We start from the raw sequence: 274,358 nt of genomic DNA, 5'->3' as shown, positions 1-274,358 counted from the left end.
GCCACGAGCGATGTCGCCTCCTGATGTTGCCCCCAATAGTCGATGGCATTCGGAACGTACTGATCTTAGCCCAATATGCACGGAACCTTGTGGCGCTACTTGCACGACGCTCTGTCGTTCCGTTGCCAAAAGCCATCAGCCGCCACGAGCGATGTCACCTCCCGATGTTGCCCCCAACAACCAATAAAAATCGGCACGTACTGAGCTTAGCCCCATGCGTACGGCATCTTGCCACGCTACTTGCACGAGGCATCTCCGTTCCATTGCCAAAAGCCATCAGCCGCCACGAGCGATGTCGCCTCCCGATGTTGCCCCCAACAGCCGATGGCATTCGGATTGTACTAAGCTTAGCCCCATGCGCACGACACATTGCGGCGCTACTTGCACGACGCTCCGCCGTTCCGTTACCAAACGCCATCAGCCGCCACGAGCGATGCCTACCACCAGATGTACTACGAGCACACACGAGTACTTGCCGACACGTTTTGCTAACATTGGGGACGTAGCACGGACAAGCCGTGCATGCCCCCAATGCCCATGCCGCATGCCAGCGTCCCCCATGCATGCCCGCCTCAGCCTGGCAGCAAGCACCTTGAGGTGCCTTTCAACACCTCAACCCTCCCCCCACCCCACATATATGTCTTAAAAAAAACCAAGTGACAGGAGTAGACATGTTTTGGCAAGAGAATCATAATAAACATGTACAACACCAAAATGCACAAACCAAAGTACAACTTAGCTAATACATTCACAAATGACTTTTAAACATTGTAAATGATATTTTTTACAAAAAATAATATTTTTTTTAAATAAATATTTATTATAAAACGAAAACTTATATAATAAAATACAAAAAAATAAGAAAATTATTATAAATATAGAAAAAACAATGAAATTTTTTTTCAATACATCTAGTAATAATATAACACATAAAATAATAAATATTTTATAAAAACAGTACCATAAAAACTATTTAAAATTACAAAAAATGCATAAGATTTAATAAAAAATATGTAAAAAATAGGCAAAATACATAATATTATTATAAAAACATATAGATGACCAACCACCAATAACCATGACGCACCTCCATTGTGATAACCACCATAAGTGATTTCGATATCAAACCGCCGCCGCCAACCACCAAGTGTCGCACCAACCATCGCCGGTCACTACCGCTCGAACCACCGCAATTTTCCACCACCGCCACCTGCGACCACCAACCACCAACATCATTGCGCTTGACATGTTGTTAAACATTGGCTAGTACTGGACCTGGTGCAACGTGGTGCGACGTCGGGTCATGGCCACGCCCTTCCATATCCTGCCATGTCCTACCATGTCCTGTCACGTCCGACGTCGGGCGATGGCCACGTCCGACCACGCCCTGCCATGTCCTGATATGTCTTGGTCCTGCCACGGTCATGTCCTGCCACGTCCGACGCCGGCCCATGGCCACGCCCTGCCATGTCCTGCGTCTTGCCATGTCCTGTCATGTCCTACGTCCTGCCATGTCCTGCATCCTGCCAAGTCCTGTCATGTCCTGCGTCCTGCCATGTCCTGCCACATCCGATGTCGGGCCATGGCTATGTACGACCACGCCCATCCATGTCCCGTCATGTCCTACATCGTGCCATGGCCATATCCTGCCACGTCTGACGCCGTGCCATGGCCACACCCTGCCATGTCTTGCGTCCTGCCATGTTCTGCCATTTCATACGTCTTGCCACGTCCATATCCTGCCATGTCCGAAATCGGGCCATGGCTACCTACGACCATGCCCTGCCATGTCCTGTCATGTCCTGCGTCGTGCCATGGCCATGTCCTGCCATGTCAAACGTCGTGCCATGGCCACGCCATGCCATGTTCTGCCATGTCCTGACATGTCCGACGCCGTGCCATGGCCACGCCCTGCTATGTCAGGACATAGTGCCATTTCCTGCGTCCTGCCATGGCCATGTCCTGCCACGTCCGACGTCGGGCCATGGCCACGTACGACCACACCCTGCCATGTCCCATCATGTCCTGCGTCGTGCCATGGCCATGTCCTGGCATGTCCGATGTCGTGCCATGGCCACGTCCTGCCATGTCCTACGTCTTGCCATGGCCATGTTCTGCCACGTCCGACGTCGGGCCACGGCCACGTACGACCACGCCCTGCCATGTCCTGTCATGTCCTGCGTCGTGCCATGGCCATGTCCTGCCACGTCCGATGTCATTCCATGGCCACGCCCTGCCATGTCCTACGTTCTGCCATGTCCTGCCATGTCCCGCGTCCTGCCATGGCCATGTCCTGCTATGTCCTGCGTTATGCCATGGCCATGTCCTGCCACGTCCGACGTCGGGCCATGGCCACGTACAACCACGCCCTTCCATGTCTCGTCATGTCCGATATCGTGCCATGGCCACGCCCTGCCATGTCCTGCATCCTGTCATGTCCTGCGTCCTGCCATGGCCATGTCCTGCCACATCCGACGTCGGGCCATGGTTACGTACGACCATGCCCTGCCATGTCCTGTCATGTCTTGCGTCGTGCCATGGCCATGTCCTGCCACGTCCGATGCCGTACCATAGCCACACCCTGCCATGTCCTGCGTCATGCCATGTCCTGCATCCTGCCATGGCCATGTCCTGCCACGTCCGACGCCGTGCCATGGCCACGCCCTGCCATGTCCGACGTCGGGCCATGGCCACGTACGACCATGCCCTGCCATATCCCGTCATGTCCTGCGTCGTGCGATGGCCATGTCCTACCACGTTCGATGTCATGCCATGGCCACGTCGTGCCATGTCCTGCGTCGTGCCATGGCCATGTCTTTCCACATATGACGTCATGCAATGGGCACGCCCTGCCACGTCCGATGCCGTGCCATGTCCTGCAGCGTCGTGCCATGGCCACGTCCGATCACTCCCTTCCATGTCCTATAGTATTTTAATATAATATTATAGGATTTCGGTCCTATTATTTGTGTGTGTGTGTGTGTGTGTATTGTTAAATATATGTAGATATTGTAAATAACAAATAATCTAATAATAATACCGACCGAAATCGATCGCTAAATTATATATATATATACATATATATATATATATATATAAAAAAATTTTGTTATATTAAAAAATCAATTGACCCTAGGTGGGAAAAAATAAATTCTAATTTTCGACCGATTTCGGTAGGTATACTTGAAAGTTTTTAATTAAAACTTATTTTGGTAGATAATATGCAAGTATGGCCAGGTCTTGGTCAAAGATTGATCAATTTTCGACCGACATCGGTCGAAACTTTTATATGTTCAGACGTAGCAGTGTTTCTTTGTTGTGGGACCACTATTTCCGACCGATGGTGGTCGGTATCTTTATGAGCAATATTTTTTTTGACTTTTGCGACCAATTTACCTATTTTTCGACCGATTTCAATCGGTATTCTGTGGACGGTTTTTGACAGTTTTCTAGTAGTGTTTATGTCTTTGATTTAGGACACATACTTTTAAGTATGTGCAATTAAGTACACTAGATATTTATATATTATAAAATCAAAGACTAGATTTGGGCTCGGGCACAGGGCCGGGACGGATCCTAAGGTTAAATAATTTACTTTTAATTTTATTTTTGGTGACAGAAAATTAGTTTATTTGAATTTTAAATTTAAAAATTAGAATAAACAGATATGTCTGTTTATGAAATGGTCTGTCTAGATATGTCTGTTTGTAAAACAAGACATCTTTTGTATGGGGTCGTTTGGTACATGGGATGAGGATAATAATCTCGAGATAGAATTTGGGATTAACTTTATCTCATGTTTGATTTGGAGTATTTTCTAATCCCATGATAACTTTTATGCTAAAATAGTGGGATTAGTTATCCCATATATATGGTGGGATAACTAATCCCATGGAATATTCCACCCAATGAGATATCCTTGGATATCCCACCATTGTACCAAACTGCACCCCTAAAAGAGTCTGTTGGTTACCTATAAATATATAAGAATTCCCAACGAAGTGTTATAGAAAAATCACAAGTATTATACGGGCTTTGTTGTATCCTGAGGATAATCATTTTGTATTTAATTTCTCCAAATCAGTATACAAGCAATAACTCTTTAAGGACAGTCGATTGTTTATTATTTTCGTATTATTTTCTAACATATCAAACATTCTATTTTCATCTGAAAAAAGATTTCTGTCACTACAATTTCGTCCTTGCCATAGAGATATCTTATACTTTACATTGAAAGGAAACTAGATTATTGTTAGTGTTGGCTTCTCTTTGTCCAGTCGAAGCTTGAATTTGGTTCAGTTCGCTCACATATGTGAAATTCCATTAAGTGTTAGATTAGATGCATTTTTCATATTCTGGTCCTCGCCTGTTCTCCCATATATTTTCAGTTTCTGCTGTTGCAAGAAATTCCTGTTAATGGTCCTAAAGAAGAGTGAATAATAATACGAGAGTTAACTAAAGAAAAGCGTAGATATTACATACATTTTCGAGAGAAATATTAAACTATGCTTAGGTATCTATTCATTACTCTCTAAATGACATGACACCTTAGGCATTTAGTGCATTCAAATTAAAGCAAACGCAAATATAGTTGTGAAATTACCCTTGCTAACAACTAACATGCACCAAAAAAAAAGGCCAAATGGCTCGTGACGACTTAAACTTGTATCGGTTTGTAAAATCGATGCATGAACTTACACTTTTTCCATTTTAACATTCCAACTTGATAAAATGGGTACTAATAAATACTGTTGACCGTTGACCATGCCTATATGGAAGGGGTACAGCTGATATGGCTAAATTGTGTGCAAATCAAGATGCCAAGTCGCGTGGATAATATTTTTTATTGGGTGAACGGAGAAGAAGGGGGATTGTTGGGTACCGTGTTACTGGGGTAAGTCATAAGTGTGAGGTGTTTTTTCTTTTCTTCTTTTTTGCATTTGTAGCTTTTTTTTTTGCTGATATAGTATTTAAATGGGACCACAAATAACACATGTCAATTAATAAATAGTCTTGCATATGACGTGTTGTATATGTCAGCGCATTGATATACATGCTCTGTTGATTGTATTTATTAGTACCCATTTCGTTAAGTTGGAATGTTCAAATGAGAAAAGTGTAAATTCATGTATCAGGTTTGCAAACTGATACAAGTTTAAGTGGCCACGAGGCCATTTGTGCAACAAAAAAAAAAGGCAATGGAAACAATAAAACCATACAACATTTTTTTGGACGAATAAAAGTAATTACTACGATTATTGACATTCTTGAAAATTTAAATATTTTTCTCTAGCCGATGGTGGAGCCATGACATTACCAAGAGAATTTAGAAAATAAAAAAAATAAACACGAAAAATAAGGTAATTCAACACTTAATATGGATACCAAAAAAATAATAATCGTACTGATTTCTCATGTGAAACCATAGAAGGAATTCAATCACTATTAATTGGTATTTTTATTAATGCATCAATGACGATAGATGCATTCGCCATAGTTTTAAGCCTCAAAAAATCCAAATAAGCTATCTAATTCGACGCTCTCCAAATTGCCCCGCCAAATCTATCTGACCTTCAATCCAGCCAGCTCATAACAAAATGATAGACCAATCTCAGGGCTGACATAACCGAATTGGTTGAGGAAAAGGAAACCCCAGCGACCAAGCACTCCCGCCCCCAAAACCGCAGGGTTTAAGCCTTAGCAATCTCAATTTGCTGCTGCCAATCCTTAGCAAACTTGTAAGCGGGGGGCTCCTCCCGTGTAGCCAGCCACAACCGTGTGGGGAGCCAAAGGTTGCTGGCCTATCGCTAACTCGAATAGACAGATGCAGAGCTTTTTTGTAATTTAAACTTATCTATACAATGTAATGTTTTGGAAGAAGGTTCGGATGAACCCCCCAATGTGGCTCCACCCATATCTCTAAGGGATCGTTTTGTTAATTAACAAGATTATAACGCATGAATTATTTATATCAATATTAATAATGAATAAATTATCATACAGTAATTAATAATAAAAAAATATTATAAATAAATTATTTACTTTAAACCTCACTTTTCTCTTCCCTTTTTCCCATTGCAATCAAAAATCTATTTTTTTAAAAAGAAAAAGATTGACACCAAAAATTAAATAAAGAAAAATAACCTTTTATTTTGTTCCCTTCTGCTCCCTATTAATATTTCTTTTGATTATATTCTTTGACAGCAGTCCAAAGGAAAAGTATGTAAACCAGTTTTCAGACAGCAAGATCCACCAGTTTTCAGACAGCAAGATCTCTCTCTCTCTCTCTCTCTCTCTCTCTCTCTCTCTCTCTCTCTCTCTCTCTAAGACTCGCCAAGATCTCTCTCTCTCTCTCTCTCACTCTCTCTCTCTAACTTTCAGCTGCTGATTAACTATACAGAAGCTTAATTTTCTGGTTTTAAAAAAAATGGCGAGTGGATATGGGGATGCGAGCCAGAAGATAGACTATGTATTCAAGGTAGTGTTAATCGGTGACTCAGCAGTGGGAAAGTCACAGATACTGGCTCGATTTGCTCGTAACGAATTTAGCCTGGATTCTAAGGCTACTATTGGGGTTGAGTTCCAGACTCGAACCCTTGTCATTCAACACAAGTCTGTTAAAGCTCAGATCTGGGATACTGCTGGTCAAGAACGGTATCAATATTTTTGACTCTTCAATTCTTCTTGTGAATAGCAAACTCCATTTCTCCTTTTTTTTTTTTTTTTTGTATATGAGTTTAAGTTTCATGGACTGATGGTGTAATATTTAGACGATCAGGTCACCGGTTCAAGCCGTGAAGAAATGCAGGGTAACACTTCGCGCAATAGACCCTTGTGGTCCGCCCCAGTAGTTTAGTGCACCGGGTTGCCCTTCTTTTTTTCCAGGTCTAATTACAAGTAAATTTGTTAATAAGGTTGATTGATAACCAGGAATAAATGATAAGTAACCTGCTGTAATTGGTTACATACACTGTTGTTGTAAAAAATTTATTACACTGTCATCAATGTATATAACTTAAATCTTATTAGTAATTCCTCAATCCAAAAGGAGTGAAGGGGTTGAGAATAGAAGGTCACACTTTTCGTGCTAAATTTGGGGATGATTCAATATAGGAGTGCCATAAAAGTACTACAATACTGTATATACATATTTTTAATAATGGTAGTGCCAGAGGGAGCTTGCGGCGACTATTCTCCTGTTATCTCTTAAAAGTGCACTGGATACCTGCTACATCATAACACATTTACTGATAGCTTATCCCACTAAGGCTTAGGTAGATGGGAAAAAATCACCTAGTGTCTTTTTCTATCTCGCTTTGTCTTCAAGGTCTATACTCACTTCATTGACCACTGAGCCATACTCTTGGCTCATTAAAATACTCTCATTTCGCCTTTAAGTATAATAAAAAATATATAAATATTTAAAATTAAAAGTCATAGGAGAAAAACTGTCTGAATCTTGAAATAATACGCGTGTAGTGAAAATGGCACATGGAGTAATATTATTATTGGTTTACTCCAAGATTTCTTCTGTGTTTGGTTACCAATGGTTGTGGGGTGCTGCTTGCTCTGCATTTTCACTGTTTTGATACTTTTCAGTAAGCCGAGTTCGGCAAATGGTGGTGATAATCTTTGGATCATTCTGTAGTTTGTTAGCTCCTTTTCTTTTACCCTCTATGTCATGGTTTGTTGCGAGTTTATGAAGCAACTTGAATTTTTAAAGGGGAATAAACGATCCTTTCTTTTTATGAAGGGAATATACAACATCTATTTGAATATACAATGCAGAAGTTTGCATTTGCTATTTGGATGGGATATTCTTGAAATTTGGAGCTTGAATTGTTTCCCTTAATATAGATCTCTCCGTTATTTTTGTATACCGACTAATAAAACTTTGTATACTTGTTTATTCATTAAGTTTATGCCCTTTCATGCAGCTGTCTTAGGCATGCTCAATGTAGTAGGAGATTTGGGATATAGTACTTAATTAGTGAAAAGGTTGTAATAATTCTGTGTCTTAAATAATCCCGAAAAGCTTCTTTCAATGATTTAGCATGTTTGGTTGTTGGAGAGTGATTATCAATTAAGAATTAGATGGGATGTTTGGAAGTTTTGGATAAAGTAGGAAGTTTTGTTTCAACTTCAAACTCGCACTCAAATTGATAATAGAAGGCTATCTAAGGCAAAGACTAAGTTGACACAAAAATTTACGAACTAAAACAAAGACTTAGTCATGTATTATAGTAGATACGTATTAATCATCACTGCTCTTTTTACAACCATATGTTATACATGACTAATTTTATTCTTCCATTTCATTTTATGTGACTTAGTTTGATTGAACACGAAGCTTAAAAATGTAAAGTAGACTTTTGAATCTTGTGGTCTTAAACTAATGGTGTGTATGGCATACCAAAAATTCCCTTTAAATCTTGTGGTAAACATGTCATGTCATTCATAAGGGAGTGTCATTAAGGGTAAAATGGGAATGTTGGAATTATAACTTACTAAATATAGAAGGGTGACATACATTATAAAAAATAAATAGAAGGGTTACATTCTTTTGACTTAGACTAACAAAGAAAGGAAGACATATTAATTGAAATGGGGTGAGGGGTGGGGTGGGGGTATGAGTATTACATTTGGTTGTCAATTGCCATTACATACTTGTTTTTTACAGAGATATAATTGCAGTGAAGTTTTACTCTTTTCAAATTGATTAAAAATAGTTACTCAAACAGAAAACAGTCATGTGCTTGAGTAGAATCACATGGTGACATATCATTTTAACTTGACAAATCAATTGAGTTGACCGTGTTGAGTAGACTCCGGCCTAAGTCTTTGACAACTCAGTCGAACTGACTGAGTCGGATAGACTTTGTCATGGTTTGCTTATTTTGCTTTTCTAATTGATAAGTGCAGTGCGCTCAGTCCTAGTTTCCCTGTTGAATCATGTTTTTGGCATTGACCGGAAAAGACTCTACCAAGTAGCAGAAAAAATTCATCTTCAAGCTTATGCACCATAAACAGAATTTAGTATAGGCCCAAGTCTCAAATATCTTGGTATTGATAGTTGAATTTCAAAACTTAAAGAGCCAAGTAATTTTTTAATTGGTTCCTCTAGCAACACAGAGATTGCTGTGCATGTCAATCTCATGTTTTCTTGTTGAAATTTTTCCTTATGCGGCTGGGGTCCTGCTTTCTATTGCTCTTTGTTTATCAATTGTATTCTCTTGTCTAGCAATAGTTTGATAAAGTATTTAATATGAAAGGTATCTGTCCTGAATGTTGTAGATTAGGTTGATAGATTGTCTTTCTTGTTTTTGGTTTTCACTAGTTTGGTGGGTAACCAGAGAGCTCTTTCTCCACTAATATTCCTTGAACCATTAAGTCGTTTTTCTGTTCACTATGATGTGAAAATTTACAGTCTTTTTGTCATTCAACCTTTCTAAGATTACCTATTGAAAGGTGTATATTGATGAATCTGTAGATGATTCTGAAATATAATTTTCCAAGTATCATATCATTGGACAAAAAGGCTATAGGTTCATCTGCTCTATTTGGTCCTAAGTTGGATAGGTGATAAAAGTTTAGTCTGTTTCAAGTTGTTGCACTATAGATTTTAAATGTTTGTAGTATCCTGAAGGAATCCTATCACACAAATCCCCCCTCCCCCCACCCCCCAAATAGCTAATTTCCTTGTCCGGGGTTCCCCCCAAATCCCCCACCCCCTTAGCTGAAAAGGAATGCATCAACTGCCCTCCTTATATATATAATTTACATCATCATGAGTCTTGATGGAACTGCTAAGTCATTTGCATCTAAGCTAGGACCAAGGATGAAACTAGGACAAGATTGGTAGAGTATGTCTGGGTTTATAAGGTAACAACTCGTATTGGACAACTACTTAACTGGTGCAACATAAATGGGATATTATCCATAAATTAGGCCCCATTTAAGGTGATTGTATCCCATAGTCAACTGGAGTGGAAGTCATTATAAATTAAACAGGGATATAGATGCGCAAGGTTGAGACTTTGCTCTGATGCAATTGTGCGCACTCTCAAAATTTTGGTTCTCTCTCAATTACCAAAAAGAAGTTCTTTTATTTGGTTCTCTGTAACTTATTCTTCATATAGTATCATGACCGTTGCAATCCTAGAGTCTTTTGGCTCACTGACAAACTGCTTAAAGATGTTCGCTGGCCACCCAGTTTCGAAAAGAAATAAAGTATTACCAATTTTTTGTTGTCACCAGCAGGGGCGTATCTAAGTCTTAGGGTATGGGTTCACGTGAACCCATACTCCTCTCCCTAAACCATGTATAATAATGTTATATTTCTTGAAAATTACTTAATTATATGTGCGTGAACCCATACTCAAAGACTCCTATGGTGCAATAATCATTGGGTGCACCTCTACGAGTGAAATTGGTGGTTCAAATCCCACTCCGAACGGTCTTGTTTTCGGCATGGAGTATAGATATATACGTGAAAATCACTAAAATTTTAAAAAGAATAGAATTTTGAACCTATAATTTCAAAAGTGTAGATACTAAAGTTAAACTCGTCAAATATAAATTCTAAATGCGCATCTTCACAATAGTGCACTCATCCTCTTGAAATCCTAGATCCACCACTGGACTCACCAGAATCTCCGTTGTTGATCTTTAATTTCTTCGGTAGTATTTCATCCTCGTCTCTCTCAGGTTAAGAATGATAGGCCTACGTGCTCATCTTTGATCTTCTCCTTCTTTCAACTCAGTTCTACAACACTCTCGTGCACTTCACCAAAAGATCTTAGTGTTAATTCATTATTTTTGCTGAACAGGTTGTTGCCATTCAAGTTATTGCATGCTTGTCTGTCCTAATTAGTCAATTGACCACAGCAACAACTTCATTTCATGTCTTATAAAAACAGCTTCATTTCATAAGATGAACACAGAGATGAAAGCCTCACTTCATGAGTTCTCAGTATGCGCTCACTGACGCGGCTTGAATTCTTGGCTTTGGTGGTGCATCTGTCCCTTGCACCAAGTTATATCTAGGTTGGGCATCAGTATTCACAATATGAGTTAACATCAGCCGGCCACATTGTCTAGTCTAGCGTTGGAGGAGATATCCAGTTTTCTTTGCCAGCTTTCCTCTGCTTCTTGTTTTTGTTCAACTTCTTAAAATTCTCCTACATTACACGGGTTCCTCTATTGTATTTAAGATCCCAAGTTTTGGGGCGAAAATGCCTCATTGAGATGCTTCATTAAAATGGAGTTGGTTAATATTTTAGGGAATGGATAGTAACATTCTAAAACATCATACCGCTTGAGGTTTGGATAAAACATGGCGTCTTTTATTGCTAGTTGGTTCCTGCTTACTAATATGCAAAGTATGCCTGCTATGGATCAGACATCGTAGTTATTCGGACGAAACATCTACGCTACTATCAAATTGCTATTGTGTGCAAGTGCACTGCCAAATGATCGTTAGAGTTAGTATTTAGTGTATACCCTTCTAGATTCTCACAAGCTCTTATACATGCTTGTTACCAAATGTTGATGTCCCCATCAGAGTGATATCACATTAGGGATCTGAATAGCTTGATTTCCACATGTAAAGCTTTTCCTTGTATAAGACTGTTTCTTAATAAGTGCAATAGAAACTTAACAATTTTGTAACTGATTAGTCATTTCCTTGTCATTATCAGATATAGAGCTGTCACAAGTGCATATTACAGGGGCGCTGTTGGAGCTATGTTGGTTTATGACATAACGAAACGCCAAACCTTTGATCACATACCCCGCTGGCTGGAAGAGTTGCGTGCACATGCCGATAGGAATATCGTGATCATGCTGATCGGAAACAAAACGGATCTTGAAGACCAACGAGCTGTCCCTACCGAAGATGCTAAAGAATTTGCCCAGAAGGAAGGATTGTTCTTCTTGGAGACTTCTGCGATGGAAGCGACAAACGTGGAGGACGCATTCTTGACTGTTTTGACAGAGATCTTCAACATTGTGAACAAGAAGAATCTTGCTGCAGATGAGAATCAATCCAATGGCAATCCTGCATCTTTAACTGGAAAGAAGATTCTTGTACCTGGTCCTGGACAAGTTATCCCAGGAAAGAAAGCATGTTGTAGTTCTTGAGATATCAGGATTCGACGTTTCTTTCACTTTTTAGGCGACAATTATCCATCGTATTAAAGTTTCAAAGTTTTACTGATAGTCATTCTTGAAAATCTCATGTATTCGGTTGTAAATTTTATTATTTTGTGATGGTTTTTGTGAAGGGAAATGATTATATGGTTGTCTGTGAGGAGTGAGGGCAACAGCAGCAGACTACATGTGCTTTTACTTACTAGTTAATAGTATGTTTGTTGTTTAACTTCAAAATACATTTCTCTTTCAATTGGAAGGCAAGCTATTCAGAAAAAAAACTTAAGCTTTCAAAATAGTTTGTTGTGGATGATTCGTCATACTAAATTTCAGTTCAACTATTTTTTCTTTCTTAGTTTTTTTAATAGGCTAGTGGTCGAATGTGTTTCATTTTTATCAAGTCTTGCAAGTTCAATTTTTCTTGGATTGCGTTTGATGTTTAGTGTGTTGTTTGGATTCTCGAGTCCAAAAAGTATGACGAGGAGCACAATGAGTCAGCGTTTGTAAAGTCATTAAAAAATAGTCACTATTTTGCTAAAACATGGAAAGTTTCAGCATAATATGTGGGATTATGGAGACCCCACGTATAAACTTTTAGCACATTATGTTGTAACTCCAGCACATCGGAAAGTTCCAGCATAATATGTTGTATTATGAATCTCCTGCATATAAACTTCCCGCATATTATGTTGGAACACCAGTACATTATGCTGGAAGCTCATATATAAAAAATTCTAACTCCAGCATATTATGCTGGTATATTCCTAGATTTTTAAGGGTGCTTTTGTTCAGATTTTATCTTTACATGAAAAAGTAGCTAAATTTCGATTCCTTTTGAATTGTGACTATTTTTCAACTACCAGTTGTAAATCTGGCTATATTTTGTTTTTCCCGATTTTGCCGACTAGGTCTAGTGTATGGTGAAAGAACAGATCACTAAAGCTAGATCAAATGCAAATGCTTATGCTAAATTATCTATTCATTTACTTTATTTGACACTTTTATTAATTGTCTAAAATAGAATGTTATATTTTTATATTTTTTTAATAAGAAGATTTTATATATACATAAATATTACGATATATACATAAATATTACGATATATGTGAATCAAAGTGGAACGAGGAGAGATGCAAATAAATGTTAGGTACTCGTATATACCATTTTCTTTTCCGAAAAATAATAGGTGGTGTTTGTTTTGAATTTTTCAAAACTGCAATTGCAAGGTCGATTCATAAGTTTCTGAAGAAAAAAAAATGTTAGTTTGAGCTGTTTTATAAAAAAGAAAAAAAAAAGATCTCATTTTGAGGATTTCTGAACTCAATTAAAAAAACTCCAAAAACTAGATCAAATAACCAATGACGTGCAAGTCTTTACATAATCTCTTGTGCCATTTGCTCTTTTTTCAAAGGACAAGATCAATGACCAATGGCGTGCATACATATCTCCAAATTATTGAAAATTTTAAAATTTTGTATTAATTTTACATAAAAATAATGATTGTTTTTTTCTTCAAAATTAATAAAAAATACAATCAACTTCCATTAGTTATTCATTAGTCCACATCGTGTGAGGTGGTAAAGGTCAACAAACAATCATAATTCATTAATTTCCTTTATCTTCTCCAATTTGATTTGTTTTTCTATTGCCTTGAATAATCAGTCTATATAGATCCTTATCAAATGGTGTAAACAATAATTATAACAGGAGTTGTTAACGTTTTGCAACATCAAATAATTTATAATTAATATAGTGGCCATGAATTATTGAGGCCCCAACAGGCAACAAAAGGCTTCTCTAAGGTTAGTACGCAGAGTGACTCTCATACCATATGTAACAATCCAATTCACTAGTTATATTGCCGCTTTGGGCCTAGATCCGCACGGTTTTACAACGTACCATTAGGATTAATGCTTGTTTACTTATCTCTTCCGTATTTTTCTCGATGTGAGATTATTATATTTTTACATATTATTTTTAAATAAAATATTACTACATATATATTCGGTGAATTTTTTCGGCGGAGCGGTATCGGAATGGTTTCACTCCTCTTTTTCGCTTCTGTCAGTTCCTTGTCAGTCAGTCGACTCCCCTCCCTCAAAAGATTGTCGAACTTCACGGTTATTCATCCATATATGGGTAATCTACGACAGTCAGAGAAGAAAGGATCTCCATGAAAGCCGGAGGTCTTAAACATTAATCTGTCTTCAAATGCGGGAAGGGTAGACATTCAGTTTGATGAGGACAAGTTCCTATACATTAATTTTAATTGATTGATTGGGAACTGTATCTCTACCACGGGCAATAACAGTATTCTTGCGCAACTTCACATCCACAACTTTTTCACCAAAATTAGAGCTAAAATGTAAATGATACTTAATACTGTTATTATCCTAAATTACAAGACACTAACAGGAAATAGCAAAAAGTCCATGTCTCACCAGCTTTCAAATCCTTCCACTGGCAAATGATGGTGACTTCTACTAATTAATTAAGATCAAGGTTAATAAATCTCAATCAAAATCATATGTCAATAACCAATGGTTTTGCAATTAAACTACTTCTTTATGTTCCTTGTACTAATCAACATCCAATGCTAGGACTTCTTTATAGATTAGTTAATATAAGCATTAGTAATATCATCAACTTGACAAAGATCTTATATTTAATTACATACAAAGTAGTTGCACAACTTATTTACAATTGCAAACAAAACTATGTGGTATCCTTGGTGTCATACATGATGGTTTTTTGAATATAATATCTTAAAAAGACCTTCAACTTCCTATCAAAATGAAGATTTATGAAACTAAACATGGATTTAAAAAACATTAAGTACAAATCAGAAAATTAAACCACTCTACTATAGAATGGCCCCAAGGGCCAAGTAGGACTAAGTAAATTATTTTCATCTCCATGGCCAAGAAAAGATGCCTTATCTCAAATTCATATTTCAGCAATATTGGCTTCCATGCCAAAAGTAGCACTCAGTAATAAAAAAAAGACAGTTCAGTGTACAAAGCATCTCGCACGCACACACAGTCGGAGAAAGGGCCGCATCGGCGCACGCCAATGGTGTTGCACTTACAATGCACATACAAAATCCCCACTTGTATCTATTTCATCATCTAAATCAGCATCAGTATCAAAATCATCAAGTTCCATGCTAATACTGCTATTAACAAAAGGATCATCACTTTTAGACCCCTCTGCTGGTGTTCTTGCTTCTTGAATTATAGCCAATGCTTCTTCAATACTTTGCAATGGTTTGTCTCCACCATTCATTTGTACTAAACTAGCTTCCTCTCCTTCCATAAATTCTTTAGGCAAGTTCTTTAAAAACCAAGGATGCTTCTTTATTTCTTCGATCGTTATTCTCTACACGTATAATATTCGACGATTAACCGGTATTTTACAAGATAAAGAAAGGATAAAGGACAGCCCGGTGCACTAAGTTCTCGCTATGCGCGGGGACCAAAGAAGGGCCGGACCACAAGGGTCTATTGTAGGCAGTCTTACCCTGCATTTCTGCAAGAGGAACCTCTTGATCACATGGCAGCAACTTTACCAGTTACGCCAAGGCTCCCTTTCAAGATAAAGAAAGGATCAATGAGCAAAATCGAAATGATTAAGAACTAGAACTCCAACCTTCTCCGGATCAGCTACGAATATTCGAGATAAAAGATGATTACACTCCTTTGAAACTCGAACATAATAAGGGATTGAATACTGCACACTTAATATCCTCTGTCACAAAATGCAAATCTTTGAGACAAAGAAAGCAAAACAAGAAGTCAATTATGATTTAAAAATGAATCAGAAGTTTACAGTTAATGTTTTCTTGAAGTTTCTTGGATCATCAGGATCTTCAAAGGGATAAGCACCAACCAACATCACATATAATGTGACCCCACAAGACCAAACATCTGCTATCTTCACATCAAAATACATATAAATCTTGAAGATTAGGTCAACAGATTAATACATTATTTGAAGCTGTATTTTAAAGGTCATAATATCATACCTTTCCATCATATTCTTTTCTTGATAAGACTTCTGGTGCGATATAGGCCGGAGTTCCTACTGTAGATTTTGGTTGTGAATGCAATGCTGCTGACTAAACAATGAAATAACAACACTGAGAAACTGAATTAAGAAAGAATATTAATCAAAAGATAGCATATAGTTCTGTTTTCATTGCCTTAGAATAGCCAAAATCGCATATTTTCAGACGTTGTGTAGAGCTCCCATCTAACAATGTATTTTCAAGCTTAAGATCTCTGTGGCAAATTTGCTGCAGTTCAAGAAAATAATCATATCACACGTTCGTAATCCATGAGTAAATTAATGTTCTAGTAATAAACTGATTCGAAATGAAAAGATAGGCCTTTGCATACCATTGAGTGACAGTAACTGACTCCTGATATAAGTTGTTGAAAGAAAAACCTTCCCTGAAACAAAATAAGCATAATTCGGACAAGATTACAAATCACATCAGTTAACAATAATTTCAAGATTTATCTTATAAAATTTCTAACTGGCAATCTTTGCAGCATTGGCAATTACAAAAATAGAAAGAGATCTCCAAAATCTTGTGTTACCTCATCTTCACTGAATCTTCCAGCATTGCATATTCGTTCGAAAAGCTCCCCTCCAGAAGCATATTCCATAACTATGGCTAGATGAGCTGGAGTTAGCAATACCTGCACAATACTGATAACTTTTTTTAGCGTTCTAATAAATGCAGCTCGATCGAATTAGCCAGAAGTCTCGGCCCTCTTAGTAGCAGAAAATTAGAAAAGGAAATCATGTACAAAATCAAGAATCAGGATTTTAACCAATCGACAGGTAACATCAACTAACTCGCGTATTATAACAGTATCTGATAAAGCATCTCAGGCTTCTAAAGTTTACTAAGGAGACTGTAATATCAATGTTAAAAGAAGTAGAGTACAACTTTTTATTAGTTATCAAATACTAGTATTAAGGATGCAACACAAAAGTTAAGGCAATTTGGTTAGAAATGTCTATTCATTATATGATTCCAAATTCCCACTTAGTTTAGTGGAAGATAAAAAGAATGAAAATATTCAATTCCAACTTTCACTTTGTGAGGAAGAAACAAATTCAATACATATGGAATCTGATTCAAAGAGGCCATCTTGAGAAAACTTCAACTTTAACTGGACCAAAAAAGGAAACTTCACTTTCAAATAAGCAGAAATTAGCATCCTGCTTCACCTCCTAGCAGATCACCATGTCTAAGGACAGCCCGATGTAGTGGGGGGTCCGTTGAAGGGTCGGACCACAAGGGTCTATCGTACACAACCTTACCCTGCATTTCTGCAAGTGGTTGTTTACACGGCTCGAACCCGTGACTTCCTGGTCACATGACATCAACTTTACCAGTTACGCCAAGACTTTCCTTCCCAAATCACCATGTCTAAGATTTCATAAGATTTATTTATTTGTAGTAAGATACAAATAAATAAAGCACAAAATCATTGAATACTGAACAGATTACCTCCTTAAATCTAATGATATTTGGATGCCTCAAAGACCTATGATTCATGATTTCCCTTTGAACATGCTCATCAATCTGCACAAAATAATCCAAAGGAATGAAAAAGAATTAACAGAGTAACAAAAAGGAATATTTTAAATAAACAAGACGAAAGACTCTGTAACAGCCTAGCAATATGCCAACAAGAAAAATAGTAGTTAGATGCACGAAGCATCCGCGTTTACGCATGGTCCGGGAAAAGGCCGCACCGAAGGGGCTGTGATGTAGGTAACCTACCTGATTCAAGCATCCGTGGCTGTATCCACGGCTTGAACCCGTGAACTACATATCACAAGGATACAACTTTACCGTTATTCCAAGGCTCCCTTCCAATATGCCAAGAAGGATTTGATCAAAAGAAACTTGATCATAAAAAAATGTATCAGAGAAAGAGAGAGATAAAAAAAACAGACCTTTTTGCCTCTTTCAATATACTTAACAGCAAAGAGCTCACCACTCCATTTATCTTTCACAAGCTTCGCCACACCAAAATTGCCAGAACCAATGTCTTTAAGAATTTCATACCTTTCCATTTTATATTTCAGATTCAATACATCAAATAACCATGCATGAGAAGGAAGAAAAAAACAAAAGGGTATTTACTTAAAGTTGAATATATAGAGAGGTTAAAGATGTAAAGACAAGAGCTATGTCAAAGGAAAGGAAGAGCTGTAATTGAAGAAGCTGTCTAAATCTTGCTAACCGGAAAGAATGAAACTCTCTTTGTTATTTTGGTATTTCAAAAGACATTCTCTGTATTTGAAAGGTGCGTAAAATGGTGGAACCCAGAGGCTGAACTAATATTTCATTCGAAACTCTAAAAGTTACTAAATTCTAAATTATTAAATTATAAATAATCAATGAATTATTTGAACAAAAGCTATTAGGTTCGCTGAACTCATAACCAGAACGCGCTTCGCCCCTGATGAGACCAGTAGCTGAGTCAAAAATTTAACAAGAAAAAAAACATACAAGGATGACACAATTGGAATTCAAACAATGATTTAAAGAAAATGTTGAACTATTTGCCAATAAACTAGAAGTTTTTCAACTATTTATTTATAGATATGTACAAACAAACTAATTTTTATCTTAATTATACAATATAATTTTTCAGAGGTTGAATCTCTTTCTGAAACATGTAGTAGGTTTGTCCCTAAGTGGGACACCACTAATCTAATGGTTTGAAATTTGAGCATGGTTAAAACAAGTTGCACAACTCAACGTGGTATGTATAATTTAGGTGTCCAAAACGAGAAAGAAAAAGAAAAAATAAAGACTACAACTTGGTACCTCGGTAGGCTCTACATGCATTATTTTGGTTACGTTTGTTAGTGTGATCAACTCGTTTATTTGTCCTAGCTGAAAGCTACTGGACAGATAGAGATATTTAAAAATTTATAATTTAAGAGATTTTTGTGGAATGTTGAGTGATGTAAAATCTTCAAATTTAGACTTTCGAGAATTAATGTTCAGTGCCTAAAGATGGCTAAGCAGACCCATCAGTGGAAATAACAAAAGGCAATTAAGTTTTATTGTCTGAGAAAAATCACCCAAGCTTATTTAAATGGCAGAAAAAATAAATTGTTTTTAGGAAGCTGCATTAATTATATATATAAAAAAAAACTGAGGACCATTGACTTCTTCATAATATATCCTTGTTATTATTGGAGGTGAAGGTGACTTAGCATTGAACAAATCTAGTAGGAGCATGGATTGTATTGGACTAACCAACTCAATGACACTCTTAACGTTTGTTCGCTTTGGGTAAAATTCGTGATTTTTCTAAAAAGTCACGTTCCATTAATAGTATACTTATACCTTATGTGTAGCTTTTTCTTTCAACTATTAACGTAATACGTTTATTCGTACGTCTAATAATTTCTCTTTCAAACTAAGTTTCATGTGACCCATCACCAAATTCTCGAATTAAGTCTAAATCTCTAGGATTAAGTTTGAAAAAATGACACCGTATAATTACTCTCAAAATAATAATCGAAAAATATATATAAAAATATACAAATTTTATATACTTTTGTGATTATCAGATATAAATAGTTTCGGCCACACTAAAATGTTCGTCTATGAAGTTTCACAAAGTCCATTACCAAGATTCCTAGGCTACTCTAGGTATTTACTTTGTGCCACGTACATTGTGCAAAATTGGTTAAGTACTATGCTTGTTTACCAAAAGGGACAAGATGGATGACCGATTAATATTAGGGGTGTAAATGAATAGTTAAAAATTGACCGAATCGTACCGTACCGAATCAATTTTCAGGTTTTTTTAAAATAAAATTGTAGATTTTTATATAAATCTATAACTGTACCAATAACTAGGGTAGGTTTTTTATTTTATGAAAATAAACCGAGAAATACCGAACCGTGCCGAATAAATTTACATGTGAAAAATATATTTATATATTACGTTTAAAAATAATAAAACATTAAATTTTTTCTTGGGGCCTTGGAATTATGAAAATAGTTACAAGCCAACAAGTAATTAAACTCAAAATCCTAATTCTCAAACCTATTATGTTACTCCTATTGAAACTAAATTATTTTCAGCATATTCACTAGCAAGACACAAGCTATTCTAGCGATTATGAGTAGCAAACTACAATGTATTGAATATGTTTCCTTTCATGTGATTTAGATTTATCTTTTTGAATATTTAATCTTCTAATGACTTTATTCTTGAGTTTCAACTTGGTTAATATCTTTCCACTTATGTGATTTATATTTTCTTTGTATTTAGTTAGATTCTTTTACACCGTTATAGAATAGTTGATGGATCTATACTCTCTCCATTTTTCATGCTTTCTTAATCCATCACCCTTTAAATAGTAAAATTATTTAAAGAATTTTGCGAAGTCCTATAAAAGTACATATGTTATTGCATTTTACTTCTACTAGTGACTTTTACGTGACAAAAAAATACCGAAAATTAACTGAACCGTACCGATACCGAAGAGAAACCGACATGATTGAGATGGGTTCGTAAAGTCTACTTTTGGTTATACATAATAAAAATAACCGAAAAATTGATATGGTATAAATTTTATAAAATAACCGCCCGAACCGAACCATTGACACCCCTAATTAATATAGTACCCCATCCGTTTCAATTTATGTAAACCTATTTAAATGGATATATAGTTTAAGGAAAAAAAGACTTTTGAACTTGTGGTGTAAAATGATGCACATATATTTTGTGTTGCTATAAATCATTGCATAAAAATAAATTATTTTCAAATATAAAATGAGTCATTCTTTTTAACACAGACTAAAAAGAAAATATATTTGGGAAGGGAGTACTATTTTCTACTTCCGATCATTGATTTACGTGACAGGAGATAAAGAGATTGGAGGTAGTATTATCTTATCCATACTCATTCAAAATTTTCTACTTTGAATTGTCAAGAAATAGCTTACCTTCTAGAGTACATTTTCCAAACTTTACTACTTTCCTTCCTCATGTTTTACTTTTTCTTCACTCTAATAAATTACAATATATGGTCCCCCACCACCACCACCGCCACCACAAACCCCCAAGACTACCTTCCCAGGGTAGTCACCTTAAACACCCAAAACAAATAATAAAATGAAAGAGTAGGTTTCTCACAATATTACTAATTTAAATGAAAGAATCGGAGCTTTTTATCATTTAATATCAATTCTTCACTTAAATTTCATATTGTTTTTTATTTGGACACCTTAAATTCTGAGTCGTAGAATCAGCCGTTGATGCTTGCATCAGAGTTGACTACCTATATCACACCCCCTTGGGATGCGACCCTTTCTCGGATCGTGCCTAAACGTAAGATACTTTGTGCACCAAGCTGCAAGAAATTTTGAAGAGTAGTATATTGAACACTTTACATCGTTAAAAATTGTTCTTATTAATAGTTTATTTGGTCAAGTTTCTCCAAGTTCAAAAGCATTTTTTTTTTTCAAAAAAAGTGCTTTTCTTTTCTTTTTTTTTTAAAAATGCTTTTTTTTTTCCTTCAAATTTGAAGTGTTTTGCCAAGCTTTTAGGAGAAAAAAAGTGCTTCTGCGTTAAGGCTGTCCAGCCCGTCCCATCTCGTTTATCCCATATTAAACAGTACATGGGATGGGACGGGCGGCCCATTTCGTCTTGTTTATCTCGTCCGTCCTATCCTGTCTGTCCCGCGTGTTATTTAATTTTTTTTTTTGAAATAGAGTCGTTGGGCAACGACCTTATTTGCAAATTCAGCCGTTCCCAACGGCTATAAACGACCATATTTGTCTCCCCCCCCCCCCCCTCCCCCAAACTTTTAATTTAATCCCTAAGTTTATTAAATTATATTTTGATCCTATTTTAAACTTTAAATACCCCATCCTTCTTCATTTTTTCCCACAAAAATCAATTATTCTCTCTCAAATCTCTTATATTCTATCTATCTATATTATTATCTCAATTTTCTCACAATCAACTAAGTTTCAAGTATTTGGGCAAAGATTTGGAGCAACTTTCAAACTTCAAATTAATTCGTCAAGTATTTGGAGTAATTTTTTCAAGTTTTAATATTTAATCATGGTGCACTCGTTGCATCTCCTAATTTTAATATATAATTTTTCAAGTTTCAACTAAGTTAGAAATGGTGTTTTTACATTTCAAACCGAATATCTCCGGTATATTCGTTGTGTATTTTTTCACTTAGATTGTAAAGTGTCTATCATATATGATATAGGTTGTAGTCCTAATGGTAGTTATTATTTAACTGTTACATGTCATTGGGTTGATCATCACTGGAACATGCAAAAACGTATTATTAGTTATAAATTTGTTGATTCAAAACTAAAGGTGTTTAACGAATGGGTCGGGCCGGTCTGGGTTGAGAAAAAAGGTGACCGGCCGGTTTCCAATCCTGGCCGGTTACCGATTTTTTCCTACCGGGCTTAACGGGTCCAGGTCCATCTAGGTAAAAAATGAACCGGAACGGTTACGGGTCCAAGGGTTCGGGCCGAGCCGGGCCGGGTTAATATTATTATTTTATTTTATATTTTGTATAACTATCGTAATTTATATTAATATAAAGTAAAAATGTAAAAAAAAAAAAATAATCTTATAAAAAGAGTTCTTGAATAAAAGGATGCAAAGGCTTTAAAATTTTTATATTTAAATTTTTGAATATTTCATTAAGAATTTAAGATAATGGAATGCAATGAAGATGGAAAAAGAAATTGCACTTATAATTTGCAAGTATTTTTTTATTTCAAACTTACAAATTGAAGTTTACATTTAACAAGTAAATTAACGAAAAAAGAATAAATTCAAAGATTTTGCATTGCCTTAGTAAGTTCTTCATAATCAATATGAACTTCTTGGCCATCTTCTGGAGTGTTAAATTCAGATGGGTTACCATGTGTTAATATATCTCCAAGTTCCTCGTCTTCTAGTCTATCAACATCTTCACGTCCCTGATTTCTTCGTTTCGATCTAATCCAATCTCTGAAACATACTAAAACTTCCAAAGCATTGCTTCCCAATGAGTGGCAGGTGTCTCCAAGTTGTTGTCTTGCTTGACTAAATGCACTCTCTGATGCAACAGTTAAAATTGACACATTTAGCACGTCCCGAGCCATAGCGGAAAGAACAAGAAATTGCTTTTCATTCTCGTGCCACCATCCCAACGGTGAAAATTCCTTTGTGCGAGGCTCTTTTTGCTTTTGCAAGTAGAATTAAAGTTCAACAATGTTCCTGTTACTGGTTTGAGCGGTAGGAAATGTAGACCAAATATTAAAACCATCAAGGTCGTCATCATCATTCATAGTAGTAGAAGTGGTACAATGCATAGTGGGATTAACATTGCCTACATTAAGAGCATCATCATCAACTATATTTGCATAATAATTATATAATTATTGTAAGTAATCATTTAGCTTGTTCATACAACAATATATATCTGGGTTTCAGTTGGTCCAATCTCCATATAAGTATATAACGCATTGATTAATTTGTGACAATTAGACATCTTAATAGAAGAATTTAAAACAGCACCAACAGTCATATCACTTTAAAAAATCAGATTTATAGTCGTTGAATCGGTCCGGGTCGGGCCAGTTAACCGGTTCAACAATATTTTTTGTTGACCGGGTATGACCGGTCCGGTTAATCCGATTATTTTTTTAAATGGACCAAACCCCTAACCCCCCTAACCCAGCCCACCCGCCCCCCTAATTACCGGTTCGAGCCGGTCCGGGTTATAACCGGTCTGGGACGGTCCGAAAATGGGTCAACCCGGCCCGTTCAACAGGTATATTCAAAACACACTGGAGCATATATTGAAACTGTTGTTCTACAAATAGTTGATTTTATATGAGCTCATTGATAAAGATTTAACTATCATATTAGATAATACTTCTGCTAACACAACCGCAACAACTAGCTTAAGAATTAGACTTTGTCCAATTAATCCACCAAATTTTCATGTTAGATGTGCATGCCATATTTTTAACTTGGTTGTAAAAGATAATATTAATTTATTTTCTGATACTTGTAGTAAAGTACAACATGCTTGCGGCTATATTTTTCGTGTTAATAAAGTGAGTAAACTTTATGAATTTTTTCAACAATGTGCTAGTGCTAACCTTCCATATAGAAAAATTTTAAAAGATGTTTGTAATAGGTGGAATTCTACCTAAGAAATGCTTAAAGTTGCTTATGATTATCGAGTGCCTATACAAAAAATATTTAATATGCATAATGGTATCCCCGCTTATCAAATTGTTGATTCGGATTGGGATGAGATCAAAGAGATTACTAAATTTTTAGAAATTTTTTATTATGCTACAAAATAATTTTATGGTATATATTATCCTATTGTTACAAATATTATGGTATATTTGTGGAATTTATGTTATATTTGGTAAGTATAAAACAAATCCAACTTATGCACTGGCCATTAATGAAATAATTGCAAAATTTAAAAAGTATTTTTTTCCTATTCCCTAAGTTTATTTAATTTCTACTCTACTTAACCCATCTTTAAAATTAAGACTAAAGTTTGAAGTGAGTTCGCACAAGACCTAACTTCAAATGAGCAAAACTCTCATGATACGAAGTATTATATGGTGTATTACCTATTAAAAGAAAGGTCTATGTGTCTAGTTTCCAACGCTTCAAACCGTTCATCATTTGGACATTCCTACAAGAAGTTATGACCAAATTACCAAAGTCTGGAAAAATACGATTCTACGACCAATTCTGCGATCGCAGAAGTAGTTATGCGACCACAAAATGGTCGCAAACCTGTCTAGTGAAGTCCATTTCTGGGCATCGATTTTGCGGCGTATTTTGTGACCCGCATACCCATTCTGCGATCCATTATGCGACCGCAGACTTGCTTTCGGAGGGTTAATTTTTTATTTTTATAACCCGAACCCATTTTGATAAATAGGCTTTGGGACTCATTTTGGAGCAAAAATCTGATATTTTTTAGAGAGAAGGGAGAGTGTTTTAGATAGAGGAAGAAGCTCAAGTGCTTTTTTCATCAAGAACTTTCCACAATCTTTTGAAATCCAACAAGGAAATATCACAAGATCTTCACCCAAGAGGTAAGGTTCTAACCCCTAGTCTTCAATTTCGAGTTTGGGTAAAGATGAGTGATTAAGAGTATGATTTTTGGGGTGTAATAGTATCATTTATACATATCAATAAGGTTTATGGAAAGATTGTGGAGTTCAAATGGGTATAGATTGGGTTGAAAATGGTAGAAATCTTCAAGACTTTAATTGAAGATTTGAGGGTCGAGTTGATGTCAGAATTTGATGAATTTTATATGGTTAGACTCGGGAGAGGACGAGGATTATTATTTTTCCATTTTTGACTGGTTTCGAGATGTGGGCCCGGGGGTCAGGTTTTGACCGATTTCGGATTTTTGGCCTATTTATGTAGTTTTCCGTTGGAATTCGATTCTGTAGCCTATGTTGATAGTATTATTCTAATTATGGATAGATTCAGAGCTTTTGGAGACCGAGTCCAGAGACGAGGGCATTCCAGAGTAGAATTTTTACGATGTTAAGGTAAATAACAATTTTAACTCTGGCTTTGAGGGTATAAACCCGGAGATTTGATATCACGTGATTATTTAGAAGTGATACTCACGCAAGGTGATGAGCGTGTGGGTGTGCACCGCGAAGGATTGAGACTTGGTCCGTCCCGTGAGGATGTGAGGCCTAATGGCTATTATCTGTGGTTATGTGTATATTTGTTGTTGGACTTGTTTGCCTTCATGTTAGAGATCATGCTTAGGCTTTATTCATACTCACATTATTTGTATTCATGCATAGAAATTATTGTACATGTTTAGCCGAGTCTCTATTATTTGCTAATATGCGGTGATACTTGATGTGGGTCGTGTTCCCTTATTTGTTGGTGATGATGAGGCTAGTGAGGTACATGATTGAGTGAGGCTGAGGGCCTGGTTGTGAGGATATTAATACTATAGCGCGTGAGTTATCCGTGTAGCACGTGAGTTGACCGTGCGGGTCCAGGTATTGATACCATAGCGCGTGCGTTATCCGCGTAGCACGTGAGTTGACCGTGCGGATTCAGGTATTGATATGATATCACGTGAGTTGTTCGTGCTTAGCGCTTGGGCTTTGGGAGCCCCTCCGGAGTGTTGAGTGTTTTGAGTATTGAGTGTTGAGTGCGAGTGATGAGTGATGGAGTGACACTGCTGTGAGGTTGTATTTATTTGTGTTGCTGCATTTATCTGTTAAACTTCTTTGTGGTATTTACTGAGTTATGAAATTTACCTATTTATTTCTGTTTATTTTTAAATTGTGAAACATAAATAATTGGACTGTTTTACTTAGCTCGTCACTATTGCTCAGTTCCTTAGTTATTTCTGTTACTTGCTGAGGTGGCTGTACTCATGCTACACCCTGCACTTTATGTGCAGATTCAGGTGAGTTAGAGTGCGGTGATCGTTGAGTTCAGGCCGGCTATCTGTGGAGATTGCAAGGTAGCTGCTAACGTCCGCATGACCTTGTTACTCCTTTTATCATTTCTTCTTTTGGATTGTATTGACAGTTAGACAGTTTCATTTCTTAGTTCATAGATTTAGACGCTCATGACTTAGTGACACCCCTATGTTTGGGGCTCGTTTCCGTATTTTTAAAATTATATTTAGAGTTGATTTAGTTTATGAGAAATTTAAATGTTAAAATATTTTATTAAATTCTTATAATCGGTTTAGTAGAAATATTTTGGGAAGTAGGCTTGCCTTGTAACACGATAGGCGTCATCACGACCATGGTTAGATTTTGGGCCGTGACAACTTTAAATAATGGCCCGAGATATCCTGGCTATTCAAGCATCATCAGTAGTATCGGAGAGTACTTTTAGAGGGGCAAGATTTCAAATCGGAGATCATAGACATTCATTAGCGGAGGACAGCCTAGAGATTTTCGTATTATTCAGAAATTGGATTAATTCATAAAGAAGAAATCTTGATTTTGAAAAATTAATCACTAGGTAAGAAAAAGAATACAACGAGATACTTAGCACTGAGAGCGATGACGGCATGGAACAAATGAAACATCAATCAACATTGCCGATTCTAGAACAATGTCTGAGAAAATTATAGATAAGTTATAACGAAGCTATATAGGAGCTTACAAATATTAGTATGATGATTTGTAATTGGCTACTAAGAGGCCTAGTTCAAACAGAACCCTTCCTAGAAGGTGGCTGCGTAGATTAGGTGCTCTTCAAAAGAATTATATTTGTATGTGAAATTTGAAAGTTCTATTAATAAAATAAAAGGCTCTAAGCCTTGAATTTTTTTTATGAATTGTCTTACACTCTTACTTAGTTACCTAATGGCTTGAAATTATATTAAATAAATTACAATTCTATTATAATTACTAAAATATTTCATTACAAGTCTTCTGTTTTAATATTTTATAATTCTTTACTTAGTTTCTTTATAATTTATTAAGTTTTAAGTTTATTACATAAGTCAAAAAAACTAGTCGTTGCAAACTTTAAAAACTTAGTCATTGTCAAAAAATTAGCCGTTGCCAAACTTAATGCTTAAATAATTAATTTGTTTTTTTTATAAAGGCCCACTTAAGGCTCACGAACCGTCCTGTCCCGTCCCATCCCGTTTGTTAGCGGGATGGGATGGGCCTACCGTTTTATCCCGTTTAGGCCCGTCCCGCTACCATCCTGGCTAAACGTCGTCCCGACCCGTTTATTTGGTCCCGTCCCGTTGGACAACCATATTCTGAGGAGAAGCAGAAGCAGTTTTGGAGAAACAAAAAAAAAGTAGCGTCTTACTAGAAGCACTTTTGAGAAAAATATACTTTGAATAACTTTTTAAAAGTTTAGTCAAAAATCAATTGCTGTTTAGAAGTACTTTTTAAATTAATTAGCCAAATACATACTGTTTTTCACCAAAAATACTTTTAAAAAAAATAAATTTTCAAAATAAGCCGATTTTTCCGAACAAACGGGCTATAAATCATTCATTGTCAGACAATCAAAGAAATCAATGCGTAAAATTTACATGCGTGTGACGTGTCCAAGCAATGAATAAAAAAGGACACATCAAATTCGGTTTCATATGAATAATTTTGATCACTGTTCTTTGAATCAGCACACCTTTCTCGTATTCCTGAAGGAAATTCACAAACTATTGGACCAACACATGCCCCCTACAACCTCTGCGACAAATACATCAAAGTTCTCCTTTTTCTCGTCCAATGTGAAGTGAACGATGTGAGAGGCAACAAACCAACAGGAGGTTAAAGAAATTTATAGGAAACTGCTAGTTTTGTCCCTTTACTTCTCTCGAAAAGTTTGGACAAATCATTGACCAACTTTTATTTTTATTTCCCACGCAATGTACTCGTATAGTCTTTTTTTTAATTATTTTTTTTTATTTTTTTTTTAGCCGAGGGTTTTTCGAAAATAATTTTTCTACTCCTCGGGTAGGAGTAAGGTCTACGTACATACTACCCTCTCCAAACCCCACTAGTGAGATTTTACTGGATTGTTATTGTTGTAATGTACTCGTATTGCAGTCACATAAATTCAAATTCTTGTGTAAGATTTATTAAAAGGGAACATTATTTACAAGCTCGAACCTGAAACCTGTAATTAAGGTTTGGTGGATCCTATCATGAGTTTTCTCCTCTCACTACATCACTCATAGGGGCGGATTTAGAGTTGTCTCTACGGATTCTCGTGAGTTCAGTAACTTTTGCCCAAGCATGCACATCTATTTATAAATCCACTAAATATCTATAAATATTTGCTTGTGAATCTAGTTTTTATAATTGTATATTAATTTCCAAAACATTTATAAATAGTGTCGATATATTATAATTTGGTTTGTACGTAGACATGTCATGAATAGTTCTAACTTTTTACTTCCTGTACCAAAAGTAAGTGTATGTATGTTAGCAATTGCAAGCTAGAAGCATTATATCCCAAGAATTTTTGTGTTGAGGAAAACTGACCTTTGTTTCCGTCCTCTGTTGTCACTACCTATTTTGGATTGACCCCCTTTTAACATTTTCTAAATATTTTAGAAATTAAGATAAAAATATATTGACACGTGTTAAACACTTAAGTAACGTCTGGTTGGTACCATTGGGAGAAATGATGGATCAAACTTAAAATTGTTAATCCAATATTGTTTAGTTCCTATATTTCTTTTTCGCATAATCCTATATTATTTTGTGTGGAATAGAAAACTACTGTAATATATGAATAAATCAAGTAAAATGACAAAATTAAGACTCATATGGCAACACAATCTTCCATTTTGAGTAAAAAAGAAAACACCTATTTAAAATTTTCTATTATATTCTAATTTTAATACGACAAACCAAACTTTGAATAAGAAATAAATCGCACATTACAGCTCATGCATCTCCCTTGCATTTCACCCCTTAGTTATATTCGCCCAGTTTCGAAAAATAATAGCATTTCAATAAAGAATAAAACCCCACAAAAATTATCCACAAAAGAGCAGAGGCAGAGCTAGCTCATTAGGTACGGATTCAGTCGAACCTTTTGTTTAAACATTATATTTGTATAAAAAATTCATTAAATATATATAAATATTTAATTATGAACTCAGTAACTAAGACGAACTATAGTTCCGTAATAATTTCAGAATACGTAAACTTAAAATCTTGGCTCCGCTTCTGCAAAAGAGGCGTTGGCAGCGACTCATGCCGCCACGGAGGACCTTGCTATATGATCACCACAAAAAGTGGTCACACTGCCCAAATTTAATTTGCAAGCGCAAAAAATGCTCATCTATATTAAGTTCACTGATAAATTTAGAGCACAACATGTTAATTAGGAGTTCGAACTATATTTCGAAACTGATATGCAGTACTTATTATCTAACCTCTCGAACTTGTAATCGAAAAAAAAATCTAATCTCTTAAACTTAACTATGATTTTTAGTTTAAGAATCAACAAAGGAAATAATTGCATTGTTGTTGCTGGTTCAGAAAGGAAAATATCACAATATCAATCATCAATCAAACAAATAGTTATAAGCAAGAGAAACCTGTCTTACCTATGCATGATTGCTTATGTGTGTTGGCATGCAGTTCCAGCTCAAAATGAAGAAGAAACAACTTAAATTAGTAGATGCTAAGTTTGGTTCATTTGTCTTCACTATTGTCCATCTGTCGATTAATCAACTTTGAGCCCTTGAACTTCATTCATTGTGAATAAAAAAGGAGAGTCTGGCGTACTAACCTCCCGCTATATACGGGGTCCGGGGAAGGGTCGGACCACAAGGGTCTATTGTACGCAGCCTTACCCTACATTTCTGCAAGAAGCTGTTTTCACGGCTCGAACCTGTAACTTTTTGGTCACATGACAATAACGTTACCGGTTACGTCAAGACTCTCCTCCACGTTGTGGATGGATGACTCAATAATATTCTTGTAGTTGGAGCCGTAACTAGACATAGACATTGTCACTGTCCTTATTATATTCATCAATTATTTATCATTGTCTAATTAATGTCTTCCAAAGACATAGATCTTATTTGAAACTTTTGAGAATGGTGAACACATGGCACCATTCCAATACTTTGCATTTTGGGCATAGCTAAAACAAGTTGCACCTACCAACGTAGTATGATTTAAGTGCATGTCCAAAATGGAAATAGAAACAAAAGGAAAAAATGAAGACTACAACTTGGTACTTCGTATGGCTCTATATGCATTTACTTTGTTATGTTTGTTATGGTGTCGCTGTTTGATTATTATATGGCGGAAGTTATCTTAATATCGTAATCACGTATATTCTATATAACTAGAATATATACGAGATTGTACGGGTTATTTCTTGAAGCATAAATAAAACTCGCCAATCATGTGACCCTCCAGTTTCACAACAACTTAACGGGATCACCACCACCAAGCGATTACGATCTCCAAATATTTTACGATCTTCTACTGTGTTGCCCGAATAATAATCGAAATTGCGAATTTCGTATGACAAATTTTCCTCCAAAATCAGAGAGAAAAACATCTACCACCGATGGAAAAAGCTTTCCTCTATGTAGGCCATGTTTTAAAGGTTAAAATCTTTTCTCAAAACTTGTTGGGTTTTCTTTTCCACCAAAAAAAAGGTTTTCCTTTTAGTTTCAAATTATTCAAATACAATAAGGACCACATAATTTATTTAAAATGGCTTTATAATGGAATTAATCCAAAAATTCAAAATTAATATCAATCATAATAAATTACGAATTATTTCATTAAAAATTCACAATTGTATTCTTAGTTCAATTTCGAAATTCTTCCATTAAATCTTATTTAATTTTCTATGTTAAATTCAGATATTAATCAATTAAATTAAGTTATTGACAATTTAACTTATTGATCATTTCGTTTAGATTTTCGCTTTAACTCATTGCACGTGTCCGATACAAAATTAACTTTTTAGGAAGAATCCCACTTTAGTGGGAATAATGGGATAGTAAAGAGATTAGGCTTGCAGTATAAAAATTTGGCCGAATAGTATGTAAAGTTTTCCAGGTGCACAAGATAGACGCGAAGACACAAACAAAGTCACAGTGGGAAAAATTTAAGGAAAATGACATTGTATATAGCCGTTCTTTAAATAATAGTTTGAAAAAAATATATTTTTATATATATATATATATACATATGTATGTTATATATAAAAATTATTCAAATTTTATACACTTTACGGCTACCGAATTTAAATAATTTCCGACGCGACTAAAAGTGATATAATACCACAAAAAATTACGTATTGGAAGCTTGCATTAACGAAAGAAACTAAGGACCACTGATTTTTGACAATATTTCCTCGGTTTAATTAGTGTGGAATAATGCATGGAGTGGTTCCGATTTTAAAGTCCCAAAAACATGAGTATTAACTAATTGAGTTTAGGTAAAAGCAAAAGAGATAAAAGAAAGTATATAAAAAAAAAGCTGAACTACCTTTGGGGTTTCACAGTTGGTTTGGAAGGGGTTTATCCATACGGATGACCTGTGATCGATTTCTCTCTCAATGCCTTCTGTTTGAGTCTGTCGCACAGGGCTTGCCTACTGCGGTTTACATCTCATGTGTGCAGGTTATTACACATGAGAGATTTATCCAGTGCACACAAAGTGCTCACCTGAAGGGCAAAGAATGTGCAAAAGTTATAGCTGCTGCGGATTCCACTCTTAAAAAAAAGAGGAGCAGAACTTTGATATGGCAATATGCTCGATTGTTTGCGATTGTTTGTTCATCAAAAGGAAGAAGAAGGGGACCAGTAAATATAGTACTGTGTAATTTGGTTGCATGACAGCAACACAACAATAATTAATTCTCAATTCCATGTTAGTTCAAGACTTGCAGACAAGTGTATGAATCCTCTTCGCACATTTCACTTCACTTGGACATGTTCTATTCGAGTGCTATAGATTAACATTTTCTAACTTAAAAAAAAGATAGTCTAATGTTCAAAGCATTTCGTGTTATGCAGTATTTGGGGAAGGCCCGCATCTTAGGAAGTGTGACGTAGGCAGTCTATCCTAATACAAGCGTTAGTGGCTGATTTCACTGCTGAAACATGTGACCTATAGGTCAACTTGCATTCAAATTTCTATTTAAATTATAGAAGACTTCTCATGAACCCTAGACTTAATAAAGTGTACCAACACAAACTATACCATAGCCTCATCAATTAGACGGTTGTATACGCTTAAAACCGAACTTGCCCTTCGTATGACTAATCGAGACTGGAATATGATAGAGCAAGGTTCAACCTCATGTGATACCGAACATGATACGAAATTAGGTTGCCGGGCTCGTGACCCAGAGACCGATCAAGATCGAGATCGGTCAAGATCGAGATCGAGTAAAATAAAGACCGGTCAAGATCGAGATCGAACAAAATAGAGACCGGTCAAGATCGAGATCGGCCAAGATCGAGAAAAGTTTATCGATCCAAAAAATAGAAAGCCGGAATATCCGCAATTGGGCGAGAATCTCAGCGGAAATCCCGGTGCATATCAAGGATGGGCCAATTAATTAATCTATCATGGGATTCCTTAATGTATTTAGAATTATATTAAGAGTAGGACTTCCTACTATAAAAATGGGGTATGATCATTTGTAGATGGGAGATTCATTCATGCAATACAAAGCAATACATTGCCTTCTTTCAGCCTCATTATTTTGTTGCTCTGTTCATATACTAGCGGAATCTTCATTTGGTTCGAGGGTGATCGAACTTGAGGGCCAAGACTAATTGATTTATTTGTTTTGCATTTATTTCTTTTACAGTTAATTTCAACATCAATATACATATTTTCTCAATTTGTACCAAGTGATATCACGTATCCTTAGAGCCGCGCATAAATCAATTATTATCCATTTTGCGGGCAAACAGTTTGGCGCCCACCGTGGGATCTAGGATAATAGTGGTTATTTGGTACAAATCTTTATAAAACATATAATTTTACACTTGTTTTTTGAAGTGTCTTTGATTTCAGGCTAAAGATGACGAACTCTCAATTACTCCCAGTGCATACCGACAACGGATCTGGCCATCAAGGTGAGAATAACAACATGACTCCCGGTGATGCAAGGTCACTTGCTGACCCCGTTGGGACTCGGGCCGTAGTTTCGATTGACGTTAATTCACATGTGGTCATCGACGCGAACCAGCATACTAGTCCCGAAAACAACGTCCATGGTAGAACCCGATCTGCAGCTCGAAATACCCAAAATATCGGAAAAGACGGGATTAGCCTACGAATGATCTTCGAAATGCTGCAAGCTCAACATGTGGCAATAGCTCAGTTGCAGAGCCAAACCCAGGCACCAAGAAGGGCTGAGTCCGGTCCACCTCAAGAAGTCACCCACAGAACGGGGCCAGCCGTGGTAAGGTCAAATGAACATGAATCGGGGACTAACCCCGAAATCATAAAAATACTCGAGGAATTGACAAAACGGATAGAGTCACGGAAAAAAAAGATCGAAGCAAACGATAAAAAGGCCGAAACCTATAATTTCAGGGTAGACCAAATATCCGGGGCGCCCCTGATACTGAAGGGACTGGATTCAAAGAAGTTCTTGCAAAAGCTTTTTCCTCATAGCGCGGCCCCAAAATCGATCCCTAAAAAATTTCGTATGCCCGAAATACCAAAGTACAATGGAATGACCGATCTAAACGAGCATGTAACCTCTTATATGTGTGCTATCAAAGGGAACGACTTGGAAGATGACGAGATCGAGTCTGTTTTGCTGAAAACATTTTTGGAGACCCTGTCAAAAGGAGCGATGATATGGTACCATAATTTAACACCTAACTCTATCGGTTATTTTGCCATGCTTGCAAATTCTTTTGTAAAAGCACACGCCGAAGCCATAAAGGTCGAGACTAGGAAGCCGAATCTTTTCAAGTTAAAGCAGAAAGATAACGAGATGCTCAGAGAGTTTGTGTCTCGTTTTCAAATGGAACGAATGGATCTATCACCGGTCACAGATAATTGGGCCGTTCAAACTTTCACTCAAGGACTAAATGAACGAAGTTCAGTGGCTTCACAGCAGTTGAAACTGAACTTGATTGAGTACCCGGCTGTTACCTGGGCCGATGTACATAATCGATATCAATCAAAGATTAGAGTCGAAGACGACCTGCTGGGGGCTCCATCCGGGTCCGTTTATCCTATCAGGCATGTTGACAGAACCAAATGGGACATTGATCGAGAACCAAGGTTGAACAGGGATCGATACCAGCCGTATAATAAAGATCGTAGGGACAACAGACCAGGGCACAAACCTGTACGAGGTGAAAGGAGAAATGATTGAGGCTAGAGCTCTCGAAGGCTCATGAGAAAGAATAGTTTCGGCCGGCATACCGGGCCTAAAGAAGCACCACGATTGTCGGAATATAACTTCAATGTTGATGCATTCGCCATCGTATCGGCTATCGGACGCATCAAAGATACTAAATGGCCTCGACCTTTTCAGACCGATCCGGTCCAGAGAAATCCTAACCTAATGTGCAAGTGTCATGGTACCCATGCCATAGAATGGAAGATTGCAGATAGTTAAGAGAGGAAGTAGCCCGATTATTCAATGAATGGCACCTTTGGGAGTTTTTAAGTGATTGGGGTAAGAGGATGTGAGGACCCGTAAAACTTTTAACCAAAAACTCGGAGTTTCGGAATTCTTAAACTAAACAGTACCCTACGGACTTAGAGGAAAATATTTCGCAGAAGAAAGCATTTCTGCGGTCCATTATGCGGCCCCATAATCACTCTGCGGATCGCATAATGGCCGCAGAGTGAAGCAGTAAGTTTGGCTAATTTGAGGTAAGTTTTGCGGTCGATTATGCGACCGCATATCGGTCGCATATTTTCTTCTTGAGTTTATGCGGAGGGAGTTCTTCGGTGCATTATGCGACTGCAGAACAAGTATGCGGTCCGCATATTGGTCGCATACCTGAGTCGAAAGTTTAGGCCCCTGAGGGCCATTTCTGTGGTCACTTTGCGGACTGCATAACCATTATGCGGTCGCATATGCGACTGCAGACCTGTGTTGGGGCACCATTTTTCTAAATTTAAAACTCGACCCCCATTCCGTTAAAATACCTCTTAGGTCTATTTTGAGCTCATTTTCTGATGTTTCTAGAGTGAGTGAGAGAGAGAGGGTTCAAGAGGGAGGGCCTAAGTTTTCATCAAATTGATCTTCAATCATCACTTGAAGCTTTGGAAATATTCAAGTAGAGTACCAATTCTTCATCCAAAAGGGTAAGACTTCATCACCCCTGCTCTTAATTTCAAACATAGCTATAATGGGATACTAGTGTGATACTTCATGGGTATAAGGGTGGTTTATCTTGGATGCATGTATGATAAAGAGTGGGGGGAAATGTGAGCTAGAACCATGAACGTTTTCCTAATTTTGGGTTCAATTTGTATATTGCTAAAAGAGATTATGGTTGCTAAGGGTTCCGGAAGATTGTAGAGTCTAAAGAAGCGCAATTGAGGTATGTATGGCTAACTCTCTACTTCCTAGAATCGAACTCCTTGTGTCCGAATAATGGGTGTAAGTTCTAACTAGATCATACTAGAATTGTTTGACTTAGTGTATTGGATTGAAAGATTTATATTCCCTAATTGTTTTAGATGGTTACCATGTCATCATGCTATTTGAGAACGTAATTATGTTGTTTCCAAGCTCCTTCCCTTATGTGTGCAATGCCTTATATGATGGTACTTATCGACATGAATGATGATGTTATTTGAACGGATAAAAAGGGACAAAGACTTGAATTGTAAAATGTTCCCAAGTGCCAAGAACTACTTAATAAATGAGGTTGTTTGTACCATATAATGAAAGATGGGAAAGAAATATGAATTGAGTGAACAATTGAAAGATGTTATGTCTCAGGTGAGATGGTTTAGCCGATCGGGCCGAGATCGGACGCCATGCTATACACATTGTAGTGTTTATGTTGGAATTATTGATTTACATTGTGGATATGGATATGTCTCACTTGAGATGGCTTAGCCGGTCGAGTCGAGATCGGACTCCGTGTAAAAATACGGTGGCATTGTGATTTGTGGCCTTGGCACTAAAGATTATAATCTAAAAAGATGGAAAGATTGAATTGGAAACTATGTGACCCTTACTTGGTGTTTTCTTTGTATTTCTATGAAATTCTTATTGATTATTATGACTGTCTTCTCTTGGTTTCACTGTTCATTCTACTAAGATTGGTGTTTGCCTTACATACTAGTACTATTCGACAATACTAACGTCCTTTTTGCCGGGGGCGCTACATCTTTGAATGGATGTAGGTGGTTCCATTGCAGACAGTGCCGATCACAGATAGATGGTGCTCTCTTTCTCTCCCCACAGCAGTCTTGGTGAGCCCCATTTCTCCCAGGGGTCATGTAGTCCTTCTTTTGTATAAGTTTTTATATATTGAGGTATAGCCGGGGCCTTATTTCCGGCATTGTCATGTCGCTCTTTTGTACTCTTAGAGGCTCCGTAGACGTTTATGTGGGTCATGTATGTATGTTGGGGTGGTCGTTGGATCGAGTTGTATTTTGAAAACTCGACTATGGTATAATGTATATAATGATAAATGGACTAGCAACGTTTATATATTTATATAACTGACCTCTCCCCTGTTTTACAAATGGTGATATGATCCTTTTTTTGGATTATGAATGAGTCGGGTAGGAAAGGTTTAATAGGCTTGCTCGACCGGGTCCACTCGGTTGAGCGCCGGTCGCGCTCCCCGAGATTGGGGCGTGACAAACTTGGTATCAAAGCCTAAGGTTTTAAAGTGTCCTAGGATGTCTCGGAGCCGTGTCTAGTAGAGCCCTTCTTATCGGTGTGTTGTTTGGACAAATCATTGACCAACTTTTATTTTTATTTCCCACGCAATGTACTCGTATTGTCTTTTTTCTCTCTTTTTTCTTTTCTTTTCTTTTCCTTGAGCCGAGGGTCTTTCGGAAACCTCTTTTCTACTCCTCGGGTAGGAGTAAGGTCTACGTACATACTACCCTCTCCAAACCCCACTAGTGAGATTTTACTGGATTGTTATTGTTGTAATGTACTCGTATTGCAGTCACATAAATTCAAATTCTTGTGTAAGATTTATTAAAAGGGAATATTATTTACAAGCTCGAACCTGAAACCTGTAATTAAGGTTTGATGGATCCTATCATGAGTTTTCTCCTCTCACTACATCACTCATAGGGGCGGATTTAGAGTTGTCTCTACGGATTCTCGTGAGTTCAGTAACTTTTGCCCAAGCATGCACATCTATTTATAAATCCACTAAATATCTATAAATATTTGCTTCTGAATCTAGTTTTTATAATTGTATATTAATTTCCAAAACATTTATAAATAGTGTCGATATATTATAATTTGGTTTGTACGTAGACATGTCATGAATAGTTCTAACTTTTTACTTCCTGTACCAAAAGTAAGTGTATGTATGTTAGCAATTGCAAGCTAGAAGCATTATATCCCAAGAATTTTTGTGTTGAGGAAAACTGACCTTTGTTTCCGTCCTCTGTTGTCACTACCTATTTTGGATTGACCCCCTTTTAACATTTTCTAAATATTTTAGAAATTAAGATAAAAATATATTGACACGTGTTAAACACTTAAGTAACGTCTGGTTGGTACCATTGGGAGAAATGATGGATCAAACTTAAAATTGTTAATCCAATATTGTTTAGTTCCTATATTTCTTTTTCGCATAATCCTATATTATTTTGTGTGGAATAGAAAACTACTGTAATATATGAATAAATCAAGTAAAATGACAAAATTAAGACTCATATGGCAACACAATCTTCCATTTTGAGTAAAAAAGCAAACACCTATTTAAAATTTTACACTATATTCTAATTTTAATACGACAAACCAAACTTCGAATAAGAAACAGCACATTACAGCTCATGCATCTCCCTTGCATTTCACCCCTTAGTTATATTCGCCCAGTTCCGAAAAATAATAGCATTTCAATAAAGAATAAAACCCCACAAAAATTATCCACAAAAGAGCAGAGGCAGAGCTAGCTCATTAGGTACGGATTCAGTCGAACCTTTTGTTTAAACATTATATTTGTATAAAAAATTCATTAAATATATATAAATATTTAATTATGAACTCAGTAACTAAGACGAACTATAGTTCCGTAATAATTTCAGAACACGTAAACTTAAAATCTTGGCTCCGCTTCTGCAAAAGAGGCGTTGGCAGCGACTCATGCCGCCACGGAGGACCTTGCTATATGATCACCACAAAAAGTGGTCACACTGCCCAAATTTAATTTGCAAGCGCAAAAAATGCTCATCTATATTAAGTTCACTGATAAATTTAGAGCACAACATGTTAATTAGGAGTTCGAACTATATTTCGAAACTGATATGCAGTACTTATTATCTAACCTCTCGAACTTGTAATCGAAAAAAAAATCTAATCTCTTAAACTTAACTATGATTTTTAGTTTAAGAATCAACAAAGGAAATAATTGCATTGTTGTTGCTGGTTCAGAAAGGAAAATATCACAATATCAATCATCAATCAAACAAATAGTTATAAGCAAGAGAAACCTGTCTTACCTATGCATGATTGCTTATGTGTGTTGGCATGCAGTTCCAGCTCAAAATGAAGAAGAAACAACTTAAATTAGTAGATGCTAAGTTTGGTTCATTTGTCTTCACTATTGTCCATCTGTCGATTAATCAACTTTGAGCCCTTGAACTTCATTCATTGTGAATAAAAAAGGAGAGTCTGGCGTACTAACCTCCCGCTATATACGGGGTCCGGGGAAGGGTCGGACCACAAGGGTCTATTGTACGCAGCCTTACCCTACATTTCTGCAAGAAGCTGTTTTCACGGCTCGAACCTGTAACTTTTTGGTCACATGACAATAACGTTACCGGTTACGTCAAGACTCTCCTCCACGTTGTGGATGGATGACTCAATAATATTCTTGTAGTTGGAGCCGTAACTAGACATAGACATTGTCACTGTCCTTATTATATTCATCAATTATTTATCATTGTCTAATTAATGTCTTCCAAAGACATAGATCTTATTTGAAACTTTTGAGAACGGTGAACACATGGCACCATTCCAATACTTTGCATTTTGGGCATAGCTAAAACAAGTTGCACCTACCAACGTAGTATGATTTAAGTGCATGTCCAAAACGGAAATAGAAACAAAAGGAAAAAATGAAGACTACAACTTGGTACTTCGTATGGCTCTATATGCATTTACTTTGTTATGTTTGTTATGGTGTCGCTGTTTGATTATTATATGGCGGAAGTTATCTTAATATCGTAATCACGTATATTCTATATAACTAGAATATATACGAGATTGTACGGGTTATTTCTTGAAGCATAAATAAAACTCGCCAATCATGTGACCCTCCAGTTTCACAACAACTTAACGGGATCACCACCACCAAGCGATTACGATCTCCAAATATTTTACGATCTTCTACTGTGTTGCCCGAATAATAATCGAAATTGCGAATTTCGTATGACAAATTTTCCTCCAAAATCAGAGAGAAAAACATCTACCACCGATGGAAAAAGCTTTCCTCTATGTAGGCCATGTTTTAAAGGTTAAAATCTTTTCTCAAAACTTGTTGGGTTTTCTTTTCCACCAAAAAAAAGGTTTTCCTTTTAGTTTCAAATTATTCAAATACAATAAGGACCACATAATTTATTTAAAATGGCTTTATAATGGAATTAATCCAAAAATTCAAAATTAATATCAATCATAATAAATTACGAATTATTTCATTAAAAATTCACAATTGTATTCTTAGTTCAATTTCGAAATTCTTCCATTAAACCTTATTTAATTTTCTATGTTAAATTCAGATATTAATCAATTAAATTAAGTTATTGACAATTTAACTTATTGATCATTTCGTTTAGATTTTCGCTTTAACTCATTGCACGTGTCCGATACAAAATTAACTTTTTAGGAAGAATCCCACTTTAGTGGGAATAATGGGATAGTAAAGAGATTAGGCTTGCAGTATAAAAATTTGGCCGAATAGTATGTAAAGTTTTCCAGGTGCACAAGATAGACGCGAAGACACAAACAAAGTCACAGTGAGAAAAATTTAAGGAAAATGACATTGTATATAGCCGCTCTTTAAATAATAGTTTAAAAAAATATATTTTATATATATATATATATATATATATATATATATATATATATATATGTATGTTATATATAAAAATTATTCAAATTTTATACCACTTTTCGGCTACCGAATTTAAATAATTTCCGACGCGACTAAAAGTGATGTAATACCACAAAAAATTACGTATTGGAAGCTTGCATTAACCAAAGAAACTAAGGACCACTGATTTTTGACAATATTTCCTCGGTTTAATTAGTGTGGAATAATGCATGGAGTGGTTCCGATTTTAAAGTCCCAAAAACATGAGTATTAACTAATTGAGTTTAGGTAAAAGCAAAAGAGACAAAAGAAAGTATATAAAAAAAAAAGCTGAACTACCCTTTGGGGTTGCACAATTGGTTTGGAAGGAGGTTATCCATACGAATGATCTGTGATCGATTCCTCCCTCAATGCCTTCTGGTTTGAGTCTGTCGCACAGGGCTTGCCTACTGCGATTTACATCTCATGTGTGCAAGTTATTACATATGAGAGATTTACCCAGTGCACACAAAGTGTTCATCCGTAGGGCAAAGGATGTGCAAAAGTTATAACGGCTGCGGATTCCCTTCTTAAAAAAAAAAAAAAAAAAAAAGAGGAGCAGAACTTTGATATGGCAATATGCTCGATTGTTTGCGATTGTTTGTTCATCAAAAGGAAGAAGGGGACCAGTAAATATAGTACTGTGTAATTTGGTTGCATGACAGCAACACAACAATAATTAATTCTCAATTCCATGTTAGTTCAAGACTTGCAGACAAGTGTATGAATCTCTTCGCACATTTCACTTCATTTGGACATGTTCTATTCGAGTGCTATAGATTAACATTTTCTAACTTAAAAAAAAAGGTAGTCTCATATTCAAAGCATTTCGCGTTACGCAGTATTTGGGAAAGGTCCGCATCTTAGGAAGTGTGACGTAGGCAGTCTATCCTAATACAAGCGTTAGTGGCTGATTTCACTGCTGAAACATGTGACCTATAGGTCAACTTGCATTCAAATTTCTATTTAAATTATAGAAGACTTCTCATGAACCCTAGACTTAATAAAGTGTACCAACACAAACTATACCATAGCCTCATCAATTAGACGGTTGTATACGCTTAAAACCGAGCTTGCCCTTCGTATGACTAATCGAGACTGGAATATGATAGACCAAGGTTCAACCTCATGTGATACCGAGCATGATACGAAATTAGGTTGCCCGGCTCGTGACCCAGAGACCGATCAAGATCGAGATCGGTCAAGATCGAGATCGAGTAAAATAAAGACCGGTCAAGATCGAGATCGAACAAAATAGAGACCGGTCAAGATCGAGGAAAGTTTATCGAGCCAAAAAACAGAAAGCCGGAATATCCGCAATTGGGCGAGAATCTCAGCGGAAATCCCGTTTGCATATCAAGGATGGGCCAATTAATTAATCTATCATGGGATTCCTTAATGTATTTAGAATTATATTAAGAGTAGCACTTCCTATTATAATAAGGGAGTATGATCATTCGTAGATGGGAGATTCATTCATGCAATACAAAGCAATACATTGCCTTCTTTCAGCCTCAATATTTTGTTGCTCTGTTCATATACTAGCGGAATCTTCATTTGGTTCGAGGGTGATCGAACTTGAGGGCCAAGACTAATTGATTCATTTGTTTTGCATTTATTTCAACATCAATATACATATTTTCTCAATTTGTACCAAGTGATATTATGTATCCTTAGAGCCGCGCATAAATCAATTGTTATCCATTTTCGGGCAAACAGTTTGGCGCCCACCGTGGGGCCTAGGATAATAGTGATTATTTGGTACAAATCTCTATAAAACATATAATTTTACACTTGTTTTTTGAAGTGTCTTTGATTTCAGGCTAATGATGACGAACTCTCAATTACTCCCAGTGCATACCGACAACGGATCTGGCCATCAAGTTGAGAATAACAATATGACGCCCGGTGATGCAAGGTCACTTGCTGACCCCGTTGGGACTCGGGTCGTAGTTCCGATTGACGTTAATTCTCATGTGGTCATCGACGCAAACCAGCATACTAGTCCCGCAAACAGCGTCCATGGTAGAACCCGATCTGCAGCTCGAAATACCCAAAATATCAGAGAAGACGGGATTAGCCTACGAATGATCTTCGAAATGCTGTAAGCTTAACATGTGGCAATAGCTCAGTTGCAGAGCCAAACCCAGGCACCAAGAAGGGCTGAGCCCGGTCCACCTCAAGAAGTCACCCACAGAACGGGGCCAGCCGTGGTAAGGTCAAATGAACAGAATCAGGGACTAACCCCGAAATCATAAAAATACTCGAGGAATTGACAAAACGGATAGAGTCACGGAAAAAAAAGATCGAAGCAAACGATAAAAAGGCCGAAACCTATAATTCTAGGGTAGACCAAATTCCCGGGGCGCCCCCGATACTGAAGGGACTGGATTCAAAGAAGTTCTTGCAAAAGCTTTTTCCTCAGAGCGCGGCCCCAAAATCAATCCCTAAAAGATTTCGTATGCCCGAAATACCAAAGTACAACGGAATAACCGATCTAAACGAGCATGTAACCTCTTATATGTGTGCTATCAAAGGGAATGACTTAGAAGATGATGAGATCGAGTCTGTTTTGCTGAAAACATTTGGGGAGACCCTGTCAAAGGGAGCGATGATATGGTACCATAATTTACCACCTAACTCTATCGATTATTTTGCCATGCTTGCAAATTCTTTTGTAAAAGCACACGCCGAAGCCATAAAGGTCGAGACTAGGAAGCCGGATCTTTTCAAGTTAAAACAGAAAGATAACAAGATGCTCAGAGAGTTTGTGTCTCATTTTCAAATGGAACGAATGGATCTACCACCGGTCACAGATGATTGGGCCGTTCAGGCTTTCGCTCAAGGACTAAATGAACGAAGTTCAGTGGCTTCACAGCAGTTGAAACTAAACTTGATTGAGTACCCGACTGTTACCTGGGCCGATGTACATAATCGATATCAATCAAAGATTAAAGTCGAAAATGACCTGCTAGGGGCTCCATCCGGGTCCGTTTATCCTATCAGGCATGTTGACAGAACCAAACGGGACATTGATCGAGAACCAAGGTTGAACAGGGATCGATACCAGCTGTATAATGAAGATCGTAGGGGCAATAGACCAGGGCACAAACCTGTACGAGGTGAAAGGAGAAATGATCGAGGCTAGAGCTCTCGAAGGCTCATGAGAAAGAATAGTTTCGACCGGCATACCGGGCCTAAAGAAGCACCACGATTGTCGGAATATAACTTCAATGTTGATGCATTCGCCATCGTATCGGCTATCGGATGCATCAAAGATACTAAATGGCCTTGACCTTTTCAGACCGATCCGGCTCAGAGAAATCCCAACCAAATGTGCAAGTGTCATGGTACCCATGCCATAGAATGGAAGATTGCAGATAGTTAAGAGAGGAAGTAGCCCGGTTATTCAATGAAGGGCACCTTTGGGAGTTTTTAAGTGATTGGGGTAAGAGGATGTGAGGACCCGTAAAACTATTAACCAAAAACTCAGAGTTTCGGACTTTTTAGACTAAACACTACCCTTCGGACTTAGAGGAAAATATTTCGCAGAAGAAAGCATTTCTGCGGTCCATTATGCGGCCGCATAATCACTCTGCGGACCGCATAATGTCCTCAGAGTGAAGCAGTAAGTTTGGCTAATTTGAGGTAAGTTTTGCGGTCGATTATGCGACTGCATAATCGATATGTGGACCGCATAATCGATATGCGGACCGCATATCGGTCGCATATTTTCCTCCTGGGTTTTTGCGGAGGGAGTTCTGTGGTGCATTATGCGACTGCAGAACAAGTATGCGGACCGCATACTGGTCGCATACCTGAGTTGAAAGTTTAGGCCCCTGAGGGCCATTTCTGTAGTTACTTTGCGGACTGCATAACCATTATGCGGTCGCATATGCGACTGCAGACCTGTGTTGGGGCACCATTTTTCCTTAATTTAAAACCCGACCCCCATTCCGTTAAAATACCCCTTAGGTCTATTTTGAGCTCATTTTCTAATATTTCTAGAGTGAGTGAGAGAGAGGGTTCAAGAGGGAGGGCCTAAGTTTTCATCAAATTGATCTTCAATCATCACTTGAACCTTTGAAAATATTCAAGTAGAGTACCAATTCTTCATCCAAAGGGGTAAGACTTCATCACCCCAGCTCTTAATTTCAAACATAGCTATAATGGGATACTAGTGTGATACTTCATGGGTATAAGGGTGGTTTATCTTGCATGCATGTATGATAAAGAGTGGGGGGAAAAGTGAGCTAGAACCATGAACGTTTTCCTAATTTTGGGTTCAATTTGTATATTGCTAAAATAGATTATGGTTGCTAAGGGTTCCGTAAAATTGTAGAGTCTAAAGAGGCGCAATTGAGGTATGTATGGCTAACTCTCTTCTTCCTAGAATCGAACTCCTGGTGTCCGAATAATGGGTGTAAGTTCTAACTTGATCATACTAGAATTGTTTGCCTTAGTGTGTTGGATTGAAAGATTTATGTTCCCTAATTATTTTAGATGGTTACCATGTCATCATGCTATTTGAGAACGTAATTATGTTGTTTCCAAGCTCCTTCCCTTATGTGTGCAATGCCTTATGTGATGGTACTTATCGACATGAATGATGATGTTATTTGAACGGATAAAAAGGGAAAAATACTTGAATTGTAAAATGTTCCCAAGTGCCAAGAACTACTTAATAAATAAGGTTGTTTGTGCCATATAATGAAAGATGGGAAAGAAATGTGAATTGAGTGAACAATTGAAAGATGTTATGTCTCAAGTGAGATGGTTTAGCCGATCGGGCCGAGATCGGATGCCATGTTGTACACATGGTAGTGTTTATGTTAGAATTATTGATTTACATTGTGGATATGGATATGGATATTTACATTGTGATTTACATTGTGGATCGGGCCGAGATCGGACTCCGTGTAAAAACACGGTGGCATTGTGATTTTTGGCCTTGACACTAAAGATTATTAATCTAAAAAGATGGAAAGATTGAATTGGAAACTATGTGATCCTTACTTGGTGTTTTCTTTGTATTTCTATGAAATTCTTATTGATTATTATGACTGTCTTCTCTTGGTTTCACTGTTCATTCTACTAAGATTGGTGTTTGCCTTACATACTAGTACTATTCGACAGTACTAACGGCCCTTTTGCCGGGGGCGCTACATCTTTGAATGGATGTAGGTGGTTCCATTGCAGACAGTGCCGATCGTAGATAGATGGTGCTCTCTTTCTCTCCCCACATCAGTCTTGGTGAGCCCCATTTCTCCTAGGGGTCATGTAGTCCTTCTTTTGTATAAGTTTTCATATTTTGAGATATAGCCGGGGCGTTGTTTCCGGCATTGTCATGTTACTCTTTTGTACTCTTAGAGGCTCCGTAGACGTTTATATATGTCATGTATGTATGTATGTATGTTGGGGTGGTCGTTGGATCGAGTTGTATTTTGGAAACTCAACTATGGTATAATGTATATAATGATAAATGGACTAGCAACGTTTATATATTTATATAACTGACCGCTCCCCTGTTTTACAAATGGTGATGTGATCCTTTTTTGGATTATGAATGAGTCGGGTAGGAAAAGTTTAATAGGCTTGCTCGACCGGGTCCACTCGGTTGAGCGCCGGTTGCGCTCCCCGAGGTTGGGGCATGACAAACTTGGTATCATAGCCTAAGGTTTTAAAGTGTCCTAGGATGTCTCGGAGCCGTGTCTAGTAGAGCCCTTCTTATCGGTGTGTTGTCGACCACATCTATAATTAGCGGGCTACTTGGACATTTAAGAATGATACCCTTCATTGTTGTTCTATATCGTGCGATAGAGCAGAACGTGAGGTTATTTTCCCCTAACTCGTGCATTGTTCTAACTTTCAGTAAATGGCACCTAAGAAGAGAGCGAGAATTGGCCAAGAAGCCAATGCCACACTAGGAGTGGCTGTTGATCCCTTACTTGATAATGCGGGTGAGGATAATCCCCCTACTATCACACTGCCTGATTCGTCTACTCCAGAACAGACTACCACAGTTCCTACACCTGTGGAGGATGCCACAATCCCTCTCGCCGATATACCTATTCCACCTCCAGCCCCAGCTCCAGGTCCCGGTATTTCTGATGGGGATCTTAGGGGAGCTATTAAGATGCCGGCTCAATTAGTAGCTTCTCAGGACCAGAGGTCAAATGTTGCACCCACCTTATTTAGCTCGCAAGAGGATTCTTCTGGTTCCAGGGTAAACAGGTTCCTTCAGTTAGACCCTCCAGTGTTCACAGGTACTGATCCCGGGGCAGACCCTCAGGATTTCATTGATGAGATGCATAAGACTCTCCGAGTTATGCGTGCTACTGAAGTAGAGGGAGTAGAGTTGGCCTCTTATCGTCTGAACGAGGTGGCATATTCCTGGTTTGAGATATGGGAAGATTCCCGTGAGGAAGGGAGCCCTCCGGCGAGATGGAATGAGTTCTTGGATGCCTTTATAGACCATTTCTTGCCTTCCGAGACTAAGGCAGACCGTGCTGTGGAGTTTGAGACCCTTAAACAGGGTGGTAGGAATGTGTGGGAGTATCACGTGGAATTCGTGCGCCTGTCAAAGTTTGCTATTCATATGATGCCGACTATGGAGGCAAGAGTGCGTCAATTTGTGCAGGGTCTTAGCACTTTGGTTATTAATGAGGCTGCCACAGCTGCTGTAAATTCTGACATAAACTATGGAAGGATAGTGGCATTTGCCCAAGTTATGGAGGCTCGAACGTTAAAGCTCAGGATGGAATGGAAAAGTAGTAGTAGGGCCCGATCAATGGGCAACCTTGGGGATTCGTTCAAAGGTGGGAGATCAGCTTTTCGGGGAGGATCATCAGGGCCGTCCCAGTCTTATAATCAGTCTTCAGCTAGTGCCCTGCCATCAGGGCACAGTCAGCAGCAAGAGAGTCACTTTAGGCCCGGTCAGGGCAGCAGGGGGTCCCACCATCAGGGCCGACTAGGAGAGAGATTCCAGAAGCAGCAGAGGGCCCGATGCCCTAAGTGTGGGAGGATACATTCGGGAGTCTGCTACCTGGACATGTCAGTATGTTACGGATGCGGAATGAGAGGTCATATTCAGAGGGAGTGTCATGCATCCCGTCAAGGTGCAGGCAGGAGCACAGCTCAGTCATCCAGTCCTACAGCTGCTACATCTTCAGCACCCCCTCCAGCTCGAGGCTCTCCAGCACCCACAGGGCGTGGTGCAGCTAGGAGTGGTGCACAGAGTTTGGGAGGACCCAGCCGATTCCATGCTATGAGTGGTCGATAGAGTGCCGAGGCTTCCCCAGATGTCGTCACAGGTATATTGACTATTCAATCTTATGATGTGTATGCCCTTATTGATCCCGGATCTTCTTTGTCCTATGTTACTCCTTATGTTGCTACGAGTTTCGGGATAGAACCGGAACAACTTCATGAGCCGTTCTCTGTATCTACTCCGGTCGGCGAGTCTATTATGGCCGCACGGGTTTATAGGGATTGTGTTGTCACGGTGCGTGGTTGGGATACCATGGTCGATCTTATTGAACTAGGGATGATTGATTTTGATGTAATAATGGGAATTGATTGGCTTTATTCATGTTTTGCCAAACTTGATTGCCGAGCCAGAATTATGAGGCTCGAGTTTCCTAACGAGCCAGTTGTTGAGTGGGAGGGGAATAATGTTATGCCAAAAGGTAGGTTTATTTCTTACCTTAAGGCCACAAAGATGATCAGGAAGGGGTATATTTACCATTTGGTCAGAGTTACGGACACCACTGCTGAGGTGCCTACCCTTGAATCTGTACCAATTGTGAATGAATTCCCCGATGTATTTCCGGATGAGCTCCCTGGAATTCCTCCAGACAGGGAGATTGATTTTGGGATTGATGTGATACCAGGCACGCAGCTTGTATCCATTCCACCTTATAGAATGGCGCCAGCAGAATTTAAAGAGCTAAAGGAACAACTAAGGGATTTGCTAGAGAAAGGTTTCATCCGACCGAGTGTGTCGCCTTGGGGCACACCGGTTCTCTTTGTCAGGAAGAAATATGGATCACTGTGGATGTGTATTGATTACCGGTAACTCAACAAAGTCACAATCAAAAATAAATACCCATTGCCTAGAAAAGATGATTTGTTTGATCAATTACAAGGTGCTAAGTTCTTCTCTAAAATTGATTTGCGGTCCGGGTACCATCAATTGAAGGTAAGGGAGCAGGATATTCCAAAAATAGCTTTCAGAACCCGGTATGGGCACTTTGAATTTTTGGTAATGTCTTTCGGGCTAATAAATGCCCCGACAGCTTTCATGGATCTTATGAATCGAGTCTTCAGGCCGTTTCTTGACTCTTTTGTGATAGTATTCATTGACGACATCTTTGTATATTCACAAAGTCGAGAGAATCACGCCGACCACCTCAGTGCAATTCTATAGACTCTTCATCACCACCACTTGTATGCAAAGTTCTCGAAATGTGAATTTTGGCTTGAATCTGTTACATTCCTGAGTCATGTCGTCTCCGGAGAAGGAATTAAGGTTGATCCTCAAAAGATTGCAACGGTGAAGGATTGGCCTAGACCTACTACTCCAATAGAGATTCGCAGTTTCTTGGGTTTGGCCAGGTATTATAGGAGGTTTGTGGAGGGGTTCTACACTCTTGCCTCTCCATTGACTAAATTGACGCAGAAGGCGGTTAAGTTCCAGTGGTCCGATGCTTGTGAAAGGAGTTTCCAGGAATTGAAATCAAGATTGACTTCGGCGTCGGTATTGACCCTGCCAGAGGGTATCGAGGGGTTTGTGGTCTATTGCGATGCTTCAAGGATCAGTCTTGGGTGTGTATTAATGCAACATGGTAAGGTTATAGCATATGCTTCAAGGCAACTTAAGAATCATGAAAAGAACTATCCAACTCACGACTTAGAGCTTGCGGCGGTGGTTTTTGCATTAAAAATTTGGCGTCATTATTTGTATGGAGTCCATATAGATGTATTCACGGACCACAAGTGTCTTCAATACATTTTCAAACAGAAGGAATTGAACTTAAGGCAGAGAAGGTGGCTTGAGTTGCTCAAAGATTATGACATCGACATTTTGTATTATCCGGGGAAAGCTAATGTGGTGGCGGATGCTCTTAGTCAGAAATCTATGGGTAGTTTGGCTCACTTGGAGGCATGTCAAAGGCCCTTGGTCCGGGAGGTTCACCATTTGGCCAGTTTGGGAGTTTGTCTTGCGGACTCTAATGAAGGAGGAGTGATTGTGCAGAATAGGGCGGAATCACCGCTTGTGACGGAGGTCAAGGAGAAGCAATACAGTGATCCAGTGTTGGTGCAACTGAAGGAAGAGATTCATAAACATAAGAGTACAGCTTTTTCTCTTGGCATGGATGACGGTACATTACGGTACCAAGGACGACTATGTCTTCCCCACGTAGATGGTCTTCGGGAAAGAATCATGACAGAAGCTCATACTTCTAGATATTCCGTGTACCCGGATTCTACAAACATGTATCATGACCTCAAGGAAGTTTACTAGTGAAATAACATGAAGAGGGGTGTGGCGGACTTTGTGGCAAACTGTTCAAACTGTCAACAAGTGAAGGCCGAGAATCAAAGGCCCGGTGGGTTAGCTCAGAGTATGGAAATTCCAATGTGGAAATGGGAAATGATCAACATAGATTTTGTGGTAGGGTTACCGCGCACTCCGCGTAAGTTTGACTCAATTTGGGTGATCGTGGACCGACTCACGAAATCAGCATACTTCTTACTAGTTAAATCCACCGACACTACGGAAAAATATGCTCAATTGTATATCAAGGAAATAGTCAGGCTTCATGGCACTCCAGTTTCCATCATTTCCGATCGAGGGGCCCAATTCACAGCTAATTTCTGGAAGAAATTTTAGCAAGGTTTGGGTACGCAGGTAAATCTTAGCACGGCTTTCCATCCACAGACTGACGGGAAAGCAGAGCGGACTATTTAGACGCTTGAGGACATGTTGCGTGCGTGTGTACTTGACTTCACGGGTAGCTGGGATGATCATTTGCACCTCATAGAATTTGCTTATAACAACAGCTTCCATGCCAGTATTCAGATGGCACCGTTTGAGGCCTTGTATGGTAGAAGATGTAGGTCGCCGATTGGGTGGTTCGATGTTGGAGAAGCTGAACTAATAGGACCAGACCTTGTGCATCAGGCTACGGAAAAGGTTAAGATCATAAAAGAGCGGTTGAAAACTACTCAGATCGTCAAAAATCCTACTCGGATGTTCATCGCAGAGACTTAGAGTTCAAAGAAGATGATTGGGTGTTCTTGAAGGTATCTCCCATGAAAGGGATCATGCGGTTTGGAAAGAAAGGGAAATTAATTCCAAGGTATGTCGGGCCGTATGGAATCATTCAAAGGATAGGTCAGGTGGCGTACAAGCTTGAACTACCACCTGAGATGTCATTAGTACACCCGGTATTCCATGTGTCCATGTTGAAGAAGGTAGTTGGAGATTCGTACGCTATTGTGCCGATTCAGACCATCGAGGTTAGTGAAGAATTGTCATACGAAGAAATTCCGGTTGCTATTCTTAATAGGCAGGTCCGAAAGTTGAGAAAAAAAGAAATTGCATCCGTGAAGGTGTTATGGCGAAACCAACAAGTCGAAGAAGCTACTTGGGAAGCCGAGAATGAAATGAAAGAAAAGTACCCTCATTTGTTTGAATAGCCATGTAATAGTTCTATGAAGTTGTTTCCCCTAAAGTTTGTATCATTTGTTCGACTAATATAAAGACACTCTTTTTTAGTTATATGTCCCCCATGAGGCTTCGGTTGGTGTTATTTTGCATTTTGTTATGTCATTTAATTCTATATATGTTGCTAAGGTGTGTTTCGGGGGCTCTTTAATAGGTGGATAGACCTAAATACAAAGGAAACTCTGCCGAAATTTTCAGGAAGTTACGCAAATTTGGGGCTGATGGTATGTGGCATAACTGAAACTGTGTTAAGTGAACCTTGATCCTCATTCGAGGACGAATGATCTTAAGTGGGCGAGGATGTGAGGACCCGTAAAAATTTAAACCAAAAACTCAGAGTTTCGGACTGTTTGGACTAAACAGTACCCTATGGACTTAGAGGAAAATGTTTCGTAGAAGAAAGCGTTTCTGCGGTCCATTATGCGGCCGCATAATTACTCTGCGGACCACAGAATGGCCGCAGAGTGAAGCAGTAAGTTTGGCCAATTTGAGGTCAGTTTTGCGTTCGATTATGCGACCGCATAATCGATATGCGGACCGCATATAGGTCGCATATTTTCCTCTTGAGTTTCTGTGGAGGGAGTTCTGCGGTACATTATGCGACCGCAGAACAAGTATGCGGACCGCATACTGGTCGCATACCTGAGCCGAAAGTTTAGGCAGTTTAGGCCCCTGAGGGCCATTTCTGTGGTCACTTTGCGGACCGCAACCCCCATTCCATTAAAATATCCCTTAGGTCTATTTTGAGCTCATTTTCTAATGTTTCTAGAGTGAGAGAGAGAGAGGGTTCAAGAGGGAGGGCCTAAGTTTTCATCAAATTGATCTTCAATCATCACCTGAAGCTTTGGAAATATTCAAGTAGAGCACCAATTCTTCATCCAAAAGGGTAAGACTTCATCACCCCAGCTCTTAATTTCAAACATAGCTATAATGGGGTACTAGTGTGATACTTCATGGGTATAAGGGTGGTTTATCTTGCATGTATGTATGTTAAAGAGTGGGGGGAAAGTGAGCTAGAACCATGAACGTTTTCCTAATTTTGGGTTCAATTTGTATATTGCTAAAATAGATTGTGGTTGCTTAGGGTTCCGGAAAATTGTAGAGTCTAAAGAAGCGCAATTGAGGTATGTATGGCTAACTCTCTTCTTCCTAGAATCAAACTCCTGGTTCCTGAATAATGGGTGTAAGTTCTAACATGATCATACTAGAATTGTTTGCCTTAGTGTGTTGGATTGAAAGATTCATGTTCCCTAATTGTTTTAGATGGTTACCATGTCATCATGCTATTTGAGAACGTAATTATGTTGTTTCCAAGCTCATTCCCTTATGTGTGCAATGCCTTATGTGATGGTACTTATCAACATGAATGATGATGTTATTTGAACGGATAAAAAGAGAAAAAGACTTGAATTGTAAAATGTTCCCAAGTGCCAAGAACTATTTAATAAATGAGGCTGTTTATGCCATATAACGAAAGATGGGAAAGAAATGTGAATCGAGTGAACAATTGAAAGAGGTTATGTCTTAAGTGAGATGGCTTAGCCGATCGGGCCGAGATCGGACGCCATGTTGTACACATGGTGGCATTTGTGTTGGAATTATATATTAACATTGTGGATATGGATATGTCTCACTTGAGATGGCTTAGTCGGTCGGGCCGAGACTGGACTCCGTGTAAAAATACGGTGGCATTGTGATTTGTGGCCTTGGCACTAAAGATTATTAATCTAAAAAGATGGAAAGATTGAATTGGAAACTATGCGACCCTTACTTGGTGTTTTCTTTGTATTTCTATGAAATTCTTATTGATTATTATGACTGTCTTCTCTTGGTTTCACTGTTCATTCTACTAAGATTGGTGTTTGCCTTACATACTAGTACTATTCGACAGTACCAACGTCCCTTTTGCCGGGGGAGCTACATCTTTTAATGGATGTAGGTGGTTCCATTGCAGACAGTGTCGATCGCAGATAGATGACGCTCTCTTTCTCTCCCCACAACAGTCTTGGTGAGCCCCATTTCTCCTAGGGGTCATGTAGTCCTTCTTTTGTATAAGTTTTCATATTTTGAGGTATAGCCGGGGCCTTGTTTCCGGCATTGTCATGTTACTCTTTTGTACTCTTAGAGGCTCCGTAGACGTTTATGTGGGTCATGTATGTATGTTGAGGTGGTCGTTGGATCGAGTTGTATTTTGGAAACTCAACTATGGTATAATGTATATAAAGATAAATGGACTAGCAAACGTTTATATATTTATATAACTGACCTCTCCCATGTTTTACAAATGGTGATGTGATCCTTTTTTGTATTATGAATGAGTCGGGTAGGAAAGGTTTAATAGGCTTGCTCGACCGGGTCTACTCGGTTGAGAACCGGTCGCGCTCCCCGAGGTTGGGGCATGACAGAATCATTTCAAAAATAGAGAGTTCAATAGACAAAACGAGCAAGAAGAACTGTAACACGTTATTCACATGATTGTTGGAGGGATCGATGTTCCCCAAATGCCAATTTTAAAACGCACTAAGGTGTCAATCATAAGGGAGAAGGGATCTTGGGCTCAAGATTACAAACTGAAAGGAACCTTGTCCTTCAACGATGAAGATGCAGAAGGGATCATGCAGCCCCATAACGATGCGCTGGTAATATATGTACTCATGAATAAGACTCAAGTTAAACGTGTGTTAATTGATCCAGGTAGTTCAGCTAATATCATTTGATTGAGGGTCGTAGAACAACTCGGCCTACAGGACCGGGTTGTGCCCGCGACCCTAGTGCTAAATAGATTTAACATGGCATGTGAAGCTACTAAGGGCGAAATAATTTTCATGTTATCGAGGGCGACATGAGTTATAAAGCCCTGTTCGGGAGACCATGGATCCACAACATGAGAACAGGGCCCTCGATACTTCACTAAGTTCTAAAATTTCCAACACCAGAGGGAATCAAAATAATCTACAGGGAGCAACCTGCCGCAAAAGAAATGTTTGTCGTTGAAAAAGTGATTCCGATATCGTCACTCTTATCGACGAAGGGTTAAATTCAGAGGGAAAATAGGAGGCAAAATAACAATCATAAATGTCGGCCTCGACCCAACTAGAGAAGCAGGGGACTAATGAAGATGATGATTATGGGGTCCCCCGATCCTTCATAGTCCCCGATCACTCCGACGCTACCAAGTCAACGATCGAAGAGCTAGAGCAAATCATACTAATCGAACATCTCCCCGAACGAAAGGTATACCTGGGCACGGGACTAAATCCCGAGCTCGGGAAAAAGCTTATTCAATTTGTTATAGCAAACATGTATTGTTTCGCTTGGTCTCATCTCGACATAACAGGGATCCCATCGGAAATCACCACTCATAAACTAAGCTTGGACCCGAAGTTCCATCTGGTGAAACAAATAAAAAGACCCAGGTCTGAGGTCAAACATGCTTTCGTCAAAGACGAGGTAACCAAGCTTCTTAAAATAGGGTCTATCTGTGAGGTAAAATGCCCCGAATGGTTAGAAAACATAGTAGAATGTGTGTAGATTACAAAGATCTAAATAAAGCATGCCCCAAGGATTCTTTTCCTTTGCCTAATATCGATCGCATGATCGATGCCACACCCGGCCACGAGATCCTCAGTTTTCTCGATGCCTATTCCGGATACAACCAAATACAGATGAACCCAGGTGATCAGGAAAAGGCCTCGTTCATCACTAAATATGGTACCTACTGCTATAATGTAATGCCATTTGGATTAAAAAAATGCAGGTTCCACTTATCAACGCTTAGTAAACCGGATGTTCGAAGAACAAATAGGAAATCTGTGGAAGTTTACATTGATGACATGCTAGTTAAGTCCATGCGATCAGAGGACCATTTAAAGCAATTGCATGAAACTCTCAGTATATTGAAGAGATACAAAATGAAGTTGAACCCAAAAAATTTTCATTCGGGGTCGGGTCAGGCAAATTTCTCGGATTCATGGTATCCAATCGAGGAATCGAGATTAATCCCGACAAAATCAAAGTTATCGATGTCATCACTATAGTAGACAACGTAAAGGCCATGCAGAGGTTAACCGGGTGCATGGCCGACTTGGGGTGATTCATCTCGAGGTCCTTCGATAAGGGTCACCGAATTTTCTCGTTGCTGAAGAAGAAAAATAACTTCACATGGACCCCAGAATGCCAACAGGCCTTGGAAGGGCTTAAACGATACTTATCGAGCCTGCCACTACTTCATACGCCGAGGGCATACGAACAACTTTACTTGTATTTCGTAGTATCGAAGGTAGCGGTAAGTGGAGTCCTAGTCCGAGAAGAACAAGGTACGCAATTTCCTATTTATTATGTCAACCGGACCATAGGTGAGGCCGAAACTAGATATCCCCACCTAGAAAAATTAGCGCTTGCTTTGATAAGCGCCTCTAGGAAACTAAAACCATACTTTTAAATCCACCCCATATGTGTTGTAACAACTTATCCACTTCGAAATATTTTGCATAAACCCGAGCTTTCGGGATGGTTGGCCAAATGGGCCATAGAAATCAGCGGGTATGATATTGAATATCGACCCCGAACAACAATTAAGTCTCAAATTTTGGCAGACTTCGTAGGTGACTTCACGACGGCCCTATTACCCGAGGTCAAAATAGAGCTATTGATAAACTCGGGTATGTCCTCAGGAATCTGGACCCTCTTCATAGACGGTGCTTCGAACGTAAAAGGGTCCGGATTCGGCATCGTACTAAAACCACCCACAGGCAACGTGGTTAGACAATCTATTAGAACTGTGAAATTGACTAACAATGGGGCTGAATATGAGGCCATGATTACATGTCTCGAACTAGCAAAAGGCTTGGGAGCGTAGATGATCGAAGCCAAATGCGACTCCCTCCTCGTGGTGAATCAGGTTAGAGGAACCTTCAAGGTTAGGGAAGAACGAATGCAAAAATACCTAGATAAGTTACAAGTAACTTTGCATCGGTTTAAAGAATGTACTTTTCTACATGTGCCTCGAGATCCGAATAGTGTAGGCTGATGCCCTCGCAAATGTAGGGTCATCGGTTGAGGACAACGAGCTCAATTCGGGGGCCGTCGTGCAACTCATAAGGCCAGTAGTCGAAGAAGGCCACGCCGAGATAAATTCCACAAGCTTGACCTGGATTGGAGAAATAAGTACATAGAGTATTTGAAAACCGGAAATCTTCCCTCAGATCCGAAAGAATCGAGGGTCCTACGCACGAAGGCAGCACAATTCACTTTGTCCGAAGATAGAACCTTGTTCAGAAGAATGTTCGATGGTCCATTAGCTATATGTCTTGGACCGGGAGACACCGAGTATGATTTAAGTGAAGTTCACGAGGGCACTTGCGGAAATCACTCCAGTGCTGAATCATTGGTTCAAAAGGTAATCAGAGCCGACTATTATTGGATCGACATGGAAGAAGATGCAAAAGAGTTTGTTCAAAAATGTGACAAATGCCAAAAGCATGCACCAATGATTCACCAACCCGGGGAACTTCTCCATTCGGTCTTGTCACTATGACCATTCATGAAGTGGGGAATGCACATCGTTGGCCCCCTTCCATTGGCACCAGGAAAAACTCTATTTATTTTTTTATGACTGGCTATTTTTCTAAGTGGGTTGAAGTGCAGGCTTTCAAGAAAGTTAGGGATAAGGAAGTCATCGACTTCATTTGGGATCACATCATATGTCGATTCGGGATGCCATCCAAAATTGTGTGTGATAACGGAAAATAATTCATTGGCAGCAAAGTGACCAAATTCCTCGAAGATCATAAGATCAAAAGAATCCTATCAACACCTTATCATCCTAGCGGGAACAGACAACCTGAATCAACCAACAAAACCATCATCAAAAATCTTAAGAAGAGGCTAACCGACGCCAAAGGAAAGTGGAAGAAAATTCTACCCGAAGTTCTTTGGGCATACCGCACAACCTCAAAGTCCAGCACCGGGGCTACCACATTATTATTAATTTATGGCGCCGAAGATCTAATACCGGTCGAAGTCGGAGAGCCGAGTATCCACTTCCTATATGCAACAATTGAATCAAATGGCGAGGCCATGAATACTAGCCTAGAACTATTGGATGAAAGGCGTGAAACCGCCCTCATTCGATTAGCCTCCCAAAAGCAATGGATCGAGAGATACTACAATCGAAGAACCAATCTTCGATATTTTAATATCGGGGACTTAGTGCAAAGAAAAGTTACACCCAACACCAAAAATCCTAATGAAGGGAAATTAGGTTCGAATTGGGAAGGACCGTACCAAATTCTCGAGGTCACCGAAAAAGGGTCCTACAAGCTCGGAACGATAAATGGAGAAAAACTACGAAGCAATTGGAACATATCTCATCTAAAATGATACTACTGCTAAGGTACGACCCTTTTCCATTCCTTTTCAGATTAACACTTGCAGGTGGCCGACAAGGAACAATGATGGATTTTTCAGCAAACGACACGAAGACTTTAGGTCTAAAAGCACGTGTTGTACTCTTTTTCCCTCAAACCGATTTATGTCCCAAATGCATTTTTTCGGAAAGGTTTTTGATGAGGCAACGATGAATCGTGCTAACTTAGAATCAAGCCCGATTACGAATCGGCATCGAAGATCAATTCAACAATATCCGAGGTTCCTTTGCAATCAACCTCGAATACTGAGGGGCTACCCTCGGATAGGTATTTATCTTCGAATATAAAATCTAGCAAGGAAACTACTTCATAAATGAAGGGTCTCGATAGGTAGGATTTATTGTAAGGGCCAAACGGTCAAAACAAACTGTGCCCACGTAGATTGCTCGAGCCCTGTTTTGATCGAGAATAAAGAGAAGTACCTTCCTTACAAACATCTTATGCTTTAAAATTCTTTTTAAAAGGCTTCGTACTTCAAAAAATAACGATCCCAAGGGCAATACTTATCCGGAATACGAACGATCGCTCCCTCACTCGGGGACTGCCATTCGACTCAAACAGCCCAAGTCATCGGGCCTCGGGAGCAAAAGACCTAATAGGCAACGCCCCGATTTCTGAAGGTCACAGCTACCCCACACATGGACTATTATCTCGGGCAAGCCCTTGATAAAATGGAAAAACAAGCCAAATGGATAGCTCCTGAACTAAAAGGCTACGACCGACTTAACACGGTTCAGAGAAGTCCGAAACCTGTAACAAAAATAGGCCTTCGAAAAAGAGAATTCTTTCACAACCGATTCTAAAGTCTACCCTCGGAAAAAATTTCAAAACTTAAGATGTTTTCAGGGAAAAACTTTGGTAACATCGTCCATTAACGCCTTAACCTAGAAAGGGAGTAAAGGCAAGGTTTGTTCGAACCCGTGAACACAACCTTATTTCATGCTAAGGCATTTTTAACCTTTGTAAATACAAATGACAAAACAAAAGAAAAATATGAGAGCTAAAAGGGAAAGAAAAGCCTTATATTTATTTACAATAGTTTTTTACAAAGGCCAAATCGTCCTAATACCAAACTTTACTACGGCAAAAAACGGCCTCAGAAAAAATGCAAAGATAAACAAAAAATCCTAAGTGGCTTGGTCTTCATTGGAGGTTGCATCTCCATCCTCGGGATTTTCTCCATCTTCGGATTCACTTGAGCTCTCGGAGTCTTCCTCAGGAAAGGCTAGCCTCCGGGCCCTGGCTTCCTCTGATTTGGCATTTACGATCTCAGCCGCAATATCGAAACCCTGGGCATGAACTCCCTCGAGGGCTTCCCTTTGAGCTTGCCATTTTGCATGATCTACCATGCCCTTAGCCTTGGCCTGGATGGCCTCGACGTCGACCTTAAACTGGGCCACTTTGGCATCAACTTTTGTGTTGGCCACGGTCACCTTAGATCTGTCCACGGACACCTCAGACCTGGCCACCTCGAGTTCGTTGGCCAAACTTGCCTTATCAGAAATGGCCAAATCCAACCGAGACTGAAGCTTCATGATCTTCTCGACCTGTATCGAGGCCTTCTATTTTGCAGCTCGAAGCTGGGTCTCGTCCAACTCCAATTGCACTTGGACGGTCTCCTTTTTCGAGGCTAGGATGTCCATGTTCTTTTTGAATTCTTCAGCCGCGGTGTCACGACCCAAATTCTAACCTGTCGTAATGGCACCTATCTCGAAACTAGGCAAGCCAAAAATCTCAGTAAACCACGATTTCTTTTAAGTTTGAAAATATAATATTTAAATAAAATCCACAAATCCTACAAATACCGTTAATATCACTCCCAAAACCTGGAGTTACTGAGTACATGAGCATCTAATATGATTACAAATCTGGAAAATACGGTCCATAATAGTCTAAGACCAAATACAGTAAACATGGAGATAGGGAAGCAGAGGCAAGGTCAGCGAAACACGGCAGCTACCTCAGAATCTCCGTAAAATCAGCTGTGTGAACGAATCAACACCCGCTATATCCGAGAACACCTGGATCTGCACACGAAGTGCAGGGTATAGTATGAGTACAACCAACTCAGCAAGTAACAATATTAAATAAAGAACTAAAGATAGTGACGAGCTACACAATTATAGTTCACTTTCAGTAATTCCAACAAACAATAGACATGCTTTCAAATCCGGCAGTTTAAGTCAAATCAATTTTATACAGTTCAAATTCATGTAATCCGAATATAAATCCTTCAGAGATTTCACAACAATGACAGATAGCAACCAAGTGCAACAACAAATACAATCCAAGTACAACCTCTCAGGTAACAGTCAGTTAACTCATCACAACATCTCAACCACTCGGCTCTCGGCCCTTAGCACTCACACTCAATGGGTACCCCCGCTTACTGGGGGTGTACAGACTCCGGAGGGGCTCCTACATCCCAAGCGTTATAATCTGCACGGACAACTCACGTGCTACACGGATAACTCACGTGCCATAATATAAATATCTGGATCCGCACAGACAACTCACGTGTTGCACGGACAACTCACGTATTATAGTATAATATAAGAATCCGCACGTACAACTCACGTGCAGTACGTACAACTCACGTGCTATAATATCCCGCACGGACAACACACGTGCAGCACAGACAACTCACGTGCTATAATATCCCGCACGGACAACTCACGTGCTATAATATAATATCTCACAAGCAGGACCTCGGCCTCACTCAATCACAAATCTCTCCAGTCTCTCGGACTCTCAATAATCAAGAAATTAGCCCAAACAACAATGATATGATTCATTAATAATGAACAATAGAGACTGAGATAAAATAAACAAGTAAACTGTGACTAAGTACAAAACAACAATTATGCAGGTAGTTTAGTATGTACACGACCTCTGTGGGTCCCAACAGTACCAATATATAGCCTAAACATGGTTTATAACATAATTTGCAGTCAAATCTCTATAACACAGAGAAAGCATATAGCTAGCAAAAAGTTATACAACTTTACAGTTTCACGGAATGGATCAAGTCTCAATTCCTACGGTGCACGCCCGCACGCCCATCACCTAACATGTGCGTCACCTCCAGAATACTCACAAAATCCAATAATCCGGGATTTCATACCCTCAAGACCAGATTTAAAACTGTTACTTACCTCAAACCGTGAAATTCTTTATTCTGCAATGACTTTTCCTTGTGAATTGGCCTCCAAACACCTCGAATCTAGCCACAAATAATTCAATTCAGTAAATAAAATTTATTGGAATTAGTTCCATAAGAAAATGCTAATTTTTCATAAAAGATTCAAAATTTTGCTCAAAAATTGACTATGGGGCCCACGTCTCAGAACCCGACAAAAGTTACAAAATATGAACGCCCATTCAACCACGAGTCTAACCATACCAAAATTACTAAATTCCGATAATAATTCGTCCCTCAAATTTATCCAAGAGGGTTTTCAAACTTTTCCAACTTAATTCACCAATTAAATGATAAAAAGAATTATGGATTCGGGTAATTTAACCAATATTGAGTTAAGAACACTTACCACGTTGTTTCCTCTGAATATTTCCCAAATATCACCTCAATTCGAGCTCTAAATCGTTAAAAATGAAAAATGGGACGAAGTCCTATTTTCTGAACTTAAACTTTCTGTCCATACCTCTCTTCTTCGCGAACACGATAGGTCCCTTGCGTTCGCGAAGCACAACTCGAATGCCCAGAATTTAACCCTTCACGAATGCGAGCATGGCTTCCCGAACGTGAAGCTTTACCAGCTCAGACCTTCGCGAACATGACCACAACCTCGCGAACGCGTTGAACAAGGACATGGGGTCTCCAATTGCCTCCCTCCTCTTCGCGAACGCGACACTACTCCCGCATTCGCGATGCACACACATACCATACCTTCACGTTCGTGTTCGTGTCCTCCCCTTCGCGAATGCAAAGAACAAAATCTCACCACTCCGAAAACACACTTCTTGAACGCGAGGGCCCACTCGCAAACGCGAAAGAGGAAATCAGAAAAATACAGCAGCAGATATCAGCAATCTCACCAAGGCCAAAATGATCTGTTAACCCCCCTGAACTCACCCGAGCCCCCCAGGGCCCCAACCAAACACACCATCAAGTCCTAAAACATCATACGAACTTAGTCAAACCCTCAAATCACCTCATACAATGCTAAAACCATGAATCATACCCCAATTCAAGCCTAATGAACTTTGAAATTTCAAGTTTCCACAAACGACGTCGGAACCTATCAAATTAAATCTGATTGACCTCAAATTTTACACACAAGTCATAAATGATATAACAGAGGTATTTCAAATTTCAGAATCGGATTCCGACTCCGATATCAAAAAGTCAACCCCCTGTCAAACTTCCCAAAAATTCAACTTTCGCCATTTGAAGCCTAATTCCACTACGAGCCTTTAAATAATTTTTCGAATACGCTCCTAAGTCCAAAATCACCATACGGAGCTATTGGAATAATCAAAATTCAAATCTGAGGTCGTATATAGGTCCACATCCGGTCAGTTTTCTAACTTAAAATTTTTAATTATGAGGCTAAGTGTCTCATTTCACTCCGAATTCTTTTCGGACTCGAACCAACTAACCCGGTAAGTCATAAAACAACTGTAACATATAAATTGAGTAGTAAATGGGGGAACGAAGTTAAAATATTCAAAACAACTGGTCGAGTCGTTACACTCAGTCTGTATCGCATCTACTTGCATCTGGAGTCGTCCGATTTGTTCTAGCCTCTGCCGAACCTGCAGAATCGAATCGTTAGTAGTTATCTCCAATTCATCTTCACTATCGTGAAGAACTCGAAATACCTGCTCGACCATCTCGGCATGTTCATCCCGAGCTGTCACTAAATCGTCCTGAAGCTTCTCGCTAAGAAGCTTATAAGTATCATTTTTCTGAGTGAGATCCTGAACCTCAGCCTTGTGCTCCTCCCGGATTCGAAGGAAAGCCTCATGATGCAACACTGAAGCCTGCAAATAAGGAAGAAGATATTAGAATTATCTACAACTCCGAGTTTAAAAGAAACAATGGAGAGACCCTCGAATTTACCCGATTCAGAGCATGTTGGGCCTCATTAAAAAGGCAAGCGGCCCCCACCGTATTCATCATGGGTTGGTCTTCCTCGGTCACCAAGGATCTAAGGTAGCTAGCAATCCCCATGGGGGGAGAGAAAATCTGGGCATTCTCCGAGATTGAAAGCACTATACTACTCCTGCGATCGGGGTTAACACTCGGGGCCGGGAATCAGTCCACCAGTTTTAGGATCAATGAAGAACCAGTAGCGCCCGATGGCGATACCTTTTTCGGTACCGATAAACCACCAAACCCGGTGGAATCCTCCGAGGCAGCAGACTCAAACCCATCCAAGAAGCCATGGATATCAGCCGCCCCATGAATAACTTCGTAAGAGCGACCTTCCAACGTATTGGCCTCGCGGATCATAGCATCAGAAATCTGAGGGGATCCAAAAATATCGATCAGTCCGAGCTCGTCCCTCGGGATATCTTCCGCTACCTGGGAAACCTCGAGCCCGGTCTCTCTCTTTTCGACCATCTCAGCTTGGGACGGAGTGGCCTCAACTCTTTCTGGTTCAGGAACTATGGCCAAAACTCCTTTATCAACCTCCGCCGATTCGGAAGACTTTTGTATCGAAACACCTGCCCGCACACGAGCCACTAGTTTCGAGTTATCTTCCTCTTCAGACTCATCCTTTAATCGATAGATTAAGTCCAAAGGCATAGAACCAATGTCCCCCTTGGGCTTGCGAGACTTCCTCGTCGGTTTTTTCATTTTTGAGCTTGAGGAACTCGGAGCCCCTTTTCTCTTCTTTTCTTTGGCATGCGTAGGAGCGGATGGAAGGACTTCTTCGTCACCAGATGGGGGCCTCATCGCAACATCCTTCCCGAGGCCTACAAAGGTGAAAAAAAGAAAGTAAGCAAGAGAAGAAGTTCGAACGATAATCGTTCCAAGAGAGAAACTCACCATGATTGTGGGCCTCCCATCGACCCTTTGATAACTCCACCCAAGCACGCTCGGAGTATGTTTTTTGTGACACGAGGCCCTCGACCCATTTCTTGAGTTCCGGAATCGGTTCCGGCATCTGGGCCATAACTACAACCCCAAAAACATAGATGAGGAAAGAGGATAAGAAGTAAAACGACAAAATTGGACGTTCGAAGGGAAATATTACTCACGATTCATGTTCCATTTCTCAGGAAACGACATGTCTTCAGCAGGGATCAAGTCCGAGGTCCTTATTCGGATAAATCGACCGATCCAACTTCGGTCACGAGTTTCGTCTATGCTCGAGAACAGGACTTTGTTGGCTCGGCGAGCAAGCTTGATCAGCCCTCCTCGAAATAGTTGGGGACTGTAAAGGCGCATAAGGTGATCGAGGGTGAAAAGACACCCCTCGATTTTGCTTGAGAAGAATCGGAGGAGAATCACTATTCTCTAAAAAGAAGGATGGATCTGGCCGAGAGTCACGTCGTATCTCTTGCAGAAGGCAATGATGACAGGATCTAAGGGACCCAACGTGAAATGGTAAGTGTAAACACTTAGGAACCCACCCCTCTATGTGGGTAGTAATTGATTCCTCAGGCGATAGGACTACCACATGCTTTTTGTCCCAGTTGCATTCTTTTTTAACTTTGTCGAGGATTGTCTCGGTGATTGAGCACATGTACCTCGAGACCGGCTCACATAGGCCTAGTATCGAGGAGGCTTTTTCAACCTTAAAGTCGATGACGGTTGGGAACCCTACCAGAACGAATTCCTCAAGGCGGGGCTCCGTCGCATCCTCACCACTGGCGGGTCGTGATGAAGAAGCAGCCTTTTTTTGCGGCACGATTTTGAAGGTTTTCGCTATTGATGAACAAGGGAAAAGAGATTTAGGATGACAAGTGGTTTGATTAACGTTCTAGAAATTAGGTCATGAAAATTATGAAACAAAGGGATTTTTCTGAAGAAGAAGCAAGAGTGGAAAGAGTTGTGAGTGTAAAGTTTGAATGAAGAAATTTAGGGTTCTTATAGGTTGTTAGTGACAGTTCGGAATCAGTAATGGCCGACCAGCAACTGACAGGCATTTAATGCCTTGGTAACTGGACCGACGGGATGTTTCGTCGCATATGTCATAATCGGTCTCATCGCTGATGTCATTCCCCATCGAGTCGGGGTTCAGAAATTCATATCGTTTCTCGCCATTTTCTTTCCGAGAAACGAGTGGACTATCTGTATACGGTCGAAACCGAGCTTGCCCTTCGTATGAGTAATCGAGACTGAAACATGATAGACCAAGGTTCAACCTCGTGTGATACCGAGCCATGATGCAAAGTTAGGTTGCTGGGCTCGTGACCTAGAGACCGATCAAGCTCGAGATTGCCAAGATCGAGATCGAGTAAAATAGAGACCGATCAAGATCGAGATCGAACAAAATAGATACCGATCAAGATCGAGATCGGCCAAGATCGAGGAAAGCTTATCGACCCAAAAAAACAGAAAGTCGGAATATCCGGAATTGTGCAAGAATCTCGGCGAAAATCCCGACGCATATCAAGGAGAGGCTAATTAATTAATCTATCATGGGATTCCTTACTGTATTTAGAATTATATTAAGAGTAGGACTTCCCTACTATATAAAGGGAGTCATATCATTTGTAGAGGGGAGATTCATTCATGCAATACAAAGCAATACATTGCCTTCTTTCAGCCTCATTATTTTGTTGCTCTGTTCATATACTAGCAGAATCTTCATTTAGTTTGAGAGTGATCGAACTTGAAGGCCAAGACTAATTGATTCATTTGGTTTGCATTCATGTCTTTTACAGTTAATTTCAACATCAATATACATATTTTCTCAATTTGTACCAAGTGATATCATGTATCCTTAGAGTCGCGCATAAATTCAATTGTTATCCATTTTGTGGATAAACAATGGTATGGATTACGGGAGATCGTAAGTTTTTGTTAAGGCAATTTTTCTTCATCTGATATTAGGTCTATGTCACCTTTTGTCATCATATATTAGACCTGTGTATTTTGAAAGTTTACGTAACACATAAACAACATATCTTGCATGGCAATATTTCACACAAACGGAGATACAGATTGGTCTTTTCTTCTTTATTGTGACTGCTTCAACTATACAAAGGTAATATATTTGAATCGAACAGGGGCAGAGTATTAATTTACAGGATCACACGAATTCAGCGACTTTTCCTTATATCTTATATTTAATTGCGAACTCGATAATTAAAATGAGCTATGAATTGGATGTCAAATTCCTAATTTATAAACTTTAATTTCTGACGCCGTTTCTAATATTGAAAATCATAGGGGTGGAGAATATTTAATTATCAAATAAATTTTTTTTTCTTTTGTTATGGTCATATATAATATATCAAATTAAAAAAAAAAATTTAAAGATATTTTAGCAACATTACTCATGAATCAAATTGGGCTAAAAATTAGCCCAACTTTAGATGAGTTGAAATGGGATGAGTCAAGATGGGCTGAGTTCAATAAATAGCGGGTCAATAACAACACAAATTTGGACGAATTGGACGGATCAAATGGATTTGGGCTCAAATTGCCACCCGTAAGTGTAATTTACGAGTAGAGGCATATGTAAACCTGTGTTCTGACCGTGAAAGTGAGTAATAACAGGAATTGAGATGCAAAAAGGGAACTTACAACTGAATTTCACCGGAGTCGGCCGAAGAAGTTAGGCCTGGTTTATAGTGGGCCTAAAATTTGGTCCTAGTATTAGGCAAAGTGCACAAATAGTCACTTTTAGGACCGTTAATTAAAACATACTCTAGTCAAAATTTACAAAGTATTTAAAGTTTAATTGTCTTAGAATCAAAATTCAGACCTCGGATTTGAAGTTTAAAAGTTCATATCCATGATTTGAAATTCGAATTATCCTTAGTTTTTTCACAAATATCTTAGTTAATTTCTTTGTTCTTTTATAAGTATTTCACTCTTAACCATCAAGCTTCTGACTCAAAATAAGTGCCTACACTATCGAACAGAACATAATTTGGAACTGAGAAACGTTTTGCTAAACAAAGCACCTCCATCTTTGAATGATGTAAGCATTTGATAAACAATGGCCTACCAATTAGAACTCACCAAGTATCTCTAATTGCAAATTTGATGAATTTTAAATACTATGAAAATTTTGGATACGTTCTAAATAGGGGTGCTAAAAAGGGCTATCAGTTCAATTTTTTCGGGAAAAAAAAAATCAGAAATAGCCTGCTTTGCAATTGATATTTGAAAAATAACCACAATTTTAAAAGTAATTCAAATTTAGACGCTTTTTCATGTAAAGAAATTTGAACAAAAAAACCCTTAAAAATCCGAAAATTTTCAGCATAATATGCTGGAGTTCGAATTTTTTACATATGAGATTCCAGCATAATGTATTGGAATTTCATAATGTGCTGGAGTTCCAACATAATATGCTGGAAGTTTATACGCATGAGCTCCATAATCCAGCATATTATGCTGGAACTTTTCGTGTTGCAGCTAAAACAGTGACTATTTTTCAATGACTTTACAACTGCTGGCTAGTTTTCGATTACGAGTAAGAAAATTGGCTAGCCCATGTATTTTCACAATTGTTTCCTAGTATTGGGAGTATCTGCAACTAAACTGCCAGAAAGGCTTTGGGCTCATAATTTATCTTGGGGTATTATCACTTTTAGCCAGCGTCAGAAACTATTTACATCTGATAGCCAAAAAAATGTATAAAATTTGTATAATTTTTATATATAAATACAGAATGTATATATATACAAAAAATATACAAATTTTATATATTTTTTTGGCTATTATTTTTATTTACATAAATAACCAGTCATATTAATTGCTTACTTTTTCTAGCCATATACATACTTTATACATTAATTATACACAATTATACATATATAATACATAAATTATACATATATAATACCTCCATCGGCTATATTTAGTTTAGGTGGCTGGATAAGCGGCTATTTGGGTTAATTCTTCTTATTTTTACGGTGGCTATAAAGTATCATTTTTCCTTTATCTTTCGGTCCTGTTAGGAGGCCCAAATGACGCATTCCGAACCGGCAACCCGGCCCACGAAGCCAAAATCTCCCCATTTACAGATGAATAAAACCAAAATGGGAAGGAGGAGAACCCCAAAAACTGCTCTCTTTCCACATTCTCTCAACTTTCTCTTTCTAAAACTCTTCCTCTTTTTCTAGCACACAGACCTCCAATGGCATCGCCGCGCGAGGAGAACGTGTACCTGGCGAAGCTTGCTGAGCAAGCCGAACGCTACGAGGAGATGGTAGAGTTCATGGAGAAAGTCGTCGGCGCCGGCGACGACGAACTCACCGTCGAGGAACGCAACCTCCTCTCCGTCGCGTACAAAAACGTGATCGGAGCGAGGCGAGCGTCGTGGCGCATAATCTCATCGATCGAGCAGAAAGAAGAGAGTCGCGGTAACGAAGATCACGTGGCCTCCATTAAAACCTACAGATCTAAGATCGAATCTGAATTGACTTCGATCTGCAATGGTATCCTTAAGTTGCTCGATTCAAAACTCATTGGCACCGCTGCTACCGGTGACTCTAAGGTTTTCTATTTGAAAATGAAGGGAGATTATTACAGGTACTTGGCTGAGTTCAAAACCGGAGCTGAGAGAAAAGAAGCCGCCGAGAATACTCTTTCGGCTTACAAGTCGGCTCAGGTTAGGGTTTCATTCTTTATCATTTCGCTAATTTTGGAGAAAAATCTGATATGATTTCAGCTCTGCAAATGAATGGCGATGTTGTCTGTGTTGCAAAATTAAAAATTGCATAAAGATCACAATTTTTATACTCCATAATTGAAATGTCAATGGGAAAGATTTCCTATGCTAAACAATATACTCAGTTCCATTCTATGGGATGTTGTTTGACTAGGCATGTAGTTTAAGAATGAAAGACTTTAGAACTTGTGGTCGAAAACATGCCATAGCTATTTGTATAGCTATAAATCATCTCGTTACTGGAAAATGAGAAGTTAAATTATTTTTAAATATAGAAAGGTGCAATTTTTTGGGACAAACTAAAAAGGAAGGAGAGTGAGGTAAATTATGACATGAAGTAAAATATTTTGAAAGTTGTCATCAAAGGAGAAAAATTTATTGTGCTAAACAATGTAGTATTATATGGAGGAAGCATGAAGTTGATATCTTTCCATCCTTTTCAGGATATTGCTAATGTTGAATTAGCCCCTACACATCCAATCCGATTGGGGCTAGCTCTCAATTTCTCAGTGTTTTACTATGAGATATTGAACTCTCCTGACCGTGCTTGTAATCTCGCCAAACAGGTAATAAATTTATTGTATTTATTGTTTTAGAACATTCAAAGGACTTCTCTAAAAGAAAAAAAGATGTTTGGATCTATTTACTGATGTTTATGGTTTGTATGTCTGTTTAAAAGGCATTTGATGAGGCTATTGCGGAGCTTGACACCCTGGGAGAGGAGTCCTACAAGGATAGCACTTTGATTATGCAACTTCTTCGTGATAACCTCACTTTGTGGACCTCGGATATGCAGGTAAGTTCTTGTGTTCTCTTCTTTATTGGATTGGTTTATTTGTTCTTCTTTGATAGTTCGGCTAATCCATATCTTGTTGGCTTCTCTTCTTCAGGATGATGGAACTGATGAGATCAAAGAACCATCAAAAGCGGAGGAGCAGCAGTAATGTGAGTGAAGCCTCTTTGCTTAGGATTGAATCCTATGGCATAACTTTGCTCATTGATCGAAATTTGCTGTTTGTGTAGTTCTGAATTCCCTGAATTGTAATACCTAAAAGCACTGTTTCTTGCCATTTGTTGTTTTCAGCAAAGATTACTTTTTCTCTCGGTATTTCCCTTGTATTTGGATGCTCCAGTGAAACTCTCTTATTTCGTGGAAATGAATTCTTGTTTTTACAGAGCAAATTATCATTTTGTATTTCCCTTTTCTTTAAGAAATGGGGCGTTGCTGATTTGATCTCCCTTTTGATCCAGCATTTTGATTGCCTACTCCATCTTGTATTCACATGGATATGTGCTTAGTGACTTTGTATCAAGTCAAGATTGAATTTTCTTGAGACACATCCTTTATGTTGCATTAACATACTCTCCTCAGATAGTACTACCAAATAACATCCCATCTGTCCAAATAGTACTTTTTCTTTTGTTATTTGGTAGTATTCACAGTTAGTGTAGGATAGATCTATGTAACAATCCTTGGGAAGAACTTTTTGCTCTGTTTCTTGGTTGGCAAATCTCTGGCTGTTGACTTCTGGTTTCTATCTGCCCCACTTTAATGTTTCCATGCATAATGTGCACAATTATATTGTTATTTTACCTAATAAAAGGAGTCCCATCATGGCCCTTGCCTTGTTCATTGAATACAGTTTTCAGTTGGAGCAGCAACATCTCATTGGCTAGCTGTCTGGTTTAGTCAAGATTCTCTGATGAATTTTGGGTTTGAAATTTGAAACTTCAAATGCTACAACGTTGGTAATAATATTAGAGATTTTTTAGTACCAAACTCTGATAGACTGCTCTTTACCCTTTAGTAAATATATGAAAGTGTTTCCAGCATCAGCACTCAGAAACTTTGTCTTGCCAAAGGCAAAATAACGCCTGATACTAGCCATTACTTTAATTGAATGTTAAAGCATTCTCCTTGATGACTAAAGCTGGGCATTGGACACTTTTTGTTCCGCTTTTCCAAACTTTATAGCTTGATTCACGTGACTTGCAATACTTTTGTCCTTGGTGTAAACTGTTTTATTGGAACTATTAGGGTTTATCTCACGCTTTGATTGAGATAAAATCATTGTATAACTAATTCCGTGATTGTAGTGTTTTTTTATCGGAATAATTAATCATGAGATAGCTTGTTTCCCAACCAAATGACCTCTTATTGCTTATAGCAATGAAATCCATTTGGAGTGGGAGTAAAAATTGCGGTTTCAAAAAAACACTGATAATGCAAACCTACCGTTAGTGTTAGTTTTTCAAGTTGCACTCACACTCTCTTCCCCTTTTTCAGTTTTCTTTAATTTTGACTTCAGAGGAGTTGGATTAATATTGGCAGCATTGTATATTGGATACATAAATTAGTTATTTTAATTGCACTTCTTGCTTTTCACTTCAAGGCTTGTGAAACTTGTTGCTTCTTTTTGTGCTTTTTGCTCTTAGAACCCTTGACCCAGTGAGTGTCACTGGTTTTAATATACTCAATGAACACTTTTTTCTTATCTAGTGTGAAAAACAGTTGGTTTTCACTCTAAATTGGAATTTATGTTTGTAATACACAAAGCAAACCTAGTGTTTAGGATTCTTAACTGAACAGTTTGATCCGCAAGTCACTTGTGAACTCCTGCATTCCATGTAGTTGCAATATACAGTCAAATTTCTTAGTAATAATTTCGTCCATTCCGATATTTTTTGATTGTCATAGTAAAGTGTTGTTATATAGAACATATATTATAACATAATATGAAAAATGAAAAATTGGTTTCAAAGAAAACTTGGCTGTTTTAGTGAAGTATTGTTATAAAGGATGGATGTTATAGAGAGGTCCGACTGTGCCATTAACCTTAGGCTGCTTCATTGGCTACCAATTTTGTTGCGTGTGGCGTGGATATCTCCTCCAATATGCTGACATGTGGGAATACAGAATTTTGGAGCGCCTTTGAATATGGATATCTGAAGCTGCTAAAATGTCCTTTGACCCTTACAAAAGGGCATTGAATGGGGTTGACACAATGTAAAAAGAGAAAAAATATGAGTTGGGACTGATTAATTCTTTGAAGTTGTAAATGTCAAGTGGGTCTAGGTTTTCATCCATACTTTGCAGCAGGTTGATTCCTTCTCAAATATCGACCACATATATGAAGGTGGGCAACTTGAAAGAATGAAAACATCAAGTTAAGTTTATGCATTGATGGTGTAAAAGATTTACACAACCAAGTCTAACGACAATAACAAACAATTCTCTCTATATAATTTCTGATGGCAATAAGGGAATATAAATAAACTATTACGACTTTTGTTACACTTAAAATGACAGCCCGGTACACGAAGTATTTCGCGTTCACGGCTTAACATTGGCTGATTTCACGGTTTGAACCTGTTACCTATAGGTCCCATAAAGATAAATTTACCGTTGCTTCAAGACTCCACTTTATTTAGTTACGCTTATAGTGTAAAAATTCTTATCGAGTATAATAATCAACGGGATGCATGTTTAGCTACAGTATTTCAAGTGTCCTTGAACCTCTCCAGTTTTGGTTTAGATCGATCTCTTAGAATAGATATTTAGGTGATGTTGGTGTTCTTAGATGTTTTCAATAATTATCCAGTTACTACTGAAAAAAAAAAATCTTGGATCCTTCCAATTATTTGTACTTTGTTTGCAGCTCAATCCAGCTCAGCTTTGTGCTGGAGAGCATTTTAATAGCCCATGTGAACAGCAAGACACAAGTACATTCAAACAATTTTGTTGCAAAGAAACTTGCTATTGACGTGGAAATTTGGACCTATCATTTTAATTTTAGGCTTCTGTTAAACAGTAAGTGTATTTAAAATTATACATTTTAGCTTCAACAACTAAAGAAAATCAACATTTTATTACCTACTAATATGGTTATTTATAATATTCTAATTAGCACCTACATCAATATTTGAGTTTAAAACCCCAAGTATGCAAAGACGGAGTCAGGATTTCAACATATGTGTTCTGCATTTAAGAACAATGACTTCAAGTGCTAATGACTGAGTTTTAAATTTAATATTTATACATATTTAATGAATTTCTTAACAGAAATGCACTATTTGAGCAAAATCTATTGGGTTCGGTTGAACCTGTATCTCGACTTCTGCCTCCGCCCCTGCAAGTATGGATGTATGGCCAATGCAGGTGCAGGTAAAAGTAAATTTATCTATCAATATTTAGGTAGAAGAAAAGAAATCACTTAGTTTTTTTTCCTTTATTAGGATCCGGACCATGATCTTCCACGATCTTGATTCGAGCTTTATTGACTATTAAGCCACACTCTTGAGTCCCCAAGAACGAACCTTATTCTCATGATCTCAATAATACACTGGAGTCTGGACTACTCTGCTATGTTCAGGCAATCAATTTCATGTCAAAATTTAAAGCCAATACTGATAATAGCGACACAAATATTACAGGGAATGAAGGGGGCAGACACTTTCTTTCAGCTACTACGACAATAACAAGAAATACTTGAAATCTTAATATTTAATAAAATTAATATCATATGTGTAGTGTTAAAACACTTAACAAACGATCAACAAGAGTTGTGATGGAGTGGTAAGTACTCCTTCATCCTTAACTAGAGGTCTCAGGTTCGAGCCCTGGATATAGAGTCACCTTTGTTAGGGAGCGTTTTACCCCCAATGTAAAACTTCTCAGAGCGAATCTGGATTTAATCGGGCGCCAATATGAGTATCGAACACCGGGTGAAAACCAAAAAAAATAAACTGAACAAACGTTTACACTTAGATCTCATGGATTTCAAATACAAGAAGAACCTATTAAGATGTTTATTAATTTTGTTTTCAGGAAACAAAAAGGAGCTAATACTGAAGAGTAAAGAAAAAGATAATGCAATAAGCACAACTGTGAAGTTGCAATCGTTATTACTTGCTTATAGACAAAGAGTTTACAACAAGATTTATAGAACAAGCTTCCAACCTCATCTCTCTTTGTAGAGGAGATTTGTCAAAAATTATTACTATACTTTCATTTGTTATGCTGACCTATTTCTTATCTATTGTTTGGTTTGATGTATTAAAGCATTGAACAATTTCTAAAAGAATTATTTGTTTACAAAACTACCCTTATAATAAGTCAATCACTTTACAACAACAACAACCCACTAGAATCCCATTAGTGGGGTAGTGGAAGGATAGAGTGTACGCAGACCTTACCCCTACCCCGGAGGGATAGAGATGTTATTTCCGGGAGACCTTCGGCTCAGAGACAATAGATATGTAACAACAACAGAAATCAGAAAAATAGTATCATCATAGTAAAATACATCAAATAAATGGAAAGGCCAAAATATGAAAGACACCAAAAATGTGCAACACAACAAAAATCGCCAGCAGTCCTAGACAAAATACTATCAGACTAACCGGCACAGCGAGGAGAAACACTCGATTACCCCCTAACCTACAACCCTAATGCTCGACTTCCACACCTTTATCTTTTTAAAAAGAAACATATGTTGAGGAGTGTTTTTATATGAAAAAAAGTTTTAAAAAATTATTTGATTTTTCTACTTATATTATACTCCCTCCGTTTCAATTTATGTGAATCCATTTGACTGGGCACGGAATTTAAGAAAAGAGAGAAGACTTTTGAACTTGTGGTGTAAAATGAAGCACATATATTTTGTGTGGCTATAAATCATTACATAAAGGTAAATTGTTTCCAAATAGGGAAAGGGGTCATTCTTTTTGGCACGGACTAAAAAGGAAATAGGTTCACATAAATTGAAACGAAGGGAATAATATATAACTGAATATTTATTTATAAAAAAAAAATATGCTAAATATTTATTTATCTACTAAAGATATAATTTTATTTCTCACATTCTTAAATTATTATTAAATTATTATGCAAAGAAAGTTTGAATTAAGAAAATAAAAAGAATTAGAGCATGTGTATAAGATTTGCCCAACAGATTGGATACCATAAAAGCAAAGTCTTTTATACTGAGAAACGAGACATTGATCTCGCTGGATGCAAATGCACACAACATGAAAAATGAGCAATCTTACAAGGATATAAATAGCAAAAAGAATAGAGTTTTTGTGGTTTCTGTATTTCTTACTCTCAAAATTGGATAATAATTAAATTTGTAAGTGATTTTAAAAATACACGAATTAATTTGATACAAAGCGATAGATTAAATCAAATTGAACAAACAAAGATAAAATAGATTCAAACCACACGAGGAGGATAGTTCCAGCCTTATTGAAATATTGAAATATTTACCCTTGATCTGGGCTTGCTATGGCCAACACTAATGAACAAGAAAAAGAGCTAATAACAAAAAAATAATAATAATATATTACTTTGGAATCCATGTTACAATGTGTTTAATGAATTATTAGACCCCCTTTATATAGCAGGGGAATTCTACTCTAGGTACAACTCTATAAAAGGTAAAACAAATCCTCTGATTAACTGATTGCCGGTTCTTCATCGATACGTGCTGAGATCCCCGCCATGATATCCGTCCGATCGCAGATATTACGGCCTTCCGTTGGCCGTGCTTGGTTGCCCGACAATGTTCTTCGAAGTCGATCAAGGCTAAGACCGATTCTGAACCATGACCCCGATATTCTCGAGGGCGAGCGTCATGCCCCCGGATTCTGACTTAATGAGACTTTTGCTTCGATTTCGGTCCCCTGTCATCATGTCTCGAGCTTGACTTATTTTATCGGAGACCAGGGTGTACCATGAGCCCGGTTTTACCCGTATACAGATAGTCCCCTCGTTTCTCGGAGAGTAAATGACGAGAAACGACATGAGCTCCCGATTCTTACTTCAACACATCGCGGAAGAAACAAAAAAATACTCAAAACGTCTCGTCAGTCATGTCATAATGGCATTAAATGCATGTCAGCCGCCGGTCGGCCGTCTCTGGATGCGAAACGTCGCTTGACTCCTATAAATACCTCCTCTTCTGTCCATTTTTCACTTTACACCAAATCTTCTACCTTCGTACCTTCAGGATTTCAATACCCTCTAGCGTTTTTACCTCCGTTACTCAAGGTTCTTCAGTACTTTTCAAAAACTTTTACTCATCTCCTACTCAAGCCAACGAGTCTGATCTTTTAACTTTGACTCTTTCTCCATCTTTTCTAATCTTTTTCTTCCATAACAATGGCAAAAACTTCAAAATATTTTACTCAGAAGGAATGCTCCTTCTTCCTCGCGACCGACCACTGAGGTCGAGCAGACTGTCCCCGATACGATTGTTGATGAACTGGCAGAAGATCCCCCCTTGAAGATGTTCATTCCCCGTGGTTGTTCGGTCACCGGCGACTATAAGGTTGAGAAGCCTTCTTCTGTTCTAGGATGGCCGTAGCCTTTTAAGGTTTAGGATGGCCGTAGCCTTTTAAGTTCATGTATTGCCCAATGGGCTCGTTACTCTAAGTTATCCGGGCTTGCCTTTAAAGTTCGGGCACTGCCTAGTAAACTTTGTGCCTCCGGGTTTCGATACCCCGGGTTGCCCGAGCCTTCCTTAGACGATAGTCTCCGAGTGAGGGTGACCTTTAAAATCCGGACAGAGGTGGCCCTTGGGCTCGATATTTATCCGCCCAAGGGACAAAATATTTATCCGCAATGAGAAACTTTCTTTCATTTCTGAGTGTAATTTATAAGGTTACAAATGTGTACATGCTTCGTGACAGAGCTTGGGTGGTCTATTTGGGCACGGTTCATTTTACCGTTTGGCCCTTATAATAAATCATATCCACCGAGCCTAAGTAGTTCGAGCATAAAATTTCTCTCCTTGCCAAAATTATTATCCGAGGGTGATGGCCCCCAGTATCGGAGGCCGATCATAGAGAAGCCTCGGATACTGCTGACGTGGTCCTTGACTCCAGTCTTTAATTCTAAGTTAGCACTATCCACTGTTGCCTCCTTAAAAACCTTGCCGGAAAACCCATCTGGGACAAAACCGGTCAAAGAAAAAAAGAGTGCAATGCATGCTTTTAGGCCTAATACTCGTATCATCCCTTGATCGTTACCTTCAAGTGTTAGTCTAATATGTAAAAAAAACAAATGAATGACTTCGTACCTCAACAATAGTATCGTTTTAAGTGGGCCACGTTCCAGTTGTTCGGTAGTCGCTCACCGTTCATTGCTTCGAGTTTGTATGATCTTTTGCCGGTGAGCTCGATAATTTGATATGGACCTTCCCAATTTGGCCCCAATTTCCCCTTATTTGGGTTCCGGGTACTCAATGTCACCTTCCTTAATACCAAGTCCCCGATACCGAAGTGTCGAAGGTTGGCTCTTCGATTGTAATACCTTTCAATTTGTTACTTTTGGGCGGCCATCCGGATGAGGGCGGCCTCGTGCCTTTCATCTAGCAGTTCCAGGCTCTATTCATGGCCTCATCGTTTGACTCTTCGATTGCATATCGGAACCTAAGACTCGATTCCCCTACTTCGACCGGTATTATATCTTCAGCATCATAAGCCAACGAGAACGGGGTGGCCCCGGTACTAGACTTCGAGGTTGTACGGTATGCCCATAGGATTTCGGGCAAAATTTCTTTCCATTTTCCTTTGGCGTCATTCAATCTCTTTTTGAGGTTTTGGAGTATGGTTTTGTTGGTGGACTCTGTTTTCCCATTCCCACTAGGGTGGTAGAGTGTTGATATGATCCTTTTCATCTTATAGTCTTCGAGAAACTTGCTTACTTTGCTGTCGATGAACTGTTTCCCATAGTCGCACACGATCTCGGCCGGCATTCCGAACCTACATATTATGTGGTCCCAAATAAAATCGATGACTTCTTTCTCCCTGACTTTCTCATATGCTTGGGCTTCCACCCACTTAGAAAAACAATCAGTCATAAATAATATGAATTAAGCCTTACCGGGTGCCCATGGAAGGGGGCCGACGATGTCCATCCCCCATTTCATGAACGGCCAGGGTGACAAGACCGAATGCAGTAGATCCCCGAGCTGATGAATCATCGGAGCATGCCTTTGACATTAGTCGCATTTTTGTATGAATTCCTTCGCGTCCTTTTCTATGTCGATCCAGTAGTAGCCAGATCTGATTATTTTCGGAACTAATGATTCGGCGCCCGAATGATTTCTGCAAGTGCCTTCGTGGACCTCCCTCAGAACATACTCGATATCTTCCGGACCTAGACATATTGCGAGTGGGACATCGAATGTTCTTTTGAACAGGGTATCGAATTAGGACAAGCTAAACCAGGCTGCCTTCGTACGCAGAGCCCTCGATTCTTTAGGATCTGAGGGCAGTTTTCCGGTCTTTAGATACTCTATATATTTGTTTCTCCAGTCCCAAGTTAGGCTTGTTGAATTTATCTTGGCGTGACCTTCTTCCACTACCGATCTCATGAGTTGCATGACCGCCCCCGAGTTAAACTCATCGTCATCAACCGACGATCCCAAATTAGTAAGGACATCGACCTCACTATTTTGGTCCCGAGGTGTATGTTGTAGAGTCCAATCCTTGAACCGATGTAACGTTACCTGCAACTTATCCAAGTATCTTTGCATTCGTTCCTCTCTGACCTCGAACGTCCCATTAACTTGGTTCACCACAATGAGGGAGTCGCATTTATCTTTGATCACCTCTACCCCCAAGCTTTTGGCCAGTTCGAGACCTGCAATAATGGCCTCATATTTGTCCTCGTTGTTAGTCAATTTTATAGTCCTAATAGATTGTCTAACTACATTGCCTGATGGTGGCTTCAATACGATGCCAAGTCCAGACCCTTTTGCATTCGAGGCACCGTCAGTAAAGAGGGTCCAGATTCCCGAAGAAGTCCCCAAGTTTAACAACTCTCTTTCCACCTTGGGTATTAGGGCCGGCGTAAAGTCGGCCACAAAGTCTGCCAAAATTTCAGATTTAATGGCGGTCCGGGGCTGATATTCGATATCGTACCCGCTGATCTCTACGGCCCATTTGGCTAATCATACTGAGAGATCGGGCTTATGCATTACATTCCTCAATGGGTAAATAGTTACAACACATATGGGATGACATCGAAAGTACAGTTTCAGCTTCCTAGAAGTGCTTAGCAAAGTGAGCGCCGGTTTTTCTAGATGATAATATCTAGTTTCGGCCTCGCCTAGAGTCCTGCTAACATAATAGATTGGAAATTACGTGCCTTCCTCTTCCCGGACCAGGACTCCACTTACCGCTATCTCGGATACTGCTAAGTACAAGTATAAATGTTTGTCTATCTTCAGAGTATGAAGCAGAGGCGGGCTCGGGAGATCCCGCTTGAGTTCCTCCAAGGCTCGTTGGCACTCCAAGGTCCATGAGAAGTTATTCTTTTTCTTCAACAGTGATAAGAACTGGTGGCTTTTGTCGGAGGACCTCGTGATGAATCTCCTCAGGGCGGCTATGCCTCCGATTAACCTTTGAACGGTCTTGACGTTGTCCACAATAGTGATATCTTCTATGGCCTTAATCTTATCGGGATTAATCTCGATTTCTCGGTTGGATACTATGAACCCGAGGAATTTCCCGGACCCGACTCCGAATACACATTTCTCCGGGTTCAGCTTCATATTATACTTCTTCAATATGCTGAAGGTTTCTTACAAATGTTTCAAATGGTCCTCTGCTCGCAGGGACTTGACCAACATATCATCAATGTAAACCTCCATTAATTTTGCTATTTGTTCTTCGAACATCCGATTTACTAGGTGTTGGTAAGTGGCACGGGCATTTTTTAGACCGAATGGCATCACGTTATAGCAGTAGGTACCATACATAGTGATGAAGGAAGTTTTTTCCTGATTGCCCGGGTCCATCCAAATTTAGTTGTACCCGGAATAAGCATCGAGAAAACTGAGGATCTCGTGGCCGACCATTGCATCGATTATGCGATCGATGTTAGGCAAAGGGAAAGAGTCCTTGGCACACGCCTTATTCAAGTCTTTATAGTATACACACATTATTAATTTGTTTCCCTTTTTAGGGGCTACTACTACGTTTGCTAACCAGTCCGGGTACTTAACCTCTCGAATGGACCCTATTTTAAGGAGTTTAGATACCTCGTCCTTGATGAACACATGCTTGACTTCGGACTGGGGTCTCCTCTTCTGCTTGACCGGGTGAAACTTCGGGTCCAGGCTTAGCTTGTGAGTGATTATTTCCGACGGGATCCCTATCATATCAAGGTGGGACCAAGAAAAACAATCTATGTTAGCTATAAGGAATTGAATGAGTTTTTTCTTGAGCTTCGGACTCAATCCCGTACCCAGGTATACCTTTCGATCGGGCAAGTGTTCGATCAGTATGACTTGCTCCAGTTCCTTGAGTATCAATTTGGTAGTGTCGAAATCGTTGGGGGCTATGAAAGACCTGGGAACCCCGTAGTCGTCGTCCTAACCCGTCTCCTGCTTCTCCGGTTAAGACAAGGTCGGTGTCAGTAGTTGCTATTTGGTTTCTCCCTTGGTGACCGAACCCAGATCCTTTGGTATAGAAAGTGTAGATATCGGGATCATCGACCGCAAACATCTCTTTTGCGACTGGTTGTTCTTCGTAATTTTTTTTTATTCTTACCGGTGTCGGGAACTTCAACACCTGGTGCAGCGTCAAGGGCACTGCCCTCATGTTGTGAATCCACGGTCTCCTGAACAAAGCATTGTACCTCATGCCCCCTTCGATCATGCAAAACTTCGTTTCCTGAATGGTCCTGACGGTGTTTACCGGTAATGTTATCTCCCCTTTAGTGGTCTCACATGCCATGTTGAATTCGTTTAGAACTCGGATTGCATGCACTATTTGATCTTGTAGACCGAGTTGTTCAACGACCCTCGATCTGATGATGTTGGCCGAGCTATCTGGATCAATTAACACATGCTTGACTCGAGATTTATTTATTAGTACAGATATTACCAGTGCATCATTGTGGGGCTACACGATCCCTTCAGCGTCCTCATCGTTGAAAGACAAGGTTCTTTCTGACACGTAATCCCAAGTCCATTTTTCCCTTGTGATGGATACTTTGGTACATTTCAGCATCGGCCCTGGGAAATGTCGACCCCACCGATGATCATGTTAATGACGTGCTGAGGTTCTTCCTGCTCAATCTATTTATTAGAATCTCTATTCCTGAAATGATTCTTGGCTCGATCGCTCAGGAATTCTCATTGATATCTGTTGTTGAATAGCCGGGCTACTTCCTCTCTTAGTTGTCGGTAATCTTCTGTTCTGTGGCCGTCAGTGCCATGATATTTGCACATTAGGTTAGGATCCCTTTGGGCTGGATCAGACTGTAGAGGTCAAGGCCATTTGGTGTCTTTGATGTGTTCGATGGCGGATACAATGGCGGCGGCGGCGATGTTAAAGTTGTACTCCGATAACCTTGGCGCTTCCTTAGGCCCGATGGGCCTGTCGAAACTGTTTTTGCTCATGGGTCCGCGGTTATTTTGACCTCGATCACTCCTCCTTTCACTTCTCATAGGGTTTCGCCCAAACCCACTACTTCTCCAAGCTCCATTATACGACTGACATCAATCCCTATTTGATTTTGGTTCACGATCAACGTCTCTCTTGACTCCGTCGACAACTATGATAGGATAAACGGACCCAGAAGGGGCCCCTGTAAAGTAGGGTGTGTTATGGAAATTTGTATCAAATTGCCCCTATTATCCTTAGCCCCACAGTGGGCGTCAAACTGTTTACCCTCAAAATCAGATAAAAATTAAATTTGTAAGTGATTTTAAGGATACGTGGATTAGTTTGATACAAAGCGATAGACTAAGTTAAATTGAACAAACAAAGATAAAATATATTCAACCACACGAGGAGGATAGCTCCAGCTTTATTGAAATATTAAAATATTTACCCTCGATCTGGGCTCGCTATGGCCAGCGGTGATGAACAAGAGAAAGAGCTAATAACAGATAAAATAATAATATATTACTTTGGAATGCGTGTTACAATATGTTTAATGAATTATCAGACCACCTTTATATAGTAGGGGAATTCTACTCTAGGTACAACTCTATAAAAGGTAAAAAATCCTCTGATTAACTGATTGCAGGTTCTTTATCGATACGTGCCGAGATCTCCGCCGTGATATCCGGTCGGTCGCGGATATTACGGCCTTCCATTGGTCGTGCTTGATTGCCCGACAATATTCTTCGAAATCGATCAAGGCTAAGACCGATTTCGAACCATGACCCAGATATTCTCGAGGGCGGGCATCATGCCCCCGGATTCTGACTCGATGAGAATTTTGCCTCGATTTCGGTCCTCTGTCATCATATCTTGAGCTTGGCTTATATTGTCGGAGACCAGGTATTGCGACCAAACACACTCACGCAAGTATACGCGGTTGTCAAGTAATAAAGTGACTAAAAGTGGGATGTCGAACCCACGAGGACTTTGATTAACTATTAACTAAATTAGACTATCCTAATTATCTAAACAAGAATTAAACCTAAAAATATTTGATTCTAAATTAATTAAATAAAAAAATATAAATAATGAACTTTGAACAGAGAAAGATCTGATTTTTATGATATCAATATAATGAAAATGATCTAGGGTTATGGGCTATCTAACAATCCTATTGTATTCTTCAATTGAATTGACCGACTAATTTATCTAGCTTATTGCTTGATAGGGTTAATATTGCTCATAAGAATCTGTCGAGTTCTTACTCGCCTATTCAAGCTAACCTAACGCCTATATGTCTATGGAGTTAGAATCAACAAGAACGCATTTATAATTCCTATAAATCAACCAAGCAATGCAATTAGGTATATGTCTATCCTAACCACGAATCCGTTCCCCGATGTCCGAGTTCAAGAACTTGCCCTACTCAATCCTATATGCAATATAGAATTCCCACTTTCGAGTTCAATTCTAGATTCGTAGATAATATTCAATTAGTGATCAAGCAATCAAATAATTAAGCGCAAGATTGAATAAATAAACTAATATGATAAATCAAAAAGTCAAAATCAATATCCAAATAACAATAGTCATGAAAGAACCACAACCCTAGAATGTGAAGTTTAGCTCCATATAGACATGGTAGCCAAACAACAAATCATACAAAGAAACATAAAGATTACTAAGTTTGGTGGGAGAAAGATGAAACTTGATGAATTTCGGCCTCCACAGCTTTTTCGTGGCTTTTTTCCCTCTTCCCAATATGTTAGATGACCTAAAAGAGGCGTTTTTGGCTTATATATTGTGTACAAAAGTCGTGGGCCAAAGTTCTCCTATTTCTAATCTAAATCAGCTTCAGGGATTGATGCTAGGGTGGATGCGTCGCATCCACCTCGTCCTCCACTTCTCAGCTTCGCATGCTAGGGTGAATGCTTCGCATCCACCCTTTGTTCCTCCATCTCAGCTTTGCCCATGTGCGGATGCTAAGGCGGATGCTATGGGCCGACTTCACTGCTAAGGGTGCACGAAATCTGATTTTTTTCTAGATTGGATGCGACGCATCCAACCCCTCTTCCTCTAGCTAGAGCACCTTTTCTTCATATTTTTGCAACACCCTAAATCATCACACACAACTCAATTAGTCATAAAACTAATAATTAAACCATGTTGGGTATTTTAAAGATCAAATAGCATCAAAATACGGTTAAAACATGGGTAAAGTAACATCAACACATATCGAAATATGCCCAATATCACCACCCCACACTTAAACCTTTGTTCGTCCTCGAACAAACCATCAATATTGTAGACGAAACAAAATTAAGCTCTTATCATTCAAAGCACACTACACATATGACCATGGTTATTTGCTACAATTAGGCTCTAGAATATGCATCACATACACTTCCCTTTACTTATGTCATTCTTTAAATATATTCAAACAAAGACAACATGCTCACAACAACCCTAACCTCAAAAACCGACTCAATGTCACAATGCACTCATGGCTTGAACACCCAACATCATAGAAAATTCTAATAACGTTACCTATCCCTCGTGAAACTATGTGCCCTCACAACAAGAACAAGAGAGCGAGTTCAATCCACACATTCGAATCTCATGATCAAATATATTTTAATGACTCACATATATCAAAGAAAATCGCTCACTCTCACAAAGAAGTCACATGCATGCAATTGGTACCATAGACTTGCCCTTAATGTAAATCTCTACTAATGTAAGCTCGCTCGATCTAAAATCAATTATGACTTTTTCATGGTTGTAATGTGGGCTAAGGGACGGGTAGGATATATTTAAGGAATAGTGACTCACCCTCCTAAGCACTTTAATACATCACAAAATAAATTAAGCGCAAATTCTTCAATACCACTTCAATTTCACAAATAATATCACCCCCAACAATATTTTCTCTTTCTTTAAGCACTAGTTTAATTCATTCCCGCTAGCAAGAACAAGACAACAATTTATTCATCTATATTTTTCTTTCTTTTTTTCCAGATTTTTCTCTTCTTTTTTTTTTCTTTCAATTTTCGCTAGTGGTGTATTATTTTATAAAATAAGTGCATCCTTCTTTCTTTCATTGGTTCCACTCAAAAGTCACCCCACACTTAGTCCCTTCTTACTTCTTTTAGCGCTCATCTAACAATTAAAGTGCTTTAAGAGGTAAAAGGATTAAAACAATGTCAATTAAGAATAAAAAGGATATATGCTTGTAATGTGGGTACCAAATAACAGGTGTACAGGCTCAAAAGGGTTAACTAGGTTTAGATTTTATTTGTGATAAGCAATAAGCTCAAAAAGATCAAAGAAAGCCTAAAATCATTTTCAAACCGAGCATCACCTAAAATTTCGCTTCAACTCACATACCGGGCAAGTTCTAGACACAAGTACAATACATGGACAACACAAAAACCTCACCACACATGGCACATGACTCACTAAGGACGATCATATTCCGACTCTCAAGCAATGCAAGTATTCACGGAGCCACGAGATATTAAGTATTAAACACAAGGTGAACATAAGTCATGTAAACGAGACATAGGCACCACAAAACATGCTATCCAATTTAACAAGGCATCATCAATAAATTCAAATCATACAGAAGATACTACACATGCCAAAGCATAAATATATTACTATCAAACAAGTCAAGGGCGCCTAGGTTCATCATTCTTGCTCCTTTTATTTCCTAAATTTCTAATCTACTCGGAAAGAAAAAAGCTACCCGGTTCAAACTACATCCCATGAAAAAGAACCGAGGCACAAAGAAAAATCACAGGGAATTATTACTACCTAAAGAAAGCTAAAAGACATATTTTGGATTTTTGTTTAGACTTTAATCCCTCAAGAAAACTGTCTAGGAGATCAATCGTCGGGAAAAGTCCAATTTTTCTACTTTTTTCGTTTTTTTTTTCACAAAAACTACTACACTTAAGAATGAGTACTACAACTAAGCTAAAATAGCATAGAAACTCATCCAAACGATCTCCTCAACCCACACTTAAAATTTTGCAATGTCCTCAATGCACACTATAAATAAAAAGAGGGAAAACGAGACTCCCTGGTAGGCCAAAGGCCGAAGCAATAGCAGCTCACGAGGTACTCAGACTTCCCCCAGGCATCGTCCTTTGTGTGGGTACCCCACACTTAGTCCTCACCATCTAGCTCGCTTATGCACTCTTCTAATGGCTTTGCTTCCTATGCTCATAATCTTACAAAATAAAAATAAATACTATAAAATAATAAAAATAAAATAAAATAGAAAGTAAACAAAAATAAAAGAAAGCAGTAAAGCTGGGTTGCCTCCCAACAAGCGCCTGATTTAACGTAGCGGCACGACGTGAACCACTTTTTGCCTCCACCTCGAACTTATGAATTGAGCCCCTAACATGGCATCCAGTCTGCGGCTATGCTCCAGTGGTGGGGCTATAACGATAACCAGACCAAGTAATAAATTTTTCACTCTACACTTCTCGGCCTTTAGATGAGGAATGTATTTTTTGCTTTTTGGCATGACAAATTCAAGAATACAAGCACTCTCATCCTCACTCTTTGACTCCCCCATAGGCTCAGATGGCTTGATTACTATCTTACTATCTAAACACAATGTGGAAAAATGATTGGAATGAGGACCAATATGCCCTAACTCTAGAATTGTATTACTCTTTACATCCTCATATTTATATACACAAGAATTTTCAAATATAACAGTATTTACTTCCTCACATGGCTCTAGTGTACTTTTCTCAACATGGGCATCATCAACAAAAATATGCTCGAGTGATTGACTCTCCACTTTTAGCTCCTCAATTTGGCGTATAAGCTCATTTTCAGCTTTACACAACTCATTATTGTTTTGTTGGGCGTTAGACGCATCAACCTTTGTATTCAATTGGGTCTCTAAGTCGTGAATAGTAGTGCCAAATTTATCGATCTCTTGTCCCAATTCGGCTCTTCCTTCTATAAAGTATCTCATCTCATTTGTAATTTCCTCACGTTGAGCCTCATATATTTCTAATCTTTCGGATTGTTCCACCAGCGACATATGGCTCAAAATCTCCACTTTTTCAAAATTATCTTTTTGCTGGTACTCGCTCTCTTCATTCAATTCTTCCATATTGGCCTTCATTCTTGTGATTGCCGCCCTCATTCTTTTCATATCTTTTTTGAGTTCATCATGTTGCTCTGCTACTTGCCTCAGAATATCCCTAATATATGCATCAGGTTCCATATCCTGCACTTCATTGCCCCTATCAAACTCAGAAATATCATTAGAAAGATCATAATAAGGGCTCAGAGAAGGATGAACAGGATTAGGACAACTATCCCAATGGCCATCTTGACCACCACACATATTATAAATATTCCACTCAAAGGCTTGAGATTGTAGGCACAAATCGGTCCCGGGAATATTCTGACAATTTTTTCACCAGTGGGGTCCTCCACAATATGGACAAGGATCATCAAAATAAGAATAACCATCATTCGAATAATTTTTATTCCAAGATGCCATGTTAAAATAAATAGCAAATACTAACTAAACTAAAAAAAAATGAATAGATAAAAAAAAATGTCTAATCTAGAAAAATAGCTAATTTCTAAGTCCCCGGCAACGGCGCCAAAAACTTGTTGCGACCAAACACACTCACGCAAGTATACGCGGTCGTCAAGTAATAAAGTGACTAAAAGTCGGATGTCGAACCCACGAGGACTTATGATTAACTATTAACTAAATTAGACTATCCTAATTATCTAAACAAGAATTAAACCTAAAAATATTTGATTCTAAACTAATTAAATAAAAAATATAAATAATGAACTTTGAACAGAGAAAGATCGGATTTTTATGATATCAATGTAATGAAAACGATCTAGGGTTATGGGCTATCTAATAATCCTATTGTATTCTTCAATTGAATTGATCGACTAATTTATCTAGCTTATTGGTTGACAGGGTTAATATTGCTCATAAGAATCTGTCGAGTTCTTACTCACCTATTCAAGCTAACCTAACGCCTTTATGTCTATGGAGTTAGAATCAACAAGAGCGCATTTATAATTCCTGTAAATCAATCAAGCAATGCAATTAGGTATATGTCTATCCTAACCACGAATCCGTTCCCTGATGCCCGAGTTCAAGAACTTGCCCTACTCAATCCTATATGCAATATAGAATTCCCACTTTCGAGTTCAATTCTAGATTCGTAGATAATATTCAATTGGTGATCAAGCAATCAAATAATTAAGCGCAAGATTGAATAAATAAACTAATATAATAAATCAAGAAGTTAAAATCAATATCCGAATAACAATAGTCATGAAAGAACCACAACCCTAGAATGTGAAGTTTAGCTCCATATAGACATGGTAGCCAAACAACAAATCATACAAAGAAACATAAAGATTACTAAGTTTGGTGGGAGAAAGATGAAACTTGATGAATTCCGGCCTCCACAGCTTTTTCGTGGCTTTTTTTCCTCTTCACAATATGTTAGATGACCTAAAAGAGGCATTTTTGGCTTATATATTGCGTACAAAAGTCGTGGGCCAAAGTTCTCCTATTTCTAATCCAAATCAGCTGCAGGGTTTGATGCAAGGGTGGATGCGTCGCATCCACCTCGTCCTCCACTTCTCAGCTTCACATGCTAGGGTGGATGCTTCGGATCCACCCTTTGTTCCTCCATCTCAGCTTTGCCCATGTGCGGATGCTAAGGCGGATGCTATGGGCCGACTTCACTGCTAAGGGTGCACGAAATCTGATTTTTTTCTAGATTGGATGCGACGCATCCAACCCTTCTTCCTCTAGCTAGAGCACCTTTTCTTCATATTTTTGCACTCCAAACACCCTAAATCATCACACACAACTCAATTAATCATAAAACCAATAATTAAATCATGTTGGGCATTTTAAAGATCAAATAGCATCAAAAAACGGTTAAAACATGGGTAAAGTAACATCAACACATATCGAAATATGCCCAACATCACCAGGGTGTACCATGAGCCCGTTTTTACCCCTATACATGTATCCATATTGATACTAATATCTCTTGCTTTATCTCAGCACGTCTAAGAAGCTTATTGGTTAAATTTCATAGTACGATGCAAATTTGTTTCCTCGGGAAACTAAAAGAAACATTCAAAACAACAGCTAGAACTACGGGTACTTGATATGACTTATTTGCATAAATATCTAGTTGTTTTATGTTAAATGTCTGAATGTGGAAGTGTTATATATTCCAGGTGTTAAAAGTCTAAATGTTATCCTAATTCATTCATATTCTAAAAATGAGAAAATTCTATATTTTATGATTTTAACCAATATAAAATTAACTATTTGACTTTGTTATTGCATAAATACAAAGTAGAGATCTATATCAAAATTCTGATGGAATGTGTCACTACTATTCCTAATTATAAATAAACGAATAAAACTCTACTTTCATTTTAAAAAATCAATTTGTTCAAAGACAATTTCGGATATGTTTGTGATTTGCATTGATTTAAATCACATTGTCAAACAATTGCAAAAGTTGAACTCTATTTGACAATGTCGATAGTAAAATTGATCATGACAAAGTAGTCAAGCAACAAAAGGGAATGTACACCGGGAACTTAGCGACAGAAGGAAACATACGCCAAGAACATCGTTGATAAAGAAATGTTAGATAAGATACATCTTAACATACTTGTATCTTTTACAATAAAATATTTATTTACAAATACTATATAACTAACAAATTTGATGTGGTATACACGTGCAACGTACGTACACAAAAACTAGTGAATAAAAGAATACGAAGGAGAGAATAAAAGAGGTGGAAGAGATAAGCTTGCAAACAGAAAACAAAATAGTGCAACTATACACATTCATATTATTAGGTTCCAAACCATTCAGATATGAAATTACAACATGAAGGAATATAACAGTCTCAAGTATACACAGTAAGTACTGGATAAGTAGTAGGGACAACTTCATTAAGAAACTAGGTTTAAAAAAAGTAACATATTAACTTGCAGCTCTGCTTGGAAGAGGAGCTTTAGCGTAACTCGTAAAGTTTTTGCCATGTGTAACCAGGAGGAAAACGCTTTCGAAGATCATGATTCTTTTTCCAACGAAAACGAAGAAGACGAGGATGGCCTATGGTGCATCTTATCTGAAGGGAACTCGCTTTTTTGACCGCCATGGTATGACTGCCGAGTCATCTCCTCGTTCCGCCCTTCCTATTGGGATAGCTACCTTCGGGCTTTGCCTGCTCTTTATAATAAAAAATTCCGGCTCGACCCGGGAAAGCGCTGGCAACAACAGAAAGGAAGAGGTCCATGTAGCTGTTGTGTCCGGTTGTCCGCCCCCTTCTTAATCAATGGGGCACAACAGGTTCGGCATCTACTACAAAAGAGAGAATCCACTTCAGATAACCACGTCTTGCTAGGCAGCATGTGGAATGGCCGAGAGCTCACGGGTTCAAGTCGTAAAAACAACATCTTGCAGAAATGCAGAGTAAGACTGCGTACAATAGATCATTGTGGTCCGGTCCTTCCCCGTACCCCGCGCATAGCGGGAGCTTAGTGTACCGGGCTGCCCTTTATTAACTTGCAGCTCTGAAAGAGCACCAGTTTAAGAGATACTAACTTCTATGTTTTCGAAAATGTGTGTTTGATTTTGTTAAGCCTTATATCTGAATAGTCATAATACTTATAATACGGAGAATAGTAGATTTATGTGATTGTTGTTTCTCCATTAGCTATTTGAGGCTTTGTCGTTCTCACGATCCTCAAATCCAAGTTTGAGTTCTACATCTTTCAGATCTTTTGGAAGCTTTAACTCACTAAAGTAAAGCTTTAACTCACTAAAGTAAAGTTCCTTTTGGGGGGCTTTTGTGATCACTATTGTTTCTTTTTTCTAAATTTCGGGTAGCGTGACTCAATCTTATATGTTTTCCAATGCAACATCTTCATATTCTTGGGACAGTACGTAACTCCTTGTTCTCAAGTCCTGAAGGGGTTTCTTGATTACTTGGATGTGAGAATTTAAATATTCCCTACCCACAAAATAAGCACAAATATTATTTTTTCCGCTAACACATTTGAGTTAAAAAAAAGTTTGTTAAATTATTGAATGAAAAGGAATAAACTAATAAAATTCTAATATATAGAAGAGCCTTTTTTTGCCATTTCATATTTAGTTTTTATAATTTGTAGATCATTTAAAGTGACTCTAAATTTTGATTGGTTCAAATAAGTTGATTACCGTGCTAACTTTATTAATTTTTGTTGTACAGACCTTTTAGCCCTTTAAAGGAATCGTGTATACTTTGGAGTGGGTCCATCTGCCTGACAACTTTTTATATTTAAACTTGCTCATTTCTATTTATGCTTGTGAGGAGACAAATGTTTGGTTTTTAACTTATTCAACCCATTATTTATTAGAGGAAAATTTAAAATGTTTGAAGTCATTATTAGCCTTCATTGGTATTCCGCTTATATTTCTCTGTATAAAATGGTGCATCAGACAAATAAACCGTACATTTTTAAACTGTATATATTCATGACTACTTCTAAACTCTAAAGCTCATAGCTGCCACTATCAAATTGTTTAAAAATTCTCAAGAACTAATTTTGTATATCATAAGCTAATAATAGATATTATGGTAATTTAGTTTTATAAATTTTCTCCAAATTAATTTGGTAGATCACATACTAAAATTATTTTATGTGGTGATTGATTTTTTTACTTAAAATTGTAATGCACAAAAAGTTATACTAGATGTTAATTTATTTCAACGGAGACTTTCTTTTTACAATAAATTAAATTATTTTACAGGAAAAGATTTATCGAATCATCTTGTAATACCTTTTACTACGGTTAACTTTGGTAATTTTAGTTTTAAAAGCTCTTTTTTTTTTTTTTACAATAAATCAAATTATTTTACAGGAAAAGATTTATCGAATCATCTTGTAATACCTTTTACTACGGTTAACTTTGGTAATTTTAGTTTTAAAAGCTCTTGATATGGAGACTGTATTCAAATAATATTTGGTTAGTACAATACGTGCACAATGTTTTATGAAATAGTTTGGTAAATTCAAGTTGAAGAGAAATATTTTGCAAAAGATATATTTTATTTTTGGATCATATTTTAGTTTAATTGTCTACTATAAAGTTAAATTTCATTTGAAGGTTTTTTTATCTATTCAAAATTTTCTCAAAAGGTTTCCAAATAAATCTGTAAGTGAGCTCTGAGGAATACATAAAGTTCTTAAAGTTTTGTTTACTTCGTAATTAATAACCTGTATTAACTAAGAGTGTACTTCCTAAACAATCCAAATGAAAATGAGATGAATGGAGCACCCAAAAAGGTATTAAAGGTTCATAGTTTGTAACTTTGCTCAAGTGAGCAAGATAAAGCTAACTGGAAAAAATAACTTTTTAAAATACATAGAAATGAGAGTGAATCTTCCAAATATCTAAGGTTGAAACTTTTATAACATCTATGAAGCAACAAACTGAAATAACAAAATTTATTAAAACATCATAATTAAATTAGGTATCTAAAAGAAAGAGAGTTAGAACCAAGAATGAGTACACAAAATTCACATTATTAATTCAAGCATTTTACTTCTTTTGAGAATTTTAAAAAAAAAATTAGAATTGGTTGCCATTGATAGACATGTTTATTTCCTCCCTTTCATGTATCTTATCTTTCTTTATCTTATCTTAATGTTCTAAAAAGTTGACAATAGAAATACATATATGTTCCTATGATTATTTTTATTCCTCTGGGAGTAAAAAGCTAAAACAATTAGTTAGGTTAATTGAATTTAAAATACAACAGTAAATTATAACAAAGAACAAATTAACAAGTGGAAAACAAACTTAGTCAAAGTTTGGATTGTTGGGCCCGTGCTTAGTAATCTATTAAGTATTAGAGGCGATAAGAGGTGGAAAAGATATTTCCAAGCTTGCAAACAGAAAGCCAAACAGTGCAGCTAAACACATTCATAATATTTCTTGATTTAATTCAGGTTCAAGCATTCAAACCATAATTACTATAAAAAGGCAAAAATAGGTTCAAAACCACTCAAATATGAAATTTACAACATGAGGGAATTCAACACTCAAAAGTACAAACAGTACATGACACCAAGTAGTACGGACGACTATATTAAAAAAATAAACAACAACAACAACAACAACAACAAACACAGTATATTCACACAAGTGGGATCTCGAGAGGGTAGTGTAACCTTACCTAGTAAATATAGAGAAGATGTTTCCAATAGACCCTCTACTCAGAAATATTAAAGAAATCAGGTAAACAAAAAGCAACATATTAACTTGCAGCTCAGAAAGCACACCACCTTAAGAGATGCTAACTTCTATGTTGCCAAAAATGTGTTCTTGATTTTGTGAAGCCTCTTGACTACATCTTTCATGGATATCCTTGATTCTGGCCTTTCGTTTGTGCAGTCCAAAGCCAATTGTATAATGGATGCTATGCAAATTTCACTTTTAGAATTGACCTGTTCTTCCTCAAGAAAAAGATTGGCATCCACAACTTCCATCATTGTCCCTGAAAATGCTTGTTTTATCCACTCCCTTAAGCCAAGATTTTCATTGAATATCTCTTCATCTGTTGGCCTTCTTTTTGCCAGAACCTCCATCAACATGATGCCATAGCTGTAAACATCACCACTAGTAGACACTATTCCCTCCGAGCCATATTCTTAAAAGAATGAAAATAAATAAAATAAATCATTACAATTATAACAATAATTCTGCACTAACAAAAACTTGCTGTTTATTTAGTTCTAGAATTCGAAGGGCTTAATTTTAATAAGAGAAAATCAAAGAACGAAACTAGTATACCTGGTGCAATATAACCAAGAGTGCCTAATGTCTCGGTATGAGCCATGGACTTGCTTACAGCCAAAATTTTGGAGATGCCAAAATCACTAACATATGCCACCATTTCTTCATCCAAAAGAACGTTGTTGGCTGGCTTTAGGTCACAATGTACTATGGGGGTGTGATGACCGTGATGTAGGTATTCAACTGCCAAAGCCACATCATGCATTATGGTGACTCTTTGAAGAAGGTTCAAGTGGCGATCTTCTTTGTAAAACCAACTATCAAGACTTCCATTGGACATATATTGCAGAACAAAGGCTCTTATGTATTCACTAGAACAAGTAGTAATCACCGGGACAAGATTTTTGTACCGAACATTTCTCATCACTTCACATTCAGTATCAAACCTTTTGCATACTTCCTCGTTTTGCAAATCAAGAACCTTTATTGCCACCACAGTTCCACTAGACAATGTCCCTTTGTATACAGATCCAGAACCTCCCACGCCAATTATATTTGATCCATCAAAATTATTTGTTGCTCGTTGAATCTCGAGATAAGAAACCAATTGATAAGTCCTGATCTCTGGTACCTTTTCCACATCTTTAGCCAATTTGTCTTCTGTCGTTTCATTATCCAAATTGAAGCCAACAAGAATATTATAAAAGTATAGCACAAGCTTCTTAAACCTTGATTGTTGTCCAGAATTAGCGATTGTGCAAGCAGAAACCCCCAGTACTTGCATTCCACATAGACCTCTGTTCCCTAGGAAAGATTGTGAAGTGGAATTTGCAAACACACCACCACTGGGTATTTCACCTTCTAAATCATTAAATGAAACATTGAAACTTGCAAGGTGTGATAGGTTTTCCAATGACTTAGGAATACTACCAGACAAGGCATTTAAAGACAATTCCAGGAATACCAAGCTTATCAAGCTCGAAAAGGATAATAGAATTAAGCCCAAAAAGGAGTTGTTTAATAGGGAAAGATACTGCATGTTCTCGAGATCCCCTATTCTACTTGGTATCATGCCTGAAAAGTGGTTGCCAGAAATATCTATTGCTACAATGGCCTTCAGTTCTCCAATATCTGGTGGAACTTCTCCTTGTATGGAAGTTCGTGACATGTTTAGTGTGAGAAGACTACTCATTTTCCAAAAGGCTCAAAGGAAGCTTTGATAAAAAATTGTTAGACGCCAAATCAAGCTGTTGTAGCATGCTAAGATTTCCTATGCATTCTGGAATCACCCCAGATAGCTCATTTTCATGCAAATATAATACAACCAAATTAGATAAATCACATACTACATCTAGAATATGCTCTTGTAATTTATTGTTACTTAAATATAGCCCTTGGAGTTTTTTAAGCCTACCAACCTCATAAGGAATACTTCCAATCAAGTTGTTATCTTGAAAGTTTAATTTCGTTAGTCCGCGCATGTTGTCTATACCTTTGGGGATTAGACCATTGATGTGTGCATCTGCTATATGAAATATTTCAATAGTAGATGAAAGATTCCCAATAGTACTGGGCAGAATGCCATTCAACAGATTGGAACCCACTGCTAGATATCGCAACATCCTACAGTCCACCAGTGAATTTAAGAATTGTACCTCATATTCACTTGGTCCATTGTTAAGTTGATTACCAAATAGGAATAATCCTCGCAGCTCACGAAGATTCCCCAAATTTGTAGGAATAGTGCCAGTGAGAAGGTTCATTTCTAGCGCCAGTGTGTTAAGCTTGGAAGCATTTGTGATATACGGAGGAATCTCCCCTTCAAGCTGATTGTATGACAAGTAAATTCCTCTAAGGTTTGGAAGACGACGACCTGTAGTGTCTGGAATTCTTCCCGAGAGGTTGCTGAAACTGAAACCAATGAGTTCCAAAGAAGCAACAACAACAACAACAACCCAGTAAAATCCCACTAATGGAGTCTGGGGAGGGTAGTGTGTACGCAGACCTTACCCCTACCCCGAAGGAGTAGAGAGGTTGTTTCCGAAAGACAATAAGATTATGATTTAGATCAAAGCCTAATTGCCTCAAATTGGATAGCTTCCCTAATTCTGGAGGAATTGGCCCCTGTAGGCTATTGTTTGCAGCATTAAGATTTTGCAGAGTGGAAATATTGCCCAATGATGCAGGAATAGTCCCACTTGTTGGATTATTACCAATATAGAACTCCTCGAGATTGGCTAAACAACCAATATTTCTGGGTATTTCTCCATTTATGTTGTTGAAAGATATGGACAAAATTTTCAGTTGTGCGAGTTGGCAAATGTTGGAAGGAATGCGACCAGAAATTTGGTTGTAAGATACACCTAAAAACTCTAGATTTGACAAATCTTCCCTTCATCAGGCAAGAGAGGACTGGAAAGGCTATTTCTTGCTAGAGATATGATAAGTAACGAGGAGATATTAAACAGTGCTGCAGGAATGGAACCTGCTAATTGATTATCATTTAAGGACAACACTGCAAGTTGGCTCAGATTACCAATCTCCTTTGGAATGTTGCCGTTGATTCCATTCCCAGACAAACTTAAGTTCATCAATTTTGTAGAATTTCCAATAGAAGGAGGAACTATACCTGTGAAGCTATTGTTCAAGAGATTTAAGACTCTGAATTAGGTACATACCATGGCCCCTTCCACATTTCACCACTAAGTTTATTTAACGCCAATGATATTGTTTGAACTTTTTGGTGTTGAAATAGACTTGTTGGAATACTTCCTTGGAATTGATTGTCTTGAATATCAATCACTCGCAAGCGAGGTAAGTGGCCAATGTCATAAGGTATGCAGCCATAGAAGAAGTTGTTCCTAAGATTGAGCTCTCCGGGAAACGACAAATTGGCCAAAGATGGGGAAATTGTGCCTTGAAGTTGCAAATTAGGAAGAGTGAAGGCCACAACTCTTTGCCTTTTTGAACTGCAAGTGACACCAAACCAAGAGCAAAAAGAAGTATTCTTCGTCCAGTTCTTGGCCAAAAACGAACTGGGACTTGTAACAAGTTTCTGGAAAGCTAGTAGAGCTTGTTGGTCTGTTTCATTTGAGGAAGCAGCCGATATAAAAACGGAGTAATATTGAAATAGAAAGAGAAGAATCAATAAGAAAATGTGCTTCTCCACGCAGTTACTATGCACTTGTAAACAGACTGCTTTAAAGGGATTTGGAAAATTGATTTGCGTAGTTGCCCAAGTTACTCCATTTATATATGCTCTTTCATATGGTTTAAGACTTCAGAACTAAGTGAATAGGAGCCTATTGTTTTCTAGTGAAGCTTAGATATCACAAATCTTTTCCTGACCACAACCTAAATAATAGACATGCATTATCTATTGCAGAATCTTAATAAACCAGCAGATAAAAAGAAAAATCAAATTTCATTTTTGAAACAATAAAGAGAAATACTATGCTAGACTTGACAGATTCCACAAGTACCTTGGCATTAACTTCACAGAGCAATTGGCATTGCCCAAATCTTCACGGCAAATGCAAGAATTCAAACATATGTGTGGCTATAAAAGCTTTTTATTAGGCTAAAATGTGATGTTTAAAGTTCAATTCTTCCATGTTACGTTGTTTTTTGGACGAACTAATAAAGAAATAATGTCATACAAATTGGAATTGAGAGAATATCTAATATATCGAGAAAACTTAATTACTTTCTTCTAAATAATTTTGTAAACTTATCCAAATTCCCCCACTTTTATGTGGTGTATTATTACACATTATTGCAATGTAATCTCAATGAGGAATACATTGGCAAACTTTAAAAAGACAAGAACAAAAGAAGACAAGTGAATTGCGGAAGCTCAAGGGCAATAAAGATGAGGAAATTGATTGACATACAAATCAAATTAAAGCACGAGGATTATGGTCCACTTGCCTTGATAGTTTGACACAACTTGCAATTTGTTTTTTTATATATAACAGAAGAAAAGTCAGCAGAGGATCCGAACTCTCTCCTTCTGCGCCACTCTTCGAGCTACGAACAATGCCGATGCTATTCCGCTCATCACTCTGCTTTTCACTCTCTGAATCTCTCTCTCTCTTTAGCCTCTCTCGCTTCAATCTCTGAGCTGAGTTCTCCATTTTCTGTTCTCAGTTGCTAATCCCTTACGATTTGTAAAATGTATACACTTCCTTCATATAAGTCGCATTAGCAATTGCGACTTATAATTTTCTTTTAGAAATTGCGGTTTAGTTCGTACGGCACAAGTCGCATTTAGTTATTACAATTTATAAGTCTCGTTATCAATTTATAAGTCGTATTCCAAATAACGATTTATGAGCCATATTACTCAAAAGTGATATATTACTATATTAGTCACATTCGTCAAAAATAACAACCACCACCTAGTGAGTTCCCACAAGTGGGATCTGAGAGGTTATAGGGTACGCAGATCTTACCTCTACCCCGGAGAGTAGGGAGATGTTTACCCGTAAAATAGTACAGTTAAAATTTATACGTGATTTCCAGATAAGTGAATTAATTTGATCCTGAAATAAATAAATAATCGAAGAATTATGCAATACTTAGCCTTAGGATATAGACGAAACAACAGAAGCAACAATTCCGGGAACATGGTTTCCGGGTACAACAACAAAGAAATCAAAAAGTAAGAAAATAAGATTGTATTAAGTTTTGTATAGAATGTAGCGTAAGTTTGCCAGAAAATTCGCGTCATTTACAATGACAACTAAGCTCAGTATTTATAGCTATGAAGAAGGTCAACTATGAAAGGCATTGATGAAGATATAATGGTGAACATAAATGCCAAATTTCTTATAACGGGTAATTGCTCTTAATGCCATGGAATATTCTCTATTAAATGCTACCAGGCGAAGAGCATTTATCACATCTTTATAAGCGTTATTCTTTCCGGTAATAAACGAAACAGTTGCATTCGGTCTTTGGCCATCCCCCTGTCTTGGGTTCCACGTGTCTCTTTTTCGGACGGCCACGTGTCATACCCTATACATATAGCCCCCTGCTTTCCGGTGACATAATTTTGTGTTACCGGAAAGTTGGTAGAAACACTCTTTTTGCGGGAATTATTATAATTCCCTTTGAAGGCTTCTGACGGTTGATTGGACGCACGTCTCTCAGCATTTAATGCCCCGAACACGCGTCATCCCATGATTCAGCATAACTTTTGCCGATTATCGAGGTAATCATGGCCAATTTAGCCGCCAAAACTTTTACTTATGCGTATAACTTTCTCCCTTATACTTCATAATTTTTCAAGCTTCCTTTATCTAACATGCATCTTGCATATTTTCTCTAATTATCTGCAAACGAAAGACCTTCTCCTTCTTCCATACAATGGCTTCTTCCTCAAAGCGTACCGGTTTTTCAAAAAGTAAGAACAAGGCCAAGGACTCTGCTCTTCCAACAGTGGGCCCCATCGTCCCTAGAAATCTTATTACCATAAAAGACTTTGAAGAGAAATCTCATACTGCTAACTCTCGTACATAGGCCGTCAGCAAGTATCCTTCTTCCATATGTCATTCGAGCATTCCTACTATAAAGGAAGACTATCGCTGCCATGACTTGAAAATTATTGCTCCTGATCTATCGGAGCGAGTCACCCTACCCGATGAGGATTTTACATATGTTTACACGTATCCATTTACTTTGGGTGCGTTCTCTTTTAGCAGAGAGCTTGACTCCGTGATTGCAGAGTTTTGCCTCCGCTGCCAAGTGTGTTTGGCACAAGTAAGTCCTTCTGTGTGGATGATGGTTGCTTGCCTTTGGCGTTTGTGCCAGGAAACTGGAGAGGAGCTAACCTTAGCTCATATGATGATGACAACGTCCGTGGGTGGATGGAACGGTTCGTTGCAGTTGCCACCAACGACATCATTCTGACAATGGCTCCATCCTTTTCGGCTACTTGGAACCGCACTCGTAAGCTCTTTGTTTAGTATTTTCTTTTACTAAATATTTTTCTATAGCCGTATTGATCCTCCATCCTTCGTTTGTTTCAGCAACTCGATGGCTCCCACTGGTGATTGAAGGTTTGGACCGGTGGGTATAAAAGATTTTGGACGTTACGACGCCCGAGACTCGCATGTGGAAATAATTGGCCCCTAAATACAGATGGAAGGCCAAGAATCATAGTAACTCAAACTCACCTTGTTTCTATTTTTCATGTGAAGAACTTGATTGATCCTTTCTAACCTGTCTATGAAATTAGGTCTACCAGTAGGCTCTGTTGCTGTTCCCGAGGAGGATGTCTTGGCTGATCCTGCTGATGCAGCGAGGCTGCTTCAGAAGGCGCTTACTCGAATAGGTGTCTTCGGGCCTGCTTAGAGAGCAAATATTTCTTTACGGAGTCCCCGGCTGGAAGACAAACAACCAAAGAGAAGACGTTACTCTACAGCCGGGGAAAAGAATAAGAGGGCGAGGACAGATGCCCGAGTTATCTCCGGTAGCGATGGTGACTGGCCTTCCTTTTGGGCCGATCATAGACACTGTGACGATCAACGATGATGAAGAAGCTAGTGATGAGGGAGATTCTCTACATTAAAGACGACGATCCTCATCATCTCAACAAGATGCTCGACATGTTGAGAGAGTTACACCAACCGAGGACGATGCCTCGACACTTTGGGGAGAGTTTGATTTGGTAGATAATGTCAACTCCCGCTTTCGGGACCCAATTGATGTGTCCGGTACTGCGGGGTTGAGTACCGGGTCCCTGCCGTCTTTGGTTGGAGATCATCCAACAACCAGCACTGCATTTGATGCAACTGCTTCTCACTCTTCAACTCCACCAGCTTCATCTCCATCTTCGCCAATACCAGCAACTGCTACATCACTTCCATCTCCATCCATTCTACCACCGCCAATTGCTACATCATCTCCATTGGTCGCGCCTGACCATGAAGAATGTGTTCCTCTTCCACAATCCCCGGTTCATGGGAATTTGGGGCAAAATTATGCTGCCCTTCTGAAGATACATAAAGGAGGAATGTTACTCTTTCGGTCTCTACCAGATGCAACTTGATATCCCGGCTGGTGGATCTTGCTAATTATCTGAAGTCTTTGGCTTCAGAGAAAGACTGGAAAAATATTCAGGCACTCTCGTGAGAGTGTTTGTTGAACAATGCCATGCATAACGCCGCAACGGTACGTTCTTTTCTTCCTTTACTACTTCTTCTATTTTTGGGTGTGAACATATCCTGAATTTTACCCTTTTTACTTTGTAGGCCAGCTTTCTTGCTTTCAAGGGCCTTCAGAGGTTGATTCGTGAAAAGGAAGAGATTACCTCTACAGGAAATCAACTTTTGGCAGAGCAGGAGCAACATGTCGCTCGCTTTTCGGAACTGGAAGCCAAAGTTGCTGAGGTTGTTGTATTGGAAGCTCGTTTGCGGCAAAGTGAGCAAGAAGTGGTAAACCTTAACTAAGAAATTGGCCCGGTGAGGGTTAGATTTGACGAGGCCAGGGCCAAATGGGTTGAATTCCATAACGCCATTCTTGCTGCACCCGAACGCGAGGCTGCCTCTGCTGAAAGAGCGATCAACTTACAGGTAGCCTTGAACTACAAAATTGAAGAGCTTGCTACTACGGGGGCGAAACACGCCCAACTGGAAGAAAATTACAAGAAAACTATAGAGCATAATAGGCTTTTTAGTTCAACTGTCCCCGACCTTGATGTTAGCCTCAAATCTGCTAGGTCCGCCCGGGGAAAACCTTTCTGCCGAGGTAATTGATAGTAGGCTATAATTGTGTGTTTTAGTTGCTTGTCGCACTCTAATTTACTGTACTTTAATTGAGTTTGAGCCGTAATCACTAGCATTTTGCACTAATTATATATTTTATGCATTGTATGAGTGATTCCGAGCTATGTAGATGTTATGGGATGAACTCACACTATTTTGGAGCTTTGAAGTCTGAGTAAAAGCCCAAGGATTAAGTTGGGATCGAGTTCGGGGACCAAAGGACACTAGTGCATTCAAAGAGCGAAACGAAGAATCGAGCCGGACGTCACTCAGGTGCGTGAGCGCGCACTGGGCACGCATGTGAGGTAAAAGACCATCCAAAGTGCGCGTCCATATGCGTGAGCATATCTCCAGGAGTGCGGCCGCGCACGTTCTATTCCGGAAAGAGTCATATTTCTTGTAGGAGAAGGTGTGTTCGTTTGGGCCCGACCCTACTTGGTATATATACATGGAAAATGGTACTTTTGAGACTTTTGACATACTTTAGACCTAAAGAGGCTAAGGAGAAGGGAGAGAAGCAAGAGCACAAGGATTTCATCATCCAATCCTCACTCAAGACAAGAGTTTGGATCGTTTTATGTTTTCCTTTAACTTAACTTTATTTGTGATGAATTACTCCACATCTATGGAGTAGTTCTCTTTAGGGATTGATAGATTCGGTGTATTGATATTTGTTTGTGGATATTAACTCTAGTTTTTATGTGTTAAATCGTTTTTGGATGTTTTAATTGTTGCATCTCTATTTACTAGTTCATGTAATCGAGAGAGGCATAACTTGTGATGTTTTTGCATTATCTTGTTGGTTGAATTCATTGATTCTTCTTAGTAATCGAAAAAGGCGAATTGAATTATTGTTTAGACCTAGTTAGGAAGATAATCGAAAGAGGTTCTCCTAAAGACCAATCTACTACGAATTCCTGCATATCTTCACCGAGCTTAACTTAGTTCATCTTGTGAGGTTGAGACTTAATCGAGAGAGGAGTTTCCACTGAACGTTTGAACTAACAATTGAGTGAATTCGAGAGACTCACTTGAACCTTATAAGTGAATTGACTAGAGTTACATCCCAGACAAGTATCTTGCACCTATCCAATCAACCCCTATTTTCTCCCATTGATATCGTCTTTGCTTAATCATGTTGCGATTGTCACTAGCCAATAGTTTAGACTTTTAGTTAATTTTAGTTGTTGTGTCCGGATGTCCGCCCCCTTCTTAATCAATGGGGCACAACAGGTTCGGCATCTACTACAAAAGAGATAATCCACTTCAGATAACCACGTCTCTGCTAGGCAGCGTGTGGAATGGCCGAGAGCTCACGTGTTCAAGCAGTGGAAACAACCTCTTGCAGAAATGCAGGGTAAGGTTGCGTACAATAGATTCTTGTTGTCCGGCTCTTCTCCGGACCCCGCGCATAGCGGAAGCTTAGTGTACCGGGCTGCCCTTTATTAACTTGCAGCTCTAAAAGAGCACCAGTTTAAGAGATACTAACTTCTATGTTTCCGAAAATGTGTATTTGATTTTGTTAAGCCTCTTGACTATATCTGTCATAGCTATCCTTGATTCTAGTTTCTCTAATATGCAATCCAAAACCAATTCTATCATAGAGGTCATGCAGATCTCACTTTTGAAATTGGCATGTTCTTCCTCTTGAAAAAGATCGATAACCACAACTTCCATCATTGTCCAGGGAAATGCTCGTCTTATCCAAATCTTTGTATATCTGAATTGTCATAATATTTATAATACGGAGAATAGAAGATTGTTGAGATTTTTGTCCTGAACTTAGGAATGTAGCAACATCCTCACACCTATCCCTCCTCCTACCTTTCTAAAAGGAAAATTGATAAAATACTAAAGAACAGGACGATCAAATTAAAAATTTGAGCTTAAGTTCTATGCAGTCTTGAATAAAATATCGAATCACTGGGTCTAACTGATGTTCCTCTATATGACCCGTTTGGCCATAGATTTTGCCAAAATAAATTTGAATTTTATTTGGCAAACACATGTTTGGCCATAAATTTTGTCTACATTTTGGCAAAATCCCAAAACCAGCTCAATAGCTGGTTTTGGCCAAAATATCACTATTGCATTTTTAAAAATTGCCCCAAACTTTTGTATTTTATAAAAGAGCCCACAATATATTATTTTGTAACAATGTTGCTTCATCTTTTCGGTTACCTAATAGTGTATCGTGTAGTTTATTATAAAAATAATAATTTTATATCAAATTTATTTATGTTCAGGACTATGGTTGAGATAATATAATGAATGTTATTGATAATGATATTGTTGGTATTTGTGATAGTTTTTAAAACTTGTGGGTATAAGTCATGTTTCATATTTTTTCAAAATAAATTTGGGAAAATATATTTTGAAAACTGATGTTCAAACACATTTTCATTTTCAAACCAAACTTCATCCAAATCAGATTTTTCAAGAGAAATTTGAGAATCTATGGTCAAACACTAGCGTGCTTTCTAAGTGCATTTCCACTTCTGCAGCTAAAGTGACTATGCCTAAAGAATCGAGCACTATTGTTTCTTTTTTCTAAATTCGAGTATCGGGTAGCCTGACTCATCTTATATGTTTTCCAATGCAACATCTGCATATTGTTTGGGACAGTAACTCCTTCTCAAGTGATGAAGAGGTTTCTTGATTACTTGGATGTGAGAATTTAAATATTTTCTCCCAAAAAATAATGCACAAATATTATTTTTTCCGCTAACACATTGAGTTAAAAAAAAGTTTATTAAATTATTGAATGAAAAGGAATAAACTAATGAATCAAAAATAAGTATTAGAGGTGATAAGAGGTGGAAAAGATATTTCCAAGCTTGCAAACAGAAAGCCAAACAGTGCAGCTAAACACATTCATAATATTTCTTGATTTAATTCTGGTTCAAGCATTCAAACCATAATTACTATAAAAAGGTAATATAGGTTCAAAACCACTCAAATATGAAATTTACTGTTAGGATCGGAACCCGGGTAGTGCGGAATATAACCAAACAACGGTATAATAGCAATAACAAAGATAATGGAAGTTGATAACAACGACAATTAAATTAGATAAAGAAGACACAAATTTAACATGGTTCGGTCAAAGCGACCTACGTCCATAAGCGGAGAGGAGCAATTTACTATAACAATAAGAGTACAAAATTAGAGTAAACACTCTAATTAATCCCAAATACCCTAAGAGAATAACCTCACAAGATCCGTCCAAAGAAAGGGTTCACACAAGTGCTTCCCAACACTAACTCTCATACAAAACACTCTTAATAAAGGAAGAAAGGAAGAAACAAGAATTGAAGACAAGTCTTGTTGGTATGTCTAAAATGAACTAATTGCCTTCCCTTTTATAGGCAAAAAAGTCTTGGCCTCTTAGGTGTAAAAGAAGAGATACAACTTGTGCAAATGATGTCCACCACATAATGCAATATTTTTGGGTCCCAAAGAATATTTCCAACAAAGTCTACACTTTGCAAAGATACTTATACATATGTGAGATGGACTCCATTAGCCAAAATATTAGCCATAATTACAAATCTCCACCTTGGCCTAATTTTAACTGATATAGTAAATTTTCTCCACTTTTTCCGCAAAAGCCCCAATGGGCATATGTCAAAATTTAATGCCATCAAAATCAGATAAGTTGTCTGATACCGAAACTGTAGTAGGGCCTATAATAGTGGTGCCCAATAAAGTATACAACGAACCAGATCTGTGTGCTTTCATGATCGCAAGAGCATCTTGAAAAAATTTTAAAACTCCACCTTCACTAGTGAATTTGCACCCAAGGGATTCTAAAGTGCCCAAAGATATGAGATTTTTCTTCAACTCAGGAACATATCTAACATCGGTGAGAGTTCTCACCACAATCATCGTGCATTCTAACCCGAATTGTACCTTTGCCGATAACGTTACAAGTAACATTGTTACCCAGTTGGACAACTCCACCTGCAACTGAATCATATGTAGAAAACAAGTCCATTCTAGGACACATATGATATGAACAACCGGAATCTAAAATCCACTCATTGTCTAATTTGAAACTAGTTTCAGTTGCTAAAAATATAGTTCCCTCAATCTCATCAGTTGCTACACTAGCTTCGGCGGTGTCAGTTTTTTGTGCTCATTTTTTCTTTCTTTATGCTTTTCTTTATTTTTCAATTTATAGCATTCAGAGATATTGTGACCTTTCTTATAACAATAACGACACTCTAAATTATTGTATCTGGAATTGGAGTCAGATTTGCCCCTAACAAACAAGCCAACTCCCGCTTGAGTTCCATTAGCTTCCCCAGTAATATCACTATTTATCTGTTCTTTTGATTTTAAGATAGATTTAATATCCTTATAAGAGATATTATCCTTTGTATAAAACATAATATCTCTTATATGCTTAAAAGATGGAGTAGAGAACAAAGCAGTAACACAGCTTGATCCTCATCTTTAATTTCAGCATCTATATTACTCAAATCCATAAGAATGGAATCAAAGATGTCAAGATGAGAGAGAATAGAGGTACCTTCACCGATACGAATTGTATAAAGTTTCTGCTTTAGGTAAAGTCTATTTTCCACTGTCCTCTTCATATATAAGATTTTCAATTTTTTCCACATGCCTTTGGCTGTGGTTTCTACAGAAACTTCACGTAAAACCTCATTTGAGAGATTTAAAATGATACCTGCTTTTGCTCTTTTGTCTATGACGGCAAACTCCTCATCTATTATTTTATCCGGCTTCTTCCCCTTTCCTTGCAACGCCAAGTCTAAGCCATCCTGAATTAGGATAGCTTCTATCTTTAATTGCCACATTCTGAAGTTTGTACTTCGGTCAAATTTCTCAACATAGGTCTTTGTTAGAGTCATTTTGGCTATTGAAACTAACCCGGTTAGATCCGCCTATGATACCAATTTGTTAGGATTGGGAACCCGAGTAGTGCGGAATATAGCCAAACAACGGTATAATGGCAATAACAAAGACAATGGAAGTTGATAACAACGACAATTAAAGTAGATAAAGAAGACACAAATTTAACGTGGTTCGGTCAAAGTAACCTACGTCCACAAGCGGAGAGGAGCAATTTACTATAACAATAATAGTACAAAAGAGAGCACAAAATTAGAGTAAACACTCTAATTAATCCCAAATACCCTAAGAGAATAACCTCACAAGATCAATCCAAAGAAAGGGTTCACACAAGTGCTTCCCAACACTAACTCTCATACAAAACACTCTTAATAAAAGAAGAAAGGAAGAAACAAGAATTGAAGACAAGTCTTGTTGGTGTGTCTAAAATGAACTAATTGTCTTCCTTTTTATAGGCAAAAAAGTCTTATCCTCTTAGGTGTAAAAGAAGAGATACAACTTGTCCAAATGATGTCCACCACATAATGCAATATTTTTGGGTCCCAAAGAATATTGCCAACAAAGTCTACACTTTGCAAAGATGCTTATTCTTATGTGAGATGGACTCCATTAGCCAAAATATTGGCCATAATTACATTTACAACATGAGGGAATTCAACACTCAAAAGTACAAACAGTACATGACACCAAGTAGTACGGACGACTATATTAAAGAAATCAACAACAATAACAACAAACACAATATATTCCTACAAGTGGGGTCTCGGGAGGGTAGTGTACCCCTACCTAGTGAAGATAGTGAGGTTGTTTCTAATAGACCCTTTGCTCAGAAATATTAAATATATCAGGTAAACAAAAAGCAACATATTAACTTGCAACTCAGAAAGCACACCACCTTAAGAGATGCTAACTTCTATGTTGCCGAAAATGTGTTCTTGATTTTGTGAAGCCTCTTGACTACATCTTTCATGGATATCCTTGATTCTGGCCTTTCGTTTGTGCAGTCCAAAGCCAATTGTATAATGGATGCTATGCAAATTTCACTTTTAGAATTGACCTGTTCTTCCTCAAGAAAAAGATTGGCATCCACAACTTCCATCATTGTCCCTGAAAATGCTCGTTTTATCCACTCCCTTAAGCCAAGATTTTCATTGAATATCTCTTCATCTGTTGGCCTTCTTTTTGCCAGAACCTCCATCAACATGATGCCATAGCTGTAAACATCACCACTAGTAGACACTATTCCCTCCGAGCCATATTCTTAAAAGAATGAAAATAAATAGAATAAATCATTCCAATTATAACAATAATTCTGTACTAACAGAAACTTGTTGTTTATTTAGTTCTAGAATTCAAAGGGCTTCATTTTAATAAGAGAAAATCAAAGAACGAGACTAGTATACCTGGTGCAATATAACCAAGAGTGCCTAATGTCTCGGTATGAGCCATGGACTTGCTTACAGCCAACATTTTGGAGATGCCAAAATCACTAACATATGCCACCATTTCTTCATCCAAAAGAACGTTGGCTGGCTTTAGGTCACAATGTACTATGGGGGTGTGATGACCGTGATGTAGGTATTCAACTGCCAAAGCCACATCATGCATTATGGTGACTCTTTGAAGAAGGTTCAAGTGGCGATCTTCTTTGTAAAACCAATTATCAAGACTTCCATTGGACATATATTGCAGAACAAAGGCTCTTATGTATTCACTAGAACAAGTAGTAATCACCGGGACAAGATTTTTGTGCCGAACATTTCTCATCACTTCACATTCAGTATCAAACCTTTTGCATACTTCCCCGTTTTGCAAATCAAGAACCTTTATTGCCACCACAGTTCCACTAGACAATGTGCCTTTGTATACAGATCCAGAACCTCCCACACCAATTATATTTGATCCATCAAAATTATTTGTTGCTCGTTGAATCTCGAGATAAGAAACCAATTGATAAGTCCTGATCTCCGGTACCTTTTCCACATCTTTAGACTTCACTTTCTTCTGTCGTTTCATTATCCAAATTGAAGCCAACAAGAATATTATAAAAGATGAAATAACCACTGGAGTGACGACTTTTAGCACAAGCTTCTTAAACCTTGATTGTTGTCCAGAATTAGCGATTGTGCAAGCAGAAACCCCCAGTACTTGCATTCCACATAGACCTCTGTTCCCTAGGAAAGATTGTGAAGTGGAATTTGCAAACACACCACCACTGGGTATTTCACCTTCTAAATCATTAAATGAAACATTGATACTTGCAAGGTGTGATAGGTTTTCCAATGACTTAGGAATACTACCAGACAAGGCATTTAAAGACAAATCCAGGAATACCAAGCTTATCAAGCTGGAAAAGGATAATGGAATTAAGCCCAAAAAGGAGTTGTTTGATAGGGAAAGATACTGCATGTTCTCGAGGTCCCCTATTCTACTTGGTATCATGCCTGAAAAGTTGTTGCCAGAAATATCTATTGCTACAATGGCCTTCAGTTCTCCAATATCTGGTGGAACTTCTCCTTGTATGGAAGTTCGCGACATGTTTAGTGTGAGAAGACTACTCATTTTCCAAAGGCTCAAAGGAAGCTTTGATACAAAATTGTTAGACGCCAAATCAAGCTGTTGTAGCATGCTAAGATTTCCTATGCATTCTGGAATCACCCCAGATAGCTCATTATCACGCAAATATAATACAACCAAATTAGATAAATCACACACTACATCTAGAATATGCCCTTGTAATTTATTGTTACTTAAATATAGCCCTTGGAGTTTTTTAAGCCTACTAACCTCATAAGGAATACTCCCAATCAAGTTGTTATCTTGAAAGTTTAGTTTCGTTAGTTCGCTCATGTTGCCTATACCTTTGGGGATGAGACCATTGATGTGTGCATCTGCTATATGAAATATTTCAATAGTAGATGAAAGATTCCCAATAGTACTGGGCAGAATGCCATTCAACAGATTGGAACCCACTGCTAGATATCGCAACATCCTACAGTCCACCAATGAATTTAAGAATTGTAGCTCATATTCACTTGGTTCATTGTTAAGTTGATTACCAAATAGGAATAATCCTCGCAGCTCACGAAGATTCCCCAAATTTGTAGGAATAGTGCCAGTGAGAAGGTTCATTTCTAGCGCCAGTGTGTTAAGTTTGGAAGCATTTGTGATATACGGAGGAATTTCCCCTTCAAGCTGATTGTATGACAAGTAAATTCCTCTGAGGTTTGGAAGACGACGACCTGTAGTGTCTGGAATTCTTCCCGAGAGGTTGCTGAAACTGAAACCAATGAGTTCCAAAGAAGATATATTGAAAATAGCATCTGGAATTTGACCAATAAGATTATGATTTAGATCAAAGCCTAATTGCCTCAAATTGGATAGCTTCCCTAATTCTGGAGGAATTGGCCCCTGTAGGCTATTGTTTGCAGCATTAAGATTTTGCAGAGTGGAAATATTGCCCAATGATGCAGGAATAGTCCCACTTGTTGGATTATTACCAATATAGAACTCCTCGAGATTGGCTAAACAACCAATATTTCTGGGTATTTCTCCATTTATGTTGTTGAAAGATATGGACAAAATTTTCAGCTCGGCAAGTTGGCAAATGTTGGAAGGAATGCGACCAGAAATTTGATTGTAAGATACACCTAAAAACTCTAAATTTGACAAAATCTTCCCTTCATCAGGCAAGAGAGGACCCGAAAGGCTATTTCTTGCTAGAGATATGATAAGTAACGAGGAGATATTAAACAGTGCTGCAGGAATGGAACCTGTTAATTGATTATCATTCAAGGACAACACTGCAAGTTGGCTCAGATTACCAATCTCCTTTGGAATGTTGCCGTTAATTCCATTCCCAGACAAACTTAAGTTCATCAATTTTGTAGAATTTCCAATAGAAGGAGGAATTATACCTGTGAAGCTATTGTTAAAGAGATTTAAGACTCTGAGTTCTGGTACATACCATGGCCCCTTCCACATTTCACCACTGAGTTTATTTAAAGCCAATGATACTGTTTGAACTTTTTGGTGTTGAAATAGACTTGTTGGAATACTTCCTTGGAGTTGATTGTCTTGAATATCAATCACTCGCAAGCGAGGTAAGTGGCCAATGTCATCGGGTATGCGTCCATAGAAGAAGTTGTTCCTAAGATTGAGCTCTCCGAGAAACGACAAATTGGCCAATGATGGGGAAATTGTGCCTTGAAGTTGCAAATTAGGAAGAGTCAAGGCCACAACTCTTTGCCTTTTTGAACTGCAAGTGACACCAAACCAAGAGCAAAAAGAAGTATTCTTCGTCCAGTTCTTGGCCAAAAAAGAACTGGGACTTGTAACAAGTTTCTGGAAAGCTAGTAGAGCTTGTTGGTCTGTTTCATTTGAGGAAGCAGCCGATATAAAAACGGAGTAATATTGAAATAGAAAGAGAAGAATCAATAAGAAAATATGCTTCTCCATGCAGTTACTATGCACTTGTAAACAGACTGCTTTAAAGGGATTTGGAAACTTGATTTGTGTAGTTGCTCAAGTTACTCCATTTATATATGCTCTTTCATATGGTTTAAGACTTCAGAACTAAGTGAATAGGAGTTTATTGTTTTCTAGTGAAGCTTAGATATCACCAATTTTTTCCTGACCACAACCTAAACAATAGCATGCATTATCTATTGCAGAATCATAATAAACCAGCAGATAAAAAGAAAAATCAAATTTCATTTTTGAAACAACAACAAACCCGGTGCAATCCCACAAGTAGGGTCTGGAGAGGGTAGTGTGTACGCAGACCTTTGGCTCACGGAAAAAGAAAACCATAGCACCAAGAGGTAACAACAACAAGATAGTAAAAAATCGAAACGAAAAGAACAACAGGTAAAAAAACGACTAACACTAATACTCTCGACTACCTACTAGCAATTTTTAAAACAATAAAAATAAATACTATACTAGGTTTCTCTCTCACTTCTTCTTGGTGGATTTTCGCCCTCTCCTCAATTAAATGTATTCTGATTAGATAAGTGGATGTAAAAATAATACTCCTACTAATTTCAAACCATATTGCTTTTAACTGAAATTAATTTGAAAATTTCTTTAAGAAGCTTTTCTGAATCAAATTCAATTCCATGGCATAGTAATCACGCTGAGGGTGTGGAGGTCGAGTATTAGGGTATAAGGTTAGTACGTAGTTGAGAGTTTCCCCCTTAATTAATTTGAGGTTAGTACATAGTAATCCTCCTCCTCCTCCTCCTCCTCCTCCTTCTTCTTCTTCTTCTTCTTCTTCTTCTTCTTCTTCTTCTTCTTCTTCCTGCTTCCTTCTTCTTCATCTCCTCCTCCTCCTCCTCCTCCTCCTCCTCCTCCTCCTTCTTCTTCTTCTTCTTCATCTCCTCCTCCTCTTCCTCCTCTTCCTCCTCCTCCTCATCCTCCTCCTTCTTCCTTCTTCTTCATCTCCTCCTCCTCCTCCTCCTCATTCTTCTTCTTCTTCCTTCTTCTTCTTCATCTCCTCCTCCTCCTCCTCCTCCTCCTCCTCCTCCTCCTTCTTCTTCTTCTTCTTCTTCTTCCTTCTTCATCTCCTTCTCCTCCTCCTCCTCCTCCTCCTCCTCCTCAATCGAAACTAAAAGAACAACAGGTAAAAAAACGACTAACACTATTACTCTCGACTACCTACTAGCAATTTTTGAAAAAATAAAAAGAAATACTATACTAGGTTTCTCTCTCACTTCTTCTTGGTGGATTTTCGCCCTCTCCTCAATTAAATGTATACTGATTAGATAAGTGGATGTAAAAATAATACTCCTACTAATTTCAAACCATATTGCTTTTAACTGAAATTAATTTGAAAATTTCTTTAAGAAGCTTTTCTGAATCAAATTCAATTCCATGACATAGTAATCACGTTGAGGGTGTGGAGGTCGAGTATTAGGGTAGAAGGTTAGTACGTAATTGAGAGTTTCCCCCTTTCTTACCACTAGTACTAGTAGCACACACGTACTTTCCTATCTCCTCCTCCTCCTCCTCCTCCTCTGACTCCTCTGAGCCGAGGGTCTATTGGAAACAAACTCCCTAACTTTACTAGATTACTCTCCCCAAACCCCACATGTGGGAATATACTGGGTTTGTTGTTGTTATTACCATAGCAATCACGGAAAATTCTCAACTTCTAGACTTGACAGATTCCACAAGTATCTTGGCATTAACTTCACAGAACAATCTTCACAGCAAATGCAAGAATTCAAACATATGTGTGGCTATATAAAAGCTTCTTTTTTCAACAGATAATGTCACAGAAATTGGAATGAGAGAATGTTTAATATATCGAGAAAACATAATTACTTTCTTCTAAATAATTTTGTTCTCTTCTGTTTTAAATTAGCTTTCGTGAAATATTCAGGAAATACTTATCCAAATCCCCTAATTCCCCCACTTTTATGTGGTGTATTATTACACATTATTGCAATGTAATCTCATTGAGGAATACACAGGCCAACTTTAAAAAGACAAGAACAAAAGAAGACAAGTGAATTGCGGAAGCTCAAGGGCAATAAAGATGATTGGCATACAAATCAAATTAAAGCACGAGGATTACGGTCCACTTGCCTTGATAGTTTGACACAACTTGCAATTTTTTCCATAAATTAAAGAAGAAAAGTCAATAGAGGATCCGAACTCTATCCTTCTGCGCCACTCTTCGAGCTACAAACAACGCCGATGCTTTTCCGCCCATCGCTCTCTCTCTCTCTCTCTCTCTCTCTCTCTCTCTCTCTCAATCTCTGAGCTGAGTTCTCCATTCTCTGTTCTCAGCTGCTCATCCCTTGCGATTTGTAAAATTTATATGCTTAGTACACATATAAGTAGCATTTATCAATTGCGACTTATAACTTGTATTTCAATTGCGATTTAACGTTCGCCTTTGCCAATTACGTTATAGGTCGCATTTAATTATTACAATTTATAAGTCTCATTTAAGTCGCATTATCAATTTATAAGTCGTATATCCAATAATGATTTATGAGCCATATTTACTCAAAAGTGATATATTAGTCACATTCCTCAAATGTGTTTTAGAAATCGCATTCCACAAACGATTATAAGTTGACATTTTTTATTAGTAATGCATTTTATAACTTGCATTTATAAATTGCGCTTAAGCCAACATCATCTTCCAAACCGTCCATTATCTCAGTTAACTAGAGCGCACGTATATCTCAAAAACATTACATACTAGTGGAATTTTTTTAGAGGAAAAAACTCCAAAAAATGTACATGATTTTGACTTTTGAGTTTCAATAGTTAACCTAAATAATATAGAGAATATATTGTCAAAGCATGGAATGCTAATATGGAGTTCACCAGGAAAGAGATGCAAACAATTCTTATATGGGCCAAGTTGCCGAGACTTGATTTTAAATATTGAATCCCCAAGGGGCTTAGTAAAATTGGGAGCTTGATTGGAAAACCATTGATGGTGGACAAACAAACGGAGAAGAAGTTGCGATTGAACTTTGCTTGCTTATTAGTTGAAGTGAATATTGATACACCACTTCCAGAGAAAATTGTATTTCGTAATGAAAGGGGATGTTTGGTGAAACAACGGGTACACTATGACTGACAACCTATACTTTATAAATGCTGCAAAAAAATATGGGCACAAGGAGGAGGAATGCATGAAGAAGGAACCACAACCTGGGAATGCAGCAGGAGGAAACAATGACAGAAGGAAAGGGTAAAGAAAAGGTGAAGGAAAAAGGTATCAAAGAAGCTCATATAACCAAAAAGGTCCAACCATACAAAGAAAACACCAAGCCAAATGAGGTGCAAGCAACCAAAACCAAAATACTTGGGCAGGGGCAGAAGACATCACAACAACTAGGTTGGGTAACTCCTTTGGACAATCAAAAACAAAGTTCTAGGCAAGTGCAACAAGTGCAAATGAGGACTCCATTTCAAGTACTTACTAAAGATGGAGAAGATGGACATCATCAGGATAAGCATGCTAGGAATGAAGGGGAGACTCAAATACCCCTTTCAGGGAATGGATAAGATGTTAAGCTGGAACATTTAGGGGCCTTAATGGCCCTAATAAGCAAAAGGATGTAAATATCCTTTGCAATACAAAGAAAATAGGCTTACTTGGTCTACTTGAAATCAAGGTTAAAGTAAATAAAGTTGAAGCAATAGTTAATAAAAAATTTCCTGGATGGCAGAATTTTGGTGGTATGGAGACCTGACTATTTCAAGGTGGATCGGGTGATTAGTAATGCTCAAGCCATAACATACAGAGTACGGTAGGACACATTAAAGCTATGTTATATGGTAATAATAGTGTATGCTTATAACACTAAAGAGGAAAGGAGAGGGTTATAGAACTACTTTGAAGCTGCCAAGCAAGGAATTAATGAACCATGGATAATAATGGGAGATTTCAACTCAATTCTAAATATGAATGATAGGGTTGGGGGGAATCAAGTGTCAGTATATGAAGTGGTGGAGATCCAACAATGTGTGGATGCTTGCGGGGTAGTAGAGCTACCACCAAAAGGGAGTAAATATACATGGAGTGATAGTCATGGTAATAGCAGGGTATATTCTGAGATTGATTGGATGTTTGTGAATGATAGGTGGTTGCATCAAATGCCTGACTTTGTAGTTGTTCATCTCCTATAGGGGATCAGCGATCACTGCCCAGTGAAGATTGAGCAAATCAGAAATGAGAGACATGCTAGTAGACCTTTCAAGTATTGTAATGCATGGGCAAACCATCCTGATTTCATACCAAGAGTAGAAGCAATCTGGCAAGAACATTTTGAAGGATGTATCATATTACATGTGGTGAAGAAATTGAAGCTACTCAAGCAAAGTTTGAAGGAGTTGAATAGACAACATTTCATAAACATTTTAACTGAAGTTGCAGAGGACAAAGAGGCCTTAGTTTCAGCACAACTAGCATTGCAGAACAATCCAATTGATCAAGAACTGCAAGAGCATAAGAGAAGCATGTTTCAAAGATATAAGAAATCATCATATCTAGTTGAGATATTTCTACAGCAAATAAGCAAAGTCAACTGGATCAAACTGGGAGATGACAACACAAAGTATTTCTAGCTTGTCATTAAGCATAGGAAACTTCAGCAGACAATTGTTCAGTTGACAGATTAGGTGAATAGAATGCAAACAGAACCTGAACTATTGCCAACATCTTTGTGAGATTCTACAAAAAGCTATTAGGGAAGAAGGAGAAGAATAAAACTAGGGCTTTCACGAGCTTTCTGAGAAATGGGTATACCTTATCAGTGGATCACCAACTAGAACTGATAAAATAGTATACAAGGAAGGAAGTTAAGCAGGCTATGTTCAGTATAAACATAAACAAAAGCCCAGGTCCAGATGGCTATGGTATTGACTTCTTCAAGAAAGTACGGAATATAATAGGGGAGGGTGTGACCAATGCAATACTACAAGTTTTTAGAATAGGGAAATTGCTGAAACAGATAAACTCTATTATGATAACTTTGATACCCAAGGTAGCAGAACCACAATTGGCAAGCCAGTCCAGGCCCATCTCTTGTTATAATGTTCTGTATAAATGCATCTCTAAGATGATATGCCAGAGATTGAGAAAAGCTCTAACTCACGTAATCTCTAACAACCATGCTGCTTTTGTAGAAGGAAGATCATTGGTCCACAATATTCTGATATGTTATGATCTCATGAGGCAGTATAATAGGCAAACTTCACCAAGGTGCCTAATGAAGATAAATTTAAAGAAAGCATATGATATGATCAGTTTGGATTTCATACATGAAGCGCTGAAGGGATATGGTTTTCCTGAATCCTTTACTAACTTGATTATGGAATGCATCACCTCAACAAAGTTCACTCTGAAAGTAAATGGAGAGGGATATGAGTATTTTGAGGGGAGGTGAGGATTAAGACAAGGAGATCCCATATCTCCATTATTATTTGTTCTTGTAATGGAGTATCTATCAAGAATATTGAAGAAGATGAGTACAATGCATGATTTTAAGTACCACCCTATGTGCAAAACACTAAAACTCACACACCTAATCTTTGCAGATTATCTTATAATTTTTTGTAAAGGAGACAAAAGATCAATACAAAGAGTAATGGAAGCATTAGAACATTTTAGTAGTGTGACAGGGCTGGAAGCTAACACTGAGAAATCAAATATTTTTTTGGTCGGGGTGACTGATGAGGTGAATGAGGAAATATTGATCCTGGCATGATTCACCATGGGGACTCTGCCTATGAGATACCTTGGATTGCCTCTAACATAAAAAAACGTGGAGTAAAATAGATTGTTACCAGTTGGTGGACGGGATCACAAACAGAATCACAAAAGCATACTCTAGGCAGATATCTTATGCTGGGAGATTGCAGGTTATCAATGCAGCGTTATTCTCTATTTACAACTTTTGGGGAGCTATTTTTATACTACCCCAAAGTATCCTTAAGGAGGTAGACAAGAGGTGAAGAGATTACCTGTGGGGCAATTCAAATGAGAAGAGGAAAATAACATTGGTAGCATGGGAGAAGGTGTGCAAGCCAAGGAAGTTTGGTGGTCTCAACATCAAAGGCTACAGAAAGTGGAATGAAGCTTCAGTAGGTAAGCTACTGTGGCAATTGAATGACAAAAAAGATATGTTATGGGTAAAATGGGTACATGGAATTTATATAAAACAAGATGGTACCATATGGGAGTATACTCCACCACAAGACAACAATTGGTACTAGAGGAAGATAAATGCACTAAAGGAAAATATGGCAGAGTGGTATCAGAATGGAAGGTATACACTAACTACCAATGGAGAATATTCTGTGACAAGGTGCTATAATGCAATGTTAACAGACTTAACCGAATTAAAAGAAGCTGACTTAATATGGACCAAGGCAATGATGATAAAGCATAGATTTATAGTATGGCTGGAACACTAAGACAGACTTCTTACGAAGGAAAGATTACAAAGGCTGCATATTCCGGTTGATGATGGCATTTGTCAACTCTGTGATAGTGCAACATCAAAAACGCAAAAACACTTGTTCATGGAGTGTTCTTGAGTTAAAGCAGTGAGAGATCAAATTAGCATATGGTCAGGTATACAATTAGTAAGCAGATGGGTGATCCAAACATTGCAATGGTTGGAAAATAGGAAATGGAAGCATATGAAGAAGGAAGTGACCTCAGCTAGGGAGCACTGATATACCATACATGGAAAGCAAGGAATTGGAAGATTTTTAGAGGCACATATGTAAATACAAATCTCATGGTAGCACAGATACAAAGGGAGATCATAGCAAGGTTGTAAGACTTACAAACAAAAAAGAAGGCGCGGAAATGTATTTCTTTGTTTCAACATATTTGTAGATAGCACAGGGGACAATACAGTGTGATTTTTTTCTGTTAGTATTCTCTGTTGAAATGTATTAGAAGAAGGATAAAGATGATAAGGGAGGTCCTTTGGCTATATTAGTGTAACCTAGGATGCTTGTAGGTTGTATTAAATTGTTGGTTTGCTATGGTAACATATTCACACTTATTACCAAAAACAATATAGAGTATAATCTATTACAACTAGTTAAATTATTCGATTTTCATATTTTCTTTACACAATCTATATTTCTTCTGATCTTTTTTAATTTATTATTCCGTTCATCCATGCTTTCACCTTATATTGCAATAAAAGTGTCACGACTCGAAATTTCCACCTTCAGGGTCGTGATGACACCTAACATTTTACTTTCTAGGCAAGCAAACGTTAGAATAATTTCCACCATTTTTAAATAAATTAAATTAAAATGAAGTTCATTATTGAAATAAAGTGCGGAAGACCATAACAAACGGATCATCCAAATACATCCTCGAATCTGGTGTCACAAGTGCACGAGCTACTACAATAATGCAAATAAAGATCTTAATAAAATTCAAGTTGTTTGAAAGATAATACGTATCTAAGATAAAATAGAATGGGACTTTAGAACTGTGGACGTTGTGCAGTTCTACCGCAAGTCTCCTCTGGGTAGCTGAATCCGAGCAAGTCTATGGTATGCCGCTGGGACCAACTCCAAAATCTGCACAAAAAGTGCAGAGTATAGTATGAGTACAACCGACCCTATGTACTCTGTAAGTGTCGAGCCTAACCTCGACGAAGTAGTGACGAGGTTATTACAAGATATGTACGTAAACAACTTGTACAAGTATATACAAATACGAAGCAACAATAACACAATAAATAATAATTTATAAATTTGGGAGGGAACATGAGAAGGGGAATGATATAAAAATTTTAGCAGGAGAAGTGTCACGTATCAGCCAATTAATTCATCAACAATAAATGAATAACTGATAATACGAAAATGGCATGGCACCACCCTTCGTGCTTTTACTCTCATTCTTCCCATGAATTTATAAATAAATCGTAAGATTGGCACGGGATCACCTTTCGTGCTTTTACAATCTTTTGGCACAACATCATCCTTCGTGCTTTAGCTCTCTTCTGGCACAACAACACCCTTTGTGCTTTTACACTCTGATAACATGGTACGACATTACCCTTTTTGCATTAACTCTCTTCCTCACTTCATAATTTAATAAATAATAATGTGAAATTGGCACGACATCACCCTTCGTGCTTTTACACTCTTCCTTACCATGAAAATAATAATATAAATTTGGAAGAGTATTAAAATACGGGGATATATACTTATCAATCAATTCAATATCAGAATAACGATCTCACCTTCCAAAATATTCAACAATAATTAAACTGGCAATAATCTCATGAAAAATGATAAAATAAACAATAATGACTTAAGCAGGAATATCTTAATTAAATAGGTAATTATTCACAATAAACAAATCCTACCTGCATGCTTTGACTCAACCACAACGCATAAGTACTCATCACCTCACATATACGTTGTACCCCGCACATTAAATCATGTAACAAATAAACAAATAAGTCCTGCTCCCTCAAGTCAAGGTTAACCACGACACTTACCTCGTTTTGCAACCAACTCAAGATTCCAATAAACTTTTGCCTCACGAATTCGTGTCCTAAATCCTCAAATTAGTCATAAACAATTCAATATACTCAATAAAAATCGTAGGAATTGATTCCATATGAATTTACTAATTTTCCGGATTAAAATCCGAAATTTATTTTAAAATGTGACAGTGGGACCCACGCATTGAATCCCGTAAAAACTCATGAAAACCGAACACCCGTTCCAATATGAGTTCAACCATATAAAAATTATCAAATTCCGACATCGAATTGGCTTTCAAATCTTCATTTTATATTTTTGGAAGATTTTATAAAAATCCCAATTTCTTCCATCTAAATCTGAAATAAATGATGAATATTGACATGTATTTATGAAATATAATCACGTTCGGATATAGAATACTTACCCAAGTAGAAATCGTGAAAAATCCCTTTGGAATCGCCTAAATCCGAAACTCAAAACTCAAAATTGAGTAAAAATGGCTAACTTCTGATTATATGGGTTTTGTTCAGTTTTTTCGCACCTGCGAACTATAATTTAGCACTTGTGGACTCACATTTGCGAGACAGAGCTCTCATTTGCGGAATAGGGCTGCCTAGCAGAGGAACGCATATGCAGACCTTCACGTCGCAGAAGCGCGAAGGAAGCCGCAGAAGTGAGACCTCCGCATTTGCGGTCTCTCTGCCACAGAAACGGCATTGTTCGTGCACGAAATGCACCACAGAAGCGGTCAGGAGGTGACCAGTGCCAACGTTGCAGAAGCGACCAAAATTTAGCATCGAAATTATAATTCACACCTCGATTCGAACTTTTGATTTTTTAAACTTTTCACTTTGCAAAACTCGTGCCAAAACATATTAAACGCATCCGTAATGACTTCAAATTTGGCACACAAGTCATAAATGACATAACAGAGCTATTTTAATTTTCTGAATCTCAATCAGACTCCGATATCAATAAAGTCAAATCCATGGTCAAACTTGGGAATCTTTAAGCTTTTAGATTTCTAGCTTTCGATAAATGGCAATACTTTGAGCTAGGGACCTCTGAATTCAATTCTGGGCATACACCCAAGTCTTAAATCATGATATGGACCTACCAGAGCTGTCAAAATACTGATCCGAGTCTGTTTGCTCAAAATGTTGACCAAAGTCAACTCAGTTGAGTTTTAAGGCTCTATTTCACATTTTAATCTATTTTTTACATAAAAACTTTCCGGAAAAATTATACGGACTGTTCACGCAAGTCGAAGAGTGATGAATAGTACTTTTCGAGGTCTTATAACACATAAATGAATGTTTAAATTAAAGATGACATTTTGGGTCATCACATTCTCCACCTCTAAAACAAACGTTCGTCCTCGAACGGAATTAGAAAAAGTACCTGGGCTGGTAAAAAGATGGATATCTACTCCGCATGTCCGACTCGGACTCCCAGGTAGATGTTTCTACCAGATGACCTCTCCATTGCATTCGAACTGATGGATAACTCTTAGACCTCAATTGTCGGACCTGCCGGGCTAGAATAGCTATCGGCTCCTCCTCATAAGTCAAATTCTTGTCAAATTGGACTGAGCTGAAATCTAACACATGGGATGGATCACCATGATATTTTCGGAACCAGGTGAACTTCTAATAAACTAGGTGGTAGTGCAAGATTGTAGGCTACTTCAGCCACCCTTTCAAGAATTTCAAAGGGTCCAATATACCTAGGGCTTAACTTGCCCTTCTTTCCGAATCTCATCACACCTTTCATAGGTGAAACCCGGAGCAATACTCTTTCTCCAACCATAAATGCAACATCACAAACTTTATGGTCGGCATAACTCTTTTGCCTTGGCTGAGCTGTGTGAAGTCGATCCTGAATAATCTTGACCTTATCCAATGCATCCTATACCAAATCGGTATCCAACAACCGAGCCTCTCCGGGTTCAAACCAGCTAACTAGCGAACGACACCGTCTCCCGTATAATGTTTCATATGGAGCCATCCGAATGCTTGACTGGTAGTTGTAATTATAGGCAAACTCCGCAATTGGCAATAACTGATCCCAAGAACCTCCAAAGTCTATAACACAAGCGCGAAGCATATCTTCTAATATCTGAATAGTACGCTCTGACTGTCCGTTTATCTGTGGATGAAATGTTGTACTCAACTCAACCCACATTCGTAACTCACGTTGTACAACCCTACAGAAGTGTGAGGTAAAATTCGTACCTCGATCTGAAATAATAGACATGGGCACACAGTGAAGGCGGACAATCTCACGAATGTAAATTTCAGCTAACCACTTTGAAGAATAGGTAACTGCCACTGGAATGAAATATGTTGACTTGGTTAACCTGTCCACAATGACCCATACTGTGTTGAACTTCCTCTGAGTTCGTGGAAGCCTAACAACAAGATCCATAGTGATACGCTCCCACTTCCACTCAGGTTTTTCTAACTTCTGAAGCAAATCACCAGGTCTTTCATGCTCGTACTTGACTTGGTGACAATTTAGACACCGAGCTACATATGCAAAAATATCCTTCTTCATTCTCCTCCACCAATAATGTTGCCGCAAATCTTGATACATTTTGGCGGCACCGAGATGAATAGAATACCGGGAACTGTGGGCCCCTTCAAGAATTAATTCATGAATCCCACCCACATTAGGCATACAAATATGACCCTGCATATGCAGAACTCCATATTCCCCCACAGCAACCTGCTTTGCACCACTGTGCCGCACCGTATCCATAAGGACAAGCAAATGAGGATCATCATATTGTCGGAATCTGATACACTCATATAAAGAAGACCGAGTGATTGTACAAGGTAGAACCCAACTGGGTTCTGAACATCTAACCTCACGAACTGATTAGACAAAGTCTGAACATCTGCAGCTAACGGCCTCTCACCAATAGGAACATATGTAAGGTTGCCCATACTCATAGCCTTTCTATTCAAAGCATCGGCCACCACATTGACCTTTCCAAGGTGATACAGAATGGTGATATCATAGTCTTTCAACAACTCCAACCATCTTCTTTGCCTCATATTGAGATATTTTTGTTTAAATAGATATTGTAGACTGTGATGATCTGTGAATACCTCACATGACACGCCATAAAGGTAGTGTCTCCAAATCTTCAGCGCATGAACAATGGTTGCCAATTCTAAGTCATGAACAGGATAATGTTTCTTGTGAACTTTCAACTGCCGCGATGCATATGCAATAACTGTGCCATCTTGCATTAATACGGCACCATGTCTAATACAAAATGCATCACAATACTTCGTGTACGATCCTGAACCTATGGGTAATGCCAACACTGATGTCGTAGTTAAAGCAGTCTTGAGCTTCTAAAAGCTCAACTCACACTCGTCTGACCATCTTAATGGGGCACCCTTCTGGGTCAATTTGGTCAATGGAGATGTTATAGATGAAAACCCCTCCACAAACCAACGATAATAACCTGCCAACCCCAGGAAACTCCAGATCTCTGTAGCCAAAGTAGGTCTAGGCCAATTTTGAACTGCCTCAATATTCTTAGGATCCACTTTTATGCCTTCATTTGATACTACATGCCCCAAAAAGGCAACTAAATCTAACCAAAATTCACATTTTTGAAAATTTGGCATATAACTTATTATTCTTCAAAGTCTGAAGCACAATTGGAAGATGTTGCTCATGCTTCTCTCGAATGCCGGAGTAAATCAAGATATCATCAATGAATACAACCACAAAAGAATCCAAATAGGGTTTGAATACCCGGTTCATCAAATCCATAAATGATGTTGGGGCATTTGTCAGCCCAAATGACATCAGTAGGAATTCGTAATGTCCATACCGAGTCCGAAAAGCTATCTTAGGAACATCAGATGCCCTAATCTTCAACTAATAGTAACTAGACCTCAAATCGATCTTCGAAAATACCTTGGCACCCTGAAGATGATCGAATAAGTCATCAATTCTTGGCAATAGATATTTGTTTTTGATAGTGTCCTTATTCAACTGCCGATAATCTATACACATCCGCATAGAACCATATTTCTTCTTTAAAAATAATATCGGTGCACCCTAGAGCGAGACACTAGGTCTAATGAATCCCTGGTCAAGCAAGTCTTGTAACTGATCTTTCATTTCTTTCAACTCCGGTGGGGCCATATGGTATGGTGGAATAGAAATGGGTTGAGTGCCCGGAGCCAAATCAATACAGAAGGAAATATCCTTGTCGGGTGGCATCCCCGACAAATCTGCAGGAAATACTTCTAGAAATTCATGAACAACTGATACTGAGTCCATATAAGGAACATCCACACTGGGATTGCGAATATAAGCCAAATAGGCTAGACACCCCTTCTCGACCATACGCCGAGCCTTCATATAAGAAATAACCCTGCTGGTAGAATGGCGAGGAGTTCCTTTCTACTCTAATCGAAGTAACCCTGGCATGGCTAATGTCACCATCTTGGCATGACAATTCAATATATCATGATAAGGTTACAACCAATCCATTCCCAAGATAACATCAATATCTACCATATCAAGAAGTAGAAGATCCACGCTAGTCTCAAGACTCTCAATAGTAATAACACACAAATGATAGACATGATCTACAGCGATAGAATCTCCCACCTGTGTGGACACACATATAAAAGCACTCAGGAAATCATGAGGCACAACCATATAAGAAGCAAAGTAGGAGGACACATAGGAGTAAGTAGATCCTGGATCAAATAAAACTGAAGCATCGCTATGGAAAGCTGGAACAATACCTGTTATCATGACATCAGATGACTCGGCCTCAGGCCTAGCTGGAAAAGCATAAAATCGGGGTTGGGCCCCACCACTCTGAACTACGTCCATGGGATGACCTCTAACTGGCTAGTCTCCACTTCTAACGGGCTGACCTCCACCTCTAATGGCCTAATCTCCACCTCTAGTTGGCTGAGCAATCGGTGAAGCAACCGGTGCTAGAATCATAGCATGAGAACCCTCATACTGCGAACTGCCCGAGGGAAAAATCTAGCAATGTGCCTCGGATCACCACAAGTATAACAGGTCCTCGACTGTTGTGATTGCTGACCCTGGAACTGGCCATGTCGACATGGATAACCACTTTGATGACTCTAGATCAGAGGTGCATTAATAGAAGTTGGTGGTGCACTGTAAGCTAGCTGGTCGGAATGAGACACGTGAGGGTTGTGACCACCTAAAGCATTGTGGGATTCTTGGAGCGCTGAATGAAATGGCCTGGGAGGATGGCCTCTACCAAAATTACCTATGCCTCCAGACAAAGCACCACCGAACCCACCGAACTGGCGAGGCCTCTTATCAGACCCCTGCCTTCTCTCCTGTGAAAGAACCATCTCGATCCTCCTTGCATCATTAGCAGATGCCTGAAAGAAAATCTCACTTACGGTCTCCTTGGCCATCTGAAGCCTGATAGGTTGAGTGAGTCCCTTAATAAACCTCCTCTCTCTCTCTCTCTCCCTCAGTAGGTAGTAAAAGGAGAGCATGATAGGAAAAATCTACAAAACGGGTCTCGTACTGAGTAACAATCATACTGCCCTGCTGTAGATGCTCAAATTGCATACGATAATCATCTATCAATGTGATAGGGAGGAACTTCTTTTGAAATATCCGTGAGAACTGCTCCCAAGTCAATACAGGCGATCCAACTAGTCTGGTCAACGTATAATCTATCCACCACCTCTTGGCGGAACCCGTCATTTGAAATACAGCAAAATCGACCTCATTGGTCTCAACTATACCCATGTTCCGCAACACCTCATGAAAATGATCAAGATAATCATGTGGGTCCTCAGAAGGTGTACCACTAAAGTGAACTGGAAAGAGCTTAGTAAACTTGTCCAACCTCAATAAGGCCTCAGAAGACATGGCAAGCCTATCACAGGCATGTGCCGCAATAACTGGCTAAACTACCCCAACTGGGAGGGCTACTGGAGCTTGATACTGGGGAGCCATCTGCTCCGGAGTGGGAGTAGTTTGAGTTTGTGCTCCTCCCCCAGCCCGTGAGATGGCTGGTGCTACTGGAAATGTATCATTTTAGGCCACACCTTCCATAAGGCTCACCAAATGGACTAGAGCGTCCTCAAGTACTGGAGTAGCTATGAATTATTCCGGGACCTTGATAAGTGGGAATTTTGACTACTTATTAGCGCCTTTTAGCTTTCATTTTAGTCCAAAAGTGTTTAATTGTATTCCTGAAAACTGATGAAATGTGTTTAATTGTAGGAGTATTGGAAAATGAGCCACTAAGATGAAATCCAACTCAAAAAGGAGTGATCTGAACTCAAGGACAAAAATCAGGCACAGAAGCTCAAGTGCGGACCGCAGATTTCATCTGCGGCCATAAATTGTGAAGGAAAGTTAACAGAGTCCAAGTGCAAAGTGCGGACCGCACAATTATTGTGTGACCGCAGAAGCTATACAAGAGATAAAGTTCAGAGAGTCTCATTTCAAGCTCAAAAAGAAATATGAACCGCACAATTATTGTGCGGTCACAGAAATCAGCTACGCATCCGCACTCAGAAATGTGCGGTCCGCAGAAGAGCCATGTGTGGCCGCACCAAGAATTGTGCGAATCGCAGAATATGAGAGATGCGGCCGTAATCCAGAATTGTGCGGCCGCAGAGTCAACTCCTGTCAAGACTGAAGAGAAGTGCGGACCGCACATGGAATTGTACAGTCGCAGAACCTGAGAAAGGGCATTTTTGTCCGAAAAATTCAGCTTTGTATAAATAGACTAGTTTCACAAAATTAGAAGAGTTTTGAATATTGAAAGTCTTGTAGCCATTTTTCCTTGCCTCTTTAGGCAATTTTAGCTTACTTTGGTGATTTAACATTAGATTTTTATCTTTTAGTCTTGCAATATGAGTTTTATCATCTTTTCTTCTTTATTTTCTTTTATACCCATTATGAGTAGCTAGATTTTTAACTAGGGTTGTGACCCAACCCTAGTGTATAACCCTAATGGGTGTTTGATTTATGACTTGTTTATGGTAGGGAGTTTATTATTTAGCCTTGTTCTTTCTTTTACTTGTAGAATTAATAGTTGCAAATATTAGTTCATGCCTATTTGACTTGGTCTCTTCTTGAGAAAGAGAGACGTAGTCTAGGAAAACTCGGCTAAAAGAAATTTGGGATAAAATCAAGAGATTGATAGTCCCAATTAAAGGGTTGAACCTAGAGATAGTAAAACTCGACTTGAGCATTTTATCAACTGTTTTGTTCAATACCCATTTGGACGTGAGAAAGCCAAATTGGGCAAAATCACTCTCTTACCGAGAGGTATTGAGTGGGTACTTGAGTGTTGATAGCTATAATACACCCCGACCAATGAAACAAGCTTTAAAGTTTACAACACATTAGGCAAAACACATAGGTGAAGGCCATAGCTCTAGGCCTTTTACATTATTTGAAAACAACAACAAAAATAATTTCTTAGTTTTAATTATTTATCTTGTAATCTTAGTTTAAACTAGATCTAGAATCAACCAAATCTTGTGAAAGTGCAATTTAAGATAGTTCAAGCTCATTCACCGCAATATATACTTGTAAATCCCATTCATATAGCTCCCTGTGGAATTCGACCCCGACTCTCGGTTAGGTATTACTATTGCATCGACCGTTTCATATCCTCAAATATAGGTGTGACTTGGACGAGATCAATTTTTGGCGCCGTTGCTGGGGAGATAAAAATGGATTTAGCTATATATTTGATTTTGTGTGTGAATTGTCTAATTTTCCTTCCATATTACTAATCTTTTTGGTGAAATAATTGTAGGTGAAATAATGGCTCTAAACAATAATGATCCTCTTGGAAACATGACTATGGGGGATATGGACGTGGAAGATGACTAAGTTAAAGAGGTTCCTCTGGAACCTCAAGCAAATAGACGAGGCCGACCGCCTCAAGACAACGTTCCCATTCCACCCTCACCACCAAGAGCGGCTCCACACCGGGTGTTGCCGAATGAAGGAGATGCAAGTGCCATAGTCGCGCCCCACATTAGGGCGGGCAACTTTCAAATCACAAATATTATGCTCACATTGCTAGAGCAATGAGGATTCTTCACCGGGGCTCCGAATCAAAACGCGTACAAACACTTGAAGGGGTTTGTAGACACTTGTCGGGGGATTAAACAAATAAGCGTATCCAAAGATGCTTTAAGGTTAAGGCTATTTCCTTTCTCTCAATGGGGGAAAGCCTTGGATTGGTTAGAAAGGTTGCCAAACCATTCCATCCATACATGGGATGAATTGGCGGAGAAATTTATTTCCAAGTTCTTTTATCCCATGCATATGGCTACTCTTAGAGACAAGATTCTAGCATTCAAACAAGAACCTAATGAGCCTTTGTATGAGATATGGGAGAGGCACCGAACTATGGTGAAAGAGTGCCCAAACAATGACATGACGGAGGCTATAATTCAACAAACTTTCTATAGGGGGATCAATACTACCAATCAATGCGTGATCAACCAACTTGTCAAGGAAAATTTCATGATAACGCCATATGCGGAAGCTTGTGAGATCTTAGATGAAATGGCAGATACTTCATCGGCATGGCAAAGTAGAGAAAATTTTCCTCAAGGTTATCCAAACGTGATTCACTTACATAAAGAATTGTATGATCATGGGCAAGTAATTGGCAAGTTGACCACCATAATGAATCAATTAGCCAAGGCTCAACTTCAACAAGTGAAAGGTCCTACGCAAGCCAATGCAATGGATGGAGTTAATATGATGGTAAACAAGAGAAGGCAAAATGGTCCTCAAGTGCAAAATCGTGCGAAATATTATATGTAAGAAGATAGTGGGTTTGATCAAGATGAATCTTACAATGAACAAGAAGAGGAAGTACAATATGTGAACAACTTCCAACGGCAAAAAAACAACTCTCAAGGCCCGAATCAACAACAATGGCGACTTTATGGTAATCAAGGGAATTGAAATTCTAGCAACCAAGGTAACTGATATGGTGGTAACAACCAAGGGAATTGGAATAATCAAAGCAATCAAGGAAATTGGAATGGTCAAAATAACCAAGTCAATTGGAGTGGCAATAGTCAAGGATATTGGGGAGGTAACAACCAAGGAGGATGGAATAATAACCAAGGAAATAGGGGGTCGGGCTTTCAAAGGCCCCCGATGTATCAACAACCGAGAAATCGCCCCTTTATCCTTCCCATGGTCCAAGCTCTTCCAATAATGAGATGGGACGAATTGAGAACATGTTAAAACAAATGATGGAGAAGAATGCCGACTCTGATGCCCAACTAGCCTCTCACAACACTTCAATTCGCAATTTGGAAGTTTAATTGGGGCAAATCTCGCAAGCTTTAAACACTCATCCTAAGGGGGCACTACCAAGTGACACGGTGGTGAACCCAAAGGGTGGGAATAACACGGGATATGCTATGGCCATTACTACAAGAAGTAGAAAAGGTGGGGATGCACCCACCTCAAGTTAAGGAAAAATTGTGGATGATGAGCAAGTGGTACAAGAAGATGAGATCCCGAACAATGTGGTGCAAGAAAATGATGAAGTAAGAATTGATATTGATGACAAAGTGGAGTAGACTCAAGAGGAAGTGAGCCCGTCTAGGGAGCACATTGTTAACATACTGGAACCGGTAGTGCCAAAGGCTAAGGTACCAATGCCAAGGCCTCCTCCTCCATATCCTCAAAGGCTTGCCAAGCAAAATGGCGAGAATCAATTCAAAAAGTTCATTGACATGATGAAGAGTCTATATATTAATATGCCATTGGTTGAGGCTTTGGAGAAAATGCCAGGTTATGCAAAGTTCATGAAGGACTTGGTGATAAAGAAGCGGTCGATGAATTACGAAACTATAAAGATTACTCATCAAGTGAGTGTAATTGTGCATTCAATTGCTCCTAAATTGAAAAATCCTGACGCTTTCACAATCCCTTGTACCATTGGAAGTGCCGACTTTGCTAAATCTCTTTGTGATCTTGGGGCAAGTATCAATTTGATGCCATTTTCGGTTTTTAACACTTTGGGAATTGGGCAACCAAGACCCACATCTATGAGATTACAAATGGCGGATCGTACCATGAAGAGACCGTTGGGTATAATTGATTATGTGTTGGTACGTGTTGATAAATTCATTCTCCCAGCAGATTTTATGATTTTTGATTATGAAGTGGACTATGAGGTGCCGATTACTCTGGGTAGACCTTTCCTTGCTACAGAAAAGGCTCTTGTTGATGTGAAAGTCGATGAACTCACTTTCCGGGTGGGTGATGAAAAGGTGGGTTTTCATGTGTGCAAATCTATGAGGCAACCGAATAGCAATGAAGTTGTCACGACCCAAAAACCTAACATGTCATGATGGCGCCTATTGATGGTAGTAGGCAAGCCGACTTTCCCAAAATACTCCAGTAGTTCAATAAAAGGTAGTTTAAAACTTTTTCATATCAAAATTTTTCATAAAAACCAAAGTTGAACGCAATATAGAATCAAAATGCGGAAACCAGCCCCAAATATCGGGGTGTCACTAAGTTATGAGCATCTAGATAACCAAACTAATACAACCAGTGTCTAAGTATCAATACAAGATAGAAAAAAATATAGAATGAGAGACGAGGTCCTGCAGACGCCGACAACTACCTCGTAGTCTCCGATACTCGGTCGCGCCCGAACTTAGCGACCTCCGTGATCAAACACGCCTAGATCTGCACATAAGTGTAGGGTGTAGCATGAGTACAACCAACTCAGGAAGTAACAGAAATAAATAAGAAATTGAGAAGTAGTGACGAGCTATACAATACAGTTCATTTTCAGTAATTCCAGCAAAGAGTAGACATGCTTTCAAATCCATCAATTTAAGTCAAATCAGTTGTTCAAGTTCATGTATTCCAGATATAAAATCTTCCAGAAATTTCACAACAACAACAGATAGCAATTAAGTGTAATAATAAATAAAATCAAGTACAACCTCTCAAGGGAGCAGTCACTTCAACCCATCTCAACAACTCACACTCTAGGCTCTCAGCCCTCAATACACACTCTCAATAGGTGCCTGCGCTCACTGGGGGTGTTCAGACTCATGAGGGGCTCTTACAGCCAAGCACTATAAGCACGGACAACTCGCGTGCTATAATATCATATTTGTATCCGCACGGACAACTCACGTGCCATAGTATAAACATAAGGATCCGCATAGACAACTCATGTGATGCACGGACAACTCACGTGCCATAGAACAATACCTCACAACCAGGCCTTCGGCCTTACTCAGTCATGAACCTCTCTAGTTTCATAGCTCTCAATAAAGAAAGGGAAAGCAGCCCAAATCAAAGTGTTACAGTATATCATCAGGGAAAAATAACAGAGACTGAGGTAAACACGTACAAGAATCACTATGACTGAATATAACTACCATGAGCAGGAATATAGCCTAAGCATGGTTTCTAACATGAAAGGCAATCATGTTCTAGTAAACAGGAATGCATATAAACACAAATAAATTCTATTTGACTTCAAAGTCTCCTGGGATGGACCAAGTCTCAATCCCTCACGGCGTACATCCGCCCGCTCATCACCTAGCATGGGTGCCACCTCTAAACAGTCACATTATACCAAACTCCGGGTTTCATACCTTCAAGACCAGATTTAAAGTTGTTGCATACCTCAAACCGATCAAATCCCTACTGTGCGATGCTCTTGCCCCTCGATTCGGCCTCCAAATGCTCTGAATCTATTCACAATCAGTACAATACCATCAATTTATGCTAAAAGAATGAATTCTACAAGAAAACTATCAAATTAGCCCAAAATCTCGAAATCGACTCAAACCTGGCCCCCAGGCCCATGTCTCAAAATCTGACAAAATTTACAAAACTAGAAAGCCCATTCACTCACGAGTCCATACATATGAAATTTATCAAAATCCGACATCGTTTACACATAGGTCAACATCTAGTTGACTTTTCCTACTTAAGCTTCTACTTTAGAGACTAAGTGTCTCAATCCACTCTGAAACCACTACGGACCCGAACCAACTAACCCGGTATATCATAAAATAGTTGAAAAGCACAAAAGGAAGTAGAAATGGGGGAAACGGGGCCATAACTCTCAAAACGACCGACCGGGTCGTTACATCCCCCCTCCTAAACAACCGTTTGTCCTCGAACGGATCTAGAAACATACCTGGACTCTCTAATAGGCATGGATATCTGCTCTACATCTCCCGCTCGATCTCCCAGGTGGCCTCCTCCACAGGCTGACCTCTCCACTGCACCTTTACCGAAGCTATGTCCTTTGACCTCAACTTCCGAATCTGCCGATCCAAAATGGCCACCGGCTCCACATCATAAGTCATATCACCCTCCAATTGAACCGTGATGAAGTCCAAAACATGAGACGGATCACCAACATACTTCCGGAGCATGGAAACATGAAACAATGGATGCACACTCGACAATCTAGGTGGCAAGGCAAGTTTATAAGCCACATCCCATATCCTCTAAAGCACCTCAAAAGGCCTAATGAACCGGGGACTCAACTTGCCCCTCTTCACAAACCTCATAACACCCTTTATGGGTGATACCTTCAGCAAAACCTTCTCCCTAACCATGAAAGATACATCACGGACCTTTCTGTCCGCATAGCTCTTCTGCCTAGACTGCGTCGTGTGAAGCCGCTCCTGAATCAATTTCACCTTATCTAATGCATCCTGGACCAAGTTTGTACCCAAGAGCCTAGCCTCACCCGGCTCAAACCATACAACTATATATCTATACCTCTTCTCATATAAAGCCTCGTACGGAGCCATCTGAATACTCGACTGGTAATTGTTGTTATATGCAAACTCTGCGAGCAGCAAGAACTGGTCCTATGAACCCCCAAAGTTAATGACACAAGCGCGCAACATGTCCTCCAATATCTGAATCGTGCGCTCGGACTGAGCGTTCGTCTGAGGGTGAAAAGGTGTGCTCAACTCAATCTGAGTACCCAACTCTCGCTGCACGGCCCTCTAAAACTGCGATGTAAACTGAGTACCTCTATCCAAACTGATGGAAACTGGAACACCATGCAAGCAAATAATCTCGCGAATATAAATCTCATACAACCGCTCTAAAGTGTAAGTAGTACCAATAGGAATGAAGTGCGTGGACTTGGTCAGCCGATCCTTAATAACCCAAACAACATCGAACTTCATCGGAGTCCGCGGGAGCCCAACTACGAAGTCCATGGTGATCCTCTCCCACTTCCACTCCGGGATCTCTAATCTCTGAAGCAAGCCACCCGGTCTCTGATGCTCGTACTTAACCTACTGACAGTTGAGACACCGAGCTACAAACCCAACTATATCCTTCTTCATCCGCCTCCACCAATAGTATTGTCTTAAATCCTGGTACATCTTCACGGTACTCGGATGGATGGAATACCGCAAGTTGTGGGCCTCCTCAAGAATCAACTTCTGAAGCCCATCTACATTAGGCACACATATTCGGCCCTACATCCTCAACACGTCGTCATCACCAATAGTCACATCCCTAGCATCACCTCTCTGAACCTTGTCTTGAAGAATGAGTAAGTGAGAGTCATCATACTGACGCTCCCTGATACGGTCATAAAGAGGAGACCTAGAGACGACACAAGCCAATACCTGACTTGACTTCGAAATATCCAATCTCATAAGCTGGCCCGCTAAGGCCTGAACATCCAATGCCAAAGGTCTCTCTGTTGCTGGAAGATATACTAAACTCCCCAAACTTTTCGCCCGGCGACTCAAGGCATCGGCCACTATATTGGCCTTCCCCGGATGGTACAAAATAGTGATATCATAGTCCTTAAGAAGCTTCAACCATCTCCGCTGATGCAAATTAAGATCCTTATGCTTAAACAGATGTTGCAGACTCCGGTGATCAGTATAAATCTCACAATGAACCCTATACAAATAATGACGCCATATCTTCAAGGCGTGAACAATGGCTGCTAACTCAAGAAAATGGACAAGATAGTTCTTCTCATGGGTCTTCAACTGGCACAAGGTGTAAGTAATCACCCTACCCTCCTGCATCAAAACATAACCAATGTCTATCCTCGAGGCATCATAATAAACGGTGTAAGAACTTGAAGTTGATGGCAGAACTAACACTAGAGCTATGGTCAAAGCAGTCTTGAGCTTCGGAAAGCTGTCATCACATTCATCCAACCACCTGAATGGAGAACCCTTTTGGGTCAACTTGGTCAAGGGCGATGCAATAGATGAAAATCCCTCCAAAAAGCGACGGTAGTAACCCGCCAAACCAAGAAAGCTTCTTATCTCCGTGGCTGAGGACGGTCTAGGCCAACTCTGCACCACCTCTATCTTCTTCGAATCCACCTGAATGCCCTCACTGGACACCACGTGCCCCAAGAATGCTACTGAACCGAGACAAAACTCACACTTGGAGAACTTTGCATAAAGCTTTTCCTCCCTCAATCTCTGCAACACAACCCTAAAATGCTGAGCATGCTCCTCCTGGCTACGAGAGTACACCAGGATGTCATCAATGAATACAATAACGAATGAGTCCAAATAGGGTTGGAATACATTGTTCATAAAATGTATAAACGCTGCTGGGGCATTGGTCAGCCCAAAAGACATCACTAAGAACTCATAATGGCCATATCGGGTCCTGAAAGTTATCTTAAGAATATCTGAATCCCGAATATGATAACCGGACCTCAAATCAATCTTGGAGAACACCCTCGCTCCCTGAAGCTAGTCAAATAAATCATCAATACGAGGCAAAGGATACTTGTTCTTGACTGTGACCTTGTTCAACTGCCTGTAATCAATACACATTCTCATGGAACCATCCTTCTTCTTCACAAATAGAATCGGTGCACCCCAATATGACACACTAAGCCGAATAAACCCCTTATTAAGGAGTTCCTGAAGTTGTTCCTTCTACTTCTTCAACTCCGCCGGTTCCATATGATACGGTGGAATAGAAATGGGTTGAGTGCTCGGCACCAAATCAATACCGAAGTCAATATCCCTGTTTGGCGGCATGCCTAGCAGGTGTGCAGGAAACACATCCGGAAAATCACGTACCACCGGAACAGAATCAATGGCAGGAGTCTCTGCACTAACATCCCTCACAAACGCCAAATAAGATAGGCAACCCTTCTCAACCATACGCTGAGCCTTCAAATATGAAATCACCCGACTAGGTACATAATATATAGAACCGCTCCACTCAACCCTCGGAAATCCCTGCATCGCCAACGTCACAGTCTTAGCATGACAATCTAGAACAGCATGACATGGAAATAACCAATCCATACCCAATATCACATCAAAGTCAACCATACTGAGCAGCAAAAGGTCCACTCGGGTCTCCAGACCCCCAATAGTCACCACACATAACTGATATACGTGGTCCATAACAATAGTATTGCCCACAGGAGTAGATAAATGAACAGATGAAACTAAAGACTCATGGGGCATATCCAGAAAATGGGCGAAATACGAGGAAATATATGAATACATGGAACCAGGGTCAAATAATACAAAGGTATCTCTATGACAAACTGAGACAATACCTGTAATCACAGCATCTGAAGCAATAGCATCTGGTCTGGCAGGGAGGGCATAAAAACGTGCTTAGCCACCCCCTTATCTGCCTCCCCCTCTCGGGCGACCCCTAGCTGACTGGGCTCCGCCTTTAGCTGGCTGAGCTCCACCCCTAGCTAGTTGGGCGGGTGGTGGAGGAACTGGTATTGGTGCCATCGGTCGAGTACTCCATTGTGGAGTCCTACCTAATAGCCTAGGGTAATCTCTCATAATGTGACCAAAATCGCTGCACTCGAAACAACCCCTCCTCTAACGAAATGTCTGGCCATGCTGATGACTGTGAGAACTATGGCCAAATGATGCACCACGGTGAAATGACCAAGATGACTGAGCATGTCTGAAATGATGACCTCTACCGTGCTGGAACTGACCCCAAAAGGAGCACCACTGAATCCACCCTGACCACGAGGCCTCTTGGCCTCCCTCTCAGTCATTTCTTGACCGTGAACCATCTCAATATACCGAGCAATGTCGACAACCTCATCAAAGGTAGCACCAAACACCCTCTCTCTGGTTATAAGCAATCGCAGCTACAAAGTGAGACCATCTATAAGCCTCATGATCCTCTCCCTGTCTGTGGGAACCAACCAGATAGCATGATAGGCCAACTCTGAGAATCGCATCTCATACTGCATCACATACATATCACCCTGGCAAAGCTACTCAAACTGTCTGTGCAGCTACTCTCTGTGGGATTGAGGCACGAACTTCTCCAAAAAGACCACAGAGAACTGCTGCCAAGTAAGGGGTGTTGCGCCAATAGGCTTATGCCTCTCGTAAGTCTCCTACCATCTGAGTGCAGCCCTAGAAAATTGAAAGGTAGTGAATGAGACCCCACAAGTCTCTAGAATACCAGTTGTACGGAGTATCCTCTGACACCTTTCCAAGAAGTCCTGAGCATCTTCTCTCTCTGAGCCACTGAAAGATGGCGGCTGGAGTCTCCCAAACCTCTCCAACCTACGCGGATCATCCTCAGGTATAACAAGAACCACATAATCCTATGCAGCTGCAATCGGATGGGCTGGTGGTGCTCCCGGTGTCTGGAGTCCCTGAACAACCTGCTCGGATGTGCGAGCGATGGGAGTCTGAGTGCCTGTGCCTCCCCCTGCTTGAGAAGTGGCTGCAGCTATCGAGATAGAGACCACCTAAGCAAGGCTGGTACACGCAGTCAAAATCTGAGCTAGGACCTCCTGGAGGCCTGGAATCATAATAGGCACAGGTGGTGCATGAGCGGGTGCATCAACAACTGGAATCTGGTCCTGATTTAGGACAACTGGTGGATCTGCAGGTACTGCCCCAGCTGTTGTGTGGGCTGCACCTCTGCCCCTACCGCGACCTCAGCCTCTCGCGGCCCTTGCTGGTAGTACTAGTGGTTGTCCATCTGGCCCAGTAGTTCGAGTCCTCACCATCTGTGAAAGAATGAAACAACAGATGTTTAGTTACCAGAATCAACAAATTCGCACGATAAGAATTCAAGAATGTGGAATTTTCCTAAAGGTTATGTAGCCCCTCGAAGATAAGTACAGACGTCTCCGTACCGATCCGCAAGACTCTACTAAACCTGCTCATGACTCGTGAGTCCTATGTAACCTAGGGTTCTGATACCAATCTGTCACAACCCAAAAACCTAACCTGTCATTATGGCGCCTATCGATGGTACTAGGCAAGCCGACTTTCCCAAAATACTCTAGTAGTTTAATTAAAGGTAATTTAAAACTTTTTCATATCAAAAGTTTTCATAAAAACCAAAGTTGAACGCAATATAGAATCAAAATGCGGAAACCAGCCCCAAACATTGGGGTGTCACTAAGTCATGAGCATCTAGATAACCAAACTAATACAACCAGTGTCTAAGTATCAATACAAGACAGAAAGAAATATAGAATGAGAGACAAGGTCATGCGGACGCCGACAACTATCTCGTAGTCTCTGATACTTGGTCGCGCCCGAACTCAGCGACCTCCGTGATTAAACACGCCTAGATCTGCACATGAAGTGTAGGGTGTAGCATGAGTACAACCAACTCAGCAAGTAACAGAAATAAATAAGGAATTGAAAAGTAGTGACGAGCTATACAATACAGTTCATTTTCAGTAATTCCAGCAAAGAGTAGACATGCTTTCAAATCCATCAATTTAAGTCAAATCAGTTCTATACAGTTCAAGTTCATGTATTCCAGATATAAAATCTTCCATAAATTTCACAACAACAACAGATAGCAATTAAGTGCAATAATAAATAAAAGCAAGTACAACCTCTCAAGGGAGCAGTCACTCAACCCATCTCAACAGCTCACACTCTCGGCTCTTAGCCATCAATACACACTCTCAATAGGTACATGCGCTCACTAGGGGTGTTCAGACTCATGAGGGGCTCCTACAGCCCAAGCGCTATAAGCACGGACAACGCATGTGTTGCACGGACAACTCACGTGCTATAATATCATATCTGGATCCGCACGGATAACTCACGTGTTGCACGGACAACTCACGTGCCACAGTATAAGTATAAGCATTCGCACAGACAACTCACATGTTGCACGGACTAACTCACGTGCCATAGAACAATACATCATAACCAGGACTTCGGCCTTACTCAGTTATGAACCTCTCTAGTCTCATATCTCTCAATAAATAAAGGGAAAGCAGCCCAATTCAAAGTGTTACAGTATATCATCAGGGAAAAATAACAGAGACTAAGTTAAACACGCACAATAATCACTATGACTAAATAGAACTACCATGGCAGGAATATAGCCTAAGCATGATTTGTAACATGAAAGACAATCAAGTTCTATTAGACTTCACAGTCTCCCAGGACTGACCAAGTCTCAATCCCTCACGGCGTACATCCACCCGCCCATCACCTAGCATGGGTGCCACCTCCAAACAGTCACATTATACCAAACTCTGGGTTTCATTCCCTCAAGACCAGATTTAAAGTTGTTACTTACCTCAAACCGATAAAATCCCTACTACGCGATGCTCTTACCCCTCGATTCGGCTTCCAAATGCTTCGAATCTATTCACAATCAGTACAATACCATTAATTTATGCTAAAGGAATGAATTCCACAAGAAAAACTATAAAATTAGCCCAAAATCCCGAAATTATCTCAAACCCGGCCTCAAGGCCCACGTCTCAAAATCCGACAAAATTTACAAAACTAGAAAGCCCATTCACTCACGAGTCCATACATACAAAATTTATCAAAGTCCGACATCGTTTACACATAGGTCAACATCTAGTTAACTTTTCCAACTTAAGCTTTTACTTTAGAGATTAAGTGTCTCAATCCACTCTGAATCCACTCCGGACCTGAACCAACTATCCCAGTATATCATAACATAGTTAAAAATCACAAAATGAAGCAAAAATGGGGAAAACAAGGCTATAACTCTCGAAACGACTGGTCGGGTCATTACAGAAGTGTGTTCGTTTGTGGACTTGGTGACCGATGTGCTTATTGATGATACTAGTGCCACGATGAATGTTGATGATACATTGGAGGCCGTTTTGCTTAACCTTGAAGATGACGAGATGGATGGCTTTGTGGAATACGTGAACTCATTGCAAGGAATGGGGTCGTACACTTATAAACCGCGCAAATTGTCCTTGGATCTTGAATATCGGAACACTCCTCCAACAAAGCCCTCAATCGTGGAGCCTCCCATTTTGGAGTTAAAGCCATTGACTCCGGATCTCAGGTATGAATTCCTTGGCCCTTGTTCTACTTTACCGGTTATTCTTTTCTCTTGTTTGACTAACGTGCAGGTAGACTCTATATTGGCGGTGCTACAAAAGAGGAAGAAAGCTATTGGATGGATATTGGCGGACATTCAGGGAATAAGCACCGCATTTTGCATGCACAAGATTAATTTGGAGGAGGATGCCAAACCCTCCATTGAATATCAAAGGAGGCTAAATGAAGCAATGCAAGAGGTGGTCAAAAAGGAGATCATAAAGTGGTTGGATGTCGGGGTTGTCTACCCCATTTCTAAAAGTTCATAGACTTCGCCGGTGTAATGTGTTCCGAATAAGGGGGCATAACTGTGGTCACCAATGATAAAAATGAGTTGATTCCAATAAGAACGGTGACCGGGTGGAGAATGTGCATGGACTATCGAAAGCTAAATAAAGTCACAAGGAAAGACCATTTTCCACTTCCCTTTCTTGACCAAATGCTTGATCAATTGGCCGGCCAAGCGTTCTATTGCTTTCTAGATGGGTATTCAGGCTACAATCAAATCCTTATTGCTTCGGAAGATCAAGAGAAAACAACTTTCACTTGTCTCTATGGCACTTTCCCTTTCAAGTGGATGTCATTCGGCTTATGCAATGCACCGACAACTTTCCAACGGTGTATGATGGCGATCTTTACATATATGGTAGAGGATTACCTTGAAGTCTTCATGGATGACTTTTCAGTAGTTGCATATTCCTTTGATGATTGCTTGGCAAATTTGGATAAGGTTTTGGAAATATGTGAAGAGACGAACTTGGTGTTGAATTGGGAGAAATGCCATTTCATGGTCGGGGAGGGTATTTTCCTTAACCACAAGATTTCAAAGAAGGGGATTGAGGTCGATGATAAGTAGGGATTTTAGCCTATTAATTGCTCGCTTTTACATGTGTATTGGGCCAAAAATGCGTGAAGGTATTGCCGAAAACTAACTTAATATGCTTGCTTGCAGGGATTGTTCAAAATGAGCCATAATCAACTCATAAAGAAGTCAAAACTTGAACAAAAACTAAAACTGGGCCAAGAGGTATGGAACGCGGACCGCGACAAAAAAGTGCGGCCGCAAAAGTATCAACGTGGACGCGGCCATTATTTCGAGGTCCGCGATATGAAGAATCAGAGAGACGGTTTTTTGGGCACAAACATGAACGCAGACCGCGACAAGAAGATGCGGCCATGAAAGTACCAGCACAGCCATGATGGGAATTCCACGGACCGCGGTTGCAAAGGTTCAGAGAGTGCATAATTCAAGCAAAAATGAGAATAGCGGTCTGCGTCAAAATTATGCGGCCACGAAAGTCTCTCACGCGGACACGGTGGAAATTATACGGTCCGTAAAACAAGGTTCAACCCAGGTCCAGATGTGAAAAAATGCGGACCGCGATCAGAATTACGCGGCCGCGAAAGCAAGTGTGCGGCCACAGTCAGAATTACGCGGCCGCGAAACTTCCACATAGGTATTTTTGTCTGAAAATTTTAGCTTAATATAAATAGATCTTTTTGTTAATTTTAGAAGAGGTTATGTTTTTGCTGAGTACGTGAGACGACTAGGTTTTCCTTTTTGGGCAATTTTGTACAAGATTTACCTTATAACATTAGATTTTCATCTTTTAATTTAGTATTATGGATTATATCTTCTCTTTATCTTTGAATTCTATTATTATTATGAGTAGCTAGACCTATAGCGAGGGTTGTGACTCAACCCTAGTGTGGGTATTTAATGGGTCTTGAACTTTAGGGCTTGAATGTTTATGGGTTCGTGATATTTAGCGTAGTTCTTTCTAAAATTATAGAATTACTGGTTGCAAACACTGATTCATGCCTTTATGATTTGGTCCCTTCTTGAGAAAGAGGGATTAAGTCTGGAAAAACTAGGCTAACAAGGAATTGGGGTGAACTCAAGAAGTTGATAGCCCCAATTAAAGGGTTAAACCTAGATATAGTAATACCTGACTTGAGCTAATATCACATGACTTTCATGTATACCCAGTTAGACTTGAGAAAGCCAAATTGGGCAAAATCACTCAAACTATCGAGAGATATAGAGTGAGTACTTGGGTGTGATAGCTATATTACGATCCCAAATTAATCAAGCTTTCCCTAGATTCTTAATACCCGTTAGATATCCACGTAGGCAGAAGTCGCTACCCTAGTCCTTTTAAACACTTGAAAACCAACATAAAAAATATTATACTTAGATTTAATCTTAGCATACAATATAAATAGAAATAGAAGTAGAATCAACACCTTCATGCTTGGAAGTGCAAATAGGAACAAAACACGCATCTAGACTTAGATATAAACCTAATTCCAAATCAATTAACTCCCTGTGGATTCGATCCCGACCTTGTTGGGTAAAACTGCATCAACCATCCTCGCTACTCAATAGTAGTGCAGGCTTGGACCCGATCAGTTGACAAGGCAAAATTAGAGGTGATTTCTAAACTTTACCTCCAACATCCGTGAAGGGAGTGAGGAGTTCCTTGGGTCATGTGGGGTTCTACCGGCGTTTCATCGAGGATTTTTCCAAAAGTGGTTAAACCTATGTGTAAGCTTTTGGAGAAAGATGCCAAATTCCACATCAATGAGGATTGCATGAAAGCATTTGAATTGCTCAAGTTCAAGTTTACAACTACTCCTATTTTCACCACCCCGAATTGGAGCTTACCTTTTGAGCTCATGTGTGACGCTAGTGATGTGGCGGTTAGAGCAATTTTGGGGCAACGTATCAACAAGATCTTTCATCAGGTCTATTATGCTAGTAAAAACATGAATAATGCCCAGGTTAATTATACTGTGACAGAAAAAGAGCTCCTTGCTATTATTTTTGCTATGGATAAGTTTCGCACGTACTTGATGGGTACAAAACCAAGTGGCGGACCACTTGTATCGCTTGGAGGAGGAGAGGAGGCCACATGGCGGCCTTGAAATCAATGACTCCTTCCCCGATGAGCAACTTCTATCCATTTCAATGACCGAGATGCCATGGTTCGCTGATTTAGCAGATTATCTTGTGAGTGGTATTATTCCGGATGAGTTCTCTTCAAATAAAAGGAAGAAGCTCAAACATGATTGCCAAGACTATTATTGGGATGAACCATACATCTTTCGGATTTGTACCGATGGTGTGATTAGAAGATGTGTGCTGGAGGAGGAACAAGTTGAAATTCTTAGGGCTTGTAATTCTTCACCATATGGTGGTCACCATGGTGGAGCAAGAACGGCGGCCAAAGTGTTGAGTTGTGGATTCTATTGGCCTACTTTCTACAAGGACGCAAGTGATCTAGTCAAGCGTTGTGATGAATGTCAAAGGGCCAGTGGGATTTCAAAGAAAAATGAAATGCCCCTCACCACCATCTTGGAAATTGATATTTTTGATGTGTGGGGTATTGACTTCGTGGGACCACTTCTAAGCTTTTGTGGGAACAACTACATTTTGGTAGCGGTGGATTATGTGTCAAAATGGGTTGAGGCCGTTGCTCTACCCAACAACGAAGCAAGAAGTGTGGTGGCATTTTTGAAAAAAAACATATTCACAAGGTTTGGTACTCCGCGGGCCATCATAAGCGATTGGGGGTTGCATTTTTGCAACAGAGCTTTTGACACCTTGCTTAGAAAGTATGGTCTCACTCACAAAGTCATGACTCCCTATCACCCTCAAGCAAGCGGACAAGTAGAAATCTCCAACCGGGAGATCAAGAGTATATTGTCTAAGTCAGTGAATGCTAACCGGACAGATTGGTCAAAAAAGCTGGTTGATGCACTATAGGCTTATTGGTTTCAAAACTCCTATCGGGATGTCTCCATACCGGTTGGTGTTTGGAAAAGTTTGTCACCTTCCGGTGGAACTTGAGCAAAAGGCCATGTGGGCTTTGAAGAAGCTAAATCTTGATTAGGATGCAACTTCCACATTGCGGGTTGCACATTTGAATGAGCTAGATGAATTCTGGTACCATGCATTTACAAGTCCTTCCTTATACAAGGAGGAGATTAAGTACCTCCATCACAAGTACATTCGGAACAAGGAGTTTAAAGAAGGTGATCTTGTATTTTTGTTCAATTCTCGGTTACGGATGTTTTCGGGAAAGTCTAAATGGAGTGGCCCATTTGAGATTGTGAGTGTGACACCCTTTGGTTCAATGGACTTGAAGAATAAAAATGACGAGGTGTTTAGAGTCAATGGTCACCGGGTGAAGCACTATCTGGGAAAAGTTGGTGATGGCCACATCGTGACAGTGATTCATTTCAAGTGATGATGGTAATTTGCGTCGTACCGTGACGTTAAATCAGGCGCTTCTTGGGAGGCAACCCATGTTTCTTTTTCTTCTTTCTTAGATAGGTCTTGTTTTGTGCTAACTGGTTTTGAAGTGTGTTGCAGGAATGAGTGTGCTTTGCAGGAACTGTGCTTAGAAAAAAATGGCTAAGTGTGAAAAAAGTGCGGACCGCACACTTTTGAATGCCATAGCAGAAAGGGATCTGCGGCCGTACAATTCTTATGCGGACCGCACAACTGGAGATCAAAAATTTCAAACTCTCTGAAGTTTGCCTATCAGAGAAATGGCCAAAGTGCAGCCGCACAAGGAAATGTGCGGTCCGCACCAAAATCTGCGGCCGCACTCAAATATGTACGGATCGCAGATCAACAAAGGGTAAATGTGTAACATGTAAAGGAGTGCGGACCGCACATGAAATTGTGCGGCCGCACTCATCTCCTGAACTCTTGCCCTAACCGGTCAACTATAAATAGTAGACTTCTCAATATTGTTGAGACTTTACGAACTCTGAACAATTAACACAAAGGAAAACACAGTGCACTCAACTGATTCACGCAACTAACACTCATTTCATCATCTTTGATTCTTCCTTAGCATCATTACATTACTAGTATGTTCAATTCATCTTTAAATTTTTCAATTTTCTTAATTTTGTTCATAATTAGTTTAGTTATTTTTTGGCCTAATGTCAAATTCATCATCATGTGAGCTTAAATTTGTGTGAGTAATTTCCTATTTGTTATTTGGGGGATGGGTAAACTGTGTATCATGTCAAAATTTCGACTACCATGTCTAAATTGTACGTAAATTAGAAACCCTAAGTTTACTGCCGATTGTTTTTGAATTGTGTGGCCGCAGAAGGAATTGTGAGGTCTACAGATCAGTAGGCCGGGGCATATGGTGTGAAATGATTGTGCGGACCGCACTTGAAATTGTGCAGTCCGCAGAAATTGAACCATGACCGCAGAAAAGTATGTGCGGCCGCAGATCGAGCAATTCTCTGTCTTCAGAGAGTTGTGATTTTTGAGCTTTCATTGTGCGGTCGTACTCAAAATTTTACGAATCGCATTTCAATTGTGTGGTCCGCATAATCAGCACTGCGGCCTCACTTCCAAATTATGCGGTCCGCACAAGCCCATCTGCGGCCGCACTTCCCCAACCTGCAACATGTTTTGTTCTGCAAATTTTCTGCTTACCTGCACTTAACTAGAACTGACTCTTACTGCTATTTTGTGCAGAATATGATTAGATCATATGGTCGTGGTTATACATCAAAGGGTAGGGGTGAACCTTCAAGAGGCAGAGGCAAAAACACATTACCCCTACCCTCCAAAAAGTGATCAGTAAGAAGGCAACAACATGTCGGGGTAGACAGCCGGAGCCCTCCGAATCAAGTTCATATGCCACGTCTAGGGAAGCATCGGAGGGTGACTCAGTGCAAAGGCAGCCTACTGTGCAATCATAGCCACATCAGCCTCATGACATAAACCAACTAAGAAATTAGCCTACCTCTTCTGAAAGTACTTCTAAGGGATTGTAAGGGAACAATCAGGCTTCCGAGCCTTCATCTACACATGCCCCTGACGCTCCAGCTACTACAATGTATATGTATGATATCCAGGATGATGGCCGAGGGAGCGATACTAGAGTTTCCGGCCTTGACAGGTCAAAGAAGAAAAAAATCTGGGAAGATAGGTTCGTCAGTCTAACTGCATTCAATATGTTTCGAGAGTGGTGGCCGCAGAGATCGCTCACTCTTGAGCGGCAGTTTGTGTTGTAAGATCTGGATAGATACAACCCAAATGTGTTAAGACAATTTTGGGAGAGAAAATAGTGGAGATGTTTCACTCAAAGTGTAGTGGATGCCAAAGAGCACTTGGTCCGGGAATTTTATGCCAATGTGGCACACATCAAGAAGGGGGCCAAAGTGACGAAAGTGAGGAACTTGAAAGTGAGGTTTGACCAAACCACCCTGAACACATACCTAAGGTTGGAGGATGTGGAGCCAGTGCAATACTTGGAAAAGTTGGCTATGGGCGATGCAGCTCGCCTATGGCTAGCTGAGCTTCTAGCAGCTTCGGGACCACCACCACCATGGCTCACAGCAGGGATTCCAATTCAGCGGAACACCCTGAATTTTGAGGCAAAGGGATGGCAGATGTTTGTGTGTAGCAGAATAGACCCATGCAGGAATGAAACAAATCTACCAAACCCGCGAGCAGTTCTTGTCACCTCGATCATGGTCGGGTACCCAATAAATGTGGGTGTCGTGATGTCGGCCAACATGTCCTTGGTTCCCAGACAAGGTGACACCTCCTACCCATATCCCAACACTATGACTGAGTACCTTACAGATTCGGGGGTGGAACCAAGGGATATTGACACCAAGGTGAGGGCGAAAAATCCTTTCTCATGGTATTCTTTGATAGATGGTGGAAACCCAAAGAAGAAGGGTCAGCCCTCTACTACTGCAGGCCAGTCTGATGAGCCTGCCAGGGTAGATGCTAGGACAGTTGACATGCTATCTACTTCAGCAGATCCTTCTGATATTGCAGTAGGTATGCCTCCACCTCTTTCTTCAGGTCCTTCAGCTTATGTGCCTTCCACATCGGTTTTGAAGTCGGTGCTCGTGCCCACTCATCCACTATCTACGCTGCGGGTCTCCCAAACACTGGCGAGCCTCAACAACTGGATGCAGACAACTACAACAAATCTGACCGACATATCCAGTGTTGTTGCAGCACAGTCATCCATCCCGACACCCTACATTCCTTCGACATTGGAGGACACATTGAAGAAGATATTAGTGAACCAAACCACCATCATGATCACCTTGGTAGCACATGGATCAGTGATTGAGGAGTTGGGGAAGAAGGTAAAGAAAATGAGTAAATCCCAGGCGTCCAAGAAATCAGTTGACAGGTTGAGGATAGAGGTAACCAAGATAGCAGTAGCTGGGGAGCTTCCAATCGATTTGCTCATAGGGTCAGACCCACCACCTGTTCCAGTGGCACCAGCTGGCCAGTCTAAGGAGCCAGATAGGGCTGTTGACATTGCTGAGGTGGTGTGCCAGATGTTCACCAACCCAGTTACTCCTAGAGTCTGGGATGATGAAATCCAGTTAGAGGAGACTGAGGGCGGTGACACTGCTATGGACACAGAGATGTCCAAGGCCGCATAGGGAGTCCTCTTTACTCTTACCCTTACTTATTCTTATTTTGTTAAGCATTGAGGACAATGCTTATTTTTATTCGGGGGTGGAGTTTATTTGATATTTGGCTATTTGACATTTGGTTCGTACTAACAAATAACATTTTCCTCTTTCCTTTTATTTATGTATATATTCTTCCCTCTTTCTCTATTGATGTAGATATTCTATCTTTTCCCCTCTCATTATGTACATTCATTTATGTCTTTAGTAACTTTTTTTGTAGCTTCTTTATTTTGTTTTCTTATTAGCCTACGTTCAATTGTGTAGCTTCTTTTTATGTTTTTAGTAGTCAATAAACCTTTGATTTTCTTAATGCCACGGTTCTTTCCAAATGTAGTTTTTGTGTGAACCGGGTGATTCTTCCCAACGATGGATGGCGTGACAATCTTCTTAAGGGATTGAGTCCGTTTTTAATGTTTAGGTAAGAATAGTAGTAGTAATGAATAAAAGAGACAAACATGCTTGACTTGGTACCATCACACTTAACTACGTGCTTATGGTTAAAAACAAGTTTCTCGGGAAAGAAGTAGTTCTAATTAGCGACCCTATGACTCTTGCGTTGACTTAGGCAATCATCGAATGGTTTAGTCGAGCCATAGTGATTTTCAATCCTAAATATGGTCGTTGTGGGCCCTCGACTCTATCCTTTTTAACATTCCAGCTACGTGAGAGGTGAGATGATTTTTGTTGCAAGTTCAAGTACCCGTGCAAATGGTCTAAAACTTGCCCCGAATGTGTTTCTAGGCGAAATTTTAAGTATTGCTTGGCTTGAGAAGTGATTGTAGGCTCTCTTTGACCCGCTTGAAATTTTCCATGACCCACCAAAGTTTTTATCCCTAGTCAACCCATTTGAGCCTAAAACCTTTCTCATTTGATAACCATGTTACAAACCTTGACCCGTTTTGTAGTGACCCTCTCTTGGCACCCGAGCTTTCCTTAACACTCTTGAGAAATAATTGGTAAAACATAAGTTTGGAGGAGAGACGAGGAGTTTGAAAAAGGTATCAAGGCACAAAAAGATAAAAGAAATGAAGAATGGGGAAGGCAAGAAAAAGAAAGAAGAATAAAAAAAAAAAAAGCAAAAAAAAAGTGAATAAGTTGAAAAATTGAAGGGATTTCAAAGAATGGTAATGATGCAAAGCATGGAAAAAATAAAGAAGGATGAAATGAATATCATGACCAAGAAAGAGTGATGCTAAGTCTCTCTAACCCCCCTATAGGAAAGAAAATGCCTCCAAAAAGTGGTATATGATGAGCCTATAAGAGAAAATAGAGTGCTTAAGAAAAGATGAACCCCTTCTATCCTAGTATATCCAACCTTAGTCCAAAATCCTTCATTACATTCCCAAAATGCCCTATGTGATTTCAAGTCGAGTGAGCTTACATTAGTGGTAATTTACACGAGGGGCAAGCCTATGGTACTTAAAGTCGTATTTGCAACATTCTTTTGAGAGAGATGAGCGAACCTTTCACAAAACTTTGAATTAAGTGATACATTCTTAAGTGAGGTGTAAACGGAGAGTAGAAGGGGAGGAGTTTGGGATCCACAATGACCTACATGAAAGAGCGAGCTTCCTTAATGAAAAAAGTCAACTCTTGATGCTCAAGTGTCACATTAGAACTATTTGTGCTTAAAACATCAAATCATTGCCTTGTTGATAATTCATAAGTGTTGTGGGTAATTGTTGGTCCCAATTGATGTGTGTTTGATACATCTTAGATTAGATGGAATAGCTCTTATCTTGTGGAGGTGGGAATTACCTTATTAGCTTGAGGACAAGCAAAAGCTAAAGTTTGGGGGAGTTGATTAGTGGGGATTTTGACTACTTATTAGCGCCTTTTAGCTTTTATTTTACTCCAAAAGTGTTTAATTGTATTCCCAAAAACTGATAAAATATGCTTAATTACAGGAGTATTAGAAAATGTGCCATTAAGATAAAATCCAACTCAAGAAAGAGTGATCTGAACTCAAGGACAAAAATCAGGCACATAATCTAAAATGCGGACCGCAGATTTTCATCTGCGACCGCAGAATGTGAAGGAAATTTAACAGAGTCCAAGTGCAAAGTGCGGACCGCACAATTATTATGCGGCCGCAGAAGCTATGCAAGAGCTAAAGTTCAGAGAGTCTAATTTCAAGCTCAAAAAGAAATGCGGACAGCACAATAATTGTGCGGCCGTAGAAATCAGTTACACGGCCGCACTCAGAAATATGTGGTCCGCAGAAGAGCCTTGTGCGGACGCACCAAGAATTGTACGGACCGCAGAATATGAGAGATGCATTCGCAGTCCAGAATTGTGCGGCCGCAGAGTCAACTCCTGTCAACACTGAAGAGAAGTGCGGACCGCACATGGAATTGTGCGGTCGTAGAACCTCCAAAAGGGCATTTTTGTCCTAAAATTGCGGCTTTGTATAAATAGACTAGTTTCACCAAATTAGAAAAGTTTTGAATATTGAAAGTCCTGTAGTCATTTTTCCTAGCCTCTTTAGGCAACTTTAGCTTACTTTGGTGATTTAACATTGAATTTTTATCTTTTAGTTTTGCAATATGAATTTTATCATCTTTTCTTCTTCATTTTGTTCTATACCCATTATGAGTACCTAGATTTTTAACTAGGATTATGACCCAACCCTAGTGTGTAAACCTAATGGGTGTTTGATTTATGGCTTGTTTATGGTAGGGAGTTTATTATTTAGCCTTATTCTTGCTTTTAATTGTAGAATTAATGGTTACAAATATTAGTTCATGCCTATTTGACTTGACCTTTTCTTGAGAAAGAGAGACTTAGTCTAGAAAACTTGGCTAACAAGAATTTGGGATAAAATCAAGAGATTGATTTGAGCACCTAATTTTGACCATGCTTGAATTTTCGCCCACTCATCTCACCAATACCACACTTTGTCCCCACTCCACTTTCCCTTGTCCCTCATGCTTGTCCCCCACTCACAAACCCCATACCCCATTTTCAGCCATTAAAACACACGCATAACACACAAAAGGAGCGGGACAGACCTGGAAAAAAAAAATAACATAGGGAGGAATGGGCAAAAAATTAGACCAAAAGAGACAACAAGCTTTCTTCTTCTTCCGGATTTTTCACAAAACTTCAACACCCTCACTTGGCTTCACGACAGAACCATTTTACTACCCGAAAACCAGTTGTGTTCCACCATGAAAACTCCATGAAAACATGTCACTAAAGCTTCAAACACTTCACTAAAACTCAGTTGAAAAACACACCCAACAGCCGCTAGCCGGGGATCTCTCTCAAGTCCTCCCCTCTCTCTCTCTCATGGTTGTCACAGTCAACTCAGGAAAGTTATAATTTAAAAAGAAGGTTTGAAGAGAACTAATTTCAAAGCTCAACTTTTTCTCTTCCTGGGTTTTATAAGTTGTAGAAGCTCGATCTTGTGGTTGTCGTTGCTTGCTCTTGTTGAATCTATTGTGATGAGTTTCATCTTTAAAGATTCAAGCCTTTTAGGTTCGTTCTATTATCTTGTTTCGTGTTTAATGCTTGTACTTTGATGTTTCACCTGTTTGAATAAAAGGATGCTTTTCATGTTGATGCATTCTCGTATGTTTCCTTCACTGTTTGTCTTATCTTAACATTTGTTTTTAGAAACCATCATGGTTTGATCTAGCCTTAATTCACTAGTTTGGTCTATTTTCTTTTTAATGTTATGAACGTGATGTTAATTGAGCATATTGGTTCCAAAAGGTGTTAAGTTTTGAAGTTGAAAAATGAGACTTTCAGAGTTTAAGTTCAATAGAACCAATAATCCACTTGAAATTGGACCATGATTTTTGTGGTGAGAATTGATTTCTTATAGGCCCGTACAGTAATTATTCAGAAAGGAAAGAAATAAATTTGGGCCATTATGTGATTGCATGATATGTGCCATTGTATTTTTGTAGTAATTAAAAGAGATATCGTATCTTGGGCTCATGGGAATTCGGTTTGATCAAGACCAACGAAGGAATTGGGTTTGAGTTTAATTACTATTGAACTGTTTTATCTAAATGGGCAAAGAAACTTTCCTGTTAGGCCAGACTAAATAGCCCATTCTTTACAAATTAATAAACGCTAAATGATTCACAATGTATTAGAATACTTTAGCACACTCTTAATTAATTAAATCATCGTGATTATGTATATGTTCGCGTAACATAATTACGGTTCCCAAAATAAATCAAAGTACGTGTTCACACGACTTTGGCCAAAACAATCATAATTAATAAAGCACGATTAATTGTGTACACGTACGCGTGACATGATTTTAGCGCCCCAATAAAACGGTTTCACGCACATGTAATCCGTTTCAAAGATAAATTCATATTTTAATAATTAAAAGCGGATAGATAAAATATGAAAACCAATAAATCACAGTTTATCCCAAATTAATTCAAGCCAAGTTATAGTCAATGAAGCAACCGTGCTAGAATCACGAGACTCGGGGAATGCCTTACACCTTCTCCTCAGTCAACAGAATTCCTTACCCGGACTTTATTTTCGCAGACCAATAATAATAGAGTCAAACCTTCCTTTGACTAGGGATTCAAATAAAAGGTGGCTTTGAACACCCAAAACTCAATTCCAAGTGACAACTTTGTAAATAAAATAATCCCTACTCAAGTTTGTCACTTTAATTGGAAAGACTTTTTAACCCACAACAATAAAACACATATATCGTTTTGGGGGTAGAAAAGGGGTGTGACAGCTTTGGCGACTTTGCTGGGGACTTTCAAGAATTCGAGCTTATACATTGACTTTATGTGGCTTTATTAATTTTTGTATGTATTGTGATTTATTTGGGTTTAATGTGCTGCTTGTCCACTTTTTACCGCTTTGATATTGTTGAACTATACATATAAATTATCTTCTCACGCACCCCATCTGAGTCTTCTGAAATTAAATTGGGCATTTGCTTGACATAGCCCGCTTTCTTTGAGATAGTTGAGGTGCTTGCTACCCGGTGAAGGATTTTAGTCACACATGTTTTAGGCGGGGATCACCACCAGTTAAGCCGGAAAGCAATGCTACCGGTACGCTGACCCTCCTCGGCTCGAGTTGTCCGCTCGAGAAAGCCAGTCTAGATACCTACTCCATCATGATTTAAACCTAGAAGAACAAACCTCATGCTGGATATCCCTAGTAGGTTCACTTTATTTGCATCACGTGCATTTGACTTAGCATGGCTCAACACAAGGGTCGGGTGCTATTTAGGATAAGTACTTTGTTGTGACCATTATGTTCATGTTATGTGCTACGTGTTTGCATTATTTGGGAGGCTTGCATGTTGACCGACTTTAGGATAGATTAGTTGAATGAACAGGAAAAACATAATGTGGTCTGGTACGTATGATTTTTAAAGATTAATTTTCATAAAAAAGAAGAGAAAAATAGTCGGTTTTACTGAACTACGCGGGTCTGATTCTGACCGGATGTGAGATACATAGGTAAATCTCATCGGTTCCTGCCCCCTATTTTCAAAAATCCAAAAATATTTACTTTCTTTTTTTTAAAAAAAAGTCTTTCTCCCAAAATTCAAAAAAAAAAACAAAATCAAAATCAAAATCCAAAAATATGTTTTTTCCTTCTTTAGAATTCTTTCTCCCAAAAAATTCAAAAGAAAATCAATCAAAATCCAAAAAATATTTTCTTTCTCCTTTAAGAAGTCTTCTTTTCAAACATTCCCAAAGAAAAATGAAAGAGCTAGCTTATGCACTTTGTTCCCTGTATTCCTGAACTACGCAAGATCTGATTCATGCGGTGTCATGATACGTAGGCAATCCCCATCGGATTCGATCATTGCCATCAAATAAACTGAGTGGGAAAAAAAGAGAAGAAAGAAAAGAGTGACAAAAATAACAAAGAAAAATAAATAAAAATAAAGCAATAGTGAAAAATCCAAAAAGAGAACTCTGTGTCCAGTTTGACAAAGAAAATGGCGGACAGTTTCTGTGAATACTGTCAAACGGTGCGAACAAGCCGCCATGGTAAAGTCTCAAATGGACGAAGCAGAAATGGTTATTGTCTTCCAACAGGCCCAAGAGGCGGACTACTTCCAGAACATGATGTCCGTTCGCCGAGACTATCAAAATTGGGGAGTTGATCGAAAATGGTTTAAAAACCGGGTCGAATCTTGAGTTATACTACCTTTAAGGCCACATCACAGGTCGTTGCACTGCCTCCCTATACGGTGATGAACGCACAACCTTACACACAACCACTGCATTATACACAACATCAAGATCCACTTCCCAGAAATACATGTTCTTACCAAGCTCCATATAATCCCCAACCAAATGATCCCCAATACAATCCTTGCCCAAGAGAGCCTTTCAGAAAGAATCAGTTCACCCCTATTGGTGAATCATACTCGAGTTTGTTCCAAAAGCTAGTCAGGCTAGGTCTGCTACAATCATTGGCCCCGAACTGGCCAAACCCTGAGCCCCCATCGCACTAGGCTAATGCTAGATGTGAATACCACTTTGGAGTAGTGGGACATGATACAAAAGATTGTTAGACTCTTAAGGGAGTAGTGGAAGACCTCATCGAGATCAAGACAATAGTGCTTAGGGATGAAGAGGCCCCTAATATGATGAACAATGCTCTGCCTACTCACACCAATAGGCAAATAGTCGGAATGATCTCTGAAGATGAGGAATTTGATCTGGCACTAAAGGTCATTGCATCCATTGTCGAGACATAAGAAAATCCAAAATGGTCGCCAAGCTTGAAAGTCCCCCATCAGACGGGAGTCTCGGTAGCCAGTCTTGCTATCCTTTCTGCGTCCGGATTATTTCAGGACGTAATCCGGATGTTTTACTTTATTGTCTTACTTTCCGATGTAAACCTTTCTATATTTAAAAATAAAAAAATCAAATTAAAAAAAAAAGATTAAATTTTAAAAAAATCAATTAAATGAAATTAATAATTCATTATCAAGGAATGTCTATGTTCTTAATCTTGTCACCTTTCTTATTCTTTTTTCAGCTCTGTTAATGCAGATTATAATAACATAACATGCTTGCGGACTTCATGCCCAGATCCTAAGACATTGTCAGGCCTCTAAATAATGAATTAAGAAGCATAATATTTTGAAGACAAGGCTTGTAAGAGAATAAATAGAAAATTGGAACGAAGTTGAGATTCCCTCTCTTCGGATCATTGTTGAAGCCGAGATCGAGGATAATGAATCGGTCAAGACCCGGTTGGAACAATTGACTATGATTAATGAAAAACGGATGGCCGCAATTTGCCAGAGGTAGTTGTACCAACAAAGAATGGCTTGTGTCTACAACAAGAAAGTGCGATCCAGGAAATTTGGAATAGGACAACTCATTTTGAGACGTATCCCCCCACCTCATGAAGAAGCTAAAGGAAAATTAACTCCAAATTGGAAAGGTCCATACATTATAACGAGAGTACTGCCAAAAGAGAGTGTTCTACCTGGGAAACATCGAAGGAAATATCCCTGAAATAATTGTCAACACAGATGCAGTCAAAAAGTATTATGTTTGACCCTCTATGTAGCATTAGTGTTCTCTGATTGGCATGGCGAAGGCTTTCATTCTCGCTACCCAAACATCATTAATCCTTTTGTCAACTCTTTGAGCTGGTTACCTTTCTTTGATTACCCTCTTTGGAACCTGACGGAGTTATTAAAAAATAAATTAAAAAAAAGAGAAAGGAAAAGAAAAAAGAAGAAGAAAAAAAAAAGAAAAAAGAAGAAGAGAGAAACAAAAACAAAACAGAAGAAAAACAAAACAAAAAAATCGAACAAGTTCATATTGCTTGAACTACGTTCGACTTGATTCCGAAAGGATACGTATGTAGCCTCTCTCTGGGGGGTTCAGTCACACCAAAATAAAAATTCACATTCCAAAAAATAATTAAAAAAATTAAAACCGGGGGCAGATGTTAAAATTGGTTCGGCGATGGTTTTGCCTGAAAGGTTCCAAAGTTGTAATTCAATCCAAATCCTTCTCAAGTCCTTCCGATCAATCAACGAGAATGTTCAAAATGGGAGGATACAGTTACTTGGATCTGATGCTATCAAATGAGAGAAATAAAATGAGAGAGTCTTATTGGTGAAAATCCTCACGGGCTAAGCAGAGAAATTTAAATGAGAGAGTCTTGTTAGTGAAAACTCGCAAAGAGCACTGTAAGGCGATGGTGAGAAAAGAAATGAGAGAGGTCAGTTGGTAAAAATTTGTGAAGGGCGCCACTAATCAAAAAAGAGGATTCCTACAGTTACTGGCATCGACACAGTCCTGGAAAGATTTTTCGGTTTCGAGAAAAAGGTTTGATGATTTTCCAAGAGTCAGACGGTTTACACATATCAGGCATCCAGTCCAAAAGGCATGTCATGTTCATTGAAGTTCGCATGTACTCCAGATAAGTCCTTCTTTCATTTTTTCGAAAGGAATACCTCTTGTCTAAATTCATTTGTTCATTCCATTGTTTATTTTTCTTTGAATCCCTTTCGGTCTAACTCTGTTCCGAAACTAAGACAAATAAGGGATGGTAAGACTGATTTACAAGGCTCTTGTTTGATAAAAGCTAAAATGCAAAAAAGCACCCAGACTCGGCAGGGGATCAAGTCGACCTTGACTGGCCATGGCGGCCAATGATTCGAAATAAAAAACTCTTGTAAGGAGAAAATCAAATTGAAAGTGCCTACAAGGGCAAAATAAAGTTGAAAAAGTTAAGTTCCAAGTGGCTAACTGTTTTGGCAAAGTTTGAAAAGCCAAAGGTTCCCCAATGCTCTGAAATTGAAAGTGTTGAGTAAAGAAGTTGAAAGTGAAATACCACAAAGGAAAAATAAAGTTGAAAGTTAAGTCCCACGCGACCAACCGTCATGTAAAAGTTTGAGAAGTCAAAGGCTCTCCGGGGCCAGAAATGCAAGTGGTTTTCAGGAAACATCTAGTAGGTTGAAATCATCATCAAAAGAAGATGGTCACAAAGCCAAGCTGCCAAAGACATCAAGGCCACAAACCGATCACCACTTTTAAAACTCACAATTTTTCTTTGTTTGTAGCAGGAACAAAGCAGTGCAAAATGATGATTCCTAAAGAGCGAATGTGACCAAAGGTGAGTTTCACAAAATCTCTATTTTCTTTTATTGTCAGCATGCATCACTATTACAGATTATTTTCGTAGCTTAACTCAGGTAGAACCTTTTTGCCTAGGGGGATTCGGCTCATAGTTTCGGGTAGAAGTACTCTTCGGCCAGGGTGTTTTTCATAGCTTAACCTAGGTAGAACCTATTCGCCTAGGGGGATTCAGCTCATAGTTCCGGGTAGAAGTACTCTTCGCTCAGGCTGTTTTTTGTAGCTTAACCTAGGTAGAACCTTTTCGCCTAGGAGGATCCAGCTCATAGTTCCGGGTAGAAGAACTCTTCGCCCAGGATGTTTTTCGTAGCTTAACCCAGGTAGAACTTTTTCGCCTAGGGGGATCCAGCTCATAGTTTCGGGTAGAAGTACTTTTCGCCCGGGTTATTTTTCGTACCTTAACTCACGTAGAACCTTTCCGCGTAGGGGCATCCAGCTAATAGTTTCCGGGTAGAAGTATTTTTTGCCTATGCTATTTTTCGTAGCTTAACCCAGGTAGAACTTTTTTGCCTAGGGGGATCCAGCTCATAGTTCCGGGTAGAAGTACTCTTCGCCCAAGTTGTTTTTCGTACCTTAACCCAGGTAGAACCTTTCCGAGTAGGGGGATCCAGCTAATAGTTCCGGGTAGAAGTACTCTTCACTCAGGCTATTTTTCGTAGCTTAACCCATGTAGAACCTTTTTGCCTAGGGGGTCCAGCTCATAGTTCTGGGTAGAAGTACTCTTCGCTCAGGCTGTTTTTCGTAACTTAACCCATGTAGAACCTTTTCGCCTAGGGGGTCCAGCTCATAGTTTTCGGGTAGAAGTACACTTCGCTTAGGCTATTTTTCGTAGCTTAACCCAGGTAGAACCTTTTCGCCTAGGGGATCCAGCTCATAGTTCCGGGTAGAAGTACTCTTCGCTTAGGCTGTTTTTCGTAGCTTAACCCATGTAGAACCTTTTCGCCTAGGGGGTCCAGCTCATAGTTTCCTGGTAGAAGTACTATTTGCCCAGGTTGTTTTTTGTAGCTTAACCCAGATAGAACCTTTTCTCCTAGGGGGATCCAGCTCATAGTTTCGGGTAAAAGTATTCTTCGCTTAGGCTGTTTTTCGTAGCTTAACCCAGGTAGAACCTTTTCGCCTAGGGGATCCAGCTCATAGTTTTCGGGTAGAAGTACTATTCACCCATGATTTATTTTTGTAGCTTAACCCAGTAGAACTTTTTCACCTAGGGGGATCCAGCTCATAGTTCCGGGTAGAAGTACTCTTCACTTAGGCTATTTTACATAGCTTAACTCAGGTAGAACTATTTCGCCTAGGGGGATCCAGCTCATAGTTCCGGGTAGAAGTACTCTTTGCTCAGGAATGTTTTACGTCGCTTAACCCAGGTAGAACTTTTTCACCTTAGGGGATCCAGCTCATAGTTCCGGGTAGAAGTACTCTTCGCTCAGGATGTTTATACATAGCTTAACTCAGGTAGAACCATTTCGCATAGGGGTATCCAGCTCATATTTCCAGGTAGAAGTACTATTTGCTCAGGTTTTGATACATAGCTTAACTCAGGTAGAACTATTTTGCCTAGGGGGAACCAGCTCATATTTCCGGGTAGAAGTACTTTTCGCTCAGCTTTTTATACATAGCTTAACTCAGGTAGAACCATTTCGCCTAGGGGGATCCAACTCATATATCTGGGTAGATGTACTTTTCGCCCAGGCTTGCTTTTTGTAGCTTAACCCAGGTAGAACCTTTTCACCTAGGGGGATCCAACTCATATTTCTAGGTAGAAGTACTTTTCGCCCGTGCTTGCTTTTCGTAGCTTAACCTAGGTAGAATATTTTAACCAAGGTGGATCTAGCTCATATTTCCGGGTATAAGTACTCTTCGCCCACGTTTGCTTTTTGTAGCTTAATCCGGGTAGAATTACTCTTTGTCTAGGCTTGCTTTTCATAGTTTAACCCAGATAGAACCTTTTCGCCAAGGGGATTCAGCATTTATTTTCAGTAATATAGGGTGTCAACCCCTGGTTACATTTCCTTTCCAGTAATACAGGGCGCCAATCCTTGGTTATATTTCCTTTTAAGTAATACATGGCGCCAACCCCTGGTTATATTTCCTTTCCAGTAATACAGGACGCCAACCACTGGTTACATTTCCTTTCCAGTAATACAGGGTATCAACCCCTGGTTATATTTCTTTTTCAGTAATACAGGGCGCCAACCCCTGGTTATATTTCTTTTTTAGTAATACAGGGCGCCAACCCCTGGTTACATTCCTTTTTCAGTAATACAGGACGCCAACCCCTGGTTACATTTCCTTTTTAGTAATATAGGGCGCCAACCCCTGGTTATATTTTCCTTTTCAGTAATACAGGGCGCCAATCTCTGGTTACATTTCTTTTTCAGTAATACATGGCGTCAACCCCTGGTTATATTTCTTTTTCAGTAATATAGGGCGCCAACCCCTGGTTACATTTCTTTTTCAGTAATACAGGGGGCCATCCCCTGATTACATTTCCTTACCAGTATAGGGTACACCAATCCCTGATCTCCTTACCAGTATAGGGTACACCAATACCTAGTTGTGTTCTCCAACATAGGATGCACCACTCCCTAGTTGATTTGATTTTAAATGCAGGATACACTACTCTCTGATATCATTTCCAGTATAGGGTGTCCCAATTTTCATGGCCACATTTTCCCAACATAAGGTACACCAATCCTTAGTTGAGATATTCTTTTGGGATAATAAAAAAAATCATCATGACCTTTTCAGGGTACACCATTCCAATTTTTTTTATTGCTTTCAATAAAGAAGTAGTTTAGAATTTTGTTACAATAACTCACAAAATTTTCCTAGTAAAAACTGGGGCAGAAACATTTCATTCGTTTGTTTGTTATGATGGCTGAGCAGGTTTACCTCGAGGCACATGGTTCGAAATGAACAAAATAAGAAGTCTCAATCCAGAATAAAGAAAAGAAAAGGAAAAGAAGTGAATCCAAATGTAGAAGAAGATGGAAATGATATGGATTGCTCAAGACATGACTGAGGTTACGAGCTTCACATTTTCCGTTTGGCTCAGAAGAAGTCGTAGAAGAATGAACTAGCACCTACAGCTAGCAAGCATCAAGGTTCAGATCAGTGCATGCATGAACAACCAGTCAAGACTCATGATCAAGCTTCAAAAGCTTATAGATAGGAATCTTGTAACTCAAAGTTGATAGGCTTGTTTAGTTTCTTTCGATTTTGATGTAATAGCAGGACCACAGACCGGAGCCTCGACGGAACCTCGCTCGACTCTTCAACTCATCATTCTATCACTTTTCTTGAAGTACACGCGACCTGATTCCCCTATAACCCGGGATATGTAGGATGTCTAAACTAGGACTCGATTGCACCCTATCTTTTATTTTCTTCCCTTTTGAATAATGGTATGGCCAAAAATTAGTCATATCGCTCATATTTTCTTTGCATGAAAACTCTTCATGTTTCCAAGCAAAGAGGGACATGCTGTGAGCACCTAATTTTTGACTGTGCTTGAATTTTCGCCCACTCATCTCACTAATATCACACTTTGTCCCCACTCCACTTTCCCTTGTCCCCCATGCTTGTCCCCCACTCACAAACCCCATACCCCATACCCCATTTTCAGCCATTAAAACACATGCATAACACACAAAATGAGAGGGACAGATCTGGAAAAAAAAAAAAAAAAAAGAAAGAGGGAGGGGCGGGCAAATAATTAGACTAAAAAATACAGCAAGCTTTTTTCTTCTTCCGAATTTTTCACAAAACTTCAACTCCCTCACTTGGCTTCATGACAGAACCATTTTACTACCTGAAAACCAGTTGTGTTCCACCATGAAAACTCCATGAAAACCTGTCACTAAAGCTTCAAACACTACACCAAAACTCAGTTGAAAAACACACCCAACAGCCGCTAGCCGGGGATCTCTCTCAAGTCCTCGCCTCTCTCTCTCTCTCTCATGGCTAACACAGTAAACTTAGGAAAGTTAGAATTCAAAAAGAAGGTTTGAAGAGAACTGATTTCAAAGCTCAACTTTTTCTCTTCCTAGGTTTTATAAATTGTAGAAGCTCGATCTTGTGGTTGTCGTTGCTTGCTCTTGTTGAATCTATTGTGCTGAGTTTCATCTTTAAAGATTCAAGCCTTTTAGGTCCGTTCTATTATCTTGTTTCATGTTTAATTCTTGTACTTTGATGCTTCACCTGTTTGAATAAAAGGATGTTTTTCATGTTGATGCGTTCTCGTATGTTTCCTTCACTGTTTATCTTATGTTAACATTTTTTTTTAATATCATCATGGTTTGATCTAGCCTTAATTCACTAGTTTGGTCTATCTTCTTTTTAATGTTATGAACGTGATGTTAATTGAGCATATTGGCTCCAAAAGGTGTTAAGTTTTGAAGTTGAAAAACGAGACTTTTAGAGTTTAAGTTCAATAGAACCAATAATCCACTTGAAATTGGACCATGATTGTTTTGGTGAGAATTGATTTCTTATAGGCCCGTACAGTAATTATTCAGAATGGAAAGAAATAAATTTGGGCTATTATGTGATTTCATGATATGTGCCATTGTATTTTCGTAGTAATTAAAAGAGCTATCGTATCTTGGGCTCATGGGAATTAAGTTTGATCAAGACCAACGAAGGAATTGGGTTTGAGTTTAATTACTATTGAACTATTTTAATCTAAATGGGCAAAGACACTTTCCTATTAGGTCGGACTAAATAGCCCATTCTTTACAAATTAATAGACGCCAAATGATTCACAATGTGTTAGAATGCTTTAGGCACACTCTTAATTAATTAAATCGTCGTGATTATGTATATGTTCACGTAACATAATTACGGTTCCCAAAATAAATCAAAGTACGCGTTCACCAGACTTTGGCCAAAACAATCATAATTAATAAAGCACGATTAATTGTGTACACGTACGCGTGACATGATTTTAACGCCCCAATAAAACAGTTTCACGCACATGTGATGAGTTTCAAAGATAAATTTATATTTTAATAATTAAAAGCGGATAGATAAAACATAGAAACCAATAAATCACAATTTATCCCAAATTAATTCAAGCCAAGTTGTAGTCAATGAAGCGACCGTGCTAGAACCACGGGACTCAGGGAATGCCTTACACCTTCTCCCCGGTCAACAGAATTTCTTACCCGAAAATTATTTTCGCAGATCAATAATAATAGAGTCAACCCTTTCTTTGACTAGAGATTCAAATAAAATGTGACTTGGAATACCCAAAACTCAATTCCAAGTGGCGATTCTGTAAATAAAATAATCCCTACTCAAGTTTGTCACTTTAATTGGAAATACTCTTTAACCCACAACAATAAAACACATATATCATTTTAGGGGTAGAAAGGGGGTGTGACAATTGATAGTCCCAATTAAAGGGTTGAACCTAGATATAGTAAAATCAGACTTGAGCATTTTATCAATTGTTTTATTCAATATCCATTTTTACTTGAGAAAGCCAAATTGGGCAAAGTCACTCTCTTACCGAGAGGTATTGAGTGGGTACTTGGGTGTTGATAGCTATAATACCCACCGACCAACGAAACAAGCTTTAAAGTTTACAACCTGTTAGGCAAACACCTAGGTAAAGGTCATAGCCTAAGGCTTTTACATTATTTGAAAACAACAACAAAAACAATTTCTTAGTTTTAATTATTTGTCTTGCAATCTTAGTTTAAACTAGATCTAGAATCAACCAAATATTGTTGAAGTGCAATTTAAGATAGCTCAAGCTCATTCACCACAATATATACTTCTAAATCCTATTCATATAGCTCTTTGTGGAATTTGACACAGACTCTCTGTTGGGTATTACTATTGCATCGACCATTTCATAACCTCAAATAGAGGTGTGACTTGGACGAGATCAGACCTGGACTGGTATAACATATACGTATGAGTTGGAACCTCTGCTTCCAAATCCACCTGAGGTTCTACAACAGGTGATGCTACTCGAGTTCTAGACTAAGCTCTACCTCTGCCTCTACCTCGGCCTCAGCCTCGACCTCTACCCCTGGTCATAGTTGGTTCTGGTCCTTGTCCATCAGTAGATGTATTACGTGTTCTCGCCATCTGCGAGAGAATAAGAATAGAATGGTTCAATCATTGATGATAGAATAATATCGCACGACAAAATAAAGAAAGAAGTGATATTGTTCCTAAACTTCATAGCCTCTGAAAGATAAGTACACACGTCTCCGTACTGATCCTTCAGACTCTACTAAGCTTGCTCGTGCCTCGTGAGACCTAAGTAACCTAGTGCTCTGATACCAATTTGTCACAACCCGAAATTCCCACCATCAGGACCGTGATGACGCCTACCATTTCACTTGATAGACAAGCCAACGTTAGAATAATTTTAACTATTTTTAAATAAATTAAATTAAACGAAAGTTCATTACTGAAATAAAGTGCGGAAGATCATAACAAACGGATCATCCAAATACATCCCCGAATCTGGTGTCACAAGTGCACGAGCTACTAGAATAATACAAATAAAGGTCTGAATAAAATTCAAGTTGTTTGAAAGATAATATGCATCTAAGATAATATAGAAGAGGAATTCAGAACTGCAGACGATGTGCAGTTATACCTCAAGTCTCCTCTGGGTAGCTAAATCTGAGCAAGTCTATGGTCCGCCGCTAGGACCAACTCCAAAATCTGCACAAGAAGTGCAAAGTATAGTATGAGTACAATCGACCACATGTACTCCGTAAGTGTCGAGCCTAACCTCAACGAAATAGTGACGAGGCTATGACAAGATACGTACGTAAACAACCTGTACAAGTATATATAAATACGAAGCAACAATTACACAATAAATAACATTCTATAAATTTGGGAGGGAACATGCGAAGGGGAATGGTATAGAAATTTCAGCAGGAGAAGTGTCACGTAGCAGCCAATTAATTCATAAACAATAAAATGAACAACTGATAATATGAAAATGGAACGGCACCACCCTTCGTGCTTTTACACTCCTCCTTACCATGAAAATAATAATATAAATCTGGAAGAGTATTAAAATGAGGGAATATATATACTTATCAATCAATTCTATACCAGAATAACGATCTCACCTTCCAAAATATTCAACAATAATTAAACTGGAAATAATCTCATGAAAAATTATCAAATAAACAATAATGGCTTAAGCAGGAATATTTTAATTAAATAGACAATTATTCATAATAAACAAATCTCACCCGCATGCTTTGGATCAACCACAACGCATAAGTACTCGTCACCTCACATATACGTTGTACCTGCACATTAAATCACGTAACAAATAGACAAATAAATCATACTCCCTCAAGTCAAGGTTAACCATGACATTTACCTCGCTTTGCAACCAACTCAAGATTCCAATAAATCTTTGCCTCGCGAATTTGTATCTGATATCTTCAAATCTAGTCATAAAAAATTCAATATACTCAATACAAATCGTAGGAATTGATTCCATATGAATTTACTAATTTTCGGATTAAAATCTAAAATTCATTTTAAAAATCAAAAGTGGTACCCACATTTCGAATCCCAAAAAACTCACGAAAACCGAACATCCGTTCCGATACGAGTTCAACCATATAAAAATTATCGAATTCCGACATCAGATTGGCTTTCAAATCTTTATTTTATATTTTTGAAAGATTTTATAAAAATCTCAATTTTTTCCATCTAAATCCGAAATAAACGATGAATATTGACATGGATTTATGAAATGTAATCACTTTCGAATATAGAATACTTACCCAAGTCGAAATCATGAAAAATCCCTTTGGAATTGACTAAATCAGAGACTCAAAACTCAAAAATGAATAAAAATGGCTAACTTCCGATTTTATGGGTTTTGTCTAGTATTTTTGCAACTACAGACTATATTTTCGCATATGCGGACTCGCATTTTCGGAAGAGGACTTCCCCGCAGAAGACCACATCTGCAGACTTTCATGTCGCATAAGCGAATGCGCAGAAGCGCGAAGGAAGCCGCAAAAGTGAGACCTCCGCATTTGCGGTCTCTTTGCCGCAGAAGCGGCATCACTCCTGCGCGAAATGCACCGCAGAAGCGGTCAGGAGGTGACCAATGCCCACATCACAGAAGCGACCAAAATTCTGCAAAAGCAGCCTCGCACCTGCGGCCAAAATTGCGCAGGTGCGACGCACCAAAACCATCCCAGTGTTCTTGAACAAAAATGGTCCGAAATTCGCCCGAAACTCATCTGAGCACCTCGAGACCTCGTTGGAATATTCCAATAAGCCCCGTAATATAATGCGGACTTATTTTGTGTTTCAAATCACGTCAAACAATATCGAAATTCTAATTCACACCTCGATTCAAACTTTTGATTTTTCAAACTTTTCACTTTGCAAAACTCGTGCCAAAACATATTAAACGCATCCGGAATGACTTCAAATTTGGCACACAAGTCATAAATGACATAATGGAGCTATCCCCCCCTAACTTTTAATATAATCCTTAAGTTTATTAAATTACACTTTAGCCCTATTTTCTACTATAAATACCCCCATCCTTCTTCATTGTTTCCCACAAAAATCAATTATTCTCTCTCAAAACTCTTACATTATATCTATATTATTCTATCAATTTTGTCACAATCAAGTGATAAGTTTCAAGTATTTGGGCAAATATCTTCAAGTTTCAATATTTAATCACGGTGCACTCGTTCCATCTCCTAATTTTAATATATAATTTTTGCGCATCATTTTAGTGCTTAATTTTTGTGTTTACTTTACGTGTTTTATTTTCGTATTTCATTTGTGTGTTTAATTTTTATGTTAACTTTTTAAATTTAATTTCGTATTTAAATTATGGCACCTAAAAATGTATTTGGCGTATTTAAAAAAACTAGTAAAAAAACTAGTAAAGGTGAAAGTAGTAGTAATCCTAACCCTTCTCCTAGAATTAGAAAACACAAAGATGAAATGACTCATGTTGATAAAATTTCATTTTTCTAACCCCCCGCATGTTATAATATTAATTTCGGAGAACAACTAGATCATGAAACTTTATAAAGATAATTTGGCAATGATATTTTTATTGAGGACGAAGAAAATAAGGATGAAGAAAATGAGAAAGAAGAATTAGATGAAACACCCACTAGTCCCATAATACAAACTCCAACTCAGAGTCAATCTCGGTCTGGAGCTTTACCCCCTGTACCTCCTGTAAGGGGTAAGCCTAAGGGTGAACATCCCAAAACATCACTTGTATGAAAATGTCAATCAACGTGCTACATGTGAAATATGTAAGCAACGATTCGCGCACACCAAAAGTGGTGGGACGGGAGGGGGGAGGGTTAACTAGGCACTTAGGTAGGGACCACAAAGTTTTATGGATACAAGCTAAAATAGAAGTCGGACAAATACCGGATCCTAGCACCGGTACTGGCACTCCTAGTGGATTTGGCGGGTTTTTTTACAACAACAACTTGACCCTGCTTCTGGTACTATTTTACGCCCCTATAAGAAAGATAGAGATCGTGAGAACTTAGAAAAAATTGTGGTTGTCTGTGTCTTACTTTTTACTTTTCCTTCGCACCCTGCTTTTGTGCATTATATACAAGAAACTTATAATCCTGCTTTTCAAGATTTTCCTAAGACCACTGTTAGAAATAATGTTTTTAAATTTCAAACAGAATATCTTGAGTATATTTGTTGTGTATTTTTTCACTTCCTAGAAGGTGGCTACGTAGATTAGGTGCTTTTCAAAAGAATTATATTTGTATGTGAGATTTGAAAGTTCTATTAATAAAATAAAAGGCTCTAAGCATTGAATTATTTTTATGAATTGTCTTACACTCTTACTTAGTTATTTAATGGCTTGAAATTATATTAAATAAATTATAACTCTATTATAAATTTATAATTACTGGAATATTTCATTACAAGTCTTTTGTTTTAATATTTTATAATTCTTTACTTAGTTTCCTAATTTTTGTTTAACTTTAAGTTTATTAAATAAGTCAAAAAACTAGCCGTTGCAAATTTTAAAAACTTAGTTAAAACAATAGCCGTTGCCAAACTTAATGCTTAAATACTTTTATTTTTAAAACGGCACTTAAGGCCCGCGAACCCATCCCGTTTCGTCATGTCCCGTCCTGTCCCATCCCGTTTGTTAGTGGGACGGGATGGGCCTACCGTTTCGTCTCGTTTATCCCGTCCCGTTTCGTCCCATCCCGGCTAAATGTCGTCCCGTCCAGTTAATATTGTCTCGTCCCGTCCCGTTGGACAGCCATACGCCCAAGTCCCAAATCACGATACGGATCTACCAGAGCTGTCAAAACATTGATCCGGGTCCGTTTGCTCAAAATGTTGACCAAATTCATCTCAATTGAGTTTTAAGGCTCTATTTTATATTTTAATCCATTTTTCACATAAAAACTTTCCGAAAAATTATACGGACTGCACATGCAAGTCGAGGAGTGATGAGTAGTACTTTTCGAGGTCTTATAACACATAAATGAATGTTTAAATTAAATATGACATTTTGGATTATCACATAAAGTTTGGCCTTAAATTCTACTTTGTATATTATAAAGAATAAAAGGAATGTTACAAATAGAAGGGACATAAACCCCACCTCCCAATCTTGTGGCGGTACGCTAGTTAACTACCTTACTAAAAGTTGTTATCCATACTCCAAAACCTAAAGATGGAAACTAGATTATCTAGCTAACAAAATGAGGGAGTGTCTCCTCTTACAACAATATATACAATGTACGGTTAAGGTACATTAAAAGAGAAAAGAAATGGCATCCAAATTAAAATATAAGTTAGATGAGAGAAATTCTTCATTGAAGCTCTAACCATAACAGAGGAAACAACCTTGTTGAAGATTCCTAGATAGTAAGTTCTCAAAAAACATGCCAAATTGGCAAGTACCTCATACTTGCCAATGTATATATGTCTAAATGTTGGAGTCCCAAATTGGTCATGTCTGATTGGCCTCTTAACATATTTTTCAACTGTTGTTGGTTGTGACAGTATTTAGATAGAGAATCAGCTGGGAGATTAGCCTCCCTATAAAATGGCATTTAAACACCACTTGGGTTGTTGCATGACCTTTGCATTAGTTATGTACGTATAATCAAACTTCTATATAATAGTCTCGTTTGTTCCGAATATTTTTGGATGCTATAGCGAAGTGTTATTATAGAGAACATATATTATAACATAACATGAAAATTGATTTCGCAAAAACTTAGTTTTTATAGTGAAGTGATGTTATACGGAGATGTTGTTATAGAGAGGTATGACTTAGCATGTTAATTTGGGTTATTTTTACAAAAGAGACCGAATTAGCATTTTGGGATGTAATTAATTAATAATTTTGCAAAGGAAAGTATTGAACGGCCTTGCTTTGCATGAAATATTTTTGATTGGCTATAAAGTTCTATCTTAACTATTGACCTGACTTCAAGTTCAAGGATAGAAATACAAATAAAGTTATTGCATTATCAAGAAAAGACAACAAAGAATAGATAAAGGACAAGGACATACGACCCACAGGAAAAAGAAAGACGAGGACACAAGAAGAGAGTTACAGGCCAAGCTTCAAAACTCATTTTCTTTTGAATAGTGCTTTTTTTAAAAAATTGATAGCATTAGTATATATTAATAAAGTCAGTACATAGGTTGTACTGAGAACCATATTTACAGGTAAATGTTAGCTGGATGTGCTAGTGTGCAATCCTAGCAAGATCCTAGTATGTCTAGGATTGATAGTGTATCTTCTGTGTAAATTAGTTTACACCAAAAATAAAAAAAAGAATACAATTGAGTTTGATCTTCTGCACTGAGTTGCTTCTGTCTTCAAAACATCTAGTATTCCTTTCTTTTCAAATTGTCTACCATATGCATGCTGGAACAGTCCTCCATCTATCTCTGTTAGTTGTTTCAGCTCCAGCTTCTTCCCAACTAAAAAGAACTTTTGTAATCCTGCAGGGCATTGTCCATGAAATACCCCTTAGACTAATAAAAAAATTTCATAGTTGGTATGTTATCTTGCAGTGTATAAATAGATGGCTAACTGTCTCCGTATTTTTCACACATAGAAAGCGTCTTGAACATAAAGAGATTCCTCTCTTTATGAGATTATCCTGGGTTAAGACAGCCTCCTTTGCTAGTAGCCAAGTGAAACAAGCTACCTTATAGGGAATCTTGGTTCTCCGTATATGCTTCCATGGCCAATCATTTACATGTAGATCACTTTGATTCAAAATCTTATATGCTGCCTTCACCTGATAGACCCATCTATTTTGCCTCTGCCACCAAAGTGAGTCCATCCCTTCCTGTATTCCTTTGAATGCTTCCAGTTTGTTGTAGAGGTCAGTTAATCTTGCTATCTCCCAGTCATATAACAGTCATCTACGGGTGAGTTCCTAGCCTTGAGAAGTCCACATTTTAGCTATTGTCTTCTGTTGGTTTTGTGCCAAACCAAACATATCAGGGTAAAGTTCCTTTAGGCATTTATGTCCCAACCAGTTATCATTCTATAATGATATTTTCCTTCCATTATTCACTCTAATGAAAGTATGATTCTTCATTGTAGGCCAAAGTACCTTGATGGATTTCCACACACTAACTCCATATAATGTGCTGACTTTCTTTGACACCCAGTTATTTTCCTCACCATACTTAGCTTTGATCACTTTGCTCCATAAGTTTTGGGATTTTTGAGAATATCTCCATAGCCATTTCATTTTGAGAGCCTTGCTTTGATTCTTCAAGTTTCTAATTCCCAGACCACCTTGCCTTTTCGCCACTATGAGGGATTTCCATTTGACCAAATGGAAGACCTTTTTTTCCTTATTCCCCTGCCAAAGAAATGATCTTCTGAGTTTGTCTAATATTTGTATAACTTCAGCTGGAATTGGGAACAAGGACATCATGTAAGTAGGAAGTGAGTCTAATACTGAGTTGATTAAGACTAGCCTTCCCCCCACCCACCCATTTATAGATATTGTGCTCTCCACCTTGACAACTTCTTCTCGCATTTTTTAATAACTGAGTTCCAAATCTCTTTGGATTTAGATCTTGCACCCAACGACATCCCAAGGTAAACAGTAGGTAGAGACCCTACTTCTCCTCCCAGTACAAATGTCAATTGCTCCATATTATAAACTTAATTAATGGGATCAATATGGCTCTTTCTACAGTTGATGTGGAGTCCTGAGATTCCCTCAAACAGAACCAAGATAATCCTCAGAAACCTCAGTTGCTCCTCTTCAGCATCACAAAAGACTAGAGTATCATCAGCATATTGGAGATGTGTGATCTCTAGACTGTTTGGTCCATTCATGTCAACCTCAAAACCTTTAACCCATAAATTGACTTTAGCTGCCTTAATCATGTTGTTCGGCCTTCCATGGCTATAATGAAAAGGAAGAGAGATAAGGGATCACCTTGTCTTAGACCTCTATAAGTAGGGAAGAAGCCTTCAGGAGATCCATTTATGAGAATGGAGAATCTAACAGTAAAGATACAAAATTTCATCCAATTAACCCATTTCTGTCCAAAACCCCTTTGTTCTAACATTTTTAGCAGAAATCTCTAGTTGACATGATCATAAGCCTTCTCAATATCTAGTTTACATAGAATTCCTGATTTTTTCTGTTTGATTCTTGAGTCCACAGCTTCATTAGCAATCAACACTGCATCCATTATTTGTCTTCCTTTGATAAAAGCCATTTGTTGAGCATCTACTAGTTTGCCTACCACCCTCTTAAGTCTTTCAGTCAAGACTTTTGAGAGTAGCTTGTAGAAACTCCCTATCAGACTGATTGGCCTGAAATCTCTCAATTCCTTGGCCCCCGTCTTCTTTGGAATCAGAGTTATATATGTTACATTGAAGCTTTTCTCAAACATCTCCTGGGAATGAAAGTTGTTGAAAGCCTCCATGATGTCCTGCTTCAAAATATCTCAGTACTTAATGAAAAAGCCCATTGTGCATCCATCATGACATGGGGCCTTGTCACTTGCACACATCTTCAGGCAGCTCAGGACCTCTTGCTCTTCAAATTTGCTTTGTAGAGGCTCCTTCTCTAATTCTGAAATTATGGGACAATTGTCGAAATTGGTTGCAGGTCTCCACTCTTCAGGTTCTGTATATAACTTCTTATAGAATTCAATGATCCCATTCTTTATTCTGTTTGGCTCCTCTACTGTTTCATCTTGAATCACTAGTTGGTCAATATTGTTGCATCTCTTGTGTGCATTGGCAGTGCGATGGAAAAACTTTGTATTTCTATCCCCTTATTTGAGCCACAGGGCCCTTGATTTCTATCTCCATGCACTTTCTTCATTCTTGAGGTGATCCTCAAATTCCATGAGGATAACTGCCTTCCTCACTGATTCCTCCTCTGTCAGAGCTCTTGATTGTTGTGTTACATCAAAACCTATCAATTGACTCAACAATTTTGATTTTTGTATTCCCAGATTTTCCTTACAACTTCTACTCTATTCATTTAACTTACCTTTGAGAGATTTTAGTTTGCAAGCTAAAATATAGTCTGGTCTTCCTGAAAATTCAAAATATGACCACCAATTCCTGATTCTGTCATCAAAACCTTCGGAATTCAGCTACCAATTTTCAAACTTAAAGTGTGATTTATCTTGCTCCCAAGCACCACAACGTGGGGCCACAGGGGTATGGTCAGAGATCAGCCTTTGTTGGAGAGTTTGCTTGATATTTCTGAAGCTATCATCCCATTCTTCTGAAATTAGAAATCTGTCAATTCTAGAAGCAGTAGTATGATTATCCGCTTTGAACCAAGTGTAGGATCCTCCTTCGAGTTGAAGATCTATCAACTCCATGTCTTCTATAAAATCTAAGAATCCCACCATCTCACTGGACCTCCTCGAGCAGTCCCTTTTTTTAGAGGGGTACTTTGTGACATTAAAGTCACCACAAACTACCCAAGGGCCTTCCATCAGACCCCTCACTGCACCAATTTCCCTCCATACTATTCTTCTTTCTATTCTGCAATTAGGAGCATATACCCCTGTTATAAGACAGTGAAAGTTCTGTAAAAGAGCCTCGAACTTGCATGTCAAAGTGTATGCACCAATCTGTAACATCTCCCCTTTCCATACTCTGCAGTCCCATAGTAACAAAATTCCCCATCTCGTGCCACTAGCTTCTAAACATGCATACATCACCCATCTCCCACCCCAAATTTGACTAACAATTTCCTTGATTTCCCCCTCCAATTTTGTCTCATGCAGACAAATAATGTTTGTCTTCCAATTGAGTACTTGACTCTTTATGATCTCCCTTTTCTTCTTGTCATTTAATCCCCTTACATTCCATGTTATTAAATTGATCTTCATATTGCAATAATAGACATATCTTTTCCCCTATTTCTTTTCTCATCGGTCTTAAATTTGACATCAAAAGAGGCCAAAACTTTTAGTTCCAGTGAGCCTTTGAACCTTTGTTTCTTCACCTCCACCTCTGTCTCCAATCTTTTGACTTGTCTACAACTGTCAATTTGCATGAGTAACTCCAGTGCTTCTTCTTCATGGCCTTGAAAATCTACTCTGAATATTTTTTCCAATTTAATCATATTCTGATGTACCCACAGTGTCGCATCCATCTTTTTTTCCATTACTGAATTGTGGTGTTGTACTGAGAGAGCAGTAACCTCCTCCACCTCCCAATTTTGATCAGAATTGAGGTGACATAACTGCTGTTGGTGCTCCAATCTGGTATCAACTTGATCTTCCCCCATTTTCATGCATACAATATCCTCCCCTACCTTCTGTCCCGATTTTCTCGTCTCTGCTACACATTCTGGCTGGTCGCAATTCATGTGTGTTATTGCATGTGCCATAATTTCGAGGTTTGCAGTGGGAATTGGATCCCCTGCATTGGTTTCTTGAATTTTCGAGCAAGAGGCACTGCCCAGTTCCTCACTAAAAGGCGTCATTCTTTTTTCTTCAGTGGGCTCACGTAAAACGTCATTAAAAATGACCTGGGCTGCAGAATCATGCCCATTTAATTTCAACTCAGTATTTGGATCATTAAGGCCCAGATCAATTGTATTAAAACTTGGACCTTGCATGTGTTGCGCACGTGCCTTTCCCTTATTTTTAATTTGCAATACAATACACCCCATGTTCTCGCCCATCATGTCTACAGCTGTTTGACTGCCTTTATCCATTAGTTGCTTATAGGGTTCCTTTGTCTACTAGTCTCTTATGAGTTTTGTTTCTTTATCTTCTCCGACGCTGTCTAGGTTTTTCGACGACTTCAGTTCAAATCTTGCCTGTTTTTCAGCCCATATTGGAATGAAAAATCTGATCCCTTCTCTTTCAATCACGATATCATTAGGTATCTTTCTGCCATCACCGGTAATTTGAACTCTGGTCCACTTGAGATGGTTTTTGAGATTAGTTTCTTCTTCAGTAGCTATCCATCCCCCCACAGAGATCTCCTATTTCTTTGAAGATCTTTTATGACCACACATGTAGGGGAATCCCCATGACTCTAATCCAGTAGGTTTTCACAATTTGAGAGTTTGGTATGCAGCCAGCAGTGTAGTTCCACCATTCCAGATGAAACTTGAACTTTTTCCATCTCCATTATCCTTGAAGAATATGCTCAACCATGTATTTATTCAGAAATTCGAATGGAAACATGTTACCAGTCATCTCATGCATGTTGACCCCAAATGCTTTATTCCATGAAGCAGTAGCCCATCGCCTTATGTCTGCTAATGAGGGTCTCTCAGTGATTTCCTTCCCAAAGTACCCAATAATGCATCTTTTCAGCTAACTAGTGTCCTCAATTCCGGGTGGTTCCAAAATAGAGATATCTCATTTTTTGGTTCTGACATCTGCCTCTCGGAGAGTATTAGATTCCCATTTACTCTCCTTAACTGCTTTGACATAAGGGTAGTTATCCACCGTATTTCTGGGTGGTACTGTGACATTCAACTTGGGGGCATAATAAATGAATCTTTCTATCTTAAATGCTATGTCTTTTCAGCCTGCATTCGAAGCCAACTATGGGATAATAATGACTGATCTTCCTTCTCCCTTTAATGACAAAATACTCATATACCTTCCATGGGCATTGAATTCCCTAGTACAGAAATATTCTGTCAGTTGGTCCTTATTTTTCCATCTCTTTACTAAATTCTTGTGATCTTTCGATGCTTTTTTAAGTACGTAGCAAATCCATTCCATTGTCTTTCTGCCCATGGATGAGCGTCTCATCATATTGCGACTTCTCTCCACCCATTCAAACCATATGTCTTGTTGGAATTCCATCTAGTGATATCGAAAGATTTGAAGCCGACATTGAAGTATATCCTGTTTTCTCCCATATTAGTGCTAACTTCTGCTTAGGTTATGTGAAAAAAGGAGGTTTGGTAGTAATCACAGTGGGTGAATACAAATTTAGAAGAAAGAAATGTTAGATTCCACCGGAATCTGATGTTTAATGGCCGGAAAAAGAAAAAGACGTCGGAATTTGATGAAGCCGAAACAGGAAGGTTCGGAAAATCCTCGAGAGGAGGCTGTCTGAAGAAAATAGTTTGAAAAGTCGCCGGAAAAAGCCACACGTGCCGACGTGTGGCTGAGATCTCGCCGGAAAAGCACGCGAGTTGGCCGCGCGTGAGGGCGCAGAGGGCTCGTTTGCCGGTTAACTTCACTAGGGTTTGGACGCGGGAAGCTTGGCTCTTGGTGGGGGTGGTGTAGTCTTAGGAAGAAAAAGTTTTTGAATAGTGCTTTTTTATAAAGTATTTTTGATAAAAATTAGTTTGTGTTTGAATAATTAATTTGAAAAATACTTTTGAGCAGCAATTAGTGTTTGGCCAAATTTTTAAAAAGTACTTATAAGTGTATTTTTCTCAAAAATATTTTTAAAAAAAGTACTTTTAGGGAGAAGCTATAATTTTCTGATTCTCCAAAACCGCTTTTGCTTCTACTCAAAAGTATTTTTTTTTTTTAAAATCTTGGCCAAACACTTCAACTTTGAAAGAAAAGTGCTTTTGAATTTGGAGAAGGTTGGCCAAATAGCGGAGTAGGTTGTAGAAGCAGAAATGATAGCAAAATATGTTACACGTGAAAATTTTAGGTTTCTTTTTTTTTTTTTCAAAAGAAATTGAAACACACACATATCAATTAATTCAAGAATGAAGGAAACTTGTAGGTTTTTCTTTCAAAAGAAAATAAAACACACACACATAAAAAATATAGTGTCGCTATAGAATTTAGGTTAGTCGGCCCCTGAAGACAAAAGTATTAGTGGGCGTTTGGACATAAGAATTATAAAAATTTGAAAAAAATGAACTTTTATTCAAGTGAAAATGATATTTGAAAATTAGAGTTGTGTTTGAATATGAATATAATTTTGGGTTGTTTTAATGTTTTGTGAGTGAAAATTTTAAAAATAGCTTTTGGAGTTTTTAAATTTTTTGAAAAATTTCAAAATTCATCTTCAAGTGAAAATTGAAAAGTTTATGGCTAAACACTGATTTCGAAAAAAAGTAAAAAAAAATCGAAAAAAGTGAAAAACATTTCACGCCGCTCTAGTCTCTTTCTTTTGCACTATATTTCTTTTGTCTCAATTTATGTGATACCCTTTTTTTTTTAATAATTTCAAAAAAAGAATAATAATATTTAATAATAATTTTAATTTTAAATTTCTCTTTTTAATAAAATAATATTTAGCCGATGGTGGGAGTATAACTTAATAAAAGAAAATTCAATTTGTTTTATAAAGAAGGCGCTAATTTCAATTCCAAATCAACTTCAGCGGACTGTAAAACCCGTCTAGTTTGCACGTCTCTTCGTTTATCCCTCCATTTTTTGTTCTAGAAATTTCACTGAACTGTAAGCTGTCACTTCTTCTGTGTGCAACTGTTGATTCTCTAGGGTTTTATAATACAATGTATACACCTGATTCTTCCTCCAACAACCGCCGGTTCCCGGCGCCGGCGATGTATCCGCAGCACAGTTACCGTCCGGCGAATCACCGGCCCTATAGGCCGTGCTATTATGCTTCGAATTACGAGCTTGATCGCCCGCCGGGGAATTGGCACGAACCGCCGAATTTCATAGTCCAGCTTCGTTCCCGTAGTAACCACCGAAGAATCAGCCGTTCCGAATTGAACGCTCTAATTGAGAAATTACCGTTTGCCCCTCGGAATTCCTTTGTGTTTATCAAAGGTTTCATTTTTGGGTCACTGCTGTACGATCAATGGAGTGAAACGCTTGAAGTGATTGTGGAATTATGGAGAATAAGGCCGAAGGCGGGCATTTGTTTACGCCGTGGGTGAAACGAAATGTTGAGGTTTCATCTGATAGGGATGAGTTGAAGGAGAGGGTAAAACTGGTATTTTTGGAGAAGTTGAAGGGATTGTTATCAGTAGAGGGTGAATTGTTACAAAAGTGGGAGAACAAATTGGATTTGGTGTGCGATGAAATTACAAAATTGAAATTACTAAAGAGTAGGAATAATTTGGTGTACAATGTGATTATGAAGAATAAGGAGGGGTTTGAGAAGGAAAGGGATTTGATAAGGAAAAGGATAAAGGAGTTTAGAGGAGGGATTGAATGTATTATTCAGCATTTGGAGGAGAAGGGTTTTAAGGAAGAGGAAGAGGGTTTAAGGGTGTTTAAGATTGGAAGAGAATTTGATTGGAATAAAATTCATTGTTTGATGATGAGAGAGTGTCGTAGGCTTGATGTTTGCTTGCCAATTTTCGCTTTCCGGCAGCAGATACTTAGGCAAATACATTATCAACAGGTGCCTAATCTATTCATGTTTTTATTCTTGTTTGAGTTTTAAGTTTTATGCACTGACAGCGTAAAGATAAAAAAAACTTTACTCTGTCAATGTATATAACTTAAATTCATTCGAGTTATTACCTTGTTGGATACATTCAAAACCATTCGAGTTGTTACCTTGTTGAATATAGTGGACAGACAAATTCTTACTTGCACCACAGACACAACGCATGCACCAAAGTAATAAGTGCAGGGCATGTGTCTTATACATAAGATTTGTCAGCTAACAATTGTTAATATATGCATTCTTACCTCAATTAACCAATTAACAGTATCATTAACTATTGTATATTGGTGCATGCACCAGTCGGACAAGTTTTTTTCTGTATGGGGAGTGTTAGGATCGGATTACCGGGTAGTGTGGAATTTAGTAAAACAACGTTATAATGACAATAACAAAGACAATGCAAGTTGATAATAACGGCAATTAAAGAAGATAAAAAAGACACAAATTTAACGTGGTTCGGTCAAGGTGACCTACATCCACAAGCGGAGAGGAGCAATTTCACTATACCAACAAGAGTACAAAATTAGAGTAAATACTCTAATTAGTCCCAAATACCCCAAGAGAATAACCTCACAAGATCACTCCAAAGAAAGGGTTCACACAAGTGTTTCCCAACACTCACTCTCTTACAAAATACTCTATAATAATGAAATAAAGGAGGAGAAAGAAAGACAAGAGTGAAAAACTCTTGAATTGGTGTGTTTTCAAATGAGGAGATAACTCCTTTATTTATAACAAGAAATCCTTGGCCTAATAGTGGATATTATGTCATGACAAATGTCATGATCCACAAATTTTGTTATAGTGGATATTATGTCATGGCAAATGTGATGAAAATTTGGCCCCCACTTGAGAAGAAGCCAAATTAATGGTCGTATTACAAATCTCCGCCTTGGCCTAATTTCGGCTTATATATAGTAAATTTGCTCCACCTTCTACGCAAAAACCCTAATGGGAAAAATCGTTCTTCATAAATGCCAATCAAGTTCAGGCAAAACTTGAACTTGGACACTGGAGAGGTTTTGTGTACATGTCAACAAGATTGTCTCTAGTGTTAGATCTTCTGAACAAAGACTTTTCCTTCAATAATGGTTTCTCGGATGAAATGATACTTTATATCAATGTGCTTCGTCCTCTCATGATACATTTTATCTTTAGTCAAGTGAATGGCACTTTGACTATCACAGAAAATGGTAATACCACCTTGTGTAAACTGAGTTCCGCAAATAGACCCTTTAACCATAAAGCTTCTTTGATCGCCTCGGTCACTGCCATATATTCTTCTTCGGTAGAAGATAAAGCTACTACATGTTGTAATGTAGCTTTCCAACTAATAGCGCAACCACCGATGCAAAAATACATAGCATGTCAGTGATTTTCTTTGTCAAGATCACCTGCATAATCTGAGTCTACAAAACCAACCAAAGTGTTAGTATTTCTCCCAAACTCCAAACATGTGTTTGAAGTACCTCGCAAGTATCTGAGAATCCATTTCACAGCATGCCAATGTGCTTTACCAGGGCAAGTCATATACCGGCTTACCACGCTCACTGCTTGTGAAATGTCTGGACGTGTACAAACCATTGCTTACATAATACTGCCGACTGCACTAGAATAAGGAACCTGTGCCATGTATCTCTCTTCTTTCTCTGACTGCGGGGACTGATCAGCTGATAACTTAAAATGAGCAGCAAGAGGGGTACTAATTGGTTTAGCATCTTTCATGCCAAACCTCTCCAAGACTTTCTCCAAGTACTTCTTCTGGGTCAGAAATAGCCTGTTGGCTTTTCGATCTCTTTTGATCTCCATACCAAGGATTTTCTTAGCTGCTCCCAAATCTTTCATCTCAAATTCACTTTTCAGCCGACTTTTCAAATTGTGAATTTCTGTTAAATCCTTAGCATCAATGAGCATGTCATCAACATATAATAATAGGTACACAAATGAACCATCATTTAACTTTCGGAAGTAAACACAACTATCATACATGCTCCTCGAATAACCATGACCCAACATAAAGGAATCAAACCTTTTATACCATTGTCTTGGAGACTGCTTTAATCCGTACAAGGATTTCTTCAACAAGCTAACATGATCTTCTTTTCCTTCAATTTTAAATCCTTCGGGTTGATGCATGTATATTTGTTCCTTAAGTTCGCCATGTAAGAAAGCTGTCTTTTGTGCTTTGAACCGGCCAGTTAGATCTGGCTCTGATACCAATTTGTTTGGATCGGGTTGTCGGGTAGTGCGGAATTTAGCCAAACAACGTTATAATGACAATAACAAAGACAATGCAAGTTGATAATAACGACAATTAAAGAAGATGAAGAAGACACAAATTTAACGTGGTTCGGTCAAGGTGACCTACGTCCACAAGCGGAGAGGAGCAATTTCACTATACCAACAAGAGTACAAAAGAGAGTACAAAATTAGAGTAAATACTCTAATTAGTCTCAAATATCCCAAGAGAATAACCTCACAAGATAAGTCCAAAGAAAGAGTTCACACAAGTGTTTCCCAACACTTACTCTCTTACAAAATACTCTATAATGAAATAATGGAGGAGAAAGAAAGACAAGAGTGAAAAACTCTTGAATTGGTGTATTTTCAAATGAGGAGAAGCTCCTCTATTTTATAGCAAGAAATCCTTGGCCTAATAGTGGATATTATGTCATGGCAAATGTCATGATCCACAAATTTTGTTATAGTGGATATTATGTCATGGCAAATGTCATGAAAATTTGGCCCCCACTTGAGAAGAAGCCAAATTAATGGCCATATTACAGGGAGACTGCACATGTACACGACCTCCCCCTTGCATTTATGAGAATACACAAACATGTGACTTAGAGGTTGCCAAATAGCAACTATACCTTGTACGAGGGCTTGCCCTCTCTTTTTCCTGGACGTTAATTAGCAAAAGAAAAATATTATTCATCCTTTGTTATCATTCCGGCTCGCGATAAAGGAATAATGAGCTGAACTTATCCTGAAAACATAAAAAAATAATTACGATCTTAAATTTTTACTGCGAATTTACTGGGAAGAAATTTTGAACTACCATTTAAAAATGAAAATATTGTTAATTTTGAAGTATTGAGTTATATTACTTACGAAGAAATTAAATTTTGTTGAGTCATCGTGTTTGCTGTTTGCAGGTTCTGAGAAACTGTTTATTTTCCTTTGTCCCCCCCTCCCGTTTTTGTTGTCCAGTCTAGCATTTAATTACACAAATGGCTTGTTCATATTTGACTTTGCGAAAATGGATATTTAGTTCCGAAGGACTTTCACTTGCTCCTAGCATACCTGTGTAATATCAGTTATTTACAAGTCATCTGTGTTGAGCTTGATTCTTTGTTTTTTTTTATATATATATCCTGGAATGTTGCAAATTCTAGGTGACCGTCTTGATTGGCGAGACTGGATCAGGAAAAAGTACACAACCGGTTCAATTCCTAGTTGATTCTGGAGTGACTGGTAATGGATCTATGGTTTGTACTCAGCCCCGGAAGCTTGCTGCCAACTCTTTGGCACGAAGGGTGCAACAAGAAAGCGAAGGGTGTTATGATGACACCTCGATCATATGCTATTCTTCATATTCATCTGGTCATAAATTTGACTCAAAGGTTGTGTTTATGACAGATCATTGCCTTCTACAGCACTATATGGTCGATAAGACTTTGTCCAAGATTTCATGTATTGTTGTTGATGAGGCACATGAAAGAAGCCTAAACACTGATCTACTTTTAGCATTGATAAAGAATCTGCTCTATCATAGGCTTGATCTGAGGCTTGTTATTATGTCTGCCACAGCTGATGCAGACCAGCTTGCTGATTACTTCTTTGGCTGTGGAACGTTCCACGTGTCGGGTAGAACTTATCCGGTTGATATTAAATATGTTCCCTGTGAATCCATTGGATGTCTTGGTGCTGGCCCAATCTCCTCCTATGTCTATGATGTTGTTAAGACGGTGACTGAAATCCATGAAACAGAGGGAGAGGGAACAGTCCTAGCCTTCTTGACTTCTCAAATTGAAGTCGAATGGGCTTGTGAGAAGTTTCAATCATCATCAGCCATTGCTTTACCTTTACATGGCAAACTATCCTATGAAGAACAGCATAGAGTTTTTCTCAGCTATCCGGGGAACAGAAAGGTAATATTCACTACAAATGTTGCTGAGACATCATTGACAATTCCAGGGGTTAAATGTGTTGTTGATTCTGGCATGGTCAAAGAAAGCAGGTTTGAACCTGGCACTTGCATGAGTATTCTCAGGATATGCAATGTCAGCCAGAGCTCTGCTAATCAACGGGCTGGCCGTGCTGGGAGAACTGAACCAGGAAGGTGTTATAGACTTTACTCAGAAAGTGATTTTGAGGCTATGCCTTGTCATCAGGAACCTGAAATTCGCAAGGCTCATCTTGGTGTTGCAGTGCTGAGGATTCTTGCTCTGGGCATCAAGAACGTGCAAGATTTTGATTTTGTTGACGCACCTAGCGCTAAAGCTATTGAGATGGCCACCAGAAATCTGGTTCAGTTAGGCGCTGTTAGGCAAAAAGATGATGCTTATGAATTAACTACAGACGGACGATGTCACGACCCAATTTCCCCTCCGTTTGGGTATCGTGATGGCACCTAGTCTTAGGGACTAGGTAAGCCTAACAATAATTAAAACAACAACATTATTTAGATAGAATCTCTTACAATTCCCAAAACCGGTAGTACAAATCATAAGCTCTACAGAGTGTTTGCTAGAAAGCCTCTAAATACAACTGTCCAGAAACAGTAATGAACAATGCAAAACGAAAACTTGAAGGTGACTCCGAAGCCTGCGAACACAACAACAGGTTTACCTTGAGTCTCCACAGCAACAGTCCACACAACTAGCTAACGAACAAGTACCTGGATCTGCACAAAAATGTGCAGAAGGGTAGCATGAGCACACCACAGCGGTGCCCAGTAAATATCAAGACTAACCTCGGTAGAGTAGTGACGAGGAACAGTCAAGACACCCACTGGTCTAATAAACTGAACAAATATAAGTTCATGAATAACAGAAGTATAATGTCTTCATAAGGACTATGCAATATGGCTCACAATACAGTAATGGCATTAAAGCAAGAAAAAACAAGTATCAACGGAATATCATGAAAATGACGCAGACAAAGTGAATGGAACACAACCTAAATCCGGAATCACGAATACAGCAAGGACAAGTAATAACTCAGTAACTACAACCGCTTTTACATCACGTTTTAGCCAACAACTCCACGAGGTACCGAACCTCGAACAAATTCACAACTCACGGGTCTCAATACCTGAACCCTAACACTTGGCATCCTGTGCCCTCATAACACCTCATAACTGCACTGACGACTCACGTGCTAATAGAGCCATTCTCCCATAGAAGGCAAGTAAACAAGGGTGAGCATCTATGCTCAACAATATCAAGAACACCTCTTATCCGATAAGAGTGTTTAACTATGTGTATGCTTGTGCAAGTGTCCTAACATAGTCCATACCAGCAAATAAGCATAAGGAAGAAGAAGAACGGACAACAAGCATAAGGAAGAAGAAGAACGGACAACACGTAGAATATTTTCTCACAGCTTTCACAAGATAAAGTTCACACAGGTACGTATACCACTACACAAATATCAACAACAAGAATGCCCCCAGGCCATAAATCATCACAAATCAATCCCTGACACAGCCCACCTTGTCTTGCCACGTGTGCAATAGTAACATAAATGCCCGTCTTGTCTCGCCACACATGCATAATAATGTTTCTACCTTGTCTCGCCACATGCGCAACCCACATATATATATACATATCCCGTCTTGTCACGCCGAATGTGCAAATATCAATGGTAACAATAGCACGACAGAAACCTCGTGCAACCCCATAATAACAACCGCACGGCAGAAACCTCGTGCATCACCACAACAAGTACCACATCAACAATGACAATAATACAAAGTACGACAAGTAAATCAACTCAAGAACTTTAATTCACAAAGAAACGGTAGAACCAATTCACAAGGAATAACCACAATAAAGAATGCTAGGCGTAAAGAGAACAACTCAACAAAGGGAAAACTAATGTGTAGCAACGATCCCACAATTTACACTTCAACAACAGGGAAGCTAACACGCATCAAATAATTTCAAATAAAACAAGTCAACTAAGATATATGATATCTAAACTTTTTTTAAGGTTGAGGAAATTACGAAGGATATTCAACAATTCAATTAAGGATAAGCAACGGAAAAATTATCATAACCTCAATTAAGACCGAACAATTATAGAAAAAAATAATATTAATTCCAATTAAAGATAAGCATTTACGAAAAGATAGCATGGCTATAAAAGAGATAACAGTTTCAATTAAGGCACATATGAATCAAGTAACAATAATAGTGGATCATGAAGCAATTGATTCTAATTAAGCAGGTAGATGTAAATCTAGTAATTAAGATTGTTAGTTTATAAATATATATAGTGTAGTCTTGTCCCACATTGGAAGAGGAGTAATATCTCCTTGTAGTGTATAGCTATAAATAGGAACCTCTTGTATTGTATTTATAATCCAATATCAATAACATATTTTCTCCCGTGCCTTCTCACATGGTATCAGAGCATTAGTGAGAAAAGATCGCTGTGCGTCATTCCAGCGTTAATCGGGAAGAAATAACTTAGTCATCGTGTAATTTTTCCGGTGACCTAAGGCTTGTCTAAGTGAAAGTCACTTTCTGTCGGTGTTGTGCTAAAACCAATACCACCACGAGGTAGATCACCCTCCGACTACCAATCCCTGAAATTTTATCCGGCAGAAAAGCCGCCACGCTCCTCCACGCGCCGGCAACAACTTTTCCGGCGAGGGTTCTAGCCACTTTCCGGCCATTTTTTCGCGAAGATTCTTCAGGACAGTGTGCTCTCCTCAAAATTCCGAGCCTACCCATCTAATTCAAATCAAATTCTGGTCACTTTTATATTTTTCCGGCGTGAACAGTGACCTTCTGGCCATTGTTTGAAAATATTTCTTCAGGACAGCTTGCTCGCAAAGGAATTCCGAGTCTATCCATCCTGGTTACAACAAATTCCAACAACTTTGGAATTTTCCGGCGAGCTACAGTGTTTCCGCGTGAACAGTATTTCCGGCACAGAACAATGTTCTGTTTTCCTGCTGTAAACAGTGTTTTTCAAGCTATTTCTTCAGTTTTCTCACAGGATTTACTTATTTCCACTATTTCAAGTTAACCCTACTACTACTACAAATTGTAGCGACATGGGAACCGATGCTTTGAATAGTCGGATGGTTTCTTTAGCAGAGTATATTGAGTTCCTTCAATATAAAACATGTAAGCAGACATCTTCTGAGATAGCTTCTGTTGTTCAAACAGGTAATAGCGTGACTTGTTTCTCCCAATCTTCATCCTCTGAGTCTTGGATCATTGATTCAGGTGCATCAGATCATATTTCTGGTAACAAATCTCTTTTCACTACTATTTCGTATTCTCAATCTCTTCCAAAAGTTACAATGGCCAATGAGTCTCAAACCATGGCAACGACAATAGGTCAAGCAAGCCCACTTCCTTCCTTACCTTTAGATTTAGTCCTTTATGTTCCCAATAGTTCTTTTAATCTCATAGCTGTTAGTCGCTTAGCCAAATCACTTAAATGCGCTGTTTTATTTCTTGATGACCATGTTTTTATACAGGAACGCAGTACGGGGCGGATCATTGGTACCAGACGTGAATCAAATAGACTTTATTACCTTATCCTTGCTAAATCACATGGACTCACATCTTGTCTTCCTTCTACAACTTGTCCTGTTACTGATTCACCAGATTTATTACATAAACGGTTGGGACATCCCAGTTTGTCAAAACTTCAGAAAATGGTATCTGGTTTATCTCACTTGTCAGCTCTAGAGTGTGAGTCATGTCAGCTCGGTAAGCATACCCGCTCCCATTTCCCTCGGCGTCTTGATAATCGAGCAGAGTCACCTTTTACTTTAGTCCATTCAGATGTTTGGGGTCCTAGTCGGGTCAGTTCCACCTTAGGATTCCGCTACTTTGTCAGTTTCATTGATGATTATTCCAGGTGCATTTGGATATTTTTGATAAAAAATCGATCTGAGCTGTTTTCTATTTTCCAGACCTTCCACGCTGAAATTAAAAATCAATTTGGGGTTTCTATTCGCACTTTTCGTAGTGATAATGCCCGAGAGTATTTGTCTTCCCCATTTCAGCAGTTTATGAAATCTCATGGGATTATTCATCAAACATCTTGTCCGTACACATCTCAACAACATGGGGTAGCTGAAAGAAAAAATAGACATCTTATTGAAATTGCTCGTACCCTACTCATACAATCTCATGCTCCGTTGCGTTTTTGGGGGGATGCCGTTCTTACATCTTGCTATCTTATTAATCGTATGCCATCTTCAGCTATCCAGAACCAAGTTCCATTCTCTGTCATGTTTCCCCACTTACCTTTGTTCTCTCTTCCACCCCGTATCTTTGGAAGCACTTGTTTTGTCCATAACCTTATTCCAGGAACAGATAAGTTAGCTCCTCGTGCTCTTAAGTGCGTATTTCTGGGTTTCTCGAGAACACAAAAGGGGTATCGATGCTACTCTCCTGACCTCCAGCGGTACCTTATGTCCGCTGATGTTTCATTCTTTGAAACCCAATCATACTTCACAGATTCAGGTCATCACTTAGATATTTCTGAGGTACTACCAATTTCATCTTTTGGAGATTCAGTCACTCCAGCTCCACCACCTACAGCTCCAGTTGTAGCTCCACCACCTATAGCTCCAGTTGTAGCTCTACCACCTATAGCTCCAGTTCCACCACCTACAGCTCCGGTTGTAACTCCACCACCTATAGCTTCAGTTCCTCCACATAATCCAGTTCAACCTTCTGCAGCTCCACCATTCTTGACTTATCATCGTCGTCCACATCCAGCATCAGGCCCAAGGTGATTCACGCCCCGCATCAGATTCTGCACCTACTGCGGACTTGTCTCCTCTTAGTCAACCAATTGCACTCTGCAAAGGTGTACGATCCACACTTAATCCTAATCCCCACTATGTCGGTTTAAGTTATCATCGTCTGTCGTCACCACATTATGCTTTTATATCTTCTTTGTCCACTGTTTCTATCCCTAAGTCTACAGGTGAGGCACTATCTCATCCAGGATGGCGACATGCTATGATTGGCGAGATGTCTGCTTTACATGCGAGTGACACTTGGAAGCTTGTTCCTCTTCCTGCAGGTAAGTCTACTGTTGGTTGTCGTTGGGTTTATGCAGTCAAAGTTGGTCCGGATGGCCAGATTGATCGGCTTAAGGATCGTCTTGTTGCAAAAAGGATATACTCAGATTTTTGGGCTTGATTATAGTGATACTTTCTCTCCCGTGGCTAAAGTAGCATCTGTTCGTCTCTTTTTATCCATGGCTGCTGTACGTCATTGGCCTCTTTATCAGTTAGACATTAAGAATGCTTTTCTCCGCGGTGATCTTGAGGAAGAAGTTTATATGGAGCAACCACCTGATTTTGTTGCTCAGGGGGAGTTTAATGGTTGTGTGTGTAGATTGCGTAAGTCACTATATGGTTTGAAACAGTCCCCTCGAGCTTGGTTTGGTAAGTTCAACACAATTATTCAGGAGTTCGGCATGACTTGTAGTGAGGTTGATCACTCTGTATTTTATCGGCATTCTGCTCCTAATCTGTGTATTTATCTAGTGGTTTATGTTGATGATATTATTATTACTGGTAATGATCAGGATGGTATTACTAATCTGAAGGAACATCTCTTTCAGCACTTTCAGACTAAGGATCTGGGCAAATTGAAGTATTTTCTAGGTATTGAGGTCGCTCAGTCTAGCTCAGGTATTGTTATTTCACAGCGGAAGTATGCCTTAGACATTCTTGAGGAGACTGGAATGATGGGTTGCAGACCTATTGACTCTCCTATGGATCCGAATGCTAAGCTTCTGCCTGGACAGGGGGAGCCTCTTAGAGACCCTACGAGATATAGGAGGTTGGTTGGCAAATTGAATTACCTCACAGTGACTAGACCTGACATTTCTTTTCCGGCGAGTGTTGTAAGTCAGTTTTTGGATTCTCCATGTGATAGTCACTGGGATGCAGTTGTTCGCATTCTTCGGTATATAAAGTCAGCTCCAGGCAAAGGATTACTATTCGAGGATCAAGGCCACGAGCAGATTGTTGGGTACACAGATGCTGATTGGGCAGGATCACCTTTTGATAGACGTTCTACGTCTGGATATTGTGTTCTAGTAAGAGGTAATTTGGTCTCGTGGAAGAGCAAGAAACAGAATGTAGTTGCTCGATCTAGCGCCGAAGCCGAATATCGGGCCATGGCTATGACGACGTGTGAGTTGGTTTGGGTCAAGCAGTTGCTCAAGGAGTTAAAGTTTGGAGAAATCAGCAAGATGGAACTAGTGTGTGATAACTAAGCTGCTCTTCATATTGCGTCAAATCCGGTGTTCCATGAGAGGACTAAACACATTGAGATCGACTGTCACTTTGTCAGAGAAAAAATACTTTCAGGAGATATTGTTACAAAGTTTGTAAAGTCGAATGATCAACTAGCAGATATTTTCACTAAGTCTCTTACTGGTTCTCGTATTAGTTACATGTGTAACAAGCTCGGTACATATGATGTGTATGCACCGGCTTGAGGGGGAGTGTTAGTTTATAGATATGTATAGTGTAGTCTTGTCCCACATTGGAAGAGGAGTAATATCTCCTTGTAGTGTATAGCTATAAATAGGGACCTCTTGTATTATATTTATAATCCAATATCAATAACATATTTTTTCCCGTGCTTTCTCACAAAGATATATAATCATAACAAGAACAACTGCATATTCAATGAATACAAGGACCTAAGAACCCTAGAAGGCCAACTTTCCACAAATAAGTTCATGCACGCACTCGTCACCTCGTGCACACGGGCAACAATCAACATAGAAGACTCAAATCCTAAGGGGAAAATCCCCCCCACAAGGTTAGACAAGATACTTACCTCGAACCAAGCTCAAACAGTCCGTAAGAATGCCCTTTCCTCAATTATCCGACTCCGAATGGTCCAAATCTAACCAAACACAATTGCATATCATGAATACAACGATAATAGACTCATCTAATTAATGAAATCAATATTTTAACAAAAATTCCGAAATTTGCCCTACAAAGTCGATCCGAGCCCACGTCTCGGAATCGGGTAAAAATCACAAAATATGAACACCCATTCACTTACGAGTCCAACCATATAAGAATTACTCAAATCCGACCACAAATCCCCTTTCAAAACTCGAAATCTTTATTGAAGAAGTTCTTCCAATTTTGTCCAATTTCAACCCCAAAAATCCGAAACTAAATGGAGAAAATAACTATAGATTAATGCAATAAAACCAAATTCGAGTAAGAAATCGTTACCCACAAGATTCCTCTGAAAATCCCTCAAAGGGTCGCCTTCTCTCGAGCTCAAAATAAAAAATGGAGTGAAAATGAAATAACCCTCGATTCCAATCCCTTTCTGCCCAGCGATCCTCGCACCTGCGACCATTTCTCGCACCTGCGCCTATCGCACCTGCGGTCTAACCAGTCGCACCTGCGGAAGTCACTAACTCCCACAGTCTCCGCACCTGCGAGCCTTCTGCGCATCTGCGGGCATCGCAGATGCGGAACTTCCTCGCACCTGCGACCCCATGCCAACTCTCAATTCTCGCATCTGCGCTTCCATCTCCGCACGTGCGAGTCCGCTGATGCGCACAAATTCTCCGCACCTGCGGAGACTGCCAAGTCCAGCTCTTCCCGCACCTGCGCCTAATTCTTCGCACCTGCGACCATCGCACTTGCGCCCAAGGTCCGCAGGTGCGATTACACCAGAACTCAGACCTCCCCAAAACCATGGAAATCATCTGCAACTCGTCCGAAAAACACCCCGACCCCGTCCAAACATACCAACAAGTTTTATACCCTAACACGGACCCGCTCGAGGTCTCAAATCACATCAAACGACATCGAAACTATGAATCGCACCATGAATCGAACTTATAAATTTTCAAATCCTTCAACTTCTAAAACTCGCGCCGAAACCTATCAAATCAACCCGGAATGACGTCAAATTTTGCAGGCAAGTCCTAAATAACATAACGGAGCTGTTCCAACTCTCGGAATCGCATTCCGACCCCGATATCAAAAATTCCACTTCTGGTCCAAATCTCCAAAAATTCGACTTTCGCCATTTCAAGCCTAATCAGCTACAGACCTCGGATTTACAGTCCGGGCACGCTCCTAAGTCCAACATCACCCAACGGAGCTAATGGAACCGACGTAACTCCATTCCGGAGTCGTCTTCACATAGTTCCGACTACGGTCAAAATCCTAAGACTTAAGCTTCCTTTTTAGGGACTAAGTGTCCCAAATCACTCAGAAACATCCGGTAACCGAATTCAACCACGCATGCAATTCAATACACATAATATGAAGCTGCTCAGGGCCTTAAGCCACCGAACGAGACTTAAATTCTCAAAACGACCGGCCGGGTCGTTACAGACGAACGATAGTCAAGTTGGGTATTGAACCTCGGCTAGGCAAAATGATCCTCGGTTGCTTTAATCAACATTTGAGTAGAGAAGGTGTTGTTCTTCCTGCTGTTATGGCTAATTCGAGCAGTATTTTTTTCAGGGTTGGTTCTGAAGGAGACAAGCTAAAATCTGATTGCTTGAAGGTGCAATTTTGCCATCCAAATGGTGATCTCTTCACTCTACTTTCTGTTTACAGAGAATGTGAGGCTGTGCCTAGGGAAAGGAGGAATGGGTGGTGTTGGGATAATAGCATCAATGCCAAATCAATGAGGAGATGCCAGGAGACTGTGCAAGAACTGGAAGCTTGCCTCCAGAATGAACTTAATATTATTATTGCAAGCTACTGGCGTTGGGATCCTCAGGTGCATACCGAGCATGATGAAACTTTGAAAAGTATAATACTTTTTTCGCTTGCCGAGAATGTTGCTATGTATTCTGGATATGATCAGCTAGGTTATGAGGTAGCACTAAGTGGGAAGTATATCCAACTACATCCATCCTGTTCACTGTTAAATTTTGATCGACGACCAACCTGGGTAGTTTTTGGTGAAATCCTTGCTGCAGCTAAGGAGTATCTGGTCTGTGTTACCGTATTTGAGTTTAGTTCTCTTTGTACTCTTAGTCCTTCCCCGTTGTTTAATTTTCTGGAGATGGATGCCCAAAAGCTGGAAAATAAGGTTTTAACAGGTTTTGGGAGCATGCTATTGAAAAGATTCTGTGGAAAATCTAACAGTAGTGTCAATAACCTTGTTTCACGCATTAGAACTAAACATTTGGATGAAAGGATTGGCATTCAAGTTAATGTTGATAAGAACGAGGTTTTGTTATATGCTTCATCCAGTGACATGGAGCGTGTTTTGGGCCAAGTGAATGATGCACTAGAGTATGAAAGCAAGTTGTTGCAGAATGAATGCTTGGAGAAATGCCTATTCAATGGTGGATCAGCTGCTTCGTCCTCAGTTGCCCTCTTTGGAGCTGGTGCAATTGTTAAGCATTTAGAGCTTAAGAAGAGATTCTTGGCTGTTGACATATTTCATTCAAATACAAAAGCAGTTGATGATAAGGAACTGCTGATGTTTTTGGAGAGAAACACATCGGGTGATATTTGTGCACTGCTCAAGTCCTCAGGCATTGGCCACGACAATGAGGAGAACAGATGGGGCAGGGTAACATTTCTTTCTCCTGATGCTGCTAAACAAGCTACATTGTTGGATCAGGTAGAATGTAGTGGTGGCTTTCTAAAAGTTGTTCCTTCGAGGAGTGTATTCTGTAATGACCAAAAGCAGTTTTCCTCTGTTCTCAGAGCTAAAGTTTATTGGCCTCGTAGATGCAGTAAAGGTGTAGCTATTGTAAAATGTGAGCCAAACGATGTTGCATTTATAGTAAATGATTCTCTGGTGTAACGATAGGTGGAAACTTTATCCGTTCAAAGGCAAGCAATAAGTACATTGACCGCATAGTAATTTCAGGACTTAATAGCGAACTTTCTGAACCGGAGATATTTGACGTTTTGAGTGCAGCAACAAATATGAAAATTCTGGATTTCTTCTTGGTGAGAGGAGATGCTGTGGAAAATCCTCCAATTGCTGCTTGTGAAGAAGCACTCAGGAGAGAAATATCCGCTTTCATGCCTAAAAGAATCCCTTTAGTCCAGTCTATTCGGGTTCAGGTCTTCCAACCAGAACCAAAGGACACTTACATGCGAGCGACTGTCCTGTTTGATGGAAGTCTGCATCTTGAAGCAGCTGAGGCTTTGGAGCAAATTGATGGCAAGGTTCTGTCTGGATGTCTTCCCTGGCAGAAGATAAGATGTCAGCAACTGTTTCACACCTCTGTTTCCTGTCCTGCACCAGTTTATCATGTTATTAGGAACCAGCTGGATTCTTTACTCGCACGTCTCCGGCGAAGAAAGGGTATCTTTTACTGCTCTAAGTTATATTTCTTCTCTCTGATTGTATTTTTTGAAAATTTTAATTTAATTAACTATCATCTCTGCTGAATTGCTTCTTAATAAAGGCATGGCAATGTGGGAAATAAACTATTGAGCAGCGGCTGAAATGATATCTAATTTAGGTGGCAGAGTTAGTGTACCCTATTACTACCGCTATTGCAGATTGCTACTGTCACTTTTTTGTTTCCTTATTCCTCAACCAGAATGAAATTGGACTTGGACAAATTCACCATTTTAAAGTAAATTATATATGGAGAAACTAAATAAAAGCTATGAAAGAAACTATTTGTTCCAAAATATCAAAAATTGTCGGAAAATATCGCCATCAGAGTTAAAGAGTTGACTTTTGATAAAAGAAAAGTCAGACAATTTGGGGTGGAAATCGAACTTTTTCTTTCTCTGTGTGTCTGTAAGTTTCCTTTCCTTTTTGTGCTAGATGACCCTGAAAAAGGAGTCTTGATACTTTATGGTTATATGACAGTACAAAGTTATTTACAAAGTGCCTGAGCACTATCACAAACCCTTACTCTTCTCCCAGATTTGATGCTAATCTGATGATTACTTGTACTACCCAGATTCAACTCTCACTTGTCTGGTCAAATTCTAAATGGTAACTGAAAAAAGCATTCTTGCATACTGCAGATTACCCTTTCTATCTCTCCTCCATTCTGGAGATGCAGAAAAACATAGTAGGATATAAGGAGAAGGGGGGATGTTCTGTAAAACTCTCTTAGTAAAAGTGATCTTTTTGTAAAACAATTTTTATTTTTAAATAAAGACAACAAAATTATTCAGAGACATTGATTATTGATTAGGTGGTACTTGGCTGCTGAGAGAACTTTGGATTGCTTTGCAGGTGTGGAGTGCAATCTGGAGAGAAATGAAAATGGGTCTTATAGGGTTAAAATATCTGCTACTGGTACAAAGATTGTAGCAGAATTGAGAAGGCCATTGGAGCAACTTATGAAAGGCAAGATTGTGGATCATGTGGGAATTTCTCCAACTGTTGTTCAACTTCTATTTTCAAGAGAAGGGACTAATATTATGAAGATGGTTCAGCGGGAGACAGGAACCTATATTCTTTTTGACAGGCATAGCCTTTATGTGAGAATCTTTGGTTCCTCAGACATGATTGATATGGCGCAGCAGAATTTTGTTAACGCCCTTCTGGCACTACATGAAAGCAAGCAACTTGAAGTGCATCTTCGTGGAGGACTTTTGCCTCTTGACCTGATGAAAAGAGTTGTTCAGAGGTTTGGACCAGATCTTAGTGGTCTCAAACTAAAGGTGCCCGATGCAGAACTCTCTCTGAACACCAGGAGCCATTGCATCTCTATTAGAGGTACTAAAGAGATGAAGCAAAAAGTTGAGGAGATAATTTCTGAAATTTCTCAAACAAGTGGGCTTCCAAATCAAAGGATGGATGATGAGGCTGACTGTCCTATTTGCTTGTGTGTACTCGAGGATGCTTATAGACTTGAAGGTTGTACCCACGTCTTCTGTCGATCATGCTTGCTGGAACAGTGTGAGTCTGCAATCAGAAGCAGGGAAGGTTTCCCGCTATGTTGTATGCATAAAGGTTGTGGAACACATATGCTACTCGCTGATTTGAGGTCTCTATTGTCAAGTGAGAAGTTGGAAGAGCTGTTCAGGGCTTCTATAGGGGCTTTTGTAGCAGCAAGCGGGGGTCACTACCGGTTTTGCCCCTCACCTGACTGCCCTTCAGTGTATCGTGTTGCTGAATCAGGAGTGGTTGGTGCGCCCTTTGCCTGTGATGCATGTTATGTGGAGACGTGTACGAGCTGCCACTTGGAGTATCACCCTTATATCTCGTGCGAGAAGTATCGGGAGATCAAGGATGACCCAGATTTCTCTCTAAAGGAATGGTCCAAGGGGAAAGAGAATGTGAAGAAATGTCCTGTTTGCGGGTTTACAATAGAGAAGGCGGATGGTTGCAATCGTATCGAGTGTAGGTGTGGAAAACATGTTTGCTGGGTTTGTTTGGTATTCTTCAACAGCAGTGACGATTGCTATAACCATTTAAGGTCTATTCACCAGGCCATTATATGAGGTACAAATACCTATAATTCAATAACATAGGTGTTAATATCTGCTTCTGTATAAATTCCCGGACCCTTATATGTATATAAACAAATAAACAAGTAAATAAATGTATGTAGTATACACAATCGTAAGCCATCTTTATATCCCTAGTACAAATGTTTATTTCTGTAAGTTATGTGTTCAGAACTAACCCTCTTTTAAAGAGTTAAATGGTGACATTATGAGGATAACTTCTCAGATAATCTGTGCATTCAGTTAATTCCCTGCTTTCCAACGTAAATAGCAGTATAACATGTCTGATGGAGTTAACATTCTCGTAATGTGAGAAAGATTGTTTATGTGTACACCTTGTTTTGGTGGAGGGAGGGGACAAAAGAAGAAGAAAGGAAACAGAAAAAGAGAGAACTTTCTTGTTGTTCACGAAGGGGCAGATGTAATATGGTAGATTGTAGGTCTTTAGATAGGATCTATGAACATTGTGTTTTTCCAAGCTGCCTTTGATTGCTTAAAAAGGAAATATAACAGTCAGAATGACTGAATGAGATCTGAAACTGACAAGAGGTTAAAAATGACGCCTAAATCAATCGTTTGGCGATAATGGGATTATATTTTAGAGATTGGAGAAGAGTTGATTGAGGATTCTTATTGGAATCATGTTCTGTGTAAATATTGGGCCTAGTAAGGTTTTCCTTTTTTTTTTTTAATTATTTATTATTATTATTATGTTACTTATTCTATATACTTATATTTGCCCGTTTGCATGACGTGATTGCATCCTGATGAGTGTTGATGTTATATTATAGTGTTAGTGTGATTGACTCACTGGTTCGTCTAAATTTACATTTGCGCGTAAGGCTCGTTCAGAGAGAAGTGCTTTACCTCTATTTAAAGATAAATGGATCTTATCTACCCTACCACACTTGTCTTATTACATTTGAGACAGATGTTGTATTATTATTGTACTCCTTAGAATATGCTTATGCACTTGTGACACCGGGTTTTGGGGGTTCTTACGGGTTGTTCGTTATTATAGTTGTGTAAATTCTATTTCATACGATTTAATTAAGGAAAGATTTTGATTTCAAAATACAAAAAAAAGGTAATTAAGTTGATCAATCACCGTTGGGTTGCCCGACGGCGATGTTAGGCGCGATGACTACCTTTACCGCGTACCAAACGACCCCTTAATCCATAATTTCCAACTATACTCGTATTTCATTGTTGTTTCAGAAAATAAGCCTAATAAGTGGTAAAGGAAAGCTGATCACGGAATTTGCTATTTTTTCAGCTAGGCATTCTGCGCAAATAACAGTGATAATAAATGAAAATTTCCTGTCTCTGCTATCCACTCAAGGACATTATGTTCGCTTTGTAAGAAACTTCATTGAAAGAGAAACTCCGAAATTTCCTTGCTTTCTATGCTAAACACTTACGTTTAGCATTCAGAAACATTTAGTAGTCTCACAGCTTTCAAATTTCAGTAGCAAAGACTAAAAAAAGTTTGAAGAAGAAGAAGAAAGATAAATGTATTTATTATGATGAGAGAAAATGTAGACTGAATAGGAAGTTAGCGATTAAAAAGATATGGCAAATTATGGGGAGGGTTTTTCGTTAAATCTATTTCAGTAAAGCGTATGATGTCGCTAGGGCGGCCTCATTTCGCCTTACCAACTCCGAATACAGGCTTTAAAATAATTGTAAAAATGACATTGTATAGCCTTTCTCAAAATAATAGCTGAAAAAATATATATTTTATATATATATATATATATATATATATATATATATATATATATATATATATATATATATATATATTATGTATGTTATATACAAATTTTATACACTTTTTCAGTTAATGATCCGTTAACCACCCGAAACCAACCCGAGCCCTCGGGGCTCCAAACCAAACATGCATCCAAGTCCTAAAACATCATACGAACTTGCTCGTGCGATTAAATCGCCAAAATAACACCAAAAATTACGAATCGGACACCAAATCAAAGGAAATTTTCAAGAAAACTTTTTTGGCGTGGGCTAAAAATAATAATACCCCGACCAAAAAGATTTGTACAAATAGGGGCGGTGCCTTAGGGGAAGGGTGAAACCAACTGAGGAAGGTGATGCCTGGGAAGTTCATGTTTCAGAAGAAAAAAAAAATATATCATATAGATTCATAGTACACGTATCTATGTATATAAAGGACAAAAACAATAAAGAATTTCAGCAGTATTTGATTTCGATTACATATTTCTAAATCGTAGTATTCTAAATAGCTTCTGTTCAAACGAGAAACAAAAAAATGGTCGATATCTGAACTCCCTAAGAAGGAACATGACATCTGGTCTAATTAGGATGTCATTATTTCAACTTCATACTATTCTTTTGGGTGACAGAGATATGATTCTTGTTTTTTCATCCGGTATCTCTTTTTTAAGGTTCTCGGCTAATTCCGATTTGTGTCATGCAAGGCCCGTTAAGGAAAAAAAACGCTTCCTATCTAGATATTTTCATTCTCATGATTTCAAACATGAGACCGCTGATAAAAAATGGAGAGATCCTATTCATCCCATCACACCCTTTGGCGGTGAGACAGATTATTCTGGAGAAGTTAAGAGGCAGATTAATTAAAACAAGATCGTTCCTCGTTGGTTGGTTAGCGTATATATTTAAATATATCTTTATATATAGTTATATACATCATTTTTTTAATAATGGACTATGCTGACTTTCCAGTCAAAGAAATAACGAAATTCCTTTTTTTAAAAATAGAATATTGGCCCTACCTGCACCGACTACTGTACTGTGATCACCCATTTAATGAATTAAGGGCCAAAATATTAAAAGAAAAATCTACTTAGAATATATGCTTCTAACAATTGTGGAAGAATGTATTTTGCAGAAGCCCATTTCACCACTTAAACACTAGTTCTTCACTTAGTTGACCTACCTTTTGGTATTCGTTATGGACCAAAAGCCAAGTGTAGACATAGGGAAATATCAATGTGAAGAGGCATTTTTAAGTTTGGATAAAACAAATAAAAAAATTGAATAATATTGTAGCCAATGATTGTGCTTATGAAATTCTAGTAATTTTTATTTTTATTATATGTAATATTGGTTGTAAGAAGAACATAAACGAAAAAAATATGATCAGAGATAATTAGTATAGTTGATCGTAGAAATGATACCAGATAGCCACTTTAAATGGTTGCTATTTAGGAATTAGTCGGTACATTCTGAATTTCAGTTTTTCAGTTTAATTTTTGAGGACAAAAATGTCCTGAATTATTCTGAAATTAAGATTTTTAGTTTAAAATTTTAGGACAAAATAAGTAATGGATAATCTCAAAATAGCATTCTTAAAAATAACTAATTATGCACTTAGATTCTTCTACTTTTTTCGAGAATTCATAATTCCTCTGATGGTTCCGTTAAGTAAGCCACTGCCTAGAAGTCGTCGGTTCATTCTTTAACAAGCACGCTTTGACTTTGATGAAAAAAATCAGTTATTTATGGAAAAGACAGAGATTTAACTTATGGCCCTATCACTGCACAGTCCCCACCGTATACTGCCACCCTTCCAATAAGGCCAAATAATTAAAAGAAAAAGTCTACTAAAATAGTCATAGCTCTATATACTTTATTTATCAATTATCAATTGTTGGAAGATGTGGTTTGCAGAAGATAATTTAAAGACTAGCTTCTACACTTAGTTGACCTACCCTTTTGCTATTTGTGATGGACCAAAAGCCAAGTGTAGACATAGGAAAACACACCAAATGTGAATGGCATATTTTCAAGTTTTGGAAGAAAAGCACTTAGAGCAGAAAATCTATCATAAATAACTTTTCTATATGCATGACGTAAGAGTAAAGTTTATGTATATGTTATCCAGCTCAGACCCCACACTAATAAGAATACATTGGATATATTATTGCTATCGGAGAAAACAAACACTGATTGAATGGTCATGTTGGCAATGCTTGTAGTTATGTTCTAATCTATTCATTTTCACTTTATTTGACTCAAATTTACAACTCAAGTATGTTTTAATTTATGTGACAGAGTTTAAATTGGGATTAAGTTCAAAAGGAAAACTTTTAAGGGTGTGCTTGGTATGAAGGCGGAAAATATTTTTTAATTTTTTCGTGTTTGGTATGAAGGCGGAAAGTGTTTGGTTGACTTAAATATTTTAAAAAATATTTTCCTTATGAACTCATTTTTCTCCAATTGGAGAAAAATATTTTCCTTATCAAGAGAAGCGAAAACATTTTCCAAAACTCCTTCTCAACCTTCCTCACCCTCACCCACCCACCCCACACCCTCACACCCACCACTTAACCCCACCCCCTCTCTCTCCAAAAAGGCTTTTTCTTTTTTCAAATTTTAGTTTTTTTTTTTCTGTCACCACCCACCCTACACCTCCCCCCCAAAAAAACTTTTTTACTTTTTTTTTGTAATTTTAAATTTCTGTTTTTTCGTTTTTCTGCACATCCACCCCGCACAAAAATTTTTTTTTTTTACTTTTTTTTTTTTGTAATTTTTAAATTTCTAATTTTTTTCTGCACCACCCACCCCACTGCCCCCCTCCCGCACATTTTTTTTTTTTTTGCAATTTCAAATTTCTATTTTTTCGTTTTTTTGCCCCCCTCTCCTCCCCCCCCCCCCACCCCAATTTTTTTTTTAAAAAAATATTTTCAGTTTTAGTTTTTAATCTATGGTTTGCAAGTTTATAAAATTTGTAGGTTCGAAAGGTTATTGGTTCGAAAGTTTATGATTTCATGTTTATTGTATCTAAATTATTTATGAATACTCTTGAGAAGTTATTTTTCTTAATTTGCGTACCAAACACCGCAAAATGAATAAGATTACTACTTGTTTTCCAAGAAAACATTTTCCACGGAAAATATTTTCCGTTATACCAAACACACCTTAAGACTTGTAGTTTTAAACTTGTTATGATATTTGATGATTATAAAAGTATATTATTAAAGGTAAAATAAAATTTTAAAGTTAAATATTTTCAAATATAATGAGGCGTAAGTTGTTATTTCTTATGTACAAGAACAAACCAAAATAGCGACTTATGAATCAGTAGGATTACCTCAATCAACTAAACCAAACAAAATACAAAATAAAATAAAAAAGGAAACCACCATTTAATCCCCACTAATACATAAGATTTCACTGATTAATTCTACTAACTAACGTGCCTAACGGGTTACGATACCTTATGAATATTACTTAATTCATTCATTCTCTGAACTGTTTTAACTCTTACTTTAACTAAACAGATATAAACAAAAAAGCCTAATCAGTTTTTTTGTAGTTTTATTCATTATTAGTCCCCTCCACTTTTTTACGTGATTTAAGCCTCCACGACATCATTTTTTAACGCGTATAGTACGAGAAAACATCTCTTGACTTTCACAAATCTACCCAAAAATAACGAATCGAAAAACTCTTACAAAATTCTTCTCCTCATCCCCACCAAAAAACAAGTGAAAAAAAAACCTAAGCAAATTCAGACCAAAAATCCTCATACTTTTAGCTGCTTAGATGTAGCTTAATGAAACAAATTCCAAAAAGGGGTTACAATTTTCTTGGTTTCTTGAAAAAAATTTCATTTTCTTGAAAATTTTAAGGTACCAGTTTCACTCTATTTTTTTCATCTTCTTCAGTTGTTCTTTGTTTTTTTCTTTTTTAATGGCTTTGTATAGTAGGAAGATACTAGTTATAGCTAAAGATAAAATGGCTATTTGTTTAAATTGTTCACCAGAAAGATGTCCTACTGAATGTGGGGTTGGTCCATTTTTGCCCCCCCCTTCTAATCCTGTTACAAGTGAAAGTCATCATATGCCATTTTATTTTATAATTATGCTTTGTGTACTTGGGGCAATTTTTGTGTTTATTTGTTATATGATTACTCTTAAAAAGTTCAAAATGAATACAAGAAGAAGTTCTCAAGATTTGAGTGGAAATAGTGAAGATTTTATTGATGAAAATCAAGGACCAATTTTGGATCATCCAATTTGGTATATACATACAATTGGCCTACCACAATCGATAATTGAGTCTATACCTGTGTTTAGGTATACTAAGAAAGAAGACTTGATTGAAGGTACTGATTGTTCTGTTTGCTTAACTGAATTTGAAGAAGATGAAAGTCTTAGGTTGTTGCCTAAATGTAGTCATGCTTTTCATGTTCCTTGTATTGATACTTGGTTGGTTTTACACACGAATTGCCCCGTGTGTCGTGCTCCTATTGTTTCTGATTTAAATGCTGCATTACAAATGAACAATGTGGAAATTTCCTCTACTGGTGTAAATGATTCTAGAGCAAGTGATGTTAATCCAGTGGAGAATAGAAATAGTGGCTATGATTTGGATAATCAAGACTTGGTGGAAGAGGAAAGTCGCGAAATGAGGCTAGGAGGTGAAAATCTTGATGTATTGCCTAATGAAGAAGGGAAAGTTATTGGAATTTTGGAGAAAATACATGGTGTTTTAGATGAAAGGGGAAAAGGGTTGCGAGTATTTAGCGATTTAGCTGAGCGTTGTGTGAAAGTAAACGACGAATTGCAGCCAACACGGAGGTCTGTTTCAATGGATCCATCAGCTGTTTCATTAGTACATTTTGCTATGAATGAAACGAACTTGGAAAATGGCGAAGGGTGTTCAAATTTAGATGATCAATTGGTTGAAAAGACGGAAAATTCTGATATAAGTTCAAAGAAAGGAAGTAGAAATTCGAGCTTATATGAAGTGATGAAGAGTTCTTCCTTCGGTCGTTCACTGCAGAAAGTGCCAATTTGTATGATCAAAAGGTCCTTTTCTACTAATGGAAAGTGTTCAGTATCCACAAGTGAAAAAGAGGTCAAGAATCAAGAAAATCAATGTAAGTGAAATTCAAAGACTTTGGTTCTTGAATTTCAGAAGGGGTTCAAGTTTTTGCATTTGGAACCCTGTCAAAAAACATATTGGAAAATAATGTCCACTTAATAAGAACTTATGAACAGCTCAATTGAGCTGATTCAGAATCTTCAAAGGAAAGTTCTTTGAAAGATGCATGGTATTGGCCATGTTTAGAAACCCCCCCCCCCCCCCCCCCAAACCACCCCAACAAGAAAGAGAATTGTATAAGTTAATATTGTCTATGTTGTGATGCACTTCACAAACAAGGTAATATGAATTTGATTCTCGCATTACCATTTTTTGTTGATGAAGGCAGAAAGTTTTTAGGTTTTTATAATTCTGAATGATATCTACAATTTAAAATTCATAAATTTTAAATTTGGATTCAAATTCAAATTCTGGCAATGAAGGGAATGCTTGAATTTATCAAGAAAAAGCTAGACGAAATGAATGGAGAGATGCGGGATCCCATGGTCATCCTTGCTTCATGTAGTTTTGTGAGGGATCTTACTGAGTTTCAACATTGATTCGTGCATAACTTACGTGGATAACAAAAATGGCAATCAAACAGTGTAGTGTAATGTCAAATTTTACGCAAGTATAAAAAGAGTGTTTCGTTAAAACGGCCCGAAGATGTTCTTAATACGGTATGATATTATTCGTTTCGAGCCAAACGCGCATGATTTTTACCAAAATGTTGCACTCCATTAATAGATCCCTACGTCTTATATGTAGTCTCCTAATCTTTTTAGCTACCAATGTGCTTCACTGAGTACCACCCACATTGAGAAAGTATTTATGGCAACCGAAGCCTGCTACTATTTTCTTCTTGCCTGTGTATCATCACACTGTCATCGTTTTGCTCGTTGCATCAAACTTGAGCTCTAAAACCCATTGTTGGGCTAAAATAGCTTAAAGATATCTTAACACGGTATATGACAGAGTTTACTATTAGCTTCTTCTTGTATATGTATCATCACTCTATTATCGTCTTACTCGTTCCAATGGACCTCAGCTCTAATACCATTTTGGGCTAAAATGGCCAAAGATACTCTTAACACGGTATATGTCAGAGTATTTATGACAACCGAAGCCTGTTAGCTTCTTCTTGTCTGTGTGTCATCACTTTGTTATCGTCTTACTTGTTCCGTCGAATTTGGGCTGTAATACCCATTGCTGGGCTAACATGGCCCAAAGATACTCTTAACACGATATATGGTAGAGTATTTATGGCAATCGAAGCCTGTTACTGGCTTCTTCTTGTTTGTGTGTCATCACTTTGTCATCGTCTTACTCGTTCCATCGAACCTGAGCTCTAATACCTATTGTTGGGCTAAAATAGACTAAAGATACCCTTAAAACGGTATAATAATATCCGCATTGGGAAAAGTCCGTAAGATTTTTTCCAAAACATCGTACTCCATTAAGAGATCTCTACACCTTATATGTAATTTCATAATCTTTTCAGCTATCAATGTGAGATTTTGTTCGTCGACCAAACAATCTCCCTCTAGAGCTGCCTATGTGAGATTTTGTTGGCAGATCCTACAAAAACTAATCAAACACTGCATTGCTAAAATGTAATGGAAGTACCTTATGTATGCTTTTCTTTTAGTTGATAAAAAAAAAATAGAAAGAAAGACCACTAAAAGATTCTTTCCTAAAAAGAGAAACTACTATTCTATTTGCAGCGGGTCAAAACCATGATTTCCTCATATGGCCCAGAATTATTTCTACTTTGACGCCAACGATCCATTAAGTATTGTAGCCCATTAGATAAAGCAACTAGGGTCTACATATCGTAGTAAAATAGTACGATGTGTGCGGTGTGAGTAATTGGAAAAGAAAAATGGATTTTTACCTTCCTATACACTATTTGAAATCTTATTACTCTTTACTCAAGTTTCAATTTAATTACATAGGCATATACAATTTACCAATTATATACATTTTAGGAATTAAATGAGTATCCATTTATATTAGGAATTGAATAAAGAATCAATTATTTCCCATCCTTATTCTCTCTCTCTCTCTCTCTCTCTCTCTCTCTCTCTCTCTCTCCTACGCTCTCTCTCTACATCTCCATCTATCTCTCAATCCTCCATTCCAGTAATGTAGAGCAAAGGAAAAGAGAGCAGCAATTTCACGCTTATTGAAATTCCAGTAATGTAGAGCTGAAGGTGTTGCACTATTGGTGTTCAAATTCTAGTAATGTTGCACAATTGGTATTCAAATTGAAATTGTCAATCAATAAATTTTGAAGGTGTTTGACTCTCCACCATTGACATCCATTAAAAAACTTTGAATTCAAATTTGGGTTTTCAAAAACCATTATTTATTTGTATCGGGTATTGTTGCAAACAATTGGGAATATTGTTTGGAGTTTATATCTCAATTTTGAGGGTGTTTGGTGAAGATTAGACTTGATTTTGGCTGAATTTCAGATTGAAACTCGAAGAAGAAGAAGAAGAAGAAGAACACATGACATACAATATACTTACGAAATTATAGTAAAGTTGTAGTATAATTGTATATAAATTGTATTATGTTGTAGTTATATATATATTTTTATTTGAATGTTGTATGAAAGTTAAAAAATAATTGTATAATGTATGAATCATTGTATAAAATTTGTATTCAAGTTATCAATATTATCTTTTTACATAATGTTATTGATATGTATCAAAATTGTATTAAAAGAGTAAGTTTTGATTGGAATTTTAGAGAGGAAGAAGCACACACCATAGACAAAATATATACAAATCAGATACAAAATATATACAAAAGACATATTGTATAAAATTTGTATAAAAATTGTATTTAAGTTATATGATATTGTAGTTATATTTAACTGGGTAGAAATAATGTATGAAAGTTGTAGATAAATTGTAAATAAGTGGTATAATATATAATTAGTTGTATGAAATTTATTTTTACTATGTATAAATCAGATACAAAATATACAAAAGATATATTGTATAAAAATTGTATTTAAGGTGTATGATATTGTAGTTGTATTTAACTATATAGAAATAATGTATGAAAGTTGTAGATAAATTATAAATAAGTTGTATAATATATAATTAGTTGTATGAAATTTATTTTTACTATGTATGTTGTTGTAGATATTCAAATTTGCATTAAATTTGTACGAAATTTATTTTTAATTTGTATGCCGATGTACCATACATTGTTCTTTTTCTCGATTGATTTATTAAGGAAAGAAAAGTAGAGAATGATGAAAAGAAATATGCATTTTAACATGTTAATCAAAGTTTATTTAATCAAATATTTTGGACCTATTAATCCAAGTGAAGCCATTACCTTCCTTTTTATAAATCAGTAATACCCTTAATAGCCAATACACAATAGTTCATATATTTTCAACTTCAGAACAGCAATATAAATAATAAAATAGCTGACCTTGTAATCAGTATCCCTAATTTGTTCTTCTATCAACTATTAATCAAATCAGACCCAGCTCAACTGCAAATTAGTTTTGTTCGACTACAACAATCCTCTTATTCACCCCACATTATTCAGGTTACTTAGCATATAGTATTCAGAGGATTCATATTAAATTCTATTATTTCAATAACGGTGGTGCTGGTGCCAAATTGAGTACACCTTGACTAATTCCCCTAATAACTGCTACTTACAGCTAGTACAAATACTGAGCAACTCCGTTACCAACTCTAAGACCTGTGGGAAGAAATTACCTAATGATTTTTTTAAAGTGGAGATATATACAAAGAGACTATATAGAAAATTTGAAATTCTTAAACATATGAATTTTTAACAGCTTTTAGCGAATAAACAATTTGCTCAATCCTAAAGAGCTATGATCACATAAAGCATAGAATTATCTTTCCAGTAATGTAGAGCAAAGAAAAAGAGAGCATCAATTCCACGCTTATTGAAATTCCAAAAGATGAAGCTACGTGGCGGCGACGGCACCGAAACAGAATATGATAACCATGGAGTATTTATATTGGTATTGATAATGGTGGTTGAGGAGACAAAAAGACCAACATGCGTTAGCCGATGAATATTCTAGAGAGAAGAGGAGAAAGAGGAGAGCAAAAAGGAAAAAGGGTGTAACTAAATCCCTTGATTGAAGGCACTAATAATGGATTGAGAGCCTTTTAAGGTAGAATATATATATATATATATATATATATATATATATATATATATATATATATATATATATATATATATAAAGTAATCCTTGTTTAGGGTGGATAATATACAAAATTAGAACAATTTTGGTAAATATGTTTCAAATATTGTATAGGAACGAAAAAATTTCAATGAAAAATAGGACTATCATATCCCAAGAAAAGGCAATTCTTTTAGTAAAAATGACACTGTATAGCCGCGGTAAAATTAATCGCCAAAAAAATGTATAAAAGTTTTATATATATATATATATATATATATATATATATATATATATATATATATATATATATATATATATATATATATATATATACATTCTGTATGTTATATACAAGTTTTATACATTTGTTTCGACTACCAGATGTAAATAGTTTCTGGCGCGGGCTAAAAGTTGATAATACCCAATTCTTTTATGTTTGATTAATTTTTCGGTGACGTTCAACAAATTATTATTTGAAATTGTAATTTCAATTTCACAAAATTTGAAACAAAATTTTCAAATACTAGCACAAACTATTTTCAATCACCAATTTAAGCGGCTAACACCATATCAAGAAAACTTTGTCTTCTTCAACACTTTCTAATGATCAACAATGGAGGTTTAAGATTTTTAAAAGCAAATCACTAAACTAGTATTTGAACTACAAATTTAAGCACAAATCATCAAGATTCAAACGATTTTAACAATAATCAACTATTAACTTCCTGCTTTCACCCTCAAACAAGAATCTCAACCTTTCAATATTAAGGAGCTAAGAAATTACATTGTTGGTGAAAACAAAAGCCTATTTTTGCAACAAAACGTGGATAATATTTGAAGATCAGTCCCTTAAGGGGACAACTAGTGCAATTTTTTTGGTTTTTAAGTTATATATATTAGCCGTGTAAAGTTTTAATGATGTCAGTGTAGTTAACATGCCAATTGTAGTACTTTTTTACTAGGTGGCCAACTTATTGAAATTTACTTGTAATTACCTTATAATAACCTAATTCTGTATATCTCCAACAGAAAAGCAAGGAAAATTGGATACTGAATATCAACAACAGGAGAGAGAGGCATATAAGAAGTTTAGGGAGTCTTCTTACTTGGCAGAGTTATATCTCAAATAGAAAAGCAAGGCAAATTGGATACGATTAGGAGATGACAACACAAAGTATTTTCATTCAGTAATCAAGCACAAGAGGTTGAAGCAGGCAAGAACTCAACTAAAAAATGAACATGGAGAGTGACAAAGTGATCCAGATGTAATTGCAAGCATTATTATGGACTACTATGAAGAGCTAATGAGGCAAAATACTCCAATTAGAGATGGGACCAGTGCTTACCATAGAGAACCAGGTAGACTTTCTAAGACCATATAATGCTAAGGAAGTCAAGAAAGCAATATTTTAGATTGACAGCAGTAAAAGCCCAGGCCAGATGGTTTTGAAAGTGATTTTTTCAAGGCAGCATGGAGTATAGTAGGAGAGGATATCACTGCAGCAATACTGGAATTCTTCCATAATGGGAAGTTATTGAAGCAAATAAATGCAACAAACATAGCATTGATACCAAAGGTGGAGGTCCCAGAATATGCCTATCAATACAAGCCCATATCTTGTTACAATGTAGTGTATAAAGGCATATCAAAGATGTTATGTAGCAGACTTAAACATGCAGTTAGCCAGTTAGTAGCAGACAATCAGGCTGCATTTATTCCAGACAGATCCATGATGCACAATGTTCTTATATACCATGACCTATTGAGATACTATAGTAGAAAAACTTCCGCCAGATGTTTAATGAAGATAGATTTGAGAAAAGCCTATGATATGGTGGATTGGGGGTTCTTGGAAGAAGTACTGAGAGGATTTGGATTCCCTGAGAGGTTCCTACAACTGATCATGACTTGTGTGATATCAACAAAGTTCTCTTTCAAGATTAACGGAGAAGGTCATGGATACTTTGAAGGCAGAAGGGGGCTTAGGCAAGGAGATCTGTTGTCTCCTCTACTGTTTGTTTTAGTGATGCAATATTTATCTAGAACATTGAAGTTCATGAGTGGTTTACCTGACTTCCAGTTTCATCGTATGTGTAAACATATTCAACTAACTCATTTGATCTTCGCAGATGATCTTATGATCTTCTGCAAAGGTTACATTGCCTCAGTAACAAGAGTCATGGAAGCACTTTCACACTCCAGCAAAGCATATGGCTTGATTGCAAACCTAGAGAAGTCAAGAATTTCTATAGCAGGGGTTGATGAGGTTACTAAGGAGTAGTTGCTAACTAGGACAGGATTCATACAAGGTACATTTCCTATAAGATATCTTGGGATGCCTTTGTCATCCAAGAAATGGAGCAAATTGGAGTGCCATCAATTGGTGAATAAAATAACATGTAGGATTAAACTACATATGCCAAGCAATTGTCCTATGCAATAAGACTTCAAATAATCAACTCAGTGTTGTTCTCTATTTATAATTTCTGGGGGACAATTTTCATTCTACCTCAGAGTGTGGTTAAGGAAGTTGACAAAATTTGCAGAGATTATCTATGGGGGAGTTCATAAGAAAAGAAAAAGGTTTCCCTTGTGTCTTGAAAAAGATATGCTTCCCCAAGAAATATGGAGGGTTGAATGTGAAAGGAAGTAGACTTTTGGAATGTAGCATATGTTGGAAAATTGTTATGACAGTTGATTGATAAGCAAGACTCCTTGTGGGTGAAGTGGGTGCATTAAATCTATATGAAGACTACCAATAACATTTGGAACCACAAGCCACCTTTGGATAGTAGCTCGTACTGGAGGAAACTCAACTCCTTAAAAGATGATATGCAAGCGTGGTATGAGCGAGATCACTATTCTCTAACTTCTGGAGGAGAGTACTCAATAACTAGAAGTTATACAGCTCTACTGGGAGATATGCACAAATTGAACATATCAGACTTAATATGGAGTGCCATTGCACAACCAAAACACAGGTTTTTATGTGGTTAGGAGCACAAGGCAGACTATTAACAAAGGATAGGCTTCGAAAACTGCATATCCAAGTTGAAGATGGAAGTTGCTGTTTATGTGATGCAGGAACAGAAGAAGACACCACTCACCTTTTTGTAGCATGTAGCTGGATCACAGCACTCAGAGGAGCAATTACAGCTTGGACTGGTATTCAAATACAGGATGGAGACATTAGGAAGACCTTGGAGAGTATAAAGAGGAAGATCTGGAAGCAGACCAAGAAAGAAATAGTAGCAGCAATATTTGGATCATTGTTCTACCATACATGGAGGGCTAAAAACTGGAGAATGTTTAAAGGTGTCAATGTAAATATAGAGGATGTAGTAAGACAGTTAAAACATGATATTATAGAAAGAATAGATACAACAGGTAGATCAAGAAAGGCTCATACATGTAGAGAGTTTCTGCAAAAGATCACTACATAATTGTAAGTAGTATTTGTCTAGAGGCTTAGTTTCCACATCACCCTTCCTAGAAGGTGGTTGTGGTATTAAGTGCTCTTTAGGTGTAAAGATTTTGTTATAAATGGTAATATTTACAGTTGTTACCAAAAAAACCTAATTATGTATCTTTCAGACTGTCAGTGTATATTTTTTCCAATATTGGTGGAAATAAAAAAACTTGACTCTAATAATCAATACTACGAGGAGGCAAAAACAAAAAAGGAATATTAGAATTCAGTATTACTTAGTTGATGGCACACACTTGTTACTATTAACTAGGAGTAAATTGCTTCCATGCATTCCTAAAAGTACGTTCTCTTGTTTTTGGACATACATTGTTCTTTTAAATTTTTCCTTATTATTCTCTTCTTCTTTTTCCCCTTCAACTTTCCACCTTCCCATTGGCTATATATATATGGTTAGTAGTATAGCTCCTGAAGTGTGTGCAATTGCAGTAGTAGATAGAAGAAGCCAATGAAGTATCAAACGAAGTTACTACTATTATTAGGAGAAATAGATAATAAATTTTACTCTCTCTTTCCCAATTTATGTGACACGTTTTGCTTTTTAGTATGACAAAGAAAGAATGTCATCTTTCTATATTTAGAAATAATTTAATTTTAAAATTTTTAAGTTTATCCTTAATAAAATAATTTATAATCACACAAATATCTAAAACTTTATTTAAATCATGATTTTAAAAGTCAACCTTATTTCATAAACTACTCGCACCGTAAATTGGGACCTAAGAGTAGAGGTAACATTGAAAGTGATTTTAGGTCAAAGTGACTTGAGAGCACTATCTAGGTACTTCCACCACTATATAGAAGTGGAAGTGGTGAAGTAGAAGAAGAAATTGGAACTTTTGCAAGGTGTTCAATTCTTTTTTTGGTTCTTTTTTTTTTTTAAAAATATGAAACTGGTTGTTGCATATGAATGTGTCTTATTACGTGTCGTGACATTAGTATATGCATCGAGAATATATCCTTTTTTTGAACATTTTGCTGAATTAATCATTTTTCATCTTTTGCTGCCTCATTATCCGTTGCAATAGCTTATATGAGTTGTTGCAATAGCTTTTATAAACTGCGACAATAGCCTCAAAATACCCTTCCAATAGCGTCAACAACAGTTGCAATAAAAGAATGTCCAGGAAACTGTTGTGATAGTCTGAATAACCGTTGCAATAGTAGGCTAGTGCGACGGTTAATGCACCCTTGCAAGAAACCATCGCAATAAGATGTGAGAAACTTTAAACCGTTGCGACAGACCTATTCCGACGGTTTCCATACAACGAATTTGCAATCATTGCCATAGACTTATTTTCTACTAGTGTTAATATCTTGGTGGATAAGAATTACTAGTTCATATGGAAAATTATGTCTGGAAAAGGAAAGGGGATAATTCCTTTTAGGATAAGTTTTTAATAATTTATCAATAACAACAACAAACCCATTATATATATATTCCCCGGGCAGAACTAACGTCCTCTTCAACAATTTAAAGCAATATGTCTTTTTTTCTCTCCACTTTTTTTTTTTCCTTCATTGTTTGATATTATTGTTTTTTTGGTTTCTACAGAGCGGTGGTTAGACCGATCATGTTGTATGGAGCAGGATGTTGGCCAGTCAAGATTTTTCATATCTAAAAGATGAAAGTAGCAGAAATGAGGACGTTGAGATGGGTGTGCGGGCACGCAAGGTTGGATAAGATTAGGAATGAAGATATTCGGACAAGTGTGGGCGTGGCTCCCATGGAAGACAAAATGCGGGAAGCGAGGCTTAGATGGTTCTAGCACGTGCAGAGGAGAAGCCTAGATGCCCTGGTTAGGAGGTGCGAACGGTTGGCTTTGACGGGTATGAGATGAGGTAGAGGACGACCTAAGAAATATTGGGGAGACGTGATCAGGCAGGACATGGCGTGAGCACGACTCCAGCTCATCGAGAACATGGCCCGTGATAGGAAGGTATGGAGGGTGAGCATTAGGGTTGAAGGTTAGTAGGTAGTTGAGAATTTTTCGACTCCATTCTGTGTGTAAGTCTAGTCGGTCAGTGTCGTGTTGCGATAACTAATTATTAACTACTTATGCCATGTGACTTTTTTCTAGACTTCCACTTTGGCTCAAAGAGAGGGATATTTCCTCACTTTTTAATAATATATATTGGGCGTTTGGACATAAGAATTGTAAAATTCTAAAAAATAAGTAAAAATATTTTTCAAGTGAAAATGGTATTTGAAAATTAGAGTTGCGTTTGGACATGAATATAATTTTGGGTTGTTTTTGAAGTTTTGTGAGTGATCTGAGTGAAAATTTTGAAAAACAGTTTTTTGGAGTTTTTCAAATTTTCCAAAAATTTCAAAATGCATCTTCAAGTGAAAATTGAAAATTTATGACCAAACGCTGATTTCGAAAAAGTAAAAAATTTCTTATGTCCGAACGGGCTCATAGATTTCCCATATTTGTGGGATAATGATCAAATTTCACCATCTTTACCACCTTTTAATTCATGCAACTTATTAGTAGTTTACAATAAGGTTAAAAAGATTTTCTCTGCTTTTCTCTTTTCTATTTTCTGTATGTAGTAATAATGTGTAATGTCATCATTAATCTTACATCTTTTTTGATGTTCCACTAATCAATAAGAATAACTCACTAGCTTATAAATATGCAAGTTGAGATCTCATCATTGAAATATCTCCCTTTCTCTTTTTCCTTTGGCCCATCTGTGGCTAAGATATTAGTATCAATTTGGCCTGATCATTTTGGTTTTCCTCATCAAACGTTTAATCCATTTCTTTTTTAGTCAAATAGAATCAAAGTTCAGTTTCAGAGGAAAAAAATGGCAGCCAATAGTCTCAGCATTAAGGATCATTTGGAGGAAGCCATTTTAGCCCATCCGGATGAAATTTTGGCACTCAAGTCCAGGTACATTGCTACATATAATGATATTAATAACTGGAGGCGGATACAAGATTTAAATTTGACAGGTTCAATTTTTAGGTTCTTACTTAAGGGCTGTTTGGTGCGCTAAGCTCTTACTATGCGCGAGGTCCCCGGAAGGGCAGGACCACAAGGGTTTATTGTACGCAGTCTTACCCTGCATTTCTGCAAGAGGTTGTTTCCATGGCTTACCCGTGACCTCCAGATCACATGCCAGCAACTTTACCAGTTACGCCAAGGCTCCCCTTCAACTTTACCACCGAAAACGTTACACTTTCGAAATTATGAGTGTGATCTTTAACATATATATATTTATGCTCCGTATCGAAAATACTAGGTTCAATTGAACACATACTGATTTGAAATGTTTCCATTTGGCACAGGATTGAAACTGAAGGGAAAGGGATCATGAAACCACTTGATCTCTTGAACCATTTGATTTTTATAAATACTAAGAAAAATGGAGTAAATGTTGCTAGTAGTGCACTTGTGGAAGTTCTCAGTTTTAGCCAAGAAGCTGTGATTGTACCACCACAACTTGCACTAGCTGTATGTCCGAGGCCCGGTGTATGGGAGTACTTGTCATTGAATCTTGAGTCACAGAAAGTGACTGAATTGAGCATCTCTGAATACCTTCAGTTGAAAGAGAACATTGTTTCTTCAAGGCAAATATTCATGAATTTGAAACTAATAGTACTCTACAATTTTGCTTTGTGAATTGAGCTTCTTTTTTTGTTTGATTGTTAATGTTTGTGTCGCAATTATGTTACCAGTGGAAACATCTTGGAGTTGGATTTTGAGCCATTTACTACTGTAACTCCTCCAAAGACACTTTCTCACTCCATTGGTAATGGTCTAGAGTTTCTTAATTGCCACATTGCTTCAAAAATGTTCTACGATAAGGAGATCGCCAAGTGCCTCGTTGATTTTGTCCGATATCATAACTACAAAGGGAAGGTAGTAAAAGTAACTGATGAGCAATTTAGGCTAAAAAAAGTTTTTTTTTTGAGTCAAGTTGTATGATTATATCCATTTTTCTAACGTCAAACGTGTCAATTTGAACAGTCATTGATGGTGAAAGAAAGCATTCAAAGCCTGGAAAATTTCCAACTTGTTCTGAAAAAAGCAGAAGAGTATCTGCACACACTGAATCCAGATACTCCATATTCCAAGTTTGAGTCCAAGTTTGAAGAGATTGGCTTGGAAAGAGGGTGGGGTAACACGTCTGAACGCGTGCAAGAAACCATCGGTCATCTGTAACACCTTCTTGAGTCTCCTGATGCATCTTCTTTGGAGAATTTTCTTGTCAGAATCCCATTGGTTTTCAACATTGTCATTCTCTCGCCACATGGTTACTTCGCTCAAGAAAACGTTCTTGGTTATCCTGACACTGGTGGCCGGGTTTGTGTCCAAGGAATATCTACCTTTTCAGTCTTTGATACTGCAAAATCGAGAAATTTCAATTCTTGATCAAGTTCTTTATACCATCTGAACCAACATTCTCTTTTGGTTGTGAAATATTGAATAGGTTGTTTACATTCTTGATCAAGTTCCAGCGATGGAGCGTGAGATGCTTCGTCGTATGAAGCTTCAAGGACTTGAAGATATCGTCCCTCGCATCCTTGTTGTAAGTTCTACTGACATTGTTTTTTTGGCTTCTTTACTTTCTTGGATTGACCTTTTTTTGTTATTTTATATCAGGTAACTAGGCTGATTCCTGATGCAGTAGGAACCACTTGTGGCGAGCGCATGGAGAAAGTACATGGGGCAGAGCATTCTCATATAATTCGTGTTCCATTTAGAACTGAGAAGGGAATTTTGCGCAAATGGATCTCACGATTTGAAGTCTGGCCATACATCGAAACTTTCACTGAGGTTGAACCTAAAACAAAATAAGAGTTTTGCATTTGAAAATGTCTTCTGACTAAGATACATTCTTATATAAATCATCAGGATGTCGCGGAAGAACTTGTCAAAGAATTGCAAGGTAAACCAGACTTGATAATTGGCAATTATAGTGAGGGAAACCTTGCTGCCTCCTTGCTTGCTAAGAAATTTGGGGCTACTCAGTGTACTATTGCTCATGCCATGGAAAAAACCAAGTATATAAACTCGGACCTTCACTGGAAGATGTGCGATGACAAGTATCATTTCTCAAGTCAGTTCACTGCTGATCTTTTTGCCATGATTCACACTGATTTCATTATCACCAGCACTTTCCAAGAAATTGCTGGATATATATACCATTATGTTATTTCATTTTTTTTTCCCCTAGTCCCGTGTTATTATGAAGGGGAGCCTTGGCGTAACTGGTAAAGTTGCTGCTATGTGACCAGGAGGTCACGGGTTCAAGTCGTGGAAACAGCCTCTTGCGGAAATGCAGGGTAAGGCTGCGTACAATAAGCCCTTGTGGTCCGGCCCTTCCCCGAACCTCGCGCATAGCGGGAGCTTAGTGCACCGAGCTGCCCTTTTAGGCCCGTGTCATTACAGTATTTCCATTGATATTCAAACATTGTGAATTTGCAGCAAGACTACTGTAGGACAGTATGAGAGTCATACTACTTTTACGATGCCTGGATTGTAGCGAGTAGTCCATGGAATCGATTCATTCGATCCAAAGTTCAACATTGTCTCCCCTGGAGCTGATACGTCGATCTACTTTTCTCACCGAGAAGGAGAAAACCTAACTAAGTTCCATCCGGAAATTGAAGAACTTCTTTACAGTCCTGTTGAGAATAAGGAGCACTTGTTAGTCTCCTTATTTTTTGCTTTTTTGTCATTCCATTTCTCTACTTCTTTTCCAACAAGATTAATGATCATTTGTTATTGACATAAACAGATGTGTGTTGAAGGACAGTAATAAGCCAATTCTCTTCACAATGGCAAGGCTAGATCACGTAAAGAATCTAACTGGACTCGTGGAATGGTATTCTAAGAATGCGAGACTGAGGGAGCTTGTTAACCTTGTAGTTGTTGGTGGAGACAGAAGGAAAGAATCCAAGGATTTAGAAGAGCAAGCAGAGATGAAAAAGATGTACAACCTTATTAAACCTACAACTTGAATGGCCAATTCAGGTGGATTTCTTCCCAGATGAATCGTGTGAGAAACGGAGAACTTTATCGATACATTGCAGACACGATGGGTGCTTTCGTTCAACCAGCCTTCTACGAGCCTTTTGGTTTGACAGTTGTTGAGTCCATGACTTGTGGCTTGCCTACTTTTGCTACTTGCAATGGTGGATCATTTGAGATTATAGTGCATGGAAAATCTGGCTTCCACATTGACCCTAATCAAGGTAACAAAGCTGCTGATTTGCTGGTCAGTTTCTTTGAAAAATCTAAAGAAGATCCAGGTTATTGGGATACCATTTCAAAGGGAGGCCTGTAACGTATCCTTGAGAAGTAAGCTTTAATTTGCATTTAGCACTGTTGAAGTATGTGACCATATCATCTAAAAGCTTAAGTTGTTAGACAACACACACTTCTTAATTACTTAATTATATCTTCAACACGACCCTCCACGTGCGGGCTTGATTCTTATTAGTGAGCCAAATACATGAAAATTCTTTTTATAACAAGTGGTAGTGAGACTCGAACTCAGGATCTCTGCAGCTTGCTCTGATACCGTGATTTAACTTTTGAACAAACTAAAGCTGAACCTTTTTTTTTTTTTTTTGGGCAAATTTATTCAAAGAAAGTGATGACACTATCTGGTGTTTATGGATTCTGGAAGTATGCAACCAAAAATGATAAAGTTGCTAATGCAAAGAAGCGCTATCTTGAAATGTTTTATGAACTTGGGTTTAAGAAATCCGTAAGTATATATAACCTTTATATTTTAATTGATTTTGTTCACAAAGTTTTGCACTTTGCTGCTAATTTGTATTTTTGTTGATTGTGTTTTTCAGGCGGAGAAAGTTCCATTGGCTGTTGATGAATAGATGAAGAGGCAGAACCATTGGCAGATGGAAAATACAATGAAGGAGACTGTTGTTTTTTTTTTTTTTTTTTTTTTTTGTGTAAAAAAAGTTTCTTTCTGTGTGCAATTCCTTGTCCTAATGCCCTTTGAATTGATTTTATCTTTCAATATTCTGTTTGAATTTTTGAGAAAGGAACAAGTCAACTGTATTTTGATATTTTGCTGATTTGTAACTGATATGCAGAAAATAAAGATTCTGTAACAAAAACTATATAGCTGTAAACTCTTACAAAAACTTTAATTCATTTATGAGGGAGAAAAAATTACATGAATTTTTTTCAGTTGTGTTACTTCTATACTTCTTGACACCTAAAGCCATGTCTTGAACACCAAAATGTAGCCTTTCTTGATAATTTGTCCAAGTGAAAAATAACCTAAGAAAAGGACAACCAAAAAACCAAAGTATGATAATGGTAAGGCTGTCAACCCAAGAACACTTCCAATTGTTGTGTATGGAATTACAATGCCAATTGTTGATATAACAACAGTAGAACAAACAACAGGCAATGATGCAACTTCCTGAATAAACGGGATTTTCTCAGTTCGGATCAGGTGTATGATTAGTGTTTGCATCAGAAGTCCTTCGACGAACCAAGCAGAACGAAAAAACTTAAAATCAAATCTTGAAACCTTGTAATATAGCAAAAGGAATAGGAGTGTTGCTATATCCGATGCAGAACAAAGAGGTCCATTCCATAGTGTAAACATTGCTAAGCCTTTCAGTGACCATCTCTGTGGAGTTTGAACATAACCGTCCTCCATTTTGTCCCAAGTTATTGCAATTTGGCCAAGATTATACAAGATGTTCTGTGTAAGAAGCTGCATTGGCGTCAAGGGCTCGAAACCAAATATCAACGTTGCAATCAGCAGTGAAATTATGCTTCCTAGATTGGCGATCACTGACATCTTGATATACTTCATCGTGTTTCCAAATGTGAGCCGACCTTGCTCAACTCCAGCTACAAGAACATTAAGGTCTTTTTCGAGTAAGATAATGTTAGCAAAGTCTTTGGCCATTGAGGCACCAGAGTCGACTGAGATGCCCACATTTGCTGCATCTAATGCAAGTGAATCGTTTACTCCATCTCCTAAGAAACCAACAACATGATCGCCCCTTGTTTGTAAAGATTGCACTACCCTTAGTTTCTGAGTAGGTGTAAGTCGGGCGAAAACTGTTGACCTCTTCACTGTCTCATGGAAAGAATCTGTGTCTAGTGACTCAAGGTCAGGTCCAGTGATGACGTGAGTTGTTTTTATACCGACCTCTTTGCATATTCTTATCGCAAGAGATAGAGTATCACCTGTCAATACCTTAGCTTTTACTCCCTTTTCTGCTAGGCGCCATAGCGCTTCTTTTGCAGAATCTTTTGGTGGATCAAAGAAGGATATAAGCCCAACAAACACCATACTGGATTCAGTGTCCTCATCGCAGATCATGCTTCTAACTCCAACTTGCTGCAACAAAGCAATAATAATTATGAATCAACCGATAATGTGCGATTATATTTTTGCATAAAGAACATTGGCATGCCTCAAGGTCTAATACTTGTACTTGTGGTACTGATCGTTGTCCTTCCTTAGGTCTCCATGCGACCTATAGGTCACAAGTTCGAGCAGTGGAAACAGCCACTAATGCTTGCACTAGGGTAGGCTGTCTACATCACACCCCATGTGTGCGGCCCTTCCGCGGACTCTGCGTGAGCACGGGATGCCTTATGCACCGCGCTGCCCTTTGTTTAGTGTAAAAAACAAAGAAAATGAAAGCAGAAAGTGGCACTCGGAGTGCAAAAGGGGATAAAATTATCATTTATTTCTTTGGTGTAAACTTGTTCAAAGGGAGGTACCAACTTGCAAATAACCAATATGAAAATTGTGATTAGGAATTCAAACATACCGGTAGGAGTTGTTTCATTGCTAACCCAAGAACCCGATATCCTTCATTACTTAATTTTTCTGACAGGTCAGTAATTCTTCTGTAATCTTCTTTGGTGAAAGTGAAAATCCTCCCCTCATCAACATGCTCAATGAAAGAACATATGCTCAAAATATCTTCTAGTGCTCCTTTTGTTATCAACACTCTGTTACCAATACTCAATTGCTCGTCTTTGGCGCTCATTTTGGTTTCCAATATAACAGATGCTCTTCTTCTTGTAAAATCAAAAGGAATCTCATCTATCTTATTCCACTTGGAAGGCTGAAACTTGTATCCATTTGCATATGCATATGCCATAATCGCGTCATCCAGAGGATACTTATTTTGGTTTTGGAAATAAGCATTCAAGAAAGCAAAGTGTAGGACTGTTTCATTTGGTGACCCCCAACTATTAAAGTAATTAACCATGGTCGAAAAATTCACCGTGAGTGTACCAGTCTTATCTATGCATATAATATCCCTGAAAATAAAAGAAAGAAAATGAGATATCTGTGTCTAGTCTATAGAAGCATTTGAGAGTGAAGACTACAACTTACATGGATCCCATGTCTCGTATAGCAGTTAAGCTCTTAACTATACATCTATCTTTGGCCATCGCAAGAGCTCCTTTAGCAAGACCAGTATTCACAATAAGGGGAAGCATCTGAGGGGTGAGTGCACTTGCAACTGAGATTCCAAATAGTATACTCTTACTCAGATCATGTGATGTAAAGTAAACGGATAGGACGATAACTGTAACCACAACGAGCATGACACTGATAAGCACATATGATATGTGGCGGATGCCTTTCTCGAAATCATCTTGTGGCCTTTTCTTCCCTATTTTTGAAAAGATTGTGCTGAGGTACGTCTTTAATCCGGTAGAGATAACCAGACCGGTTCCGCTACCAGACACCACACTTGTTCCCTAAAATGAAGCACAATACTCTCAATGAAATACAAAAAGTAGAACTTAAAGGCAAAAACTGATCACCAAATTTTTCTGCAATAAGAAATGATGCTTGCAAATCGTAATTATTATTGTTACGTTAGCAAGGATTACTAAAACTCAAAGTACTTGCTCAACCAATCTGTTAATTACACATACATTTATTTAGTTTACTAATTTACTAGAAAATTTTACCCTTTTTCAGTCACTTAGATTGGTAAGACTGACTCAGAACAAGAAATAGAACAGCCCTTTAAATGCCTGGACTTACCATAAAGCATATGTTCTTCAGATCAAGCAATGGTGTGCTGTTATCTTCTCTCACGTAAGCTGTTTTCTCGGTCGTTGTAGATTCGCCTGTTAGTGAAGACTGACTGTTCAAGAATATGCGAGAACTCATTTAACAATTCACAATGAGAACAAATCATAGTACATAATTGCTGCATGTTTTACCTGACAACTAGGTGCTTTGATTCAAGAAGCCTCACATCTCCTGGGAAAAGATCCCCTGGTTCAACGATTACGATATCACCTGGAACAACTTCTTTTTGATCAACTTTAACCTGTACTTCAGTCTGAACAATTCTACCTGCACATCGTTGAACCTTTATCGGACACCTAACAAACTCTGCAAGCTTCATTGCTGCTTTTGAGCTGCTGTATTCCTAAGAGAAAAACAACTCAAGATTAGATCTTACTCGAGGTGTATTCGTGCTCGTGTACTGAAACGTACGAACTGAACGAAACCTGGTAAAAGCGGAGAGAGACACTTATAAAGACTAATATAAGCATGATACAGCCATTTGGACTGTCACTTGTAATATAAGATATTACTGATAGGAAAAGAAGGATGATGTTAAATGGATGGAATGAAGCACTCCACAGAAGATTCCACCACTTTGGGAAAGTATTCTCAAGAGGAATATTTGGGCCAGATTCTTTAAGTCTTCTGTCAGCTTCAGCAAAGCTCAATCCTGCACAAGAACAACCTCATGAATAAGAATTTCTTTTTCCTTATATAGGCAGCATATACATCCATTGAGACAACCTCATGAGCCGAGGGTCTATCCCAAACAGCCTCTCGACCTTCACAAGGTAGGGATAAAGTCTGCATATACATTACCCTTTTCGGACCCCATTTTGGGATTATGCTGAGTTTGTTGTTGTTGTATACATCCATTAAGACATGTAATTTTCCTTCTATAGACAGTTCTATGCACTGACGGTTTAGAAGTATTTATATAATCAGGTGGTAATTATAGGTAAATCTTTAAATAAACATTACTTGATAATATGATAGAAATGATAACTAACCTGCTATCACAGGTTAACATTTATTAATAGTGTGAAAAAATCATTATCCTGTCAATGTATATAACTTAAATCCTTTCATAAATTAACTGTCTCGCCAAGAAAGAAAACCATAAAAAGGGCAAAAACTTCAATAAAAAGTGACAAAAGAATTATATATATTTTTCTATTGCAAGACACTAATAAAGACTTTACTACTAGTAAAGAACTATATATTATTTCACGGGCTCGAGCCATGGAATCAGAAACTGATGTTTGTATCATGGTAGACTACCTATATCACATCCCCTTGGGGTGCGGCCCTTCTCCGGACGCTGCATGAACGCGAGATGCTTCGTGCACCGGGCTGTTTTTTTTTTTTAATAGTAAAGACTTTACAAGAATGCAAAAGACAGTAGATTTCTTTTATGAAGAATAGACTGGATACATTTTATGAACATCCCTGTAAGTAAATACTAGTGCAATATAGCTATTTCTAATGTAAATAACTTCTCCAACAGTTCCCCTACTTAACAGAAGTGCTTATAGTATTATTCAGGAATGAACATTTAATTCAGTAGTTAACTTAGAAATCTCAGATATAAATTACACATTGGAGCATTAGAACATCAAATTGAAAATAATTAAACTTAGCCAAGAAATAAAGAGAAGGGGAGCCTTGGAGCAAGGATTGTTTCCGCGTGACCTATAGGTCACACGTTCGAGCCGTGGAAGCAACCACTAATGCATGGCGTTCGAGCCGTGGAAGTAACCACTAATGCATGCATTAGGGTAGGTTGTCTATATCACACTCTTTAGGTACGGCCCTTTCCCTAAATCTTGTGGACATAATACTTTATGCACCGGGCTGCCCTTACTTTTAACCAAGAAATAAAGAAAACTTTCATGATTTTCGTAAATAGAAAATCAGAAAAATGGAAATGTTTTTCAAGAGAAAATTACCTCTTTCAGTGGATCGAACGTACTCATACACCAAGTCTTTTTCAGATTGAGCCAAAGCATATAGCCAAGAATACAACTTCTCCTCTTCTTCAGTTCTTGACTCTCCATCAATTTTCTCTTTATATGGAAATTAATAAAGAACAAAATAAAAGAATAATGACCCTGTATTAGTTTCTTTTATAACACTTAAACACAAGTGAACCACATATTGTTCCCAATTATAACCTTAAATCAGGGCTTTATCAACATGATTGGGGCTAAAGCCAAATTTCAGAGAGGCCCTAAGTAAGAATATCAACAACAAATTTGCAATGAAAAAGTATAAAATAAAGGTAGAATATAATAAAACTGGCTCAAGAATTTAATAAGTTGGTATACAACATTCTCAGTGAAAGCCCATGAAGTGGGGTTTGAGGAGGTAGAGTGTACGCCGCCCTTATCTCTACCTTACATATAAGGTCAATCAATTTAGTGCAGTGTGAAAATGAAAGTAACGAAGGCGAATAAGTCATGATAAAGCAATTTAAAAGCATCAGTAGCTATCACAGATAAATAAAATAATCGAAGTATAAGAAATAATAGATAGTAGCAAAAATCAAAGGGTAAGAAATTATAGAGCAAGATAATTAAGTTGATATAACGATATGAAAAGTGTTGCATTGCTTCAATATAATGACTGCTTGTTGTAATGCTTTGAGGAAGATAACTTGTAAGCCGCGGTAAGTTGACTATTGAAAGATTTTTCAATATTGAGAATAAATAGTAAAAGAGAGAATGAAAAAGATAAATATATAAATAATAATGTGGGCCCGTATTAGTTGTTAAGATATAAATGAGACAAAAAATAGCTACCCAACCCATGTAAGGAAACAATTCATTAAGAATTAATCCATCCTCTAATAATTATAACGATCCTCGTATTAAAATTATTGTACTTTCGCTCCAAAAATTCTTTTTAATTTAAATATACACATATTTTTTAATAATATATATACAATACATCTTTAAGGAAAAAACGGGCCCCCTAAAAAGTTGAAGCCCCAAGCGATTGCTTTACTGGCCTTATAGTCGAGCCACCCATGCCTTAAATACATATACATATTATTCCTCTTCAAGCTCAAATTTTTAGATGAGATATTTATACACTTTAACATTAAGAGCCTATTTGTCCATAAAAAAAATCACTTTTTTCCGAAAATTCTCTTTTTCCGAAATCAGTGTTTGGCCATGAAAATTTCAAATTTCACTTGAAGAAATTTAAAAAACTCTAAAAAGTTATTTCTTAAAATGTTTTCTTCAAATCACTCACAAAAATTAAAAAACAACTCCAAATTGTATTCATGTCTCAACACAACTCTAATTTTCAAATACCATTTTCACTTGAAAGAAAATTAATTTTTTCTGAAATTTTACATTTCTTATGTCCAAACGCCCACTAAGTACCCAAATATAGAAAAAGGAGCCAAAAATCATAAATAGAGTTGATGGGATGAATGTGACCCATTCATCCTTAATCATAAGTCTCGGGTTCAAACTCTGACAAGCTGGCGTCGGCGGTATGACTTCTCAATGATCATGTTTTCCATTTGAATTCATCCCAAACCAACATTTTAAAAAAAAATAAAAATAAAAAGTACTAAATTTCTATACCTTTTTAAATTTTTACTAGAAAGCATACAACTTAAAGTATTATCATGACTAAAATAAATTCAAAAAACGAGCCAAATCAAAGGAGGAGGATAACAAATACTGAAAGAGAACTTCACAACCATACAAAAGCTCAAAAATAGAAGATAAGAAAGTAACGAAAGCCTACTTCCAGAAGTGAGTCTTCGCAAGAAACGAAACACAACATTAATTTTGGGTCCATTATTTTGGGTTTGTCCATTGAGTTTATGAACAAGATTTTGGCGAATGAAAGGAGAATTATAATAAGGTATTTTAGGGTGATTTAGAGAGAAAATATTGGGTAACCACATTGAAACAGAGGTTTCATTTGCAGTTAAGGAAAGATTGATTAACTTTAAATTACATACAAAAGAAAAATGAGACAATAGTACGTAATGTTAGTGATGAAAAAGAGATAAAAGACGTTGAGCTGGTAGTTTGGCTTTGAATAGAAGGTGTGGACTGGTAGAAATTATAAGGCTATTGAGAGGTGGAACATGAGATATTATTTAAGAAACTTAGTTGATCAGGGGACTACAAATTACTACGTTCAGGAATCATGATACTGCCCGTTTTTTTTTAAAGGATTGCTCGATGCAAGGAGTATCCCGCGGTTTATGCCAGGTACCACATCCGCCATCCAAAGACTGATTGCATGGTTCGAATCCGTAATCTATAGGTCACATGAAAGCAACTTTAAAAATTACCGATAGTTACTACTGATGATTGCAACAGTTTCAATTTGGATTAATTAAGAGTTTAACTTGTATATATTGTCTGTCAATTTTTTTCCGGAAAATGGCCGAATATACCCTGTACTATCAGAAAAGGTGTAAATGTATCCCTCGTTCTACTTTGAGTCCATATATACCCCTGTCGCTATACTTTTGGTTCACGTATACTCCTTTTCCATTAAGTTTATTCAAAGTAGACATCCAATCCTACGTGGCACTGACATTTGATGAAGCGGATGCCTCATGCGCCCCTAACCTATTTTACCCCTCCCTTCTATTTTTTTCCACCACTAAAATTTTCTTCCCCCCAACCACTATTGCCACTATGACTGCTACCATAAAAAATATTGTATTTCAAAATTTAGTCTTTTATATATGGATTAGGGGCGTTGAGGTGGCATGCCATGTGGTATCCACCTCATCAAATATCAGTGCCACGTATGATTGAATATCCACCTTAAACAAACTTAACAGAAGAAGGGTATATTTGAACCAATAGTATTACGACAATGATATATTTAGACCAAAAGTATAACAAATGATATATTTAAACTTTTTCTCATAGTATAGAGGTATATTTGGCCTTTTGCCAAATTATTTTTAATTATTTTTAAAATTTTTGAAAAAAATAATTGTAGGTAATTATTGTGGAATTGTTCTTCTTCAACCGTCCGATATTGTAAATATTACTTTACAATGTTAGTGGGAATAATTAAATCCAAAATATGATATGTCATCTTAAAAAAAAACAGAAATATGTAATTGTTAGTTATAGTATTTCATAAATAACTTAAACTTTTTGTGCAAAAATTCAAAGATTGACATCTTAAAAGAGTATATTTGGAACCAAATTCAAATGGATGATAAATTTGTTCTTTTTTTAATTATTGAGGGGCAAATCTAAGCTAGTCCACTAACGATGAAGATAAGGGCATATTTGGGATTAAATTTAAACGGATGGCAGTGTTGTTCTATTTTCCAAAGTTGAGGGACATTTTTTGCCCTCTTCCCTTAATCTATAAATAAATTTAAATTTTCTTGCAAAAAAAAAATAAAAAAATCTAGAACTCGATATCTAAATACAAATCGAAGATGAGATGCAATGCAAATATGTAACTGCTGCCCACATAACTCCAAACGTTTAGAGGGAGAGAGTCCTGTATACGGTCGAAATAGATTTCGGCCTTAGCACGTCCGATCGAGTTCGAACGGTGATCTATCGAAGTAAGATCCCGAAGGAGGAACGAACTAACCTCGAACCCGGGGAGGCTGAACCGTGTCGAGTTTGATATCATTATCGAGCTCGAATCAAAATCGAACCATGATGCAGAGTAGATCTATCGTTTCGATAATCCAGAGACCAACCAACTTTGACCTCGAATCAATTCGAGGGCTCGAGCCAGGATCGGGCACGAACCAAGGTCACGAGTTCAAGCCGAGATCAAGCTCAAACCAAAATCAAGGGTTCTAAGCAAGATCGAGCTCGCAGACAAAAGCCGTTGCAATCCCACTAGAGAGAATCTTGGCAGAAATTATGGAAAAACTGACTTATCATGGGTCTCCCACTGAATTTTTATTTTATTATGCTTAGAGCCAAATCCCTCCACTATAAAAGGACTTGGTTACCATTCCTGTAAAACAAGTTTTTTCAAGGCTTACATTATAATAAAAGGGCTATATTCTTCTACAATAAAGAACCGTTCTTTCAGATTTCTTAGATTGATTCTATTTGTTGAATCTTGAGATTCATTGTTCCTGATAACCTTATCTATTTTAGCATTCTCCCCAATCTATATTTACACTTTTATTTATCCTTGCATTTTGTGTTAAGTTACGCCACATATCCTCGAAACTGCGTATAAATTCAACTCTATTCATTTTTCGGGTAAACAAGTCCCCCTTCTCTCTAGAATAAATATTACCGTTGGTACAAGTTTATTACCGTTAACCCACTTGTAACATTGTTCCGACAAGGCAAACCCGTTGTCATTTTCACCAAGGAAGAAGATGATGTCTTGGCTCATACATACAAGTGGACGATTATAGGTAGGTTCATGCGGATCAATACCCTCTATTGATACTAGTAGTAGTACCCGCGCGATGCGCGAAAATATTAATTAAATTAAATTGTGATCGTGCTTGTTTAAATATATTAGATCGTATTATTTTAATAAGTTTCAATTGCAGACTTATTTGTCAATATGATATACCAAATAATAAAATCTCTATTAAATTAAAGGGACTTATATAGTCATTGAATAATATTTTTTTTAATATTTTTCTTTATTCTATTATCCAATGTTTAGTATTTTTACATTGTTAATAGAAATTTTTATTAGCATATTACTTTGTTTAATATTTTTGTCCGCTCGCTTTCTTTTTGTAATATAAGAGAAGATATATATTTTATTAATCTTGAAATATTTTTTATTTTAAATTTTATTTTGTTGTTGTCAATAATATTATCTGAATTTTAATGAACAAAATCTCTATTAAATTAAAGAGGCTTATATAGTCATCGAATAACTTTTTTGTTATGTAATTTTTTTATATTATCCAATATTTAATATAATTGCATTGCTAATAAAAATTTTTATTAGCATATTACTTTGTTTAATATTTTTGTCTAATTATTTTTTGCAATATAATAGAAGATATATATTTTATTACTCTTGAAATATTTTTTTATTTTAAATTTTATTCTAATGTTCTCAATAATATTGTCTTAATTTTAATGAATAAAATCTCCATTAAATTAAAGAGACATGTATAGTCATTGAATAATTTTTTGTTATATATTTTTCTTTATTATACTTATCCAATATTTAATATTTTTACATTGGTAATAGAAATTTTTAATAGCATATTACTTTATCGAATATTTTTTTGTACTACTTTTTTTTTTGCAATACAATAGAAGAACAGTATTTTATTACTCTTGAAATATTTTTTGATTTTAAGTTTTATCCTATTGTTCTCAATAATATTATCTGAATTTTAATAAATAAAATCTATATTAAATTCAAGAGGGTTGTATAGTCATTGAATAAATTTTTTGTTATGTATTTTTATTTATTATATTATCCGGTATTTAGTATTATTGCAATAGAAACTTTTATTAACATAGAAGATATATATTTTTATTACTCTTGAAGTTATTTTTTATTTTAAATTTTATCCTATTGTTCTCAATAATATTATCTGAATTTTAATGAATAAAATATCTATTAAATTAAAGAGAGTTATATAGTCATTGAATAACTTTTTTGTTCTATATATTTATTTATTATATTATCCGGTATTTAGTATTATTGCATTGTTAATAGAAACTTTTATTAGCATAATACTTTATTTAAAGTTTTGTATGCTACTTTCTTTTTATAATATAATAGAATATATATATATATATATATATATATATATATATATATATATATATATATATATATATATATATTATTTATTTTATTCTATTATTATGAATAATATGTTCTGAATAAATAAACTTTTTATTTTTAAAAAGGAAAACAAAAATTATTTAAAAAACAAATAAATTTTGAATTGACAATTTTTTATTTTTTGTAATTTTATTTTTTTATTTTAAAATAATTTAAAACCTCCAACTTGAAACTACTCTCCAATTTGAATGGAAAGTTTTGTTTTGTTTTATATTATAAAATATTTAAAATATTTTATTTTATTATTCTATATATATTTAAATTTAAAAAATAATAACCAATAACTAATTATTAACTACTTATGCCATGTAATCTTTTTAAAAACTAAATAAAGAAGTTTATTTTGTCTTAAAATTCCATGTTGAAACTAATTCCCAATTTGAATTGGCAAGTTTTATTTTTTTAATTTCATTTTTTATCTTAAAATAATTTTAAAACTCTAACTTTGTTGGAGCTTTGTCCTAAAAATCTACACTTGTCGTCTTATGGTTATACCACTTGGCATCATATAATTATTTACTTCTTATATATATATATATATATATATATATATATATATATATATATATATATATATATATATATAGATATAAAGAATAGATATTTATATAGTCTACTATATTAGGAAGAAACTAATCCCCAATTTGAATTGAAAGTTTTTTATTTCTTTATTTTCGTTTTTTTATTTTAAAATAATTTTAAAACTCCAACTTGAAGCTACTCCCCAATATGAATGGATATGTTTTTATTATATATTTTCGTTTTTATATTATAGATAATTTTATTTTTTCTTATTTTTGTTTTTTTATGTTAAAATAATTTTAAAACTTCAACTTGAAACTACTCCCCAATTTGAATGGGAATTATATATATATATATATATATATATATATATATATATATATATATATATTCAAATAGAGTAACCAGCTAATTAATTTAAAATATAAAAATCAAAAGGATTTGGAATTAGAAAGGTAGTTTCTTTTGTCCTAATGCCACTTGGCTTTTGTGGTTATGCCACTTGTCGTAATATTGTATTTTTGCCTCTCCTTTTATTATATATAGATTATTCGCAGTGAATTCGCAAAAATTATCCCGGGAAAGGAAAAGATCAAAATTGGGGCTTATGACATGCACAATGTTTTCATAGATTTTGAGAATATGGAGGACTATTTAAATGTCAACTCCAGGAATCTCGTGACAATAGGTTCAGACAATGTGATGAAAATTATCAAATGGACGACAATGTTCAAACCTGAAGCAGAGAACTCTAATGCCCCTGTTTGGATTACCCTTCCAGATCTTCCATGACATTACTATGAAGGGATTTTTATACAAATAGCCGGCTATATTAATTGTTTTTTTTTCCTAGCCATATACATGAATTATACATTAATTATACACTATTATACACATGTAATATACAAATTATGCATATATTATGCATTCACCGGCTATTTTTAGTTTAAGTGGTAGGGTGAACGGCTATTTAGGTTAATTCTTCTACTATGAATGGGATGCCATCTGTCGAATTGTCCATCCTATAGGTATACCTCTCAACATGGATAAGACTACTATATGTAAAACAAGACCTACGACTGCCAAAGTTCGGGCGGAGAACTGGAGATTGATCTCCTAAAACCTCTTCTCACTAAAGTAATAGTGGAGATTAGGAATGCAGAGGGTGATATGAAAATGTTCACGCAAAGAGTGGAGTATGAAACCATCCTTGCGTCTGCTCCAATTGTAGAATTCAAGGCCATTACGATAGTTCTTGTAGAGTGTTGCACCCTGAACTAAACAAGGATCATGGGAGAACAGAGCATGTCCAAAACATTATCCCTCAGAAGTCAAGAACCTCGAACATTAATAATTTCAAAGTTCAGAGTAAACCTCGGGGAGCTATTCAGGTAAATGGTACTGCTACCATTGTGCCTAACCAGCAAGTGACAATCAACAGGGTAAGTTATACTATACATGACGAGACAAATCAATTGCCGAGGGGAGGTGAAACAGTTAATGATGGATGGCAGATAGTGACAACAAAGAAAAAAGGGAAAGGAATAAACAACACCACTACTAATACTAGCAATGGTAAGATTGATCATCAAAGGGTAAACAAAATAAACAATTCTATATCTGAGAAGGGAAATGCACAAAAGTTAAAGACTAAGAATGGCCAAGGAGTTGTGGTGGTAACTCACAATGAAACTGATCAGTTTAAAAATATGTATCTTTTAGCCTATGCCAATGCCCAAAAAAATTATAATAACTTCTCAAAAGCAGAACATAAGCACACCAGGTTAGAAAAGGAAAAAAGTCCAAAAAGAAGAAGTCTAATTTCCTAGATCTTGCGAGGACTATTGAAAAAATAAAACAAGACAAAGACATGTGGTTCCCAGATGCAGAAGAAGGAATTTCTGAGTTGGACCCTACCCTTATTTAGATACAAGGTGGAAAAAACCAACAGGTACTCGGGAAGAAGAACAAATTCACCTCAAGAGCTTTTATTCCACCGATGTTTCCTTGGAGAATGAAAAACAAATGGGTCAGAACAACTGCAACTCTTTTCCACCTCTCTTTGGGCTGGACCCTATGCTATCTGAAAGGTGTGTAGGAAGAAAGGCGAAAAGAAAAAGAATATGAACGTGCAGAGAAGCTGAATTGAGATCCAAACATCAGTGTGAGCAATGTAAACATAGATGGACAGGGAGAGAACGCAATATATGAAGACACTGCCTATAAAGATTATGAGCTTGACATTGTTATGGAAGGTTCATCAAAAGACTATGACTCATCCATGTCTGATGATGAAGTTATAAGAAGGCCAAGGGATGCTATAGCTTTGGAAGTATTGGCTGCCACCCCTACCGAAGATCAACAAAATGTTACATACTTCAAAAACTTGTCTCCAAGAGGAATTTTAATTCAGCCAGTGCCAAATTTGTTCCTCTAGTCATAGAAGAGACACGCAACAACAAAATGGGACAACTTAACCTTACCCCTAATTTTTCTCATGATTAGGACAATTTCATGGAATATAAGGGGCAAAGGATCCCAAGGAGCTACTGAAATACTCAGTCTTATCAAGCAGGAATATAAAATTCCTTATATGTTCCTGCAAGAACCTATGGTAGGGGCAAGAAAGATTGACAAATTCAAAAGCAAACTATGATATCAATCATGTTTTCACAACTGCACAAATAAAATTTGGATTTTTTGGTCCGCTGATTGTGTCTTGGACATCATTGAGGATAACAAACAACATGTTCTAGTTCACATAACCCAATCCCAGGGCATTGTCCCTTTCTACCTGTTTGTTGTTTATGCAAAGTGTGATGAACAAATAAGAAATATTCTATGGAATGAACTGAGGGACGTTGCTAGTAGGGTGGTGGGCCCATGGAGAGTTGTAGGAGATTTCGACATTATCACAAGTGCAGAGGAAAATATAAGAGGGAGGCCATACAGGATTGAAGAAAGTTTTGATTTTATTGCTTGTTTGGCTGACTGTGATCTTCAGGATACAAGTTTCTTGGATTCTTTGTTCACTTGGAGTGATAATAGAGATCCTCCTAACACCACCTGGAAGAGATTAGATAGGCTCGTGTAAAACTCAGAGTGGTTCGACTAGTTCGGAGGGACCAATGTAACCTACTTATCCAGATTATGCTTAGATCATGCCCCTTTACTTTTTACTTGTGCTCCTAATACCACATAATACATCAGATACTTCAGGTTCTTGAACATTTGGGCTGACCATGATAATTTCTTGGAAGTAGTTGATAAGTGGGATTTTCACTACTTATTAGCGCCCTTTAGCTTTTGTTTTAGTCCAAAAGAGCTTAATTGTGTTTCCGAAAACTGATAAAATGTGCTTAATTGTAGGAATATTAGAAGATAAGCTCCCGAGATAAAATCAAACTCAAGAAGGATTAATCTAAACTCAAGGACAAAAACAAGCATAAAAGCTCAGAAGTGTGGACCGCAGAATATCATCTGCGGCCGTAGGTTGTGAAGAATCTTCCATTAGAGAAGGTTGCAAAGTGCGGTCCGCACGTGAAGTTTACGGCCGCAGAAGCTGGGTCAGAGCAAAAGTCCAGATAACCTGCATCTCAAGTTCACCAAAAGTACGGATCGTACAATTATTATGCGGCCGCCGAAGAAGAGCTACGTGGCCGTAGTCACATTTGTGTGGACCGCAGAAGAACAAGGTGCGACCGCACTTACAATTGTGCAGACCGTAGGAAGAGTGCAGTGCGGCCGCAGATCAGAATTATATGGCGGCAGATTTCCAATCCCGTCAAGCGAAAGAAAAGTGCGGGCCGAACATGGAATTGTACGGCCGCAGAACCTAAGAAAGGGTATTTTTGTCCGAAAAATTCTAACCCTGTATAAATAGAAGAGTTTCACCTTTTTAGGTTAACTTTTGACATCAGCTGCCACAATAGACGATTTCTTTTACTCTTTTTAGTAGTTTTTGCTATTTTGAGCTTTTTGAACATATAGTTTTTCAAGTTAATTAGCAATATGAGTTTAATTATCATTTCTTCTCATAATTCTTCCATTTTAAGTATGAGTAGATAGATTTTCACTAGGGTTGTGACCAAACCCTAGTGTGTAAACTTAATGAGTATTTGATTTATTGCTTGTTTATGGTTGGGTGTTTATTATTTAGCCTGATTCTTGCTTTGATTTGAAAAATTAATGGTTGCAAACATTAGTTCATGCCTATTTGACTTGGTCTCTACTTGAGAAAGAGAGAATTAATATAGGAAAATTTGACTAGCAAGAAATTGGGTCAATCGAGAGATTGATAAGCCCAATTAAAGGGCTGAACCTAGAGATAGTAAAACCCGACTTGAGCTTTTTATCAACCGTTTTGTTCAATACTCATTTGGACTTGAGAAAGTCAAATTAGGCAAAATCACTCTGTGACCGAGAGGTATTGAGTGGGTAACTGAGTGTTGATAGCTATAATACACCCCGGCCAATAAAATAAGCTTTAAAGTTTATAACCCGTTAGGCAAACACCTAGGCGAAGGTCATAGCCCTAGGCCTTTTACAACATTTGAAAAATAACAAAAACAATCTTCTAGTTTTATTTCTTGAATTGCAATTGTAGTTTAGATTAAACTTTAAAACAACCAATTTTTGCGGAAGTGCAAATTTAGATATATAAACTCACACGCTAAGATATATACTACTAACTCCCATACATATAGCTCCCTGTGGAATTCGACCCCGACTCTTGTTGGGTACTATTATTGCATCGACCGTTTTCATAACCTCGAATTGAGGTGTGAACTTGGACGAGATCAATTTTTGGCGCCGTTGCCGGGGAGCTAAAAACGGTGTTTGCTATATATTTAGGTGTGTTTTTGGGATATCTTCTTTTCCTTCCTTGTTACTAACGTGTGAGTATTGTAGGTGCAATTATGGCAAACAACGATCTAAAAAACATAGCCATGGGGGATGTGGATGTTGTGGATGATCAAATGGATGAGGTCCCCCTTGAACCTCAGGCCAATAGACGAGGCCGACCGCCTCAAGACAATGTACCCACTCCACCCCTACCTCCACCACGAGCGGCTCCACACCGGGTGTTGCCGAATGAAGGGTATGCAAGTGCTATAGTCCCTCCCCATGTTAGGGCGGGCAACCCTTAAATAACCAACGTGATGCTCACTTTGCTCGAGCAACGGGGGTTCTTCACCGGTGCACCGACTCAAAATGCATATAAACATTTGAAGGGGTTCGTAGATACGTGTTGGGGGAGCAAACAACCAAATGTCTCCGAGGATGCTTTGAGGCTAAGGCTTTTTCCCTTCTCTCTATGGAGGAAAGCTTTAGATTGGTTGGAACGTTTGCCAAATCATTCTATTCATACTTGGGATGAACTAGCGGAGCAATGTATCTCTAAGTACTTCTTTCCCAGGCACATGGCTATTCTTCGGGATGAAATTCTAGCATTCAAGCAAGAGCCCAATGAACCACTACACGAGATATGAGAAAGATATAGAACAATGGTGAAAGAGTGTCCCAACAATGATATGTCGGAGAACATGATTCAACAAACTTTCTATTGGGGGATCAATACAACCAACCAATGTGTAGTGAATCAACTTGTTGGTGAGAACTTCATGACTACGCCTTATGCAGAGGTGTGTGCTATCTTGGATGAGATGGCAGATACTTCTTCGGCGTGGCAATCTCGAGCTAATGTTCCACAAGGTGACCCCAACATGATTCACCTGCACAAAGAGTTGCATGATCATGGACAAGCCATAACCGAGTTGACTACCATCATGAACCAATTGGCAAAGGCTCAACTTCAACAAGTGCAAAACCTGAGGCAAATAAATGCAATGGAGAGAGTAAATATGATGGTGAACAAGAGAAGAACAAGAAGTCCACAAGTGCAACAAAGAGTGGATAATTTTGTGCAAGATGATAGTGGATTTGCTCAAGATGAATCTTACAATGACCAAGAAGAGGAGGTCCAATAAGTGAACAATTTTCAAGGGCAAAGAAACAACTTCCAAGGCCCTAGTCAACAATAATGGAGACCTTTAAAGAATCAAGGCAATTTGAATTCTCAAAATCAAGGCAATTGAAGTAGTGGAAACAACCAAGGCAATTGGGGAAGCAACAACCAGGGCGGATGGAACAACAATCAAGGAAATCGGGGATCGGGCTTTCAAAGGCTCCCGATGTCTCAACAAACGAGCAACCCACCCCCTTATCCTTCCCATGGTCCTAGTTCGTCCAACAATAAAATGGGCCGTATTGAGAACATGCTCAAATAAATGATGGAGAAGAATGTCGATTCCGATTCCCAACTTGCTTCACACAATACATCGATCCGCAATCTAGAGGTGCAAATGGGTCAAATCTCTCAAGCGTTAAATTCTCATCCTAAAGGGGCAGTACCAAGTGATACGGTGGTGAACCCAAAGGGTGGGAACAACACGGGGCATGCCATGGCCGTTACTACAAGAAGTGGAAGAGGTGGGAATGTACCCACCTCAAGTCAAAGGCAACTTGTGGATGATGAGCAAGTGGTATAAGAAGCGAAGATCCTGAGAAATGTGGTACAAGCAAATGATGAAGTGCGGATTGATATTGATGACATGGTGGAAAAGACTCAAGAGGATGTGAAACCGTCTAGGGATCATGTGATTGACATACCAGAACTGGTAGTGCAAAAAACAAAGGCACCATTGCCTAAGCCACCTCCTACCTATCCTCAAAGGCTGGCCAAGAAAAATGGCGAGAATTAATTCAAAAATTTCATTGGTATGATGAAGAGTCTCCCAATAAATATGCTATTAGTTGAAGCTTTGGAGGATTTGACATCTTCCTCCTAGTTAACATCTTCTATAGAGGGTTTGGCATCTTTCTCCAAGTTAATCTTGTCCATGCAAAATGCGAGGCTTATTCCCCGAATATCCGCCAAAGTCCACCCATAGCTTTCTTCATCTTGTGGAGCAACGCCAATGTAGAGTCAACCTGCACGTTAGTCAAACAAGAGGAAAGAATAGCCAGTAAAGTAGAACAAGGGCCAAGGAATTCATACCTGAGATGTAGAGGCAATGGCTTAAACTCCAAGATAGGAGGCTCTTCAATTGAAGGCTTTGTAGGAGGAGTTTTCCTATTCTCAAGATCCAAGGAAAGTTTTCGGGGTGCATAGTTGTACGACCCTATTCCTTGCAAATAATTAACACATTCCATGAAGCCATCTATCTCGTCATCATCAAAATTTAGCAAGACGGCCTCCAACATGTCACCCACATTAATCGTGACACTTATATCATTAATAATCACATCGGTCACCAAGTCCACAAACGAACACACATCATTGCTATTTGGTTGCCTTATTGATTTGCACACGTGGAACACTACCTTTTCATCACCCACCCGGAAAGTGAGTTATCCGGCTTCCACATCAACAAGAGCCTTCCCCGTAGCAAGGAAAGGTCTACCAAGAATAATCAGGACCTTATAGTCCACTTCACAATCAAGAATAACAAAATTCGCCGAGAGAATGAACTTTTCAACTCGAACCAATCCATCCTCAATCACCCCCAACGGCCTCTTCATTGTATGATCAGCCATTTGGAACCTCATAGATGTGGGTCTTGATTACCCAATTCCAACGTCTTGAAAACCGAATAGGGCATCAAATTGATACTCGCCCCAAGATCACAAAGAGCTTTTGCAAACTCGGCACTTCCAATTGTACAAGGGATTGTGAAAGCACCGGGATCTTCAAACTTAGGAGCTGGCTGATCTCGTCCAATTTCACTCCTCACTATGAGGTTATGAAAACGGTCGATGCAATAGTAATACCCAACAAGAGTCGGGGTCGAATTCGGAGGGAGCTATATGAATGGGTGTTAGTAGTATATATCTTTGCGTGTGAGTTTGTATATCTAAATTTGCACTTTCGCAATATTTGGTTTTGTTTAAAAATCTAAACTAAACTACGATTGCGATTCAAAGAATGAAACTAGGAAATTATTTTTGTTGTTTTCCAAATGATATAAAAGGCCTAGTGCTATGACTTTCACCTAGGTGTTTGCCTAATGGGTTATAAACTTTAAAGCTTGTTTTATTGGTCGGGGTGTATTATAGCTATCAACACTCAAATATCCACTCAACATCTCTCGGTCAGAGAGTAATTTTGCCCAACTTGGCTTTCTCAAGTCCAAATGGGTATTGAACAAAATAGTTGATAAGAAGCTCAAGTCGGGTTTTACTGTATCTAGGTTCAACCCTTTAATTGGGTTTATTAATCTCTCGATTGACCCAATTTCTTGCTAGCCAAGTTTTTCTAGACTATGTCTCTCTTTCTCATGTAGAGACTAAGTTAAATAGGCATGAATTAATGTTTGTAACCATTAATTCTTCAAATAAAAATAAGAACAAGGCTAGATAATAAACACCCAACCATAAACAAGCATTAAATCAAACATCCATTAAGTTTACACACTAGGGTTGAGTCACAACCCTAGTGAAAATTTAGCTACTCATGCTTAAACTAGAAGAAACAGGAGAATAAATGATAATTAAACCCATATTGATAACTAAAATGATGAAATCAATATTCAAAAAGCTCAAAATAGCAAAAACTACTAAAAATAGTAAAAGAAACCGTCTACTGTAGCAGCTGATATCCAAAGTTGACCTAAAAAAAATGAAACTCTTCTATTTATACAAAGCTGGAATTTTGGACAAAAATGCCTTTTCGGAGGTTCTACGGCTGCACAATTCCATGTGCGGTCCACACTTTGCTTCAGCTTGAAAAGGTTAGAAATCTACGGCCACATAATAATGAAGTGCGGCCGCATTGCCCTCTTTCTGAGGTCCGCACAATAATGTCTGCGGCCGCACTTTATTCTTCTGCGGTCCGCACCTGGAATTGTGCGGCCGCGTAGCTCTTCCTCTGCAGCCGCATAATAATTGTGCGGTACGCACTTATGTTGGACTGGAGGTGCAGGTTCTCTGAACTTTTGCTCTAACCCAGATTCTGCGGCTGCACAATTCGTGTGCGGTCCGCATCTTGCAACATTCTCTGATGGAATTGCTTCACGACCTGCGGCCACAAATGATATTCTGCGGTCCACACTTTGAGCTTTTGTGCCTATTTTTGTCCTTGAGTTTAGATTACTCCTTCTTGAGTTGGATTTCATCTCGGGAGCTCATCTTCCAATATTCCTGCAATTAAGTACATTTTATAAGTTTTCGGGAACACAATTAAGTGTTTTTGGACTAAAACAAAAGCTAAAAGGCGCTAATAAGTAGTCAAAATCCCCACTTATCAACTCCCCCAAACTTAAGCTTTTGCTTGTCCTCAAGAAAATAAAGTAGTCCCCTCCTCCCCAAGTTAAGAGCCATTCCAGCTAATCAAAGGTGAATCAATCACACATCAATTGGGACCAACAATGACCTACGACACTTATGAATTATCAACAAGGAAACAGGTTAAACTTTTAAGCACGAATGGTTCTAATGTGACACTTGAGCATCAAGAGTTGACTTTATTCATCAAGGAAGCTCGCTCTTTCATGTAGGTCATTGTGGATCCTAAACTCCTCCTCATCTACTCTCCGTTTGCCTATCTCACTTAGGAATATAACACTTAATTCAAAGATTTGTGAAAGGTTCATTCATCTCTCTCAAAAGAATGTTGCAAGTACGACTTTAAGTACCATAGGCTTGCCCCTCATGTAAATCACCACTAATGTAAGCTTACTCGGATTGAAATCACGTAGGGCTTTTTCGGGATGCAATGAAGGCTTTTGGACTAAGGTTGGATAAGCTATGATAGAATGGGTTCACCTTTCTTTAAGCACTCCATTTTCTTTTATCGGCTCATGCTTTTGCCAACTCTTTGAGGCATTTCCTTTTCCTTAGGGGAACTAGAGAGACTTAACATCACTCTTTCTTGGTCATGATATTTATTTTCTCCTTCTTTGTTTTTTCCATGCTTCACATCATTACTTTTATTTGAATCCCTTCAACTTTTCAACTTATTCACTTTCTTTTTGCATTTTTCTTTTTGTTCTTTCTTTTTCTTGACTTTCCTTTTCCTCATTTATTTTCTCTTTTGTCTTGATACCTTTTTCAAACTTCTCGTCTCTCCCCCATACTTACGTTTTTAGCCAATTGTTTCACAAGAGTGTTAAGGAAAGCTTGGGTGCCAAGAGAGGGTCATGACAATATGAGTAAAGGCTTGTAACATGGTTGTCAAGTGAGAAAGGGTTTAGGCTCAAATGTGTTGACTAGGGATAACAACATTGGTGGGAAATAGAAAATTTCAAGCGGGTCAAGGAGAGACTACAATCACTTCTCAAGCTAAGCAAAACTTAAAATTTCGCCTAGAAACACTTTAGACCAAATTCTAGACCATTCGCACGAGTATTTAGACTTGCAACAACAAAATCTCACCTCTCACGCATCTGGATTGTTAAAGAGGATAGAGTCGAGGGCCCACTACGACCATATTCAAGATTGAAAATCACTATGGTTCGACTAAACCACTCAATGATTGCTTAAGTCAACACAAGAGTCAAAAGGTCACTAACTATAACTATTTCTTTCAAGCAACCTTGTTTTTAACCATAAGCACGTAGTTAAGTGTGTTGGTACCAAGTGAAGCATATTTGACTCTTCGAGCATGACTCAATTAGGTCTTTTTATTCATTATTACTACTATTATTACCTAACTACCAATAACAGACTCAATCCCTTAAGAAGATTGTCATGCCATCCATCGTTGAGAAGAGTCACCCGGTTCACACAAAAACCCACCTTTAGAAAGAACCGAAGCATTAAGAAAATCAAAGGCTTATTATCCTCTAAAACATAAAAATAAGTTATTAAAGCAAAAAGAAGCTACTACTTCAAAAAGCAAATAAAAAAGAAGCTACCAAGTCAAAAAGAAGACGAACATAAAGATAAAGAAGCTAATAAAGCAAAAAGCTATTGAAAGCTAAACGAATATACATAAAGAGGGATAAGAGAGAATATATACATAACGAGAAGTAAGGAGAAAATAGTACTAAGTTAATTATAGGCCAATTTGTCTCATAGTTATCAAAATACATCATTAGAATCATCAAAAGGCCAAAGAAACTCCACCCCATGAATAAAAATAAGCATTATCCCCAATGCTTAACAAAATAAGAGTATTAGAAGGGTGAGAGTGAAGAAAACTCCCTATGGCTCTGTGGCAATCTCTGTGTCCCCAGCAGTGGCACCGACCTCAGTCTCCAATTGGATCTCATCAACCTCAAGTTTGGGATTAGCTGGGTTGGTGAACATCTGACGGACTACCTCAGCAGTGTCAGCAGCAAGGTCTGGCTCCTCAGACTAGCCAACTATTGTGGTGGGCTCTGTAGGAACTGGGCCTGGGTGGTGCGGGTATATCAACATGTTTAATGGAATGTCTCCGGTTGCTGCAAGCTTAGAGACCTATCGCCGGAGCTTATCCACCGATTTCTTCAAAGCCTGTGACTTCCGCATCTTCTTTACTTCTTTGCCCAATTCTTCAATCATGGACTCATGTTGTACCAGAGTAGCCATGATAGTGTTCTGGTTGTCCAGGATCTTCTTCAATGTTTCTTCGACTATGGGAGGAATCTGAGGTGCCGAAGAGGATGGCTGTGCTGCAACCTGACTGGATATGTCAGTCAGCTTTGCAGTAGCTATCTGCATCCAGTTGTTAAGGCTCACCAGTGTCTGGGAGACTCACAACGTATAGAGTGGAGCATATGACATCGGTACCGGATTCAAAGCCTAGGAAAGAGGTACTGAGGCTGAAGGTGAAGGAATGGCAGCGGTACTGGAAGATGGCACTGCTGAAGTGGAAGGCACATTTTTGGACTCTGCAGCTACCACCTAAGGTTCATCAGACTAGCCTACGGTAGTAGTCAGCTGACCCTTTCTCTTGGGGTTGTGTGCATCCATCAGAGAATACCAAGAGAAGGGCTTCTTTGCCCGAACCTTTGTGTCATATTCTCTGGGCTCTACCTGTGCATCCGTTAGGTACTTAGTGATGGTGTTGGGATACGGGTAGGAAGTATTAGCCTGCCTGGTGACCACTGACATATTGGCCTACATCAAGACACCCACATTGATCACATACCCGGCCATAATAGAGGCGACTAGAACTGCCCGTGGAATAGGTAAGTTTGTCTCGTTCTGGCACGAGTTTAGTCTGCTGCATACGAAGATCTGCCATCCCTTCGCCTCAAAATTTAGGGTGTTCCGTTGAATATGAATCCCTGAAGTGATCCATGGTGGTGGTGTCCCCGGGGATGCAAGAAGCTCAGCTAGCCAAGGGCGATCTGCATCACCCATCGCCAGTTTCTCCAAGTGATTCACTGGCTCTACATCCTCAAACCCCAAGTAGGAGTTCTGTGTGATCTGGCCGAACCGCACCTTCAGATTTCTCACTTTTGTAACTTTGGTCCCTTTCTTGATATGTGCCACATTGACATAGAACTCCCGGACCAAGTATTCCTTTGCATCCACAACTGACTGGGTGAACCATATCCACCTCTTTCTCTCTCAGAACTTTCTCAACACTTCTAGATTGTACTTGTCAATATCTCTGAGTTGGAATTGTCGCTAAATAGTGAGCGATCTCACCAAATACCACTTACAGAAACTAGTAAAAGCAGCCAGACTCACAAACCGGTCCTCCCAGACCTCTCTCTTCTTCGACCTCTCTAGGCCGGCAACTGTGGTATCACCTCCTCTACCATCGTTTTTCCAAAGTGGTGAACCCCTTGTGCAAGCTTTTGGAGAAAGATGCTAAATTTCACTTCAATGATTATTGCATGAGAGCCTTTGAATTGCTTAAGTTCAAGTTGACAACAACTCCTATCATCACTGTTCCTAATTGGAGTATTCATTTTGAGCTCATGTGCGATGCTAGTGATGTAGCGGTTGGAGCAGTTTTGGGGCAACATATCAACAAGATTTTTCATCCGGTCTACTATGCTAGTAAGATCATGAATGATACCCAAGTCAATTACACTGTTACCGAAAAAGAGCTCCTTTCCATTGTGTTTGCTATTGAGAAGTTTTGCCCATACTTGATGGGTGAAAAGGTTATTGTTCATATAGATCATGCGGCACTTCGCTATCTTATGAGAAAGAAAGATTCAAAAGCTCGATTGATCAGATGGGTGCTATTTTTGCAAGAGTTTGATATTGACATCCAAGATCGAAAAGGGAGTGAAAATCAAGTGGCGGACCACTTGTCTCATTTGGAGGAGGAGGGGAGGCCGTATGATGGCCTTGAAATCAATGACTCCTTCCCCGATGAGCAACTCTTGGCTATTTCAATGAAGGAGGTGCCATGGTTCGCCGATCTAGCAAACTACCTTATGTGTGGAATCATCCCGGATGAGTTCTCTTCAAATCAAATGAAGAAGCTCAAACGGGATTGACAAGATTATTATTGGGACGAGCCTTACCTCTTCCGGATTTGTACGGATGGGGTAATTAGAAGATGTGTACCGGATGAAGAGCAAAATGTTATTCTTGAAACTTGTCACTTTTCGCCTTATGGTGGTCACCATGGCGGAACAAGAACGTCGGCTAAAGTGCTAAGTTGTGATTTCTGTTGGCCCACTCTCTACAAAAATGCAAGTGATATGGTGAAAAGATGTGATGAATGCCAACGGGCTGGTGGAATCTCGAAGAATAATGAAATGCCACTCACTACCATTTTAGAGATTGATATCCTTGATGTGTGGGGTATTGACTTCATGGGTCCCTTTGTGAGTTCTTGTGGAAACACCTACATCTTGGTCGCAGTTGATTATGTGTCTAAATGGGTTGAGACCATTGCTCTACCCAACAATGAAGCGAGAAGTGTGGTGGCATTTTTGAAGAAGAATATTTTCACAAGATTTGGTACTCCGCGAACTATCATAAGCGATGGGGGTCGCATTTTTGCAACAAATCTTTCGACACCTTGCTTAGAAAGTATGGTGTCACTCATAAAGTTACGACTCCCTATCATCCTCAAGCTAGCGGTCAAGTAGAAGTCTCCAACCAGGAGATAAAGAGTATCTTGTCCAAAACAGTGAATGCTAAACGGACGGATTGGTCAAAGAAGCTTGATGATGCACTATGGGCTTATCGGACTACTTTCAAAACTCCTATCGGGATGTCTCCATACAGGTTGGTGTTTGGCAAAGCTTGCCATATTCTAGTGGAACTCGAGCACAAAGCTATGTAAGCTTTAAAGAAGTTAAATCTTGATTGGGATGCAGCCGCTAACTTGCGGGTTGCACAATTGAATGAATTAGATGAGTTCTGGTACCATGCATATACAAGTTCGTCCTTGAACAAAAAGAAAATGAAGTATCTTCATGACAAATATATCTGAAAAAGGAGTACAAGGTGGGCGATCGTGTTTTGTTGTTCAACTCACGATTGAAGATGTTTTCCGAAAAGCTGAAATCCAAATGGAGTGGTCCCTTTGAAATTGCGGGTGTGACACCTTTTGGTGCATTGGACTTGAAGAACAAAAATGATGAGGTATTCTGAGTCAATGGTCATTGGGTGAAGCATTATTTGGGACAAGATGATGATGGCCACGTGGTGGCAGTGATTCATTTGAAGTGATGGTAATCAGTGTCGTGCCGCGACGTTAAATCAGGCGCTTCTTTGGAGGAAACCCATGTTTATTTTCTTTTTATCTTCTTCTTATATAGATAGGTGTTATTTTGTGCTAACTGGATTTGAAGTGTGTTGCAGGACTGAGTGTGCTTTAAAAGAATTGTGCTCAGAAAAAATTGGTTAAGTATGGAAAAAGTGCGGACCGCACAATTTTGAATGTTATAGCAGAAGGCAACTACGGCCGCACAAAATTGTGTGGACCGCACAAATTGAGATGAAAAATGCAAACTCTCTGAAGTTTGTTTGTCCGAGAAACATCCAAAGTGCGGCCGTACAACAAAATTTACGGTCCGCACAAAAATATACGGCAACACAACTAAATCTGCGGACTGCAGATGATCAAAGGCAATTGAACTACCAGGTAGCAGAGTGCGGACCGCAGAAGTAATTCTGCGGCCGCACTCGATCTCTTACCCCTTAAGTTTGGCCCTTCAGTATAAATAGTACTTGTGGGGCTACTGTTCGACTTTTTCCCTCTCTGAGCTCAAATTCGTAAAAAAAATGATATTTCTTGCTAAAGTAGTTGTTCTCAAGCCTAACATTTGTGATCACTCATCTGCATTACTTCAACTCTAGTATGCTCAAATCACTTCTAGGATTCTTCAATTTTCTTAGTTTAATTTACAATTTGTTAGTTATTTTAGGCCATTTGTCACTAGAGGTCAATTTAATGTCTATGTGGGGGTTTAAATTGTGTTGGGTCAACTCCTAATTGCTATTTGTAGAATGGGTATCTTGATTATCATGTTTTATTGCTATTACCATGTCGAATTTGTGCAAAAATTGAAACCCTTAGAAAGTCTGCCTGATTTAATTTTGAAATATGCGACCACACAAGAAAGTGTGCTCTCTGTAGAAGTGGAGGATTAGGGCAGTTGGTGAAGCAGGATTTTGCAGACCGAACTTGAAATTGTGCTGACCGTAGAAATTCCACCGCTGCCACATAAATATGTGTGCGGCCACAGATCAGACCAATCCCTATCTTCAAAGAGTTGTTATTTTGATGTATCCAATGTGTGGCCGCAATAAAAACTCCAAATTGTGCGGGCCACAGTTTCATCACTGCGACCGCACTTCCAAATTGTGCGGTCTGTACAACCCAGTCTGCGGCCGCACTTGAAATTGTGCGGACCGCACTTCCCCATCCTATACTCTGGTTTTACACTATGATCATTGTCCATGTTCAATTGAATTACAACTAACTTCTGTTGTTGCTTGTTACAGAAAATGGTCAGATCTCGAGGTCGTGGTGACACGTCAAAGGGGAGGGGTGAGCCTTCCAGAGGCAGAGGCAAAAGCAATTTACCCCTCGCCCTCCAAAGGGTAATCAGCAAGAAAGCCACAGTAGGCCGAGGAAGACAGCCTGAGCCCTCCGAATCTAGTTCATATGCCCCATCTTGGGAAGCATCGGAGGGCGACTCAGTGCAAGAGCAGCATGCGGTTCAATCACACCCACAACAGCCACATGGAAGGTACCAACTTACAGACGAACTTTCCTCCTTACATAGCACTTCGGAGGGTTCGGAGAGGGCAAGTCAGGCTTCAGAGCCCTCTTCTACACTTGTCCCTGAAGTTCTAGCAGCTGTTGTGGATGATTCTTTAATAAAGCGCTGGTAGAACCCTGCGTGACCCAAGAAACTTCTCACTCCTTTCACGGATGTTGGAGACGAAAGTTTAGAAATCACTTCTATTTTCGCCTTGTCGACCTCAATGTCCTTCTTTGAAATTTTGTGACCAAGGACAATGCCCTCCTCGACCATGAAATGACATTTCTCCCAATTCAACATCAAGTTCATTTCTTCACACCTTGGCAACACTTTATCCAAATTTGCCAAGCAATCATCTAAGGAATCCCCGACTACCGAAAAGTCATCCATGAAGACTTCAAGGTAGTCCTCTACCATATCCGTAAAGATCGCCATCATACACCAATGAAAAGTGGCCGGTGCATTGCACAAGCCAAATGGCATCCGCTTGAAAGCGAAAGTGTCATAGGGACAATTGAAAGTTGTTATCTCTTGATCTTCTGGGGAAATAAGGATTTGATTGTAGCCCGAATATCTATCTAGAAAGTAATAAAACACTCGGCCGGCCAACCTATCAAGTATTTGGTCGAGAAAGGGTAGTGGAAAATGGTCTTTCTTTGTGACTTTGTTTACCTTCTGATAGTCCATACACACTCTCCACTCGGTCACCGTTCTTGTTGGAATCAACTAGTTCTTATCATTGGTGACTACAATTAAGCCCCCTTCTTCGGAACACATTTCACCGGAGAAGTCCACAAACTGTCAGAAATAGGGTAGAAAACCTCGGCATCTAACCACTTTATGATCTCCTTTTTAACCACGTTTTGCATGGCTTCATTGAGTCTCATTTGATGTTCAATGGAGGGTTTTCCATCTTCCTCCAAGTTAATCTTGTGCATGCAAAATTCGGGGCTTATACCCCGAATATCTGGCAAAATCCACCCAATAGCTTTCTTCATCTTGTGGAGCACAGCCAATGTAGAGTCAACCTGCACGTTAGTCAAACAAGAGGAAAGAATAACTGGTAAAGTAGAACAAGGGCCAAGGAATTTATACCTGGGATGTGGAGGCAATGGCTTCAACTCCAATATAGGAGGCTCTTCAAATGAAGGCTTTGTAGGAGGAGTTTTCCTATTCTCAAGATCCAAAGAAAGCTTCTGGGGTGCATAGTTGTACGACCCCATTCCTTGCAAAGAATTAACACATTCCATGAAGCCATCCATCTCGTCATCATCAAAATTTAGCAAGACGGTCTCCAATATGTCACCCACATAAATCGTGGTATTTGTATCATCAATAATCGCATCGGTCACCAAGTCCACGAACGAACATACTTTATTGCTATTCGGTTGCCTCATAGATTTGCACACGTGGAACACTACCTTTTCATCACCCACCCAGAAAGTGAGGTCACCGACTTCCACATCAACAAGAGCCTTCCCCGTAGCAAGGAAAGGTCTACCAATAATAATCGGGACCTCATAGTCCACTTCACAATCAAGAATAACAAAATCCGCCGAGAGAATGAACTTGTCAACTCGAACCAATACATCCTCAATCACCCCAACGGTCTCTTCATTGTACGATCGGCCATTTGTAATCTAATAGATGTGGGTCTTGGTTTCCCAATTCCCAATGTCTTGAAAACCGAATAGGGCATAAAATTGATACTCGCCCCAAGATCACAAAGAGCTTTTGCAAACTCGGCACTTCCAATGGTACAAGGGATTGTGAAAGCATCGGGATCTTCCAACTTAGGATACATCGAATGCACAATTGCACTCACTTGGTGAGTATCTTTGAAATTTTCGAAATTCATCGACCGCTTCTTTGTCGCCAAGCCCTTCATAAATTTTGCATATCCGGGAATTTGCTCCAAGGCTTGAACTAATGGGTTCTGATATGTCAATCACATGATCCCTAGATTGGTTCACATCCTCTTGAGTCTCTTCCACCGTGTCATCAATATCAATCCGCACTTCCTCATTAGCGTGCACAACATTGTTTAGGATCTCCTCTTCCTCTACCAGTTGCTCATGATCCACAAGCTGCCTTTGACTTGAGGTAGGTGCATTCCCACCTCTTCCACTTCTTATAGTAACGACCATGGCATGACCCGTATTGTTCCCACCCTTCGGGTTCACCACCGTATCACTTGGTAGTGCCTCCTTAGGACGAGAATTTAAATCTTGAGAGAATTGACCCATTTGCACTTCTAAGTTTCGGATTGACGTGTTGTGTGAAGAAAGTTGGGCATCAGAATCGGCATTCTTCTCCGTCATTTACTTGAAGATGTTCTCAATAGACTTATTTCATTGTTGGAGGAACTAGGACCACGAGAAGGATAAGGAGGTGGGTTGCTCGGTTGTTGATTCATCGGGGGCATTTGAAAACCCGACCCCCGATTTTCTTGGTTATTGTTACACCTGTCTTGGTTGTTGCCTCCCCAATTACCTTGATTGTTATTATTTTGCCTATTCCCTTGGTTATTGCTTCCACTCTAATTGCCTTGATTGTTTCCACTATTTCAATTACCTTGGTTGTTAGAATTCCAATTGCCTTGATTATTTGAAAGTCTCTATTGTTGGTGACTAGGGCCTTGGAAGTTGTTTCTTTTCCCTTAAAATTTGTTCACATATTAGACCTCTACCTATTGATCATTGTAAGAATCACTTTGATCAAATCCACTATCATCTTGCACAAGATTATCCACTCTTTGTTGCACTTGTGGACTTCTTGTTCTTCTCTTGTTTACCATCATATTGACTCCCTCCATAGCATTTACTTGCCTCAGGTTTTGTACTTGTTGAAGTTGAGCCTTTGCCAGTTGGTTCATGGTGGTTGTCAACTCGGCTATGGCTTGCCCATGGTCATGTAACTCTTTATGAAGAATAATCACATTTGGATCACCTTGTGGAACATTGGCTCTAGATTGTCACGCCGATGAAATATCCGCTATCTCATCCAAAATATCACACGCCTCCGCATAGGGCGTAGTCATGAAGTTCCCACCGGCAAGTTGGTTCACTACACATTGGTTGGTGGTGTTGATCCCCCGATAGAAAGTTTGTTTAATCATATTCTCCGTCATATCATTGTTGGGGAGCTCTTTCACCATTGTTCTATACCTTTCCCATATCTCATGCAGTGATTCATTAGGCTCTTACTTGAATGCTATAATTTCATCCCGAAGAATAGCCATGTGGCTGGGAGAGAAGTACTTTGAAATAAGTTTCTCCACTAGTTCATCCCAATTATGAATGGAATGATTTGGCAAACGTTCCAACCAATCTAAAGCTTTTCCCCATAGAGATAAGGGAAAAAGCGTTAGCCTCAAAGCATCCTCGGAGACATTTGTTTGTTTGCTCCCCCAACACGTATCTACGAACCCCTTCAAATGTTTATATGCATTTTGACCCATTGCACCGGTGAAGAACCCTCGTTGCTCGAGCAAAGTGAGCATAACGTTGGTTATTTGAAAGTTACCCGCCCTAATACGGAGAGGGACTATAGCACTTGCATACCCTTCATTCGACAACACCCGGTGTAGAGCTGCTTGTGGTGGAGGTGGGGGGGGGGGAGCGGGTACATTGTCTTGAGGCGGTCAGCCTCATCTATTGGCCTGAGGTTCAAGAGGGGCCTCATCCATTTGATCATCCTCAACATCCACATCCCCCATGGCTATGTTTCTGAGATTGTTGTTTGCCATGATTGCACCTATAACACTCACATGTTTGTAACAAGGAAGGAAAAAAAGATATCCCAAACACACACCTAACTATATAGCTAACACTAGTTTTTGGCTCCCCGGCAACGGCACCAAAAATTGATCTCATCCAATTTCACTCCTCACTATGAGGTTATGAAAACGGTCGATGCAATAGTAATATCCAACAAGAGTCGGGGTCGAATTCTGCAGGGAGCTATATGAATGGGTGTTAGTAGTATATATCTTTGCGTGTGAGTTTGTATATCTAAATTTGCACTTTCGCAATATTTGGTTTTGTTTAAAAATCTAAACTAAACTACGATTGCGATTCAAAGAATGAAACTAGGAAATTATTTTTGTTGTTTTCCAAATGATATAAAAGGCCTAGTGCTATGACTTTCACCTAGGTGTTTGCCTAATGGGTTGTAAACTTTAAAGCTTATTTTATTGGTCGGGGTGTATTATAGCTATCAACACTCAAATATCCACTCAACACCTCTCGGTCAGAGAGTGATTTTGCCCAACTTGGCTTTCTCAAGTCCAAATGGGTATTGAACAAAATAGTTGATAAGAAGCTCAAGTCGGGTTTTACTGTATCTAGGTTCAACCCTTTAATTGGGTTGATCAATCTCTCGATTGACCCAATTTCTTGCTAGCCAAGTTTTTCTAGACTATGTCTCTCTTTCTCATGTAGAGACTAAGTCAAATAGGCATGAATTAATGTTTGTAACCATTAATTCTTCAAATAAAAATAAGAACAAGGCTAGATAATAAACACCCAACCATAAACAAGCAGTAAATCAAACATCCATTAAGTTTACACACTAGGGTTGAGTCACAGCCCTAGTGAAAATTTAGCTACTCATGCTTAAACTAGAAGAAACAAGAGAGGAAATGATAATTAAACCCATATTGATAATTAAAATGATGAAATCAATATTCAAAAAGCTCAAAATAGCAAAAACTACTAAAAAGAGTAAAAGAAACCGTCTACTATATCAGCTGGTGTCCAAAGTTAACCTAAGAAAATGAAACTCTTCTATTTATACAAAGCTGGAATTTTCGGATAAAAATGCCCTTTCGGAGGTTCTGTAGCAATTCCATTTGCGGTCCGCACTTTGCTTCAGCTTGAAAAGGTTGGAAATATATGGCCGCATAATAATGAAGTGCGGCCGCACTGTCCTCTTTTTACTGTCCGCACAATAATATCTACGGCCGCATTTTGTTCTTCTGCGGTCTGCACCTGAAATTGTGTGGCCATGTAGCTCTTCTTCTGCAGCCACACAATAATTATGCGGTCCGCTTTTGTTATAGAATGGAGGTGCAAGTTCTCTGAACTTCTGTTCTGTCCCAGCTTCCGCTGCCACATAATTTGTGTGTGGTTTGCATCTTGCAATCTTTGATGGAATTACTTCACGACCTGCGGCCGTAGATGATATTTTGTGGTCCACACCTTGAGCGTTTGTGCCTGTTTTTGTCCTTGAGTTCAGATTACTCCTTCTTGATTTAGATTTCATCTCGGGAGCTCATCTTTCAATATTCCTGTAATTACGTACATTTTATCAGTTTTCGGGAACATAATTAAGCACTTTTGGACTAAAATGAAAGCTAAAAGGCGCTAATAAGTAGTCAAAATCCCTACTTATCACTGACCTTGAACACTTTAACCATGTATAAAAAAGTTTCAGGTCAGTTGATCAATGAAAGAAAGAGCTATTTTACTATGGCTTCTGGTACAGCCCAAAGCACCATCACTAGAGTTGGAAGAATACTGGGAATAAGATATGACAAGTTGCCCATGAAATATTTAGGTTATCCACTCTACTCAGGAAGGATGAAACTTTCTTTCTTTTCTGAAATGATTAGTAAAGTTATCAATAGAATCAAAGGATGGCATTTGAAGTTCCTCTCATCCGGTGGCAGAGCAGTTCTTATAAGACATGTACTTCTAGACCTTAATGTTCACACTCTGGCAGTTGTTCACCCCCAAAGACACCATTGCTATAATTGAGAAATTTATAGCCAGGTTCTCCTGGTCCGAGCTAAAAGAAGGAGGTAAACACCACTGGATTTCTTGGCACAATTTATGCTTTCCATATGATGAAGGTGGATCCAATTTATAGCCAGGTTCTCCTGGTCCGGGCTAAAAGAAGGAGGTAAACACCACTGGATTTCTTGGCACAATTTATGCTTTCCATATGATGAAGGTGGATCCAACTTCAGAAATTGTAGGACACATGCAAAGCCTTCACTATTAAGCAGTGGTGAAATTTTACAACCTCCAATTCCTTGTGGTCTCGGTTCATGAGAGCTAAATACTGTCATACCACTCATCCTCTCACTACACATAAGTTAAATAGACAATCTCATAGCTGGAAAGCTATGCGTGATATAAGGGAAAGGGTGGAGCCTAAAATCCTATGAAAAATTGGCAAAGGAAACCTTAGTTTTTGATTTGACAATTGGTCCAGCCATGACCTTTTATATAAGAGGATTGAGGATGGTCTAGTCCAAGATAACATTATGCTTAATGAGGTGTTTAAAGAAGGTCAATGGGACTGTTCTTGCCTCCAGGTCCAACCACCAGATTCAGTAAAGATACAACTAACATAACAACTCTTAACTTTCAATCAGGAAGCTGAGGATACCTCACGCTGAACTTGTACTAACTCTGGGAAATTCTCTATATCCACAACCTGGGAATTACTCAGACAGATAAACCAGTTTGACTCCAGAATATGGCACAAAGACATACCCTTCAAGATGGCTTTCTTAACGTGGAGGGCAGTACATGATAGACTTCCTACCGATGATAAGATTACAATGTTTGGTATCAATATAGATTCAAGATGTTCTTGTTGTATTGGCCCAGGTATGATCTCTGGTATAGAAATAATAGAGCATCTATTCTGTCAAGGCGAGTTTGCTCAAATAATTTGGAAATCTTTTGCTGGTTCATTGGGTATTACATACAAAAATGTAAATCTAAGGACACTATTATTTAATTGCTGGATGTAGAGGACTAGAAACACAGTTGCTGCATATGTGCTTAAAATCTTGCCGCCCTTTATCTTATGGGAATTTTGGAGATCAAGATGCAGCTCAAAGTATGAACCTGAAAGTCCATATGCAGCTAGATCCATTTCTTTAATCACCTTAAACATTATCAACAAGGTGAAGGCTAAATTTGGAAGAATCAGTATTGGTGACAACTGTATAGATGTCTGCAATCTATGCAATCACTCTCTCAATGAGGTTTCTGTTACCATTGTCACATGAATCAAACCTCCAATTCTCTTTTTAAAACTCAATAGTGATGGCTCGTGCATAGATGGTATATGTGGTGCTGGGGGAGTTGTTAGAGATAGTGGGGGAAGGATACTTATGGCTTACACACTGCCTCTGGGATTTGGCACCAACAACTCGGCTGAATCTTGTGCCCTTCTATTTGGGCTTAAATGGTGCATTCAAAGAGGACATAGGTTGGTCATTGGAGAAACTGACTCCTTAATTCTGCACAACTGCATTTTTGGTAATTGATCAATACCATGGAGAATAACGGACTGCATTAGGGAGCTAAGGATTATGGTGGATAAATATGGTATTGTTACCAGACATTGCTTCAGAGAAGCAAATAAAGTTGTCGATAAGCTGGCATTTATGAGTCACTCAATTGAAGAAGTGTGGATATACACTGAATTTGACACTCTCCCAAGGCAGATTAGAGGTTTATTAAATTCCGATAGATGGAAACTTCCTTCATTTCGAGTCAAGAGGAGAAGATCAAGTCTGCTTATGAGCCACTTTGAAGTATCAACTTTATTGCCAACCTTTAGATGGATTTTTTTTTTGTTATTTTGAAAATATGTTAGTTGATCCTCTATCACTAACTTGACTCGTCTTTATCACATCTTGTAAAGAAGGTTTGGTTATATTTTCCCTTCTTCAAATGTACTCTGTTCAAATGTGGCAATAAAATCGTGACTCGATTAAAAAAGAAGAAGATGAGATGCACTGATTGTTTTGCAAACCCTTCCTTGTTTTTTGGAAGAATTAAAGAATTCATCTTCACCTATCTTTTACCCTTCCTTATTATGCGGGTTTATTAATTAGTGAATAAACTTTATCCTATTTGAACTCGATAGCTTTGACTTAAATTATGTACTAGTCTTAAGGTTCGTGCGATGTGCGTGTATCCTATCTCAATGAGTATGATTATATAAAAATTATATCTAATTATAAAATAAAATTTTAAGCTACTGAAAATAATTATAAATGTGTGAAAATAGCACATGCTAGCAAGTTTTCGGACTGGTGATCCACGTCCAATCCGCACTCAATAGTGAGTGGAAACGGTCGTTGGAAGAATAGTACCAAACAAGAGTCGGGGGCGATTTTCACAGAGAGTTACTAGGGGTGTTAGGAGTATACACTTGACGAAAGCAAATGGAATAACTAAATTGAACTTCCACAAAAGGTTGTGATTTCTAATTTTACTCTAGCAATTATAAGCTAAGAAAAGAAACTAGAAGCGAATCAGTGTTTGTGATGTTTTTTCAAATAATTAAAAAGCCTAGGGATGTGACCATAACCTAGGTGTTCGCTTAATGGGTCAAATAAGTTATACTTATTTTGTTGATTGGGGTGTATTATAGCTCTCAACTCTATGTTACCGACTCAATACCTCTCGGTCAAAGAGTAATTTTGCCCAATTTGGCTTTCACAAGTCCAAATGGGAATAAAACAAAATAGTTGATATGAGCTCAAGTCGGGTTCTCACTATCTCTAGTTTGAACCCTTTAATTAGTCTAATCAAACACTCCTCAATTCCTTATTAGCCAAGTTATCCTAGACTAGGTACATCTTTCTCAAGTAGAGACTAAGTCAAAAAGGCATGAATCAATTTTTGCAACAATTAATTCTAAAATTGAAGCATAAACTAAGCTAAATAATCAACACCCAATCATAAACAAGCATTAAATTAAATACCCATAAGGTTTACACACTAGAGTTGGGTCACAACCCTAGTAAGAATCTAGCTATTCATAGTGAGAATTGAAGAAAATAAAGAAGAAATGCTAATTAGACTAATAATATAAGATTAGAATGGTAAAGTATGGTGTTTAAGACCTAAAACAATCACAAAATCCCTAAAATGGCAAAATGTAATGGTTACAACAGCTCAAACTTCGAAACGTGACCTAAAACTGTGAAACTCGTCTATTTATAGTGGCCCAAAATTTACTAACAAAAATGCACATCGGGAGGTTCTGCGACCGCACAATTCCATGTGCGGTCTGCAAATTTCTTCAGTTGGCAAGATATTGGATTCTGCAGCCGCAAAATTCTGGATTGCGGCTGCAAAGCATATTCTAAGGCCGCACAATTCTTGTGCGATCCGCACTTCAGCAAGGCTTCAGGTCTTGGTCTTTTGCACACCCTCTGAACTTTGATTCATTTGTCAATGCAGAGCTTGTTCTGCTCCCGCACATTGGTCAAATTCTTGATGGGCTCTTTCACTTGATTTGCGGCCGCAGATGGAATTCTGCGGTTCGCACTTTCTTCTGCGGACAACGCTTCTTGTCACGACCCAAAATCCTAACATGTCGTGATGGCGCCTATCTCAATATTAGGCAAGCCGACAACCTCAATAAACCATATTTTCTCTTTAGTTTGAAATCATAATATTTGAATTTCCATAGAAAAATCTCACAAATTACTGACATAAAATACATTCCCAAAACCCGGTGTCACTGAGTACACAAGCATCTAAATGATAACAAAGTATGACTGCTAAAAATACTATCTAAATATGTAGAACAGTACAAAAACTGAAAGGAACGAGAGTCAAGGTCTGCGGACGCCAAACAGCTACCTCGATAATCTCCAACAGATAAAACTCCAAGAACTAGCAACTGCCGTGTCCAGAAGTACCTCGATCTACACACAAGGTGCAGGGTGTAGTATGAGTACAACCAACTCAACAAGTAACAATACTAAATAAAGAACTAAAAGTAGTGACGAGCTTCACAACTAAGTCCAATTACAGTAATTTCCAACATAAGAAAGTAGGCATGCTTGTAAGTTTAACAATTAAGGCCCAAACAATAATTTTATATCAAGTTCAATTGAAACAGGAGATAATATCTCTTAGAAATTTCCAACACAGTGATATATGACAACTATAGTGCAATAAGAATGAAATCAAATGCATCCTCTCACAACCACTGTCACTCGGCCATTCCATTCACTCAGCACTCGCACTCAGTAGGTACCTGTGCTCACTGGGGTGTGTACAGACTCCGGAGGGGCTCCTTCAGCCAAAGTGTTATAATCCGCACGGACAACTCACGTGCTGCAGGAACAACTCACGTGCTGCACGGACAACTCACGTGCTATAGTATCAATATCTGGATCCACACGGACAACTCACGTGCTGGACGGACAACTCACGTGCTGGACGGACAACTCACGTGCTATAGTATAATATATGGATCCACATGGATAACTCACGTGCTGCACGGACAACTCACATGCTTTAGTATAATATATGAATCCGCACGGACAACTCACGTGCTGCACGGACAACTCACGTGCTTTAGTATAATATATCACAATCAGGCCCTCGGCCTCACTCAGTCATAAATCTCTCCAGTCTCTCGGGCTCTCAATAATCTTGAAAATCAGCCCAAACAACAATAATATGATACATCAATAATGAACAATAGAGACTAAGATAAAATAAACAAGTAAATTGTGACTGAGTACAAAATAACAATTTAGCAGATAATTCAACATGTACACGACCTATGTGGGTCCCTACAGTGCCAATACATAATCTATACATGATTTGTGGTTCAATTTCTCTACTACATGGAGAATGTACAGATAACAGCAGGCTATTCAACTACACAGTTCCATGAAATTTGACCAAGTCACAACTCCTACGTTGCACGCCCATACGCCCGTCACCTAGCATGTGCGTCACCTCAAAACCGATCACATAACACATAATTCAAGGTTTCATACCCTCAGGATCAAATTTAGAACTGTTACTTACCTCAATCCGAGCAATTTTTCATTCCAATAAGCCTCTGCCTAGCGAATCGGCCTCCGAATGCCTCGAATCTAGTGACAATTAATTCGATTCAATCAATTCAAATTATAGGAATTAATTCCATATGAAAATACTAATTTTCCAATAAAATCCGAAAATTGCACTCAAAAATTGCCCGTGGGGCCCACATCTCGGAACCCGACAAAAATTATAAACTATGAACGCCCATCCAACCACGAGTCCAACCATACAAATTTCACCAAATTCCGACATTAACTCGACCCTCAAATATTCAATTAAAATCTTTGAAGAATTATACCATTTTCAACCCAATCTTTACCCATTTGAACTCAGCAATCTTTCCACAAACTTTATTGGTACGTGTATGTATAAATAATACTCTTACACTCAAGAATCATACTCCCAATCACCCATCTTTACCCAAACTCGAAATTGAAGACTAGGGTTAGAAATTCTTACCTCTTTGAAGTCCTAGCAATATCCTTGTGAAATCTTCAAACCTTGAACAAGAATTGATGGAGAAATGGCTAGGTCTTCACTTTCTCTCTCTAAGATGCTCTCACCACTCTCTAAAATATTAGATGAAACCCTTCAAAATGACCCATAATAGTGTTTTATAAGAATGGGGCCGGGTTTATAAAACCAGAAAAATGAAGCTCTGAAACACACTCTGCGGTCACATATACGACCGCATAATGCTCCCGCGGCCCGCATAATGGGTCGCAAAAAGGCCCTACGGAACTGGGCAACACTGTTTCAGTCTGTGGTCATTATGCGGCCAGCAGACCTATTCTGCAGTCGCATAATGCAGCGTAGAACTGGTCTGCAGTCGCATAATGCGCCGCAAACCTGATCTTCAAACTTGGCCTAGCCTACTTCACTTTGTGTCCTTTATGTGGTCCGTAGAGTGATTCTGCGGTCGCATAGTGGGCTGCAGAAATATTGTTTTTTCTTTACTCACTAACGCATTGTTCAACCCAAAAGGTCCGAGACACGTAAGCCTAGTTCGGCACCACGAAACCTTAATTTCCTTAGCAAAACGTTTTCGGGGTCGTTACACATAAGTCAACATCCGGTCAACCTTTTCAACTTAAGTTTTAAACCTTAGAACTAAGTGTTCCAAATAGTTCCAAAACCTCACCGGCCCAAACCAATTATCCCAGCAAGTCAAATAACAACCGTAAAGCATAATTTGAGCAGTAAATAGGGAGACGAGATTGTAATACTCGAAAGGACCGACCGGGTCATTACACTTCTTTAGTTATGCGCCCTTTCTTGTCTTGTGATTCGGAACACTCCTTTTTGAGTCGGATTTTATCATGGGAGACCAAACGTCCAAGATTCCTGCAATTTGCATACTTTCATTAGTTTCGGGAACATAAATCAATACTTTCGGACTAAAATAAAAGCAAAAAGGTGCTAATAAGTAGTCAAAATCCCCACTTGTCAACTCCCCCAAACTTAAGTCTTTGCTTGTCCTCAAGCAAATAAATTAGTTCCCACCTCCTAGAGTTAAGGGTCATTTTAGCGAGTCAAAGGTGAGCCAGTCACACATCAGTTGGGACCAACAATTACCCACACTACTCATGCATTATCAACAAGGTGACAAGTCAAATATTCATGAACATATAGTTCTACTATGACATTTGAGTTTCAAGAATTGACTTTACTCATCAAGGACTCTTGTTCTATCATGTAGGTCATAGTGGACTCCAAACTCTTCCTCCTCTACTTTCCATTTGCCAAGCTCACTTAAGAAATTAGCACTCAATCTTAAGATTCATGAAAGGTTCACTCGTCTCTCACAAGAGAATGTCACAAGTACGGCTTCAAGTACCATATGCTTGCCCCTCATGTAGATCGCCACTAATGTAAGCTCACTCGGTTTGAAATCAAGTAGGAATTCTTTCGGATTGTAATGAAGGCTTTTAGATTATGGTAGGATACCATAAGGATAAGTGGTTACACCTTTACTTAATCACTCCACACTTTCATTTCTCGGCTCACAATTGCCAATTCTTAGAGGCATTTTCTTTTCATTGGGGACTAGAGAGACTAAACATCACTCTTTTTTGTTCATTTCATTCTTTTTCTCCCTTTTTGATTGCTCTTGCTAGGTATCATTACCTCTTTTTGAATCCATCAACCCTTTTACTTATTCACGTTTTGCATTTTTCTTTTTGTTCTTTTCTTTTCTTGCCTTCTTTTCTCATAGAGATAATTTCTTTTCTCTTTTTGTGCCTTGATGCCTTTTTCAAATTCCTCATCTCTCCCCCAAACTTATGTTTTAAGCCACTTGTTTCACAAGAGTGTTAAGGAATGTCTGGGTGACAAGAGAGGGTCACGAAAAAATGGGTAAAGGCTTATAACTTGGTTATCAAATGAGAAAGGCTAGAGGCTCAAAGGGGTTGACTAGGGATAACGACATTGGTTGGCAATAAAAAGATCAAAAGGGCCAAGGAAAGCCTAAAATCACTTATCAAACCAAGCAAAACTTATGATTTCACCTTGAAACACATTCGGGGCAAGTTCTAGACCCTTCGTACGGATGCTTGGACTAGCAAAAATTCATCTCACCCCTCACACAACTAGATTGTTAAAGAGGATAGATTCGAGAGCCTACAACGACCACATTCAAGTTTAAAGATCACTATGGTCCAATTAAATCACTCGATGATTACCAAAGTCAACTAACGAGTCATAAAGTCATTAGTTAGAGCTATTTCTTTGAAAAACCTTGTCTCTAACTATAAGCATGTAGTTAAGTGTGTTGGTACCAATTGAAGCATGGTTGACTCTTTGAGCATGACTTGATTAGGTCTTTTTATTCATTTACTACTACTATTATTACCTAAACACAAAAACATACTCATCCCCTTAAGAAGGTTGTCACGCCATCCATCGTTGGGATGAATCACCCGGTTCACACAACAACTACCTTTGGAAAGAGCCGTGGCGTTAAGAAAACCAAAGACTTATTATCTACTAAAGCATAAAAAGAAGCTACTTAACAAAACAAGGGCTAATATGGAAAAAATAAAGAAGCTAATAAGCAAAAACTACTAAAGAGAGATAAATATATATAAGAGGAGAGAAAAGCTAGATAAATAAAAATAAGAAGGGAAAGAGTATCATCAAATTATTATAGACCAAATGTATCAAATTGTACCAATGTGTCAAATAAACTCCACCCCTTCCCCCTGAATAAAAGTAAGCATTGTCCCCAATGCTTAGCAAAATAAGAGTAAAAGAGGAGAGGATAAAGAAAACTCCCTATGGATCCTTGGACATCTCAGTGTCCCCAGCAATGTCATCTCCCTCGGGATCAACTAACTGAATCTCATCATCATCAAATCTAGGCATGGCTGGGTTGGCGAACATCTCACGTACTGCCTCAGTAGTTTCGACAGCAAGGTCTGGCTCATTAGACTAGCTAGCTGGTGCTACCAATGCATATGGTGCTGAAGGATCTGTGGCGGACTGGTGCGGGTCAAGCAGCATGTCAAAGTGAAGGTCGCCAGCTGTAGCAAGTCTATTCACCTCCCTCCGGAGCTTGTCCACTGATTTCTTGCTGACCTAGGACTTCTTCATCTTCTTTACTTCCTTTCCCAGCTCCTCAATCACTGACTCGTGTTGTACCAAGGGATCCATGATCGTCTTCTGGTTCTCCAAAATCTTCTTTAGTGTCTCATCAATGTCAGAAAGAGCCTGCGGTGCATGAGAAGTGGACTGTGCTGCAACAGTACTAGACATGTCAGACATCTTAGAAGTAGCTGTCTACTTCCTGTTGTTGAGACTCGCCAATGTCTGGGAGACTCGCAGAGTAGATAGGGGAACTGTGTGCACGGGCACTGGATTTAGAGAAACTCTAAGGGCTGTGGTAGGAGCTAAAGATAGTGGTGGAGGCATAGTAGTGGCACTGGTAGACGGCTCGGCAGAGGTGGATGGCAGATCAGCTGCCTCAAAAGCTACCACTATTAGCTCATCAGACTAGCCTATGGTGGTAGAAGGCTAGGCTTTCTTCTTTGGGTTGCTCGCATCCATCAGTGAATACCAATAGAAGGGTTTCTTTGCCTTCACCTTGCTGTTAAAATCCATTGGCTCTACCTTTGCATCAGTGAGGTACTCTGTGATAGTGTTGGGATAAGGGTAGGCCGAGTTGTCCTGCCGTGCAATCACTGAAATGTTGGCCGACATCACGACACCCACATTTATTGGGTAACCATCCATGATGGAAGCCACAAGCACTGCCCGAGGGATAGGAAGGTGAGTCTCATTCTGGCATGGATCTAACCTGCTACAAATAAAGGTCTGCCACTCTTTAGCCTCAAAGCTCAAACCAAGGTCGGACTTCATCCTTCAGTGCACATTTCTCCAGATATTCCTTTGGCTCAACATCCTCGAAGCCCAAATACCCATTTAGTGTATGCTGATCAAACCTCACCTTGAGGTTGCGTACTTTGGTCATCTTCATCACTTTATTTATATGAGCCACATTGGTATAGAATGCACGGACGAGGTATTCTTTGGCATCCTCTACTCTCTCGGTGAACCACATCCACCCCTTTCGTGCCATTAACTGTCTAAATATAGCTGGGTTATACTTCTCCAAATCCTTCAACAAAAACTATCGCTCAAGATTTAGTGACCTCACTGGCCACCACATACGGAAATTGGTGAAAGAGGCCAAGCTGACAAAACGATCCTCCCAAACCTCTTTCTTCTTTGATCGCTCAGGGCCTATTGCCGTAGCATCTCCCCCTCTGCCATCATCAGGGATGTCATGTATAACTGGTGCCTCAAGGACTGGTGCAACTGATGGCTCTGAAGCCTGACTAGCACTCTCTGATCCCTCAGAGGTGCTGTGAGATGAAGACGGGTCGTCCCTGAGCTAGTATCTCCCCTGCGGCCTCGACTGTGTGGTCGGCTGTTCTCCTGAACAGAGGCTGAGTTGCCCTCTGACACATTCCTAGACGGGACATAGGAGCTAGACTCGGAGAGGTCTGCACCTCTCCCTCTACCGGCTATTATTTTCTTTCTTATTGTCTTGGGCTGGCCAAGGGGCAAGGCACTTTTTCTCGAACCGAGAAGAGTCACCTCTCCCTTTTGAAGTGTCACCTCGTCCTCTTGATTGAACCATTGTTTGTATCAAGTAGAGGAGATTGTTAGTTGCAATTCATTGTTCAAACACATACATGAGACATGTAGGTAAGGGAAAAACCATAGGACACAGTGGGGTTGTACAAATGAGTTATGCCTGCAGGATAGGGGATCTGCGGTCCGCACAATGTTTTTTGTGCGGCCGCAGAAGGGAAGTGCGGTCCGCACATGTGGGATTTTGGCCCCACTTCTGAGGCCCAAATTTGTGCACTCTCTGATGATAGAGAAATGGTCAAACTACGACCGCAAGAGGATTTCTGCAGTCCACACATTTTTGACTTGTGACCGCACCTTGGAGTCTCAAAAGTGAAGATTCTATGATGACAGAGAAAAGCCTTATCTCCGAACGCAAGAGGAAATTTGTGGTCCGCACAATTTGACATGCGGCCGCAGATTCCTGGCTCACGTAAGTGTCTAAACAATTGCATATCTGCAGATCGTACAATTTAAGTGCGGCCGCAGAATTTAAACCATTACGAACAGACACCTTCTTTATTCTAAGATTTTTTAATTTCTTGCACAAATAAGCATAGCAACATTGTAAAAGCATGAAATTTCACTAACCCAGTCCCCGTAGAGCATGTATCAAGTTAACCCAGTTCAGATCTACCCCACATGGACACATAATGGAACTCTAATAAAAGATGGCCTAAAAAGAACTAAAACAATCTACAGATTAAACTAACTTAAAAAATAACATGAAATTAAAGCATACCAGATAGAGTGAATGCACTGAGTGAGTAATCTAGGTGGCTGTGTGTGTGGACAGTGAAAATCTCCAAGAAACATTTGTAGAGTAACAATGTTTTGCTCAAAGAGGGAAAAGTGTGAAATGAGGACCACTGTTATATTTATACAAAAATTTTTGAGAAGGGAGAATAGCTGAGTGCGGCAGCCCATTTTCATGTGCGGTCCGCACTCTTTAACCTGGGCGATTATTCTTACAAACTAATCTGCGGTCCGCACATTTTTGAGTGTGGCCGTAGATTTCACGTGCTGTCGCAGATCGACCTCCGCACTGACAGGCTTAAACTTCAGAGAGTTGGTATTTTTGACATTTCAATTTTGCGGTCCGCAAGATAAATGTGCGGCCACAATGCTCATCTACTATGGAACCTAAAAATGTGCGGTCCGCACAAATAAAGTGCGGTCCGCACTCTCTTGAACACTTAGCTATATTTTTGTCCATGATTCCTGTAAGTTACACTTACCCCTGTAGCACACTTCAAATCAAGTTAGAACAAAAATAATACCTAACTACAAAAGCAAAAAGGAAAATAAACATAGGTTGCTTCCCAAGAAACGCCTGATTTAACATCGCGGCACGACGCAGAATACCCTCAAGTGAAATGAATGACCTCCACAACATGGCTATCTCCAACCTTTCCCAAGTAGTGCTTCACCCGGTGACCATTGACTCGGAATACTTCATTGCTTTTGTTCTTCAAGTCTAATGTACCAAAAGGTATCACACCCACAATTTCAAAAGGACCACTTCATTTTGATTTTTGCTTCCCGGGAAACATCCACAACCTTGAGTTAAACAACAATACAAGATCACCCACCTTGAACTCTTTGTTCAAAATGTATTTGTCATGAAAATATTTCATTTTTATTTTTGTACAAGGACGAACGCGCATAATCATGGTACCGGAACTCATCCAATTTATTCAAATGTGCAACCCTCAAGTTAGCGGCTATATCCCAATCAAAATTCAACTTCTTTAGAGCCCACATGGCTTTGTTCTCTAGTTCCACCGGAAGATGACAAGCTTTCCCGAACACCAACCGGTATGCGAAATTATGATAGGTGTTTTGTAAGCTGTTCGATAAGCCCATAATGCATCATCAAGCTTCTTGGACCAATCTGTCCGATTAGCATTCACCATTTTGGACAAGATACTTTTTATCTCCCGGTTGAAGACTTCCACTTACCCATTAGCTTGTGGGTGATAGAGAGTCATAACTTTGTGAGTAACACCATACTTTCTAAGTAAAGTGTCAAAAGTCTTGTTGCAAAAATATGACCCCCCATCGCTTATAATTGCACGTGGAGTACCAAACCTTGTGAAAATATTCTTCCTCAAGAAAGCCACAATACTTCTCGCCTCATTGTTGGGTAAAGCAGCCTCAACCCATTTGAACACATAATCCACCGCGACCAAAATGTAGGTATTTCCACAAGAACTCACAAAAGGGCCCATGAAGTCAATACCTCACACACTCTAATTTGGAGCGATGATAATGGGGGTAGTTGTCAACTTGAGCTTCAACAATTCAAAAGCTCTCATGCAATCATCATTGAAATGAAACTTAGCATCCTTCTCAAGAAGCTTGCACAACGGGTTCACCACCTTAGAGAAGTCTTTGATGAAGTGTTGTTAAAATTCCGCGTGGCCTAAGAAACTCCGCACACCCTTCACCAAAGTTGGGGGTGGAAGCTTAGAAATCACATCAATCTTTGCTTTGTCAACTTTAATTCCATTCCTTGAGATTTTGTGGCCAAGGACAATACCTTCCTCGACCATGAAATGACATTTCTCCAAATGGAGCACCAAATTTGTTTCTTCACATCTAGCTAACACTTTTTCCAAATTTGCAAGACAATCATCAAAAGAATCTCCAACTACCGAGAAGTCATCCATGAAAACTTCAAGCTAGTCCTCCACCATGTCCATGAAAATAGCCATCATAAACCTTTGAAAAGTCGTCGATGCATTGCACAAACCAAATGGCATCCGCTTGAAAGCAAAAGTACCATAGGGACATGTAAAGGTTGTTTTCTCTTGATCTTTCGGAGCAATGAGAATTTGGTTGTAGCCCGAGTACCAATCAAGAAAGCAATAGAAAGCATAGTCGGCCAATATGTCGAGCATTTGATCTAAGAAAGGAAGTGGAAAGCGATCCTTTCTTCTGACTTTGTTGAGCTTGCGATAGTCCATACACACCCTCTAACTGGTCACCGTTCTAGTAGGAATAAACTTATTTTTATCATTGGTGACCACCGTCATACCCCCCTTCTTTGGGACACATTGAACCGGAGAAGTCCACGAACTAACAGAGATGGGGTAGACAACCTCGACATCCAACCACTTGATAATCTTCTTCTTGATAACTTCTTGCATAGCCTCATTGAGTCTCATTTGATATTAAATAGATGGTTTGGCACCATAATCCAGCTTGATCTTATGCATGCAAAAGTCGGTACTTATCCCCCGAATATCCGCCAAGGTCCACCCAATAGCCTTCTTCCTCTTTTGTAGCACCGCCAATGTGGAATCTACCTGCACGTTAGTCAAACAAGAGGAAAGAATAATCGGTAAAGTAGAATAAGGACCAAGAAATTCATACTGAAGATGTGGAAGCAATGGCTTCAACTACAAGGTAGGAGGCTATTCAATAGAAGGCTTTGTAGGAGGAGTTGTCTTATTTTCAAGATCCAAGGATAATTTTTGGGGTGCATAGTTGTACGACCCAATTCCTTGCAAAGAGTTCACACATTCCATGATGCCATCCATCCCGTCATCATCAAAGTTGATCAAGACGGCCTCCAACATATCACCAACATTGATTGTAGCACTTGTTTCATCAACAATAACATCGGTCCCCAAGTCCACAAAAGAACACACCTCATTGCTATTTGGTTGCCGCATGGACTTACACATATGGAATACCACTTTTTCATAACCAACTCAAAAAGTGAGTTCTCCGGCTTCAACATCACAAAGAGCCTTGCTCGTAGCAAGAAAATATCTCCCAAGAATAATCAACACTTCATAATCAACCTCATAATCTAGAATGACAAAATTCGCCGGAAGACACGAACCAAAACATCTTCGATCACTCTCAAAGGCCTCTTCATAGTATGATCGACCATTTGCAATCTCATAGAGGTGGGTCTTGGTTTCCCAATTCCCAAAGTCTTGAAAAACCAATAGGGCATCAAGTTGATACTTACCCCAAGATCATAAAGAGATTTAACAAACTCGACACTTCCAATTGTACAAGGAATCGTGAAAGCACCGGGATCCTACAACTTAGGAGCCAGTTAATGCACAATTGCACTCACTTGATGAGTGACTTTGATTGTCTCAAAATTCATTGACCGCTTCTTTGTTATAAGATCTTTCATAAAGTTTGCATAATCGGGCATTTGTTCCAAAGCATCAACTAATGGCTCATTGATTGAGAGACTCTTCATCATTTGAATGAATTTATTGAATTGATTCTCACCATTTTTCTTGGAGAGTCTTTGATGGTATGGAGGTGGAGGCTTAGGCAATAGTGCCTTAGCCTTTTGCACTACCGGCTCCGATATGTCCATAATGTATTCCCTAGACAGGTTCACCTCCTCTTGAGTCTCTTCCATACTATCATCAATATCAATCTGAACTTCATCATTAGGTTGCACCACATTGTTTGGGATCTCTTCTTCTTGCATCACTTGATCATCATTAACAAGTTGCCTTTACTTGAGGTGGGTGCATTCCCGCCTCTTCCACTTCTTGTGATAACTGCCATGGTATGCCCCGTGTTATTACCACACTTTGGGTTTACCATAGTATCACTTGGTAGTACCCCCTTAGGGCGAGAATTTAGAGCTTGAGAGATTTTTCCCGTTTGAACTTTTAGGTTGCGGATTGATGTGTTGTGTGATGCAAGTTAGGTATCCGAATCGGCATTCTTTTCCATCATTTGCTTGAACATATTTTCAATACGCCCCATCTTATTGTTTGAAGAACTAGAACCATGGGAAGGATAAGGAGGTGGATTGCTTGGTTGTTGGTACATTGGGGGCCTTTGAAAACCTGACCCCCGGTTGCCTTGATTGTTGTTCCATCCTCCTTGATTGTTACCTCCCCAATTTCCTTGGTTGTTTCCACTCCAATTTCCTTGATTGTTGTTGTTATGCCAATTCCCTTGATTGTTGTTTTCACTCTAATTTCCTTGATTGTTAGAATTCCAATTGCCTTGGTTGTTTTGAGGTTGCCATTGTTGTTGGCTTGGGCCTTAAAAGTTGTTTCTTTGCCCTTGAAAATTATTCACATATTGCACTTCCTCTTCTTGTTCATTATAGGACTCATCTTGCTCAAATCCACCATCTTCTTGCACATGGTTCTCCACTCGATTTTGCACTTGTGGACCCTTGGTTCTCCTTCACCATCATGTTCACTCCTTCTATAGCATTGACTTGCTTCGAAGTTTGTACTTGATTTAGTTGGGCCTTTGCTAGTTGAGTCATGGTAGTTGTCAATTCGACATTGGCTTGCCCATGGTCTTTCAATTCTTTGTGAAGGTGGATAATATTCGGGTCACCATGTGGAACATTGGCCTGGGATTTCCAAGCCGACGAAGTTTCTGCCATCTCATCTAAAATCTCACATGCCTCTGCATAAGGCGTAGTCATAAAGTTTCCACTGGCTAATTGATTCACTATACATTGGTTGGTTGTGTTAATCCCACGATAGAAGGTTTATTGAATTATATTTTTTGTCATATCGTTAATGGGACATTCCTTAACCATTGTTATATAGCTCTCTCACATCTCGTGTAGTGGTTCATTCGGCGCTTGCTTGAATGTCAGGATCTCATCTCAAAGTGTAGCCATGTGTCCGGGAGAGAAGAACTTAGCAATGAACTTTTCTGCCAACTCGTCCCAAGTATGAATTGAATGGTTCGGCAATCGTTCCAACAAATCTAAAGCTTTTCCCCGTAAAAAGAAGGGAAAAAGCCTTAGCCTGAATTCATCCTCGGAGACATTTGTTTGCTTGCTCCCCCAACAATTGTCCACAAACCCCTTCAAATGTTTATAAGAATTTTATGTTGGAGCACCGGTGAAGAAACCCCGTTGCTCAAGCAAAGTGAGTGTCACACCCCAAAACCGAGAAGCGCGACCGGTGCTCAACCGAGTGAACCTGACCGAGCAAGCCTGTTATATTTCCTTCTACCCAAACTCATCCACGAGTGAAGATAATACATATTTTCATTAATTAGACAAAAAGTGATCATGTCTACAATACCAATTCATTACCAATAATTTTCACCATTTTTAAAGTCTTAAATGGGACAAGTAATACAACCACAACATAACATAGTTTGTCTTTCCCAGCACCAATACATAACCCACACTATGTCTACGGAGCCTCTATAAATAAAGAAGAGTTCTGTGATAATGTCGGCAACAAGGCCCCGACTATACCTCAACCATAATACATAAAGAACAAAAGATACATGACCCCGAGATAAAGTAGGGCTCACCAAGTCAGCTGGGAAGAAGGTGTATTGCTATCACTGATCAATATCTCCTGATGTGGAACCACCTGCATCTATTTAAAGATGCAGCATCCCCGGCAAAAAGGACGTTAGTACCGTCGAATAGTACTAGTATGAAAACCAAACACCAATTTAAGAATTCGAAAATACAATATGAATATGATGAATCAGGGCGGCAATAGAATAATATAGATAACCGTTTAAACCAGAGCAAGCTTATTAAGAGCTATCAATAACATTTATAGGATTTAAGATGAGATCCTCTGTAACCAGCTTTACACAAAGCGGCCCCGCCACCTCACCTAATATATGCAGGTGGAGGTGTAAGCACAATACCTCAACTCTACTCAAGCGGCCCTGTCGCCTCACCCCAATGTATGCGGGTGGAGGTATAACTACAATACCAAGAACCTACACAAAGCGGCTATGCCACCTCACCCCAATGTATGCGGGTGGAAATGCATCAACAATACCAATACCTACACAAAGCAGCTATGCCGCCTCACCCCAATATATATATATATATATATATATATATATATATATATATATATATATATATATATATATATTGGTGCCACAACAATACCAAAACAATACACAAAGTGGTAGTACCGCCTCACCCCAATGTATGCGGGTGGAGGTTCAATCCCACAATACCATAATCCCTACACAAAGCGGTCATGCTGTCTCACCCCAATATATATGGGTGGAGGTGTATCACAATCACAATCTCTACACAACTTTGCATAATAATTTCCACATAAATCACGACTTGAAATTATAACATGTAGATACACAATCCTTAGTTTGGAACACCTCTTCAATTTATATTGCAATATGATAAGAGCATTTGAAACACGAATTGAAGATATATCTTTATCACAAAACTTATCGGAATACTCGATTTGTAATCAACATCTTGGAACTTACAAGGATAATGGGGATTCCAATTCTTAAAGAAGAGTTTAGCCAACATACCTCAATTGAGCTTCCTTAAACTCTAAAATATTTCGGAATTCTTAGCAACTTCAATCTATTTTAGAAATGTAACAAATTGAACCAAAATTAGGAAGATGATCATGGTTCTAGCTCATTTGAGCATTTTATCAAACACTAGGTGTGCATAAGGTTTCAAGGTCTTTTCATGGGGGATTGCATCATCCCATAACCCAATCTTTACCATTTTTAGCTCAACAATCTTCCTACACCCTTTGATAACACATGCATGTAAAATAAACAACTCTCATGCCCTAAATACTATCTTGCTAATTACCCATGTCTAGACAAAATTCGAAATTGAGGGTTATGGTGTAGAATCTTACCTCTAAAATGAAGATCTAGTGAGTTTCCCTTCTTAATCTTAAACAATTTGAGCAAGAATTGAAGAACAATTATTGAGGAACACCTTCTCACTCTAGGGCACTCTCTCTCACTTTAAAATGCCAGTAGTGTGTATTTAATGACGTAGGGTCGGATTTTAAAAACCCAAAAATGGAGCTCCGGAACAAGGTCTGCGATCGCATAATCGATATGCAGACCGTATATCGGCTGCATTATTTGGCCTCCAAAACTGGGCATGACTGACCTGGTCTGCGGTCATTATACGGCCCACAGACCTGTTCTGCGGTCACATAATGCACCGCAGAATTGGTCAGCGGTTGCATAATGCGCCACAAACCTAGTCTCCAAACCTCCCCTTTCCTGTCTCACTCTGCGACCATTATGCGGTCCGTAGAGTGATTCAGCGACCGCATAGTGGGCCGCAGAAATGTCTTATTTTGCAAAAAATGTTCCTTTACTCTCTGATGCATTGTTCAACCCAAAATATGTAAGCCTAGTCCGGCACCATGAAACATTATTTTTCCTTTGCTAAATTTTACGGGGCCTTACAGTGAGCATCTCATTGGTGATTTGGAAGTTTTCCGTCCTAATACGGGGAGGGACTATTGCACTAGCATAACCTTCGTTCGGCAATATCCGGTGTGGAGCTGCTCGTGGTGGAGGTGGGGGTGGAACAGGCTCATTGTCATGAGGTACCCGGCCTCTCCAATTGGCTTGTGGCACATGAGGTACCTTCTCTACTTTCTCGTCATCCGCATCCAAATCCCCCAAAGGCAAATTTCTGAGCTCATTGTTCGTCATGGTTGTACCTAATATTTCTCACACAAGTTAGCAACACAGAAGCAAAAGAAGATATTCCAAAAACAGACCCAAATATATAGCTAACACCATTTTAACTCCCCGGCAATGGTGCCAAAAATTAATTCACATCCAATTCTCACTCAATAATGAGTGAAAATGGTCGTTGGAAGAATAGTACCCAACAAGAGTCGGGATCGATTTCCACAGGGAGTTACTAGGGGTGTTAGGAGTATACACTTGACGAAAGTGAATGGAATAACTAAATTGAAATTCCATAAAAGTTTGTGATTTCTAATTCTAATTTTACTCTAGCAATTATAAGCTAAGAAAAGAAACTAGAAGCGAATAAGTGTTTTTAGTATTTTTTCAAATAATTAAAAAGCCTAGGGATGTGACCATAACCTAGGTGTTCGCCTAATGGGTTAAATACGTTAATACTTATTTTGTTGATTGGGGTGCATTATATCTCTCAACTCTACATTATCCACTCAATACCTCTCGATCAAAGAGTGATTTTGTCCAATTTGGCTTTCTCAAGTCTAAATAGCTATGTAACGACCCGGCCGGTCGTTTTGAGTATTACAACTCTGTTTCCCTATTTAATGCTCAATTTATTCCATACAGTTGTTTTAAGACTTACCGGTTTAATTGGTTCGGGTCCGGTGAGGTTTTGGAATGAATTGGAACACTTAGTTCCAAGGTTTAAAGCTGAAGTTAAAATAAAAAAGTGACCGGATGTCGACTTATGTGTAAACGACCCCGGAATAGAGTTTCGTTGATTCCAATAGCTCCGTATGGTGATTTTGGACTTAAGAGCATGTCCGGAAAATTATTTGGAAGTCCGTAGTGGAATTTGGCTTGAAATGACGAAAATTGAATTTTTGAGAAGTTTGACCGGGGAGTTGACTTTTTTTATATCGGGGCCAGAATCCGATTCTGGAAGTTGGAATAGGTTTGTAATGTGAAATGTGACTTGTGTGCAAATTTGAAGTCATTCCCAATTGATTTGATGTGTTTCGGCATAAGATATTGAATTTGAAAGTTCAAAGTTCATAGATTTTGATTTGAGGTGCAATTCATCGTTTTGATGTTGTTTGATGTGATTTGAAGCCTCGAGTAGGTCCGTGATATATTTTAGGACTTTTTGGTGTATTTGGTTGAGGTACCGGGGACCTCGGGTGAGTTTCGGATGGTTAACGGATCAAATTCGGACATAGAAGAAATCTGGAAAATTTTTGTCTTCTGGTGTGATCGCACCTGCGAGAAATTGGCCGTAGGTGCGATGCGCAGATGCGGCTCTTGTTGCGCAGAAGCGACTCACGCAGGCGCGGGTGAAGGAGCGCAGGTGCAGCTCTGCAGGCGCGGACGATGGAGCGCAGGTGCGGAGTTTGGGAAACCAAGTGGCTTCCGTAGAAGCGGAAATCTCACCGCGGAAGCGATTCAGCAGGTGCGTATAGGGCGTCGCAGGTGCGAAAATCCTGGGCAGTGTACAAAACAGAGGGGTTCCGACATTTTTTTCACTTTTGACATTTTGAGCTCGGGTTTTGGCGATTTATGAGCAAGAAATCACGGGGAATCTTGCGGTAAGTCACCTGTGATCATTTCTACTCCATAATATTGAATTATCATTGAATAATCCGACTAGATTACATGTTTCTGCTCGACATTGGATTCGGCTTGTATGGGATAAGTAACACTTCTAATCTTGGAGCTAAGGGTATGAACCCCGAGTATACGTATTATGTGAATTGTTGAAGGTCACACACATGCTAGGTGAGTAATTGTTCTGTGGAATTTTGTAGTCAAATAATCTTGGCATTTCCCATGAAATTTTATGTGTTAAAGAAATTGAGCTGAGAATCATATTTAAAATTATGTTGAGGCTATGTGTCAGTGTTATTGGGACCCACAGAATTCATATTATTGTGAATTGGTTGTTTTAAATAGAAAATTTATACTCAGTCATATTCATTTCATTACATATCATATCTCAGTCTCTATTGTTATTTATTGATATATCATATCATCATTTTTGGGCTATTTTCATGACATTGTGAGCCCATGAGAGAGAGACTAGAGAGATTGATGACTGAGGGAGGCCGGGGGCCTGATTGTGAGGATATTTTTGGTATAGGGATGCACGCCGCAGCAGGCCATGTTGTCTTTATATACATTATTATTATTATGTGGATCGGGGCTGCCGGCCTGCAGCAGGCCTTATAGGCTTTATATAGCACGTGAGTTGTCTGTGTAGTACGTGAGTTGTCCGTGTGGATCCAGATATTTATACTATTGCACATGAATTATCCGTACGGTTTATAGTGCTTGGGCTGAAGGAGCCCCTCCGGAGTCTGTACACTCCCAGTGAGCGTGGTTGATTATATGGAGGTATGGATTTTCCCTGGACATGGATCTTGTCCGAAGCATTTATATACCTAGAGATGGATCTTCTCCATGGGGCCGGATTGACCTTCCTCGATACTGAGTGACTGATGGTCAGTGATGTATATATTCCGGGATGGATCTTCCCTGGGCCGTATGGGAAGTACCGAGTGGTTGAGCATGATGAGTGGAAAGTGTGAGACAGTGAGAATGAGTACTCTGAGAGTGTGAGTACATGATTCATCTTTGAGATACATTGCATTTACATGCATACATGACATACATGCATAGAGATGTATTTTCTTCATGCTGTACGGTATCACATCATTCATGATTTCTCACACATGTTGGCCGATGGGCATAGTGATGCATTTATTTTACACTGGTTATCTGAAAAGAAAAAGAAACATCTTATTTAATATTGAAAGGATTTTGGGAAATATTATTGTTTTCAAACTTATTCATATGTTTGGCAACTCTGGTAAACGATTTGGGTTTCATTGATGTACTTGAAAAGCATAACTATTTTCAGAAATCATGATTAAGCTGAGCATTTTATCTCTGCGTTACTTCTTGTATTATTTGCTTTACGTTGTTATGGACTATTGGTTTTGGACCCGACCTTGGTACAAGCTCGTCACTACTTTCAACCTAAGGTTAGGTTTGTTACTTATTGAGTACATGGTGTCGGTTGTACTCATACTACACTTCTGCACCTTGCGTGCAGATGTTGGCTGCTGATGTTGCTGTGTTCGTTGGGAGCTGGATCGGAAGATGTACTTGCGTTCCGATTGTAGCTGCCTCTTATTCATGGTAGCCTTAGATTTATAAAAAAAATTTCATGTATATTTCGAACAGATGATGTATTATTTCATACCAGTTTTGTAAATTCTATTCTTAGAAGCTCATGATTTGTACTACCAGTTCTTGGGGAATGTATAAGATTAAGATTTTTCTTTTCTTAAATTGCTTTAATAATTGTTATTGGAATTGGATAGTTGATAATTGGCTTACCTAGCGGGTTGGGTTAGGTGCCATCATGATTAGTTGGATTTTGGGTCGTGACAAGGTGGTATCAGAGCTCTAGGTTCATAGGTTTTACGAGTCATGAGCAAGTGTCTAGTAGAGTCTTTCGGATCGGTATGATGACATCCATACTTACCTTTGAGAGGCTACAGGGCATTTAGGATAATTTCTCATCTTTCTTTCTTTATCGTGGAGAATTGATTCAGCTTGAAATATAACTCTTTGAATTCCTTCCACGGATTCGTGTGCACATGTGAGCGCTCGGTATCAGATGTATATTCTGTGTTTTGTGATGGGCCAGTCTGGAGGACTTGAGGCCAGGTTTAGACCGCAGCTTAAGCTCGGTAGCTTAAGTTGTAACTTGTACATTTGGACTCATATGTCCGGTAATGTCCCTACGAGGGGAATTTGTGGCTCGATGAGCGGTGAAATGGCCTTGTGATAAGTATGATGTATCTGCAGGATGTGTTAAGACGATTTGAATGTGATGAGAAGTGTTTCCTTGAAATGTAAAGGAAGGGCCATTAGGTGCTTTATTTTTCGTTTTGATGTGATGTACAGTCTCGAGTATGAATGTTTTGAAGGATCTTTCATGTTGTTAAATTTTGGGGGCAAATTAAATTCTCATGTCTAGTTAATGAGTTTGGACTCATATAGAATAAGTGATTGCATAGTAATTGTGACTACGAAAGGGTATAACAATATACCAATTTAAGGCTAAGCAGGTGGGTCATCCCCTGCAGAGTAATCTACGTAGGTCTGTTCCTTATAATGTGAGTGGAGAGTTTCTTTTCTATCAGCGGGTTATATGTGTTTAGATTTGAATTTGAATCTAGTTGAGAAAGTTGACTTGACTATCAAGAGAATGAATGTGAGATCATCGGATGATTGAGGTATTTTATGGTTGGTGTTGCATGGACCTCAGAAGAATTTTCGTTGAACTGACTGCGGTATTAAGGCAGTAATAGAGTATGGGTAATTGTGAGTTATCGAGTGTTTAAATTTATGGCTTTGAGCCAAATGGGGGAGTCTGCTATTGACAATTTAACTCATGGCTATGTGTCAACGTTTTTGTTTTGGTCTGAGGTATACTTGGGAATTAGTGATGACTTGCAGAGGTGGAGTTAGAGAATAACTCGAGTAAGAAAATTTCTGGATACGGATTATGGCACTTTAGGAGTATAGGAAAATCATGGGATGAGTGAGCTGTTATTTCTGAAGGATGTAGTGCGCACAGAGTATAATTTTGATCGGTGGTATTAAGGAAGGGTTACTTCTTTGAGTGGTGCTATGCTAAATGGGGCATGTGTCTTTCGGCTCGGTTGGGCGGTGCAACTGATATTTGAGCAGAGTGAACGACTCTTGAGAAAGTTCTAATGGATTCAAGATTTATATGTAACAATTGAGAATTTTTGGCGGATTTGTTTATGGCTAAAATCTGAGATTTAAGTTGGATGATGTCGAGACTTGTGAAATTTTTGTATATCATTATGGATTTTATATTTCGGTATCAGAAAGGTGAATGAAACGGCCTTAGACTCAAATAAGGTATTTTCAGAGTGAGTGTTGTGGTTGTGATATTTATAGGGGTAATTATGATGTGCTGAGATTCTACAGATGTTTTGGTGGCAATACTCTTGGGTTTGGTGACCTGCGTGGCTTGGTTGAGTTAGGGAGATTTAAATCTGATGGCTTGATTATGTGCAAATGGATTTCCAAGGCATTCTCGAGGATTTCTACCACGGTTTGAGATGAGTATTTTCCTACCGGCCTGAGGAGCATGTTGAGTATTGTGATTTTCTACCGGATGGGATCAATTGGAAGGCTTCTGGCTGATCGGATATGTATTCTACTTGAGACTCGGAATGATTATGAGGTTCTCGTATTTTTCATATGATGGCATGATAGATGCGGTGTGTTGTATGAGAAGGGTGCGGATTTCAGAAGGCGCATTGTATTTTGACTTACGGATGTATAATTAGTATTGCGGTACTCACATGGTTGATAGACTGCTGATATTCAAATTATTGCTATGTGGCACAGAAGAATTATGAAGATTTCCCCGTGGGATGATCGTGCATGAAGAATGTGTTAGTCATTCTAGTAATGGAGTTGGGATCAGTTGCGATGATTCATGTGTTTGATTAATTTGGAGACTGGGAGTTCTCAGAAGTATATTGTTTCGGGTTGCGGCCTGTTTGAGGTGAGTGTCTTATTTAAACTCAGTGGAGGCACTAGTTGCGTTAATTATTTGTGAGTGTCACGCTCTGTGAGTGCGCACATATGTGAGGTTTGAACTCAAGTAGGGTTCTCACTATCTCTAGTTTGAACCCTTTAATTAAGCTAATCAAACCCTCAATTAGCCCAATTTCTTATTAGCCAAGTTATCCTAGACTAGGTCCATCTTTCTCAAGTAGAAAATAAGTCAAAATGGCATGAATCAATGTTTGTAATCATTAATTCTAAAATTGAAGTATAAACTAAGTTAGATAATCAACACCCAATCATAAACAAGTATTAAATTAAATACCCATAAGGTTTATATACCAGGGTTGAGTCACAACCCTAGTAAGAATTTAGCTACTCATAGTGAGAATTGAAGAAAATGAAGAAGAAATGCTAATTAGACTCATAATCTAAGATTATAATGGTAAAATATGGTGTTTAAGACCTAAAACAATCACAAAATTCCTAAAATGGAAAAATGTAACAGTTACAGTAACTCAAACTTCGAAACTTGAATTAAGATTGTGAAACTCGTCTATTTATAGTGGTAAAAAATTCGCTGACAAAAATGCCCCTCAGGAGGTTCTACGGCCACACAATTTCATGTGCGGTCCGCAGATTTCTTCAGTTGGCAAGATCTTGGATTCTACAGCCGCACAATTCTGGATTGCGGCTGCGAAGCATCTTCTGCGGCCGCACAATTCTTGTGCGGTCCGCACTTCAGCAAGGCTTTAGGTCTTAGTCTTTTGCACACTCTCTGAACTTTGAATAATTTGTCAATGTATGCCTTGTTCTGCGCCCGCACAATTCATGTGAGGTCCGCAGATTGGACAAATTTCTACTGGGCTCTTTCACTTGATCTGCGGCCGCAGATGAAATTATGCGGTCCGCACTTTCTTCTGCGGACCGCACTTCTTTAGTTCTGCGTCCTTTCTTGCCTTGTGATTCAGAACACTCCTTTTTGAGTCGGATTTCATTATAGGTGACCAAACATCCAACATTCCTGCAATTTGCACACTTTTATTAGTTTCGTGAACATAAATAAATACACTAAAAGAAAAGCAAAAAGGTGCTAATAAGTAGTCAAAATCTCCACTTATCAACTGGTAATTGAAAAATCGCCAGTGTTTGTAGTCACTGAAATAGCCACTATTTTGCTGAAATACAGAAAGTTCCGGCATAATATGCTGGATTTTGGAGCTCTTGCGTAAACTTTCAGTATATTTTATTAGAACTCCAGCTCATTATAAAATTCCAGCACATTATGTTAGAATCTCATATGTAAAATATTTGAACTCCAGCATATTACGCTGGAATATTTTTGGATTTTTATGGGTATTTTTTCATATTTTATCTTTACAAGAAAAAGTGGCTAAATTTCGATTGCTTTTGAAACTGTGGTTATTTTTCAATTATCAGTTGTAAATGTAGCTATTTTTAATTTTTACTCTATAAATGTTGATCGTGTATAACTAACGCAATAAAAAAAGAAACTACTTCATAGAAGTTTTCAATTACCGGCTAATAGTTTAACTAAAAAAAATCAACTTTATACTTTCATAACTTCAATTTCACAAGTTATCTTGCTTCCTGTTCAGTTTCAGCTAGAACATATAACAACTTAAAAATCTTAATATTGTTCCGCTGAGAAAAGATGGTAAGGCAAAGAGAAAGTACCAGTTTTCTTAAGTTAAGATGAATTTAATTTATTGAAGAGTCAAGGTTTCCGAGGAGCTCGAATGAGGCGAAGCATCGATCCAACTACATACCTTCTTTCTTTCATCACCAACGGTTTTTATGAAAATAATTTATATACCTTAAGAATTGTGCAACTAGAAAATGATTTCACTTATGTGATGAATTTGAAAAAAACAAAATTGGCTTATTCAAATTTTTAATGTTACCTTATTCTAAATTTGAAATATTTAATTCTAGTTAGAATTTTTCAAAAGGAATTCCCTTTTGAAAATAGTTAAAAAATCGAATGGGTGGAAAACATCCTTGCAAGACATGTTCCAAACAAGTTAAAAAAAACTTTTGTATATCTCAAAGAATTAACAATCATTATATACCAAAAAAATCTAAAATTCGAATAATTTCTTAGAACCACAATTATTTTTTAATCAAGAAATCCACTTATATTTAGCTTGATTTATCATTATTTAAAAAAGTTAAAAGATTTTCATAAATTATCTTATTGGAATCACTGATACTTTCTGAGTTATAATTGACTTTTTCTCAACATTTGAATAAATATAATAAATAATTAAAAAATTTGAAAGCTAAAGATATAATATAGAATAATATTATTAATGGAATATTCTGGTCGATTTTAAATGTTGTAAGATAAAATGAGTAAATTCATATATGAAAAAGTAAAACATTATTAGAAAGTGGATCACCTTTTATTATCCAAGAACCCCATACTTACTCTTTCTTTGATATTTTTAAATCTTTCCGTTATTTATTTTGTTTATTATTTTTATATAATTTATCTATAAGATTTATATAAGGTAAATTTTCAATGTTATAACCTGTTTGATAATTTAGTTTAAGTTTCATTATTTCAAGACTTTTGCTCCCACGTAAGAGTACTTTGCCGTTTGGAATCCACACCTTAAAAAAATATGTTATAAAAAAGTTCACACGTTAGATTTTATGTTTTTCCTTATAGTTTTATAGAATAAAGTACTAATTGATTTCAAAATTCTAAATATTAGGACTTCCTATATTAATTTAAATAAGAAAATAATTTAATATGTAATATTTTAATTGACTTTAAAGTCCTAAATATTAGAAAAATAATCAAATGACTAATTTGTCCAATGTAAACTGTATTTTAAAGGGGTAAAAAATATGAACGACATTTCGCTAAGGGTTTTCGTGCTTTTAATATAGTAATAATAATAGATATGTGTTAAAAATCATCATGGATAAGTACAAATAATAGATCTCAAATCCAATAAATTAAATAAATATAGTAAAAATTTAAATCCAAACTCGTAAAGATTAAATCCTGCTTCCGCCTCTTTATTGGCTCAACTCTACCAATATTTATATATAGATTCTCTGTTACCCCGGCATATATATATACTGACATATGTATATATACTCTCTATCTTAAGAGTAGTGGTGTAACATATATTATTTCTTCTGCAAGAAAAGTTTTCGAAGAAAATGATTGATGAGCTTATTAGCCACCAAAAAAGAAAAATTATGAGCTAACACTACTAGAAATCCGGTAAAAACCGACCAAAAAACCGACCAACGTTGGTCGGTAATGGCCAAAAACCGACCAAAACGCGACCATTTACGTGTGGACGGTATTTTTGTGGTCGGAAAGGAATACCGACCAAAGTTGGTCGGTCAATTAAATTCAAAAAAAAAAAATATTGCAAAAAAAACCGACCAAAGTTGGTCGGTATTTTAATTATGTAAAAAAACCTTCACCATTTGGGAATCGAGCCAGAGTCTGTACTGTGGCAGGATACTATTCTACCACTAGACCATTTGTACATTTTATTTTAAGACTGTCTTTTATTTGATTTATACTCTTTAATTGTATTTTCGCACGAAAATAACCGACCAAAGTTGGTCGGTTTTATTAAAAAGTAAAATTACCGACCAAAATTGGTCGGTTTTTTTAAATGACCCGCCGAATTAACCGACCAATTTTGGTCGGTTTTTTTAATATTAATTTTTATTTATATTAATTGAATTGAAACATAAATTTTGCGGGACTCAAAAATAGTTTCCCGCATTTTTGCGCCAAAGAAAACCAACCAAAGTTGGTCGGTTTCGTAAAAAAAAAATTTAAAAAAACATATTTTGAAAAACCGACCAACTTTGGTCGATTTTTTGATCGA

The 274,358-nt window shown here is 38.5% G+C and overlaps 9 protein-coding genes, 1 long non-coding RNA gene and 1 pseudogene across 10 annotated transcripts; 5 read left to right on the top strand and 6 right to left on the bottom strand.

The window, feature by feature from the left end:
- The first annotated feature begins 6,210 nt into the window (after positions 1-6,210).
- On the top strand, positions 6,211-12,336 carry LOC104088730 (ras-related protein Rab11D). The gene is made up of 2 exons (XM_009593461.4): positions 6,211-6,654; positions 11,700-12,336. Exons 1-2 carry the CDS (start codon positions 6,428-6,430, stop codon positions 12,139-12,141), a joined length of 669 nt encoding a protein of 222 aa, XP_009591756.1. The 5' UTR covers positions 6,211-6,427; the 3' UTR covers positions 12,142-12,336.
- A 2,614-nt stretch (positions 12,337-14,950) lies between these two features.
- LOC104088729 (serine/threonine-protein kinase SAPK2-like) lies at positions 14,951-18,485 on the bottom strand. The gene is made up of 9 exons (XM_009593458.4): positions 18,127-18,485; positions 17,675-17,749; positions 16,752-16,853; positions 16,548-16,601; positions 16,352-16,444; positions 16,175-16,267; positions 15,979-16,083; positions 15,799-15,897; positions 14,951-15,528 (listed from the first exon to the last, which is right to left on the bottom strand). Exons 1-9 carry the CDS (start codon positions 18,244-18,246, stop codon positions 15,235-15,237), a joined length of 1,035 nt encoding a protein of 344 aa, XP_009591753.1. The 5' UTR covers positions 18,247-18,485; the 3' UTR covers positions 14,951-15,234.
- Positions 18,486-38,848: 20,363 nt separating this feature from the next.
- LOC138908859 (uncharacterized) lies at positions 38,849-209,058 on the bottom strand. Its single transcript, XR_011415254.1, has 2 exons — positions 209,000-209,058; positions 38,849-39,630 (listed from the first exon to the last, which is right to left on the bottom strand). It is a non-coding gene; the product is annotated as an uncharacterized lncRNA (long non-coding RNA).
- Positions 68,334-70,139, top strand: LOC104113564 (14-3-3-like protein A). Its single transcript, XM_009623768.4, has 4 exons — positions 68,334-68,897; positions 69,401-69,523; positions 69,637-69,753; positions 69,848-70,139. Exons 1-4 carry the CDS (start codon positions 68,424-68,426, stop codon positions 69,899-69,901), a joined length of 768 nt encoding a protein of 255 aa, XP_009622063.1. The 5' UTR covers positions 68,334-68,423; the 3' UTR covers positions 69,902-70,139.
- Positions 92,455-96,391, bottom strand: LOC104121169 (receptor kinase-like protein Xa21). Its single transcript, XM_070199547.1, has 2 exons — positions 93,256-96,391; positions 92,455-93,112 (listed from the first exon to the last, which is right to left on the bottom strand). The coding sequence occupies exons 1-2, from the start codon at positions 94,388-94,390 to the stop codon at positions 92,766-92,768; spliced, it is 1,482 nt and encodes a 493-aa protein (XP_070055648.1). The 5' UTR covers positions 94,391-96,391; the 3' UTR covers positions 92,455-92,765.
- LOC104110667 (probable LRR receptor-like serine/threonine-protein kinase At3g47570) lies at positions 106,527-111,048 on the bottom strand. The gene is made up of 2 exons (XM_009620204.4): positions 107,249-111,048; positions 106,527-107,105 (listed from the first exon to the last, which is right to left on the bottom strand). Exons 1-2 carry the CDS (start codon positions 110,301-110,303, stop codon positions 106,759-106,761), a joined length of 3,402 nt encoding a protein of 1,133 aa, XP_009618499.2. The 5' UTR covers positions 110,304-111,048; the 3' UTR covers positions 106,527-106,758.
- On the top strand, positions 173,617-191,580 carry LOC104110672 (ATP-dependent RNA helicase DEAH12, chloroplastic-like). The gene is given in 6 exon segments (XM_070199546.1): positions 173,617-174,120; positions 174,123-174,625; positions 178,072-179,269; positions 187,283-188,692; positions 188,695-189,219; positions 190,114-191,580. Coding segments are annotated over 6 exon segments (5,205 nt in total). The 5' UTR covers positions 173,617-173,765; the 3' UTR covers positions 191,328-191,580.
- Positions 196,619-198,543, top strand: LOC104110669 (E3 ubiquitin-protein ligase RING1-like). Its single transcript, XM_009620205.4, has one exon. It carries the CDS (start codon positions 197,031-197,033, stop codon positions 198,228-198,230), a length of 1,200 nt encoding a protein of 399 aa, XP_009618500.1. The 5' UTR covers positions 196,619-197,030; the 3' UTR covers positions 198,231-198,543.
- On the top strand, positions 208,622-212,802 carry LOC104096089 (sucrose synthase-like; annotated as a pseudogene).
- A 210-nt stretch (positions 212,803-213,012) lies between these two features.
- LOC104096090 (uncharacterized) lies at positions 213,013-219,978 on the bottom strand. The gene is made up of 8 exons (XM_009602397.4): positions 219,717-219,978; positions 217,901-218,017; positions 216,395-216,621; positions 216,101-216,312; positions 215,919-216,021; positions 215,256-215,626; positions 214,681-215,179; positions 213,013-214,241 (listed from the first exon to the last, which is right to left on the bottom strand). Exons 1-8 carry the CDS (start codon positions 219,877-219,879, stop codon positions 213,096-213,098), a joined length of 2,838 nt encoding a protein of 945 aa, XP_009600692.1. The 5' UTR covers positions 219,880-219,978; the 3' UTR covers positions 213,013-213,095.
- Positions 219,979-260,132: 40,154 nt separating this feature from the next.
- Positions 260,133-260,881, bottom strand: LOC138909239 (uncharacterized). Its single transcript, XM_070200426.1, has 2 exons — positions 260,510-260,881; positions 260,133-260,393 (listed from the first exon to the last, which is right to left on the bottom strand). The coding sequence occupies exons 1-2, from the start codon at positions 260,879-260,881 to the stop codon at positions 260,133-260,135; spliced, it is 633 nt and encodes a 210-aa protein (XP_070056527.1).
- Positions 260,882-274,358: the final 13,477 nt, after the last annotated feature.

This window comes from Nicotiana tomentosiformis, chromosome 4 (genome assembly GCF_000390325.3).
Source record: "Nicotiana tomentosiformis chromosome 4, ASM39032v3, whole genome shotgun sequence".
NCBI classification, from domain to species: Eukaryota; Viridiplantae; Streptophyta; class Magnoliopsida; order Solanales; family Solanaceae; genus Nicotiana; species Nicotiana tomentosiformis.
Note: the sequence above shows the minus strand (reverse complement) of the source record. Positions and strands in the feature narration are given on the sequence as shown.

Coding starts and splice junctions, on each gene's coding strand:
- LOC104088730 (XM_009593461.4), top strand. CDS start 6,428: ATGGCGAGTGGATATGGGGATGCGAGCCAGAAGATAGACTATGTATTC. Junction 6,655..11,699: donor GATACTGCTGGTCAAGAACG/GTATCAATATTT, acceptor TGTCATTATCAG/ATATAGAGCTGTCACAAGTG.
- LOC104088729 (XM_009593458.4), bottom strand. CDS start 18,246: ATGGAAAGGTATGAAATTCTTAAAGACATTGGTTCTGGCAATTTTGGT. Junction 16,445..16,547: donor TCAGTTACTGTCACTCAATG/GTATGCAAAGGC, acceptor CTTGAACTGCAG/CAAATTTGCCACAGAGATCT. Junction 16,084..16,174: donor GAAAAGAATATGATGGAAAG/GTATGATATTAT, acceptor TTTGATGTGAAG/ATAGCAGATGTTTGGTCTTG.
- LOC104113564 (XM_009623768.4), top strand. CDS start 68,424: ATGGCATCGCCGCGCGAGGAGAACGTGTACCTGGCGAAGCTTGCTGAG. Junction 68,898..69,400: donor CGGCTTACAAGTCGGCTCAG/GTTAGGGTTTCA, acceptor CATCCTTTTCAG/GATATTGCTAATGTTGAATT. Junction 69,754..69,847: donor TGTGGACCTCGGATATGCAG/GTAAGTTCTTGT, acceptor TCTCTTCTTCAG/GATGATGGAACTGATGAGAT.
- LOC104121169 (XM_070199547.1), bottom strand. CDS start 94,390: ATGAGTAGTCTTCTCACACTAAACATGTCACGAACTTCCATACAAGGA. Junction 93,113..93,255: donor TCTTGGTTATATTGCACCAG/GTATACTAGTTT, acceptor CATTCTTTTAAG/AATATGGCTCGGAGGGAATA.
- LOC104110667 (XM_009620204.4), bottom strand. CDS start 110,303: ATGGAGAAGCATATTTTCTTATTGATTCTTCTCTTTCTATTTCAATAT. Junction 107,106..107,248: donor TCTTGGTTATATTGCACCAG/GTATACTAGTCT, acceptor CATTCTTTTAAG/AATATGGCTCGGAGGGAATA.
- LOC104110669 (XM_009620205.4), top strand. CDS start 197,031: ATGGCTTTGTATAGTAGGAAGATACTAGTTATAGCTAAAGATAAAATG.
- LOC104096090 (XM_009602397.4), bottom strand. CDS start 219,879: ATGTGGTTACCCAATATTTTCTCTCTAAATCACCCTAAAATACCTTAT. Junction 218,018..219,716: donor GCGAAGACTCACTTCTGGAA/GTAGGCTTTCGT, acceptor TTCCATATAAAG/AGAAAATTGATGGAGAGTCA. Junction 214,242..214,680: donor CAATGAAACAACTCCTACCG/GTATGTTTGAAT, acceptor GCTTTGTTGCAG/CAAGTTGGAGTTAGAAGCAT.
- LOC138909239 (XM_070200426.1), bottom strand. CDS start 260,881: ATGCAAGAAGAAGAGATCCCAAACAATGTGGTGCAACCTAATGATGAA. Junction 260,394..260,509: donor CAATCAAAGTCACTCATCAA/GTGAGTGCAATT, acceptor TCTTGGGGTAAG/TATCAACTTGATGCCCTATT.